Below are 282,671 nucleotides of genomic sequence, written 5' to 3'. Positions count from 1 at the left end.
GTTGCCCAGCGAATAGGCAGCACAAATCAGGTCTTCAGGCTCCACCATTAAGCTATTTCCCACATTTTCTTACCCAGCTTTACTCCTGAACACACTTGGTCTAGTTAAAGGATACCAGATGGTGCATACCCAAAGTGTACCTGGTCAATCCACAAGCTGGATCTCATTACTATGCCGTGACTTGTAAAGCCAGCGACTTGCAAGCTTGAACAGTTAACAAGCAACCTCTCCTTCTTGTCCCAGAGGGTGCCAATCATAATCTTCAGAAAAAGCTAATAAACTAGACACAAGAAGGACTCTGCATCTAGAAATTGTGTAGAATGGAAGCCCAACTCAAAATGGCTTAGGGAAAGCAGGAATGAACAAAGTCTGGGGAATCTGGGTTCAGGTGCACCTGGATCCAGGGATCAAACGACATCATCAGGCTCTTTCATCTCCCCCCATCCCGCCCCCCACTTGCCATTTCTTTTCCCAGCTCTGCTTCCTTTGTAGCGGTTTCATTCTCAAGTTCCAGGTAGTGGCCTCTGGCAGCTCTAGGCTTAGCTCTTTCTTACTGTCATCAATCTCAACAGAAAGAGAGTTTTCTATCACTTTGGCTCCAACAAAGATCCCAGAATTAGTATCACTGGAGAGGCGCGGATTACATTTCCATTCTTGAGCCAATCACTATGTCTGCAGGTTTGGAAAATGACAATTGGCCAGACTCATCCAAGATGGATGTGATGGCCAGCTTCTGAATTGGCCCTCAGCAACCTTGTCTTCCGATATTCATGCCCTTATATGGTCCCCTCCTACACTAAACCAAGGCTGGCCTATGTGACCAATAGAAATACAGCTGAAATGATACCATGTGACTTCCCAGGCTGGGTCATACAGGTGTTGCTGCTGCTGCTTCTTTTTCTTTTTAAGATTTTATTTATTTATTTATCTGAAAGAGAGAGAGAACGCGCATGCAAGTTGGAGAGGAGCAGAAGAAGGGGGAGAAAGAAAGTCTCAAAAAAACTCCCCACTGAGTGTGGAGCTTGATGCAGGTTCTGGCTTGAACCCAGAACCCTGAGATCATGACCTGGGCCGAAATCAAGAGTCAGACACTTAACTGACTGTACCACCCAGGTGCCCCAAGGAGAGAGAGAATCTTAAGCAGCCACTATGCCCAGCGTGAGCCTGACACGGGGCTAGATCTCACAACCTTGAGATCATGACCTGAGCCAAAATCAAGAGTTGGATGCTTAACCAACTGAGCCACCCAGGTACCCACATATTTTATTCTTTTTGATGTTATTGTAAAAAGAATTGTTTTCTCAATTTCCTTGGGGCTCAAACTCACAACCCTGAGATTGAGTCACGTGCTCTTCTGACCTAGCCAGCCAGGTACCCCATGATTATCATTGTCTTAAGTCACAGAGTTTTGGGGTGATTTGTTGCACAGTAAGACATAACAGGCACAATTTCTTATCCCTCAACCCTGGGTAAGGAATCAGTTCTACTCCATGTGGACTGAAGTGGAAGGAATGATTCCCTGAGGAGTAATCAAGTTGCTGTTAATGGGAAGGTGGACAGAGGAAATGAACATTGGGTGGGCCACACAACAGCTAACCCAACTATGGGTTCTCCACAGACACATGCTTGCTGGAAGAGTAAAGCATTAAGATGATACTAATTCATTTTAGGTGGCTCTGAGCACCTGGGTCAGGGGGATTCAGGCCCGGATATGCCTATGCCAATTTTCCAGCTCCAACTACTAACAGTTTTTCTTCCAAGTTATCCCAAGACTTGATTGGTTATGGGCAACACAGGTGATTTGCCTTCATTGTCAACCCAAATATTTGCTCTTAAAGTAAGGTACCTGGTTTTTTTTTTTTTCCTTTAAGATTTCATTTATTTATTTGACAGAGAGAGACATTGAGAGAGGGAGTACAAGCAGGGGGGAGGGGGAAGGGAGAAGCAGGCTTCCCACAGAGCAGAGAGCCAAGGGAAGGCTCCATCCCAGGATGCCAGGATCACTGCTGGATTGCAACAGGAGCCAAAGGCAGACGCCCAAGACTGAGCCACTCAGGCACCCTGCTGTTTTTCTTTTAATCTAGAGAATCGAAGCCCCCAAAATTCCTCCGTATTGTGACTAATGTATGGCTTAAGGCTTCTTCTGTTAAAATGGCTTTCTAGTTTAATTTCAATTGGACATATGTAGGTTTAGACAAAGATGTCTCCTTTGAAAGTTCACATTCCTTATTAATCTCTTTTGGCAAAGAAGAGAAAACAGAGATAAAGGAAATATAAGGGTTAACACTCCAACTGATAGGGATTCTCTTTCCTTCCTTCCTCTCCTATAAATTTCTTGAGCACCTATCCTGTGCCCGGAATTGTCTGTATTGTCTCATTAAACTTCTTGATGATGATGAAGTAGGTATCAATGACCCCTCTTAACAACTGAAGAAACAGACGCATTTGGAGAAGTTAGTTGTCTTATTGGCTGATTCGTCCTTTTACCGGTCTGTTATTTACCTTGTTGATATTAATACCCATAAGGAAAGATGAAACCCACCCATACATTTTTGCCAGAAGTCTTATGTTAAGTTTTCTCTGCACCACAGACTGCAATTCATTATTTCCTTCCAACCAATCACCAAGATACAGATTATATTTCCTGTGTGCCCAATGTGCGTGTGCCAGAGGGAAAAAAACATGGTGTTTCTGGCAACTTTTTCTGCCCCTTCTGTTACCAGACCGAAGTGGGTCTACTCCTTGGCGAGTTATAAGTCAGAGACTACATCAGAAGGAGTTGTCATACACGTCAAAATTGTGTTTGTACAAATAAGGAGATTATAGGGAACAACCTCCAAAACTGTGACTCTCCAAACAAGGGAAAGTAGGGTCCTTTGATTAGGGCTTGGGATGAATACTCAGAAAGGGATTTCAACATTACAAGGAGGCTGAGGTCACTCTGTTTGTCCTTCACACTGTTGGTCACTTCTGGCACTTTCTGATTCATCACTGCAGGCATCTTCCTCAAATGTTTCTTTTTCTGTTCTGGCAGTTTGTTAGTTTGTTTCTAAAAAGTAAGGTAGACAGGCAGAAGAAGCTAGGAGTTTAGTTCCTAAAAGGTAAGATGGTCAGTGACACAGGACCTTCTACTAGAAATTTCCTGAGTTCCTAGGTCAGGCTGGTGACATTTCCGTGTCAGTAGATGGTCAGCCTTGTTTGAAAAATGACAGCAATTAAGGGACACACCCACTCTTTGGACGCAGTCTGCAGCATTTGGTCACAGAATTCTTCCTGGACCTGAGACCCCCAAACTTGTTTCATGGAACTTGGGCAAGTCCAAGCTCTGGAGCTAGACAAAGCCGGGTTCAAATCCCCAGTCCATCAACTTACAAGCTTTGTGACCCTGTTTTAATCTCTAAACCCCTCTATAAAATGGTACAATAGTTTTTATCACTTACAATTCTTTTTTTTTTAAGATTTTATTTTTAAGTAATCTTTATATCCAACATGGGCCTCAAACTTACAACCCCAAGATCAAGAGTCACATGCTCTACCAACTGAGCCAGTCAGGCATCCCTTGTAATTCTCTCTCTCTCTCTCTCTCTCTCTTTTTTTTTTAAGATTTTATTTATTTATTTGATAGAGAGAGCAAAAACAAGGGGAGCCCCAGGCAGAGGGAGAGGGAGAAGCAGGCTCTCCACTGGGCAAGGAGCTGGAATGTGGGGCTTGATACCAGGACCCTGGGATCATGACCTGAGCAGAAGGCAGTTGCTTAATCAACTGAGTCACCCAGGTACCCTTCTGGGTTTCTTTTCTTTCTTTTCTTTTCTTTTTTTTTTTTAGATTATTTATTTATTTATTTGACAGACAGAGATCACAAGTAGGCAGAGAGGCAGGCAGAGAGAGGAAGAAGCAGGCTCCCTGCTGAGCAGAGAGCCCGATGAGGGGCTTGATTCCAGGACCCTGGGATCATGACCTGAGCCGAAAGCGGAGGCTTTAACCCACTGAGCCACCCAGGCGCCCTTTTTTTTTTTTCTTTTAAAGATTTTATTTATTTATTTGAGAGAGGGAGAGAGAGAGAGAGAGAGAGACAGTGCATGTGCACACATGCAACACACACACACACACACACACACACACACACACACGAGTGGGGGGAGAGGCAGAGGGAGAGGGAGAAGCAGACTCTCCCCTGAGCAGAGTGCCCAACATGGGCCCAATCCCAGGACCCTGAGATTATGACCTGACCAGAAGGCAGATGCTTAACCAACTGAGCCACTCCGGTACCCTGGCAGTGGTGGTTTTTGAATCCTTACTGTGTGCTAGGCACAGAGAGAAAGCCAGGGTTGTGTATTTTTAACTAGCTTTCTGCGAAGATTCCGATGCACAGCGGGACTTCGGAATACCAACCTAATAGCACCTAAGACATTCTGTGGAAAATTTGCATTTTGCTTTTAAGATAGCTATACCACGTGGGGGCTCAGCCTCCACAGCTGAGTCCTGAGCCTGCTTCTCCTTCTACGTGCTGCTCCCCCTACTTGTGCTCTCTTTTTCTGTGTCTGTCAAATGAATAAAATCTTTAAAAAAAAAAAAAAAAGATAGCTATAGCACAGCCTTCTTGATTTAAAACAAAAAACAACAAAAAAAAACCCCAAAACCAAAACAAAACCTATTTGTATTGCATACACACACAAATGTGCACAACTCATAGTTGTACAATTTGATGACTTTTCCAAGTTGAACACATCTATGTAGCTACCCAAAGATGAAGACATGCAATGTCCCAGTCTCACTTGTGGCCCCTTCCAGCCACCAGCCCCAGAGGTAATCACCATTCTAATCCCGTAACCGCTCACTAGTCTTGCGGGTTCTAGAATTTCCTGCAAACAAAATTGCAATCTGTACTACTTTCTTTTCTTTTGCTCAACATCATGTTCATGCTTCTGACTTATTAAAACCACTCTTTTGGATGAAATGTGTAAAACGATGATTGAGAAGGTTAGGAAGGAAATGAAAGCCTGAGATCCTGAGAGACCAGGTACAATACTTGGATTTTCCAAGAGGCGGAATCTCTTGGAAGGCAGGATGGGGAAGGGGGCGTGGTTACCGTCCAGCCTGTTCCCGGGGCGGGCGAAGTCTTTAGGCTGGGGGCGTGGCCACGGGCCCGGCTTCCCTGAGGCTGTTAGCACCGGGGGCGGGGCCGGTCGGGGCTTCCTGTCTGCGCCTGCGGAATCGCCGTTTGACCCCGGAAGTGCCAGCACACTGGGAGCTGTCACCGTGGACCGCGGCAGCGGCGGCGGCGGCGGTGGCGGCGGCACAGCGCCGGTAGTGGAGCCGCCGAGGTGAGTGTGCGGCTGGGTCCTGCCGAATAGGTGGCATCGGGCCTGGGACGAGCCGTGGCCATGCCCCCGGCGGCCATGGTCCTCCTCGCCTGCTTGGCGGGGCCGAGACTGATGATGCCGGAGGAGTTGTTAGTCGCACCTGAGGCCAGGCCGCTAGAGCCGGGAGTCTCGGGTTCGAGGTTCAACCCCAGAGTGACCTTGGACGAGTCACAATCCTCCTACCGGCACTCCGGGTTTCAGTTTCCTTGGTGTTCATTCATTCGTTAAACAAACACAGGTTCATCGCCTCCTACGTGTCAGCCACAGATCAAGGCACTGGGGATACAAACAGCCAGACAGATAAGGTACCCTCCTTCATGGAGCATACAGTCCAGTGGGAGGAGACCGTTAACGACAAATAAAGGCACAATATAATTAAAGATATGACAATAACTGCGGAGTGAATACTTTAGACTGGGGAGTCTGGGAAGGCCTTTGAGGAATGTAATATTGAATTGAGACCAGAAAGGTGATGACAGTTAGAGAAAGTGAGGCAGCAATGGCCCTGGAAATGTTCCCAGGCATCCTTGCTTGCACCAAGCTCTCCTTCTTAAGAAAGCCCTTTTCTAAGTTTTGGCTTCTGCTGCCTGCTTGGCATGAAAGATGCAGTGGTGGACATAGATGTCATCGTGATCAATGTCCTTTACCTTTTGGAACTGAGAGTCTCATCTTTGCCTAGTTAATTTCTACCCGTACTTTAGATGAAAACTCAGATCTTCCTTGACATGCTCCCTCCCTCAAATCTGTTCTCTCTGTTAAATGCTGTCACATCCCCATGTACCTGATCTACATAGCATACACCATGGTATTATATTTGATTCATATCTGTCTTTCCCATAAAGACTGTAAGCTCTGTGAAGGTCAGGACCAAATCTGTTATTTGCCCACCTTGGTATTCTCCAGGCTTCAGTGCCTGGTACATAGTAGGTGCTCAAAAAACTTTTTGAATGGCTGAGTGAAATTATTAACATGGTCTTTGCTCTCCAGTGGTTCATAGGCAGTGTCTCTGCCACTGGATTGTTGTCTTTTCTTTCTGATTATATCTCTTTTCTACTTAAATGACTCCTCATTGCCTTTAGATGAAAGACCAAAATCTTGAACATCACACTGGATATTCTTTTTAAAATGGCTTCATCTTTCCTACCCAACCTCCTCTCTCAACTTCCATCATCCCGCCTACCTGACCTTGTGTTTTTAGCCATACCACATGTCTCCCTCTTCCTTCAAAGCCACTGGTTCTGAGCCTGTGTTCCCACTTGCTCTTTGCTTTGCTCCCCATCTTTTCCTCCTATCCTTCAACAATCAGGTTGTGGGTCACCTTCTCAAAGACATCCTCCCTTTCTCTGTTGTGCTTGTTTTGAAAATTCCATGTTACAGCTCTGATCACACTGAATGACAGTCATTTACATGCCCAGGACCGAGAATGTATTCAGTCAGCCTTTGCTGAGTAAATGAGGAAGTCCAAAGTGTTCTGCCTATGGTTGGGACTTGCAATCACAAGTAAACTTTATTGAGTGCTATTTATGTGCCAACTACTGTGTTGAACACTTAGCATTGATTACTTTTCATGTCTCAGTTTTGTAGATGAGGAAAACAAGGCTTAGAGAGTTTAAGGAACTCCAGGTCTCAAAGATGGGTAGGAAAAGGTGGAGCTGGGATGTGAATCCAGGCTGCAGAACTATAAAGCTCTCTTTTAACCATCATGCCAGCCTGAGTCGGAATCGCCTTTGCAAGCACTGGCTTGTAGGAGTGGATTTCTTCTGAAATCAGGTGCTGTCTCTACCTGTTTAGGCCTGGCATCTGGGGCCTGGAAGTTAAAAGGTTGAAGAGGCACCACCTACTATGGCTCTTTCCCCAATCTAGGTCCCTACACTAGACACTCCCACAACCCTCTTTGGCAGGTGAACATGGAAGGAACTGGGCCTGTGAGTCATTTAGACTTCTGGACTGGTGAGCAGACCCCCTGGTGTTCCCAGCTGCCCTCCCAGCATCACTGGGAGGTTAGGAAGGAAGTATTTTTAGTCTGTTGAGCACAAGAGATCCAGGTGTCAAAGCAGATGGGCTGGGCTTCAATTTCAACTCGGTCACTAACGTGTCTGTCCCTCTTTGGACCTCTGAGCATCAATAATCCCTGTTGTCTGTAGCTAGGTTGTTGTGAGATGCTAGTACAATCATAACTTGATTCAAACTAACATCTGTGCAACATGTGTCTGTTATCTATGTTCTGGAAAGCTGAAAGGTGAAAAGTCACCCAAGTCCCATTCATTACTTCACACCTTATAATTTTTGGCGGGCTACCTCACATGTACAGGGACCTCGTGGCTGACCCACGGAGATCCTAGAGTTGGAACAGGCATTGAGGATTAGACATAGTGGTTCTGTCTCTTTTACATCCTTCTAGAATGGATATCTTCACAATCTTTTAAACAGCCCATGAACTAAGGTTCCTTTTGTACCAAGCTGCTTCCAACCTCCTTATCTTTGCTCCTGCTCTGTCCTCTGCCTGCAGCACCCTTCTTCCTGGCTAACTTCCACTACCAAAGCTCAAGGCAGGCTCTCCTGATCATTTAGGCTCCCCAGAAATACTTTCCTGACAGCAACACTCCCTACAAGCTCAAGTACACTAGACTCAATACAGCAAGTGGTTAAGAGCTGGCCAGCTTCATCAACTATGAACTAAGTCCGAGGGCAAGTTTCTTATCTTCTCTGCATCTCTTATTTCCTCACTGACAAAATGAAGATAAAAATAGACCTAACCTTAGAGTTGTTCTGAGCATTAATATGTGCATAGCAAGTTAATGCTGAGAAAAGCCCTAGGGACAGCACTAGCACATGTTATAAGTGTGTTGCTACTACTGCCATTATCATAATTATTGGGTTGTAAGCTCCTGTGGGGCAGAGACCCTGCACTATCGCTCTGTCTTCATAACACCAGGGCCTGGCCTGATATCCAAGGTATGGGACATCCCATAACTCAGTGGCTGACCGTGCCTCCTCAGCTCATCTGTGAGGTTCTCAGGAGGTGACGGATGGTTTCCTCATCCCAGCCTCAATATGTCTTTGTGTTGTCACTGAGACTGTGCTGGCCTCATATTGGCATGTCTTCTAAGGGGCCTGATTCACTTTCACTCTGTGATCCAGCCAATATGTGTGTCCCTTTCTGTGGGCAGGCCGAGTAGCATTGTGGAAAGAACATTGGATGGGAAGACAAGAGACGTGGCATCTGCCACTCACTGACTTGGAGGTGCATTTGGGCCTCTGCAGAAAAGAGCTCACACTGGCTGTTTTCTGTGAATTCTTTCATCCTCTCTGGTCCTTCTGTTCATCCACGTCCTTCCTCCCTGAAGCCTAGGGAGATTGTAAAATCTTAAAACCCCCTACAAGTGAGGAATGGCGGGGCACCTGGGTGGCTTAGTCGATTAAGCAGCTGCCTTTGGCTCAGGTCGTGATCCCAGGGTCCTGGGATCAAGCCCCAAATCGGGCTCCTTGCTCAGTGGAGAGTCGGTTTCTCCCTCTCCCTCTGCCTGCTGCTCTGCGTACTTGTGCTCTCTATCTCTCTGTCAAATAAATAAATAAAATCTTAAAAAAAAAAAAGTGAGGAAAAGCCCATTCCTCCATCCCTGAAAAGACTGCAGATCTACTTAGAATTATAAGAAAAGTGTCCTTATATTCAGTCACTCATCAAACAGTTGATGAGGCCGACTCTGCACCAGGCCTGTGCTGGTCACAGAAAAGATAGTAAGAGGAGAGACCAGGCATTGTCTTCACAGAGCTCACAGGCCAAGGAGGGCACAGAGCTGGAGCCATAATAAAAATAACCTAGGTCCGCTTAGCCAGTACTTCACAAAGAGGGCGGGAGTATTTCAGGAGTCACCTGGTGAGTGTTTTCCTCCTCAGCTGAGAGCTCTTGCTTTAGGCAGAAAAGTCAGCACCATCTGGACTAGTAGGTGCAGGCTCCGGGCCTTCAAGGCTCAAGTCAGGAGCCTCCTGAGGCCAGAGGGTGAAGCTTCTCTCCTGGCTCTGGGATCAGTTCCAGGGCAGGCCCCTGCCACCAGGAGCCTATGTGTCTGCTCTCTTCTTCCCATCCATATTCCTTTCAGGAGGGTCACGCAGCACAATGCCAGCTCTGCCCTTGGACCAACTTCAGATCACCCACACGGACCTGAAGACAGGAAAACTGAGGACTTCCCCAGCGCTGGTGAGCCGGGACCTTGAGGCTGTTCAGCCTGATACTATCGTTCTTGCAATTTCAGAAGCAAAAAGCAAATTCCTCCTTTATCTGTTCCAAGAATGACCCGAGGGCCACAGTCAGCAATTCAGTAGCTGGGACACTACTAGGTCCTCCCAGACCCAGTGCAGAAGTTTCCTTTCTGAGAGCAGCAGCTTGAATTTGAGTCCTGTTTTCCATGTTGCCACCCCACACCTTGCCCCCAAAGCATTTCATTTTGAATCAGAGTCTGATGGCAATTGTGGCTCAACCTGAGCTGGCCTAGAAAAGGATCCAGCCCAAAGCCGGGTTTGGGGATTTGACCCTGCGGGAAGTGTTCAGGTTTCAAGTAGGCCTTGTTTCAGAGCTATCTCACCTGCTATCCACACTTCAGGGGGGAACACCAGTTTCAGAGGTCAGGCTGTCTTTTATCGCACCGGGCCACGAAGCGCCACCTGCCACGTACCGACTCTGAAGGGCTTGGGAGACTGAAAAATAAGGAGGCTGTGATCGTGCTGATTACCAGCTGCAGGGTGAGATTAGGGCTGCGGAGAGGTGCCAGACTGCTGAAGGAGACAGACGTGGGGACCGGAGTCCCCACACCCACTTACTGTTTTCCCAAGAATATGAGCTTACTTGAGCAAGGTGGGAGGAAGTATTTTCTAGGGGGGCTTGAGTAAAGTCGTGGGAAACAAGAGCTTGGTGTTGGGTTTCCTGTTCTCTGGATGGCTTCTTATTACTTCCTAACTCCTCTCTGATAATAGGACTTAATGTTTATAGAGCACTTGCTCTGGGCCAAATCTTTCTAAACACTTCATCTGGATTATCTCTTTTAAGCCCCATGAGGAGGTATTTTGATTGTCCCCACTTTACAGATGAGGAAACTGAGAGTTCAAGGTCACAGAACTAGGAAATTAAGGGAGCGGGGATGGGAAGCCAGCTAGACTGACTCTGGATCTCATACCCTTAACCTTTCTGCTGTAAAGCCTGCCATTTCTTTTTTATAACCTTTTTATGTGAGAAGGTATTTATCAGAATATCCAGATCCGTTCTGCTCAGCATGGTAGCCACCTAGTGCAGTAGTCATTTGCCACAAATAGGGGTTACACACTTGAGATGTAGACAGTTTGAGGAGCTACATTTTATATTTAATTTTAGTTATTTTGAATTAAAATAGTCCACATGGTGAGTGCCTACTGTATTTGCCAGCACAGATAGGGAACAGTTCCATTAACACAGAAACTCTAATTTTCCACCTCAGTCCTTCCCTGTGTACTTAATGCCCGGGTTGCTAGGCTGTGGGCTTCACGAGAACAGGATCCTGGTCCCTTCTCTTCATTCTGGTTTCCCGGGTACCAGGTGCTTTTCTTTCAGGACGCATTCAGTAAATGAGTCAAGGACTCCAGCCAGCCCTTGTGCCAGATCCTGGAGCTACAGAGAAAAAAGACATGGTTCCTGCCTTTGAGGAGTCTATGAGAAGACCAGCAGTGAAGAGAAAAGCAGACCAGTAGTTTCTCTACAGTGTGATCAAGGTGGTGTTAGAAGTGGCTACTTGAATGCAGAGCCCAGGCCACTGATCCAGACTGAATGGGGTGTGGGGCAGGGATGCCTTGGGGCTGGTGGGAGGGCATGTGCAGCTAGGGAAGGCTTCATGAAGGAGGGGAGGGACCCTGGACTGGGTATTGAAGGGGAAATAATCAGTAGCCATGAGAGCAATGGGAGAAGGATGAAGCTGGCAGGAGAACCCAAGTATACCATCCCAGAGTCCTGAGAGCCTGACTCCTACCCAACCACCACTTCCTTGGGGTGGAAGCAGTATCATTCAGTTAGAGCACAAGCTTTGTGTTAAATCTCACACATGCTTAACCACATAACTAGAACATTGTAAGCACTCAGTGACAGTGATGTAGCAGGGACAGTGGCAGAAGGTTCAAATGGGGAATAGGGTGGGAAAAAGATGAGCTGAGGGAGACAGCTGCCTGATGAAGGAGCGGTCTTGAGGAAGAGATCTGTACTCACTCTATATTTGTCTCGTTAGTCCCAACTTAAGACAAGGAGATCTCTAGCCAAGGGAGAGCCACCATGTTGCCTTTGCAGGGTGATAGGTGGATCTAATGTTTATTGAGTAGCTACTGTGCACACAGCTCACAATTAGTGCTATTGAAAACCCAAAAGAAATAAAGTGTTGAGCCACAATGAGTGAATGAGCTCTTGGGGAGGACAAGACTCATGTAAGTGGAACATGGAACAGGCAGAGACCAGGGCGAATTGGTTTCTTACCAAGATCGGCAAAACAGAAGTTTGATGGGCAGAGAATGTCCAGAAAGCTTCACAGAGCAAGTAGGACCTGAGCCAAGCTTGAAGGATGGAAGATACATCTGGGCCTGCTAGTCTCTGCCCTGACATCTCCCCATGGCTCCTGCTACCTACTAAATTAAGTCCCTGCTCTTGACTTTGGCATTCAAGGTCCTTCAGAGAACTTGGTGGGATCTGGTCCTTCTTTACCCGCATTGATGCTTTGTCCAGCCAGCAAATGTAGATGGAGAGTCTGCTCCATGCCAGACACTCGTCCAGGGACTGGGAATGCTGTGGTGAGCAAGGCCCAGACTGCTTCTGCAGACCTATAGGCTAGGAGGGGAGACAGAGAAGGCAGGCCCTTCCTTTTCATATAACTTGATGGGAGCATGATTGAAAGACAGCCCAACTGCACATACTGAAAGTATACAATTTGGCTGGTGTTGACATTAGTATGCACCCAGGGTACGTTCATCATAGTCAAGGTAATGAACATTTCTACCCCTCTCAGAAAGGTTCCTTGTGCCCTTCAGTGACCCAACCTTTCTTCTGTCCCCATGGACAGCACCCACTGATCTGAAAGTTTTTTTTTTTAAATATTTTATTTATTTATTTGACATAGAAAGAGAGATCACAAGTAGGCAGAGAGGCAGGCAGAGAGAGAAGGTGAAGCAGGCTCCCCGTTGAGCAGAGAGCCCGACGCGGGGCTCGATCCCAGGACCCTGAGATCATGACCTGAGCTGAATGAAGGCGGAGGCTTAACCCACTGAGCCACCCAGGCGCCCCTGAAAGTACTTTTGATGCAGTTAGACAGTTGCCGTGATTGGGGGAGTCCAAGTGCACACCCCACCTAGTCAGGGTTGGGAGCTGGGAAGACTTCCTGGAGTAGGTGCGGTCAGAGCTGGGATCAGAAGGCCAAGCAGCGGGACCAGGAGAGCACGTGGGTACTGTGGGTCATTGACTAGGTCTGCAACACAAGCTTTGGTTTAAATCCTGCCTCAGTGGCCTCCTTAGCCCTGTGACCTTAGCAAAATTCCTGCCCCTTACTGATTGTTTCCTCCTCTGTAAAATGGGGAGAATACTATCTCCCTTTTAAATAGTTATTAATGAAAAAGAACTAGGCTGTGGGGCATTCGCACCCAGCAGCCAGCACAGAGCAGGTCTTGTCAAGTGGCGGCCTTTATTTTCATCATTCCAGTGTTCTCTCCCTCCACATCTGTTTCCCACCACCCAGTGCAATCCTGGCCCTTTTTTTTGGTTCTCGGCCCATTTTTATGCCTCCATAATGTACCATTTCTTCCATCAAAAAAAAAAAATGCTTCTCATTTCCCAAGGCCCAGCTTAGATGCTGCTTGCTCTGGGAAGTTCTCCCTTGTCCTCTGGGTGCAGATAATCACCTTTGCCTCCCCGCCCTCCACGGTCCCTCTGCCAGGTTTGGGCTGTTACTTTCTCTGTTTTGTGCCCACTTGCTGGCTTAGATGTGCATCTCCTCTCTGGAGCATAGGCTCCATGAGCATGCTGACGTTTTCTTCATGTGCCTTGCCATACCTGGCCCAATGTTGTGCCAGTAAATGTTTGTAGGAATGCAAGGACCATAGAATCTCGGGTCAGGGGTGTCTATCTGTCTGTCTGTCAGAGGAGTAGGGGGTGATGAGGAGCCCTGACTGAGAAGTAACCTAAGAGATGAGGTGTCGACAGAAAGACGAGGGGAGGAGCTCGGAAACCAAGGAGATAATTGAGGTCCAAGAGAGTAGTTTTGAACTTGTTTCAGTCGGCAGGAGTCCCTTTTTCAAAAAGCTTGTCTCTGGAAGCCCACTATATAAATTCTGATTCCCACAGGGGCGGGGTCCTAAAGACTCCCCTGATAGGGACACCCCCCCAAGGAATCCTTGTGGAACCCAAAGACTCCACAGTTTGAAAACTCTCATCAGGCTGTAGTGAGGCATAGGGGGTTCTCGAGGAAACTGACCAATCCATCATGATTTTCCTGTCCCCCTGGACTGACAGACCTGGAAGTAGGTGGATTGTGGTTGATAACCACTGAGACCTTGCCCGGCCTTCCTCCTCTTTCCACTTACCCTGGAGAAAGCAGCCCTTATGTAGTCAGAGGAGAAAACTGAGCTCATCATCTCTTCTTAATGGTGAACAAAGTAAGGTTTGTTCATGGCAAGGTAAGGGTTGTTAGAGAGAACTTGTGATTCTAAGCTGAGACCTGCAATTACTTGATTAGCATTCTTTTCTTTAAAAGAGAAAAGTTACCAAGTTGTTTTTTTTTCCTGATTCTAAGAAGGATATAGAATGATACATACAGTATGGTACTATTTATATAAGAGGAAAACAGATCTAACATACCTTCTATGGGTATATTTTTCCCGTAAAAGCCTAGAAAAGGTTTGCAAGGACACTCACCTGATGCTGAGTGGTCACTCCTGGGAGGATGTGGGGACTGGGAGTGTGGCCCCAGGAATCTCACCTTCTCTACAGGGTTGTAAGTTTTGAAAGAAAAGATATGCATGCCTTCCTTGTAGAATTGTAAAATAACTTAAAAAATAATACGTGTATGTGTTTTTTAAACTGGAAAATGTATTCCAGTCATAATATAGTCATAATCCTCCCCCACCAAAGATAACCACTATTAGCTTTGGTATCTTGAGCGCCCCACCCCGCGCGGGTCGGTTCTTTTTTTTTTTTTTTTTTTAATCTGTGTTAAAAATATATACTTCTTTAAAAATCCCCAAACTGGTTTTATTAAATAGGTTTATATCCCTGCTTTCTCTTGCCTTGACCTTTCCCCATGGCATTAAAATATCCTCCAAAACACATGGTTTTTAATGCCTGCCTAGTGTTCCCTAGGTGCAACCAAGCCCCCTTTGTTAAAGACACTTGGTTCTTTATGCTTAAAAACTCCTTGGAGGGTCACCGGTTGGAACAGCCAAGTGTTGTCATTGCTGTGGGTTGGCAAATGGGCCCTCGCTGACTAACCTCTGCCACGTTAACACGTGGTTTTTGGATCCGTAGCACCCCGAGCAGAAGGCAGACCGGTATTTTGTGTTATACAAACCGCCCCCTAAAGACAACATTCCCGCCCTAGTGGAGGAGTACCTGGAACGCGCCACCTTCGTAGCCAATGACCTCGACTGGCTCCTGGCCTTGCCTCACGATAAATTCTGGTGCCAGGTAACATTCTATCAAAATTAACACTAAGACAAAGCACATGACATGCCGTTGGTTGGTTGCTGTTGTTGTTTTTCTCCCCCCTAGGAGATGCTTTTTTCCCTACTTCTTACACTGGATCCTTAACAGCAAATTGTGGTTTGGATTGCTCTGTCTTGTATCACAGTCTTAACGATGTTTACACAACACCTTCCCACGTGTCATTTTTAGAAACTTGTGTTTAGCCCTCGGCTCATTCGTACCTCCTTAGTCCCTCGGGGTTGGAGTGTTTGCCTTAGGCCAGGGCTGGTAGGCCCGTGAGCCCCTACACAGTCCACCCACAAGCTCTTGCGCCTCAGTGACAAATCCTCGCTCTGATCTGTGTTTGGCACAGGTTATCTTCGATGAAACCCTGCAGAAGTGCCTGGACTCCTATCTGCGCTATGTCCCCCGAAAGTTCGATGAGTGGGTGGCCCCGGCCCCTGAGGTTGTTGACATGCAGAAACGTCTTCATCGAAGTGTTTTCCTCACTTTCCTCCGCATGTCCACTCACAAGGAATCCAAAGTAAGCCCCTGGCCCCACGACAGGGTGCCGCCCAATACCCAGCACCTCTGTGCCAGACTCTCCCGCCCCTGGGAAGGAAGGCTCAGGAAGGCTCTGGAAGTATCGAGTTTCCTCTTCATCTCCCCTCCGCCTTCATTCCCACCTTTAGGGAAGAAATCTGTGGCCACCCCCCTTATCTGTGAATTCACTGGGTCTGCGTTACATCCGGTGTTTTCATCAATGGGAGCTGAGGGCCCTTTGCCAGTTGACGTGTGACTGTGCCATTTTTCATGCATCAGAGGGTGAAAACATTGATTCTGATTTGTTAAAGGAACTTTTATGTACTTTTTAAAAACCTTTACTTTTCTCCCCCCAGTTTTAAAAATAACGTGCTCTCTAAACAACTCAAACATTGTAGAAATATTTTGTAGGTAGTGAAAGTCACCAGAAAATCCCTTTCCCCAAAAATAACCACCGTTATGGTGCGTGTTCCTTCAGGGAATTATTTTCCTTTCAATATGCTTGTGTGTGTTTGAGTCCATATTTATTTTTATGATAAGATCTTGCTTTTTTTTTCCCCAAAAACTTTTTGTAGTATGGAAACTTACAAATATATGCAAAGGCATAATGAACCCCATGTACCTACTTATCACCCAGCTTCAACAATTATCAGTATTTTGCCACTTTTATTTTCTTTCTTCCCCTGAGGGTTTTTTTTTCCTGGAATGTTTTTTTGTTGTTTTTTATTTTTTGTTTTTTTTTGAAGGAGAGAGAGAGAGAGCTTGAGAGTGCAGGGGCGGGGTTGTTGAAGGGCAGAGAGAGAGAGAGAATCTTAAGCAGATTCTACACCCAGCACAGAGCCTAACACAGGGCTCAGTCTCACCACCCTGAGATCATGACCTGAGCCAAAATCAACAGTAGATGCTTAACTGACTGAGCCACCTAGGCACCCCTTTCCTGGAGTATTTTATTTTATTTATTTATATATTTTAAAGATTTTATTTATTTATTTGACACAGAGAGAGAGATCACAAGTAGGCAGAGAAGCAGGCAGAGAGAGAGGGGGAAACAGGCTCCCCGCTGAGCAGAGAGCCCGACTTGGGGCTTGATCCCGAGACCCCGGGACCATGACCTGAGCCGAAGGCAGAGGCTTTAATCCACTGAGCCACCCATGGCGTCCCTCCTGGAGTATTTTAAAGCAATTCCAAACATCATAGTAATTTATCTATAAATATTTTATTTTTTTAGTAAGCTCTACGCCCCATGTGGGGCTTGAACTCAAGACCCCAAGATCAAGAGTTGCATGCTCTACTGTCTGAGCCAGCCAGGCGCCCCAACCCATAAATATTTTAGAATGAGTGCCCAACCAACTATTTAATAGTGTGTTTTTGCCTATTTTTACATTAAAATGAAGAATAGCTGTTGCTTAAGGTCAATATATGAGGCTCAGACATGCCTGCAGTATGGATGGACCTTCATTTATTAGCCAGTCCCCCATTGTTCCTTGTGAGCTTGCTATTACTTTACCAAGAGTATGCTTTTGGAAGGTCTCTCATCCTCTCTCTCTGCACTGTTCCTTAGGATCACTTCATTTCCCCCTCTGCGTTTGGAGAAATCCTCTACAATAACTTCTTGTTTGACATCCCAAAGATCCTGGACCTCTGCGTGCTCTTTGGAAAAGGCAACTCGCCTTTGCTCCAGAAGATGATAGGTATGTAGGGCACAGGGCCTGGAGGGCTGCACAGAGCTGGCTCCCACAGGCCAGACTAGAGCACCTAGATGAGCACAGGGGAATTCAGAACTGCAGTGGCAAATGGGGTTTGGACCTGACTTTGCAGGTATGTGTGTTTCAACTCTGAAAGACACAACTAGGTGGCCATGGGGGAGTAGAGACAACACTGGACCCCACGGTCCCTCAAGGGTCTTAGTATTAGGCCACATGTCAAACTGTTGAAGGAGTGGGGAGGTTTGCTTCAGCGGTGACAGTAAGAACAGCAGTGATTGCTAACCTTTAGGTGAGCTCACTCAGGGCCTGGCACTCTGCCGAGCTCCTTGTATGTGATCTTAATTGATCCTCATGGCAGTCCTGGGATGTGGCTCTGTAATCATCCCTCTTTACAGACAAGGAAACTGGGGTTAAAATGTAAGGGACTTGCCCAAGAGCCCATGACTGATAAGTGGCCAAGCTGGGATTTATGTCACAGAGGCCTGACTCTCCAGCTCTTCTTCTTTGTCACTCCCTGACTCAGGGATAATGGGGCTGCCTCAGAAGTCTCATGATTTGCATTGTTGCTGGGATCAGTTGGAGACCGAGTTCAGAGAAGACTCTTTTGGGTTGAGAAAGGAATGACTTCAGCAGTTGGATCCCATCATGAGGCAGTGGGCTGGAGGGGTCAGTCAGAGACTGAAGCTTGGTTGGGATGCTGCAGAGGGAACAACACCCTAGTGTTGGGCAGGACACAGAGACAGGACACCACTGTCAGCCCTCCTCACCCTCAAATTGTAGGACATAGCCTTCCCAAATGCCCAATTTCAAAGCTAACTTGTCCCTTGAAATGGTTTCCTTCCTTCCTCCTAATGAAAAAGGTAATAATAAAGGTAATACAGGTTAGTTTAGAAAGTTTGGGGAGAATATAAAGCGTAAAGAAGCAAGAAAGCAATTACCAAATTCTGGCACCCATAGACAATCATTGGGTGATTATTTCCTTCCAGTCTTTTCTCTGCAGATTTTTGAAAAACATGTCAGAGCATAACGTATATGAAATTTCACATCTAGCCTTTTCATTGAAATGGTGTCTGGTTTCTCATTCAAATGTAATTGTTCCCTGATCATCAGTTCAATTCTTTTACTTTTCCAGAGAAAAACTCTTCATAATGTTACTATAGACAGAGGGCATGGGGTGAGTGAGCAAAACCAGGCACGAGAAATAGTTAGAGAAACAGTTATTAGGCCAGTGGTTAGTGTGGAGCATTCTGAGAGGGCAGCAGCAGAGCATTCTGGGAGGGCAACAACAGGAGATGGGGAAGGGGAAGCTGGGGCCGGATCAGGGAGGACTCTATGCCAGCCGTTAGCACTCAGGGAACAGTATCACATGGTGGTTCAGAAGGCAGGCTCTGCCCAGTTCACACCCCAACCCTATTCCTGGGTTTGTCACTTTGTCCAAATCAGTCAACCACTGGAGCCACAGTTTTCACATCTGAAAAATGGGAAGACGAATGCTCTATCTATCTGATAGGATGGTTGTGAGGATTAGCACAGTGCCTGCCTCGTTATAAGCACCGGATTTCTGTGAGCTCTTACTGGAATGAGGCCACGGGAGCTGTGGAGAGGAGCTGTTTGATGTTATAGTTAATTTGGCAGTGTGCCAGTGGGAAGGGTGGTGACAGGAGACTGAGGAGGAGGCCAGTACTTCAGCGTGGGTTTGGAGGTGAGAGCCTGGGTTGGCTGAAGAGGACATCCTGGAGGTAGAATAAAGCAGGGTTTAGGGAGGTGAGCTAGAGGGAGACATCAACAATTCTAGAGAAAACTGGTGTCAGGTGCAGGAAAAAGGCCTTTCAGGTGGGGGTGAGGGGGGTGTGTTGCAAGTGGAGGCACAGTCAGTGTTAGATCTGTGGGGTGTGAGACGCTGTGCAGATTCAGGGGGAAAGGACTTCTGCCCGTAGTTCCAGGTGGGCAAGGGTGGGTGAGAAAGGTCATAATTTTTTGAGTAGCTGACTTCTTTGAGAATCAGATGAAAGTTTGTCCCTAGAAGAACATACCCCCTTAAAAATTTTGAAGTGTCATAGAATGTTTTTGTCCCGCAGATTGAGAACCCTTAATTGGCTCATTTAGGAGAGTCTTTTCTTTGGCTCTTAGAGGGTGGTTCATGGAAAAGAAGGCAGACCAGGCATCAGGAGCCCCTTTGTTGTGTGTGCATTGGAGTGTGTGTGTGTTGGTGTGGAGGAGGGGCCTGGAGACACACGTGCGCATACGTGCCCCCCACCACATACACATACAACAGCTGTCTTTCCAGCCCTTGAGCGGCAGGCACTACAAGGGGCAGCCTCCAATGTCTCTACCACAGAAGCTCTTGAGCCAAGCAAATCAGCTGTAGTAACAGTGTTGACAAGGGAGAGAAGGAGGGAACAAGGGGACTGGCCGATTGTCCTTTGGGCAGAAACCCAGTCCTTACCAGGTACCCTCCCACCCCCCTCAACCTTCCTGCACAAACACACCTTACTTTTTTTTTTAACCTCAAGATTGGTGTTCTGAATCAGGAAGTGTGATTTTGCAAGCAGGGCCTTCCAGTTAGACTCTTGGAGGCACTTTGTGAAAGCAGGTGTACGTCAGGCCTTGGCGCCATCGAGGACTACACTGATCTCTTTGGCAATCCCTTCCCTTCACCCTGGGTTTCTGAACTGCTTTAGTCTGAGAAGGATGCCGCCATTGTCCCTTACTTCTTAATTGTTTCTTTAAGAGATTGCAAGTCAGATCTTCACCATCACTGGATCAGATAAAGGAGAGGAAAGGGTCAGTTGTGAAATGTTATCTGTTTTGATGCTTGTAAAACATCCCTGTTACTCAGATATAAGCACTAGAAGGATTATGAAAGAGTGCCCTACCCCAGGTCAGGTGGTTAGGGCACAGTGGGGTCTACCGTATGGTACTGGGGGGAAGACCGGCTCCTGACACCTGAGTCAGGAGGCACTGCCTGGAGGAGGTGACACCTGCCTTATGGTAGACTCAACTCTGGGAGGTCACTCCAGGCAAGGGGAGGGGACAGGGCTTGTTCTCTGAGGTTGAGGAGGTACAAGAGAGAATGAAGCCCAGGAAATGGAGAGAGGGTGCGTGGAGGTGCTTTCCTGGCCAGATCTCACATGGCCCTCTGTGCTCCGGTCGGGAGTTCAGACTTGACCTTGAGGATGCCATTGGCTGGGAGGATTTTATGAGAAAGAACAGAAGTTGGTGGGGAGACAGCTCAGTCCCTGCTTGCTGTCAAGAGTAGGAGGCAGCCACAGATGGTCAGGGAGTACCTTCACAGGTTGAGGGATCAGCACCCTTCTGAAGGTGGGATACCCTGAGCAACCTTGTGCTTGGAAAACTCTGCTTTGTGGAGTCAAGGAATGAAGGGACATCCAAGAAATCATTTACAGAAAGTCCAGCTACATAGTGACTTGCTTCCTCACCCAGTCCCATCTGGGCTTTGATCCCATGGATTTTCAAATCCTCAGGATGGGGCAAGGGCTTCCCTTGGTTTTCATTAAGGAAACCAAGGACTGACCTGCCCAAAGACAAAGGATGCCTAGAATTCAGCACAGCCTGACAGTCAGCCTTAGCCATTAGGATTGTGGTGGGCTGAAGAACCCTGGCCTCTTCTTAAAGGTGTTGGCATTTTGCATCAGCATGTCTCCTGGCTAGCTATGATTTTCCCTTCCTCCCTCGCCATTTGGGCAGCCGGAACACTCAGTCTCTGTTCCAGTTACCATATGCTCTAGCCTATGCACTCACAGCAGTAGCAGCGCTCGGAGGTAGTAAACATTCGGAAAGGAGCTTTGTTTTATAGGAACAACTGCAAATACGTGGTAAACCTGTCTCTAGGTCCCTTCCAGGCCTCTCCCCTTGGAGGAGGGTAGGTTAATATGGCTAACGTATTCAAAAGCAGAGGGTAAGAGAATTTCCAGACAAATTTCTCCCTAGAGTCTCCTCACGTTATTAGAGGCGTGGCCTGGCAAGAGTCCTGGATTGTAGCATCCAGGTTTCTTGAGCAAAGAGATCATATCTCCTGATTTTCCTGGATGACTAACTCCCACTTCCAAAGCCAATGCTGTCATCCAAGGCACGGTGCCCAAGTATGATCACTCCCTGGGGACATCAGCATGAGCTGGTTTGACCAGGGCAGGCCTTTTTTTTCTTCCTCTTTCTTTCTTTCTTTCTTTCTTTCTTTTTTTTTTTTTTTTAATTAGAGAGCGAGAGAGAATGCAAGCAGGGGCAGAAGCAGAGGGAGAAGCAGACTCCCCACTGGGCAGGGAGCCCGATACGGAGCTCAGTCCCAGGGCCCTGGGATCATGACCTGAGCCGAAGGCAGACACTTAACCGACTGAGCCACCCAGTTGCTCGCAGAGTAGGCCTTTGATGTAATTCGCTAGGCAGAGGTGCTTAAAAGGTTAAATTGTACTGAGTAAAGTCCTCCCTCGTGCTGGGGAAGTTTCCAGGTTGGGCCAAAGCTCTGTGCCAGCAGGGCCTGGGGCCAGGACTGCTCTAGTGCAGACAGGCTTAAGAAAGGGGAGAAAGATCACAGAACATGCTGGCAGCCATTTGTAATGTGTCCTCCCCTCCCCCACCCTCTTTTCCTAATCCCTACCTTTCTTTTCTCTTTTCAGGAAACATCTTTACGCAGCAGCCCAGTTACTATAATGACCTGGATGAAACCATGCCCACCATCCTTCAGGTACCAGCTCTCATCCCTGCCCAGATCCCCTCCCCAACCCGATGGCATGGCCCTGGACTTTCTTAGAATAGCGTGGAGAAATGTTTACTCCCCACCCCTCTCTAGCCCCATCTCCAGACGGTCTCTGGGTCTTGTGCCTCAGCACACCCTTTCAAATTTGCCCTTTCCCCCACTTGAACAGAACTGGAATCTAAGGGCTGTCTAGCACTCATACAAAAAGAGCTTAAATTGTGTGCTGTTTACCAACAGCCACGAGCCTCTAAGGACACCCCTTTAAGAGGCCTGTGTTGCTCAAATAAGAGTTTTAAAAGTCTATAAAACTGTTTTAGAATATAATAATGTTCATTGTAGAAAATTTAGAAAATATAAACAACCAATAAAAAACAAAAAAACGAAGATTAACCCTTCATCCCACCACCAAGAGACTCTACTATTCACGATAACATTTAGCGTAGTTATGTGCTAGCTTCCTTATAGATGGTACAATGAATTCAGGACTTACGTGATTTTACGATGGGCTGTTTTCTTCACACCGTTGATTTGTTTTTTATTTCAATATATTTCCATAAATTGCCATCTCCAGAGAATCCAAAACATATATTGTTGAAAGTGTATCTTAAATGTTCATTACCATACACTTGCCCAGCATATTCATTCAGATAATTTCTGTAGGATTCTGGGGGCTTTTCATGCATGTTTTGTTTGTTTGTTTGTTTTTTAGTTTTACTTAAGTAAAATAAATTTTTTTTTTTTTAATTTGAGCCCCTATCATGGGACTTAAACTCACAACCCCAAGATCAAGGGCCATAACTGAGCCAGCCAGGTGCCCCTTTACATTTTGTGTTTTTAATCCTCCCCACAATCCTGTAAGAAGAATAACCCCCATCATCGCGATTTTATCGTTTCCACTCTAACCCTGTGTCCTGGCGTTCTCTCAGCTGGTTTCTTGGAAACACTGGCCCATACTCGAAAGATTCCAAGGCAGCTTCCAGATCGCCCATCCCCGACTGCAGGTCAGGGGTCCTAGCTGCTGGTTCGACAGGATGTAGGAGGACCCCTTCTTGTGTTTCACAGGTTTTCAGCAATATCCTCCAGCACTGTGGTTTGCAAGGGGACGGGGCCAGCGCCACACCCCAGAAGCTCGAGGAGAGGGGCCGGTTGACCCCCAGCGACATGCCTCTCCTGGTGAGGTTGCCCTTCAGCCCAGCCTGTTTTTGGCCAGCAGAGGACCCCACAGCTCCTTCCCCTGCTCATGACCCTTTTCCCCAACTCCAGAAGCAGCTAGTCCCATCACATAGGCTTAGAGCATTTTAGCAGTCTTTGAATTTTTCTCTGGGAGCTTCTTTATGAGGCAGTGGAAGGAACAGGGAACTAGAGTTCCGAGAGGGAGGTTCAGTCTTCACTTAGCTCAGCACAATGAGCTCATTCGTGTTATTCATCGAGCCCTGTGTTGGGTCCACAAATATGTACTGAGGAGGCTCCAGCAGGTGCTGAGCCTTCAGGGTAAAGCAGCAGGGCAGAAGCAGGCATGGGACTTGCAGTCTAAGCCAGAGGTAAATAAGGAACACAGACCTGTGTCAGGCCTTATGCTAAACACTGGAGATAGAGCAAGAAAGAGGCAGCCATCGGCTGCCCTATCGGAACTCACAACCTCGTGGGAAAATGGGCATTAAACAGGTATTTCAGAAGGAGGCACACCAAGTTCTGTGGAAACAAGTCATTTTACCTGCCTAAACCTCAGTTTCCTAATCTGTACGATAGAGATACGAACAGCTGCTCAGCCTGCCTTTCAGAGTGGTCGAGAGACTCTGGAACACATGTAAGAATATACTCCGTGTTCTGTATGGACTTGATATTCTTGTCCTCAGTGGGACGTACCTTCTGTGTAGGGCCACAGGCATTGTCTTCAGGTCCTTCAGCCCAGAAGAGAGAACTACATTATGCTAGAACTAGAAGTAACCCCAGATCATTGGGTGGGTACCCGTCGGAGCTAAGGTAGCAAGACCTGAGGTAAGAAGATTGAGTAACTTGTCCAGATCGTGCTGCTAGAGACGGACCAGCCAGTCTTCACACAGACCTCCAATGATCTCTCCCCCTCCCACCTCCCTGCCTGCCCAAGGCAGTGCCTGTTGGCTCCCACTGGTTTTGTCAACTTTGTCTCATACCCACCACAGAGCTGTGTATGGGGGTGGAGGAAAATAATGCAGTGTTTTCTTTTGGCAACAGGAATTAAAAGACATTGTTCTCTACCTTTGTGATACCTGCACAACGCTCTGGGCCTTTCTGGATATCTTCCCCTTGGCTTGCCAAACCTTCCAGAAACACGACTTCTGTTACAGGTACAGCGGTAATTCCAACTCCTCAAGTAGGGGTGCTAGTTGACATCCTCATTCAGCAGATATTTACTGGGTACTTAGAATGTGCCAGGCGTTCTTCCAGCCTGGGGATATAGTAGTGAAGAAGACAGGTAAGGCTCCTGCTTGTGTGGAACCTGCATTTTATCTTTTTTTCTCCTAAGACTTTTAAAAATTTATTTGAGAGAGAGAGAGCAAGAGCAAGCACAAGCAGGGGGTAGAAGCAGAAGGAGAGGGAGAAGCAGACTCTTTGCTGAGCAGGGAGCCTGATGTAGGGCTTGATCATAGGACCCTATGATCATGACCTGAGCAGAAGGTACACGCTTAGTGACTGAGCCACCCAGGTGCCATGAAACCTGCATTTTAGAAGCATTCCCTTTTTTTTTTCTTTTTTGTAAGATTTTATTTATTTATTTGACAGAGAGAGCAAGAGACACAAGCAGGCAGAGCAGCAGAGGGAGGGGGAGAAGCAGGCTCCCCACTGAGCAGGGAGCCCGATGTGGGGCTTGATCTCAGGATCCTGGGATCATGACCTGAGCTGAAGGCAGTCGCTTAACCAACTGAGCCACCCAGGCACTCCAAGCGTTCCCATTTTTGGCTAAGAGCTAGATAAGGAAGAAAAAAACCCAAGTTCAGTTCCTTGGTTTCAAAGCCCCTCTCATGGGCAGGCACAAAGGAGTAACAGATCATAAGAAGTGGTCTGAGGAGGGCGTCTGGGGGGCTTAGATGGTTAAATGTCTGCCTTTGGCTTGAGTCATGATCCCAGGGTCCTGGGATCAAGTCCCCACATCGGGCACCCTGCTCAGCGGGGAGCCTGCTTCTCCCTCTCTCTCTGCCTGCTGCTCCCCCTGCTTGTGCTCTCTCTCGCTCTTTCTCTCTCCCTGTCAAATAAATAAATAAAATCTTAAAAAAAAAAAAAAACGGGTCTGAGGACTTCAGCATCTGGTCTCAAGCAGAGCACACTCAAAGAAACAAGCAGATAAGCTCACATGTGGGGCCGGCTGCTGTGGCCATATTATGAAGCACTCTGGGAACACAGAGTAGGGAAGCAAAATTCCATCTGATGAAGTAAGAGGTTTCATGATGGCCTTTAAGTGAGAATGGACAGGAACCTTCCAGATGGAAGGATTACTCCAGCAGGCAGAACGAGGGTAAGAAACCCCAGAGGGTGTCCAGGGAGAGCCAGGGAGTGGAGTGGGATGAGGCAGGGCCCAGAGCAGCAGGAAAAGGAGCAGCTAACAATAGACACTCTGGAGAGGTTGGTAAAAGCTGGATTGTGAGGATCCCTGACGTCACTGGCAGGGAGTGGGGCCTCTATTCTGTAGGCAATAGGGAGCCACTGGGAGCTTTTATCCAAAGAAGTTATAGAAAGATCCTGCCAGGATGAGGAAAGATGTAGGGAGGGAGACCCTCCTTGCACACTTAGCTTCACAGGCATCTGTCTGTTCCTTGTGCAGCGATGAAGGGGTGCACAGGCCTGGGCTGGTAACCTGCATGTTGCCTGGGAATGATGTGGGGGTAGTGCTGGCCTGTTCTCAGTGGCCTATGGCTGTCACTCTTGCCAGACATCTCCCCAGCGTTTGCAGGAGCTCCTGGGAGCTGCTCAACTCTGTGTACTCAGCCACCAGTCCATTCAGTCGTTTTACTCACCCATTCAACAAAACATGTATCTAGCACTGACCTGTGTCAGAGAGGGCAGCTGGTGTTCTAACCCCTCCTGGGTCCCCTCAGCTCGAGAAGGTTGCACGTGAGAACTAATCAGCCTCCCAGAGGATGTTAGAATAAAGCACCAGTCGGCACTTCACCTGAAGAAAGGGGTTAGGATAGGCCTGTGGCAATCTGCCCCCCCCTTTCTAAAGATTTTATTTATTTATTTGACAGAGACACATCGAGGGAGGGAACACAGCAGGGGGAGTGGAAGAGGGAGAAGCAGGCTTCCAGCTGAGCAGGAAGACCTGATGCGGGGCTTGATCCCTGGACCCTGGGATCATGACCTGAGCGGAAGGCAAAGGCTTAACACCTGTGCCACCCAGGTGCTCTGCCGTCCCCTTTTTGAAAAGGTATCTTTTCTCATGGTTAAAATGGCAAATGCTCATAGGAAATTTGGAAAATCTCCAAAGGTAAAAAATTAAAATCTTATGAGGGATCATGCTGTTTTTAGGATTTTGTATCCTGCTTATCTTCACTTACTATAGGCATTTTCTTTTCTTTTCTTTTTTTTTTTTAAGTAAACTACCCCTAGTGTGGGGTTCAAACTCACAAACCCATGATCAAGAATCACATGCTCTGGGGCGCCTGGGTGGCTCAGTGGGTTAAAGCCTCTCTGCCTTCGGCTCAGGTCATGATCCCAGGGTCCTGGGATCGAGCCCCGAATCGGGCTCTCTGCTCAGCAGGGAGCCTGCTTCCCCTTCTCTCTCTGCCTGCCTCTCTGCCTACTTGTGACCTCTATCTGTCAAATAAACAAACAAAATCTTTAAAAAAAAAAAAAAAGAATCATATGCTCTACCGATTGAGCTAGCCAGGTGCCCCCATAGGCATTTTCCTGTTTTGTTAAAGCATCTTCCCAAACATGGTAACAGATTGCTTTTGAAAGGGTCTTTGGAAACAGGGTAATTTTTGGAAGAACTGACTTTCCTGCAAGGGACAGTGAAGGCCGGGGAGCGGCTCCACCCATGTTAGAGTGAGGAGGGAGGAAGAAAGGAAAACAGGGTTGACTACAAGTGACACTGCCTTTGACCCACTAACAGCTCCGGGCTGGCCCAGCGTGTTCTCACTGTGTTGGAGGCCAGGAACGCCCGCTGAGCAAACGCAGCCATCTTAGTGCCTGCAACTTTCTGGAAGGGTCTACAGCCACCAAACAGCTCTGTGGCTAATCCTCTCAGGACAACCTCCTTCCTCCCAGACATCCTCAAGTATATCTGAGTAACTCTTTGTCACGTAATTTTACGAAAAAATAATACATTCACGTGGCTTAAAACTCAAAATATATAATGAGGGGCACCTGGCTCAGTCAGTAGAGCATGCAACTCTTGATCTCTAGGTCATGAGTTCAAGCCCCACATTTGGCCTAGAGCTTACTTAAAATAAGTAAAACCAATAATAATAAAAGTAAAATGTATATATGAATACATAAAATGCAGTCTACCTCTTCCCCTTCCCCAGTCCCGTTTTCACACACCACCATTGTTGTTAGGGTTTTTTGGTGGCGTTTTCCAGAGATACACATATTACATATCAACCCCCTCATCCTTTCATTTATTTATTTTTTGAAGATTTTATTTATTTTATGGAGAGCACAAGCAGGGGTGGGGACAGAGGGAGAGAGAGAATCTCAAGGAGACTCCCTGCTGGGCGCAGAGCCCAGTGTGGGGCTCGACCCCACACTCCTGCAAATGAGACCTGAGCTGAAACCGAGAGTCAGATGCTTAACGGACTGAGCCACCCAAGGTGCCCACCCCCACCCCCTGCCTTTTAAATTAACTGCTGACCTATTATGAGTACTATATGTACTGTTTGCATTTTATTTAATTAAATAATTTATTTGTTCAGCGATAGAAGTTTATTTCTCACAGTTCTTATTTTTCAAATTAATGTGTGTCAGTACACAAAGCAACCTCCATCTTTGGTGCAGCTGGATAGAATTCCATTGTACTGTATGGAATACCAGACCCCATAGACTGACCTTCAGATTTTTTTCAGTTGTTTGCTATTCCAGAAAAATGTTACAAAGAATAGCTGCACATACATCATTTTGCACCTTTGCAAGTACATCTGAGGAATATATTCCTAGAAGTAGAATCACAAGAACAGATGGTTTGGGTATTTTAAATTCTCCTAGATCTCGCCAAATGGCCCCCCAAAGGGGTTGTTCCAGTTTACCCTCCCACCAGCCATGTATCCTGGCAACACCTGAATCTGCTTGGGCCAGACTGCCCCCTCTGTCTTTTTCTGGGTGCCATGCCTAGAACCCTGCCTCTTTGGGCCCAGTTACCCTCTGCTGTGTATGGGACTACACTAGCGTAGAAGCTGCCAGAATCCAGCCAGTGGGTAGTAAAGTGTTTGCAGAATACCTGCTTCAAATTCAGCAGCGGTCCTAGGCCCAGAGGTTACAGTTCCAGCTTTGGGAAGCCTAAGATATTCAGAGGAAGAATTTGACCACAGAAGAGAGGCGGCTACATTTTAAGTTGTAAGGGTAACATATATTGGGTGCTGGGCACCTAGTTCCAGGAAGGAGTTATCACATGGTGAGCATCACCAGGAAGCGTGTGGCTGGGACAGGGAATTGGAATCTGAGTTGGGAAGAGGGTAGGTGTGATGTTGCTGAGGTGAGAAGCAAAGTTGGCTGCTCCGTGCTAGCTATGCATGGTACCAGAGAGAGTTGTTAAGAGTTCGATGTCACGGGAGGTGGGGAGCTCCTGGCAGGTTTGAGCAAACAAAAAGAGTGATCTTGTTTGTTTTGCAAACCTCAGTAAGAAGGAGCCTGTCTGGGCCTCAGTTTCCCAGGTGAAAGGGGACAGGAGGTACGGGTCACTTCTCACGTGGCTCTTCCTGGACCAGCCACAGTGGGGCCCAATCTGGGGTGAGCTTGGGGGTAGAGCCGGGCTGGTTCCGGGAGCAAATTGCTGTGGCGACAACTTGGGAGCAAGAAATGGGCCTTTCCCCTTCCCATGGGTTGCTGTTGATTTTTCTGATGAAGTGTGGTATTTAGGAATTAACCCCACCCTCTCCCCATGTGTGCCTTCACAGACTAGCTTCCTTTTATGAAATCGCAATTCCTGAACTGGAGTCCGCAATGAAGAAGAGGAGGCTTGAAGACAGCAAGTGAGCAGGGGACAAAACTAAGTGCTTTGTCATCAGGGAGAGAGGCCCTGCTTTCCCCGGGCTTCAGCGTCCCCATCTCTAAGAATGAGGGGGTAGCCCCATGGAGTGTCCCTGCCTAGCAGTCTCCCAGCCCCAGCATCCTAGGCTTTTTCCCTCTGCTGTTGCTCCAACCTCTTAGTAATCGGTGGGCCGGTTTCCCACCCACTGTTTACAGAGAAGCAGCCGGGGAATCCACTGGCCTCTTGGGGCCTGTAGCCTTTTGCCAACTGCTATTCACAGCGCATTGTGACACATTCTTAGCCCTGGGGAGGGACACCTACAACTGTTGAGAATAAGCTCCCTCCGGGCCTTTTTAATCTCCTTAATCTCTGTTTTTGTTTTTTTTTTTTTCCCTTCCCTCTCTCTCTTTGGCCTTCAAAGGCTGCTAGGGGACCTGTGGCAGAGGCTGTCCCATTCTAGGAAGAAGCTACTGGAGATTTTTCACATCCTCATAAACCAGATCTGCCTTCTCCCTGTCCTGGAAAGCAGGTGAGCCCTTGGGAGCAGCTGCCTAGGTGGCTAGGCCAGCAGAGGTGTCCCCCTCACTTCCTCTGCCCCCTTCCTGGTTGAGCGGAGATGGGAAAAAGAGACCCGTGCCTCTTTCCTCTCACTGGCCTGAGGCTTTGCAGAGGAGCAGGGAGGGAAGTTCCAGATCATTTGCATCAAGCGAGCTCATCTGCCCTGCTGTCCTGTTCCAGCTGTGACAACATTCAGGGCTTCATTGAAGAGTTCCTTCAGATCTTCAGCTCCTTGCTGCAGGAGAAGAGGTGAGTGCCGCCAAGCTGGGACCGGTGGGCACGAGGCCTTACATATTACAGCTTCTGCCAAATGCTTATCCTGGTCTGAGGTTCTTGGTTGGGCAGCAGACCAGCGCCTCTGTTGCCCCAGCCTTGTCCCTTCTGTCTGCTCCCTGGCCAGCAGGTTCCTCCGGGACTACGATGCACTCTTCCCTGTGGCCGATGATGTCAGCTTGCTCCAGCAGGCCTCCGCAGTCTTGTATCCTTCTCCCACAGCCTCTGGGACAGGACCTGGCCTGACCAAGTTGGAGATGGGCTGCGAGGACCCGGGGGAGCAGAGGGAGGTTTAGCTCCAGAACCCACAGGTCGGCCAGCTACAACCCACGGGTCTCCAGAATGCCCGCCAAAGTCCCAGCCCCGTCTCTGGAGGAGATGACTACTCTGGTCCTCAGAGCTGGGTGGGGTCAGAGGCCTTCGTTCTGCAGGTGTTTACTGAGTGTCTGGGCCTGTGTGACCAACATGGACTCAGCCCTGCTCTCACAGACCTCATAGCAGGAAGGGAGACAGACAAGGAAACAAGCAAGCTTGGGGTAAGGCTATGAGACAGAAGTGCTGTCTGAGCTGAGAACAGCAGAAGAGAATGGAGGAGGCCAAGACCAGGGCTAAGTGTTCCCAGTAGATGGAGGACAGAGAGGCCCTTCTGAGGCGCTCTGAGACATTTTGTGTGGCTTGGGGGTGTGGGGTTGGGAGGACCGGGGTCTAGCAGGAAGAAACTATCACGTGGTAGGTGAGCGGACCTGCATGGCTCCGGGACGACTCTCACTGAGTTTGGACTCTGTCCTACAAGCACTGGGGTGTCATGGAAAGGTGTGAAACAGGGAGTAACAGGGTCAGTTTTATACTTTGGAAAAGCTCTGTCTGGCACTGGGAAGAGAACAGACTGGCCTGGGACCTCTGTGAGGCCCAGGGGCTGGTGGGGATGCTGTGGCTGGCATCCAGGTATGGCCAGTGGGGGTGCAGTTTAGAAGGGGTAGGAGGGCATCTAGGGTAACACCCAGATGTCGGGCTTGGCAGTGCTGGAGTGGTAAGAGAGTGAGGAAGGACAGGGAAAGGGGCCTGTGGGCCATGTTGGAGGCTGGGTTAGGTGGCTCAGGCTCGCCTCAGGGATAACCCCTGGGCCCCCAGCCTTTTTTTTTTTTTTTTAAAGATTTTATTTATTTATTTGACAGATCACAAGCAGGCAGAGCAACAGGCAGAGAGAGGGAGAAGCAGGCTCCCTGCTGAGCGGAGAGCCGGGCCCTAGCCTTTGTAGGAAGCCCTCAGCTAGTTGGACAGGAGGCTGGGTGGCAGGACCCACATCAGGCCCTCTTCCTAGGTGTCAGTGCAGAGGAAGAGCTGCTGGCCTCCCCAGATGTCACATCCCAGGGTGCCCCTGGCCCTGTCTTCATCCAGACCTGCTTTCTGCTGAGTGTGAGGCACTGGGTTTTAAGGCCAGGATGGTCGTGGCCTGGCCTGCTTCCCCACGCAGCCCGGGTGCCCATGATGCCCACAGGGTACAGCTCAGATAGCCTCTAACACAAGTCACAGGGTCAGGTGCCAGAAAGGGATTGAGAGACTATGCTGCCTCAGAGCAAGGGAGGCAGCGAAGGCCCCCGCCCCCAAGAGAGAGACGCCTTAACCTGTGTCAACAGGGACGAAACGCGGACTGCCTACATCCTCCAGGCCGTCGAGGGTGCATGGGAAGGGGTGGACCGACGGAAAGCTACAGATGCTAAAGATCCGCCAGCGGCTGAGGATCCTAATGGGGTCATTGTGCTGGCAGACGCCGTTGGGGGACCGTCCTCACGTCTGGAAAACTCAGAGGAAGATGAGGTGTGTGTCTGCAGCGGCGTTTTCACCAGCTTCCCCTGCCCTTTCCGGGAAATCTCTCCCCCTACTCTGTTTCCGCTCTCAGAGAAAAGCGTTTCTTTTGGAATTGACAGCCTCGAGCTGCCTTTGGAGAGTCCTGCAAGTTGCTTCATCTGCCAAAACCCCAGTTTCTCCCCTCTAAAGTGAAGTGCTGGAGCTTTGGGAAATCCTTCCTGGAGCGCTCCTCTGAGCAGATAGATCGCCGCAGTGCTACTTCGGCTGCAGTGGAGAGCGGCGCCTGGTCTCACTGCTTGGCCAGCCTGGATTCCCTGCTGGGGCACAGCACAGCTCCACTGAGCGAGTTTTGAAGCCCCCAATCTAGCACTTTCTCTCCAGGCTTCTCCAGAACTCGCCCACTCTACAGCTGTACAGATGGACCACTGAGCCCAGGACTCTTCCCTGCATGTTGGGAGGCTGCGTGATGTGGGGATCAAGGCCACCCAGTCTCTGGGGTCCAGCAGCCCAGGGGTGTACCCGGCTCCTGCCACTCACCAGCCGTGTGGCCGTCATTCCCTTCTAGCCTCTGTTCCCCATCTATAAGTGAGGATGGTCACCATCCCTGCCTCCTCGAGTTTGTGGGGATTCCCAGAGGGGTTGTGTGGAGCGCCCCAAACCCAGCTGGCCCTCTGTGCTCTGTTAACAGATGCCATTCTCCTTCCTGTTAGACTCAGGCCCATGACTGCCACAGGGCCTTGGAAAATGACAGCCCTTGCCACCTTTCCCACACTCTTCCCCACTTGAGCTTCTTAGCAGAGATATGGACGATTCTTTTTTTTTTTTTTTCTTTTTAAGATTTTATTTATTTGACAGACAGAGATCACAAGTAGGCAGAGAGGCAGGCAGAGGGGGAGGAGGAAGCAGCCCTCCCACCAAGCAGAGAGCCCGACGCAGGGCTCAATCCCAGGACCCTGAGACCATGACCCCAGCTGAAGGCAGAGGCTCAACCCACTGAGCCACCCAGGCACCCCTGACATGGATGATTCTTATTGTTGTTTGTTTGATTTACAAATTTCCTTAAATGAAAAGCCTAACCGAATTCAGTCACATGGAGCGGGATATGAACTGAATCCCCCTTCTTAAAAGGAATATAATCAAAGGGGAGCAGCTCCCCATGGTCCAGGGCTGGTGATTGCCATTCCTCTCCAGTGCTGTTCCTCTCCATCAACTTGTTAGAGCTGGCTAAGGACGAGTAGAGGCCACGGCCATTTACATAGTGTCTGGTTTTCTCCATGCACTGTGCTTGGTGCCTCAGGTGAATGATTCTCTCCGAGCCATCTGAGACAACCCCATGAGGTGTGTGGTAGTAGGCCTATTTTATATGGAAGGAGCTCGGGTTCAGAGAGGGGAAGTGCCCTGCCCAAAGTCACACAGCCAGAAGTAGCTCTGCCAGTAAGTCACAGAACCCCAGGTGTGGCAGGGCCAAGACTCACACCAGGTCCCTGGATTCCTGGTCCTGTGCTGTTCAGGGCCTGTGGCCCTCTCACCCACCTGGCCCGGTCTTCCCCGCCTTCACTCCAGCTTTCTCCACAGTGCATGGGGGCAGCAGCTGCCCTGGGCCCTCCCATAGGTGGTGTGGAACTGGACTCGCTCATCTCCCAAGTGAAGGACCTGCTGCCGGACCTCGGTGAGGGCTTCATTCTGGCCTGCCTGGAGCACTATGGCTATGACCCGGAGCAGGTGATCAACAACTTCCTGGAGGAGCGGCTGGCCCCCGCCCTCAGCCAGCTGGACCGCAGCCTAGACAGGTGGGAGAGAGAGGTGGGAGGTGGCTCCCGGTGCCCAGGCTGTGGCATGGCCCCAGCTGGAGGCGCTCTGGGGGTCTTATCTGGGCCCCTTCTTGGGTTCTCTGCTTCCCCCTCCTGTGCCAGAACTCAGCCCTCTGTCTCTTGCCCATGGTAGCATTTACCAGCCATGTAAATGATGGCCTCCTCTGGAAAACCTCAAAACTTTAGGTCCCTGGGGGGGGGGGGGGGTCCTCATGTGCCCCCTGCAGGGCAGAGTGTGCACAGCGGCACCTCACTGGAGCAACAATGTGGCATGTGATAAAGGGGTTGCCGAGCCTTTCAGAGTACCGAAGTTTCTGGCCTGCCCCTGTCATTGTCACCTTTCCAGTCAATTCCCAAGGGAGGATGGCCAGCGCTTCTCACTTTCCTCACACCTCCCTTTCAGAGTTTGGCCCACTGCTTCTCGGAAGGCCCACAGGGCCACAGTGATGGGTACACAAATGGGTGTTTTTCCCATGAACAAATTACGTTTTTTGAAGGAATGAACTTAGCTCCGTCTCTGGACAAGTTCCTTAGCTACTTTGTGCCCATTTTACAGAGGAGGGCACTGAGGCACAGAAGGGTTGAGTGTTCTTAGGGACCCATCTTGTCAGACTATTGCAAGTGTTCGGTAAGGGAGGGAACTGAAGAAAATCCATGTGACCAGCCCATGGGACCGAGGGGGAGCCTTGAGTGAGGGATGGCTGTGTCCCCAGGGAGGGGCCTTACGGATCAGTGCTTTAGATCACGTCTCGTGTGGCTGTTGAAGGGCAGTGGAGAATCTGATGGAGATAACGTGGTGAGTGTCCATAGGGCACAAGGTAGGTATCAGCTTACCAATCAGTCCTCCTTAAATTGATTTCTGGGTCACTTCCAGGCAAGTAAAGCCAGACCCGACTCCCCTGCTGACATCTCGTCACAACATCTTCCAGAATGACGAGTTTGACGTGTTCAGCAGAGACTCAGTGGACCTGAGCCGGGTGCACAAGGGCAGGAGGTGAGTACAGTGGGCTGGGGGGTGCCAGGCTCCCCTACTCTGTATGTGCAGAGAGAAAATCAAAAGACAGTAAAGGCTCCGTCTTTATGGAACTGGCCTGAGTTTCAGTTTAGGGTCTGCCTGAGCAGTCCAGGACCTCTGTACTCCCAGCAGACAGGGCCAGCTTCTACACTTGATCTTAGCCAAAAGGCCGAGAAGCGATAGGGCCAGCTTCTCTAATAGTTACATGTTAAGCTCTGACTCTGCACGGGGTTGTTTTTAAATGAATCCCCTTGTGGATAGCAAAAGGCCAGAGGAACCTAAGCTGTCCCCCTCCTCCCTTCCTATATCTTTGGATGTGTCAGCCATCAAATCTTTAGACAATAGAGCCGAGCGGTACTTCTAGAAGCCGCCCCTCCATGTGATTTTCTCTGTTCTGTGACAAAATGAGAAAATTAAGGACCTATACTAAGTGAGTTTTTCAGAGGGTGAACGCATTCTATTTTAAGGCCTTTCTACTTATTTTTAGTGTATGTCCTTTCTACTTTTATGGGATTGAAAAGCCCATTTATGATTTATTCATTCATTCAACAAATATTTGCCTGGTGCTTACGGCATACTCGGCCCTGGATTTATTAAGTGCTGGAGATATAAGTGGGCAGTGAAACAGACACGGCCCCTGGCCCTATGGAGTTTGCAGTAATCAGTTGTTCAAACAAGCAGAGTAACATTGCAGATCTAACAGGCACTATAAGGTGAAGGTGTACAGACTTCCGAGCTTCCGGTAAGGGATTTGATCTGAGTAGGAAGGCTCCTCTGAGGAAATGACGTGGGACCAAGAGTGGAAAGATGAGGAAGGGTCAAAGGGTCAATTCTGAAAAGAGCGGGCAAGGAGAAACTTTCTGGGCAGAGTAAACAACAGGGACGGTGACCCCGAGATCGTGGGGAGCATGGTGATGGTCCATGAGCTGACACATTTTATGCTTTGGAAAGAGGACCTGGCTTTGGAGTAGAGGCCCATTGGAGGGACCACGAGTCAGTCAGTAGTGATGATGGTTCAATAGAAAAGGCAAAGTAAGACATTGACAACACTGTGCTAGCCCCCAGGGTTCCTTTAAATGGTATTGGTTCATAAAATCTGGGAATTTGGGGGGCGCCTGGGTGGCTCAGTGGGTTAAAGCCTCTGCCTTCGGCTCAGGTCATGATCCCAGGGTCCTGGGATCGAGCCCCGCATCAGGCTCTCTGCTCAGCAGGGAGCCTGCTTCCCCCTCTCTCTCTCTCTGCCTGCCTCTCTGCCTACTTGTGATCTCTGTCTGTCAAATAAAATGAGTAAAATCTTTAAAAAAAGAAAATCTGGGAATTTGGGAACTGCAGGACAAGTACAGGCTACGCACCCCACCCCTCGTTATATATATATGGAGACAGTGAAGTTTAGAGAGGGGCAGTGAGAGACCTGCCCTGTTCTTATGATAGGAACCCCGGCAGCAGAATTGCAAGCTGCTTCTTCAGTGAGGGCCCCGTGCAGCTCCCTCTCCCCAGGGCCATCTCATACTAGAAGCTCAGCTGGCCGACGGCTTCGGGGAGCGGGCGCAGGGCAGCTATAAAGCCATCTGGCTGGCTGGACAGGAAGCAGTTGTAAACTGCTTAGTCACACACGTTGCGACATCCCCAGATCCCAGGCTAGAGATGTTATCCTGCATCAGCGGCCACTGTTCCAGACCAGCATGACCCTTGCAGCTCCTTTTATGGAAAAAGGGGCAGATGAGGAGGGCTATGCCTTGCTCTGAGGGTACTCCAAGCCGCTGGGCAGAGAGACTGGGCGGCAAATGTTTACCAAACTCGTGAAGTTGGGTCGCCTGGGGGCTGGGGATTGCAAAGAGGCAAAGCCTCCATTTATGTGTTCATTATTTATTTATTCATTCAGCAAATATTTATTAAGTGATTTACTAGCTCCAGATCCTGTGCTAGACACCAGGGAGACAAGGTGAGCAGGGCACTCGGGGCCATGCTCTCAAATGGCACAGAGACCGTGGGAAAGACTCAGGCCATTAAACGAGTAGCAACAGAGTGGGAGAGGTGCTGGGGTGGGGCATACAGGGACCGCAGTGGGGACGCCTGTCCTAATCTGGGCAGGACAGTCAGCAAGCACATGAGAAAAGTAGCACAAGGCAGGTCACACTTGAGTTAAAAGGTAGGTGTGTGGTTAAATCAAATAGCTCACTCAGTGGCTCAAGTAATAGGGAAATCTCTTCCTGGCATGACAGGGAGTTACAAGGTAGGGCAGTCTAGGCTTGGTTAACCTGTGGTACAGCCTCATCATCAAGGAAGCATCTTTGCCATCTCTCGGAGCTAGTTCCTTTGAAGCCACTGGGCAGCTGCAGCTGTTTCAGCTGCAACCTCCAGAAGTGACAGTGCCAAGAGGAAGTCTGGACCAGATCTTCCTGTATCTCTTTTAGAGACCAGGAAGCCTTTCCCACAAGTTTCCAGCTCCGGTCTCATCGCAGTTGGGAGCTGGATCACAGGGCCAAGGTCCAGACCTCCAGCAGAAGGGGGAAAGGTCAAAAGACCTGAACCAAGTGAGGGTCTGTTAGGAGTGGGGTGAGGTGGATGATGGCTGTTGGGTAGATGCCAGGCACATGGGCCAAATGAAGGAGGCAGTGTGTATAAGGTGGGGTCCCATAACTCCTTTGGACTAAACTCATAATCTGGAAGATTATGAGTGTTCTCCCTCAGAAAGGGGTCTCTGGCCAAAAAAATGTCTGTGCACCTGGCTTCTTGGAGAGGCACAGAGCACATTAGCATGTTAAAGGCTCTGACAAGTCCTGCCGTGAAAAGAAACAGAATTCACTTTGTTGAGCTAAGTAGGTGCCAGGTTCACTTTTAGTCATCATCTTATTTCATCCCTGGGATGCAGAATTAAGACTTGGCAAAGATAAGAGGCTTACTTGTGATGGATCACACAGCTCAGGAAGTACCTGAGCAGACTCGAGTTGGTAGACCTGTATTCTGGCCCTGGCTCGGCTGGTCGAAGCTGGGTGACCTTGGGAAAGGTGCTATGCCTTTTGGGGCCTCTGTTTCCTCACCTGCAAAAGGAGGGGTTTTTTGCCTCCTCAGGTCCTTTAGGAGTTCAGAGGTGGGAGCCATACCCCAAGGGCCAGTTGGGCTTTGAAGGATAGGCTGGAAGAAGTGAGGAGGGGGAAAGGGGCTGGGCTTCAGGGGAGCCCACATGGTCCCTGGGCTCCCTGTCATCTTGTAAGAGGCCAAAGAAGCACCCACTCCAAAGTCTCCGAAGCCACTGTTGCTCGTGTTTCCAGACTTGACTGGAGTTCTGGGCCTCGGATGGGTCTTTTCCTGGCTGGCATTCATTGCTCCTGACTTTTCCTTCTTGGCTCTAAATGCAGTCATGTGGCCGAAACTGCACCTCCCTGGATGGCATGCCCAGGGCACCAGGCTCCACTGTCCCTGCCTGTGTCCTCTCCAGGAGGACCCTGGGTGGGCAGAGTTGTCAAGGTTTTGCTGCCCTGCCAGGGAGCTACATAACCAGAAGACTACAGTGGGATCTTACGCACAAGAACCAGGGACTGGATGGACCAGGAGCTATGGGGTGTGGCAGAAAGGACTGTGACCTCTCTCATTCATCCCTGGACGCCTGGCTCAGCACAGGTCCTAGCACCTACTAGGCCCTCAGGAAATATGTGTAGAAAGAGGGGATGTGCTCCTTCCAGTGGCACCAACCACTTGGATGAGCTCGGGCGCCTTTGCCGTGCTCCCCTCTTCTTTCCTCTTTAGCCCCCAGCCTGATGAAGAGGACCAGGTAAGGGCTGGGCCCAAAGTCACAGGCCCCCTTTCTTGGCATGATATGAAATTTTCCTGTGGACCAAGAATTTTCCCTTGTCTAGATCCAGTGCTCCCCAATGCCCCCCGCCAAGAGCCTCCATTTCCTCTCCTCCCACCCCACCCCCACTAGACCCCCTGAAGCCAGAGGTCATGTTTCCTTTCTCTGTGTTCTTAGGGCATGCTTACCTTCATTCAGCACATTTCATGATAGCTGCCATTTGGTCGTGACCCTCTCTAGACTATGAGTTCCATGAGGCCAGATCCAGACCTTACTCTTTTCTTTTTTTTTAAGATTTTATTTATTTATTTGACAGAGATCACAAGTAGGCAGAGAGTCATGCAGAGAGAGAGGGGGAAGCAGGCTCCCTGCCAAGCAGAGAGCCCGATGCCGGGCTCGATCCCATGACCCTAAGATCATGACCTGAGCCGAAGGCAGAGGCTTAACCCACTGAGCCACCCAGGTGCCCCAACCTTACCCTTTTTTGATTCTCTCTCGCAACTCAGCCTTAGTACTCTGTCTGCCACATAGTAGGCCCTTAGTAAAAACTACTGAAAGAAGCCAAATCCTGACCTGTCCCAGGCTCCCAGGCAGACAGCCTGAGTGACGCAGGCCCCTGTCCCTCCCTGCATCAAAAGCCAGTTAATAGAAGATTTTTATGAAAGCTGCATATGACTTTGTACCTCTTTTTCTTCTTCTTTTTCTTCTTTTTTTACCCCCCCCCCCCCCAACCCTTGATACCTTCCAGAAAACCGATTTCACAGCTAAGCTGGATTTTCTTGCCTGGCATCTCATATTGATTTTCCCCTGCAGGGCTAGAAACTACATTCCACAAGCCTGCTATGTGTCTGGCAAGCCAGGGTTTTCTATGGATTTGCAAAGCCACAGTTAAGAGGCCTGAGTCCCCACTGAGGCTGTGCTACAGTTCACAGATTTCAAGCACATCCCTCTCCCCTCCACCATGCCCGAATTTCCTCACCTATGATATATAACAGGAGTTGAACTTTTGGACTTTTTCTTCCAGTGCAATCTGATGTGGAAGATTGAACTGTAGAACAGATAGAAGGCTACTGTGAGGAAAGCAGGGGTGCGAGGAAGAAGGCAGCTACCCCTGCTCTCCCCTCACCCCTCTGAAGTATCCCGTGGCTCCCCTGAGCTTAGTAAGCGGGCCACATGTGGCCTCGCTCTTTCTTAAAATTTTTTTTAAAATTTTTTAAAGATTTTATTTATTTTAGAGAGAAACAGCATGAGCGGGAGGGGCAAAGGAAGAGAATCTCAAGCAGACTCTATTCTGAGCACGGAGCCCGACGAGGGGCTCGATCCTGGGACCCTGAGATCATGACCTGAACCTAAACCAAGAGTCAGAGGCTTTAGACTGTGTGCTACCCAGGTGCCCCTAAATTTTTGGTTTTTACTTTTTAATTTCTTTTGTAGATTTTATTTATTTATTTGGCACGGAGAGACCGCTTGAGAGGGAACACAAGCAGGGGGAATGGGAGCTGGAGAAGCAGGCTTCCTGCTAAACAGGGAGCCCAACACAGGGCCGATCCCAAGACCCTGAGATCAGGACCTGAGCGGAAGGCAGACTCTTAATGACTGAGCCAACCAGGCGCCCCTAAATTTTTGTTGTTTTAAAAGGTTCGAATAATCCCAGGCCCTACCTAAGAGTAACCATTGTCATTTGACAGGGGACTTAATAGCTCTTTGTGCATTGACATGTAAATTATAATCTATGTGCTCATAGGAACACGTAGTTTGTCTGGTTTGCCTTCTGCTTTTTATACAGCTGGGATCTTACTGCATACATTTTTCTGTAGCTTACTCAGGAGTAAGTCTTAGAATTCTTTCTGCATCAGCACAGATAGATGAATGTCATTCTTAATAACAGCCGCACAGCGTTCTGTAATATAGATGTGGCACATCATTTGGCCATTTCACCTGTGATGGACACTAGTTGTTTTCCATTTTTCACTGTCACAATCAACGTTGAAAAGAAAATTCCCCATCAGACTTCTTTATGCACCTGGCCAGCGGTTCCCTAGGGTGGGTGCCTCCGAGAAGAATTTCCCAGCCGAAGGGTGGGTACGTTTTACATGGCAGCATCCCTTTTGGGATGCCTTCCAGAGCAGCTGGACCGGGTCACAGGGCCACCAGCAGAGGGGACAACCTCCCGCCCTCCCCCACCGCCCACAGCCCTGCCCCTCCCTTTAACACGGCTGCTTGTCAGTTTGCACGAGCCCAAGCCCGTGGTGCCTTGGACACTCGCGCTCACAGCCTCCAAGGCCTGATGATTTTCCTTCCTCTCTCTCTTCGATGTCCCCACTCGCCGCCGCCAGGAAGGAGGAGAACACGCGGAGCCTGCTGAACGACAAGCGGGAGGTGGTGGCTCAGCGGCAGCGCTATGAGCAGTACAGCGTGGTGGTGGAAGAGGTAGGGACCCCAGGCCTTTGCGGGGGCGGGGGTGCGGAGGGAGTCGGCAGGCCCCGGGCCCATCGGCCCCACACTCCTAACCCCCACGCTCCTTGCAGGTACCCCTGCAGCCTGGCGAGGGCCTGCCCTACCGCGGCGACGACTACGAGGATGAGTACGATGACACCTACGATGGCAACCAGGTGGGCGCTAATGATGCCGACTCAGATGATGAGCTCATCAGCCGCAGGTGAGGCTTCGGGGCGCTAAGAGGGCGGAGTTCGGGGGGCGGGGCCGGGGGCGGGGCACAGGAGTGCTCCCGAAGCTTCTTGTTCATACAGATGGGGAAGCCAAGGCCCCGATGGCATTAGCAAGTCAGTGGTAGAGCCAGGGCCTAAACTGAGCCCTTTTTACTCCTGGTGCAGTGCTCCCTCTAGCTCCAGACACCCCCTCAGCCAGTTGGTCCAACCCATCCCCAGTGGGACAGCATTTATTTGGTTTCATGCACTCCTTTCAGATTGTTCTTAAATGCAGAAAACTCTTAGCCATGGAATCTTAGATTTCCCAGTGTGGATAAAAACAGAGCTGCCCAGCTCAGCCTCCCCTAAGCCTCCGTCTCAGGTTCTGGTACTTTCAGAGAGCCTGGGGGCTGGAGCAAAGCTGGCTTAAAAGCACCCAGCTGCCTGAACCCATCCCCATCCTGATACCCCCTCTCACCCAGCCCCATCGCCTCCTCTCCGAGGCTCCCTTTCCAGGTCTAATCCAGTCTTTGATCTCACTTTCTCTCTAAACCCTCAGGCCCTTCACCATCCCTCTGGTGCTGAGAACCAAAGTGCCCGGAGAAGGGCAGGAAGAGGATGAGGAGGAGGAGGAGGAGGCTGAGGATGAGGCCCCCAAGGTACCGCCTTGGCGGGTGGCAGATGAAGGGCAGGGGCGGTTCTGAAGGGCAGATTGGGGCCACTGCGCCCCTGCTTGCCTGCAGCTGGCTTTGAGGTGGTCTCACTGCCTGGGAGAAGAGGGTTCCTCTGAGCCTAGGATGTCTGCTTGGAGAGTTGCTGGCTTGGAACTCACCTCCACTGCCCAGTGTGGGCTTAGGGGACAGGTTAGAGGCCAAGCCTTTGAGTTGCTGGGTTTGTCAGGCCCATGAACCTGGGGGCTGAAAGAGGGACAGCTCTGGGCCACCATGCTCAGGATGGCAGTTCTTCGATTTGTTTGTTTTTTTAAAGATTTTGTTTATTTATTTGATTTGTCAGAGCAAGACAGAGAGAGAGCAAGCACAAGCAGGGAGAAAAAGCAGGCAGAGGGAGAAGCAGGCTCCCTGCTGAGCAAGGAGTCCATTGCGAAACTCGATCCTAGGACCCTGGGATCATGACCTCAGCCAAAGGCAGACGCTTAACCAACTGAGTCACCCAGGCATCCCAGGATGGCAATTCTGAAACTCACAGAAATGTTAGAGCCCAAGGGCCCTTGGAGGTCATCTGGCCTGGTGGGTTTGAAAATTCTGGTTTTTGGCAGCTGAACTTTTTCCTCAAATGAAACCTCAACTAGAACCTCAACATATAAAACAGGTTAAGGGTGGTGTTGCTCAGCTTGAACAGAGTGGCACCTTGGGACCCCTGTATCCCCTTGTGCCCTCCCACCAGGGTGACAAATTCTGATGCATCCAGGCCTGGCTCCCGAGGTAACGAGTAGCAGAGACTGCCAGAGACCGTGGCTGGTGGGGCAGAAGCACACATATACCCTGTCTGGGGGGTTTCTCAGCAGAAATGGAGGCCCAGAGCTTCCAGGGCTTTCTCTTCTTCCCAGGCAAGGCATCAGCCCAGATTTTTCTGTAAAATCTTTCAGTTTTTGAATGTTATGGTTGCACTTGTTTGTGTTTCTTTTTAAACAGTATAGACCGTGAAAGCCTGTGTGTCCTCCTTCAGTCCCAGCTCTCCCCACTGCTAGTCCAGTCTCCTTTGCTTATTGGCCAAAAAACAGTCTTCAGGAGTGGGTACTCCCGGAGTACCCCGGGGGTGGCCCTAGAGTGAGGACCAGGCAGCTCCCAGGGGCAGCTCTCTTGGCCTTCAAGGCCCTGTGCGGCCTCTCATGGTGGCCATCCTGTCCCTCATTTGTTATCCACGTGCCCATCTGTGGTCCACCTGCTCCACCCTACCTGTGCAGGAAGCCTTTGTCCCTTTAGCGGCTTCTAAAGGACGAGAGAGGCTTCTCATGGAAAGCTTGGACCCAAGCAAGGGCGGCTGCATTACAGGGCCCCACTCCTGGCCCTGAGGTGTCTACAAGATTCAGCCAGGCACAGCTTCACAGCTACGTGAGGCTTGGGCAAATGGGGCAGCTCCTGACTCTAGACTTTTTTTCTCCCCTCCCCTCCACAGCCTGATCATTTTGTGCAGGACCCTGCGGTGCTGCGGGAGAAGGCAGAAGCCAGGCGGATGGCCTTTCTCGCCAGGAAGGGGTGAGCATTTTGAAGAGCTGTGTCTGGGGGGAAAGGGGCCTTCTGGGGGGAAGGGACCCATCTGGGGAAGGCTCAGCCAAGCACCTAGTATGTCGCGTGTGTTAGTTTAATCCTCACGACAGCCCCATGACATAGCCACTTTATCATCATCCTCATTTTACAGAGGAAGAAATAGACCCATCTCCAAGCCCTCCTCTCCTTGCTGTGGGCTGTGCTCAGCCTACAGCTGGTCCTTCCCGCAGGTAGGCCAGGGACCCATCTGGAGGCAGGGTTCAGAGAAGAGAATTCACCAGACACAGGACCGGCCAGAGCCCCCAGAGCCCTGCCCTTGTGGGGCTCCATTTCTTCTCATTTGCAGTGGGACAGGGGTGTCCTGGCCCCAGCTGTGTGTCCCCTCCCAGGGACCTCTAAGAAAGGCAGTGGGCTCTTCCCATTCCCTGGGTGGCTTGTTCCTTCCTTAGGTACAGGCATGACAGCTCGACGGCAGTGGCCGGCAGCCCCCGGGGCCACGGGCAGACCCGTGAGACAACCCAGGAACGCAGGAAGAAGGAAGCCAACAAGGCAACGCGAGCCAACCACAACCGGAGAACCATGGCTGACCGCAAAAGAAGCAAAGGCATGATTCCATCCTGAGGCCGCCCTGTCAGGGCCAGCTGGGAGGGGGCAGCAGCAGACCTGCCAGGCTGAGTTACTACAGCCTCGTGTCTCCTCACCTGTTGGCCTCCTGCTGGGGCCCCAAGTTCAACTCCAACCCCTCAACAGCCTCAGCTTCGCAGCCCCTGAGAAGGCCGCCTCGTCGTCCACCAGCCAGCCGTGAGCGCCTTCTTGCAGAACACACAGTGCCTTATCCCACAGTGGAGGAGCCCCTGGGCCCAGCGAGCAGGTGAAAGGGATGGGGACAGAGCCCCAAGGCAAGCCTCACAGACCTCATGCAGCAAGACACCACTTCTCTTGGTGGTTTCCTTCCCGGATGGCAGGAAACCTGTAAATTCAAAAACAAAAACAGAAAAGGCCTGCAAATAAAGTTTTTGACCCTTTCAATCAATGATCCATGAGTGCCCCCAGCCTGCTTCCCCTGTATCCCATTCTTCAGTGACAGCCACCATCAGGAGAGTGAGAGAGCAAGGTGATCGCCTGCTCTGCTCATCAGCCTGGCGTGCTTGCCTCACGTTTTAACCCCTCCCGAGGTTGCCCTGCTTTGTCTGTCCCTGAGCACATTACTCCCTCCTCTGAACCTCTAGTCCCTGCTTGTGGAAAGAAGAGATGAAGGTGTGAGGCCCTCTGGTCCCCTCCATGCTCTCGTTCAGTCCCTGCAACCTCCACCCCTAGAGGGAGGGAGTATTTCCAGCCCCATGGTGTAGGTGAGGCGCTGAGAGCTGGAGGTGCCTGCCCAGGCAACAGGCAGGGCGGTTGGGGGAAGAACAAGGATCAGACCCTCAGTCTGACCCCTGGCCTTTATAGAGTCCTAGACTCCCATAGGTGGTGTCATTGCCATCTCACAGCTGTCCCGAGGACACTTGTCCAGTAGCAAAGCCAATACCAGAAGTCAGATCCTCCAGAGTCAAGGAGTCAGAGACCAGAAGACGCCTGTGAAGGAGGTCCGTGCCAAGCCCCATTGAAGGACTTGGGCCTAGTTCCTCAAAACCCCACCCGGGTGTGGTCAGTTGGTTGATAGTGTGGCAGCAGGTGCCAGGCATCCCGATTCCTGGTCTCTCCTCACCCCCAGATTGTTGCTGATCAACAGAGGATCGAGTGTGCGGTATTTGCCGGCCTGATCCTCCCCAGCCTGGCCTGGAGTCCATCCATTGGAGCCAGGGCCCCTGCCCAGCTGGACCTTGACAAATCACCCGAGATGCTTGTGTAATTTATTTGCACATGGTTTGGATGAGTGTCCGGAGCAGTGAGGCAGACAGGCACTTGACGAATTGGTTTTGTTAGGTCAGCCGCACAAGTGAAAATCAATAGCAATTCCTCTGAGTCACGCCAGTTCTCTTGGTGCATTTGAGATGCAGACCAGAGAGGGGAGCAGTGTCTTCCCCTCCAGCTGCTGAATTAGCTGAGATCGGGCTCGGGGTCAGCCACTCTGACAGGCAGCAGGAAGACTCTGTTTCCTCCCAGAGGCCTTTGCCAGGGACCACACAGGTGAGGGTCATTTCTTTATTGTCTCCCTGAGCTCCTCAGACCCAGCTCTTGGCGCTGGAGCAAGGCGAGGTGAATTGGGGGAGCCCTGGGCTTTTCTCACCTTACCTGTTAGTGTTCACACACTCCTTCTCGCCTTCATTTTGTCATATGTACCTCCTGACCTCTGGGAGCGGCGTTCAGGCCTCACCTTGGCATCCCGGTCTAAAGGATTAAAGAAGACAAATGATTTTTCAAACTTTCCAGAATGTACTGCCAGACCAAACTTGATCTCCCTTGAAGAACTATTCTTCCTCATTGCAGATTTTGAGGGCGCCCCCTTCAGGGATGCTTTGCAAACACCTCACTCAGGAGTCCTCCAGAGCAGTGCTGGCAAGCACAACCCTTCGCTTCTCAGGGCCTCAGTTTTCCCATCTGCAAAGTGGGTACATTGGGCCAGGTGAATGGTTTCCACTTGGTGCCAATTAAATCCTCTGAGGAGGCCCCAAGGTTTAAGATGGGCAATGGCAAAAGTGTTACAAGTGAAGTGGGGTAGGAGCCCCGTACCCTGCTCACTTGATCCCTGGGCCCCACCACCCCACCGCTGCTCCTAAGGAATTTCTAAGTGCCTTCTCTGCACCCTGTTAGAGAACACAGCTATCACAGGCATTTCCCAGGAAGCTTTTATGACCCAGTGCCTCCAAGAGGACTTAGGATTTCGAGTGCCATTGTTTCTAGCTCACGAGGGGCACTGATGGCAAATGTGTCTGTCTGAACAGGGCTTCTGGACCTCTCTGAGGTGGAGAGAGCAGGGCAGGGCCTGTCATTGATTTTAAAAAAAGGGACCCGGGAGCCCAGGGAGGCAAGTTAGCAGTGGAGCCTGGATGCAGGTCGGTCCTTAGCCCCAGGTGCAGTCTGGAAAAGGAAACGATTAGCAGGAGCCTGCCTGTCCCTGTCACACCGGGAGCTTGGGTTGAATAATGCATAATGCAGAGAGGGAGACCAAGAACCACAAACAAAAATAAACTCACCAAAAATGCAGGGGGTGGTTGTGGAGCCCCCTACTTTAAAATGATGTCAATGAACACTTGGTAGCAATGTGAGAAACAAAATATTGAAGAGTAAGTTTGTTGTTGGTGGTGTTTTTTTAAGAGAATGAACTGGATGGTAATGCTCCACGATTGTGAAAATATTTTTGGAAAACTTCGTGTACAGACTAAGTCTGGAAAGCAATGTGCATAAATGAAAATGACAGTAAGACCATGATATTTGTAATGAGAATAAAAGCGCTTACCGAGTACTCACCGCGGCCAGAGTTTTCTGCTGGGCTCTTTCCTTGTGTTATCTTGTCGAACTCACGCCAGGTAGGTTCAGATGAGAAAACCAAGGTCAGAGAGGGCAGGTGACCTGTCTTACGTTCCACACTTACCACATGACCAAGGAAGGCTTCAGGCCCAGGATTTCCTAAAGCCCACGCTTCTAACCCCTATGCCACATGCCATCCTTTCTTTCTTTCCCCACCTCCGCATCCTTGTCACTAGTGTCCTTAACAAAGAAAGTAGAAAATATAAGCCCAATAGCTATAGGACAAGAGGATGGGAAATCCCAGTTCATCAGACCTTTTTTTTTTTTTCATTTTGTTTTCAGATTGGTTTGTCCTTTCCTCTGTGAGTCCAGTCTGCCGTGAAGCCCACTGAATGATTCTTCATTTTTATGTCCAGGGGAAGCAGAGAAAAGGCTTGCGGGGGGCGAGGGGAGCAGAGAAAAGAGCTCTCTCAGCAGAGATGGGGACAGCAGACCCTGAGGAGCACAGAGGCCTGGGAGGGGGCAAAAGGGTCCAGGGTGAATATGGAAGAAGGGTGGGAAAGAGGATGGGAGCCCCAGAATTAGGACCACAGGCCAGGCCATGGCCCAGACATTTGTCCAGAGCAGCTCCCAGTATGAACTGGCTGTCCTCAGGGCTTGGGGCATGGACGGTCAGCCTAGTTGGAAGGACCAAGGGAGGAGAGGCTAAATGCGTCCACTCAGCACATGTTTACCAAGATCTACTAGGTGCCAGGCACTGAGTCAGGCATGTGTGAGAAAGACCAGCCCCTCACCCCCTGCCCTCGTGGAATTCACAGTCCAAGGTGGGATCTAGACGTTAAGACATTTTGGGAAAGTGATTTAGTCACAGTTGTACTAAGCCCTAATAAATGAATGAAGAAACGAACAGGCAAGATGAACAGAAAGAAGCCAAGAGCAAAGAGACTTTCCAGAAGCAGCAGGTAGTGGGGGTGCCTGGGTGGCCCAGTTGGTTAAGTGTCTGCCTTCGGCTCAGGTCATGATCCCAGGATCCTGGGATCGAGCGAGGAGTCAGGCTCTCTGCTCAGTGGGGAGCCTGCTTCTCCCTCTCCTTCTCCCCTCCATGCCCCCTACTACCTCTGGCTCTCTGTCTCTCTCAAATAAATAAAATCTTTAAAAAAAAAAAAAAAAAAGAAAAGAAAAGAAAAAAGCAGCAGCAACAAAGGGTAGTGGTCACAGTGTCAGGCAGCAGCTGGGAGGTCAACCAGGCTAAGTCAGTGAGGCTCACGGCGGGGCTTTGCCCCCACCTCCCCAAGAAGGGAAGACATGGAAAGAATGGAAGGTGAGGAAGAGAAGGCCGGAAAGTGGGCCCCTCTTCCAAGGAACATGGCTTCAGGAGGAAAAGAGAGCTGAGAGGAGAGGAAGGAGCCTTGGAACCCAAACCGTTTTTTTTTTTGGTTTGTTTTTTTAAAGATTTTATTTATTCGGCAGACAGAGATCACAAGTACACAGAGAGGCAGGCAGAGAGAGAGGGAGAGGCAGGCTCCCCGCTGAGCAGAGAGCCCGATGCGGACCCTGGGATCACGACCTGAGCCGGAAGGCAGAGGCTTTAACCCACTGAGCCACCCATGCACCCCACCCAGACTGTTTTGATGGGATGTCTAGGAGGAGGGGAGGCACCAGGGCTCTAGAAAATGTGCTTGGGGGAAGGCTAGTCCCCAGTAGGAGCTCCCCAGGTCAGCCTGGTGTCCTGTCCCAGCTAGATCTCTGAGTGCTGGGGCAGGAGAAAGGGACCTTGACTATGGCCTGAAACTGGTGTTGCAATTCTGCAGCCTGAAGAGAGGTAACCAATGTAATCTAAAGGTTACTATCTCCAGCCCCGGCGGGTGGGGTGGGTTGGTATGTGCATCTTAAAATGAGAATCAAATTCTGACTTCGCATCACACTAGAAATTCTCTCCCAGCAATTGATAATCATCAAGAGAATTTCAGACAGCTGGAAGACCTCGGAGAGCCTTAAAGGGCATTTTGTCCAGTTTCTCAACGTATTTAAGCCCCCAGCCCTCCCCCACAAGTCTCGGACCCTGGGATTTCAGTTACACCACCCCTACTCCCAGGAGTCGGGGAGGTTCGCCCTGCTTGAGAATTCACTGGGCTTCCAAGGTGCTCTCCCAGCCATGGAGGTTATATCTTCAAGCTTTACTCGCTGCGGTCTGAATTACAAAAACAACGGGCACTTAATTCTAGGTTTCCCACTATGAAATTATGACATTGAATACGCCTTTTCTGGCTGCACAAGCCCACCCTCAGCACTCTGGCGGGTCCCTTAAGTGCTCTGCCATTCCAAGGGGGTAATTTGGGTTTTCTTCTGAAAGTGGTTTTCGCAGAAGGGCGAGGCAGAAAGGGGGCCCTTCAGTGGGATGAGGGCCAACCATGCCCGTCCGTTTAGGAATTTTATGGGCAGAGTTTCCACGCAGGCTCCTGCCCCCATCTTCCATCCTGTGGTCTAACGTGCTTACATTGTGTTCTTTCACGTGCATGTTTGCAGGCCTCAAGAGCCCATCATTTTTATTGTTATTTTGTTTGTAAAGCGTGGCGAAAAGAGCACTGGACTGAGGGTCGGGAGCCTAGGGTCTAGGCCCTTAGATTTCAGCAAGCTGTGTGACCTTGGGTCAGTTCCTTGTCCTCTCTGGGCCTCAATATCTTCTTAGAGGAAATGGGGATGATCATTCCCTCATCTCTCTTGCCTCATGGGCATGGGTAATTGTGAGGGTCAGCTGAGATCATGCTGGGTAGGGGCAGAGGGCACTCTGAAATTGGGGAATCTTGTTCAAAGGGGAGAGAAGAAAACCAATGGGAGTTTTCTGGCTATGCTGCATTTGGGGCATTTTCCTCTTCTCTCTTTTAATCACCCGGCCAGAAACTTCTTTGCACAAATCACCCATTTCCAACAGGCACATTTCTCATGGAATGCCAGGGTCCCAGGGCCAGGAAAAGTTTGAGAGCTGCCACTGTCTGGATTGTTGCTGACCGTTCTCCCTGGAAGGAGAGAATCCGGGAATGGCCTGAACTCCAAAGCTTTTGGCTCCATGAGCAAGTTCTGTCATGGAACAGCCTCCCCCAAAAGGCACCCACCCCTAGGGGAGCCTGGGAACTCTCACACTGGGACCCCTCTGGTTGGTGAGATGGTTGCCCCTTTCTCCTGACTGGTCTACCAGATGCCACAGATGGGCAGAACGCACCCCAGGTCCAGCTGGCCTATGTCACAGGAAAGCAGCAACAGACCAATTCCACGACCCGCCACAGGGGTGTGTGCAGCCTGTCCCAACTTTAGAGTCTACACAGGAAGGCACTGGCTCCTCCCCCAGAGTAGTAACTCAGAGTAACATGCAATGGCCAGGGGCCCATTTGGGTTTTGCCATTTATTTTTTTTTTTTTAAGATTTTATTTATTTATTTGAGAGAGAGGCAGTGAGAGAGAGCATGAGCGAGGAGAAGGTCAGAAGCAGAAGCAGACTCCCCATGGAGCTGGGAGCCCGATGCGGGACTCGATCCTGGGACTCCAGGATCATGACCTGAGCCGAAAGCAGTCGTCCAACCAACTGAGCCACCCAGGCGTCCCAGGTTTTGCCATTTAGAACAGGAGCTGAGCTCTGGGGTTAGAAGCAAGCTGCTAGCCTCAGCCACTCTCCAGCCTTGGGACTCTGAGCGAGGTGGCCTCATTTTTCTGAGCCATGGTTGTTTCTACACTGAGATGTTGGCAGGATGGCTGGGATAAGGTGTTTATATATAGTGCTGGCCCATGGTGAGGCAGGCACACGAACTCACAGGGCCCTGCTCAGTAGGACCCAGGAGAAGGGGGTGGGTGCCTTCCACCAATGCTGCAGTCAGATTTCCGTGCAGCCCACCTCTCAGCCTCTTAGCACAGCTGCTGTGACTCCTGTACGGCAGTCCTTCCGGAAGCTTTTGGGCTCAGGGTAATCCAGACACACAAGAGAAGACAATTGGCACAATCCACCCTGGTAAGTGTGTGATGAGTGCCCTGGGAGCACAGAGGAGGTATCCTGCTCAGCTTTGTGGGACAGGAAATTACCATGAATCCTTGAAACAAAGCCAGGTGATAGGTGTGATTATATAAGCCTCGTTTAGAGGTTCGGCCAGTTGCTCATGGCTGAGCAGTGGCTGATTCAAGATTCAAACCCAGGTTTACCAGCCTCCTGGCTTTCCTGCTTCCCTATAACTCGACACTTAACTCCATGCCTTGTTAGCGCAGCATGGAAAAGAGGACCTATCACCTCCTTTGTTCTAAACACCATACTTCTATGAGTACAACTTATAATCAAGTCATTCCATTAACAGAGATGAGAGTGGAAAGTTGGGCAGGATATATTTTCCAAATCTCCACTTTAAAATAGTTTTCCCTGTCTGCGAGCAAAAGGAAGGGCTACTCCTTAAAAGGATCTAACTTGAAGGAGGTGTTTCATTAGGAAGGATTAGTGAGCCCAGGAGATAAGACACGCGCAGACTTGCAGCCCCAGGGCAGGACGTAGCCTCTCTATTGGAGGCCTGGACCGAGGGAGAGAGAATTGTGCTCAGACTTCTGCAAAGGAGAAAGACGAAAGCAGATAGGAGTCCGTTATGTGGTTAAAGGTGTGGGGAAGAGATAAGGACCGCCGGAGGAATGCACCAGTCAGCTAGAGTTTAAAACAGTGTTAGAGACACTAAAAACAAGATTATCACAGGACACGCAGGGGAGCGCAAGAGGGTGATCAGGCCTTAGAGGGATAGAAAGGATGTCAGGAACAGGGTTTCAAAACAGCTAGGACAAGGGGTGGGGCACTTCGATGATTCAGCTGTACAGTCATCCCCAAGGCTCTCAGCCTCTATTTTGTGGATCAAATATGCTAATTAGGCACTGTTCCCTGAAGACTGTGCAGGGAGGCCCCCCCCACCCCCATAATGTACTCATGGTAACAACATAACAAAACCACGGCTGGTAGGTGTGTGCTAAAAACATTAGAAGCATTACGTCACATAGCTTCCCAACCACCCTGTGAGGTATTGCTATCATTATCCCATTTTCCACAGGAGGAAACTGAGGCTCACAGAGGGGAAGCAACCTGCCCAAGGTCACCTAGCCAGAGAGTAGCAGAACTATAATTCAGGGGCACTTGGGTGGCTCAGTCAGTTAAATGTCTGCCTTCGGCTTGGTCGTGATCCCAGGGTCCCGGGATCGAGCCCCGCATCAGACTCCCAGCTCTATAGGAAGCCTGCTTCTCCCTCTCCCGCTCCCCCTGCTTGTGCCCCTCTCTCTCTGTGTTTCTCTCTGTCAAGTAAATAAATAAAATCTTAAAAAAAAAAAAAAAGAACTAGAATTCAAAACCAGGCATGCGCTATTTCCATAATCCATGCCTAGAACCGAGGCAGGAGAGCAAAGGGACCCACAGCAAGGACGGCATTTGGAAAGTTCGTAAGGTGAGATTTGAGGTAGCTTGGATCTTAAATGTCAGGTTAAGGAATTTGAACTTGCTCTTAGCAGTAGTGGGGAGCCATTGAAGCTGTTTGAGCAAGGGAGTTGATCTGGCGGTCTTATGAAGGTGCAGTGGAGAAGAAGTGTCCAGAGCAGCCAAGGAAATTTTCTGTGCAGGAGTTTCGAAGGGAGGAAAGGCCGGGAACAGCAGGAAGACAGTCAGCCAACACCCTGTGAGTACAGGGGAACTAAGTGGCTCCCAGCTGACACTCTCACTACATTCCATCATTGCCTTGTCCTTGATGCCAGCGGGAGTCTGCCCTTGGCATTCAGTCCGTGTATAAATCCAAGCATATCAGTCCAAGGCCCCAGTGAAGAGAGCTAAATGATTTTTACACAGCACCGAGCTGTGGTTATGAGCACAGCCTCTGGAGCCAACTATCCTGTATTTGAACCTCTGTTCTACTTTTTTGAGCTGGGTTACCCTGGGCAAGATATGTAACCTCTCTGAACTTTCATTTTCTACCTGTACAGTGGGGTTAAGAGCAGTGCCCACCCCGGGCTGGGGAATCTAGTAACATAGGGTATATTAATGGTACCAGGCCCAGGTGTGTGTGTGTGTGTGTGATCCTCTGGGTGGGCTGGTGCCTGCCCCTTTTCCTGTGTTCATCCTTTGCTCACACTGAAGCAACGGCCATAACCTCTATTTTGCCTGCGGAATTTGTATTCCCTCCAACTTTGCACATTGCTCAGACATTTTAAATTCATTGATTCCCGTCCTTTCCTCACAAGACTTCAAATTTATTTGTAGGACAGATTTGCTCCTTGTTATTGGAAGAGCTGGCTGAGTTACGGGATGAAATCTATTTCTGTTTAATAACTTACATGGCTTTCCTCCCTCTTATTACAAAAGCGGTAACAACCTTCTCAGTGTGGTTCACATCAGTAAGCAAAGAGAAAGAACATCTCCACCACCTGGAAATAATTGCCATTAGGATTTTAGCTCTTATCCCTATGACATTATTTTAGAAAAAGGAATATACATAGGCACTTGATTTTTTTTTACATATGCATTTTCCACAAACATGGGATCATATTACATAGGTGCTTATCCTTGGTTTTTTTGGTTAGTTGGACATAGTGAACATGTTTCCCTTTCTCATCTGTATCCTCTTTAAAGGGTTAGCAGTGTTCTCCCATGATACTGTCGTGCCTGGAGTTGTTCGTGTTGGTTGTTTCTCATTATTTGCTATTAAGCTGCAACGCTCAATCTCCTGGCTAAATGATTGTCCAATCCATGGTTATTTTCTCAGGGTAAATCCTTAGAATTGCTGAGTTAAGTTTCTTGACTGTCGAATTAGCCCCTCCCACCAGCCGAATTTCAGAAGGATCATTTCCTGCATCTTTGCTCACGTTGGGTATTATCACAATTTTTACAAATCTTCACGAATTTAATAAGTAAAAGGGTTTCTAGCTATTTTGATTTGGCAAATCTGTTCTTGCAGGTCCTCAAGGAGTAGATGGGTCTTAAGGTCTAAAATGGATCTGAGAGCGTGTGGGGGATGGGCAGAGTGGGTGAAAGGTGGCGGGAGATGCAGACTTCCAGTTATGGAATGAGTAAGTCATGGAAATAAAAGGCGCAGCATAAGGAATATAGTCAATTCCATCAGAGGAGCGTTGTATGGTGACAGATGGTAGCTACACTTGTGAGCATACCATAAAATATAAACTTGCCAAATCACTCTGTCGTACACCTGAAACTGATATAACACTGCGTGTCAGCTACAGTCGAATAAAAAAATTAATTAAAAAAAAATTAAATGGAGTGCCTGGGTGGCTCAGTCAGTTAGTCATCTGCCTTCAGCTCAGGTCATGATCCCAGGGTCCTGGGATCGAGCCCCGCATCGGGGTCCCTGCTTGGCAAGGAGCCTGCTTCTCCCTCTCCTGCTCCCCCTGTTTGTGTTCTTTCTCTCTGTCCAATAAATAAATAAAATCTTTTTTTTAATTAAATAGACCGGAGAAATAAACCTCTTACACACTAACCCCCAGCCCAGAATCTGCTTCCTGGGGAACACAGCCTGTGATAGGCAGCCTCTCTGTGTCTACTGGGGAAAAGCCTAGAATGTTCCAAGGGCTGGGCCTTTCTTCTTTGAGCTGCCAGGCCAACTTGGACTCCACCCAGTGCTGCAAAGTTTTGAACCTTGGCAGGCACCCCTAGAGTGCCAGCCTGGATAACCCCTGGCTGGGTTAATTAAGCAGTCAGCTGGGTAAGGATTTATTGCACTTACTCCTTACTCCCCTTTACACCCCTCCAAGATGACAACATCTCCAGAAATAACAAGAATCATAGTTGCCATTGTGCAATATCATGGCGGTATTTGACAGTTGAGGACACTGGCTCAGAACAGTAAATAACTCGCCTAAATTCACACAGCTGGTGAGTGGCAGGGCTTGAATTCTAACCCAGGACTGTCCATTCTAAAATCAGTGCTCTTTACACCTCACTAGAGCTCTTCACTGGGAATAATAACAACGACCTCTTGGATCACTGTTCAAATAAATTGACACATAAACTGCAAAGCGCTTAGTACAATGCCTGGCTCATGGTAAGTGGTCGGTAAATGTAAGCTATTCATCAGAAACCCTCCAGAGACTTACCTGTCTTTTTAGAATGGAATCCAAACTCTTGCAGCATGACCTATAAGACCTATAAGACCTATAAGATCATGACCCTATCTATTACTGCCTCACTTCCTTCAGTTCTGTGAATAAACCAAACCCACACCCACCTCAGGGCCTTTGCGCTGGCTGTTCTTGTTTCCTGAAATACTCTTGATCTTTACCTGGCTGAGATTTCCATTCAGATCTCAGTTCAAATGCCATCCCCATGGAGAAATGTTCCCTGACTTCCTACCTGAGCATCTCACACTGCTCTTTAAGCCTGAGTCAGTCCCAAATGTCACGTTGTTTTATTTTATTCATAGCCCTTAATGTGAGCTGACGTTCTTATTTAATTTCTTATTTACCATCTGTCTCCCCTACTAGAATGCAAGCTGCGAGAGGGTAGGGATCTTTCTTGTTCTTCACTGTGTATGGGGTCTAGAACAGGGCCAAGCAGAGTAGGCACTCAATAAAGATGTATTGGTTGACTGACAGACTGACTGAATAAATGAGAAATTTCTTCCAGTTTGGAGAGATTTTTGAAAACAAGAGAGAAGCTAGGAGAATAGGACATTAGCTCAAATACACTTAGCTGAGAGAGTGGTCCTGCTTGCTCAGAGGAGAGCTATACTGGATGCCAACTTCTCAGAAGAGGATTTCGGAGGCCTTCAGTAACTAGCTTATTGAGGTTTCCAAGCATGTAGCTTTTCCTGACACCTGTGCGAGGGGAGCAGGTGGGGGGTCCCCAGAGCTTTCTAACCGTAAAGACTGTCCCAGCTCTTGCCTCCAGGAAATGCCTCAAGCTGAGCTTGGGAAGGAAAGTTTTTCCAGTAATAAAAAGCTTCTTGGTGCCAGTCTGAGGCGGGTGCTAATCCTCACTTCCCCCACCTGTGAGGCACACCCACCCAGGGAGCTCTGGGGAAGCCCAGCTCCCAGTTGGCAGTGCCACGCAAGGACGAACCCTCACTGGGAGCTCAGGAAGGGGAACCCTGGGCTTTCCAGCAGCTGGGTTCCAGGCCTGGAGCCAGAGCCGGGGGCTCACATTTTGCATTTCTCTGTGTTCACACCCTCTCTGGGCAGCCCCCTTCTAATTGATTCCTCCCCCATTATAAGAATAATACATGCCTGATGCAGAAAACTTAGACATCGGAGAGAAATACAACAGGAAATGACTCTCCCGGAGTTAACCACTATTAACAATTTGTTGTGAGCATTTCCAGTTTTTCTCTTATACACGTTTACCAAAAAACCGCATGGTGCTTTATATGAATTTACAGCTTGTTTTTTCCACTTAGCTTTGTACTTTGATGCTTTATGCGCACCTTTTTCTTAAGCATTTTTTACTTTTTCTTTTTTTCTTTAGAAGACTTATTTATGGAGCACCTGGGAGGCTCAGTCAGTTGAGTGTTACGTGGTTTTTTTTGTTTGTTTGTTTTCTTTTTTCTGAGAGAGAGAGAGGGCACAGGCACCAGGAGGGGTAGGGGAGGAGCAGAGTGAGAGGGAGAGAGAATCCCAAGCAGGTTCCATGCTGAGCACAGAGCCAATTTCGGGGCTCAATCCCACAACCCCAAGATCAGGACCCAAGCCACAATCAAGTGTCAGATGCTTAACCGAGTGAGCCACCCAGGCACCCCTGTTGTGTACTTTTTAAAGATTTTATTTATTTATTTATTTGACAGAGAGAGAAAACTCACAGAAGGAGGGGGAGCAGGAGAGGGAGAAGCAAGCTCCCCATTGAGCAGGAAGCCTGATGTAGGACTCAATCCAGGATCCTGGGATCATGACCTGAGCCAAAGGCAGACACTTAAATGACTGAGCCACCCAAGTGCCCCTATGTGCATTTTATTTTTTTAAAAGATTTTATTTATTTATTTGACAAAGAGAGAGAGCACAAACAGAGGAAATGGCAGGCAGAGGGAGAGAAAGAAGCAGGCTCCCGTTGAGCACAGAGCCTGATGTGGGACTCGATCCCAGGACCCTGGGACCGTAACCTGAGCTGAAGGCAGAACTTAACCCTCTGAGCCACACAGGTGCCCCTGTATTTCTTGTACTAATTGCCTGTTTGTGTTATTAGCCTTAGCTTCCAAGTTATTCACCTTTTTCTTAGTAACTTGGCAGACTGCTTCATGTATTAGTGAGGTTGGTACTTTGCCATATTTGATGGGTATTTTCTTCAAGCCAAACAAGGTTTTAAATGACTGCTTATTGGGGCACCTGGGTGGCTCAGTAGGTTAAGCCTCTGCCTTCGGCCAGGGTTATGATCTCAGGGTTCTGGGATAGAGCCCCACATCGGGCTCTCTGCTCAGCAAGAAGCCTGCTTCCCCCGCCTCTCTGTCTGCCTCTCTGCCTACTTGTGATCTCTCTCTCTCTGTCAAATAAATAAATAAAATATTTTTTTAATTAAAAATAAATAAATAAATAAATAACTACATATTTCACCAAAATAGTAATTCCCATTTTAGATATCTTTTCATTTTTCCCGTAATATAAAACACTATGATGAACATCTTTTGTGGACACCTGCATTTTTAAAGGAAAATTTGCCAGAAGTAGGATTTCTTAGGTCAAATGTATGCACACTAATGATTTTAATACATAGATGCAAAATATCTTTCAGGAAAATGGTTCACATATGATTTCCTATAGTACACCGTATCTTTTTTTTAATTCAAATTACTTTTTTTTTTTTTTTAAAGATTTTATTTATTTATTTGACAGAGAGATCACAAGCAGGCAGAGAGGCAGGCAGAGAGAGGAGGAAGCAGGCTCCCCGCTGAGCAGAGAGCCCCATGTGGGGCTCGATCCCAGGACTCTGAGACCATGACCCGAGCCGAAGGCAGCGGCTTAACCCACTGAGCCACCCAGGCGCCCCTAATTCAAATTACTTTAATTCAATTAATATATGATGCATTATTGGTTTCAGAGGTATAGGTCTGTGATTCATCAGTCTTATAGAATACCCAGTACTCATTACATCACATGCCCTCCTTCATGTTCACATATCTTTGCTATATAATGGCATTTACATCTCCTGTAGTTCAAGCCTCATGTTTGCCACCATGTGCCTAGTGGAACCTAGCACAGTGCCCCTCACACAGTGGCCATCTCGATCTTTGTTGAATGAATGACTGGACTATGGTCCTTGAACCCCTCTTCCTCAATTCCTGCTGCTCCATAGCCTGCTGGCAGAATCTTCTGGTTCTCCAGGTCCTTAAGCATCCCCCCATGTGTCTCTGCCAGCAGTTATGTCCATGTGCCAGGGTCTATGACTATGTTAATTGCATTTAACAACTCCTTTAACACTCACAAAGAACCTATACAGAAGGCACTCCCATCATCCCCATGTAATAGACCAGGAAACTGAAGCTCAGAGAGGTCAAGTGCCTTGCCCTTGGTTCACACAGCTAGGACTGGTAGAGTGAGGATTCAAACCCACCAAGTAAGCACAATGATAAACCCAACTTATTAGAGATGGAAACTCGGCAGGATAGTCAGAGTTCTGGTCCAACTTCATCATCAGCAGATGGACTATGGCCCAGAGAGGTAAGCCAACTCGTCCGAAGACACTCAGCAAATTAAAGGCAGAATGCAGACAGGACCCTGAAGCAGGGTTTTTTCCCCCAGCTGAATCCGGGTCTTCCCTATGGTTAAGCCAGTTAGCTCTCCTTTGTATGACTTAAAAATGGAATTATTGGGGCTCCTGGCTGACTCAGTCAGTAGAACATGTGACTCTCTCTTAATCTTTTGTTTTTTTAAGTTTTATTTTTATTTAAGTGATCTGTACACCCAATGTGGGGCTCAAACTCAACCCTGAGATCAAGAATTGCATGTTCTACTGACTGAACTAGCCAGGCCCCCTATGCATACAATTTTTTTTTTTTTTAAGATTTTTGTTGTTTATTTGTCAAAGAGAGACAGCATGAGCAGAAGCAGGGGAGGGGGGTGCAGGCAGAGGGAGAAGCAGGCGCCTCGCTGAGCAAGGAACCTGATGTGGGGCTGAATCCCAGGACCCTGGGACCATGACCAGAGCCACAGGCAGGTGCCAAACCGACCAAACCACCCAGGCGTCCCTGCATGCAACCCTTGATATCTCAGGGTTGGGAGTTTAAGCCTCTTATTGGAGGGAGAGCTTGGGTTGGGGGGAGAAAAAAAAGACTGGAATTACTGATTTAGAAGCAAAAATTGAAAGTAATACCTCCAATTACAGCTCATGTTTTGTAAACCAGAGTTGTCTGAAAGTTAATGGAACCCAAAAGAATGAAATCTGCCCTTCAGATGTTTGCAGAGGACTCTAAAGTGGTCTCAACTGAAAAGTGAAGATTAGGTAGCATTAACAAAGCACTAGATGCAGAAGCCACGTCTTGAGGACAATTTCCATTTATTTGCTGATGACTCTGATTAACAGACTTCAAACACAGCAGAAGTTAAAGAGTCTGTCAGGTGAAGCCACTTCTTGCCAACAGCTACAGGTGGTCAATGATGAGTAATCTGAGCATCATCTTCAGGCTGAGGCCCTGGTTCTGGGCAAACAGCTGGTGGGTGGATCTGGTCCTTTCGGCGTGGGGAGGGGTCTCTGAGGAACTATTCCTTATTCTCATACTTGTGCTTGATGTGTTTCCACAGCTTCTGCATTTTAAAGACAAGAACCACAAACTTTGAGCTTTGTCTCTCACATTTTGCAGCTACTCCCACTGTCCTGGTCTCTAAAACTGGCTAGAGAGAAACATGTACCATGTCTGGACAGCTGGGGTGGGCAAACTGGAAGCAGCACTGGGCTCAATGCACATTCCTAACACTTGTAAACTGCTCTGATCTTCTCAATTGCCATGTAAAGAGAAGTGGAAAATGATACCTCTTTTACAGGAAACTGAGGTTATTATTCAAAAGTACTAAGTGTACTAAGGAACAGAGCCTGGAAGAGGCCTTATTTCCTCAACTCCCAGGTATTACTCAAGAGGTCCTAAATGCATAGCGCCAAATACTTTACGTTGACTCATTCTTTAATAATTTCCTTAAACCTATGATCCTTGGGTCAGGAACTAGTTGGATTCTCATTCCTTTTTTTATGTTTGTTTTTTTTTTTTAAGATTTTATTTATTTATTTGACAGAAATCACAAGCAGGCAGAGAGAAAGGAAGGGAAGCAGACTCCCTGCTGAGCAGAGAGCCTGATGCGGGGCTTGATCCCAGGACCCTGAGATCATGACCTGAGCCGAAGGCAGCGGCTTAACCCACTGAGCCACCCAGACGCCCCATGGTTTTAATTTTTAAAGCAATCTCTACACCCAACTTGGGGCTTGAAATTAAACCAGGTGCTGGGCATTCTACCAACTGAGCCAGCCAGGTGCCCTTGATTCTTGTTCCTAAAAGCACAGATTGGTAAGTTATGACAGCATATTTAACTGCCTTTCCCAAATATTGGGAATGGCCCGCAGAACTGCCTGTGGGGGATGGAACAGTGGCGACACTTTCACGGGGGCAGAAAGAGGTCCTGATCACAGGCAGTACAGCATCAGTGGACAGGGCTGTAGGGTCAGACAGCTTCAAATTAAAAACACAAGTGAACGGTGTAACAGGGCTATCTGCAGGAGACCTTCCCTAATATGAGCCACAACGTAATGATGAAAAGTGTGTACAGCAGTTAGCACAGTGCTGGCACACAATTAGTCTACAAGGTGTGGTTATGTCCTACCTTCCGCTTTCACTTTCTCTTGAGGAAGGTAACAAGTGTTATTTTTTGAGTGCACCACCTACCAGGTACTCGGCATCTTGCCTGCATCTCATGTAATTCTCACAGAGCTGCTTACTGCAGTTACTATCATCTCCACATCACAGATAAAAGTGAAGCTCAGAGAGGTTAAGAAACTCACCCAACTGAATGCCACAGTTATCAAGTGACAGGGCCCAGTATCCCCATCCAGGGGTCTCCGATTTTATATTCCCGTCTCCTAACCATTATTACTACCACAATGCTTGTGTAGGAAGCCTGGGAAAGTGAAGAGTGCTATGTGAAAAGACCAACCACAGTATCTAAGGAGATGTCCTTTTCACGATCCTCGCCCGCTCAAATCTGCCCTTGAAATCCTCAGAGGAGACTGTGGGTCCAGGTTCCAGCCCAGATTCGCCACTGACTTCCTGAGGGTAGCCACAGTAAGTCCTCTGCTCTCACTAAGCTTTAGTTTTTGCTCCTGCAAATGGACAAGTGGGTATCTGGGGGTGTGAGATATCAATACTTATAACCCGCACAAAGTGGGATCATTTAACGTTTTGGGATTCACATCCGGTGGAGAGGATATACGGCACTCCACCGACAGAAGACGTGCAGAGTTCCCCCCTCCCCATAGTAAAGGCAGACTGAGTCCCACCTCCACTCCCACTGTCACCCCTCAGGCAGGCCCAAGGTCAGGGATGGCCCAGTCCCTCACCCCCTGGTTGATGTGTTCGTAGATCGCGTCCGCGCCTTGATCGAAGGCGCGCTCGAAGAATAAGGCGCCCACGGCGATGGTGAGAGCGAAGGTGGAGGTCCGGCGGAACAGCAGGGAATACAACCTCGCAGTAAGCGTCGGGGCCGCCATGTTTCTCTGCTGTCAAGCCCGCGCCTGCGCCGAAGCCGATCATGCGCTCCAAAAAAAAAAAAGCCCTCGACGTGCAATACTTTATGGGATTTGTAGTTTTTCTGAATCACATTTCTTATCTTTTTGAAGGACAGAGGTAAGTGATGGCTTTGCGGGGAGGAAAAGCATCGTAGAATTTAGATCAGGGCAGCCCAAATAGTGTGTTAAGATTTGTTACTCAATATTTCTAAAAATTTCTTGTTAAGTGAATATACTGAACTACAACATCCAGAAGTCCTCGCGTTTCCTTTACCTTCCCCAACACCTGCGCGGTCTTAGTTATGATTCCTAAAGGTTTCTGGGAAGGGCCGACTGATACTCAAGGAAGGACTACGAATCCCAGCAAGCAGTTCGCGACACGAGGGCGCAGAAGGAGGAGGAGCTCGGAGCTCGGAGCAGTCGAGCCCTGCGGAACCAGGTACCCTCTTTGGCAGGACGTTGAGGGGCTAGTATTAGTCGTCTCCCCTCAAGGGGAAGACATGGGCTCTTCTTTCTAAGTCCCTTCCCTGCTCTGTGGGCCGCACCAACTTAATTAACGGGGGGTGAACAAAAGGGCGAGCGGGACTGGGCGCCCAGGTCCCCGGCTCATCTCTGCCTGTCTCCTCTGTTAGACCCAAGTCCAGGCCTAGCGTTGGAGCCTGTGGCAAAGTTGGGCCCTGGGGCTTGAACCCCTTTACCGGGCGTCGGGGGAAGGGGCGGTTCTGCACATGCTTCCTGTTCCCCTCACCCCTGGGCTTCGCCCACTAGAACCTTGACCTAGAAGGGGGAGATCTGGGCACCGCTCATTCCTTCTTGGGGATTAAATAGGGGTTTTGATGTACTAGTTACACTCAGCTCATATTTTCTGAGTGCCGCCTCTGGACCATGCCCTGGGGACCTGGCCAAGAACAAGCCCCGCTCTCAAGGAGCACTCAGTGTGTGGGCAGATCAGGAGGTGCGCTAACCACAAACAAGTAATACTTTAAAAAGCAAAAGACAGGTTGCTTGAAGAGAGTCTGGCGGTGCTATTTTAGCCAGGGTGCCTCGTGTGACACTTTAAGCAGAGACTCCAACGAAGGGAAGTTGGTCAAACAGGAAAAGGTTGGTGCGAAGGACTTGAGGCTGCAGCAGTCCTGGAGTGCTTGAGGGAAGGCGGTAAGGGCGGACTGTGAAGAGGCGGGCTTGGGTCAGCTCAAATAGGGCCTTTGTAACCCATAGTAAGGAGTCTTACTTCTTTTTAATTGCTCTAGGAAGCCACTGAAGGGTTTTAAGCTGGGATGTGACATGATCCAATTTACATTTTAATGTCATCATTCTCGCTGCTCTCTGGAGAACAGATCGAAGACGGGAAGTTACTGTGTTGGGTCAGTTGAGACAGGATGGTAATTTAGATTAGTTTATGGATTAGAGTAGTGATCAGATTTGTGATGTATTTTGGGAGATAGGACAGACAGAACAAGCTGACCTGTGTAGAGAGTGCGGGAAAGAAGAATGGAGGATGAAGTTTTGACCTTAACAACTTGAAATCCACCCGGATGACCTTAAGCTCTGGTCATGTTAGATTTGAGCTGCCCCTTAGACATCAAGTGGAGATGCCCAGAGGCCAGTGGGGATTTGGATCTGAAATTCAGAGAGGTCTAAGCCAGAGATAAGTCATCAGCATAGGTACTGAAAACCTGGGATTAGAGGCCTGGGCCTGACTTGGAAAAGCAAAAGGAACGCCTGATTGGGGACTGGGAAGAAAAATGTGAAAAGCTTTAAGGTCTAAAACCATGATGAGTTAACCATAACTGGAGTTATTTTCTATTTGCAAAGCATCCTGGTAGCTCCTTGGGACACAAAGTTGTGAGCTTCTAGGATAAAATATTTTTGTCTTGCTAACAGCAAATCTGGCTGATGGGAAGTTAGAGGAGGAAGGAATTGGTTTAAGTAGGATGGGTTAGGAAAGTCCATGGGGAGTTAAGGTGTGGCTTGTTTTATTTTATTTTATTTCATTTTGCAGCAACAATTTGGAAATACTGAATTTTCTTTAAGCTGCTTACTTCAGCTTAGAAATTACTCTATACATATCTAGAAAAATAAGAAAAATGACCTTCACTTTTCCTTTGATGTTTGAACTCACTTTGAACTAACCTTAAATTCCTTTAAATGATCAGCCCCATTTATAGCCTAATTACATTCCCTTACACATTTATTTCACTTATAATTTAATATATTTGATTTTCCTTTTAAGTACTTTAGATATATAATTTAACAAGCATAATTTCCCAAGAATATTTAAATGTTACTAGAAAATCTAATAATTTAAACTTACAAACATAATGAATTTCAAGTTCTTGTAAACAGTTCAATACTTTCAACATACTTAGTTAAATTCTTTTATGTTACTGGTTATGTCTGGAAAGCTAAAAAAAAAAAAAAGCCATCTCTGACAGGAAATTAGGATATGGGGGGGTACCATTTAGCTTTCACAGCATTCCAGATGATTCTAACAGTGCAGCCAATGTTTCTAGTTATTGCTGACCTTTCAGCTTGAAATGATAAATCTAATATCATTTACTGACATGTGTTTTATCAATTATCTAACTGTATATATGAAACATTTTTTTTCTTAAAGATGTTATATATTTATTTGAGAGAGAACAGAGAGAGCACAAGCAGGGAGAGGGGCAAAGGGGGAGGGAAAGGGACAAGCAGACTCCCCACTGAGTGCAGAGCTCACAGAGCTCAAATCCCAGGACCCTGATATCATGACCTGAATGGAAGTCAAACACTTAACTGACTGAGCCACTCAGGTGCCACCCTATCTATATATTAGAACTTCTGTATTTTTTTTTTTTTTTAATAAACTCTGTGTCTAGTGTTGGGCTTGAACTCAACAACCCCCATGAGAGCAAGAATGTCATGCTCTATCGTCTGAGCCGGCCAGGCACCCCTAACTTCTGTATTAAGTAATCTCTACAGTCAACATGGGGCTTGAATTTACAACCCCAAGATCAAGAGTTGCATGCTCTACCAACTGAGCCATCCAGGCACCCCCATATATTTCTCAATTCCTAACTTCTGTATTTTAAATTGGAATCACAGTGCTTATCTGTCATACTCAACATGTCAAGTTCTTTTCAATGTTACAGATACTTTTAAATACCAAGTATATGCTGATTATTACTAAACTGAGGTCAGGAACATCAATAAGGTTGATTTATTTTACTACCTCTATTTTCAATTCTAAACTTACCTGGAGCGTGACAGGACACTTAGGTAGTGGCAAAACAGCTTTATCCATTCTAATGAATTGTGTTTAGCATTCCAGTCAAGTTGGGTTTATCATTTCAGTGAGCTGAGGTTATTTAAAATCAGACTGGTTTCTGACCGAGACAAGAATCCAGGTGTTGTCTACCCAGAGTGACTGTCCCCAGCCAAGGCTGCCTTTGGGATGCAGGGAATAGAGATGTCTTTGAGCAGGAGAAGCTTGGTCCCCCAGCCTTTGTATTTTAAGGGGTACCTACTAGAGGGTACTAGACTCCATGAGTAAAATGCAGATTTCTGGGCCCCGCTCCAGATCAGCTGAGTCTGAATTCCTGGAGATCTGACGACCCAGGAGACTTCATTTGTATTAAGCTCCCCACCAGGAGCCATGGAAAATCTTGAGCAGGATTAAGCTCCCCACCAGGAGCCATGGAAAATCTTGAGCAGGAGTGGTTCTAAGAGGCTTCATCTTCTGCTGCCCAGGGTGGGTGAAATGAAGAGGTTAGCTCAGATGCTGGAGATGAGACCTGACTTGGGCAGAAGTGAGGGTGGTGACAGGACCAGCCTGGCGGCAGAAGAAGGGGGAGGCAGAGGCGGTTCGAGTTCAGGTTTCTGGTTCAGAAGCCTCAATCAAACTATTTTTACCTTTTCTGTTTGGAAGCTCTGGCCTTCTGGGACCTGTAACTATCTGATGAGAAACTCTGTCTCCGTCCTGCAGCTCCCTGGAGCCCAGATTCGTGTTTTGCCAACCTGCCCTGAGCTAGGTCTGCTTGGAATCATGGTGCGCCCTATCTGCCTTCAGCCAGGGACTGAAGGCGGATCTCTTTCCACACCAGCCCTGATTGGTCCATCCAGGTGAACCAAGTCATTGGAACCACCTACAGTGGCCTCCTAAGGGAGAAGGAATAGTATTTATCCTAGCTTGGCAAATTTCCCACTTTTTTGAAGGGAATTTTTTGAGCAAATTTAAAACAATACAGGCTTAATGTAGAAACTTAGAAAAATAGAAAAACACAAAGGGAGAAGAAAATTCTGCATATAATCCTATTATCCAGACATAGTCGCAATAAATATTTTGTGACTGCTTGTGTGTATGGGTGTGGGTATGTGGGTGTTCTGGGGCAGGACGCTCTTTCTCCTTAAAAAAGTGGTATCATGTTGTACAAACTGTTGTGATAAGGAGCCATTTTTTATTTAGCTAAAAGGGAATAGTCTCCTTTGGCTTGAATTTTTTTCTCCTTTGACTTGGTTGGTTTTTTTTTTTCCCCTAAGATTTCATTATTTGAGAGAGGGAGGGTTGGAGGAGCAGAGGGAGAGAAAACATCTCAAGCAGACTCCCCACTGAGTGCGGAGCCCTACACAGGGTCCATTCTATGACCATGAGAGCATGACTTGAGCCAAAGTCAAGAGTCGGACACTCAACCAACTGAACCACCCAGGCACCTCTCCTTTGACTTGATTTTTAATGTCTGTCTGGTAGTGCATTGAACAGATGTGGCTCATGCCCTGCTCTTGATCCTTGCCAATGTGGGCTCCCTCTGTCCAGTTATTTTTAGGTAAGATGTGAGTCATGTCATTGAACCCTCCCACTCCTACCTTGTCGGGGAAACCGAGCTGCCTACCTGTATGTAGTGGGCATTATCTGTCAGCTGTTCTTACGGTCCGACATTTAGATTTCAGTTTTTGAACAAGCTATGTTGCAGTGACCATCTTGGTATCTAGATCTTTTTTTTTTTTTTTTAAGATTATTTATTTATTTATTTGACACACAGGGAGAGAAATCACAAGTAGGCAGAGAGGCAGGCAGAGAGAGAGGGGGAAGCAGGCTCTCCACTGAGCAGAGAGCCCAATGTGGGGCTCAATCCCAGGACCCTGAGATCATGACCTGAGCTGAAGGCAGAGGCTTAACCCACTGAGCCACCCAGGCGCCTAGTATCTAGATCTTTGAGATCATCTCTGATCATTTCTTTGGAGGGTACGTAGGTACCCTTCCTTGGTGCTGTCTAGCACACAGCTTATCACCTAGTATTGTTACTGGGGGCACATCGGCCAGCCATCCCAGCATATATTCAGTGCACTTTCCTGTGAGAGCAGGGCTTTTGTGTCATGAGGTGTGAACCCCATTCTGGCAGAGAGGAAGGGTCAGCAAATGTTTGGCTAATAAATATATGGCTGAAGGGAACCATAGAAAGTTCTGGAAGGTTATGCCTGTGTTCGGGGATTGGCTCATTTGACTTAACTCAGGAGTGTTTTGGAATATGGGGCACTTTGTACCCGTAGCCATCACATATTTTAAAGTGATTCAGTTTTTTCATTTGTTTATTTCACTCTATCAGTTAGCTATTGCTTCATAACAGATTATCCCCCCAAACTTAGCAACTTAACACAACAAATATTTTGTACATCTAAGGGTCAAGAATTTGGAAGTGGGGGTGTGGCTGGCTGACTCAGTCAGTGGAGCATATGACTCAGGATCTTAGGGTCATGAATTTAAGCCCACGTTGGGTATATAGCTTACTTAAAAAAATTTTTTTTTTAAGATTTTATTTATTTATTTGAGAGAGACAGTGAGCAAGAGAGAGAGAGAGAAAGAGAGACAGAGAAAGCATGAGTGGTGGGAGGGAGAGAGAGAAGCAGGCTCCGCATGGAGCAGGGAGCCCGATGCTGGGCTCGATCCCAAGACCCTGGGATCATGATCTGAGCTGAAGGCAGACACTGAACGGACTGAGCTACCCAGGCACCCTAAAAATCACATTAAAAAAAAAAAAAAGAATTTGGGAGTAGCTTAGCTGGGTAGTTATGGCTCAGACCTCCCAGGAAGTAACAGTCAAGTTCTCTGCTGGGGCTGCCCTTATCTGAAGGCTTGACGGGGCTGGAGGGTCCACTTCTAAGCTTGCTCACACACTGTCAGCGGGAGGTCTTAGTTCCTTGCCACATGGGCCTCCCTACAGGGCTGTTCACCGTGTGGCACCTGGCTTCCCCCAAATTAAGTGATCAGAGAAAGAGGCCCCAGGATGGAAGGCGTATTGTCTTATCACCCGATTGTAGAAGTGACATACGATCATGTCTACTCTGTTCCCTTAGTCCTGCAGACCAGTCCTCCTATGGTGTGGGAGCAGACAACACAAAGCACAAACCCCAGAAGGTAGGGGGCGCAGAGGCTGGCCGCTGCATCCACAGATGAGTACTGAGCACTGTTAGCGTGCCAGCCACTCTGCTAAGCACCTCGTATCCATGATTTCATCCTCACAGTGATCTTATGGAATAGTTTTAGGCCATCATTCCATAAGAATGATTATGCCTGTCTCCCAGATGAGGCTCAGAGGGTGAGTAGTTTGCGGAGCATTTCACAACCCAGAAATGGCAGAGATGAGATTCAGACCTGAGTTAAATGATTATAGAGTAAGAACTGGCTTGGGTAGTCTGTGTGACTTTGGGTAAGCTCTCACCCTCTCTGTTCTTCAGTCCCTCATCTACCTCAGACCAGCATTTCTCTGAGCATGGTCTGTGGACTGTGCATCGTTTTCCTTAGATCCTGGCCCTGGCTCAGACCTGCCGAATTAGGAATTGCTGTGGGTGGGGAGCCCCCCACTGCCTTAGAGGGCCAGGAGCATGATGACACATGTGCCTAACACCCAGGGGTGGAACACGTAAATGAGGTCAGGATGAGAGAGGTGTGTGGTTGTTGCTAAGCACTGAGGCATCTGAGGGAGACCCTGACATAATGGGGCCCCTATCAGGGAAGACGTCTGGATCTTCCTGGCACTTCTGTTGGAGTTGGGCTCTGAGTGGTATAGCCTGCAGGCCACCCGCCCACACCTGCGCCAGTTCTGATGCCATCAGCTCCAGACGGCAGGCATATGTGCCCCTGGGACATTGCTGAGCTCCTAGCGGGCGTGCAATAACGCCGTCCTCTGGCTGCTGTTTACTGTTTACCTGGGGTCTGGCGGTGCCATAATTAGAAGAAATGACAGGTGAGCTCGAGGGCAGCATGTGGCGAGCACAAGGCCTGGGTAATTATTACGATGCGTCTCCCAGCCCTTGGCCACGGCCAAGCTGTTGGCTTATTTTAGCCTTGTGCCAAAGACAGCTCTGTACCTGAGACACACACGACGAAAGGAACCAAGAATATCAATGAAGCACGAACGTCTGCCCCAAGGGCGTGTCATAGCGGAGCAGTGCGATGGGAAGAGAAAGGCTTCAGGACTCACCCGGACCCCAGGGGCAGTGCTGGCTCTCCACGCCTTTTGGCTTCATGGTGAGGTCTCTCCCAGAGGGTGCTGGGGGGTCCTCTGTGCCACTGGCCCACCAGCAGCACTCAGGCTGATGAGAAATGACTATTACCGGAGTCTGTCTCAGTTTTGGCTTTGAGCAGATGAGGAGTATCTCTGAACCCGCGTCCCCATCTGTGAAATGGACACCTTGACATCTGCTCAAAGGGTCCCTGTGATGATCAAATAAGGGAACGAAAGCCAGGTGCCTAGCACGCAGGAATCTGATGCAGTCTTCCCTTCCCCCATCCCACCCCCATTCTCTTTTTTTTCCTCGACCCCACAGTGTCTCCTTGAGGGAAGACCCAGAAGACTGAGGTCAGGTGCCACAGATGGCCCGGTGTGGGTCAAGTCAGTAGAGCAGGGCTCTGCTGGAGACAGGAGTCCTGCAGGGAGGGCGGTGGTGGCAGCGAGAGACTCGTCTTCAGGACCTTCTGTGTCTCTCCTCTGCCCATCCTTGTCCTGGTCCCTAGATCCGCAGTGGAGGAGAAGAGGGTCTGGGAGCTATAGGTGAGCAGAGGGCAAGAGGCCTCAGGTTCTGTGGGTGGCTCCTTCCACAGGCAGTGGCATGTGCAATGCTGTGTTCCTGGTGCTGGGGTGCAGCAGGACAGATAGATCTCTCTGCCTTCACGGGACCCACATATAGTGTAGTGGGGAGGCAGACATACATGACAGTAAAGCAGCAGGTGAGGTGAGACGAGCTAGGGGAAACAGCATGTCATAAGGGGGGCAGAGTGCCTGCGGCTGCCACTCTTGTATCCGGTGGTCTGGGCAGGCTCACCGGGAGAGCGAGGGAGTGAGCTGCCTGGGTGGCCTTAGTACCAGCAGTTAGAACCTCCGTTCTCTGAGCACTAACTATATGGTAGGCATCCTAATAGACCACTGCCTTTATCAATCCACAATAGCAATGGGGGTCCCTAGATTAGAGCTAAGGACACGCACAGGGGGATGAAATAACTTTCTAGAGTTCACCTAGCTGATGAGTGGCAGACCTGGGATTCAAACCCACACCTGTGTGACCCCAGGGGTTGTCCCACTGGCCTCAACCTGCTGCCCTTTGGCCATAGGGAGCCACCTTGTCACCTGGTGAAGCTCCAGGGAGCCAGCAGCTGCTGTTGCAAACATGGACCCGATCCCTGAGAATGGGCAGGTGGCACTGTCTCCGTTTCCAGCAAGGCAGGATGGTGCCTTGTTCATAGCCGCTGACCGCACCAGTCCCAGAGGATGAGGATGAATCACGGCTGAGAGGGCCAGCTTAGTCAGTGCCCCCTGCTGGTGTCTGGGCGCCTTTGGAGATGTCCAGCTGTCTCCGCCACCCCCTTCCCTGACCTCCCACTCAGGGCTTCCAAGTGCGGTGGTGCAGGCTGTGCCTTGTGCAAGGACACCTGGCTGAGGGGTGAGTCGGAGTGAGATAAGCTCTGCTTGCCAGATGCCAAATACGCAGTGGCAGGGCACCGTATCTGTCTGGAGAATTCTGCACCAGCACCTTTTCCTAATGTGCGCCAAGGCGCTAGAGAGGGAGGCAGTTGGGTCAGGACCGCTAGAAGCTCACAGCTGGCTGCTGTCAGGGCAAGGTCACCTTGCTGAAGCCCAGCTCCTGCCCAGGACCTCAGCCTCCCTGGGGACTGGCCTGCTGGGAAGTGGGATGCACAGATTGCCCTGGAGCTCGATTGCTCCCCTTGACACCATTCCCGGGCTGTACGGGCTCTGCAGAGCTGCTGTTCAGGGCAGGCGTCTGGGCCCATCATGAAGGCTGAAGTCCGGTCCCACCTCTGCCTTGTGCTGTGTGCTTTGGGCAACCGACTTACCCACTCCTGGCCTCACCTTTCCTCATCTGTCATACGGACCAGCTGCCCCCAGTTGTCACTTGGACACTGACATCCTGTTCCTTGTTCCGAGCCTCAGTTTTCTGAAATACAGGCCTTTGGAAGACCAGTAATAATGATGGGTGATGCTGGCTGTTGTTTCTTGAGGGGCCCCTGGGGGCCAGGCTCTGCTAAGTCAAGTATGTGTGCACAGATGAGCTGATTCTCAGAACAATCCCTGAGGTGGTCCCTGTTACTATCCCAGTTTTCATAGTAGGAAGCTGAGCACAGAATTAGAAAGCAGTGGCACCTGGATTTAAACGTGGCTGTCTGGAGAGGCCCTTAGAGATCACCTGGTCTAGCTGCCCGCCTCCCCCTTCACACATGGGGAGACTGAGACCCCGAGTGGGCAAATGACAGAGCCACAACCTCACCTAGCGGAGCTGGGAGAAGAGCGCGGGGTGCATTGACCCACCATGGACAGCTGAGTGCTGCCCCTGTGCCAGGTGCAGGGGGGGCAGAGGAAGGAAGGTGTGGGTGGGCGCTTCTCCGCTGAGGTTCATGCATGTGAGAGAGAGGAGGAAACGTGTTTCTCTCTCTCTCTCTCTCTCTCTCTCTCTCACACACACACACACACACACACACAGTGTCCACTGCCAAGAGGCTCATTATATGACTTCAGGGAGGCGTTCCCAGCAAGTCCAAGTGAGGAGGAAACTTCACACACACACTCTCTCTCTCTCTTTCTTTCTCTCCCCCCCACCCTCCACTGCCAAGGGGCTCATCATTTCCAGTCCAAGTGCAGGCACCGCGAGAGCTGCTCTGACTTTCTTTCCTGGAAGTGTGACTTGGGGTCCCTCGTGGCACCACTCTGAGCCCCAGTCTTCTCCTTCGCAAGTGGGCTTATAACACATACCTCTTGGGTTTGGAGGGGGGCCTGTGGTCCCCAGGGTATAGTAACTGATTAAAAAGGAGAGCAGTCAGGGGTGCCTGGGTGGCTCAGTGGGTTAAGCCTCTGCCTTCGTCTCAGGTCATGGTCTCAGGGTCCTGGGATCGAGCTCCATGTCAGGCTCTCTGCTTGGCAGGGAGCCTGTTTCCCCCCCTCTCCACCTGCCTCTCTGCCTACTTGTGACCCCTCTCTCTTGGCCTGCCCCTCTGCCTACTTGTGATCTCTCTCTCTCTGTGTCAAATAAATAAAATCTTTAAAAAAAAAAAGAAAAAGAAAAAAGGAGAGCAGTCAGCAGCGTGATTTGTTGGGAGGAGGCTTTCCTAAGCCATGAGGAGCGTGGGCTCTAGAGCCACCCTGCCTGGATTCTGAACCCAGTTTGGCTGCTTTCCAGCCCTGTGACCTTGGCTAAGGCACTTTGCTTTTTGGAGCCTCAGTGCCCTCATCTGAAGAAGTGGAGTAGGTCCTGCCTCACAGGTTGTCCTTAGGATTAAATGAGATGATGCGTTGTAAAGCTCTTAGCCTCATGCCACACTAGTAGGTGCTCAGTAAATCAAATAGTAGGTGACATTTCTTTACCACTTGCTACATGCTGGACTTTATTAGTGTCATTTGTGTTTCCATTACTCTCATTAACATTTCAGTTGGATTACCAAACTTCTGTTTACTGCTCTGCAGGCAATCAGCTAACCCGTCAGACCCCCTGTCTCACATTCCTGCAGCAAAAGGAGAGGGTGGGAGAGGTCCAAGGTCACCTGGCCAGCCTTGTGCCCTGTGTGGTTTTGTTCAGCCAAGACTGCCGCAGAGCCAGCGCTCTATCTCTGCCTCCCAGAGGGACCCCCTCCCCTCCCCATGACTCTCCAGAGCCAGCAGCTCTCCAGAGCTTGAGGCCTCGTGAATGGCTTGGTTAAGCACTCGGCCGTTAAACGTTCATCTCTTACAATTTCAATCCAATTCCTATAAGTTTATTGGCAAGACGGGGTGTATTAGAGCTGCCAAATTTAATATATCAAGTCCATGTGTCTGGGATGTGGTTTCTCAGCAGTAATAGAAGAAGAGAGGTTTTATACGTTTTCATTTTGAATGACTGTTCCCGATCCCATTACAGCCCTTGACTTAATGGCTGCTATCCCTGTCTGCCGCAGGAAAGGCCTCCATCGACCCACCTGGCTGCCTGGACTGTCCAGGGGGCTTGTTTGTCTCTGTCTCTCTCCCCCTTCTCTTCTTCCCAAGATGCATTCCCCCATCCATCTGCCCTGTGGTCAGGTCCCAGCCGTATCTTTAATTTGCTAAGTCCTGGGAGTTGTGCTTTTGCTGTTAGCCTGGCTTGCTTAGGGAAGTCATTTTCCATCCTCTTCTGGGCCTCTGCTCTGGGAAACGAGGGATCAGACTGTAGGACCTGAAGAGTGAGAGGGTAGTCTGGGCTCAGCCTTTGCATATCTCACTTGGCAGCCCAGAGTAGACCCATTCATCCTCTTGTCTCGTGTCAGTAAACCTGGGGACCCAAGGGCAGCCCTGACACTCAGAATTACCCCTTGCCTATGGCCGGGGATCTCCTGGGTCGGGTGTGGTAGCTATGGTCACCATCGCTGAGGGGTCTTAAGACCCTGAAACATTCTCATTTCCCTCTCTGATTGGTGGGGACCTGCCATCTAAGAGTTTAGCTAATCTCCTGGCGAAACTGTTTGCATTTCTGCCTGAGCCTTCTGGCTTCTGTAAGCTTTGAGCTGGCTCAGGAAGAGAGGACACCCAGCAGTGGGATTTTTAGGGCATCTGGATTTTGCGTTTTCATCAGCTGTGTGACCTTGGGCAAATCACTTCCTTTCTGTGAACCTCAGTTGTCCTGTAGGGAAAGTGGGAATTAATCCGTTTACTCAACAAATATTGGTTGCCTACTCTGTACTGTGCACCACTTTGGGTAGTGGGGCTCCAGCAGTAAACAAAACAAAAATATACCCGCCTGCGTGGATTTATAGTTTTGTTGGGAGAAAAAGATAATAAGCATAACAAGTAACTTATTACTTCAAAGGTGATAAAAATGAAGCAGGGAATGGGGAAAGCTAAGTAAATTCTGCAATTTTAAATAAAGCCCTCATAGGAGATTACTGAGAAGATAGTATTTGAGTGAAGATTGAAGGAATCCAGTGAGCAGGGTCGCAAGGGAGAGCATCCCAGCAGAGGGACCAGCAGGACCAGATGTATGAGGTGGCGGGGTGCCTGGCAGGTGCGAGAAGCAGAGATGAGGCTGATGTGGCCAGACTGGAGAGAAGAGGAGAGAGGAGGTCAGAGGTGGACTTGGGAGGGCTGGGGGGAAGGTGGGGAAGTGGCCAGAGGGTGTAAGGCGGTGGCTCTCCAGCCTGGTTGCATAGAATTCCCTGGGGAACTTTACAGAAATGCTGAGGCCTAGGTCTCACCCTTGAAGTTCCGTGATCACTGGCCCTGGGATGGAGGCTGGGCATCAGAATTGTTGCCTGGAATGAGGCCTCGCAGGCGTACTCATTGGCCCGTGTAGTTCCTTCCAGGTTGTTCTGGAGTTTAAATGAGGCGTGTGTAACCAGAGCCTTCATTACACTGGCCTTCAGGCCATGCTCAGTTGGGGGCTGTGCTGCATGCTGTTGTTTCAGAATGTAGGTGAGGTCCAGAGCTCACTGTCAAGAATTCTCGAGACATCTTTGGTGCAAAAGAAGTGATCTTATTAAAGCATGGGGACAGGACCAGGGGGCAGCAAAGCTGCTGCACTGGGGTTGTGAGGAGTGGCTGGTGATATACTTGGGAGTTGGGGGATGTAAGGAAAAAGAGAGGGGTCCCAAAGGACTTTCATATGCTAATGAAGACCCTCTGGGATGCTGGAGGCCTGGCTATTGTCCAGCTAAGGTTGTTTTTCCTTCTGTAAGGTGTTAACGTTAAGATAGTTGGGAGTTTCCAGAAGGAATGTTACTCTCTATGTATCCCAAGTACTTGTGAATGGGCTGCAGGTTATAAAGAAATTTAATTTTATTTACATTCCCTTCTGCCTTTGTTTCCCACATCACTGTGGAGGGGAGGGTGATGTTCGGGCTCCAGGAAATTGAGTCTATGGGTCTCTGAAATTTAGCCAACTGATAAGAATGCTTTTTCTTTGTGAATCGCTAAGATATTTGTACAGTGAGGGAGACTCCTGTCCCACATCCCGCAGGACGGTGATCGCTGTCAGTTAACCATTTGTTTCTTCCTTCCCTTCGTTTTAGGGCAGCCGGGAGTGCCCCGAGGCATGTCACACAGACCCCCCCCTGGCGGGTGCCAGGTATCAGCCTCTGCTTTGTCCTCAGCCTGCCTCCTCCGTCACCACTGCAGGCTTTGGTGCCTGGCCCTTCCTCCCTACTCTTGACCAGGCGCTTCGGCTTCTCTAGCAGCAGCACCCGGCATAGCCTGCCATGGGGAAGCATTACTTCTGTGACTACTGCAACCGCTCCTTCCAGGACAACCTCCACAACCGCAAGAAGCACCTGAATGGGCTGCAGCACCTCAAGGCCAAGAAGGTCTGGTATGACATGTTTCGAGGTGAGCGTTGGCTGGCGGGGCAGCTGCGCCGATGGAGGCCAGCTCTCCGATCTTTCTTATGGGCAGACAAGGAAGTACCGGGGCCAGTGATAGGCTTGGTCAGGGCTCTTGGATGAGCCAAAGAAAGGAAAACTGGGGCCACCGATGGGCCATGCAAGGGGCACGCTGGAATGTGAGCTCCGTTCCCCAGTAATCTTGACCGAGATGGAGGCTCCCTTCTGCCAGCCTCTGGGGATACAGTGGCCAGGAAGAAGGTTTTTCCAGGGAGATAATGTTTGAGCCAACGGTGGGAAAGACAGGGAAAAGCCAGCCTCAGCATTTGGGCAGAGCGTATGCCGAAGCAGTCGGCCACGAACAAAGCATTAGGTGCTGTCTGAGCAGAGGAGAGAAGGTGTGGCTGGACCAGTAGGAGAGGAGGGTGGTAGGGGCTGAAGCCAGTGGCAGGACTGGGGCCGGCTGGTGTAAGTGAAGGCAGTGCTCACGAGCTGCATTTGACAGTGAAGCCCGCCTGCTGCGTGAGTGTGGGGTGCAGAAAATGGCTGTTGAATGACTGGCGGGCCAATTGAATAACCAAGCTGCGGGGAGGGAGGGCTTTCCCGGGAAAGGCTTCTCAGAGCAGGTGCTACCAAAGCCAGTGAGTTCACGCCACAAGCACCTAGTGCAGAGCCTGGCACCTTCGAGGTGCTCGCTGCAAGGGAGCTGCTGGACAGCGAGGGAGACGTTGGGGTGGCCAGCCAGGAGCTGATGAAACAGACAGGGGGCTTGGCGGTGGGGTGGGGATGGGCCCAGAGCTTCTAGAATGTGCTGGGGCAGGGCCAATGCTTCATGAGCCAGGGAGCAGGATTCCTAGAGCAAAAGGAAGGAGCTGAGTCTCAGCAGCTGAGAAGGGAGAAGGACAGAGTCTGCCCTGGTCTGCGAGTGGGAATTCCACTCGTAAGAAGGGAGTGGGCGTTTATGGAGTGCCTGCTGCACTTTTGTGGTTTGTCCTTTGCTTCATCAGCAAATCTCTAAGGCTGAGCTCCGCCCTTCAAGTTAGGATCACCTGGAGACCTTGAAAAAAAAAACTTATTGGTCACCTGAGCCCATCCCCAGAGGCACGTTTGGGGTGGGGCCTTGGCACAGTCTGTTCAGAGCTCTCCCAGACTCATTCCTGAGGAGGAAGCTGAGGCTTGGGTGAGGGAGGGCGGCCAGGCTGCGCAGCAGGCCAGGCATGGCTGAGGTCACAAGGGGCTGGGAGTGGGAACAGAGTGGTACCAGTGGCATAGGGTTCTCCGAGGTGCCTGGTAGGCCTCTGACTCTGGTGTCAGGCAGAGGCTCCCTGCCCCACAAATCCAGTGGGGACTGCGATCTGGCAGGAGCCAGGCCTCAAGATTACCTTGGTGTTTGCTTCCAGCTCCAGAATCTCAGCTGAAGAACAGGTGGGTCTTTGGGTCTAGGGCTGATTGGCAGAGGCTGTTGTATTACTTAAAGAAAGAAAGAAAGAAAGATGAAAGAGTCGGTACCGTAAGCCCCTTCTTGGGGGCCCTGCATTCCCAGTGTCCTCTCACATCCCCCGGCATATTCAATCCTTAGAACAGCTCTACAAGGGAGGCTGGGCAGGTGGGGGTCCCCACTTAAAGGTGGTGACTTCAAGATGGTAGATGATATTCACCCGGGGTCCACAGCAAGCGCAGGAGCTCTTTCCACTTTATGAGGCTTCCCCGAGGCTCCAGCTTGTCTGAGCCAACTGCACAGCACAGACCTTGGGGAGGCACATGGCACCCCAGCCTGGACTAGGATTCAACACCCACTTTGCTCCCAGTTTCATGACCTTAGACAAGTCCCCTCACCCGCAGCGGGACTGACCATGCATCTGCCGTGGCCAGGACAGGTATGAGTGCTGGAGCTAGGCAGGGTGGCTGGCTGTCCCAAGGTGTCACTCACGAACAGTGTTGTCCTGATTCTACCCTGTGTTAAAGAGCCCTAACAACAGTACCCACCTCCTAGGGATGTGACAGGGGCTCAGTGTTTTCATGACGACTGTGTGGCAATAAGGGTTCACTCAGTAGGAACCATGTGGGTCCACAAAAGGATTGGCCTCAGGCCCTTTATCTCAGTGAGCACTTAGTATGTCCTTGGCTCCCAGGGCCTCCTCTCCTAGGCAACTCCACTCCCAGTTATAACGGTGTGTTCTTGGCAGAACCCCTGTCTTGTACAGGCCTCCATGCCCTGCCCACCTGGCCGTCCAAGCCCCAACCACTCTGGCCATTGCAGGTAGTGTCCCTTCAGTGGGCATGCCTTTTCTGCTGTCCTCCATGCCCTCAGCCTAGCCCTTCCATCTCAGAACTCAGCTCAGGCACAGTGTCCTCAGGGTTGCCCTCTCCAGTCCCCAGGCGAGGTCAGGTCATTTGGCTGCATGCTAGCTGTTCCCCTGTTTATGTCCACATGGCTTAGTGTGACTGTTGGACTGGAAGGGAGAAGCAGGTCTGACTTATTCTCCACTAAATCCTCATCCTGGCGTGGTGCCTGGCACACAGGACGTGCTCAGTAAATGTTTGTTAGATGAATATCTAAACGAGCAAGCAAACAAACACCAGGCACCAGGGCAGCTGTTAATTTTGTGAGATGAAGCAAGAAGGACCAATAGGGTCAGATCATGAGGAGCCTTGAATACCAGGTTGGAGGAGCATGCCTTCTTCGCGCAGGCCCTGGTTTCGGGTTCTCAGTCCTGGGTGTCTTTCAGAGTCCCTGAGGAGCTTTTAACAATTCTCATGCTCTCCCTGTCGGCTGAATTAAAGCAGAATCTGAGAAGGATGGGCCCAGGGAATCCCTGTATTTTAAAGGCTGCCTAGTGATTCTGCCATGTGGCTGGGGTCAAGAACCAGGGCGCTGGGCAGCCTAGGACTTTTCTGCCGCACTGAGTCCCCAGGACGCCTTGGCTAAGACTTAGGCTCAGACCCCCACCCCAGCTCAGCTACCCTACCTCTGGGATGTGGAGGTGGGACGGGGCAATGTTCGAATGCCCCGACCAGTGCACCTCCGTGGGACGGTCTGTGGGACCAGCTGGATGGGCTGAGTCTGACAGGCCCAGTGCTGACTGAGGACACCCCGTACCCTACCGGCCCCACCCACACTCCACCGGGTCACCCCCGGAGGGAGTTCTCTCATAACCAACTCCTGACCACAGCAGCCCACCCCCACCGGCTGCCTGGTGCCGGGGAAGGGAGGAAGGGTGAACCTCCCATCAGAGCCGGCCACTTCACCCGCCACCAGGGGAGCCGTGGCCACTCGGGGAAGGACAGGGGCTTTAGACTCACACCAGGGTTCAAACCTGGCGCTGCCGCTTCCTGACGATGTGCCCTTGCCCCTGTTCGAACTTCGGTTTTCCCCTCTGCAAGGTGGGGATGTTAGAGCCGTGCCGTGGGCTCGTGAGGAGGACACGAAATAAGAACTGCTACCGCTCAGCATTGTTCGAGCGTCCACGACAGAGGTTCTGAGCCCCAGCCTCACGTTAGTGTCACCTGGGGAATGTGATGCCGAAGCCACTCCCAGCCCCACTGTCCTGGCAATTGTAATGTGCCCTCAGGCTTGGGATCACCAGGGGCCTCTGCCAAGGGCTCTGTGTCTTATTCGCTTTTCACAGCAACCCTACCAGAGGAGAATTGTGCTCCCATTTTACATGCGGGGCAACAGATCCTTGGAGAGATAAAGCCACTTGCCCGGAGTCAAGTGTACGGGAACTTGGAAACCCTTGGTCTTTCCTCTGCTCCAGTGGCCTCTAGAAAAGGCAGCGGGACCCATGCGGCAAGTGTCCAGCCCAGGCTCCCAGGGCAACATCAGGGCCTCCGAGTCAGAGCCCCTTCCTGTCTTACTCACAGATTTTGACTGATTGATTCTTTACCTACCAAGAAACACACAAAACTTAAATCATAAGTATATGATGAAAATAAAGGTCAAAAAATTGGAGGAAACCAGGGTTAAGGTTTGCTTCTGGAAAGATTGCTGGGAAGTCCTGCGGAGGCCTGCAGCTGGCAGGGCGGAGGAGGGAACAAGAGAGCAGCAGGTTGCAGGCTTGGCCGTGGACCGATGCCTGAGCCCTGGGACTTACTGGTGGGCTTCCTGGGCACCAGGAGGGTTTTTTTAGCTTTCTCTTTTGAAATAATTACAGAGTCACAGAAGTTGCAAAGACAGTATGAGAAGTCTACCATACCAGGATTTAAAACAAAACAAAACGGGTGCCTGGGTAGCTCAGTGGGTTAAAGCCTCTGCCTTCGGCTCAGGTCATGATCTCGGGGTCCTGGGACCCAACCCCACACCGGGCTCTCTGCTCAGCGGGGAGCCTGCTTCCCCTTCTCTCTCTGCCTGCCTCTCTGCCTACTTGTGATCGCTCTATAAAATAAATAAATAAAATATTTTTAAAAAAATAAATAAAACTACCCAGGTGGTTCCGTGGCATGGTTAGGCCAAGAGCCTCAGACCTAAAACTTGGTTCTTGCCTTTGGCTAGGTCTGGGTGGGGAGGAAGGGGCTGAGGTCACCTGAAGCTCAGATGCTTCTGCCCAGCATCCCTACCTGTGGTCATCCCTTCCTACACTCCTCTGTGGGTGGGAACTCTTCCCTTTTCTGATTTCGGGGATAGGAAGTGCCTGTGTGCAGCCTGAGTCTGAACCCGGACCCTCTCTCTTCTTGCAGATGCGGCTGCCATTTTGCTAGATGAACAGAACAAGAGGCCTTGTAGGAAGTTTCTACTGACAGGTAACCTGTTCTACTCAGTTAGGGTCCCCCTTAGGACCAGCATGCCCCATCTGGCCTGCTCAGACCTCTGCGGAGCCTCTCCCCTACCCCAGCCACCACCCAAGCCCAATTTATGGTCTTGGTGTGTCAGCCAGCTGGTCAGTTGGAACTTCCCCAAGGATTGTGCCTTGGGAATGACTTCCAGGGCCTAGTTCCTCAGCTCTTTGGACCTAAAATATGATTTTACCAGCCCACCCAGAACAAGCAAGCACTGGGAGATGGCAAATAAATCTAGGAGACCTTGATGGCTGTGATGGACTGGCTGATTAGGTTAGCCTGGGAGCCCACCCTCCAGCAGGGAGGGCTGGAGATGGTAACAGGTTTGATGAGAAGCTTCAGAATTAGAACCAAGAATGCTAAGTGTTGATTTGACTGCTCAACACTCACCAAATAAAGGTGCATTATACTTCAAAGAGATGAAAACCTCAGTAAGTGAAGGAACCAAGAGCAGATGAAGATAAGGTAGGAAAAAGAAGACAAAGCCAAGAGAATGATTCATTTCCTCCATGCTTGCTTTGAGTTCCTATGTACTCTCTAGGTATTTGGCCCTAAGCTTCCTAATGGCCAAGGCAAAGAGGGGAACCATGGTGATTACCATTAAGTGTGTAAGAGAGCTTGGCCCTGGGGAGAGGTAATGCTGCTGGTTTAAAGAAGACAGGTGAATGGCTGTTTTCCCCTCAGGAGACAGTGCTGCCTCTAGAATGGTCACCAGGACCGCAGGTCAAGGGCCTCCCCAACAGACTTCACTTGGCTGTGAAAACACCACTGGGAGGTTCTGCTGGCTTAAGATACCTGCAGGCTCCTGCTATTTTGAGACATGAGTTGGTCTCCCTGGTTGAGATTCGGAAAGCTCTCCTGGGCTTTGGTGCCTCCTTGATTGAAGCTACAATTGAAACCTTTCTGGGGAGCAGTCCAGTGGCTCATGCGAACCAAATGGGCAGGTGGGCACCAGGCAGAGAGCACAGCAGATGCAAGGGCCTGGATTGAAGAGAGGAAGTGTGACCCTTTCAGGGACCCCCCCACTGTGGTTTGTTGAGGCTGGGGAACAGGGGCCAGGGGCCAGGAAAGTGGTGACAACAGACAAGCCTACAGAGGCCGGTGCACCCCAATCATGGAAGGCTTCGCGATTTGCTTCCCAGGGTCATGAACGGGGCAGAGTGGACCAGACAGGTTGCTCTGGCTGCTTGGGTGGGTGGAGCTAGAGAGAGTCCAAGTTTTTCTTTGGGGGTGGGATTGTTACTCTGTAGACTCTTAAAGCCTTTTGCCCCCACAGGGTGCCCCTCTGCACACGGTGGGAGCTCTTCCAAGTGGTGAGTAACTGTCTTCCCTTCCCTGTTGCAGGCCAGTGTGACTTCGGCTCCAACTGCAGGTTTTCCCACATGTCAGAGAGAGACCTCCAGGAGCTGAGCATCCAGGTGGAGGGTGTGTTTTGGCGGGGACCCTGGGTTGGGGCGTGAAGTGGGTTGCTGGGGGTGGGGTGCCAGATCTGAGGCCCGCAAAACCGCTCTCTGCCTCCCCACCTCCTTCTCCTTTTTTTTTCTTTTTAAATAGATTCTTTTTTTTTTTTTTTCCCCCTCTCAAAGATTTTATTTATTTGCCAGAGAGAGAGAGAGAGAGAGACAAGCAGGGGGAGCAGCAGAGGGAGAAGCAGCCTCCCTGCTGAACAAGGAGCCCAATGCGGGACTCGATCCCCGGACCTGGGATCATGACCTGAGCCAAAGGCAGATGCTTAACTGACTGAGCCACCCAGGCACCCCCTCCTCTTTTGTGGCCATCCTGTGGGAATAAGCTGAGGGCTGCCCCAGGTGATGGGGTGGGTGTCAGAAAGGCCTCCACACCGCTGCAGGCATAGTGGAGAAGGAATGGGGGGCCCCCATCTGTGTTCTCTGTGGGGTTTAAAGTGGTATGTGGGGCTTTCCTGTCCAGAAGCCCTGAAGGGTGTGCCTCAGCCTCATTTGTGCCCTGCTGGACGCCCATTCCTGCATATCCTTCCTCCTTCCCTTCATCAGGCAACATCTATCTCCAGCCCTTACTCAGCACCAGGCAGATCCCCTATTGCATCCTGGGGACAAAGGGATGTCTAGGACACCTTCCCTGCCCTCAGAACTCTCAGGTCTAGTAATTCCAGGGAAGAACAAGTTTAGCTCCCTGTGGAAACTGCCAAGTCTGCTTTTGGGAAATTCACTTCCCATTTCTCCAGTTAGAGAACAAGGCCATTTGCACTTAGATGGTCTTAGTCAATCTTCTCATGCAGCCCCTCATGGAACAGATGGAGAAACTGAAGCTAGCCCAGGGCAGAAGGACCTCACATGAGCACCCCGCAGTGAGAGGCTGATTCTGGCCTCCCAGGGCGCTGCTGCCCACTCTTCCCTCTGTCTGGGTGGCCGCAGGGCAGCAATGCGTGTCCGGGGCAGCTTGGCCTTTGCCCTAATCCCCAGTGGGCCTCACCGCCCCTCCCTCCCCCGCTACCAACCAGTCATAACCTTCAGGCCACGCACTGCTCCGGCCTGGCCCAGACACAGGGTTTCCAGGAGCTCTCCCAGGGCAGAAGTGAGGCCCCACAGGCCTCGCCAGCAAATCCTGGCAGTGGTGGCATCTCCAGCTCTTCACTGTCCGTGGGCTCTCAGGGAACCCTTGGCCCATGGTGGGGAGAGCCTAGGCCAGTGGGCCTGCAGCGGGAGACGGGGCTTGGTAGAGACAGGGATGGGGGAAGCCTGAGAGGGCTGGAAGCAAAGGTGTGCACCCCCTCCCCCCCCGGTTGCACCTCTGATAGTCCTCGCTCTGCCACATCCTCCGTGACCTTGGCACAGGGCTAAACCTCTTGGAGGCAATGTCCTGACGTGTTGTAAAGGTGAAGTAGGATGAAGTGTGTGCAGTGCTAGCCCAGGTCCTGGCCCCCTCGTTGGTGCCCAAGTCGGATTGTTTTCCTCTGGCCCCCAGGCCCTATCCCACATCCTCCCAGAGATCCTGACCCATCTCACACTCAGCTTGTTTGAACCATTGACTCACTTTGAAGTGAGCAGAGGTTCTTACAGGATATTTTATGAGAAGAGAAACCAGGATGGGGCACCTGGGTGGCTCAGTCGGATGGACATCTGCCTTCATCTCGGGTTGTGATCCCAGGGTCCTGGGATCGAGCCCCACATCAGGCTCCCTGCTCAGCGGGAAGCCTACTTCTCCCTCTGCTGTGCTCACTCTCTCAATCTCTCTCTCTCTCTTTCTGGCAAATAAATACAATTTAAAAAGAAAGAAAGGAAAAAGGAAAGAAAAGGAAACCAGGAAGCTGAGGCTTCTTCCCCTGCCAAGGATCAGAGAGACCTGGCAGGCAGCAGAGCAGAGACCCAAATCCTGCCCTGCCCTGGTCTGCAACCCACGTTGCCTCTCTGCCCCCAGGTTTGGGCCCCTCCTGAAGACCAGGCTCTCTAATGCTTTATCATGTGTCCAACTGCAAAAAGCTTGGGAGGCAGCCGGTGTTTTATCTCCACTTAATGAGGAAGCAGAGTGAGACCCAGAGGGGCAGGCCTCGGAAGGGAGCCGCATGGTAGGGACTGCCCAGTGGTTCTGCTCCTGGCCTCCCAGCTTGTGCACTCATCCCCAGGAAGGTTCTGGCTGCTTTGTGGGAGGTTGGGGTCCAGCCAGGGGTGATTATGCCCCTCACTCACCTCTGTTTCCCTATCTTCACAGAGGAGAGGCGGGCCAGGGAGTGGCCACTAGATGTCGTCGAGCTCCCCGAGGGCCGTCTGGAAGACTGGTTGGAAAAGAGAGCCAAGCGGCTGAGCTCAGCTCCAAGCAGCAGGTACAGTCCTGTGGGTCCCCGTCTCCTATGCCCTCTGGGATAGTACGCTAGCCAGCCTGCCCTCACTGGAAGTCAAGTCGTCTCCATGAACTGCCTTGGCCCAGGGACCAGACATGGATGCCCCCACAGAGCTCCTCAAGGGAGGAGCCACACTGGGACTCTTGGGTCCCCAGGCCCAGGCGAAAGGCTGAGGGGCACTCGTTTAAGGGTTCTTTTCCCGAGCCCCATTCTCCCGCCTTGGTGGCTCCTCCCTTAATTGGCATCTGTGCTGGCTGAAGGGGAAGCAGGTGGCCAGGCCAGCCTGACTGGACATCACCAAGTCCATTGCCAGAGGGAGGGGCCTGATTGTGGTTCTGGAAACCCACAGGGTGCCAGTCACTGAGCTGTCTCCTCTCGGGCCCTGCCAGATAGGCGCGGTTACCCCAACCTTGCAGAAGGGGAGGTAAGGGTGTGACTTGCCCAAGGGCACACGGCCAAAAGGCAGAGCTGGGATTACTCAGAGATGTGACTAGCTCACTCTCATTGTCCCACTGCCTCCTTGAGGAGGGGGCTGGGGCGGCTGGGCCTCGCTGCTGCCAGGGCCTGGCACTCAGTATGCTCAGAAGTAGGTGGAGCACCCTGGGTCAGGGGCCCTCAGGTGTGCGCTGCCTGCGGTCCCAGGGCTCCTGGGCTCTTCTTCCTGGTGTTGAAGGAGGGAGAGAGCAGGGAAGGGGCTACCAGATGTGCCTGTGAGCTCCCTGTGACTTTGTAAAGCTGCTTGCACTGGGCTGCCTTACTTTGCCTGTCTTGCAATGGGGCTTCAGACCCTATTGTCTCTGTGGTGTGGTCCATTGCAACAGTGGCCTGGCCTGGGCTGACGGAACCTGGCTGGACAGTTGAGGGTGAGGCCTTGCCTCTGAGCCCTGCCAGGAGGTAGGGGCTAAACTTCTGGTGTTCTCTCCATGTCCCCATGGAGAGAGCTTTTTGTTAAACCATTTTAAGATTAACCTTTAGTTGTTGGGTTTTTTGTTTTTTGTTTGAGAGAGTGTGAGTTGCAGTTGTGATGGGGCGCGACAGAGAGAGAGGGAGAATCTTAAGCAGGCTCCACACCTTGCATGGAGCCTGATGCAGGGCTCAATCTCACGACCCTGAAATCTGAGCCAAAATCAAGAGTCAGGTCCTTAACTAACTGAGCCACCCAGGCACCCCAACTTTTAATTGTTTCTTAGCTGTTTTAGATCTGCGTCATTTTGTCCCCTCACCTAAAAACAATACAGTACAGACACATATGTTAGAGTGTTATGTCCGTCCCTTTTGGTTCTGTCTGAGGTGGTTGTGATTTGGGTCAGGGGAGTGCCCCTTTGGGACTTGTCCAGGGATCCATGTCTCGAGCCCCAGGCCCCATCAGCCGTGTGTCAGAGGGCTGGGGCTGGTTGGAGGGACCCAGAGAGTTCTAAGGCCTTCCCCACTCTCCTCCTGCTTGGACCTGGCTACCTGTGGCTCTCAGCTGTGCTCCCCACTCGCCTCCCTGCTCTGACTTGGTGCATATTCTGTTGGGAGGGAGCACCGAAAGCCTGGGTACCTCCTGAGCTTTTCACAAGGCTCAGGAAGACCCAGTCCCTGGGCTGGCCCAAGTGTAGGAGTGGGTAGAGACGGGTGACCAGAATTCCCCACCTAGGGACAGATGTGTCCCAGTGCTATCCAGTGCAGGATGCTTGTGACCATGAGACTCAGAAGACTGGGGGATGAGGTGGAGAAACTGAGGCTGAATGATAGGCCCAGAGTCTCAGGTAGCGGTGGTAAGCATTGATAATCAGGGGTGCTAGGTGCTGTGGTATGCCGGGCCCTTGGCCCTGGGCATTTAAGGGCATTGGTGCCCCTGGTTTGTGGCTGAGGGATCTCAACCCCTCCAGAGGAGTGTGAACATCCTGGTCCCACACCTGCTATTTTCAGCAGCACTGAGCTGTCACTTGAGAAAGAGCTGAAGCCCCTGCTTGGTCTAGACCCTGGGCCACCTCTGTCACCAAGGGCCCCCACCAAGCTGGACGTCTGGAGTAGTAGTGACAGCAGCCAGCTGCTGGGACAGCAGTCGCTATTTCTGGGGTGCGGCCTGCAACCGGGGACCACCCTAAGCTCTAGGGAGTGTCAGACCTGTCCTTTGTGCCCCTCATGCCCTGGGCACTCGAGCTGGCCCTTTCCAGAGGACCTGTTTTTCCCAGCAATCCCTTGTCCTCTGTGCCTGTGTACCTTTCCACCTGCCTCCCGAGGGCTCAGAGGCAGAATGGATTGCTATTGGGGCAGAGCAGGCCTCTCTGGCCTTAAGAAAAACGTTGCTGGAAGGGAGGTGACCATTTATTACCTTGGCTGTCACTGCTTCGGTGTTCCTCAAGCCCTCTCCCATAGGGCGGTCTCAGGAAGGAGAGCCCCTTAGTCCGCAGTCCATGGGTGTTGGGCTCTGCGCCTCCACTGGTGGCAGGGCCCCTGCTGGGTCAGGGGATTCAAGTTCCCGGGCTGCTTTGTCCTGGTCCCTGAGTCTCTTACCCTGGAAGCAGCCCCACAGAGACCGTTCCCTCTGTGCCCATCACGTACCCCAGCTTCCCCCACGGACGCAGCAGTCCCTCCCGGTCTCCCACCTAGACTCTGCCCCTCCTGACTGTCCTCCACAGAACAGCCCCAGCCCGCTTCTAAAACACTTCCAGGCCCTGACCTGGCCCCGACCCCTGCGTCAACCCTCCTGGGCTTCCTCGACCTCAGGGACTCTGCACTCTGCCACCCAGCTCGACAGACCTCAGGGAAGCCCAAGCCCATGCAGTCCCCTCACCTTTCTCATGTGGCATCTGTCAGTCCCTCGGGATGCTGGCAGCTTCTTGGATGTGGTGGGCATTTCTGGTGTGGTGCAGCACGTGTACACTACTCTGTCTGCCTGGAACTGCCTCCCCACCTCTGCCTGGCAAAGCAGACTCATCCTTCAGGCTTTAGCTAAGACGCCCCTCTCTCGGTGCCAAGCTCACATTGTTGCCGTTCAGGCTTGGCGCAGGCTCAGGCCATGTTGACTGCATCTGAGCATGTAGGGGAGCAGGGTCCCTGGCCTGGAGGACTATTCCCTGGGTGTTGGTGCTGTGGACCCCTTCTGGGGACCAGTCTGGTGGCTCCTCTTCTCTGGGTGTGTTTCCTCCCCAGCGGTACAGGGCAAAGATGGCTGCCTGGTCCCCATGGGGCCACCTGCACCTGAGGGCTCCAACCCCATGGCCTTAGCCATGGCTTCGAGGTGTACCAGGCCAACCCTTCTTGTAAAAGGGGGAAATAGAGGCCCTGTGAGCCCCCAGCCTGGCACATGGCACCATCCTTCTTGGCCCACTGACCCTGAGGGATCTGCCCAGAGCAGACAGTGGCAAGAGGGAGAGGCTGGCCTCAGACGTGGACTAATCCCCCGGCAAGGCCAGTGCTTGTCCCTGTTTTCCATTGTTGGCTCTTCAGATTGTGACTTTATCCCTCTTAATCTCCCCCTTTTGCACCCCTCTTCTGACTGGCGCTACTGTTCCAGCCCAGGCGCTTCCCTAAGACTCTTTTCTTCAGCTCAGAACCGTGACTGGGGAAAAGCAAAAGAGAGCTGCTCCTGTCCTTGCGCCGGGGGCACACAGGCCATGAGAGAGGCCACAGTCGGCCTTGTGCACCCCAGTGTCCCGTGCGCTCTGTGTGGGACAGGAGGGGTGTGCTCCAAGAGCTCAGGGGCCCTGAGAATGTGTCCATGTCTGAGCCCATGAAGGGGCTGCCCTTATGCTGGTGGGAGGCCCCAGCTGCCCAGGAATCGGCCCCATCTTCTAGAGAAGGGTCTGGGGCTCACGGGAAGGGGTTCGCCAGGATCACACCCTCTCTGCAGAGAATTGCAGTCACTTTAACCCTGCAGGAAGCCTGGGGTTGGCTGGCAGCTGGGGCTCTCCCTTCCAGCAACGGCGGAGCTCCCCCACTCCCACCCTTCTCTGCAGCTGGCGGAGTTTATGAAGTCTCCTCAGTGCCATAAATCACGTTGGGAGCTGCTTCCCGCACTCTCCAGCAGGCAGCGAGCGGCTAAGCAGGGGATTTCCCTGGCCTCTTGTACCAGGAGGCCGCCTGAAGTCCTCAAGTGTGCTCCCTCCTGCGGGTCAGGCCCCAAGAGTGTCAGGCTCGGGGGCGGTGGTGGCGGCAAGGCAAACTCCCAGGGATCCTGACCCCAGCCACCACCTCTGCATCGGAGGCCTGAGGCCTCTCCAAACCTCTCAGAGGCCCAGGACTTTCCCCCTTGGCAGAGGGCTGGATCCCAGCCTCCACTGAGAGCTGGGCCCGCGGCCTGGAGGCAGTGTCTGGAGCCCACATCCACGTTGCCCGTTAGCCCTTAATCCCCCAATCCCTGACTGTGTGTGACTGACTCTTCACCCCTCAGTTGCCTCATCTATCAAATGGGGTTCACATGAAGGTGCTTGAGGTTTCTCTAGACCTTGGTGTCTGGCCCAAGGCAGTGCCTAGTCAGTAAGGACACTCAGCGTGACTCGTCGTCGTCAGCAGACATTCACTGAGTGGCCTCCCTGCGCCAGGCCTGGCTCTGGCTCCTGGGGGACCGGCGGACACCACCCCTAGCCTCCTGGTCTCTTCCACATGAGAGCTCCAGTCCCACAGGGGAGACATGAGCTCTCCGGTGAGTTCAAAGTGCTCCGTAGCCGGTGGGGGGCATGGAGGCCCTGCAACAGCGGACTGGGTGGGGATTAAGTCCAGAAGCATTGGAATGTGGAGCTGGGGGAGCGAGGGAGGGGCGGGGACTGCCTTTGCACCTGTCTGCTCCCTGAGGACAGGCAGCCCCTGGCTGGGCACCCAGGGCAGATGCTCCACATAGGCCCTGGGTTCCCAGGTGACCGCTCCAGGGGAAGGAGAGTGAGCTGCATGAGAAATGAGGCTTTTTTAAAAAAGTTTAGACAATATTTTTTTTTCTGATTTCCAAGGCTTGCATGCTTGTAAAACTTTTCTTGAAAAGTATAAAGGAAGTAAAAAAGTCACCCATAACTACACCACGCAGATAGAACCACTGTTAACATTTTGCTTTGTCTTCCAGGGTTGTTTTTTTTTTTTTTTATGCATTTATATATGTTATATATCTTTAAACAAAAATAGTATCATGCTATATACATTATTTTATAAGCTGCTTTTTCTCTCTACTCACACAGTACATCATCACACCTTTCCTTATCAGTGCATACAAAGCTGCCTTCACCATTACTCGGGCTGCTTAGCATTCGCTGCTGTGGTCGTGCAGGTGTGTTTAATCAGTCCCCCACAGGTGAACACAGGTTTTTTTCTGCTTCTTGTAGCTCAGTCTCTCCCCACAGCTCTGCTGTTTCATCTGGGCTCATTCCTGGAGGTGAGATTGCTGGCTCGAAGGGTCTGCGTGTTTTTGAGGCTCCACCTTCCAGAAAGGTCACTCAAGCAGCTGACCGTAGCTGGGGTGGTGGGGAGAGGGGGTACTCGGGGGAGGTGGCCCAGCCCGGGCCAGGGCTGGGCCCCATTCTCATTTTCTGACTTTCTCCTCCTCTCTAGGGCGGAACCCATGAGAACCACCATCTTCCAGTACCCCATAGGCTGGCCGCCGGTCCAGGAGCTGCCTCCATCCCTGCGGGCACCCCCACCCGGGGGGTGGCCCCTGCAGCCCAGCGTCCAGTGGGGCTGAGCCTCTCATCCCCACCTGACACCCCTCGGGTCAGTTTCGGTGTCAATCACGATACAGATGAGGGCCCCTCCTGGGGACACGGGAGGCCCCCGCCCACTGCCTCCTGAAGCCATTGGTCCTAGCCCCAGTCCTAGCTTTGCTCTAGGCAGTTACACCCTCCTGCCCTCATGGGACATCCTGAGAAGATGGATGAGAAAACTTCCTTCTGGGTGTTTATAAAGAAAGTCTGTCACCATGGTGGTGTGTTTCGTCCTTGGCCAGCGCCGTCAGCTCTGCTCCCCAAACCCCTGGTCCGAGGACGGGCGGGACTGGAGTTGAGATGAGGTCCTCTGCTGGGTGAGGAGCGCTGTTGCCCTTCTCCTGGGAGGGCCGGCAGGGGCTCAGCACAGCTGGGCAGAGGGTGTGCCAGTGTGGTTGGGATGGTCACCTGGGTGTAAGGGGACTCCGAATCTGGGAGAAGAACTCAGGGACTCCGTCCGCTGTCTCCAGTCCCCATATCTGCCCATACTGAGCTGCTGCCCGAACGTGAGATGGCAGAACCGGGGCCTGGTGGAAGCTGTGTCTCTGGCCTGTGTAGAGAGGTTGGGGGACCCAAGAGGACAGTCCCTGGACTTGAGGGAGTGGCCTGGTTGAGTTTCTTGGCACCCACAGTGCTGAGCTATACCAGCCCCTTAGCCCAGCAATGACACTGGGCCCTCCCCCAAGTCTTCTGCCTGGAGGAGGCCCTGGGCTAGTGGGGCGGTCACACAGGCTCTTGGGCGATATAGAGCCTCTAGGCCCCTGATCTGCCTCCTGCCTCACTGCACACCAGTTCTAGATTCTGTGCTGGGTGGTGGTGGGCATTGTGGCCCTCAGGCCGGTGGGCCTCAGACTGGGGGGCTCAGAGGGTGCAGAGACTGCTGGGCCACCTCAGATGCCCCATCTGCTGGGAGCTTTTGCCCTTTCTGAAAAATTCCTGTTGAAGGGGGTACCGTATCTGGGGGCCCTCTGGGCCTCAGGCTGCTCATCTGTGAAATGGGCAAATGCTCTGCCCCCAGTGGGTGCCTGGAGGAAGGCTGGGTTTAAGTCTAAGGAGGGTCAGAGAAAGGGACCCTAGAGAAGGCCAGGGGCCTCCTCAAGCTTGGCCAGGGAATAGGACCCAGGAGACCCCAGCCTTACCCCCTCTCCAGGAGGAAGCCTCCTGCCCCCATCTCCACCCGGTCCATGGCCCTGGGCAAATCTCAGGGACCAGGGTCAGGTTGGCTTTGTGGCCCCAGGCACAGGGTGCTGCTTCTTCCTAAGTGACCACATCAGCTAGCGGACCCTGTACAGATGCCTCCTAGATTTCCCAGGAGCCCCTGGACAGTGGGAGGGAGAGTGAGTGCTACATACAGGCACGGGCAGGTGCAGGCGGGGCCGGGGGCTGTCCTTGGAACCAACCACCAGGCCCTCCGCAGCTGGGCCATGGCACCATGCAAGGGCCCTCGGGTCGGGTGGGGTGGGGTTGCCGGATGTCCGGGCCCTGAAGTACACGTGGCGGTGGCCCAGGGAAGCCGAGTGCAGGAGAGGACGGCGGGCGGTGGGGAGTGTGGAGTGGACCCCACGCACCGCGTGTGCCTACTTCATGCCGCTGCGCAGCACCTGGTTGGCCGCGATGAGCATGACGCTGATGATGAAGGCGATGGCGAAGGCGCAGATCAGGCTCTTGCGCACACACGTCTGGCGGATCTGCTGGTTGGAGCAGGCTATGGCCGCCCGCCAGGGAGCACCAGAGAGAGACAGACGGGGACAGCGAAGCGCGGAATCAGGAGCCGCCTGCACTGCCCGCACTTGGGCTCATCCCACAGGGACACAAAGCGTGGGGCGGGCAAGGAGGCCCCCAGCCGTCCCCTGCAATCCCCGGGTCCTCCTCCTCCCCCTACCCCCAGCAGTTGGCCTGCCCCTGGGTGGGGGGAGGGCTGGGGGACAGTCACTCACTCTCCACGTCCACGGGGCACTCCTCAGCGGTGCCCAGGTGACTTTCCTCCTCCGTCATGATGATGTTCTCAATGTCCTTCATGGACAGGTGCTCACAGAAGGTGTCGTACAGCAGCCGCTTCAGCTCGTCCACGGTCAGCTTCTGCATGTCGCACTTGGGTTGGGGAGGAGACACAGTGCTCTGGCCACTGCCACCACCACGGCCACCACCCAGCACCCTGTTGCCACACAAGCCCAGTGACGGGTCTCTGGATTCTGGAGGACTGGAAACCACTCGCTCCATTCCTTGAGTCCTTGACCATACCAGCCTACCCCGGCCGGCCCCTGGCCCTCTGAAAGATAAGACATCCAGGGGACAGATGCCTGGGATAGTCACCTGCCTTTATGGATGGCCCTGGCCATTCACTGACCCTGTACAGCTCTCTACAGTGTGTACAACCCTAAGTCCCAACCAGCCAGCACTTACCTTCCAGAAGACAGTGTCGAAGTCAGTGCCATGGAACTTCTCTGGGATCCCCGAGGTAGAAAGCTTGGGTCCCAGGAGGGTCACAAACTCCTCAAAGTCCACTTGGCCATCACCTAGGGCAGGCACCGGTCCAATCAGTGGGCCAGCTGACAACCGGGCTGGGTCCCGGGCCACCTCGGTCACGGGGTACCTTGGGCAGGTCCCACCTCCTCTGAGCCTTGAGTTATTTTCAGGGACTAAAACCACAAAATATGGTGGTTGCAAAGTGGAGATGGGGTGCGGCAGATGGACCCGAGCACATGGGGGAGCCTTGCATTTTACTCAGAAACGTGGCTTCCCAGCAGGTGTGAGGCCTGACATCCTCACCCCACAGACAGGAACTGAAACTCAGGGCACAAACTGCACAGACCACCACCTGCTCTGTGGGTGGAGGAGAGGCAGGGATGGAGGCCCATGGTGGGGGTGGGGGGAACAAGAAGAGGAGACTGGATATTACCAGCCTTTTTTACTAGGTTTTCCTTAATAAAATGCCAGGTGGCAAATACGACTAAATGATTTTTTATTTGGGGTGATGGGACCTGGGGTACTTAGTATAGCCTTTCTACTTCTCTGTGCTTTAAAAAAAATTGCTCGGGAGGCACCTGGCTGGCTCAGTCCGTACAGCACGCAACTCTTGGTCTCGAGGTTGCAAGTTTGAGCCCCACATTGGGGGTAGAGATGACTTAAAAATACTATCTTAAAAAAACGAATTGCTCAGAATGCAGAGCTAGAGAGGCAGAGCCTCTAAACCTCCGTGTGTGTGTGTGGCTGGGGCCATCGCACACTAGCGTCTATTCTCCAGGCTGCGAAATGAGGCCAGACCTGGCTGCCTACCGCCATGGGCTTGGGGGTACCTGGAGGGCAGGCTCGGCCTCAGAGGCCCAGGTGAGGGGTGAGGAGACGGAGGCAGGGGTTGGTGCTCACCATCCATGTCCAGCCGCTGGATGATAACTTCCAGCTCCACCTCATTGGGCATGTAGCCCAGGGAGCGCATGGCCGTGCCCAGCTCCTGCTTGGAGATGAAGCCATTGCCATCGCGGTCAAAGACTTTGAAGGCCTCACGGATCTCTGTGGGGGGAGCAGAGCAGGTTGGGACCTCGCCTCTGTCCCCAACACCCCTTCCCTAAGTCACCGGCATCCCCAAACCTGCAGCCTGACCCCGGCACTAAGAATCCACTAGGGAGCCTGCAGGTCTTGTCAGAGACAAGTGGCAGGTGGCCCAAGTGTCCACCATAGCGCTGCCTTCCTGGAGCTCAGAGCCAGCCGAACCAGGCGGCAAAGGTATGCCCAAGCTTGCAGCAGGGCCAGGATCACCCTGGGGATGGGGGCGGGCATCCTCCTTCTCCCAGCCAAGCTCCCACAGCCTCTTAGGGCGTGCTCACGACGACCCCGTGTGGCGGGTAAGCATGAGTCCCACCGTGCGGGCTCCTGGGGCCTGGCTGCGGTGGCCTCTGTGAGGGGCCAAAGGCTTCCCTGTCCACCCCTCACTCCCCCTCATCCTCATCGCATACTTCCTCCCCTGGGCTGGGCTTGGAAATTCCAGCCAGCCCTCCTTAAGGATGCCCCATGAGGCAGCTGTCAGCTCCCGCTCAGAGTCAGGCTGACAGTTCCGTGCAGAGACTGGCTCCCCAGCCCGAGGTTAGGGGGAAGGTGGAGGCTGGATGGAGGGGCCCTAGCCAGCCCAGGCCTGCTCAGATGTGGAGATCGTCCCCTGCATCGTACCGAAGGGGAGACAGAGGCCTGAGGACCTGGGTGACAGTGACAGAGAACAATGCACTGGGCTGGGAGAAGTGAGTGACCTGGGACCAGTCCCACCCACAGCAGAATGCCCAGTAGTGATATGGGTACAATAAGGGGTTTTACCAAGCATGTCCAGGAGCCGTTGAAGGGTCCTAACCTCTCCCCGCTCGCCTTAGTTCTACCTGCTATCCCTTCGTGGCCACTCAGCCCAGGAAGAGCCCTGAAGAGCATTTTTCTTTGGCCAGGACGGGAACCTCACCCCATTCACACCGCCTGCTCCAGCATCCTTGCTCACCTGCCAGCCTCTTGGCCTTTGCCTAAGCTGTCCCCTGGCTTGGGATTCAGCAGACAGAATCCTGTCCCTGGGTGTGAGTGTGGGTGTATTTGGAAGCAGAGACAGATGAAAATGGTCCACACTGCAGACCTGGAAACTGAGGCACAGAGAGGCAAAACAGCCAGACTGGGGTCAGTTTGGGGTCAAGGCTATTTCTGGCGAGAGCAGGAATCTGGCTGGCCCAGGCCTGGCCTAAAGGGACTATGAACCCCTAAAACAGACTGTGGAATCCTGTGCTATGGGGTTACTCCCTAATCCCACTGGCCCCATCACAGACTGGGGGCTGTGGCAAGGAAGCTTGGGTCAAGAGCCCAAAATCTCATCCGGCTCCTCCTACCCGGTGTCTGCACCCAAGGCCTGGAGGTTAGACCAGAGGGCACACAGGCCAAGACAGAGACGGTGGGCTGTAGCCAAGCGGCCTGGACTCCCAGATCCTCTGACTCTGGACCAAACCCGTCCATCCTAGGCTGGGCCTGAGAATCTGGTCTGACCAGGGGCCCCCTAGGCCGGAAAGCAACTGAGATGGAAGATCTGAGCCACAGGCCCAGGGGTTTCTATAAATCCCGGACTTGGAACTCCAAGCCAACTCCCACCTACCACTCTCCCAGGCCACTGACAAGGTGGTAATCTCCCTACCACCAGAGGTCTGTAAGTGGGGCCCCGGCTGTCATGAAGGTGGCTAATGGGGTCCTACGGCTTAAGGGTCTCCAGGTACAGACTAAGGCACCAACAGACCAACCAGACACACGGTCCACCACTTCTACCACCCTGACCCAGTCCCAGGCCCTTCCAGCTCAGGTGTCCTGAACTCTAGCCCGAGGGGCCCTTTCAGCCCTGGTGAGCACCAGGAGCGCTCCATGTCCAGGCCTTTGAACGGGGGCTCCTTTCACTTGGAAGTTATTCCCCAAACCATGGCAAACTTGGATACCTCTCAGGTTCCTGGCATAGACAGCACCACCTTCCTGGTGTCCTCCCTGAACCCCAGCTGAGTTCAACCTGCTTCTGGGCGCCCACAGACCCTGCTCTGCCCTTGCACGGACCACGCTGGACTATGAATGAACTATGAGGGCTGCCGCTGGGGCCCCATGACGGGAAGAGTGGCTGTCTGTCAAGCATAAACGTCGCCGAACTAGTGAGTGAATGAATGAATGACTGATTTGGGGAGCCCACCCTTCTGCAGCACAGAGAGAAAAGATCTGGGTGGAAATGCATGCAATACCCGGTGTGAGGTCATCATTCGGAGCCCAGGTACTCCTAGTTCACTAACAGTCCTACTAAGAGTAAGTGTTGGCCACCACAGAAGAGAGGAATCAAGCTGAGGCCAGGGCTGAGGGTACATCCCCAGATTTTGGGGTGAGGAGCTGGTTTTGGAAGGAGGAACCCAGAGTCAAGCACCCCATCTTTCCAGGTCCCTCAGTTTCCTCCTCGGTAGAGGCCCACTGGGAAATTTGCAGTGGGTAAGGCAAAACCCTTGACGCACAGTGGGACTGCCACAGATGCTGGCCCCCTCCCCTGCAAGGAGCTGGGGTCCAGGCTGTCCCTCCCATCCTGGCCAGGTGTGGCCCCCAGAGCCGGGTGTGGCCCTCAGAGCCCATGGCCGCTTCAGTTAGAGCCCCTGGTCCTCTTCTGGAAGATCTGAGGAAACGCACGGGACTGGACGGGAGACAGCGGAGGGCAGGGGAATCTTGGTGACAGACCCTGAGGCAGCCTGACAGGCCTCAAGGCACATCAGCCCTCCGTCAGGAAGCTGGAGGCCAGAGACGGGGTGCACATGCTGGAGGTCACTCGTGAATGGGGGGGCAGCGCCTGTCCTCTGCCGCAGCTGCCGTTCTCCGCGGCATTGGCCCCACGCCCCACCACTTTGGCGGCCCTGAGCCTACGCAGAGGCGGCTGTTGGGCTTGCAGGGAAAACGGGCAGAATAGGGGCTCCCCCACCCCCCCCATACTCCGAATGCCCTATTTGGCCACTCTCAGTGTGGGCTCCACTGTCTGACTGAGCAGGCCAAGCGCCAACCTCAGAACCCTGCCCTGGTGATTGTCTGCCTGTCTGTCTGTCTCCTTCCTCTTCTCTCTGGCCAGAAAGGGCTGGCCTAGGACTTGCAGCCACTGCACTCCTACCCTCAGGTGCTCAAGGCCGCTGATGCCCCTGGGCCAGCCTCTGTGCTCCCGCAGACCCTGGGAGGCTTGGCTGGGTGTGTGTGTCATGGCAGGGATGAGGCGGGGTGTGAGATACAGGGAGAAGCTGGAAAGCCTGTGCCTCTCCTTCTCCAGGGTCAGACAGGCTCTGGGCCAGCTTTGCCCAGCCGCGTCTACCCTGCCAACTGCCACCCACGGCTCCCTAAGGCCACAGGTCCCCAGGTGCCTTTGCCAGACCTTCAAGGACTCTTCTACCCAGCCTTTCGCGGAGCCAGCCTTCCTGCCCTGTCCCCCCACCGTCCATCCTGGGTCCCTAACTCAAGAGCTTCACCAATCTCTCCACACTCCAGGCTCTTAACTCCTGCAAGAACCTCCCTACTAGGCCACCCCTGCGGCAGCATGGGGGCCAGCAAGCTCCTGCTGCATACCAGTCCCCTCGATAAGAGCTTCCATTGTGTCCTCTGCCACCAGCAGCCCTGGGGAGGGGCGATGCCAAGCCCCTTTCACAGATGGAGACACCGAGGCAGGAAAGGCCAAGTGATAGTCCAAGGTCACTCTGTAAGCGGACGGTACAGAGATTCGAACCCAGGCCTGCCTGGCTGGGAAGCCCTCATCCACCCCTTGAGCTCTCCACCTCCCTTGTCCCTCTCCCCCTCAGACTAACCGCCCCCTGGATTTCTGCGACAGGCACATAATGTCTGCAGCATTTCATCCCAAGCTGCTGGGCTTCCTCTTCTCACACGTGTGGGTCCCCCCACCGGTGGGTGTCCTTTCCGCAAAGGGCCTGGATCTTACCCAGGCACTGGGCAGCAGGGGGACGGGGGGGGGCTGTCACCTTTTCCATCCAGCCCCGGTACTCAAGGACCACCAGGGACTGCAGAGACTTGGTCCCCCAGGAGGGCTTTTGGAGCGCCTACAGGCAAGAAGAGGGGGTCAGCCATGGAGGACTTCTTGCCCTCACCTACAGCTGCCCGCAGGCTAGGGCTGGGGTCACCCAGGCACCTGCTTGTTCCACGACCCCCTCCTGGTCACCCCAAGGAGGGTCCTGCCCTTCAGATGCCCCTGTGCCATGGTCCCTCTGCTCCTCAGGGCCCAGGAGAGGGGGACAGGAGAGAAGCAGGGAGTGTGTTTGGTGTGGCTGGTGACTAACACTGCTGGGTTTCTGCCAGCGTGCCCGCCAGGCAGCCCAAGTGGAGCCTGCAGCCTCCTCACCCCTGCACTGCCCTCCCTGTGCCTGCTCACCCCTCTATCCCAGCCTCTTCTCATCTTCTCAGGTCTGTACCCCAGGGCTGGGAGAACAAGAGAGGAGAGACCCAGCCAGGCCCATGGTTGTGGGGTGCTGGGAGCAAGGATAGGGAACCAGGTGGAAGCTGCATGGGTTTTGGGGGGAGAGTGTTGCCCCCTGCCCAAGTGGCCAGAAGGAAGGGATAGAGGGCCCATGGAGGGAGACACTGGCAGGAGGTTCGGGGTGACCTAGGGCAGGAGGAGACAATGGTGGAGAAGAGATGGCCTGTGCCCCATCCTCTGCCCTCTTGGTCCTCATTGCACCTCCTCCTTGTCCCAGGCACTGGACAGAAAAGGCAGACACTTGGGCTTTAGGATTCAAGGCAGCAGCACTCATCTCTCTGTTCTGCCTGATTCAGACACCAGACCCTGTCTCCGTGGCGCTGCCAGCCTCTGGGGACTTTCAGGGGACTTGAGAGGAGCAGGTGGCTCATAGTCTATGGTACAGGGTGTATGTGTTGGGGGAAGGGTAGCTACCTTCTCCCTCTTGATCTTCCCTTCACCCAGTCTGACTCCCCCAAGATCTACCCTCTCCAGGGCTGGGGGATGAGGGAAGACCTCTCTACATAACTTCCCCTGTGTTCCCGTCATCATGCCAGACTGCATTGGTGTCTCAGCTGCACCCCCCAAGCCCTGATGAGCTCCAGATCGCAGAGACCCTTGGCCCCAAGATAACTGAAGAGAGGCCCAGCCTCTGGGGATCTCAGCCCCTCACGCAACAGCAGACAAGTAGATCCCAGGGGCCCAAGACTATCAGCCCCAAACCCCCACTCCACTCCACATGGGGCCCTAAGAGGTCTGGGGGATGGAAGGCCTGAGAACCTGCCCCCATCCCAGGAGGGCAAGAGCTTGCAGGCCCCAGGGTTCTCACAGCTCCGCAGAATCTTCCGTCCAAGGACCCCAGCCCCTGACCTCTGCTCTCATCCTGCCCAGCCCCTTGCCTAAGGTCCCTATCCATGCTGAAAGGCAGAGGGACTATTGGGGGAAACAGATTTGGGTCCCAGCCTCTGCCTTTCCCTTCCAGGCTTGGTTATCGCGACCAAGCCGCCCAATCTGGCCACTTGTTGTCGCCACCACCTCCTGGGCCGCCCTCCCAGCGCTCTGGGCTGGGGGTCCCCGCAGGGCTGTGGGGAAGGGGCCAAGGCCGCAGGAGGGACTGGGGACAGCCCCGCAGGCGGCAAGAGCAGGGCAGTCGCCCTCTCCCCCTTCTCCGGCTGCCCTAGCAGATTGGATTTGAAAAGCGACACGAGCGGAATGTCAATTCGAGCGCAGAGCCGCGGGCGGGCGCCGCGGAGGGGATCAGGATGCGGGTGCTCCGGCCCGGCCAGCGCGGGGGGCGCAGCTTGGACCCCCACCCAGACCGCCGCGTTGCCGCACCGTCACCGCGGACTGCGCGGCCCCGTGACCCCGCTGCGGGGCTCGGCAAGTTTCCGCAGCGCGGGGGACCATGCGGGTAGGGGCTGGGCCGCCCCTCAGCCTTGGCTACCCCCACCGCGGCACCCAGAGGTGCGAGTTGGTCCTGACTCCCCGCGCAGCTGCTCTCTGGAGCGCCCACCTGGCAGCCGGCACCTGCGGACGGCCCCCCGCCCCCTGCGCCCCTAGTTCGCGCTTCACCTGGGCGCACAGGTAGGAGGGCCAGCGGGCAGGGGTCCCGGCGGGGGCACTCACCCTCCAGTTCGTCCTCAGGGATGTCCACGGGGCGCTGCTCCGACAGCAGATTGGGCACGGTGTAGATGCCCCGGTACATCAACGCCGCCGTCACCGGGTGGAACGGCATCTTGGAGGCTCCGCGCCCGCCCGCCCGCCGCAAACTTTGAGGTCGGGGCTCATGGGCCGGCGGCGGCCCCGGGGGCGGCTGGAGCGGGCGGGGCGCGCGGCTGCGGAGGGCGGCCCGGCGGCACCAGCGGTGGCGAGACTGGGGGCGCCCCTCCGGGGGCCTAGCGCCCCCGCGACCCGGGCCGCCGGTCCATGCCGCCCCCCTCCCTCCTCGGGCTCCCGGCGGGGGCCCCGCAGGGGCGACGGGGGCGGCGCCGCTCGGGCCTCTCCGCTCGGGCTGCCGCGCGCTGCGCCCGCCGCGCCCGCTCCTCGGTGCCCCGCGCGCTCCGCGCTGCTAGCCGCCCGCTAGTCCGCTCGCCGGCGCGGCCGCCCGGCCAGCCGCTCCGGCTCTCGCTGCCTCCCCTGCTCGCTCGCTCGCTCGCTCTGTGCAGCGCTGGCTGCGCTCCCCGCCTCCCCCGCCCTCCCGCCCGCAGCCTGCCCGCCCCCTCTGCGCTCTCCCCCACTACCCCGCCCGCCCCTTCCCGCCGCCGGTCCCTGAGCGCTCGCCCCTAGCCCGCCGCGGGCTCCTTCTCCTCTTCGCCCTAGGTTCCCCTTTCTCCCAGCGGAGGATCACTTATCTCTCGCCCCAAGTCCGCAGCCACCAGGACCAAGGTGGGGGTGGGGCCCTTCCTTCCTGCCCCTTGGCCCGCCCCCACCCCGCACGAACAGAGCAGGGAACTGACGACCAGAGACCTGGCAACAAGGTGAGATGGCCCCAGGCGCCTGGGTCCTGGAGGAGAATCATACAGTATTGGTGCCAGGAGGGGCTCCAAGGTGGGGAAACTGAGGCTGAGAGAGAAGGGCGTTGACCAAGGTCATAAGCCGCTGGTGGCAGGCAGAAGCTTGGGACAAATCTGGGGCAGGCTCTCCTGCCTGTGGCTGAGACTTGGCGGCTGACCTTGCTCCCCCCCACAGTAGAACCCCAGTCCTGGCTCCTTCCCAAGCCCCCACCACTCTGCCTGGGGAGCTGCCAAGGGTCTGCTTCATGCCTCTCCCCACCCCCAGCTCAGGGCACTGAAGAACAGAGAGGTGGCTGGGTGCTTGTAGGGCCTGGTGTGAGAGCCTGTCAGTTCACATGGCTGGTTAGACCCATGTGTGCGCAAGACTCACCCAGGCCCCAAGGCACGTGTGTGAATCGAAGTGAGGGGGCAGGTGTTTGTGGGAACAGCATGTGTGTGCATATATCTGTTACCCAGGAGGGTGTGTTCATGTGTTTTTGAGTCCACACGCAGATGGATGCATGTTGGGAGTGTGTATGGAAACCTACGTGTGCCAAGGTTGTGAGCTGGCAGGGGAGGGGAGGGCAGGAGCTTCTGGGCAGGAGCCCGTGGGTGGGAGGGGGCAGTGTGCGGACCCATGGACTAGGAGTGGCATGGGCGTGGGAACACAGATGTACATGCATATATATGGGGGAGGGCTTGACCCCCTGGCCTCTCCATGGCCCCAGCTGCTGGACCTGTTCCTGGAGGCCCTACCGGAACCACCTTCAATCAGCCAACAGCCCCAGCGGGAAAGCTGATTGCCACGGCCCAGCCCAGCCCTGCCCTTCCCAAGCTGATTACATTTTTCTGTTTGTTTCTGCTTTTGTCGTTGATTAATCACAGCCTTATCTTGGGGCCTGGGGAGAGGGGGCTCAGGGATAGATGTCAGCCCTGGCCCCCAGCACTCCTTGGGCATGGCTTGGGAGGGAGATACCAGCAGTGTCCCCAACCTGCAGAAGAGCCAGGAAAGACCTCAGCTCTTTGTCTGTCTCCCCAGCCTCTATGGATCAGCTGGGTGCCCCTTAGAATCAAGGGCCAGGGGTGGGAGAGGCCCCCCAAAAGCCCTACCCCAAAGCCCTCTTCATCCGTCTCCCGGTCTGACGATGTACTGTCAGACCGGAATGTTTTGAGTTCCCTAGGTCTTCTGGAGCAGCAGAGGAGTGGGGAGGAACGAACCCAGAACTTGGAACCAGGCAGACCTGGGGCTCCTGTCTCTACCACCTCCTTGCTGCCATGGGACCTTAGTCACCTCCCTTAACATCCCAGAGCCTTGGATCCCCCCCTCATGAAGTGAGGGTTGGCAGTGCCACCTTCCAGGCAGTGGTAAGGATGGAGTGATGTAACATGGGAGAGGTGCCTGACAGAGAATCCCCTGTAGCTCTTGGGAGTTTCCTATTAGCATGAAAATTCCCCCCAAGGAATATGAATTAATAATAATTATAGCTGCTATGTATCGATCAAGAGCTTGAGCTACAGCAGCTCTCTTTCGTTTTTTCCTGAGTGCTCAGGCTGCACTAGCCCAGGGCAAGTAGTTCTAAATCAGGACCCCCGCACCAAGGAAGGCTGGGCTGGAGCTTGCCAAGGGGCTGATGAGAAACCCGGCTCCCAGCCGCTTCGAGAGGGGCTGTTAGAGAGCATGTGGTCACCCACCTGACAGAGGGACAGTGCCGGCTATATCCTCTGTAGCTCCCAGCCCAGTGGAGAATTTCCAAAGGATGGGGCAGAAATGGTCCTTGAATAAATTAAGCAAAAATCAAGTGAATGGGTCTACCCAACACAGCTGGGTCCTGAGAATCTGCCCTGAGGGAGGGCATGAGTGTCCAGGGAGACAAAGCCCTCCTTCTGGTCTGTAGATAAGGGTCAAGTTCTACATCTTGTGACCAGGCTGCTTACTCAGACAGGCTCCTACCAGGCCAGAGGGACAGGACCTGATGGGGTTTATAGCCCCAAGGTCATGGTACACCCCACCGCTTGGGCCATCCCTGACATCCTTGTCTCTGGTGACTCAGGCCTGTCCCTGTGTCTCCCTTGATCCAAAGCCATGACCCACAGAGCTGACTGTGGGCCCAGGCGACTTCCATGTGTCACCAGCCTCACCTGTCCCCCCTTCTTGATCTGCCCATGGGTACTTGAGCTGTGCACATAACCTGAAAGCCATCCCATGAACCTCTGAAAGCAGTTTGTCCTTGCCTCCATGTATGGTTGAGGGCAACCCCGCTACGGGACAAGGATGGGTCATGTATCCTTGTGAGGCAAGGCAGGGGTTCGAGCCCAAGGCAAGAGCTGGGTTAGGGTAAGGGTGAGAGCTTCAGGAACCCGGCTCTGGGTCATTCTGAATACATCCCTCTGGGCTCAAAGGTCGGCTGCCTCTGCCGGGAGCCATCACAGACCTCCTCAGCCCTCTAGCACTGTGACCCTCAGGTCACGGGGCAACTCCTGGGTGCTAGGTCCTACAAACAAGTCAGGCCAGGAGTCAGAGGATGAGAGGGAGCTGATCGTACCCGGAGCTCACAGAACAGAATGAGAATGTTGAGCAGCGTGGTCAACCTGGCAGCTCGTTGTCTGGTGAAGGGCGCGGGGAGGGAGGGCAGCTTTTGTAGAGGAAGGTCACAAAACCAGCTTGAAAAGCCTTGGACATGGGGTAGGTGAGGCAGTGCCACAAGGTCGCCTTGAGAACGCAGGCCTGGGCATATGCCTTTGGGTGACTACACTTACCTCTCTGAGCCTCAGCTTACTCACCTGTTAAATAGGAACAGATCTAGTTCCCAGAATGAATGCTTAGATCCTGCATGTGAAGTGTTCAGCGCACAGGACTTGATAGTTCTTACTACGAGTCAAGGGAACTCCAGGAGGAAAAGCCAGGGTAAGCAAAAGCTCAGAAGTGTGAGAGGACCACCCTTAGCCCTGGAGGGCGGGCTCTGTATGCCCCAGATCTGTTGTCTGGCACAGGACTCAGCTGGGCTTGGGAAATTGGCAGGGGCTGCCTGAACCTCTGTTGGATGAATGAAGGAGAGAACGAATGAATGAATGATCACCCACCAGCCCACCAGCCCTTCGGCATTGCAGCCCCGTCCTCTCCTCTGCACGTCACTGGGGAGCAGATGGCGTGATTGCAGGGTGTGAATTATGTCTGTCGCTCCCCCATCTGGGGAAGGTGCTGCCGCCATCACACTACACTCCCTGGGGTGCCATCGGGAGACTCAACTCATGGGCCCCTCCAGAGAGGGATCTCCACAGACTTTGCCCACAAGTCCTTGGCTCAGGGTGCTAGAGACACCAGGAGAGGTGAGCCCCACGCGACCCTGGGAGAATCCACCCAGTGGCAGAGAGGAAGGGGAGAGAAATGGAGACCACCCTGTCCAGAGGCTAGGTGCCTCCCTTCCAGAGACTGGAGCCCTCTCCTCTCAAAACTAGCAGGCTTGCCACCCTCGCTGGCTGGAAGCAACTCCTCCGAGGCCAACATTCTCTTGCCACCCACGTTCAGCACCAGGGAGAGCTCCTGGCAAAGCCCTGGGCCCAGCCACGTAGGGTGCAGTTGTGGAGGCATGGAGAGCCTGACAGGGCAACAAAGGAGCCCACTGTCCAGAAGAGGATATCAAAGTGGAGGGAGGGCAAGTGCCAAGCTCAAGGTCAATCTGGGACTGCTAACCACAATGCTGTCCAAACTGTGGGGCCTGCGGGGGGAGCTGCTGAGGGGAAGGGGGTATCCAGGGAGGGCAGAGGCTCTGGCCTCTGCCCCTTGGCTAGGGAGTAATATTGTTCCAAGAAGCCTCTGGGGACAGTGTCTGGAGGTGAATAAAATATTCATCGTCTAGGCAAACTCACACAGTCACTTGATGAATAATGGAATTTATAGACTTGCAGAGGCTGACCCAGCTGGGAGGGTGTGTGGGCCAGAATCTAGAGGCCCCTGTCTGCTCTGATCCCACCCTGCCATGGGCACCCAATCTAAGCCTTCAGATTTCCAGCTCCTGTAGGTGACAGGGGTAGACAGGACAGAGCATGAGACAGAGCCCATCAGAGGGACACAGAGCAAAGGGGACAGGTCCTTGAATTTATTGCTCCTTGAGAAGAAACTTGGTGATGGAAAAAGAGCACTGGACTCAGAGTCCGATGTGGCTGGGATGAATGCTGACTGCTGTTACGAGTTCTGTGTCCTGAGTATGCCAGTTCTGTCTCAGTTTTCTCTGCTGTGAAATGGGGTTGACGCAGCCACCACACAATTAGGGTTGCTGAGATCTGATGAAGTGAAGAAGGTGGAGGTACCTGGTGCCCCTGTCCCTGGCACACAGTGCTGAGACCTGTTGCTGAAAGGCTGGACCTTTAGAACCTCTTTCTCTGGCCCCACACTCTCCTGAGCCCAGGAGCAGTCTAGAAGGCAGAGAGAGGCATGGCCACAGAAGTAGACAAGCTTCTAGTCCTCAGGGCAGGGTTTGCTGTCAATATGTGCAAAAACTTGGCCCAGGAGAGATGGGCACAGGAGCTCACGCAGGCCCCCCTACCCCAAAGTCAACTTCCACTGAGCTGGGCATGGGCCTGGGCAAAGGTATTTTTTAAAATGCTCCCTGGGAGCTTCTTCTAAGGTATAACCAGGGTTAGAACCACTGCTCCAGAGGACGAAGGCCTGGAGGGGAAACAGTCTAAGCAGGGGTAAGAAGAACTTGGGAATGTCCCACCCAGGAAATGACAGAGATCCATGTCCCTCATCCCCTTTGGGGCTTTGGCTCCCCTTTTGGGAAGTGGGAGCCTATGCCCAGGGTATGGTCAGTCTGCTGGCCGGGAGTGGGACATGGGTACCTCTGGTCCAGACCCTGCTCCATCCCTACTTCCTGAGTGACAGCCGTGGCAGCTGGCAGGAGACAAGGCGCGAGCCAGCTCCTAATTGCTCTGGGCTCTCAGGTCCCTGCCTCAGTCTGTTGCCTCTGATGAGACACCCGACTGACCTGCCCAGGGCGGCTGCTTCACCCAGAAGAGGCCCCGTCTCTGGCTGGCCCTGGCATCGTGGGGGTGGGTGGCAGAAGTTGCCTCTCCTTGCAAGGTCTTGCTACCTCTGGAGTCGGGTGAGGTCGGGACCCTGCAATTCCCCAAGGGCTTGCCCCCTCCTCTCTGCCTCTCTCTGTGCGACATGAAGAGCTGGGTGTAAACTTCCCTTTGAACATCAGCTACACAGGGCCTGTGGGTGAGCTCTGCGGCCTCACCTGGCATACCCCGTCCCTTCCAAGGGGGCTGGAACATGTCCTCTGGGGTCAGACACAAGAGAAGAACTGTGTGATCTCAGGCAAGTGGGGACTTGGAGTCTTGGTCTTGGTCTTGGTGTATTTGTCTGTGAGGGTAAGCATGGCCAGAGAAAGGCACGGAAGGCGCTGAGCCCTGGGCCCAGGTTCCTTGAGATGCTGCAGACCAGCAGCCTTTAGCATACCACCTGGGGCTGAGTATTTAGGTTCCTTCCTACCTCTCTCTCTGGTTGCCTGGACCCCTCCCACAGCCCCCTCCCTGGCCCCTGGCTTTCTCTTTCTTTGGAAGCAGCTCTAGGGCAAGATGTGGAGAGCAGAGGACTGAACCCTCTAGAGATTCTCAGACCCTGATCTCTCCAGTTCTTTTTCAGGAGGACCAAGTCATTTACCTGGTTTCAGCGATTGAGCCCCAGGCTTAGTCTTCCCCATGTGTGAGCTGCTGTCTCCCCCTGCTGCCACAGGCCAAGTGGTAGCTGGTGTTTGCACACCTCCAGGGACAGGAAGCTTACCCCTCCTCTGAGGCAGAGCCACCACTTGCCTATTCCCTGGGCTCTTTGACCTCCAAGATCTCCCCTGTTCTGAAGGAGAGGGGCCCCCAGAACTGTCATATGGAGACAGTACTGACCTCTGAGCAGCTCATCAGAGTGGCACCCCTGCCCCTACAGTGGGGACATGGAGTAAGAACAGCACCTCAAGCCTGTGGGCCAAGGAGAGGGCTCTACGGTGGCAGAGAGGGGGCAAGGGGAGTGGGGGCCAGACTTTCCGAGCCCCTCCTGCCCTGGCCACCACGAGTTCTCTAGGAAACCAGGCTGTGATCCTCTCTGATATTGAGAGACAGGTCTGGGACAGGGTCCCAGGATGCCGGGGGCGGTGGATGGAAGACTTCCTTCTAGGTCTCTGTCCTCCAAGGCTGATCTAAGCCTCCTACCCTGGCCCCAGCCAGCACCTCCACCCAAAGGCCTCCTAATGGGCCTCTGTGGCCCACAGTGCCCTGGTCCTGTCGAGCCTAAGTGATGATAAAATCGACAGCAGTTTAATTGGTAATTTTAATCCTGGACAGAGCAATAATGGCGTTACTAATTGGATCGTTAGAGATTTGTGCTTTATGGCTGTGTAATTAGAGGAGCTGTGGGGGGCCGGGGTGAAGTGGGGGGCCATGTGGGGCCAGGGGCAGGGAGCAGCAGGCAGGACCCTTTCCCGGCTGGGGCTGCATCACTACTGGGACCTCCTGCTCGTCGATTGCTCCTTCCCAGCAGGGCCCCTGGGGTAACTGGGTGAGGTCCCAGTGTGGGGGACTTGTGCCCCTCCCATGCCCCATCATGTTAGGAAGAGGAGGCCTTGGAGACCACTCCACAGAAAGACCCCAAAGCTCACACCCCAGCTCCTCATAGAACAGGCTGGAGGGATTCCCACAAGCCCAGTCCTTCCCCGTATCCTCATATGTGTGTTCCCTGAGCTCATGTGGGCTCACGTGGCTCTGTGCAGCCTTACCCGTGTGTTTACTGCGTGCACCGAAGTCCCTGTCCACGCAGGTAGAGCCGCAGCCCTGTGTCCTTGCGGTCTGGCCCCCAGGACTCTAGGTAGCCACAAAGTGTCCTCATTTAACATAGGGAAGGGTCTTAGGTCCTCTGACCCTGCTCGTTTCTCATACGGGGAAACTGAGGCCCAGAGAGGGGAGAGAACATTCTGCCTGTGTTCCGTGCTAGTCTCATCCGTGCGTGTGAGGCTTCCCTGCCCTGAACACCAGTGTTTGGTAGGTTTTCTGCACACGTGCCACTGTCATTCTGCACCTGGGTGAGGGACACGTGGGCTGACATGCGGGCCCAGCCCCCACCCCAGGCACCTGGGGCAGACGTGGTGAAGTGTTCAGGGGAGGCAGGATGGAATGTCATTTGGATTGAATTCACAAAAGGTTAGAACAGCTCCTGGTGCTGTATATTTGCTGTATTAATTAATAAAGAAAAGAAAGAAAAATAGAAAAGAGAGGAAGGGATGGAGGGAGGACAGATCATGGGCCATGGCCCTCGTCACATGGTCCCTCTCCTTGGTCCCTATCCTGCCACTGTTTGTCCTTCTAAACTCTGGTGTGGTCCCCTTAAAACCCCACCATGGCATCCGCCTTATTCCGAGAGAGTCAAAGTCACAAGGGGCCCAAAATGCCTCGCTCCTCACCTCCTGGCCCCCACCTGCTCCCCGGCTCCAACTGCCTTACCCAGGTGCTCCCAGCAGAGTGCCAGGCCCACGCCTACCCCAGAGCCTTTGCACTGGCTGTGTTGTTTGCCAGGAATGCACTCCCCCTAGACATCTTCATCACTCATGCCTTAAACTCTTTATTCAAAAATCACCTTCTCTATGGGCCTTCCCTGATCACCCTAGCTTAAAACATTTAAAAACACACACACACAGAAAGACAAATGGCGCCTATCCTCCACAGCCTTGCTTGTCCAGGCTTGCACGTACCACAGTGTAACATACTGTGGACTCTTCTTTCTTGCCTGATCCTGGATTCTGCTCACTGCTGCATCCCTAGTGTTGTGACATACAGGAGGTGCTCATACATAGTTGTTGGATGAATGAATGAATGAATGAATGAATGAAGGAGAGGCTCCCTCCAGACTCAGCCCTGGGTGCCGAGGGCAGGTTGTGGGAAGTGTGCAGGCTGAGGGGGCAGGAAGCTGATGCCAGGCGGAGATGATGGCCAAGGTACCTCTAGCTGTGAGCCCTTCTCTCCGGCTGACGCAGCCCCCAACCCTGTGCAGTAGCTCAGTTAGGAGATGGGGCCCTAGTGACCCACATCAGCAAATGAGGCAGGTGGGCGCAGGGGAGACAAAATGCTCTGCCTCAGTGTCCTCCACCTGATGGCCGACAGCCCAGCCTCTCCTCCCTTCTTGCCGGGTCATCCCGTGATCTCTGACTGCCTCCGTCATCCTCCCCCCACAAGAAGCGACTACCTCTGGGGGAGGAGTCTTGGGGACTCCCAGGAGACCCCTCTTCTGCTGGCCCTAGCTCCCTGTGCCTGAAGTGCCACCCCAGCCCTGAGGTGGCTCCCACATGGGCAGAGCACGGGGGTCTGAGCTCTCAGCAGTGCCCCACCCACCCACCCTGCCCGGCTTCCTCAGGCGTCAGGTGATGTACGGCCCACTGGCCCTGCCAGGAAGTGACAGCAGATGGATGGGCAGTGCAGAAGGGTGGGCTCAGAGCCAGGAGCGGGGGGAGGGGGAGGTGCCTGGCTCCAGAGAAAGCCATTCCCGGAATGCCATCCTCCCTGACTAAGGGCGGGACTGGGAGTACCGGAGTCCTCTCAGGCATGGCTCCCACACAGGGGCCCTTCTTGTGAGGAAGTACAGGAAGCTGGGGGGCTCTGGAGGCTTCAGGGCGCCTCTCACCAGGCCTCAGTTTCCTCATCTGTAAAATGACAACGAAGCACCCCTGGGAGGTGGCAGGTGCACCAAGAGAAGGCACACCAAACACAGTCCCCAGACTCGGGGTGCTCTAGTCACCACCCACCCACCTTGCTAGGCTTGATCCCTAAAATTCTTCTTCCTTCTCCCAGTATCTTCCGACCCAACCCTTTCCCCCATCTTCTCTCTCCTGGCCTTCAGGAGACTCGCACAGTCAGAAATGTACAGGATCTTGGCAAATTTCTAGTTCAACTTCCCTCCCATTTTCCAGAGGGGAAGACTGAGGTCTTGAGAGAAGAAGAACCCGCTCAGGGTCGGTTAGGAGGGCCGGTAAGCCTCACCACCCCTTGCGGTGATTCCTGAAAGAAACACTTTCTTCGCCATGGACCCATGGGAAGGTGGTGAGTTGGCGGTGGGCGGGTGGAGGGGAGCTCATGCAGCTGCCAGTGGGTGAGAAACGGCGGGCAGGACAGGGCTGGGCACAGGGAAGGGGGCTGGGGGGCGGGGGTGCAGTGCCGCTGCTTCGGCCAAGTCCGGAGGCGCCAGACGCTGCCATGGGCTCTGTCTGCGTCCAAGGAGACCAGGACATTGGGCGGGCGGACGGCATGTCCTTGCTGGCTGGTCCTGGAGGAGGGGGGGGTGGTCATTCTGGGAACCCGGGCTGCCTGCAGGGCCAGGCAGCATCTCCCGGCATCTGTTCACCTGCCCTGCTCCTCGGAGCAGCCTGGACCTCACGTGGGTCTCCCGACAGTTGTGGCCATGTGACCCAGATGTACATGGCCAGGTCCGGTGGACATGTGAGGGGGTGTGGGCGTGCATGGGTGTGCATGGGCGTGTTGGCACAGATGTGCGCGTCTGGGGCCGGGTTTGTGTGCATGCGTGGGGCTTGATATGTGCGTGCAGGGTTCTTAATGTCCCAGCCCCAAAAACCTGGGGCATTGCACGCACCTGCAGGAGCATTGCACTTTGCATGCCCGGGCCTCTCCACACACTCCGGCGTGGATGAGAGGATGGCATGTATCAGTGGGTATGAGGCAAGATGTGTGCTCAGTTGACACCCGCCAGGTCCTCATCTTCAGGCAGAAGGAGCGGTGTCAGCCCCCCATTGTCAGTGAGGAAACCAAGGACAGCAGCCTGTCTAAGGCCACGGGGGTTCCTGCCTATAAATCCTCCTTACCAGGTGGGGTTCAGACAGGAAAATGTCCCACCCAAGTGGGAAACAGGTTTGGCCCCGAAGAAAGGCTCTGCCCAGATCACAGGCCCTATTCTGGAATGTGAGGCTTGCTTTGGACCTGTTCTTCTGCGTAGGGACAGGGCGGGGGGCCATGGAATCCTAGGGTTGGATGGGCCTTTGGGGTCACTCGGGGCAGCCCTCTGCTGCTAATGTGGGGGCTGATGGCCAGGACCCTTGCAGAGGAGGGAGCCCCCGTTGGAGGGCCTCGCTCCCCCTACTCCCTAGAGGCTGCTTCCTCATCTGTAGAAAGGAGCTCCCCCTCTACTCCTTTGGGAGGGGGTGCCCTGCTGGAGGGCTGAGACCCAAGGTCAGCTCAGGGACAAGTGGGTGGTCCTTGCCTGCTCTCCTGCTGGTCTGGAAGGGGAGATGAGCTGGTGGGGCCATGGGGAGGGGGCAGGAAGAAGGAGACTGAAGGGTTCTGAGGCGGGGAGGCAGGCCTTCCAGTTCAGTTAGTAAAGGGATTTGTCATTTTAATGATGTGATATTTCTTGCCTGGCTCTGGGCCGTGGCAGCACAGAGGGGACAGCTGCCTCCTTGAATGAGGAGGCGCCTGTGGTGGGGGCTGTCCTCAGGCTTATGCGCTTACCCCAGCCAGGGTCTGGGGACAAGACCCGGATACCGGGGGTTGGGGGACCATTGGCCATCACACGACCCCATCTCCAGTCCAGCTCTGCTTCTCCCTTCCTGGGGGACCTGGACAAGCCCTTCCCCAAGCTCAGTTTCCTCATTGACGAATTGGGGCCAGTACTGTCACCCCTGGCTCCCAGCACTGACCACCATTGACTCCAGAGGCTTTCATATCCTCCCCTTTGCTGTCTCTTCTGGTCCCACCACCCAGAACCCCTCTGCTGCTCCTATGTTTCTGCAGACCCTCAGTAGGTCCCCTCCCCCAAGACAACAGGGTCTTTTGGAAGTGCTGACCTGGTTCCCGCTCCCCCTGCCTCCCTGGCCCCCTGCCCCCATCCCAAGTCCACGCCTCTGCCTCCCCTCCCTGGCTGCCTCCTCTCCCTGGCGTCTCTCACAGCCACCGTCTATTTGTCACATGGGAGAGTGACAGCTGGTTTCCCATTCAGTCTTGCCTGCCCCATGTTCCGGCACATAGCAGGCTCTCGATAAGTGTGTGTTTGTGGAACGACTGGAGGGGCCACGCAGCTGCCCTCCTGCCCCTGGTGGGCAGCGGCGAGGTTGAGGGCAGTGGCCGCAGCCAGTGTGGCCCGGTGGGTGGCCTATCCTTCAGCTTGGCTCTGTGCCTGACCAGATGGCACGGAGCCCCTGGGGAGGGGAGAGGAAGAAAAGATCCATCACCCAACCGGCTGGTCTGCGGGTGTGTGGGTGTGTCACACCTGCCCCCCACGAGATCCCCATTCATCATGCTGTCCCTGGGATGCTGGGACAGGATGAGCAGGCGGCACCCAACTCTGGCGGGCTCTGTGGGGACCCAAACCTTCAGGACGTCATCAGAGCTCTCCCAGGGCACGGGGGAAATTGAGGTCTGGAAGAGGGTGGCCGAAATTCAAAGTGGGGAACCTGGGGCCAGACTGACCAGGGTTTGAGTGACAGCCCTGGGACCCACTTCTGTGACTCTGGGTAAGTTCTCTGGCCTCTCAGAGCCAATGTCTTCATCCGTAAAATGGGGACACAGTAGTGTCCCCTCACCCAGAAGAGGAGAGGATTCCTGGAGATGAGGCCCCCCGGCTGTCTCTTACCCAGCTGGCCCCCGCTCCTCCGGCTGATGGCAGAGGGGGTAGGCAGTAACTGGCCCACCAGATTCAGGCGGGACCCGCTCATTGTCTGGGCATCAGGGAGAAGGAGACATTGATGGATGTCCCTCTGGGCCAGAGGGGCTGGGGAGGGGGAAGAGGGGCACTGAGTGAGGACCAGGTCCCTGGTGATTACAGCTCAGCTGATGGGACCAGCTGGCTAGGGGACATCATGCCCCAGACTCTCTCCCAGACCCCCTCAGCTGGTTTGCTGGGAAGTCACAGCCTCCCTCCTCCTCAGCATTTTAATGATAAAAGCAAACACTTTCTGAGCTAGCCTTTCATCAGAATCACACAGCAGCCTAGGGAGTAGGGTAAGATCCTGGGCCTTAAGAACCTCATTGCACAGACAGGGAAACTGAGACCCTTTCCCTCACTCAGCAAATATGGACTGAGCTCCTGCCTACTCAGAGCCAGGCACTGTGCTGGGCACGGGGAAGTCGGTCCAGAAGGTTTTGGCCACCTGCTTGCAGCGGGGTATTCTAGAAGTTACAGGTGGATCGGGACTGAGTTTGGCATCAATGAGGATGTGGCGGCAAGCGGCCCTTCGGGTAGCAGATACTCCCCCCGGCAGTCACGGGGCGCACTCGGTGCCTGGCGCTGTGCTGACCCCTTAAGGTGCATTGTCTCATTTCCTCATCCAAGGCAGGCACTGGCGACCCTGTTTTTCAGCCTCAAGAACTGGAGCTTCAAGCGCTGATGTGACTGGCTTGGAGCCCCCCAGCTGGGACGAGGCAGAGCCCACCTGTGCACCCAGAACTTAGGTTATTTCCACCCTCCCCCCGGGCCCACATATCTGGGCCAGGCCTGGCTCAATAAGGAGCTGCCAAGTGGGGGACTCAGGAATGAACTAGCCCAGGCATCCCAGCAGAGCTAAGCCCAGCCCGGAATCCTCCATTCCTCCTGTGCCTTGGGGGGCTTCCAGAATGTGATCCCACCCCCAGACAGCCCCTCCCACGCCTGTCCTGTCCGAGGCTTGGCCCCACCGCTGGGCCCCTTCAGATAGCACACGGCCACCTGGAGGTAATGTAAGGAGGGGTGGGGGCTCTGTTCCATCCACTCTGAGCTGGGCCAGGGGGAGGAACTCTCCTCTGAAACTGAGAAGCAGAAAGATCCGGATCCCTGGATGGGGGAGGGGGGAGGGGCAGATGGGCACCCTGAGCTCAGGCTCCTCCTATCTCACATGGGGTCAGTGCATAGGGCTCTCTTGGGGCCTCATGATGCCACCTGGTGTGCAAAGTGGTGAACGTGGACCTCCTAGGGGCCACTGAGATTAAAGACAGAGATCCAGAACGCCAAGCCAAACACAGATCAGTGCTATTCTTTTCACACTCCTTAGTGTCTGGCCAGAGCAGTGGCTCAGGGGACCCTGTGGCCCTGACCCCAGGCAGACAGGGTCGGTCACTGCTGGGGTGGGGTTTTAGAATTTGCTCTCCTGAACCAGGCCTGGTGCTGGACCGGCCCGAAGGAGGTGGGAGGCTCTGGGAGGGGGCCGTGCTTGGCCTGTACTGACCTACCCAGCAGAGCAGAGCTGGCTGTAATGAAGTGGGCTAGCCCCAGGCTGGCCCTGATTTCACATCTTGGTGGCCACTTCCCAGCCGGTAAATGTCACTGGAGAGAGCAGCAGTGGCACCTGGCATGGGACCAGTCAGGGGTGGGGGTGGACAGGCTGCCAGAGGGGCCGGGGATGCCTGTGGAATCCTGATGCTGGCTCAGGGTTCCCAGACCCTCCAGACACCCCTCCCAAGACACACCTTGGGACCCCTCCAGGTCCCAAGGGTCTGTGCCAACCAGCTGCAGCTGTCACCCACTCAGGCACCTTTGCCACCACCAGCGCCTCTCCAGAGTCAATCTACAAATGGCCTGAGCTCCAGTGCTGGGAGGTCTCCCTCACGTCCCCACCCCTGCCATTGGCCCCCTCCCTTCCCTACCCCACACTTCTTTGGGGTAAGCTCAGGGAGGTTTGGAGAGAGGCACAGCTGCCCAGGATGCCTGAGTGGGAGGCTGAACTCCGGGAGATCCTCTTCCGGCCCGTCACAGCCCCTGCTGCCCTGAGCTGTCTCCTCTGATCACTGAGTCTAGAACAAGCTAATAGTAAAGGGCTATAAACCACACGGTGACCGTCTTGTTTAATAAACTCTCGCTGCAGCAGGCACTTGCTCAGAACCTGGTGTCCGTGACCCTGTTTGTCCCCCACGATGACCCTGTAGTCAGTGGGAACTGATTCCACTGTGCAGGAAAAAAATGTGAGAGAGCTAAGGAATATACCACAGGAAGCAGGATCCCACCCCCTCCAGCTCTGCTGTGCTACCTGGAGTCCTCAAGGCACCCTCCCTCTGCTCAGCTCCCCACCCCAGAGGAGATGGGGCTGTCTGCCCTGCATCGTCTTCATCTTCCCCTGTCTCCTGGGGTTGCCAGGAAGCAGGAGGTGGGATGGGAGGTAACCTGCCAGTTCGGCTGTTCCACTGCTCATCTTGGACTCTGAGCAGCCCTCAGCTTCGAATCCGGGCCAGTGAGTGCTGTGGGGAGGGAGATGGGGCACAAGTCCCTTCCAGGTCTGAACCCAAGGAGGAGACGGGCCTCCTGAAGGACTAGAAAGCAAGAAGGGCTGATGTGTCTCCACTTACTGTTCTCTGCCCCATCCCCGTGTCCCCTTTCTCTCCTAGAACCTCTTTTGAAAACCACAATCTGTCCAACCCACACCCAACCTAGACTCAACATTTCCTGGGTGCACCCACCCCAAGTTGCACAGGTGGGTTCCTGGCTGACAGGACACGGGGGTGGCTGACGCCAGGCCTGCTGCTGGAGGGTCTGGGACCAGGGCGCCTGGGGCAGACACGCAGCAGCCCCTGAGTCAGGCCTGCCGGTAACGCTGTGACTTCCACATCGTGACTGCTGGGGCCCGTCAGCCCTGTGGGAGCCACCCCCTGAGTTGTCTGTATTTCCTGGCCCCCTTCCCTGCCTAGGGAGCTCCTCCTCTGTGGACACCCATTGCCTTCCCAGGCCTCTCACCCTACACCCAGCACTTGCTGGCCCCAGCAGAGAGTGGCGGATGAGCGTCCTGGCTTTGGCCCAGAGAGGGGGCTGTCCCTGGCACGGGGTGGCCTCTCAGAGCGGGGGATGGAGAGGTTAGGGGACAGCTCACAGGCCTGCTTTGTGGGCAAGCGGTGCCCACTCCACCTGGCAGCTGGTCCCTGCTCCCCCTTCCAGCGGTTCCCTGGACACTCCTACGTGGGGCGGGGAGCCCTGGCATCCCCAGCCGCTCTCTCTCTTCCATGGGAAAGAGGAGGGAGGAGAGAAAAGCCGTATTAATAAAAGAATAGGATACTGCTACTAACTCCGCAGCGTGTGCCGCTCAGAATAGCAATGTGCTTTCTCAAGGCAAACAGAACTCCCCAGGTGTTAATGCAAATTCACTCCAGTTAAGATGAAAGAGGGTTGTTTCCCCCTTTGCTGGCTAATATGAAGGACTTAATAGATTCAGCTTCGGGAACTTCAGGCTGGGAGCAGGAGGCTGGGGGAGGGATGGAGGCGTGGGCGAGCAAGGGAGGTCCCTATGGGATTCAGGGCACCGCGACTGCCACAGTGCAGCAGGTCTGGCTCCTGCCGCCTCATCCTCTCTCCCTGAAGTGGACAAGAGCCGGGGCTCAGGAGGAGGCCCTGGGAAAGCCCAGGGGGCCCTGCCCCGTGCCCGCTGCCCTTCATATTAACTTGGGGGCTGACGCCACAAGGGGCTGACGCCACAATCGTCAGTCCTTCATTTGTGCCAGAGGAGAGTGGAGCTTGGAGAAGGGAGCGACTGGGGCGAGCCTGGCCGGCTGTGCAGGGCACCCAGTTCCAGGGTCCAGTCCAGCTCAGCTGGCCGTGACTGCCCCTGTGGGAGAGAGGGTCCCTCACTTCCCATCAGGCTCCCTGGGTGGTGAAACTGGTTTGACAGGGCCTGTGGAGACCAGCCTGAGGAATTCCTTTAGAAACATGCAGTTCGGAGACTATTGGAACAAGAAAGGGCTTCAGAGTTCCTCTGGCCCAAACCTGACCTTTTATAGCCAAGGACTTGGAAGCCCAGAGAGTAGAGGCTTATTCAAGGCCACACAGCTGCAAGCAGAGAGCCTCTCAAGGACCATACTCCAGGCTCTGCTCTCCTGGAAGCCTGAGTGGCCCTCTGTGGCATACAGTGTGGGGGACTCCACCAGCCACAGGCCCCTTCAACCCATGACAGAGGAGGGGAGAGTGGGGGCACCCTTCTCCCACCCTGGGGTCCCTGGGCTAAGCTGTCTATCCCAGACCAAGCAGATTTGGCACACATATTTTCCCCAGAATCATCCTCCATTGAAAATTGCCCACGGTCCCAGCTGGGCCAGTCCAGGGAGGGGAACAGGGACACCACACAGGGGCTGGTCTGAGGCTGGGACCCTGGGAGAGTGTCTCCTGGCTCAGCCGGGGACAAAGGGCAACTTCAGGGAGATCGGGAGGGGGGAGGGGGGTAGTGGGGGGGAGGCTGCCCCCAACCAATCCTCTTCTCTCATCTGCATTTAACTCCTTTCTCTCGGGGCAAATGGCACAGCGGGTTCCCGAAAGGAGACACCTCCGCAGCCTTTTCCCTTTTGTTTACGGACTTAATTCCTTCGGATCAAAGAGTGCCCCTTCCTCCCCTAGCAGGCAGGCGGGGGAATTACATTATTTATATTGGAAATGGGCAAGACTCCATGGGGACTTCTTCCTTATGCCTGATAAGAGAAAATCAGGTCACTGCCATGCCTCCCTGGTGTCTGCGGTTGGGTTCTGACAGCTCGGGCACCCACAGGCTGGGGAAGAGCGCCAGGTGCGGAGCCAGTGCGGCCCACCCAGCCCCTCTCTTGCCCTGAGCCTCCGGTAAATTATTGACCAGAACAGTGGGCATTAATGTGACAACACTAGAACATCCTTTCCATGCAGCCCCAGCCTGGGTTATCTATCATCTCCAGGGCTTTGCAGCTGGCACTGGGCAAACACAGCGAGGACAAACAAGCCAGATGCAGGTTCATTAAAGCTCCTGGCACAGGTGGAGGGACGGCTCCCCCCCACCCCTGACTGGGGGCAGCTGGTGGGCTTGACCCCTCGGAGCCAAGGCTTCCTCTGGTCACCACTGCTCTTTTCTCTGCTTCCTCCTTTCAATGCCCACCCCAGCTCCCCGCCCCCCCCCCAGAGAGCCACCCTCAACCAAGTGGCACTGTGCTAAGAGCTCTCTTATTAATCCCCACAAAAACCCTGTAATTTGCCTAGGGTCACACGGCTGGCAAGTCGCTGAGAAGGGATGGGGACCCAGGTCTGAGTTCCAAGTCAGGAAGGGCTGAGCCCTTCAGCTCTATGGTTTCCTTAGCCCTCTCCCCAGCTGGGTGTCAAGAAAAAAAAAAAATGTGCCACTTCACGAGTGCCGCTTCTATTACTTGTAAATAATGGTGACACTGCCTCACGTCCTCCCTCTTTTTCTTAGAAATCTGAGTACTGCTCAGAATCTGCTCCTCACGTTATTCGGACAACATTCCAGAGGTACCCAGAGAGGTCACTGTCAACCCTCTTTTCAGAGGGGGAAGCGGGTTTGGAGAAGCAGAGCCCCTGGCCCGGCAGGGACAGCAGGGACAGCAGGGACAGGGACGGCAGGGACGGGGGAGCCTCTCCCCGCTCTGACTGCGGCATTCCTCACAGGTCTGGATTTCTTCAGCTTGGAGGCAAGATGCCAGGTGCTATTCTGGGGCTGCTGCCCCAGTGAGACGGGCATCAAGTGGGCACCGGGAGAGGACGCGGCGAGGGTTCCTCTCTGAGTCAGCTCAGGGGCTGGTGGCGCTGATGATCCGCCTGAGCCGGCTCCCTGCAAGTGAGCTCCTGACTCCCCAGCCGAGCCGGGACTGGACTGCGGCCGCAGCCAACCTGCCATAATGCAGTCATGACAGGCTGCCAGGGAGCCCCGTCGCGGCGGGCCGGCCGGCCAAGTAGGGAGAGGAGAGGGAGACAGAGGATATGCAGACGGCTCGACTCTCCCTTTCCCGGATGTGCAAGAAATTGGATTTGACGCGGTTGCACCAATACCTTTCCACCCAGCGTCCTGCTGCCAGGATTCACCGTTGTATGTGGGTGGCTCGCTATCCATTCCTCCAAAGTGAAGGCTTCTGGGGTGGGCAGTTCTGGGGGCAGCCACCAGGCACTTGGCTCTCAGGCGATGACCAAAGGCAGACCAAGTGCTGGTGGGGAGGTCAGAAGGGGCCACCTGGGGACCCCACGGGACCCTGCTGCAAACACTATCATTGAGCCCTGAGGTCCGGCCAGCGGCTTTGGGTTTACAGCACAGTCAAGACAAACAAACAAAAAAAGCAGAGTAGAACTCAACTGGTGTCCCCAGTACCAAAATACCAGGTAATATTACTGCTCTCACCCCATTTAATGGAGCTTTCAGGATCTGTATGGGAATATTACTATCTTTTAGGGGGTTGGCTTTAAAAGGTCAGGTAAAAATATCGTCTGGGCAGCTTCAAATGACCAGTATTTACGAAGTACTTTCTCTGGCTCACACTATAAGGGGCAATCAAACTATTTCCAATCACTGAAAATAACAATCTGCATTTTTTTAAGAAGTGAAGCACCTTCATATTATTTAAGTCTAATTAGCTACCAATTTTATAAATTTAAAACACAATAAATATTTTTGTGCCACATGGCTCGGCATTTCCCGGACTTGGAACACACACACAAAATACATAAAAATTTTGGCCATTTTCTAATTCTATGCCTTCAAACATATCTTTCCAAAATACATTTTAAAAAATATACTTATCTCCAACTTCTGAAATTTTTGTGAATTGTGATAGCTTATTTTCGGGATTGGCCTGTACAACAGAGACCTGAAATGTATTCATTCTGACATGTGGCAGGCCCTCAAAAAGGCCTGATAACACATTGTGCCGCCTGAATCTTTCATTTTAGGCTGCATGATTTGAGACAGAGCTGTCCCACGGTAGTTGTGGTCTTCAAGGATTTTTACTGATAAAAAAAAAAAACAAAAAAACAAAAAAAACCCCCGCAGAAACAGGACAGAAAACTATGAGCTCTACAGCAACGCTTCCTGACTTGAAGTGTGATTGCCACGTGGCCTGTGACAACAGCACACCTCATCTGTCCAGTGGACTGTGCCCAGGGCCCTTCGAGTCCCTACTTCCCACCCCCTCCTCTAGCACCCAGAATGGGGACAACTGGAAGCAGAAGCACCTGAAGGGGTTGCTGAGTCCAGCACCCTAGTTGTCAGGTCTGGCACTGAGGACAGGCAGGGAGGAAAGGAAACACAACGGGACCCTCTCCAAGACACTGAGTGCCCCACGGGGCGTGGTAGGGAAGGAAGAGCATTCCCAGGTGAAAGTACAGTAAGGGGTGCTCTCGTCGACCTGGAAAAGATGACCCTTCTGTTACAGGTGAGGTCCCTGGGGCAGGCAGGGAGGGCGGAGGCCAGGTTTCCTCAGTGCCCAAAAGAGCAAGCCCTGCCACCCAGGCTGGGGCGGCAAGCAAACCAAAGAAGCCCAAGACACTTTTGACAGCTTAGAATTTTTATTAAAACAATCATTTAAATTACAACAATCCCCCGGAATAGAAAATAGCCTTCCGTGGTCAGGCCCGACAGGAAACGAGACTCAGACCCCACTGGAACAAGTGTGGTCTGACATCTTTGAAAAGGCATGGAGCTTCCCTGGAAGCCCACGGGGGGTGGGGGTTGGGGGGGCCTGCCTGGCCCCAGGACAGCTGGGAGGGGCTGTCCCCACACTGAGGCAGCCCCTGCAGCCCCAGCCCTGGCGGCGAGCAGCACTCTGTCCCAGTCCTGGCTGTCAGCCTCTGGATTTGCTGTTCTGATTTGTCAGAGAGAAGAGAGGGAGAGAGAAGCCTGTCCCCAAGATTACAAAACACCATCACTTGAGAAGTGTTACATAATGGCACAGGGTGTTGTCTAGCGGGGCCTGGCAGGTATGTGAATAACTGAGTGGACGCCACAGGTCAGAGCGCTGCTGCGGCTGACGCGGGGCCCTGGTCAGGACGGATGAGGTGGTCTGTGCGCAGCAGCAAAGGGCCAACGGCGCAGCTACATGTAGTGTCACCAGTGGGGCAAGGACCGTCAGCAGCGGCCGAATGAAATTGCTGCGGCTAGAGCCCTGCTCTCAGGGGGTGCTCAGAGGCCTCTACCTAATAAGCTCCCATGCCCCCAAAATGTTCTCTTGAAAAGAACACAGTCACCTGAGCCACAAGCACGAGTCCCTGAAAACCACATTCCTCTTTCATTCCTTTTCCTTCTGCTGTGGCTCAGGGCCTTTCGGAGGGCCATCACCCTCTCCACCCAACCATCTCTGGGAGGTACACACCAGCTCCTGCCTCCAACGAGAGCTGAAGTGTTCCTGGTTGAGTGCGGCTTTGCTGCCCTCCCCGCCACCCCCCCCGAGTCTGCTCTTGGGCCCGAGGGTGCTCCTGCCACAGCTCAGATGCCAGCTGGCTCCCTTGTGGCCACATGGCTCGGCATTTCCCGGACTTGGAACACACACACAGCAGTTAAATAATAAAAAAAAAACCAAAGCCTGACAACATTTATATAAACCACTACCATGCTCCTGTGCCCACAGCCACTGTTACAGATTCAATTTGCAGGTCGGAAAGAAAGGAACTCGTCATGGAAATTCAGGGGTGGGTGGTGAGGCCAGGGAGACAAAGCCTCAACACGAGAGCCAAGCCTTACATTACAAACGCCTCAGGACTCGCTTTACTGGGACCACATCTAGGGGGAAGAGGGTTTTGAGGGACAAGGAAACCCTGTCAGCCACAGCCATCTACACTTAGCACTGGAGGTGGAGTTCCACCCTGCACGCCCCAAGCTTGAGTACACACACGGCTGCCTTCCTCAGGGCAAGGGGGTCCCAGGTGTGTGTGTGTCGGGGGGGGGGTGGCCAACAGGGGACACCGTCAGGTCAGTCTGACTGCGTAAAGGCAGGATCTTTGTGAGTTTCTCGGAACCACACAGGACAATCATAGACCCCCCCCCCTCTCCCAGGAAATCTCCAGACCCTCACTCACATGTCTACACTTAATAAGCCTCTTCTTGCTGGTTCTGACTTATCTCCTACTCTGTGTAATACCCCACTGGAGGGATCCGAATGGCCAGTGGGTCACAGCAGCACCACCAAACCAGAGAAGAGAAAGTGGCCCTGAGCTGAGCAGCGCGGTGCCTGGGGTGGCTCTGGGACCCGCTGCTGCCCAAGAAACAGGGAGCCGTGCACAGCCGACGCAGAGCACCAACAGCGAGGGGACACCCGGCTTGTGCACCTGGCTTGCACTGGGACCCCGCACGGCCCAAGGGGGAATATAAGATAAAGGGCTGCCTAGGCTGCAAGGGCAACACCAAAAGGAGGCCCCGTACAATCAGGGCTTAGGAAGGGCTTGCTGGCACGCGGCCAGGACAGGTGATCTGGACAGCCACACAGACGCGGGGCTCAGCAAGAAGTACCTGGGGGGACTCGAAGCCCCAATGGAGCCTGGCCGGGCTACCAGGGGCTAACTACCAATGACCAGGGAGCTCCCCAGCCCGCCACAGGCAGGAAAGACTAAGGCTGAAGGGGGGTGAGGAAGACACATAGCTCCCGCCTGCCTCCCTGGTCTGAGGCATGAGCGCGTGTTCTGTGGAGCAGATTCCCACACAGCTCTGCTGGCCTCCCTGCCCCTCTGCTGGCAGCCGGCCCGTCATCACAGCCTCAGCCTGAAGTCTTCCCCCGGTCACAACTGTCTTCCCCATTGCCCACCAGCTGGCAGCCAGAGCGCGGCCTTGGGGGTGCCTGGGCTGAAGACCCATTGCGTGGCCTGTCACGAGCCACACGCCAGCTCACTGGTGACATGCAGCAGGCAGGCTGGCAGGCAGGCCGCTCCGGGCCTGGGCTTAGGCAAGCCATACTTCTTTCCATGCCAGTTCCTCACCAGTGGAGATGAATGTTCTGGAACCCAGGGTGCGGTGGGGGCAGGGGCACCAGCCTCCCTGTCTCTGGGGCTCCCGTGCACCGCACTCCCTACAGCCACTTCCCTGGGTTGGGGAGGTCAGCGCTGGACAAGGACCCACATGCCCCAGGGTGCCTTTGACAAAGGAAGTATGGAACCCCACATCAGATGAGGAAAGACAAATACTTCTTTAAAAATTTTTAAAAGAGCTAGAACCCCACAAGAGAGCTCTCTGCAGGTCACAGTTCAAGGCAATTGCACATGAAGGGGGTTGGGCTCTCCACTCAGCTGGGGAAAGTTCCAGAGCTCCCACAGAAGCTCCAAGCTCCAAGCCAGCCCACCTACGAGGACTCCCACGGTGTCTGACCCATCCCTCTGGCGCCGGGAGCAGCAGACGTGACAGATCCTGGGGTGGCTGGGCACCTGCTAGAGCTCTTCAAAGAAGGCCACTCGGGACTTGGCACTCTGCAGGGTGAGCTGCAAGGAAGCAGAGAAGAAGTTGAAAGGCAGCTGGATTCCTGCTTTTGCGATAGATGCCGTCCTGCCTTGGGCACTAAGGGTCCAACCTCAGGGCTGGTTTGGGGTGAAAGGGAAAACTGCTCAGAAAGACGCTGAAGAAGCTGGCGGCCAGTCCCAAGTAAGTTTCCAGATTTGCCCAGGAACTCAAATGAGGAAGTGACAAATGAGGACATGCCAGGAGGGATGGCTGGTGGACAGAAGCATGTCAACAGGAAAATGTCATCAATGTCATCTTTTCACAGAGGGCAGGACACTGGACACTGTAAGAGAGTCTCACGTCCCCATCTGCAAGAGTCTCTAATGTGCCTCTGTGGGGCCCTGCCTGTGGTCATGTCAGGCTGGGATGCTCATCGTCTCCAGGGTTCAGAGGACCAGCTTGGCAGCACAAGCCTCAGGCAAGGCAGGCCTGTGTCAGACAAGGAGGAGTGTGTCCCTTCCACTGCTGGTTCCCCTGGTGGCCCCAAAGCAGACTTGCCTGTGACCTGGCAGCTCAGAGTGGGCTGGGAGGCAATGATCTTTCTAGTTGAGGCTGGTTTTGGCAAGGAGGATGGTGTCCAAGGGGCAGTGCTCTGTCTGGAAACTACAAGGCCTTCCCAGGAAGGCTGCTGCCCTGAGAAGCACAGGGTGGGGAAGCAGCAGAAGGGAAGGGGAGGATCAGGGGTTGAGCTCTTGGCGTGGTGGCAAGGCACGAGAGTTTGTGACCCCCTGGACTGCTGAACCCCTATCCCCTGACTCAGGAAGCCACCTCCCAGGATCTCCCCCAACAGAAACATCCGACTCCTGACATCACCCACCTGGGTGAGACTGTGCTCTACATCCAGCTCCTGGACTTGGCAAAGGGGGTCTTTAAGGAAGGGGGACACTGATCACCTTCATATCCCCTAAACCCGGTTAGTTTACTGTTTCCTACCTAGTAGCAGCTCCAGTGTTTGCTGAGTGAATCAGACATAGGCTAGAAAGGGTGGGATGCACAGGAAAGGCAAGAGCTCCACATGGGGCTGAGAAGACCTGGGCACTAATTCTCCTCTGTCACCAGCTTGCTGTGTGGCCTCAGTGGACCTCTCTGAGCCTCTTCCTGCTGGAGTTAAACCACGGAAGCCGGCTGGACGGTCTGCCCATTCCCTCGAGCTCTGGCAGTCTCTAAATCTGAAAAGTCCTTGGTACTATCTCTGCTCCCTAAAGGTGGGGGAGGGAGGCTCGAAACCCATCGCTTCGCCATCAAACACAGGCAGCGTCAGTGTGCTCAGATGAGACAGCTTGAGAGCCGGCTCCTTAAACCCTGCCAAATCTTGTGGCCTTGAAGTTCCTGACTAACAAGCTGAGTGTAGGGAGGCGTCTGAGCTGTCTTCTTCGGTGGAACCAATTTCAGAAGCCCTCTGGAAGAGCCAGCTCTAATAAGACTGGAGAGAGCTTTCATTTCTTTGCTTAAATGGAACTCCCTCTAGAAGGGAGCCAAGTTTGGATGGGTTTCTCCCTAAACGCAGTCAGAGGAGAACGGCCAGGAGTTATGTGCTCTGTGATAATGGGACTCACAAGGTAACCAGGAAAGAACGAGAACCCGAGACTCACTGGGACAAAATCCTCTCAGGGGAGAATTTAAATCAAAAGGTGTGAAACCAGGGGCGCCTGGACGGTGCACTCATGAAGAGTCCAACGTGGCTTCTACTTGGGTCCTGATCTCAGGGTCCTGGGATTGAGCCCCGTGTCGGACTCTGCAGTCAGGATGGAGTCTGCTTGAGATTGTCTCTCCCTCTCCCGCTGCCCCCTGCCTCCACTCATGCTCACATGCATGCTCTCTCAAATAAATAAATACACTTTTTTTTTTTCTAAAAAAAAAAAGGTGTGAAAACCCAGTGTCTCCACTGAGGTTTCTTAGACCTCAGATGGGCTCCTCAGGGGGACAGGGAGACACCCACAGCCCTTTCCCACACTGAGTCACACACAGGCACATCCAGGCTGCCTGATCCAAAGCCACTGACCAGGTGGGTGGCCCTGGGCGGGTCACTCACTTGCTGTGCTCTCAGCAGTCTGCTGGGAAGCGGGGGTGGTGGCGCCCCTTCCTCACAGGGGGACACGCAGTTACTGGGAAGCACCGCGAGGCACTCAGCAGCATGTGTGAGGTGCGCTGAGAACTCAACAGCTGTTGTTACTCACCACGGCACCCCGCTTTCCCCCAGCTCTGGCTCCTCTCCTTCCAGGGGGGGAGCAGGGCAGAGTGCAGGCTGGAGGCGGTGCAGGAGAGGGCAGGCTCAAGCTCTGTGCCGGCCTTCACGGCCTCCGAGATCGGGCACGAGGCTGCCCCCGAGAGACCTGGCCACTTCCCCAGGCAGGAAGCCCAGGCTGCGGGGGCCTCCGAGAGCCTTCCGCTCGTTTGTACGATGTTGGCTCCAAGAATTCCTGGATCCTCTACCCAAGTTGCGTGCTGGCTGTCCCCTTGAGGTGCCAGGGGAAGGTTTTGGCAGCTCCATCAGCGCCACATTCCAGTTACTCAAGCCTGTGTTTGTTGGGATGCAAAGCCCTGTTCCGGTGGGCCAGAGGCTTCCCTAGATCCGCACCCGACACTGCAGGCCAGGGGCTCGGCCTGACCTCTTATCTTGCAAGAGCAGAAGTGGCACCCCAGCCCGAGGAAAAGTTTGGAGTGAAGTCAAATACTCTGGCCACACAGAAGTAGCAAAGCACCGTAGACCCGTGCCTTCAGCAAGAGGAGAGAGTACCATGGTCTTCCATAAGGCACTAGGCTGCTACAGTGACAGGCAGACCCAACAGACGGAGGTGGCTGACCACACTGCTGCCACTGAGGATGCTGGGAGCCTCCCGCATCGGGCCACAGGCAGACCTGACTGTTGTGTGGCTCCTGGCGGTCCTAATTCCATTAGGGACCCTGCTGTCTGAGAAAATTACCTCCAAAAGCCCACTTATCTGCTGCTGGAACCCATCCAGTCACCACCCTGGCCTCTGCCTGCTCCCCCTTTAGCAGCATTCTTTCTCTTAGACATCAAAATGTCCTCCTCCTGAGTCAGCCAGCTCAACCTGTGCTCGTGCAGGAAAGCAGGTGGGGGAGGCAGCCAGTGAGAGAAGGGTCTGTAAGAAGAAGCCCTGGGGTTCCTTCCTCTGGGCGGCAACTCAGAAGCCCAGGGGCAGAGGTCAGGAGGGCCTCCTGGACACTGCCAACAGCAGCTCCTAGCTGTGCTCCGGCCTGGTTCCTCTCACCTGTGGGATCTGTCACCACCTGCTGTTTCTAGAAAGCTCACTGACTGTCACGTTTACTGTACAGCTACAGGCAGGAGGTATTCATAAGAGAGAAGGGGAGGGTTCAGAGGATCACAGCACGAAGCGAGCCCTTCAGAAAACAAACGGCATCTGTGTGTCTTTGTGTGCTCATGAGAATTGGCTAACAAGCGTCCTGGTTTCCCTGCCACCCGCTCCTGCCCTAAGGTGTACGAGCCCATGTCAGTGTTTGGTCTGCCTTGTCGCTCAGCGACAGACCCGGGTCTCTCTTCACAGCGCCACAGAGCTGGCCTGACGAATGCCCTCACCTCGCTCCTGCGGGTCAGCTCCCATGGGTCACACCGTGAGAACTGAAGCCAGTTTCTCAGCTCCCCCACCACCACCCTGCACTCTCTAGCGGCCCAGCGCTACCCCACCTTACCCTCCAGCCTGACCTGCTGCGGGAGTGGGGAGCACTGCCTCCAGGAGCCAGGAGAATTCCCCAAGTACTCGGGGCATGGGTTCTATGACCACACCGCCACGGCTTATCTCCACGTCTGACTGGGAAGAGGTCTCCTCCGAGCTTCAGTAGGTGTTGAAGCAGAAAAGCCTCAGGATGCCTCGCAGACAGTGGCTGCATCTTTCTGGAATGGGCTGAATCTGGTCCGCCTTTTCGGATTCCTCCCGAGGACAGGTGGCAAGAGCTCTGTTCTGAACACAACTAGTGACCATGTCTGCCACGTGCCGTTCAAAAGTCACACTGAATCCAGACAAGGGCCAGCCACGGGGCTCTTGGAGGTCATGCCCAGCGCCTTGGGGAAGCGGTAAACCACACAGGCCCTGCACAAAGCCCCCCGCCCGCAGTGCTCTTGCCAGTTCCCTGAAGATGACTAAGAGAACATGAAGTTTCCTCACCAGACACTGGGCTGACCCGCTTCTCTCTTCCAGCTGTCTCTTCACATCTGATTAAAATCAGCCGTGTGAATAATACAGGAGGAATTAAGTTCTCTCTCGACCGAACCGGCTGTTCAAGTCTGTCACTAATCCAATTCCACTCTGAGGAGACAAACTTCCTCTGCTTTCCCTGCCGAAGATCTATACAGCTTGGTTTTTATCTTACAGGGGCTCTCATCCACCTGTTGGGCCTTGACCCTTCTTCCTGCCCAGCATCAACAGCCTCGAGCCCGGCAGAGTCCCCCTCGCTTCCTGCCCATTCGTCCCTCAAACTGCCAGTTGTCTGTGGCAGCCAGCAGGCTGGGAAAGGGCGGGAGAGGGAGCCACCCAGAGAGCTACACCTCTTCAAGCAATCACAAGTGTGTGTGGTGTCACCACGTGGATGCGTCCACGTACTCCCAAGTTCAGCAGACATATATGCCTCCTTAAAGAGACAGAGGAGCCTGGCTGCTCTCAAGCCTTGGCAGGACTGGGTGCCCAGCAGGTGCTCCCAAACCCGGGCATGCAGGCCAGATGCAGACTCAACCAGTTCCTGCTCAGAAGGTCAGCATTTCAGGCAGCCCCTTGGGATACAATGATCTGGCACTTGCCCGATCCTAAGAAATGGCTCCAGGGTCTGGGGACACCAAGCCTGGAAGGCACCTGTTACAAGCCCAGGCTCACCAACCCCTTCCCTTCCCCCCCTCCCAGGGGAAGGCACCCAGCTACAAAGGATCCTCCAGCATCATTCCCAATAGTGCCCCCTGCTGGAAAAACACAACAGGAGGCGATCTGCCAACTCTCCTTCCAGCTCTCCTCTAAAAGTCCTTTTGGGGGAATCATTTCCCAAAGTGATGGGAGGGTAACGAAATGTATTCCGGCACAGAGCCTGCAGCAGCAAGGCTGCTTGATTAAGAATGAATTACACTTTCATCAGCACATAGGGAAAATTGATTCACAAGCCTGCATTGTGATAATCTTGTTCCTAAAGCAAAAAGGGGTGGTGTGGGGGTGGGCAGGACACAGAGCCACTTCGGCTATCAGTGACGAGAGAAAGGAAGTGCTACAATTAAGCTGGGAGAACAAAACTAATCAGAGCGCCAGGATTCATCCAACTTGTCTCTGGAGGCCTTGCCTCAATCCACTCATCCCCAGGGAGGAGAAAGGAAGGTGGGAGGGGGACCGTCTAATTCATTTTCAACAATAAGACCCACAATGCTGAACCCATTTTAGATACTAACCTAATAACTCTAGGCTCGGAGACTCTGCTTGTCCCATAAAAATGCAGTGGAATTGAAATGCAAGCCCTAAAATCATGTTATACTTCCTCTCCACCACTACATATTGAAAATGAAGGAGCGGGGGAGGGCACAGATTCAAAAGGACATGCAGATTCTCTGGCGCTGGGATCCTCCAGGAGAAAGCCAACTCTGGAGCAGAAAGGTGACAGCCAAATCCAGCAGTGGCAAATTCCAACATAATCTTTGGTTTCGGGTGTAATCAACATTCCCCCTTCCAAATCAGAGCTGAGGGGGCAGGGCCAGGGAAAGGGGACAGTTGCTGTAAGGTGGCCAGATTGAGCATTTCTGCCATCTTGCTAGTGACGGCTTGCACCCAGATGCCATCTGGCGATGTGCACGGGGAGAGAGCTGTGCGCACACTTACCCCTAAGCAGGGGTGGGATGAAAGGCCAAGTCCATCCCAATTAACACATTCATTCAATTTGCTATTAGCTTCTTCATCTGCTCTGGAGAGAAATGGGCCAGGGAAAACCCCGAGGGCCTCTTTCGTACACTAATCCTTTAGGGACCTAAAGCAGGAAGATGCCTGGAAACTGATGCTTGCCTGTGTCTTGAGCTGCCCGTGTGATGCTGGCAGGGCCCTTTGCTACCCCGTTCCTCTGCCTGGAAAATGGACTAATCAGCCTGATTGACCTCACTGGGCAGGTAGAGGCTAACTCACAGCTAAGGCGTACTCTGAGCACCGAGTACCTCTGCAAGAAGGTGCAGATATCCTGGTGTCGTTTTCAAATCGCCACTACTGGAAGGGAAATCACGGCAAGGATCGTAAGAACAGAACCTCCAGCCCGCAGAATGAGTTTGCATCCCGTCTCTTCCCTCCCACTGTTGCAGTAACAAATCAGGTGCTGGAGGAGAGCTGCACTGAAACACATCTCCAGTGCTGAGGGACCAAATGGAATGTTTTACTGCATCAAATAAGGCCCAATAATGTCCTCAGGCACTTCCAAATGGTTGTAAAATATCCTAGGAGGGCAAAGCAGGTTTTGTAGGCTCCTCAACGCCTCCCCAAAGGGCAACTGCTTGACGGGGAAAAGTCTTCCAACCAAAAAGCGGAACTAGGTCATGGTCTTTTGGAAGAGAGGCTGACAGAACCTTCTACCTAGAGAGCTACCAGAAACAAGCAAGAGAACAGTAAGCCCACCTCAGTGGAGAGGCCCATGGACATCTAGCTGGTGCATGTATGAAGTAGGAGTGGCCCTCGGGGGGTGAGCCCCGGCACCACGTCCAGGGAGACCATTCCCTGAAACCAGGCCACGCTTCCCAGCGCCTTCCCTGGGCTTCCCTCAGAGTGGGGAGGAGTTGGCCACTGCCCTCTCTTCCATGTGTTTTCTATCCTGCCGTGCTGCTGCACCTTGCTAATCCTTGCTTCCACCCTGTGCCCACCCCCCTTTCTTCTCCTGCCCCACTCCAGCCTCTGTCGCCCTTCAGCAACAGCAACAATAGAAGATTCTGGAGCTGGGGAGCCAGTGCGCTGCCTCTTATGTCAGGGCGGAGGATGCTGCAGCGGTCAGGGTCCAGTCTGCAAAGCAGGCGGAGCCACTTGGCTTGAGCGACCGTGGTCACAGAAGGCCTGAACGCATGAACCACACAGCAGCAACAGAAACTGTTCAGAGGCGGCTGACCAGAGGTCACCAGGGAGGCTGTGGCCATTTGTTTTAATTGTGGGAGACGCCTTTCATGCATACGCAGTCTTGCCCTGTGATTTATCACTTCCCCGGGTGTTTTAAGTGTTCTACTTCACTTCGCCAGCCCTGCGTCTCCAAGGGGAGTCCGCGCAAATTGAAGATGACATTGGACTTTTATGTCTTCCTGATTCAAGAGGCAGCTATGGCTTCAGAGTACTGTCAGGACTCCTCATTCCTACTCCTCCACCAGCGCAAACCACAGCCGGATCTTGAAGGCTCAAACCATTTTACTAATAAAACAAGCATTCTAAGCTCCATGACCCCCATGATTCTCATCTGTCGATTTCCTTTGAAATCCCATGCTTCCTTGGAGATCAGGGGCCCAAAACTGATGACAAGTCTGCAGGCACTCAGATCCGCTCAGGATCAGGGGAGTGAAACCTGTCCCTTGAGAGGAGATGAAAGCAAGACCCTGAAGTGTGCAAGCTCCCGGACTGCATTTTCGCCTCCCAAGTGTGCAGCACAGCTGGCCACTGCTCACCTCATTAGCACTGTGGCTCTGAAGCCTATGACACCTGTGTCCCCCTCACCCCAGTCTCACTGCTAGACCTCGCTTCCTCACTTGCAAGACTCAGAGGCCAGGAATACGTGTCACTGTCGCTCTCCCTGAGAATGAATGAGTCTCGGTTCGGGGGTGGGGGAGACGGCTTTTGATCACTACGTGCCAATCTGGGTCACGCGCAAATGCCAAACCAACTGCACTGATTGTCAGCTGAGGGGGAAAATGTGGGGAGTTAAGATCAGCAGGAGGGGCAAAATACACCCTTGCAAACTCAAATCAGATAGTAAAAGAACCAGGGAAGTTAATTCTGGCTTTTTCTAAGTTTTTACCTCCAAATATACAGAAATTAATTGCTGAAGTCTTATGGTGAGCTATTTCCTGTGTATTACCTCATTTACTGCTCAAAACAATCCTGGGGGTTAAGGACAGTTTCATTCACTTTTTATAGTAGGTGAGGACACTGGGCTTTAAGAGAAAGTAAGAATTATGGAGAAAGTAAGTGGCAAAGCAGTGGTAAGCTCAGTTAACCAGACCAGACAGCCTCTTGGCATTTCTAAGGGAACATGGTAACCCCTGAACCAAAGGGTAAACCCCTGGAAATTAGCACCCCCGAGGGTACTGCGCAGACAGTGTCAGACACAGAAGCCTCAGTCAGAAGAGCACTGAAGGCGATGAGGAGGAGGAACGTGCCCGGATCACAGTAGGTAGGTAGGCAGACCCATTCTTTTCTTGAAGAAATCAATGATCAGAAAACATTAAAAACAAAACAAAAAGCAGGGCAGGCTGCTTTGAACCAAGACTCAGGAGTGAAACTCTGTAGTTCGCCACTAGCCTTCCACATCCCGGACTTTGCAGATGGAGCTCTGCCCTTTACATTCTCGGTGGTCTCACTTCCAAAGCCCACCGTGGTGTTTCCTCTTCAGTTAGGCTCACTTTGGCCCAGACGGGAGCAGGCACAAGCCCAGAGCTACCTCTGAACAGGCAGGTGGCTGCTCGACAAGTGTGGTCACTGGCCCCAGGGACTACCGAAGTCCAGGCAATGGAAAGGGTATCAAACTTCAGGTGTAGCAAAACCTCCATTATTTCATCTAGTGATCCTGAGATAAGTCCAGCTGTATTAAAAGCCAAGTACATGCTTTTATTAACCCTCGAGTAATCAGAATCCTTGATTAATTGGAACATGGCAGCCTGCTTTGAAAACAAGTTCACATCAAGATTTTTTTTAAAAAAAAAGGCTTCTGTGAATGTCCTAGGAGCAGTACAAATTTGACTACAAATCAAACCTCATTTGTGTATAATAAGAGCTCAGTGAGAACCGACGGTCAAAATCAGGCCCCTGAAGAATCTAATCGTTCTGAATCATTACAGAAAGAAGAAAGATGAAATCGTCTCAAGGTGGAATGGTAGGGTCATATGCAGGCATAGCTGACAGCACGGGCTGAGACAGGAAGGGACTTTCTGCTGGGCCCGGTGCCAGCCACAAAGTCCAGGAAACCACGGTGGATCCACCCCATGGTCTTCTGGGCACCACGGGGTCATGAGAACAGATAATCCCCCTGGCCTGCCTAATTCCGGGGTTCGGTCATATCGCCCTGCTCAGAACATACACGGCTTGGTGTTGGGGCGTTTGATGTCAACGTGTGGTATGAAAGCCGAAGAAACAGGAGCCTGCTAACTCAAAGCATCACACACAAATCAGGGTTCATGCTATGGGATCTTGGAGCTACTGACAGATAGAATCCATCTTGTAATGCGATCCATCTGGGACTTTAATAGCGAACCTCTCTTGCTTGGATAATAACCGCAAATAAGATCTATCTTACGCCAGATCTCGCTTTTTGGTAGAAAGCTTCCAATGTGGGGCGCCTGGGTGGCTCAGTGGGTTAAAGCCTCTGCCTTCGGCTCAAGTCATGATCTCAGGGTCCTGGGATCGAGCCCCGCATCGGGCTCTCTGCTCGGCAGGGAGCCTGCTTCCCTTCTTCTCTCTCTGCCTGCCTCTCTGCCTACTTGTAAACTCTGTCTGTCAAATAAATAAATAAAATCTTAAAAAAAAGAAAAAAAAAAGAAAGCTTCCAACGAGCTTATTTTATTCTAATAGCAGAAACTGTGCTGAGGACACCAAAGGACATGTCCTATGTGACTGTCGGGTGTCAGTGGGCTCACTGGCTTTCATACCGCTGGGGATCAGGAGCACAGGGAGGGTGTTGTGTTATTCTGGGCACTAAAATGCTCCCCACTGCCGAGGCATGTTGGGAGGATGACGAAGCACTGCAGAAGGAAAGCAGTAATCATTCCACTAATTCACTCAACAACCACTGACTCTGCTCATGAGCTGGGTGCCGGTGGCTGTCCCAAAGTGAGTTCGTGCTGGCCACAGCTCTACCCCAGGCTATGGTGGAGCTGAAGCAGAGATGGCCTTTATAGTGCCGAAGGACAGACAGTCCAATTGGACTACAGATCAGACTGCTGTGCTGGTGGTTTGCTTGACTTGGAAAGAAAGAGGATGTGTACAGAAAGGGGAGGCTCTAACAGAAAATGAGGGAGTGTGGGCAGCCCCTTCGTTCCACCACCAGAAGTGGCCTGCTATGACCATGGGTCTTCGGAAACTGTCACCACATGATAGTCTTGATCTGGAGTTAAAGATGCCCCAATTTATCCCATTTCCATGCTTGGGCTATTTGTCTAAGGACTACACCACTGAGACAAAGGACTTTTAGACAGACCTCACTGGACAAGAAGCCATGACCATCCCCAGCCCAACGATAACACAAGATGTGAAGGACAGCCGGTCCTACAGCCCCATGACATGCTCTTCAGAACGAGGCAGCCTTCTGGACCCCTGGAGGCTGGTCTGGCCCCACAGGGTGGACGCCTGCTCTCAGACTCAAAGCATGCTGCGGCCAGTACCCAGGTACCACCTGCCCTCGGGAGGGCTCGGCATGGCCCAGGGACAGAGACAGGCAAGCTCATGCATGGGTTAGTATCACAGAGGGTAGTACCATCACCACATACAGAGTACCTGGGAATAACCTACTTTGAGGGCTCAAATGCAGATAGGTCTTCTGCCTTGGGCTTGAGGCTAAACCAGCAAAATAAAATGAAGAAAAACAAAAACATACCCTGTGATATCAACAATGCCACATGTGCCATTTGCAAAATGCTCAGACAGGCCTGAAATTGTGACAAGTGACTTCATTTGTTTGTGTTTATGGCTGGGAAACAGGTCTCTCCGGCTTTCAGCACTCCAGGTTCCCGTGGCTGAGGGCCCAGCTCACCGCAGCAGCTGCAAAGATGAGACTGCTTCGGGTGCCCAGATGGGGGAACCGGGGGCTGGGGAGGGGACGGTGCTGGGGTAGCTCCTTCAAGGGCGGACTGGCTCACTGGCCCAGGGGTCATTTTACCTCTAGGCTCCCCGGGTGAGGCCTCACGTGACCTCTCCTTCTGCTAACTGTTTAATAATTTCATTTCGGAAGGGAAACCCAGTAAATGACGGGAGCAGAGGAAAGCAGAATGTGCACTGGGGTAGTCTTTCCTTTTCGGTTATGCTAGTAAAAGGAATTCTCTACAGGGTGCCAATACTAAACTGGAGTTCAGAGAGAGAATTCCAGGCTCCTGACTGTACCCATCAACAATGTCAAGGAGGTAAGGAGCCCTTGGGAGTTTTCAGATACAGCTCAACTATTGAAAACAGATACTCCTGGGGCGCTTGGGTGGCTCAGTAGGTTAAGCATCCGCCTTTGGCTCAGGTCTTGATACCCGAGTCCTGGGATCAAGCCCCACAGCAGGCTCCCTGCTCGGCAGGGAGCCTGCTTCCCCCTCTCCTTGCCTGCTTCTCTGCCTACTTGTGATCTCTGTCTGTCAAATAAACAAAATCTTAAAAAAAAAAAAAATTAAAAAAAAATTCAGGATTTAGGGGGCACCTGGGTGATTCAGTGGGTTACAGCCTCTGCCTTCGGCTCAGGTCATGATCCCAGGGTGCTGGGATCGAACCCCGCATCGGGATCTCTGCTCAGCAGGGAGCCTGCTTCCCCCCACCTCCAGCCCGCCTGCCTCTCTGCCTACTTGTGATCTCTGTCTGTCAAATAAATAAAGTCTTAAAAAAAAAAATCAGGATTTGGTTTCTTTAAAACAAGAACAGAATTTTTTTTATAGTCCTTGCGTTTAAAAACCCAAAAAGACCATTCTCAACAGCCTCTGTTTCGTTTTGCTTTCTCAAGAAGTAAGGCAACTCCCTGGGCAGAACTCCCCTTGGCTTAAAAGACAGAATCGCTTTACTGCTAAATGATGGATCAAAACCCATCTCATAACAGTGATTCATTTCATCTGAGCTTTTAACACAGGCTCCCCTTCCATCAAGCCAATGGGTTCACAGTCATTGGTGGATTAAATTCCCTTTCTGGCATGAGTTAAAAAATTTCCTCAAGTACATATAAAAAATGGTAACAGTCTAATGACTCGGCTGCTCAGGAAACCAGATGCCAACCTCACATTTCATTAACAACCGTCCTGATCGGAGAAGGACTGGAGACTCGATACCTTTTTGATGGTATTGTGCTTGCTGCTGGTGCCACCCCGGTCGGAGTTCTCGTTGTGCAGAATATCCAAAGCTGTCTCCCTCTCTTTGAGTTTCAGGGCCTCGATCTCAGTCTTGAGTTCATTGAGCTGTTCCTGCAAATGCTTGCTCTTCTCCATGTACTCCACTCTGTCAGCAAAAGGACAGTGTGTGTCACAGCTTTTGGTGGCCCTGAGACATGGGATCCAGGGCCCCATGCAGCCCAGGGTCCACGTCTCTGCCCAGCCACTCCCAGGCTGAGGGAGCCTGGGCCCATCACCTAAAAGGTCTGAATCTGTTTCCTCAGGGTAATGCTCACAGAGCTATGGTCAGAATTAAGTAAAAGCAAGTGCAGGAAAGGCCCCTGGTAAACTCTTCATAAAGTAGTCTCTACAAATACCCATGACTGCAGAGAGCTTTGAGTTCTGCACAAGCAACGACACATGAATCAACACTCCCGGCAACCAAGACAATTTCCTTGTCTCAGTCCTGCTCTGATAAGTGATTCTGTTCAAGTGACCTCTTCCGATAGGCCCTGGCCACATCCCTACTTGTTTTGCGATGTCATCTCCTAAAGAGGGTGCAACCCCAGGAAGAAAAAGATCCCCGCCATCGCCTGCAAGTAGATACTCTGTATCTGTGATGGTGAAAATCTGGAAATCATCCTCAAAGTGTCTGCCTTCAAGGGCATCCGGAAAACCACGCAACACAAACACAGGAACTTTCTATAGCGATGCCCATGGCTGGTATGTGGCTTCTGTCATGTGCACGGGTAATAAGAAAACACAACGTATAAAAAAACAGGACTCAACAGAAAGTAGCCTCACCCTGCTCACAACCACGAAATGCTCACTGTGCCTGGTCAACGGAGAAAGGCTGGAAGGGCAACTCGGACAGCAGATACCACAGATAAAGAGGCTGTGGCTGCTCAGCCTGGGCTCCAAGGAGACACTGTCCCGAGAGAGCAAGCCCAGGGATACTGGACAAGGTGAGAGCCTCACACAGGCCTCACACAGAGACTCACATGGGCTTGGAGCTGAATCCTCGTTCTGCCCCTCACCAGCCCTGTGATGCTGGATGAGCTCATTAAACACTGTAGATCTCATTTATAAATGTCACACTAAAACCTACCTCTGATGTCAGCTTGATGTTCGTTAGCAGGAATGAAATGAGACAATGCTAGAAAGCCCCGCCACCCAGGCACTCTGTACATGGTTCTCCAGCAAGCTGTGGCACAAGCGGCCAACTTGGGGGTACAGCTCAGTGGTAGAGCATTTGACTGCACAAGCGGCCAATTTACCTACGGCTGGGAACTGGGGGAACTGCAGCCGGATTTCTTCTGCAGCGAGACTCCTTGCTTGCCTCAGTTCCACCAACCGGGAAAGGAAGGAGGAGCGCACAGCAGAAACCGCTACGAGCAGGGCAGGCAGGGCTCAGCTCAGGGCTACCCCAAGCAGCAGGGCTAGCCTGACCCAGATGTTTGCTCTCCTCCGACCTTGAACCCGAGTCTCTTCCCTGACCCTCATTCTAGACCTGGGAAGTGCCGCCCGCGCCTGTCTTAAGTGCCAGAGAAGACAACCAGGAAACCTGATCTGTTCCGTGCTCGGACATTATCACAGGTTCTACCTCCGTGCGAACAGCAGTCTGACTGACTTGGAGATCCCTGACAAGCAGTCCTAGACTGTAGATGAGGTTTCAAACCGCCATAAACTCCAGGTCACCAATCAAGGATCATTGTTAGCCTGCAAGACTGAATGCTGGCGTGATGTCCTTCACTTCTGATGAGGAAATTCTTCCTTCAGAGGGTAGGAACAGAGCAACCCCTGCAGGGCTAGTGACAGGCTCTTACAGTGACCCTCCACATTCTCCAGGTCCAGATGGCCCCACTCTAGCTGGGGAGGGTACAAGGTCAGGGGGGACTACGTACTTTTCTTTCTCTATCTCCATGGAAAGCCGCTTCATGTCAGTATCCTTGAAGTCGAAAGACAGGCTGTCACCAATGAGGTTGAAGCTTGGTATATCAGGAGGCAGTGGTGCTGGAATTGGGTTCATGGGCTATGAATGAGAAATCTCCAGTTAGGAGGGCCAGGTTCTATGAGAACTGGGCCACTGCTGTGTTTACCATCCCCCTCCAGCATCCACAGAGGCAATGGGCATAGCTTGGGTCCTGCCTCCCACCCAGCACCACCATGGCCTCAGGTCACCACTGTCACTCATTTCTCCTCCTCCAATCTACCCATGTTGGCTGCTGCCAGATGATAGACCCCAAAGATCTCAGATCCAGGTAAATCATTCCCTTCCTCTCCCCTCAAACCTTTAACAGCTCTTTGTGCTCAGCCAAATTGAAAAACAAACTCCTACTCACTTCTTCGTTGAGGAAGACCCCGGGCTAGGAGCTAGAGATGCAGAGAACAAGACAGAGTCCCTAGCTTGGAACAGCTGAAAGTATTATCCGGTAAACAGAGGGTGCTCATAGACCATCATGGTTAGGTAAGAGAGATGCTGTAGCCAGAGAGTAAACAGTGGCCAAGGGAGCTGGAGAAGGCTTGCTAGAAGAGATGCTGCTTCTGCTGGCACCAGATGATGTGCCAGAGGAAAAAGCTTAACCGGCAAGAGGCATGGAACTGGGCAGCGCAGAGAAGGCTCAGTGAGAACGCTGACGGAGGCGGGTGGGAGACAGAACCAGACCCTAAGGAGCTACCCTGCATGGTGAGGGGCTTGGGTTCAGATGGAGACAGAGGAGGGTTTGAAGCAGAGGATGAAGGGATTATGAGGACTTTCTCATCCCAAAACAAAGGGTCATCTCAAATATGGCCCCAATCTAGTCTAGCTTTTCCTAGGAACTGCTTGCCCTAACAAAACATGAACAGTACCATTTCTGTTCCTTTGCTTAAACCACTGCTCTCCCTATACACAATCTCTCTTTCAAGGCCCTTCTCAAATACTAGGATTTCTCACCAAAGCCTTTCTAGATCCCTCTTGGCCAGATGGCAACTCTCTGCTATGCGTTAACATTGTGTTTTTGGTTCTGTTAGGGCACTTCCCTAACCCCGCCCTGTAAAAAAAAATCCCTTTTGGCTGTGTCTTCTTCTTCACTGTTGGCAAGTTTCCTAAGGGCAGGAAGGATCTGCCTCTCTCTTCACCTTTGGATCCTTGGCTGAGTCTGGGACGGCATCTGGGAAAGGGGAGAGGCCCGGAGCACTCATCTGAGACGATGACAAGGCCTGAGGCAGACTGTCTGCGTGGGCGTTGAAGGTGGTGCTGAGAGGGGGCTTCTGGGGTACTAGAACGTTCCGTTTTCTGATTTGGGTGCTGGGTGCATGGGTGTGTTGAGTTTGTGAGAATTCATCAAGCTGTACACTTATAATCTGGGCACTTCTCTGTACATACACTATAGCCCATCAAAATTTCCGAAAAGATGGGCGCTGAGCGCTGCACTGTGGGTGAGAACAGACACCGGTACGACCTCTGTGGAGAGCATCTCGATGGAAAACCTAACCCCACAGCTCTATTTATGAGAAGTTATTCTACCAGTATATTCACCGTATGTGCGAAGATTTGTGCTCAGGGGTATTTTCTGCAGTTTTGTTCACGACTGCGGAAGAAAACAGACTAAATACTCATCCATAGAGAACCACTTAAATGAATTACAATCCATCCATACTGCGAAATAGGATTAAAAGACTGATATGAACTCCTCCACGACTTATTTATTTACTGCGTGTAGAGTGTATAAAGTTTGCTCCAGTGTGCGTTGTTTTATTTATTTCTATATTTTTAAAGATTTTATTTTATTTTATTTTATTTTAAAGATTTTGTTTATTTATTTATTTGACAGACAGAGATCACAAGTAGGCAGAGAGGCAGGCAGAGAGAGAGAGGAGGAAGCAGGCTCCCTGCTGAGCAGAGAGCCCGATATGGGGCTCGATCCCAGGACCCTGGGATCATGACCCGAGCCGAAGGCAGAGGCTTTAACCCACTGAGCCACCCAGGCGCCCTAAAGATTTTATTTTTGAGTGATCTCTGCACCCAACGTGTGACTCAAACCCGCCATGGCGAGATCAAGAGTTGCATGTTCTACCGACTAAGCCAGCCAGGAACCCCCCACATCTCAGGTGCCCAGCCCAGACAGTGGCAGACGACCTGCGGCAGGACCATCGGCCCACTCAACCCACCGGGCCGTGAGAGACAATCAGGAATGGCTGGCTTGGGGTGGCCTAGAGAACCGGAACAGATGACAAGAGCACGCTGCTCACATTTCCCTCCCCCTCAAACCCTGGGCTACTTCAGTCACTGTGCACCTCTTCACTGCCTATGCCGTACGAGTGGGCAGTGCGTGTGTTTGTGCCTGTGGGTTACACATGCACACCTGTGCGGTGGCTGAAAACACCCCCCAGTCTCCTGCCCACCTAGCTCGTTCTGACTTCCCCTCTAAGAGCCCGCCCAGGTGCCACCCTATGCCTCTCCTGCCCCTGCAGGCTGGGCTACATTCTCCTCCAGGCCCCTGTGCACCCTGTCTGGGTACAGACTGAGCATCTGCCTGGTATTACATGGAACAGAGCAGTCTACTGAACTGAATGCACAGAGGAAGGGCAGGGAAGAGACTTCTCTATTCACTGTGTGGCCCTGTTTAATTGAAGTCTGCCTCCTTGTCCCAAAATTGAGTCTGGAAGCTTGTTTTTACGTGACAATCGTTCATTCTGAGGTACACGGGGTACCCCTGCCCAGAACTACAATGACAATATATGGTATACACAGGTAGCTTGAAGGTTACATTCAGCTTGGCATCCAGAGCCTATCCTCTTCTGAGGATAACCTGGGGCTATACTACTTAGAATAAGAAAAACATTTCAGAGCCGGGAAAGGCCCTGCTGCCTGTTATCTAGGTAACTGGACAGGTGACTTGTCCAAGGCCAGACGGCAGACCAGGCATCCTCTCCAGTCCCCAGCTGCAGGCCCGCAGCAGCACTCACTCTGCCATGGCCCCACCCGGGGAACCAGAGGAAACGGGGAGCAGAAGGGCTGGGAGAGAAGGGAAAAAGCTGTGAGGTCTGCAGAAGCTCCAAGCTGGCAGCCCCCAGCCAGGCTCACCGGGTATGTGGGCTTGGTGGTGATTTCCAGGAGCTTCTGCTTGGCTCTTCGCTCTGCCTCGCGGGCTTCCTGCAGGTCCTGCTTCAGCTGATCAGCCTCCTTAGCCCTGCAAGGAAAGGAGGAGCCAGTCAGCTCCTCGAAGGCGACAGGTGGCAGAAAGCGAGCCCTCTGCCCCACTATTCCCCTGGAAATGAAGGTCATGGGTTAATCCTGAGGACGGCACCAGATCAGGCAAACAAGGTCAGTGGCTGTGGGGGCATTTATGTGAAAATCAGAACTTCCAAAGCAAGGACAACATTCCTGAGTTCCGTTCATTGCAACAGTAAATCTAAACCAGAAGAGCAGGGAAGCCAGTGGGCAGGAGTCAAGTTCAAACCTTTGCAGTTGGTGGAGGGGGAGGAGAAGTGGAGGAGAAGCTAGCAGCTTCCTCTGCTTCACTTCTGGGTGAGAGTGGGCTAGGCAAAGGTACAGTACAGTGGATCGGAGGTCTAATATTGGATTCTGAAGGGCAGGATGGGAGAGAACTGATTCTTCACAGCCCCTAAGTAAAACACCTGCAGGCCTGGGGCCAACCTCAAGCAAGATGACGAGCACCAACGCTGAGGGCGTCACACCTCACCCTGCAAGACACAGGACCCAGGGGGCCCGGCTCAACATGCATCAGTCAGCAGGGGAAGTGACCCGCACACAGAAAGAAAGGGGCCCGAGACAGGGCAGGAAACCAAGAACCATATTCCCAGAACGACATGCAAAAAGTGGAGAGGAAACTGTAGTGAATGCACCTTGGTAGCAAAAAGCCAAATGCAAGTGTTCGGAATCAACAGAGCCAAATGCTGTGGGGAATGCGCCAGTGTTTATCTGAAGACGGCAGGGCCAGAACAATCCCGAGCCTAGAACAGTCTTTGGGAAGTAGAGACTACAGTTCCATCCTTCAACCTGGTTGTAAGCTGGCCACAAAGAGGACCCTGGCCCTCCCCTCCTATCTGCCTCAGGAGCCTTAGCACCAAGAAGGGACTGCAGGGAAGGGGGTTCCTCCTTACTTCATTAAGGGTAAATAGCTGCTGTCTCCCCACATGTCCCCTAAATGAAAAGGGAAAAGAACCACATTTTTTAAATGTAAGAAGAGCCTCCTTACAGCTCCTCAGCTGAAAGCAGCTGGCGGCCGTGCTTGATGGCTTTCCTGCCAACACGGCTATCAGAGGGATGGCGGTTTATCACAGGCCCAAGCATGGCCAGAGGTCCACTCAACAAGAGAACTGTGTTCCTGAGCCTTTTTACTAATTCCAGCCCTCAAACCCTATACCGGCTTAAGTACCAGTTCTCACCAACCTGTCAAGGGAGGAGCCTCCCCCCGCCCCAGAAGATGGAGAAGCGGCTTGCAGACAAGTGCAGTCAAGCTCTGCATGACTGGATGGGCCTTCGCCTGAGCCCCAGGGCCCGGGACTCCCGACCTCTCACCTCCTCTCTGACTCCTCGGCCATCTTCAGCGCCAGCACCTCGGCCTCTAGCACCTTCTGCTCCATCAGGCGCTTCTCCTCCTCTGTCCGAATGGCTGTGGCCTTGATGCGCTGCATTTCCTGTTCAGCCTCTGCAGCCTTCTGTGCCAGGAGTTTGGCCTCCTCCTCTGTGATTTGGGCCTTTTCTGCCAACAGGTCAGCCGTCTCCTCAGACCGCATCTGGAGAAGACCACTGTCAGCTGAGATGGGGACCACGTACCCATCACCCCACCCCCCCGATGTGGCCTCAGACATTCAGGTCAGCAAGAACCAGGGCCTCCGGGGCCCTGCCACTGAATGTCCCATCAGAGGACACTTGGGCACGGGATGACAAGCCATACTCTCAACTGTTTGGAAAGGTTCTTCAGGTTCTGCCTACGGGGAGCAAGAAGAAAGCGCCTTTCTGAGTGTCCACTTGAGCTGAGGCATATGCTGTATGAGGAAGAAAACCAACTTTACCTTGTTTTTTCCTTTTAAATCAGTGGTTCAAACCAGTAGAGACTGCTCCCCTGGGAGACAGGTAACAATGTCTGGAGGCATTTTTGATTGTTACAAGTGGTGAGGGGGCGCGTGCTACTGGCATCTAGCGGGTAGGGGGGGTCAGGGACACTGTTAAACATCCTGTGAGCCACTGGACAGCTCCCACCATAAAGGGTGATCTGCCCTCAGTACCAGCTGAGAAGCCCCACTTTCTTTTTATTTTTTAAAAAAGATTTTATTTATTTGACAGACAGAGATCACAAGTAGGCAAAGAGGCAGGCAGTGGGATGGGGGCGGGGGAAGAAGGCTCCCTGCTGAGCAGAGAGCCCAATGTGGGGCTCGATCCCAGGATCGTGATCATGACCTGAGCAGAGCCGAAGGCAGAGGCTTTAACCCACTGAGCTACCCAGGCGCCCCAAGAAGCCCCGCTTTAAAGGCGAGACCCAGTCAAAGTGGGGCTCAGTCCGCCTCTGCCAACACAGGTGGAAAGAAAGGCACTGATTTTTTTTTTTTTTTTAGCTGAAATGTCAAAGCATGTTACTAATCTGTGGTCGTTGGGAGGCTTAACTTCCTAAACCCACGAGAGTCCCCATGTAGCCTCCAGGGGCCCAGACCCCCAAAGCAATCACCAGAGCTTCGTTGGCCATTGTTGCCTCTTCTTTCATCTGCAGCAGCCTCCTCTCCAGCTCGTCCCTCGTGCGCTCTGCCTCCTCCCTCATCTGCTTCTCTCGAGCAAGTCGCTGCCGCTCCATCTGAAGGCCAATGACAGTGACCACTGAGTCACGGAGCCCTCACGGAGCCTGCAGTGCCACGGGGGCCCGAGAATGCCCAGTGTCCAGATTCCCCCAAGGAGACCCTCTTTTCTCCCCTTTACTTTAGGTTGCCAGTGTCGTTCTTGTCACCCGCCACCCTTTGTCCTTCGAAACCAGCTGCAGGATCGAAGGCTGTGTCCCTTGAAAAAACGTCTAGAGGTGAGAGAACAAACACAACAATAAAAAGGCGAGCCCTGTCAAGTGTACCGGGATCGAAGGTGCCATTCTTCCGCACTGTGTGCTGAAATGGCCACCCTGCCAATATCCCTTTTTGTTGGGAGACTTCACATGGCTCTGCCCTGCGGCTGACAGGACACAATGTAGGTTCCTTCTCCCTGAGACGGAGCCCCAGAAACACACCGCTCACTTCTGGCTGGAAGAGTCACTTTGCCATTTCTTTTCCACATGGACCCCTCCCACATCTCTAATTTCTTCCCCTGTTGCTCCTGCCGCTGACCCACGGAGAAGACGGAATGGTTCTACAGGAGACATCGGGAGTTCACACAGTGTGTGTCACGGTGGGGAAGCTGCAATGCCACCATACAGGGGCCCAGCCTCACGCAGAGGCAGCTCCTGGCCAGGACTGCAACAGGAGGGAGCCGAGCAGGGAACACAGCAACCTCCCCCAACCTCGTCCTTAAGGCACCAGTACAAAGCCACTACCGCCTCCCATGCCTTCTGGATCACTGTATTAATTGGGCCACATGCAGAGCTTAATAAGGGGAACAAGCACAGGACAAGTGCTATTCTCTGCGATCGCAGGGTATTAACTGAGTTCAGAAAGCAGAAGCCAGAAGTGACCACAGCACTATTTTCTTCCTTAAATAGAGCACATTTAATTACTTCTTGCTTCAATCTTCTCCCAAACACAAGATTTTTAAGACTGCTGCCTTTTCTAAACACTGAGCCAAAAAAAGGGCATTGGGCCTCAAAGGAATAATGCAAAGACAGCAATAAAATACTGTAAATTCTTCTCCAATTTTCCACTTGCAGATCAGTAAAAAGTTTGGCCAATTTTTTTTTTCCTAATTTCCACTGCATTATAATTTCCATTAGGTAGATTACTGTACCTCCATTATTCTCCACTTGAAAAAATCCCAGGAAACCACCTTCTGTTCCCAGCACTGCACTTTCCCTGAGACCGCCACCCACTAATAAGGGGCCTCCTGCCTGCAAGGTCGTTTCGGTCCGCAAAGGCTTTCAGGGGCAATGGTCCTCTGATCTGAGACCGAGAAGACGTACCATTAGCTCCACTGGGCAGATGGGAAAACTGAGGTCTGGGAAGTAAGTCATTTAGTAATGTCACATACTAAGTTTCCCATCTGGCTCCAAGGTCTGTGTCTATTCCACTGGGCCATAAAGCCCTCAGCCTGTGGCTGCCAGATGCCAGGGACATGTCTCGTGTTCTACAAGCAGTGCAGGCCAGGGCCGTGTGCATTCTATTCTCTGCCAACAGCTCCAAGGCTGTTGCACTCATTGCCGTTTTCAGATCTCTCACTTCTAAGCTTTGCTCGTCTGAAAAGAGGTCAAAGAAGGCCCTTCTTGAAGTTGCCACCTAGACCCGTGCTGGCTCAGGAGTATTTCTTTGTCCAAGAAAACCCACTCTACCACCGCGGCCCCCAAAGCAGCCCAAACAGTCTGTCGTCTCACAGAGCAAAGGGATGGAACGCTGAAGGCATGCTGGCTCAAACTGGGTATTTCGTTCCAAATCTCAGGGCAGGGAGCCAACCTCACCGGAGTCCCCACATCAGAGAGCTGCACACAGACTAATGATTACACCTCTGAGCCTGCAAGTCCTGAGGGCAGCTGACTGCAGCTGCTTCTACTCTGTCCAGGAGTTGGTCCAAAACCACAGTGGATATTCTCGGCAGCGAGGCTCAGATTAGTTGTGTGGATTTCGGTGAGTCGACATGATTTGTGAGTAGAAAACAATGATGCAGACTGTCCAGTCTGCTGATAAGCACTCCCAGCACCTCCCACCATGGGCAACATGCCGCCTGGGCTGACCTGTGGCAGGGAAGTGGGGCCGGAGTCTAATTAGCATTCCCTCAGCAAGCACGAGACGCTGCTGTGCATTCTATCACCATCTAATTAGAAAAGGACAAGGCTGGGCAAAGGAGACAGGCAGGCAGAAAGAAAGCAAGCTACCTAGGTGGACAGACTATGAGTGGATGGATGGATGGATGGATGGACGGACGGACGGACAGATGGATGGACACAGGCTTGCCTATCCCTTCCCAAGCCTGCATTAATCACACTTCACTTACTTAAGTGGGGAAATACTAGAAATGTTTCTTTTACATATGCTGTCAGAGTTTATTCCTCATTTCGGAGCAGACACCCCATCGGCTGGGCATCAGCCAGTGAAGATCCAACAGAGCTAAAATGAGAGAAGGTGTACCTATGGCTGAACGACACCTGTCAGCCCATGACTGCTGCTCACCTCCCAGGCTAAGACCACGAAGCAGCGACAACGGTGGTTCAGACACGGTCTTGCTCACCTGCTTTCTAGCCTTCTCCTCCCTGGCCTGGGCTTTCATCTGCTGAACTTCCAAAGAATCGGCCTTCCTTCTCCTCATAAAAAGGTCATGGTTCCCGATACAGAGCTGGAGAATCTGTGGTTGGAAGCAGTGGCAATGTTAAAGCCAGAAGTTTACTTCACTGCCTACCAGCTCACTAGCCCTATGGCGTCTTGGTTTCGGGGTTCTTGGGGTCAGCAGGAAACCTGAGAAATAAAGCACGGAGTGAAACAGTGAGGCCCTCCCTACTAACGGCCTCCAGGGCTCTCTGCTCTGGAGACAGGCAAAACGGAGGTGCCTTAAGGATGCCACGGGGGCAAAAATCACAAGTGAGGAGAGGAACAGATGACACTTCTGCATGTCTTCTGGCTGTATCTCATTCTCCTAAGATGTAGCTCTGCAGAGGAGGGAGGGTAGGAAAGTTCATTCAACAGATTGGGCTGGGACAACAAGTGATTCACGTGGAGAAAAAGAAGCTGGGCCCCTCTCTTACACAAAAAACAGAAGGATTAAACATTTATTTATTTTTATTTTTTTAAAAGATTTTATTTATTTATTTGACAGAGAGAGACACAGCGAGAGAGGGAACACAAGCAGAGGAAGGGGAGAGGGAGAAGCAGGCTTCCCTCTAAGCAGGGAGCCCGATGCGGGGTTCAATCCCAGGACCTCGGGATCACAACCTGAGCCGAAGGCAGACGCTTAATGACTGAGCCATCCAGGCGCCCCGGATTAAAGATTTATATATTTATTTATTAAGATTTTATTTATTTATTTGACAGAGATCACAGGTAGGCAGAGAGGCATGCAGAGAGAGAGGGGAAAGCAGGCTCCCTGCTGAGCAGAGAGCCCTATGCAGGCTCAATCCCAGGACCCTGGGATCATGACCTGAGCTGAAGTCAGAGGCTTAACCCACTGAGCCACCCAGGTGCCCCGGATTAAAGATTTAAACGTGAAGACTAAACCCTTGAAATTTTTTAAGAGAATGTAGAAGAGGGGCGCCTGGGTGGCTCAGCGGGTTAAAGCCTCTGCCTTCGGCTCAGGTCATGATCCCGGGGTCCTGGGATCAAGCCCAGCATTGGGCTCTCTGCTCAGAGAGCCTGCTTCCCCCCCCCTCTCTCTGCCTGCCTCTCTGCCTATTTGTGATCTCTGTCTGTCAAATAAATAAATAAAATCTTTAAAAAAAAAGAGAATGTAGAAGATTATCTTTATGATCATAGGATAAAAAAAGATGTCAAACAAGACACAAACAGTACAAAGGATTAAGGAAAAGATGTATATATTTGTCTATATTAAAATCAAACATTCTTTGTTAAGACATTTAAAAAGGTGGGAAAACAAGCCACAGGCTGGGAGAAGATATAACCAATAAAGAGTACAAACATCCCGGAAAATGATGACGGAAGGGCATGAAACAAGTGCTTGACGAAAAAGACAATGAGCTCGGGGAGGACATGTGTTGTAATGAGCACTGGGTATTATATACAAGACTGATGAATCACAGACCTGTACCCCTGAAACAAATATATGTTAATTATTATAGACAAATTACATGTTAATTATTAAATTTAAATTTAAAAAAAGACAATAAGCTTGACCAAAAAATATACAAAAAGATGTTCAACTTCATTAGTAAATAGATAGATGCACCTTAACTTGCACTGAGATAATATTTCATATGCACAAGAGTGACAAAAAATTTTAAAGGCTGATAATATAAGCACGGAAGATTCAAAAAAGGAAGTTGCACCCACTGCATGGGATCTGCCAATTAATTCACCTTCTTTGGAAAACAACATGGTATAATCTTGAATTTGGACATACACTACAGCCTTGCATCGGTACTCCTAAGCAGATACTCTCTAGAGAAACTATTGCAGGAGGCAGGTACAAGAATGTTTGCAACAGCCTGGTTAAAATAGCAGAGAAGTAAAAAGCAATTATTCATGAATAGAAGAATGACAAATACACACACACACACACACACACACACACACACACACACATATATCCATAAAAGGAATACTATATAGCAATGAAAATAAAGGGATCGTATCTTAAAGCATCAACAGAGATACACCTCAGAAAATAATAATGCATGCAAAAAGGTGACAGAAGAACACAGACAGTTGATAGCACTTGGTATATTTCAAAAGTTCACAAAACTTAACAGTATATTCATTTTGCTATATATGAAGTCAAGTTCTGAGGAAAAGCAAGGGAATAATAGGCGCACAGCTTAGAATGGTGATCACCCTTGGGGAGGTGGGTGGGGGAAGCCATGGGGATGCTAACATGAGGGGTTCTAACAGTACTGGAAGTGTGTTGTTTCTAAAAGCTGGGTAGTGGGTACGTAGATGTTCATTTTTGCCCCTTTTTACACCTAATACGCATACTTATCCTTTTATATGTATAAAGTACCTCCATAAAAATAATTTTTAAAAATTTCACATCATGGGCACCTGAGTGGCTCAGTTGTTAAGTGTCTGCCTTCGGCTCAGGTCATAATCCCAGAGTCCTGGGATCGAGGCCCGCATCAGGCTCCCTGCTCAGCAGGAAGCCTGCTTCTCCTTCTCCCACTCCCCCTGCTTGTATTCCCTCTCTCACAGTCTCTGTCAAATAAATAAATAAAATCTTTTTAAAAAAAATTCCATATCACAAAATCTAGGTTTGACTCGTTAGGTTAAGCTAAAAGGAAGAGTCTTTCAAGGTCTACTGGAAAAGCGTGTAGCAGGTGAGGTATCCTTCTACACTTCCCTCGAGGTTACTCTGATACTCTCTCAAAAAAGGTACTCAGGGGGCACCTGGGTGGTTCAGTCGTTAAGCGTCTGCCTTCGGCTCAGGTCATGATCCCAGCGTCCTGGGATCAAGCCCCACATTGGGTTCTCGGCTCGGCTGGAAGCCTGCTTCTCGCTCTCCCACTCCCCCTGCACTGTCTCTCTCTGTCAAACAAATAAATAAAAAATCTTAAAAAAAAAAAAAAAAAAGCACTCAGAAAAAGCTATCTCAGAAAAACTACAGTTATCAGTAACAAAAACCGGGATCTCAACTTACCAGCTTATTAACACGAAGCTTTGAGGAGTTAAATTTGAAGACATCGATTTTCTTATCCAATGGCTTAATAGTAAACTGAAAGAAGGAAGCAGAAAACAGTTTCAGTCTCACAGCCTAGAGTGTGAGCACCAACTGGGAAATTCCACAAAAGCAGCAACCAAGCTGGCAAAGATCCAGCACAGGGCTGTTCTGCCTTGTCCTGGCTTCCTGGTGCCTGGGCACTAAACCATGGTAAATCACAAGTGGCTGAGGGTGCCAAGTCTGGGGCTGTGGAAGTCCAGGATCCTGGAAGGTGTGCTGTCAGCACCATCTTAGGCTTAGGAACCTGAAACGCCAGCCTTCAGTGGGCCCCACTGTGAGGCCAACAAATGGGAAGCCTATTGCAAAGCCACAGGCCCAGTTCTGCCTTCAGGAAGCTCACCACCTAGCTGGAACCAGACTAATGACAGTCAGTTACTTGAGAAATTACATCATCTATTAGTGCCTCATTGGGAAGCACAAATCACAAATGTCATGGGGGTTCAGCGTCAACCTACCATAAGTAGGAGGGAAACTTCAGCTGGTCAGACACAAAGAGTATGAGAGGGAAGTTAAAAGGTCGGAAGGAGGGCCATTCAGGACAGGGCAAGCAACAGAAATGAGGGGGAGATAAGGAAATGAGCTGTGTGTGTGTGTATGTGAGAGAGAGAGAGAGAGAGAGAGAGACGTTATTAGCTCTCTGATGACTATGCTGTCATGGGCTCAGACTGGGAGGAAGGCAGGTAGGCTGGGGTTTGATGGGGCAGCACATAGGTCATCACTCCGGGTTCTGAACATGGGGATTCTCAGCTGAAAGCTATTAATAAAAGGAATAAAGTGTGAAGAACAGACTGTGGTAGAAGAGGGAAACTGGTCCTGAAATCAAAGGGGAGAGAAAGTTGAGTAAGGACAGAGTGGTAGCCAAGTAGATCCCAGGACCAGACTGCTAGGCACAGAAGCATACGAAGAGCAAATGGCAACTGCTGTTCTCAACCATTCCTGCTCAGACCAGTCGGATCCTCGCTTGCAAAGACGCACTGAAAAAAATGAGTACCTATTCCCAAGAAAGATGTGCTAAGCAGATAAATACGTCTGTGGAGATAAATTCTTGGGTATGTCTTTCGCATGTTTATTTTGTCCGAGGAGGAGTCAGCACACCAAGGAAAATGATCCTTCGGTTAAGCTTTTGGTCAAGCCAACTTGGAAGCACTATTGCTTTCGTGTAGGTTATTTGTAAATTTCGTGAGCTTATTTTTGGCTTTGAAGTCAAACCCCAGAGCTGTCAGTGGGAAACCACAAGTAGTGGGGAAACCACAGGCTATGTGCTGGGTCGGGACGTGCACAAAGAATCAATGGATCACTTAAAATAAACCAACATTTCTGTTTTGGCAGCACAGCTGTCATGCATAACTACTAAGACTACTTCCTATTATGTCAAGTCAGCTTGAGGTCCTCTTACTGCCTGAGTTATTGACATGATGGAACATGATGGCACCCTGTCCCTGGAGAGGGTATATTAGGGTTTATTGTGTCAGGCCGTACTAGGGGAGACTTGAAGCCTTGGATTCTGTGAAAAATGAGTGTCTTGGGAGCCTTTAGCACACGAATGCGTGGATATGCAGTAAACAGACTTTATGAAATTAGAGATGAAAAACTACCACGCCATAGCATACCTACTGCTTTAAGTCATGGGGATCGTTCAACTGAAGTACTTTAAAAAAGAAATATCTAAGTGCTGCTCTTCTGGGCTAGTTACAGAAAATTCGAGAGCCAGCATGTTTTGAATTAAGCAGCTCGATCTGTCTCATCAAGCATGGCCGAGGAGATCTCAACCACATTACTGGAAACGAGGAGCCTGGGGTTCCCTTTCTCGAGTTGCTATTAGGGAAGGGAAAACAGGAAATCTGTTCCGGTGGGGGCTCCACACAAGCCGTCACCGTTCCTCACTCCACACTTGGCTTCCCAGCTCTGCGGGCGCCAATACGTCACTGAGCACCATCCGGGCCCACTGCCTTCTGCCCAGTTCCCTGTGTTCTCAGGACTCATGCTCTGCACCCTCCCCCACCAAAGCCCCCCACCCCACCCCGGGGCCAGGACTTCAGGGAACATGGAGCTCAGCCCCTGCTAGTCCCCTCACAGATCACAGCTTGCCTGATTCCTCCACAGCTCCGCTCCCTGATACAGCACAGATACCCCAAACCCGGCCCCTAATCTTGCTGCATGTTTTTGGGAGAAGGAATCAGAGTTGGGGTGAGAGCACCCGTGAGTGGTAAAACAGAAACGTACTGGGTCACCATCACCTGCACCATCAGTCAGGGCCTTGCTTGACTCTAACGTCCCTGAGGGCTGAGACTGGATTTCCTACATCTTTGTTACAAAACCTAACACAAAGCAGATGCTTGATAATTCCCTGAAAATTAACAAAGAACAAACGAGTGAAGAAATGAACATAAGATGACAGTGTTTGGGAAAGGTCACCATTCTGCACTGAAATATCTGACTTCTAACTTAGCATGTTCAGCCAAGTTATTCGAACTGAATTATTCTCAGATTTTCACAAGTAGTTCTGATAGCCTTATTTGTATCATTGCTGTGACACACAGAGACAGACAGGTGGATAGATAGATAGATAGATAGATAAGATAGATAGACAACCCCACATGTATCAAGCACTGGATACTGAGAGAGGACTTAACGTCCCCCACATTTAAATATACACAGCGAATTTCTCACTAGAAATAGCAAGGCAAGTAACAAGAAAAAGTTACTTTCTGGTTTGTTCACTATTCTTTGGAGGTTCTTCTGGACAAGCTGAGCTCCCCAGCCTCTTGTTAGTCAGCAGGAGGGGTTTAGCGATGCCATTTGAATAAAGGATGCTGATACCGTTCTCTAAACAGAAAAGAACAACCCAAACCCAAAGCCTGGGGATTAAAGGATTTTACTGGTAACAAGGAGCAGTCTGGCTGGGGACCGCTACAGCGAGGAGGAGAGACGGGGAAAGCCCGAGAGTGGCACTGCTGGCGGCGGGTCTGCATGTGAAGCACGTCCTACCTCCTTGTCGCTGTACGAGATGTTTCGGATTTCATTCCACGGGAAGGAGATCTTGGGGGTCAGCCTGTTCTCAGGGTCATAGATGTGAAGCCCCAGAGCATCCACTCCAAGCAGCAACTCGGTCCCCTTTTTATTCTGTAGATTCAATCAACAGCAGCGACCGTCAGCTTCAGCGGAAGTCTGAGATTTTATTCAACTTCCCAAAGAACCTGGCACATACTATTATATGTGACAAGTTCCAACAGGTCCCAACAGAAGTCACAGCTGCTGTGTAACCCAGGGGGCCTCCAGCTTCCTGAACTGGGGCAGGCAGAGACAAAATACCATTCTCATGACTCGTGTCCCGGAGAGGGATCACAGGGGGGCTTCTGTCACCGGCTCGATGGCTTTAGTCGTAGCCACCTAAGCACTGTTACCTCCAATTAAACACAGTGGTCGTCCCCCGCCCCCTTATCTGTGGTTTGGCTTTCTACGGTTTCGGTTACAAGGTCTGGAGGCAGATGATTCTCCTTCTGAGTTACTGTCAGGTCAGTAGTAGCTTAATGCTACACTGTAACACCTAAATCAGTCACCTCACTTCATCTCATCATGTAGACACTTTATCATCTCACATCATCCTAAGAAGGGTGAGTAGTACAGTAAGATGTTTTAAGAGAGAGAGAACGCGGGACGCCTGGGTGGCTCAGTTGGTTGGACGACTGCCTTCGGCTCAGGTCATGATCCTGGAGTCCCGGGATCGAGTCCTGCATCGGGCTCCCAGCTCCACGGGGAGTCTGCTTCTCTCTCTGACCTTCTCCTTGCTCATGCTTTCTCTCACTGTCTCTCTCTCAAATAAATAAATAAAATCTTAAAAAAAAAAAAAAAGAGGGGCGCCTGGGTGGCTCAGTGGGTTAAGCCGCTGCCTTCGGCTCAGGTCGTGGTCTCAGGGTCCTGGGATCGAGCCCCGCATCGGGCTCTCTGCTCAGCAGGGAGCCTGCTTCCTCCTCTCTCTCTGCCTGCCTCTCTGCCTGCTTGTGATCTCTCTCTGTCAAATAAATAAATAAAAAAAATCTTTAAAAAAAAAAAAAAAAAAGAGAGAGAGAGAGAACGCGTTCGCATAACTTTTATTAGAGTACACTGTCATAACTGTTTTTTATTGTTATTGTTAATTTCTTACATTGTGCCTAATTTATAAATTAAACTTATCACAGGTATGCATATATAAGAAAAAAAGCCATAGTATATATAGGGTTTGGTACTATTCACAGTTTCAGGCATCTGCGGGAGAGACTATTATAACCAGGTTATCATAGATGTAGAATAAAGACCTGTAGGATTGAATCTCTCTTACAGTAAAAGAAAATGTAGTTGTACTACCAGAAAGAATTTTTTTTTTTTTTTTAAGTAGGCTCTATGCCCAAAGTGGAGCCCAACATGGGGCTTGAGCTCATGACCCTGAGATCAAGAGTCGGATGTCTAACCAACTGAGCCACCTAGGTGCCCCACCAGAAAGAAAGCTGGGATCAAAGTGCTGGGATCAAATGGTTCTATGTTAAAATGTATTCTCAGTGTGATAAAGCAAATATAGTAAAATGTTAATTAAAGAACTTATAAGTGGGTATATATGGGTATTCACTGTAGAATTCAACTTTCTTATATGTTTGAAATTATTTATAATAGGATGTTGGAAAAAAATATACCAAAATGAATTGTATATAAATGATACCTTGGGGTGCCTGAGTGGCTCAGTCAGTTAAGCATCCGACCCTTGGTTTTGGCTCAGCTCATCATCTCAGGGTCCTGGGATGAAGCCACAGGTAGGGCTCTGTGCTCAGTGGGGGGAGTCTGCTTGAGATTCTCTCCCTCTCCCTCTCCCTCTGCTCCTCCCACCATGCTCTCTCTCTAATAAATAAATACATCTTTAAAAAATAAATTATACCTCAATAAAACTCTATGAAAATTTAACTGCTGGCACATACATTGGTTGGCAGTCAGGGTAGACAGAGGACGAGTGCCCTTCACCCTCAGGTCACTGACCCAGCTGTGGGCCTGGAGGCTACCTCCTCAGGCTGGAGGCCCAGTCACCTACTCTGTGTAGTGTGTCCCTTGTGTCGTGGTGGAAGGAAGCTCCCTGCACAAGGACCTAAAGCGCTTGACCTGTTGCTGACAACTAGGACATTGAACCAGTTTCAAGGACAGCAAAACAGGTCTGCAAACCAAGAAGGTGCTCAGACTGTGATGAGAAGGACCAATCGAAGAGCAGGGGTCAGGTGGACAAGTGAGTGCTCCAAGATATATCTTTTAGTCGTTCTAACACTCCTCAATTCAGGCGCTCTTACCAAACACTAAAAGAGATTCCTCTTAGTCTGCAAAGCTCTTAAAAGTACTGCATTTACATAAGTGAGGCTTTGTACTTTTAAGTGCTACAGTACATTTTGGAAAAGGAGAGATTTCATTATGTTTGTGCCTGGTTCAAATTATTTAAAAAAAAAAGGGTTCTACCCTTCGATTCCTATCATGACCCCCAACCCTTCTACAGAATAAACAGAGAGGCAAGGCTCAAGCAGTCTCTTCAATTGTTTTAAGCACTTAAGTTCCTTAGTTGATGTGAAATCACAGGAACTCGAACACCAAAGATACTAAAATATCTATCGGCTGTGTCTACTATGTAACACAAAACACACACACAATTGTGTATTTTAGTCTGACTGCTGTAGAAATATTTCCTAATACACTGTTTTTTAAGGGCTGTAAAACACTACTTTTCTAAAATCTAGATGGTGGACATATGGGCCAAGAGGAGTTATGTTGTCAAAACCACAGAAATGTGTTAAACTAGCCTGCCCTTAAATAAACCAGACAATTAGCAAATAGAAATTAGTAAAACTTAAGAAAATAACCTTTTGCATTATTATCGAAAATCTTTTAGGCACTTGTTTACTATGTGAAATAACAAAATTTGCCAGTGTAATTTTATACAAACTAATCCGTTTTTTAAAAGTCTGTATTTAGAAAACAAATTAGGGGCACCTGGGTGGCTCAGTGGGTTAAAGCCTCTGCCTTTGGCTCGGGTCATGATCCCGGGGTCCTGGGATCAAGCCCCATGTCAGGCTCTCTGCTCAGCAGGGAGCCTGCTTCCTCCTCTCTCTCTGCCTGCCTCTCTGCCTACTTGTGATCACTGTCTGTTGAATAAACAAATAAATAAATCTTTAAAAAAAAAAACCACACAAATCAGGTAGAAAGCTATTATTTAAAATGTATTACAGTTTACTCAAATTTCATACAAAATCTTTTTTAAAGATTTTATTTATTCGACAGAGAGAGCACAAGCAGGAGGAGCAGCAGGCAGAGGGAGAAGCAGGCTCCCGACTGAGCAGGGAGCCCAATAGAGGGCTCAATCCCAGGACTCTGGGATCATGACTTAAGCTGAAGGCAGAAGCTTAACCCGCTTTGCCACCCAGGTGCCCCTCATACAAAAGTTTTGCAACCTAAAAAAGGTAAGCAAACCATAACTATGGTAAGAAAGGTGGACCACAGGGGCACCTGGGTGGCTCAGCTGGTTAAGCATCTGACTTCTGATTTTGGCTCAGGTCATGATCTCTGGGTCCTGAGATCAAGGACCAACCCCACCCCACCCCAACTCCCCGCACCATGTCTCTGCATTGGTCATGGAGTCTGCTTAAGATTCTCTCTCCCTCTCCCACCCACCTCCCCACCCTAAAAAAAAGAAGTAAAAAAGGAAGGAAAGAAGGAAGGAAGGAAGGAAGGAAGGAAGGAAGGAAGGAAGGAAGGAAGGGTGGGGAGGGAAGCAGGCCAGCCACTGTGGGCCACTGTAACATCTACTTATCTGCAGTCTGGAACCAGCAAAGGAATGGCTGAGCCAATGGCCTGAATTCCTTTAGAGGGAGCTTATAGGTCCTGCATTTAGCAGCAGAACCTTGGGAGAAAGATGCTGAAGGGGCCCACCCAGCCAGGACTGAAAACTGAAGCCTCTGGTACAGAAGCAGTGGGTTCCCAGAGGACAGTGGGACTATTAAGGGTCGGAATAGAAAACCAATTAGCCTGCTAGTGAGAAGGAGAGTCCCACCCACAAATCAGTAATCTATAAAAGCAGCTTTACTCTCCTTGTGCTCTGGAGGAAGAAAGCATTTACAGGTGCTCCCTGTGGGCCAGATCTCACAGAGCCAGAAATAATCAAACATTACACTCAGAGCATTCAAACAGGTTTCTGCTGAGCACCGGACCAGGCCCAAGTCCCCCTGGGGGCTCAACCGACACTTAATTATCAAGGATCTAATTAAAGTCCAAAAATAGAAAATGAGGCTGTAAGACCCTCTCCCCTTCCTCTTCTCTTGTCCTCCACTGAACCATTAAAGAGTGTCACTCTGGAATAAGGAAATAACCCACTTTAGCTGTCTGCCTCTGATTCAGTCTCTGTTTCTACACAGGGAACTCCAAGGGGCTTCAACACACCCGGATTGCAAAGTAGTTCACACCGTACATCTCCAGGTCCTGCGCTATCTTCAAATATTCCATTTCAGCTTCGTCCCTGAGAGAAGAACGAAAGACAGTGTCACCAGAGCTAAGTGAGAAAACAGAGGGCGGGTGCACGCCAACCTGCACGCTGGAACACGCCAGCCAGGGCAGACACCAACACGGCTCTTCCGAGCCCTGAGTCTATGAAATACACTGAGGTCAAGCAGAATTTCCCATCCCCATAAAAGCCAGAGAACAGATTCATTACAGCGTCTCTTGGCTTCAATTTCACGCTTTGCCCTTGGTAAATAATGACACCCGGCTCAAGGATTCAAGAAAAGCACGTGGTGTTATGTTCTTCCCTCAAATGGATTTGTACATGCAGATATGATTTAAGTTGTTGCTTTATCTGATCGTGAACTTTCTTCACCTAGGTTTTGGTATTGAAACAATTCTCTCTGCAGGCTACCTGAGAGCTACCTTCCTGATTTCATTTCTTAGAGTGTTGTCAGAGGTCAGGCCAAGAGCTATCTGGGCTGTAAAACTCAAGCCACGTCACCTACTTGTAAGCTGTGAGTCAAATTTAAAGTAAGCTCTTAAAGCAGCAATGACTTGCAGAAAACTCCCAGATAGATACGCTCTTGAAATATTTTAACTGGATCTCCTGATGACCTTGCCTCTTCCCTTTCTCCAGTCTCAAAATGCTCTCAAATGAATTTTTTAAAAATTCAACCTGAGAGAATACAGTGTTGGCAAGCATGTGGAGCAACTAGAAATCACACACACTGCTGATGTAAATTGGTACAATTACTCTGAAAAGCTGTTTGCTGCTATTTATAAGAGCAAAAACCAAGAGACAGCCCGACACCTTCAAGGTCCATCAACAGTGGAGTGGACAATTCATGCTTTAATATAGTGGAGTTCTGCACAGCAATGAAAATGAGCATTTCACTGCTGTTACATACTACAAACCCGAACCTCACAATATGATGAGTAAAAGAAGTGAGACACAAAAAATAGAGGCTGTCCCTCCGGCATTCACGTAAAGCTTAAAATAGGTACCACTACTCTGTGGAGTTAGGGATCAGAAGAGTGGTTAGCTTTGGGGAGGAAGGATGTGGAGTTATGGCTGGTGGCGGGGGGTGTCATATGCTATCTTGTCACCTGAAGTTACACAGTGTTTTCACTTCGTGATAATTCACTGAGTGGTATGTTTATGTATTGTCCACTTTTCCCTATACATACTAGGAAGTTGATTTGAAGAAGAGGAAAGTATTTTAAAGGCTAATGAAAAGATGATCAATTCCTTCAGTGATCAGGGAAATGCTACCAAATACTTAAGATATATTATCTCATCTTTTAGATTACAAAAATTAGATTTATAAAAATGAGTGTTGGGAAGAGAAACGGGGGAGGAGGGAAGACACGCACATACACTGCTGGTAGGCAGGTAGATAGGTACGACCTTTACCAAGGGCGATTTAGTGGTACCTGTCAACACAAAATGCTCACATCCTTTGACTCAGCAAGTCTTGTAAAGAATATATCCTCAGAACTACTCATCTAATTATATAACAATAGTAGACTGTATACTGCAGGAAGCAAAAATCTATAGCTATTGCAAATGTCATCAGTAGAGGAACAGACACAAAAGCTATGGGATATCCATACACTCTAATTCTTAACATGAAACTGAGTCACCAGTGGAAGCAGTGGGGCTGTACATCTGGACAGGCTGTGCTCCTGGCTATCTTACACCATATGCGCTAGAGGGAAGACACACACAAAACTGAAGGCCAGCTCTCCCTTTTCCTTCTAACTACCTCGGGTGCTGCCTTTTGTTCAACAAGCATGTCCTAATTTTGTAGTTCTTTGGAGGAAAAAAAAAAAAGCCCATATGGAACTGTAAACCGATAATGCAACAGCCTCACCTGGCTCGTCCTCGGTGCTCTGCGTACCAGGCTGTAATTCTCTCCTCCCACATTTCTGGAGTCATTTGATACAGATTTATTACCTACCAAAAAATAGAGCAAAATAACCCACACACAAAAAAGTTTGGGTATTGTTTGCCATTTTTATAATTATGCATCATTTTTACAGAACAGCAAAGCTATTTATTACAAAGCCACATACAGGAAGAGCCAGTCACATTGCAGGGATGGGCATGTAAACAAGCGCCATTCAATTTGAGTCACAACTTAGAAGGGTGCACCCTTCCTCGGGCCTAGGTGCACCCCTCACCCAGCTGAGGCCCCTCTTTCCCGGGCTGCATGTCCCAGAGGGAGGAGCTCAGCCAAGCGGAGTGTGCTGCTGCCTCCTCCCATGCTGCTGCCTCCTCCCGCAGGAAAGCCATCAAAGGACCAGGGAAAGTCAGGGAAAGGTGAGAAGCAGGGCTTCACTACACAAGACAGATGAGTGGGGCTATAAAATCGGGAGGAGTCAAAGGGTGGGAAGGCCTGCTTCTGTGGCTAATGAACAAGATGAACAGCACCAAGGATTAAAAACTACAATATCCCCCAATTCATCTTAGCCCCCCTGCCCCTCTGCAAACAGCTCAGCTCTCTGGGCGGAAGGCAAGCTGCTGCACTCTTCCCCAGGAATCACATTCAAGGCCCTGCTAGCTCTGGCAACCGCAAACGGACTCCATGAACCTTTGCTTTTTAATATTCTGAACAGAGGCTCTACATTCTTTACTCAAGACTGATTACAAAATATTTATTTAAATGATTTCGCCGTGTACTTCCAATATTCCTTCAAGTCCCTCAGTTAGCTTTTTCATAGACCACATCTCTGCTGTGTTTTCCCAAACAGGGGATTGATTTCTTACCCTTTTTGGAAGCAATTCCTCTTGGGCCAAAAATCCACGCTTATGAACAGAGGGGTCGTAGTCACCGTACTGGAAGAAGAAAGGGAGGGCAAGCGATTGAGATTCTAGAGACAACTGCCATTTCTGAAAAGAGCTTGACTATGTCTTATCCCCTCCTGGCTTGGGGAGCAACTCCGTTCCAATTCAGTTCCGATGACAAATCAAGATTTCAACCTTGCTATTTTGTTATCCTTGAATGAAAATACAAAGCTGATTATATCTATGAACAGAGTTGCATAATCCCATGAGGGATGGATGGTGATGTGCTTATGTGACATTTGTATGGAAATGTAGCTGTTTTCTAACCCACAAAGAAAGCAGTCACTGCCAAAACATTAGCTTTTGAAAGGAAATAACAAAACACAACTGTGAAAGTTGTAATTAGCAATGTGTGATAAGAGTCTTACCTACAAATCCTTCTAAGTGGCTGGTAATTGGAGCCAATTCTAGGTTGGGAGTTGGTAATAACGCAGGCAATAGTTTTAATACCTTTCATTCAGGCTCTGAAAAGTGCTTTGGAGAAATCTGATGCCAACGTTGTCATTCCCATTGTAAAGACAAAGAAACGAGTCAAAGGTTTAAGGAGTCAAAGGTTAACTGATTTTCCCAAAGCTACAGAGCAAGTCACTACCGGGGCCAGAAATGGGCCCTGTATTTGAAGGTACCCACCATTTAGGGATAATAACTTGGAAATTCGCTTTCTGATTTAAGAAAAAATATCCCTCTCTTTCCGAGAAAACTTAAGTCTGACCAGGAAATAATAAAAAAATGAAGGCATCTTTAGCTCTTTTTTTTTCAGAGAGAGAGAGTGTGCATGAGCTTGCAGTGAGGAGGCGGGGAGCAGGGAATCTTAGGCAGACTCCATACCCAGCACTGAGCCCAACACCGAGCTCAGTCTCACAACCCTGAGACCATGACCAGAGCCAAAATCAAGAGTCAGACACTTAACTGACTTAGCTTCCCAGGCGCCCCCTAAAATAAAGCCATTTTTTTGAAGAAATTATAAACATATAAATGTAAAATCAAAGCTTATCTCTTGGGATAGAACAATGTTTATCAGCAACTTTAAACTGTGCCTCATTCCCATACAGTGCTAAAAAAGCACTGTAAATTTAATGTTTTTTAAGAATCTATGGGGGGGCGCCTGGGCGGCTCAGTGGGTTAAGCCTCTGCCTTCGGCTTGGGTCATGATCCCAGGATCCTGGGATCGAGCCCCGCATTGGGCTCTCTGCTTGGCGGAGAGCCTGCTTCCCCCCCCCCTTCTCTGCCTGCCTCTCTGCCTACTTGTGATCTGTCAAGTAAATAAATAAAATCTTAAAAAACAACAACAACAAAAAAGAATCTGTGCGGGGGGAGGCGCCTGGGTGGCTCAGTGGGTTAAGCCTCTGCCTTCGGCTGGGGTTGTGATCTCGGGGTCCTGGGATCGAGCCCTGCATTGGGCTCTCTGCTCCTCGGGGAGACTGCTTCCTCCTCTCTCTCTGCCTGCCTCTCTGACTACTTGTGATCTCTGTCTGTCAAATAAATAAATAAAAATCTTAAAAAACAAAAAAAGAATCTCATCATTATCTTTCAAATAGCAGAACTGTACCACATCATTTTTTGTGTTAAACCAATTAATTTACCAAACTTAAATATTTAAAATATGCCAGTTTCTGTACCCCTGTCTAGGCACGTCATTTAAAAAAACCTGAAGGAACCTGGCCTCTCTTGATCTCCCAAAGGCCTGAGGGATGTGATGAGTTAAGTAACTAGATGGAGTTTTAAGGGCACTCTCTCGGGACAGAGCTGCAGGACACAGGTAGGAGCCTGACTCTGGAGGCAGGCTTCGAAAGGTTCAGTCCCAGCTTTTCCACTTATCAGCTGGGACCTTGGAAACTTTTGTGTCTCGGTTTTCTCATCTGTTAAGGGGGATAATAACAGTATTTGTCTTATAGGACTTTGGGGGATTAAATGAAATAATACCGATTATTAAATTAAAATTGTGAAAATATGCTTGACACACAACACTCAATACAACCTGATATCAAAAGACAAAAACTCAGATTGTATTACCTCTGAGTCTGTTTCCTCATCCGTCACATAAGAGCGTCAGTCTTAGCGGATTTTGAATGGGGAGCTGCTCTGGTATCCCTCTGAGGCCTTGAGTAAGGATTCCTCTCTCTCAACTTCAGCTTTCTCATCTGGAAAGCCAGGGTCATAAGCATGGCTGCCTCGTAAGAGGGTGATGAGGATGAAGATGATCTGGAGAAGCATTTTCCATACTGCCTGGCTCACGTAAATGTACTAGCATTATCTTCTGCATTATTTATGACATTGGTCACTGTTTGCCTCTTTGATTTCTGAAGGGGTAAGATGCTAATGCAAGCCCTTGTTAGTTGCATTTGCAAACCTCTTAAAGGTGCTGACCAAACTCTAAATGCAGAAGTAAGCAGATATGCAAAGTTAAAGTTGTAAATTCAGGTTTCAAAGGCTTACGAGATTAACGACCCACATTATCATACTGAGCTCCCAGCTACTTCAGTGATCAAATGTTGCACATCTGAGCAATGCAGAGGCAGCAAAGACCCTGCTTAAAGAACTTCTGCCACTGGACTAACTCCACTTAAAACTTTAAACCCTCCTTGATGCTTGTGTCTGCTCTCAAATGTCTCTTTAAAAAACAAAAGAAGGAGAAAACCCTTAAGTGGTGGCAAGTGGTTAATATAAAAGAAAGTCATAACACTCCATAGACAGAGACGGCTGTTCCTCATCCTTGCTGTACAGATACAGTCTGATAACATAACCAGGAGTGAATTTATTTATTTTTTATTTATTTTTATTTCTTAAAATATTTTATTTATTTATTTGACAGAGAGAGACACAGTAAGAGAGGGAACACAAGCGGAGGACTGGGAGAGGAAGAAGCAGACTCCCTGCTGAGCAGGGAGCCCAACGTGGGGCTCGATCCCAGAACCCTGGGATCATGACCTGAGTGGAAGGCAGACATGACTGTGCCACCCAGGTACCCCATAACCAGGAGTGAATTTACTTTGAAACTAATGAAGTTTGGATTTGAGGTCTCTGCACCTGTGTGGGCTTGACCCTAATTTTATATTCACAATTTGGTATTCTTGCATTGAAAAGAAGACCCCTAAGTTATATCAATGTCAGGCCCCACAAAACCTGGATCCACCCCTGATATAAACCAACTGAATTTAAATTCAAGAAGGGAGTTCACCATTTAAAGGACTCTTGAAGTCAATTCTTAGGTTAAACAGATGCTCTTTCTGGTTATGAAATACTATCCTCTGCCAAATACGTGGAATATCAGACCAAATGCTCTGAACAGGATTTCAGAAATCTTTTAAGATTTGATCAATACATACGCAGAGTAAATTGTTAGATTCCTACCCACGCACCTGTCTACTAAATTCCAGGTGGATTAAAGATCCAAACCTAGAAATGAAAATCCATAAAAATACCAGAACAAAATACAGGGCATGTGTATAACAACGGCTGGTGAAACCATTCTAAAATCACTCAAAACACAAAAATATTGACACATCTGATACGTGTAAGAAAAGACAAAAGGTTAACACCCATACTATATGGCACTCCTATAAATCAATTAGAAAAAGATAAACAATACAGTATAAAAATGGGCAAGCTGTAAACACTTGATGCACAGAGGAAAGAAATACAGTCACCAGTAAATCTGTGAAAAGATTCTCAGCCCACACGGTTATCAGGAAATACTTTAAAAAAAAAAACAACAAACTCTTTTTCTGTCAGATTAGCAACAATTTTGAAAGACTGATAGTATCCACTGTTGATGAGGATGCAGAAAAACAGGTATTCTCACATGCTGTTGTTAAAGGTTAAATTAGGACAAAACTTTCTGAGGACAATTTGGCCATACATATTTAATGTTTTTTATTCTGATAAATACACAAAACTCACCATTTTAAGCAAACAATTCAGTGCGTTTTAGGATATTCAAAATGTTGTACAACCATCACCACTCTAATTACAGAATATTTCTATCATGCCAAAAAGAAATCCCATACCCATTAGCAGTTAAGTCCTGATTTCCTCCTCCTTCCAGCCCCTAGCAACCAGTAAATCTACTTTCTGTCTCTATGGATTTGCCTGTTCTGGACATTTTATAGAAGTGGAATCACACAATAGGCACCTTTTGTGTCTGGTTTCTTTCATTTGGCATTATTTAAATTTTAAAGGTTCTTATCCTTCGGCCCAGTTATGCCATTTCTTGGTATTCATCCTAGAGAAAGACTGTTCATATGTGCCCAAAGAGGCATATGCAAAGATGTTCGCTTCATTCATTTAAATAATAGGAAGAAAAACAAACCTACATATCTACCAATAAAGAGACATTTAAGTAATCCAGTCCCTCCTTTTCAGGAAATATTGTTCAGTAGTTTAAAAAAGAAGTGGGACGATCTCTTTTGATAGTTTTCAGTAAAAATGACAGCTGTATGGGAGTTCCTCTAGAGTAGCCAGAGGAACAAGAACCAGAGCTAGAAGTGGGATTTCAGGGACTCGGAGATGGGGTATCCCCTCTTCTGATGGGTTCTTACTGCATCCATCGCTCTACAGAGGTCATGCCAGTTCATAGTCCTTTTCCAGCAGCACACGAACTCAAACACTGCTCTTCTATTTACAAATCCTTGTCAACCTTATGGGTTTGAAATGGTATGTTAGTCTTGCTTTTAATTTTTCTTTTTCTTGAGTACCAGTGAGATTGAACATCTTTTTGTATTTACTGACAATTCTCATGTTCTCTTCTATAATGTCCCTGTTATGCATGCCCTTTGTACCCACTTTTTTTGCTGTCTTTTTCTCATATACTCAAGAGTTCCTTATATTCAGGGATATAGCCACAATTCTGCTGGTAGAAATCAACCTTAAGTGGAGAAAGCTTTTGCACATGTACACAAGGACTCATATAAAAAGATTTTCATTAAAGCACTGTTTATGATAGGAGGAAAAAGGAGGAACTAAACCTACCTCTTCCTTAAAGGGGGGATGGACCAGTAAATTAGGTTTACTCATCAATGTCCACCACATAACAATTAAGATCAACGTACATCTACACATACAACATAATACATCTCAAAATCAATGTCGAGTGGGGAAAAAATATCAATGTCTAAAAGCACAAGCCAAAAAAGGGGGGAGGGATATGCAAAGTATAGCACCATTTATATTCAACTTTTACATCCTGGATATTTTCAAGTTAGTCTCCTCCCATCCAACTGAACAATGCCTGAGATGTGACCCCAGAACCTCTTACCAGTTCGACCACCATATAGCCTTCTAACAGGTCTCCCTGCTTCCAAACCTGCCTCACTCCAATCTGTCCTTCACAGAGCCACCAAAGGGTCTGTCTAAAATATGAACCCTTCACTGGCTCTGTACCACCCACATGATCAAGTTAAGACCTGTTCATAAGACTTTATGATCTGGCCCCTTATAGACCTCTCCAGCCTCAACTCTTGCCACTCTTCACCTATACTTTACATATACCCAACTTTTTTTTTTTTTTTAAGATTTTATTTATTTATTTGACAGAAAGAGATCACAAGTAGGCAGAGAAGCAGGCAGAGAGAGAGGGGGAAGCAGACTCCCTGCTGAGCAGATAGCCTGTTGCGGGGCTTGATCCCAGGTCCCTGAGAGGATGACCTGAGCCAAAGGCAGAGGTTTAACCCACTGATCCCTGCAGGTGCCCCTATACCCAACTTCTTAATTGCCTTTTGGCACTCTGTCCCTAACTGGCATCAAAGAGTACCAAGAAACACTAAGCCTCTTTTCCCACCATTCATTTCTCTCTCTGAACCCTAGGAGTCTATAGGCTAGTGCTACATAGAACTCTCTCCCAAAGTCATTTTTTTTTTAAGATTTTATTTATTTATTTGACAGAGAGAGAGAGATCACAAGTAGGCAGAGAGGCAGGCAGAGAGAGAGAGGGGGAAGCAGGCTCCCTGCTGAGCAGACAGCCCGATGTGGGGCTCGATCCCAGGACCCCGAGATCATGACCTAAGCTGAAGGCAGAGGCTTAACCCACTGAGCCACCCAGGTGCCCCCAAAGTCATTTTTAATAAGAAAACATTTCAAACACCAAAATCCAACAGGTGGCTTAAAATATTGCAAGATGGTTTGCTGTGTCATGTCACTGGACCCAAAAAAACCCCCCAAAAAACAAAAACCAAAAAACCCAACAAAACCCAGCTCAGACATTTGATTCAAACATTCAAACATAACTCAAACTCTAACCAAGAAATACGGTTCTTGTTAACTGAACCATGTGATTAATATTTGTATTTATACTTTGAGGGTAATTGTTTCTTTATGCCTTGGAATTAGCTGTGTCTGTATCATTTGAACAGCTGAAATACTGTAATGAATACATTTGTGCATAATTACATTCCATGTGTTAATGAGCCCGATTCCCTTTCCGCAACCACACTTCTAAAGTTCCTTTCTGTTTCAGAAAGGTTGTGGAAGAAAACAAACTGAATATGATGGAAGGAAACCAGTATGGTTTGCTGAAAAGTTTGGACTTATGTGACCCTATAAATGAATCTGGAATTTGGTACGAGGCAGTGCGTGCTTCCCAGAGACCTCCCTCACACGCTACACAGGGAGGCAAGAGCCGAGTGCTGAGTTAGGCAACCCAGATGTTAGGGTTCTCATCCTGGCTCCACTCTCACGTTCCATTCTGCTTCAAATCTTGTCCATCAAGAAGTGGGCTATAAATTCCATTAAAAAGGAATTAACATAAAGTATTATGACATTAGACAAATTACTAATCCTTTCTGAGCCTTCAATTCCTCATCTGTAAAACGGGCATAATAGTCTCAAGCTGCGGCCCATGGAAAAGACTACGCTGAGTACCGCACAAAATACTCATGTGTAACACTCTGTAAAACTGTAAAACATTACAGGTGTGTCAGATCGTATTAATACTGTAATCAGAGGCAACTTTGTAATATTAACCAACAGTCCTAGAAACCGGAAGCAAGCTATAATAATCTTTTGCTTACTTGAAGCCATAGATTACCTTTATTTATAAGATCCTGAAAATTTACACCGGAAAAAACAGTTAGAACATCCTCCTCCATATGAACCACATATGCTGTCTGTGAATCACTTTCATCTCTAAATTAGTCGGATCCAAATTAGTAGGGCTTTCCTACAGTGAAATCTGTTTAAGCAAACATCTGCTGGTTCCCTGAAAAGTTTTTTTTTTCCTACAGGTGGCCTTTGAATTTGTGGCCCAAAATCCATGCAAAGGAAATGTAGCCTTTGAGGCTGAAGCCCTTCAAAGAGAGGTAATGTCCTTGAGAGTTTGGGTCTCCTCTCAGCTGGGGAGAAAGCGTGCTAAAAAGGAACTCGGTTCTGGGCCAGGAAGTGCTTGGATTTGATTTGAGTGACAATGACTGCTTCATCACTGTCAGGGCAATACTGATTGAAAGGACACATTTTTCCTGTTATTAATATTCTTAATCAAAGCATAAAAGGAAGCATATGTTTTAGTTGAATCAAGGCCCATTTTCTGTTTTTTCAATTACTCATTTTTCTGGGCAGCAGAAGAGGGGAGGCACAAAACACAATCCCAAAGCCATGAATTCTGCCCTTAGCTTTACCCAAGATTGTCCAAATGACCTTGGGCAAATTGCTAAGAGCAGATACTCGCTTTTGTGTCTGTATCTGTGACAGAGTCAACAATCCCTCCTCAGGCCTGATGAATACTCAGCAAATATTAGACGAGTCATCAAATCATTGAATTGATTCTGGTGTTTCTGTTAGTCTAACCAGCATGAACAGACTCTTTCCCCCACCCCCAAATGACAGGCCAGTCATTTCCTGGCTTTGATCTGAAATTTTATTAAGCTACACTAAAGAAGTGGGCTAAGAAGTTAAGAGTGTCTTACTAATTTTTATAACGCCCCAGGGAAATGGCTTTGTGGACACCTCTAACAAAAAAGGAAAATAAAAATGGAAAAGATTATGCAAAATCACAAAAGTAATGAAAGTGCCCCAATTCTGGGGACCTTTCCTTATGCTGCTGTGGGAGGCAGGAAGCAGCAGAACCAAATACACGGGGTACCTGAGGGATGTGAAGCGCCCCTGACTGACCCTGCAGTTGGTCTTTTTTTTTTTTAAACTTTATTTTTTATTTACTTTTTTTTTTTTTTTTGGAGTTGGCTTTATGAAAACAGAGGATAAAACACAAGAGCGGTGTGATCCTTCACCACAACTCCCAATCCGTGGTGACTTCTTCTCTGTGAATGACACCCCGGCAGCACCACTGGGCTCAGGGCATCAAGGGGCCTGCCGTACCCAGCCAGGCAAGCGTGCCCGTCAGGGACCGATGAAGGAGGGCATTCTCTAGGCATTAGGGTGGTTCCCGCATACAGGGTGGCTGGTCCTCAAAAGATGAGTTTGGGGCCTTTCTGACCTAAAGGCTATAGTGGGGCCCGAACTGGAGACCATAAGTTCATTTTCCCTGGTTAATAAAAAGTCCTGTGACTATAATTAATCACATGTGCATAATGAGATTACACGGACAGACAACTCCCCAGAATTCTCACAAGATTACACAGAATCTGGGACAGGGATAATGGTTTCCCCCAACCCACAAGTCCTAAACCTCTCCCTCCCGGGGAAAGTTTCTCTGAAGCCTAGAAAACCCAAAGAAACAAAAGACGGCAGTGATTCCCATGACACACATTAATGCCAAGGAGGGAGGCACTTGCCTTTTTCGAGCCTACCTTGGCCTGGACGGCGTAAGAAGCCAGGAGCACAGAAGCCTCGGGAGGGCAGTAGATCTTTTCATCTAAAATCTGCTTCTTTACCTAAAAGGGGCAACAAGGGAGACATGACTCTGTGTGCGCGGAAGTGAGCTGTGCATGCTGGTCACGGCAGATGGCTGCAGGGTGTTCTAACGAGGGCTGCCAACCCAGCCTGTTAATGATTTTCTGACAAAGGGTACAATTTTTTTTATTGCTGCAGACAGGTTGGGAGTTCAGGGACTGAGAAGTTATTGGTAAGATGACTATGCGTAAGAAAAACCCTTATCTCTTCTGTTCCTGATCAAATGCTGAAGAGGAAAAACACTTTTCCGTGGTTAAAACAGAGACTGATCTCCAGACTATGACAGAGGGGAGCTATAAATTCGGGAAGTGTGAGGAGCAGCTCTGGTGGAGATTGTGGCCTCGGCCCCTGCTGAGCGCACACAGGAGGAAATGGAGTCTACTTTAAAGTCTTAACATAAGAGAAAAGTCAGCAAGGCCACTGAGTTATGACTGCACGGGGGGAAAAAGTCTATCACATTCAAAATGCCTGCTCTAAGGAAAAAGGAAGCAATAAAGTTTGATTGATTAAACTTTTAAGTACATGTGAGGTCCAGGAAATATAATTCTTAAGCTATAATGTCGAATTAACATATCTTATTGCATTTAACTTCTTAGAATGGGGCAGCGTGTGATTTTCCAGACACGGAGGCAATGAGAGCCTCACCAAGTGGGGGCACAGTGAAATAAACACAACAGGAAAGCCAACTTCCTTGTCACAGATGTCAAGAGTCACCAGATTCCTAAGAGTAGTAAATTTTGCCTTGCTCAGCCACGAAAACACTCCAGTTCTTCAGTATGAGGGAAAATTAAGCCAAAGTCACATGCGGGATGGGCACTGCTTCTAAGGAAGCACTAATAAGAAAACCATCTCTGTAATGCTAGCGTGTTCTGGGGCCTAGGAGATCATTATGTGGTTTTAGTCAAAGCAGTGCAAGTTTCTAACCCCTTGGTTTCTTTTCAAAGGGGGAAAAAATCCACACTACAGAAAAACTGCAAGGGTATCCCTTTGAAGGAAAATGTCAGGGACAGGGATGCATGCATATATGTGTGTATATGTAAATATATATGCACTTGTGCTTTTTTTTTGCAAAATAAATTATTTGGGGGTTTTACTACCTTTAACTTAATATTTACTGGACGTAACAATCTGAGGCTCAAACTAATTATACGAGGACTCTGTGACAACACACATACATCCACTTTGGGAAATCACGTAACTAACGCCCCGGGCAGTCTTCTCTGTTACTGACAGCAGGCACCTTTGGACACATGGGCAGCTCCAGCATCAATCACTACCCATGAAACCGGGGCAGCGCTCTGATCAAGCAGGAAGAACACCAGCAAAACTGACAGGGTTTTCATCCTCCCACTAACCCCCACTCACTGTGCCCCCAACGGCCAACTAGCAGTCTTTGAACCCACAATTACAGAGCTCCGCCTTTCTTCAATTCGGTTGAGCAGTTACTTCTGGAATGCCCACTGGGCACTCGGTGAGCCTTGCCTGTAAGGGGCTTACACTCTAAACAAGGAGCGGGAGAAGAATAAGACATTTATAGACAATGGGCAGCATGAAGCACACACAGTGTTTGAAGTTCTACCATGTGTGGGATTAGCCACATGGAGTTAAACTCCAACTTATTGGCATTGTGAAGTCCTGTCTCAATGACAGGAGATTTCAAACTTTCAGAAGAACTACTTTTTCTAAGACCCTCTCTTTGGACTTCCTTTGTCACTCCTAGGTAGTTTCCACTCAGTGACAAGAAAAGAGAATCCATCCTCAAAGAGGCTTCTGGTCAGGTACCCCTTCGTATGTCACCACGGTTTTGCCATCTCCTCGGACACCCATCCACATCACTCGAGCTTAGCTCTAGCCTGAAGACTCTTCCCCCTCACTACGGAACCAAACGGACTGACTTCCCAGAGGCAGAACATCTTCACACCGCAAAGGCGTCTGTGGTCAACTCTGAGGGGGCCATCCAGGCTGCCCTGGTGACCAGGCCTGGGGGAGTTCTTGCAGAATAAGCAGGACTAGCGTGCACTTGTGTACCTGCAAGAAGAAGAGATGCTGCGTGATCTCCTGAACCAGCTCCTCCTCTGCATTCTCAGGATAAAATTTGGCCAGGAAGTGAAAAGTGACCGGTTCTTCCTTTGAAACATCATGATCCAGTACCTGCGCGGTTACAGAGCGAAGGAAGAACAAGCTATGTTGGCACCTGTTCCTCCCCTGCCACCACCAAAGAGCCTTTTGCAGGGAGCATATAAATATTTTTCCCTCTCTAAATTCATCACATTTCCCAAAGGTTATGATCTTACGGTTTGAACCATTCACAAAGCCATCTATAACAAGGGGGAATGTTCACCTCCCATGGTGTTTCTGAACCAAATTAATCAATATCCCCGAGGGGTGAGTGTAACTGAGATTATTAAGGCACAGATGTTCTCAAGGCCACAGAGATAGTTAAAAACTAGAAATTTTTAGCTCAAAGGTACTGGGCACTATCTTTTAAAGTAGGATGAAGGGTTTTTTAATTTTCTAAACTCGTGGAATCTTCCTTTTTTTTTTTCTTGCTGCCAACCCCCAATGTTTAGGTCCATATTGGGAGGGAGCTTAGAGATGATGGACTTTATCTTTGTGAAATCCCCTAAACATTAAGTGAGCAACAAAAGACAAATGTGTCCGTGGTGGCAACCCTTTGCTTTAAGGAACCTCTAGAGATGCCCTACCAAATACTTGAGCACAGTCAGTAAACCATGCTGCCTTTAATCTTCCAACAATTTCATCCACCCACTGAAAAGCCTGGACCATCTGCTCTCCAGAATGAATTTCATTTCAGGACATAAACATGCCATGTGACAGGCTACAAGGCTCCATTAACATGTGTCATAATTTATTTCCTTTGAGCAGCAGGGTCCACGGCTCCTGATGCCCCCAATCTAATATCCATTTGGCCAACACTCAGGTATGATTTAAAATTTACTTTGCGAAAGAATCACAAAAACATACAGAAAATTCTGCTGTCTTAGATAGGTAGTTCTTTGTGCCCCTACCCAAATTCCAGGGGGCAATGTCCAAGAGACCCACAATAAACCAGATCTAGGACATGCTCACTGACATTGGCACATGGTGGCACTCTGATGTTCATGATCGTTGGCAATTACCATATGAAATTTATAACCAGCGGAGAGTCCAACATGAAGATTCAGATTACTGTGTACATATGGAAACACAATTTGAACATTTGAGCTTAGAGTCAAACTTGTAAAAAAAAAAAAAAACAGGAGGCATTCATTGTCTATCATGCCATGCAGCGGATGATAAAAATTAATTGCAGATGGTACCATTTGGGGTAAGGATTAGACACTGACTTACTTTGAGAGGGGTCTTTTAGCGGCTACTAACAAAACCAAATGGCCCCGTTCCCAAATATCTTCCCGGTTAGGTAGGCAGGTAATTGGGTAAGTGTGCCTCCGTGTGCACATGTGAATCCACACAGACAGCAGCAATTCCCCATTCCCAGGCAATATCCATTTCTAAGCCACATTAGAACTGCTGGGAGCTCCAACTTGTCTTTCAAGCCTTAGAAGCCCCAGAGAATCATAAAGAAAGAATGGATATTCTTTCTTCACCACAGGAACCAGGGCACTCTCTATTCCTTAGATCATGTGAATAACTAAATTGAGTTGGGCCACAGTATTTCTCAAAGACTTAAAAACATTCTCTAATGAACATGAGTCCCAAGCAAACCTTTCAAAGATATAAACTGTTAAAAAAAAAAACAAAACAGGATAATATCATAGTAATTTTTATTCATAAAGCCTGACTAGTGGTTTGATAAATTGAACAGCATAAAGCCAGAAGCTTTAGTGATGATGAGTAAAGAAGCCAGGGAGGGCAACAGTTTCCTCCTGGTTGGTTCTGCAGGCCTAGGAGAGTGTGTGAGGAGCAGAAAGCCTGTGGCATCTCGGGGACCTGTTTTCTACATGACTTACTTCAGGACTTGCCCCTTTCTCTACTGGGTGTCTCTAGTGCCCCATGATGAGCAAAGAAGCTAGGCACATGCTCAGGGAAAAACCAGAGCACACACCAGCCTCACTGGTCTCATCAAGTTCCAGCCCAACCTTCTTGTCCATTTTGAGCCAGGCCACGGTGTCCTTGATCGTGTACTGCAGTCCAAAAAACCAAGTTTCCCGAAGCCCCAGGGTCCGGCATACCAAGTCGAAGAGGTCCTTCCCTTTCCACTTCATCTGGAATGTAACAGACCAAAAGGGAGGGTGTTGTGAGCAAAAGTCATAATCCACTTGAGCAAAAACCTTTTTTCTCTGCGCTCCCTGCTCTCAGCTTCCAAAACATGGGGATGACACTAAGACGAGCACAGCAGAATCCCTCAATAATTTTAAAGCTTCCTACACAAACCATGAGTGGGAAAAATACCAATTAGAGCTTAATGGCTTAATCACTGCAAAGCATACACAATACCTCCCTTGGACAGTTCCTTACAGATCTTAATATCCCCAAAGCTGCTAATTTAGGAAAGCTGGTAAATAAGCACCTTCATTTAGGAGAGTCCAGCCTCTTGAGTTAACCCAGGGAGATGGCTAGCTTCTAGGACATTAACTGATTTTTTTTTTCAATTGATTAATTGATTTTTTTTTCCTTTTAAAATCATGACACTGTCCTTTGATAAAAAGCTACCAGGTTTTTTGTTTTGCTTTAAAGACTAGACTTCCTGCAAGTTTTTTTTAAAAAGCAACAGAGGAGAGGAAACGGTAACTGAAGTCCTAAATCATGTAAAAAAAAAGAACCATTAGCGACCAGTCAGCCAGACCACAGGTCTCTCCTAACCCAATGCAGAACTGAGGCTAAAGGGGAGGGGACTCAACCACAGTCACACAGAGCAATTTCAGACTCTTGGTATTTAAACTTGGGGATGAAGAGACACCAATATACTGCAGCAAGCTTACCCCACAGCTTCACTTTCAAAAGGACCTAAAGCAAGGCTGTTAAACCCTTTTCTCAGCTTGAAGCTGAGAAAATGGAAAAGCAAGTTCAACATCTCAATAAGAGGAAAATGCCCAGCCGTCTTGGTAAATGTTGCCACCTTGTGGTTTCCAAGTTCAATCACGCAGGATGTTCCCACACTAGCCCCAGGCTCGCCCCTGGGCCCCCAGCTCCATTCCCACCCCCTCCATCTGGTGGACATTCAGATATACACCGGGTGCAGCTGTGAGCACATGAGACACATCCCAGAGATGGAGGTCACAGTAAGAATAATTTGGGGATTCAAATGCAAAGTCGCCAGACACCGGAAGGGCAAGACCACTCAGGTGCAGAAGCATCTGTCCTTCTGCCCTCATTAGAAATCTCCCAATGTCCTGGCACACGGAAGATGCATAATGAAAAGGACTGGGAGAAAATCTAGGGGTTAGAGACAGGTTATAAAAGCAAAAGGAATAAGTAAGTTAGACCTCTGATACCGGATTGACTTTTGCTAAAACCTGATTGTACAGAGGATTTTTCAAGTAGACCTTCTATTTTTAATATATATGAATGAACAGTGTGTTCTCTATGAGGTACTCAACAGGAAAGCCCATCCCTTCTCTGTGTTTACAAAGAGCAAAGTAGCAAGCTAGATGGAAGGGCACCAAAACCGCAGCAGACAAGTGGCTGAGATAATGAATTGGCTTTTGTCCTTCACTGGGGCCATTTCTACTGTCTGCCCTTCCAGCTCCGCCCCATCAGCTCTCCGTGACTTCAGTGAGGCCCCTGGAACACTACAAAGGTTGAGGTCATTAGAAATGATTTTGAGTAGAATAAAATAAAATGACAAGTTCTATGTTAAAAAAAAAAAAAAAAGATGATCTCCTGCAAGGCTTATTACTAAATGTTGGCACACCCATTTCTCCAGTCTGATAACAGCACAAAGGGTTTTTTAATTCACGGCAGGTTTTAATTCCTACAGGCAGACTTCACTGAAGAAATGTTACTTTGGAAAACTAGAAGCTTCAGGATGCTGATTATCCTCTTGTCTCTATTTTAAGCCAGTACATAGTACATAAATTATAAATGACTACCTTTCTAGAAGATAATGTAACACTAAAGAACAGACATTAACTTGGAGAAGTTGAACACCCAAGGGCCAGGAAGCTCATGGCGTCGATTCCCAGGCTGCCATAACTCACAGCCACAGTGGGGCCCAAGCTTAGCCACGGAGGGGCCATCAGCAAGCAGGACCAGCACTGCATCTCAACCAAGGCTGTGAAGAGGATGAGTGAGTGAATTTCTTGACTTTGGGGGAGTTTAAATTCTCAAGCATAGTATGGTATGACCGCAGTTTTCCTGTATTCCTTTCTACTTCTTTGTTTTTATTTTTTTATTTTATTTTATTTTTTTTAAGATTTTATTTATTCATTTGACAGACAGAGATCACAAGTAGACGGAGAGTCAGGCAGAGAGAGAGAGGGAAGCAAGCAGGCTTCCTGCCGAGCAGAGAGCCCGATGCGGGACTCGATTCCAGGACCCCGAGATCACGACCCGAGCTGAAGGCAGCGGCTTAACCCACTGAGCCACCCAGGCGCCCTACTTCTTTGTTTTTAAAATGCAAAACAATCCCTGTCAAATGCAAACAGACAATGTCTTTGTTCTCAAGAAGCTTCCAATAGTGTGTGTGTGTGTGTGTGTGTGTGTGTGTGTGTGTGGAATTCTCCCACAAATTCAGAATGCCCTATTTAGATTCTTAACTTTGACTCTAAGGATCACAGAATGCCAGAGTCAGATGTGAGCCAGAGTAATTACCTACTGTTAGACCCTTCCCTTTCATTATAAATAAGGAAACTGAGTCACAGGTTCTTTGGCAGCTTTCTGAGTCAGACACTGGTCTTCTCCCTGGTGATCTAAGGTGGGCAACCCCTCAGTTCCTCGGTGGCCTCTCTGCCTGCTCTGAGGGCTTCCATTTGTCTGGCTCTCCACCAGCACTCCCCAACCACCTTTTCCAGTAAGAAACTCATGTCGTAAACTCTTCTCCTGCCCTGAAACCAAACCCATTCTTGGAAGAGCCATATACTGCTTCTTTACGGCTCAATATGAATTAAAGCCTCGGCTATCTCTTACTCTTTCAATAAGCACCACAGAGCCCGTCCTCTGTGCCCAGCAATGCCAGACATGGAGAATGCAAAATGGTGGACTCATGGTCCCTGTGGGAGACACAAGGGAAGGGCTTAAGTAAGAAAAGGTGTTAGAGAACAAGTGAGAGCTAGACGAAGGAGGGAAAGAAAGAACTCTAAAAAAGAAAACCATGATATCTACAGTGAAATCCAAGTCATCTGTAGAGCTGAGACAGACAGCCTGAACTCAAGATGGGGTGTGGTGGGAATTCGGTGCCATGTGGGGCCAGGTGGCTCGCCATGGAGTCCTTGAAGACTCTTGGGAAGAGGGGTGATGGGAATCAGATCAGCATTCTGGAATGTGCTTCCATCAACAAGGCAGAGAACGGGTTGGAGGAAAGGAGCCTAGAATCAAGAAAAGAAAAAACAGAGGCCAACTCTGCCTGGATGAAGGAAGTGGGAGAGAGGGAAGACAGACTGAGCACTGGAAAGGAGGGAGTCGCAGAGCTGATTCCTGAGTGCCAGTGGGACTGAGGGAACAAGAATGACGACTGACACCTGCATTTCTGGCTTGAGCATGAGAGATGGCAAAGAGGAGGAACAGCACGTTTCAGGGGGAATAGATGAGCAACCAAGTGTCAGACAGGATAAGTTAAAGTGCTGGAGGAAACCAGGTAGCAATGTGCTAAATACATTTGATTCTAACTCTTATTAGCTCTATTTATAAAAGAAGATGCTCTATCATTAAGTAATTATGAAGTTTTTCTTTTGGGTTAAATCTAACCTCCAACATGTTGTGTACCTACATGAGGTTCTACTTTTCAACATGCCCTTCCCCAAGTGTATGAGGTTTGCTTAGTCCTCCTAATTTGGGCTTCTCCTTCTTCACAAACAAGAACCACTGGTCACAGTTGCTCTAGGTGGTTCCCATGACACTCTGTGAAGGGAGGTCCTAGGTTGTGAATGGGCTTCTCTGGTGCCAGCTGACTCACCAGAATGTGACCGTGCCTGTCTTTACAGTTTTATCAGCGACCCCCTGCACTGTACCGATGCTGTAACATGATCTGAATGTCTCCCAAGATTGCAGGCGCCTCAGAGCAAGAGTGACATCGGTCATCCTCTGTTGCCCACAGCACCTAGCTGACTTTGTACATACAAGACACAGCAAACAATGACCATCCAACAGAAGACTTGTCTAATTCAAAAACCCAAAGCTCAAAAACTTAAAGCAAAAATTAGCCCCCATAAGGGACACCTGGGTGACTTAGTCGGTTAGGTGTCCAATTCTTGATTTCGGCTCAGGTCTTGATCCCAAGGTCATGAGACTGAGCCCCACATTGGGCTCCATGCTGGGCATGAACCTGCTGAGAATTCTCTCTCTCCCTCTCCCTTTGCCCCTCCCCGGTTCCCCTCCCTCCCAGCTCACACACGCTCTAGCCCTCTCTCAAAAAAATAATCTGGGGCACCTGAGTGGCTCAGTAGGTAAAGCATCACCTTTGGCTCAGGTCATGATCCCAGGGTCCTGGGATCAAGCCGCACAATGGGCTCCCTGCTCAGTGGGAAGCCTCCCTCTCCCTCTGCTCTTCCCCCTGCTTCTGCTCTCTCTCTGTCAAATAAAGAAAATCCTTTTTTTAAAAAAGGATTTTTTAAAAATCCTTCAAGAAATACTTGGTGAACACAGATTGTGTCTAAGCACCACCCAAGGTACAGGAGATAGAGAAAAAAGACAGTCTCTGCTCTTACAGAATAGGACTAGGGCATGAGTCAATCAGGAACAGATAATCACCTCCCTCACCCTACACACAATAGTCAACTCCAGTTATGAGTGCCACACAGGGACCCTCAGAGGTGTAGGGACCCCTAAGAAAGAACCCTCTATCCTGGAGGGGTGGGAAATGGTATCTAAATCAACTATCACGGTAGGAGAGAAGTGTCAAGTGAACACTGGGCTTGGGGAAGGAGCGAGCCGGGTAGTGTGTTCCAGGCACAGGGAATAGCATATGCAAAAGTCTAGGGGCAAAAAGCTCAGATGGGGGCACCTGGCTGGCTCAGTCAGTGGAGCATGTGACTCTTAATCTCAGGGTCGTGAGTTCTAGCCCCACATTGGGTGTAGAGATCACCTAAAAGAACTTAAAAAAAAAGTGGGGGGGTGTCTGGGTGGCTCAGTGGGTTAAGCCTCTGCCTTCAGCTCAGGTCATGATCTCAGGGTCCTGGGATTGAGCCCCACATTGGGCTCTTTGCTCAGCAGGAAGCCTGCTTCCCCCTCTCTCTCTGCCTGCCTCTCTGCCTACTTGTGATCTCTCTCTGTCAAATACATAAATAAAATCTTCAATTAAAAAAAAAGAAACAGGGGAGCCTGGGTGGCTCAGTGGGTTAAAGCCTCTGCCTTCGGCTCAGGTCATGATCCCAGCATCCTGGGATCGAGCCCCACATCGGGCCCTCTGCTCAGCGGGAAGCCTGCTTCCCTTCCTTTCTCTCTGCCTGCCTCTGCCTACTTGTGATCTCTGTCTGTTAAATAAATAAATAAAATCTTTAAAAAAAAAAAAGGAAAGAAAGAAAGAAACAGCTTAGATGGTCCTTGTAAGAAATGAAAGCATTTATAGTTCAGTTTGACTGGAGAACACTGCTGTACTTCTAAAAAGACCAAAAGTACCACCTAAAACCAATTCTTTGTCAACAAACTCCACCTCTCGTTTTAACCACAGAAAGTGGTTACCCACCAAAAAGTTATTCAGGTGACTGTTTACTCCTTTGTTTCTTCCAAGGGATAGAATATAACCATATCTAGATATTCTAGATACACGGGAGAGAAGTGAAATCATTACTAAGATGGCTGCCTCTGTCCACTAGGGTTTAATTCTTTCCAGGAGCCGGTCTAAGAGGCAAAGACAGGCGATAGTTACCTAACATCAGTATGAATCTCAGCGCTGTCACTATGTGACCTTGGGCAAGTTATTGAATTTCCTTGTGCTTCGCAACGGGGCTGATAAACAGACCCTGTCTTAGCAGATTGATCTAAGGATTAAGTGCATTAATATATTTTAAAAGCCTAAATACTTTAGTAAATATACTGCCCAGCCCATTGCAAATACTCAATAAAGGCTGGTTATTATTCATCCTAAGCCCTCCTCCTCTCCTTACATTCTCAAGTGGTGCCATGTAAAGTCTCCCGGTCCTGTTTCACTCCAGGGATGATGGATGACAGATCAGAAAGGGCACCATCAATTCTCATTGAGCTACCCATGCTATCACTCATTTGACAAACATTTATTGAGCACCCACTACGTCCTAGTCATTGTGCTCGGCACAAGAGATAAATGATGAGTTCAGGACAAGACGCTGTCCCCATTCACGTCTGACAGGGAAGACAGGTAGGTAAATGAATAACGAAAACAAACCCTGGGAAATGCTAACAGAACAGGGAACACAGTTCAAGCCTGAGGGACGGGGGTCAGGGGCTTCACGGAGGGGACACTGTCTGAGCTGGGTCTGGGGAGCCAGGCAGTAGCTGGTACCCTGGTGAAGGGGCTAAAGAAAGGGAAGTCATGCCAGCCGGAGGGAACAGCATGTCTGCCACTCAGGTCCAAGCTGTTGCAAAGTGAAGGAATGTTCTTTGCACTTTTCTGGTATCTGACGAGCAGTCTAATTACGCTATCTACAGTACTGAATGTTCAATGCGGTACTGAACACGCTTCTGCCCGATGCATGTGACGCTTCGGACTCCACAAGTTGACAGTGAACTACGCTACTCGGTCCCCAGTTCCGAACGGCCACGCGTCCCGTAACAATACCTGCCAGGTCTCTAAGGAGCCACAGCCAGGGGGATGAGGCTCATGTTTATTTTGTTACTAAAATATTTCCTTTCCTGATACCTTTTAGCCCATAAGCCTTTTGGGCTTTGCACTTAACATTACTTAAAGGTCTTTTTGTTAGGGTTTGTCATTTTTCCCAGACAGACTGCCAAAAACAGAACAGCTCCTGGGTCTGCTGAAGTGTTCACTGAGGCCCACGTCTCCACCTGGCCAGAGTGTTTGAACTGCTCCAAGCACACCAACACTGCTCCCCTCTCAGCTTCCTAAAGAGCAGGGACGCTCACAGGCCAGTGATCATTTTGCGGACAGAAAAAGAGAGACGGCAGGACTGAGAAAAGCGATCTGCAGGGAGAAGAAGAGGAGGGAGGAGAGCAAATCTGGACTCCACAGTTGTCAGCTCCTGCTCCGTGGGCCTCATCCTCAAGGTGCCCTTCAAGCAGGAGGGGGCTAATGGAAGTGAGCCTGGAAGTACAAGGCTTCTCGCTTTGTGCCTCTGCTCTCCCATTACTTTAACAGGCTGCAGTGCTATTTCATAGATATATACTTGTGCCTGTATCAGAGATAGATGCGTATGAACTTTATAAACAGGACTAAGTGCTGTCAGCTTGTTATTTTTCGTAGGGGCTGGATTTATGAGCTTTACCCAAAGTGAAGTGCTTATAATTTATCAACCTAGAATGTTTTAAGTAAATAGCACTAAGCACTCACCCTCCGCAGCAGGAACAGAGTGCTTTTCTGTTGTAGGAAGCAACTGGCACCAATAAACTACAGCGCTGATTGGGGTCTATTACCCCAGGAAACGTTATGAATAACAACCACAGAGGTCGTCTTACAGTTGGCCAGGTTTGGACGCACAGCCCTAAAATTTCTTTCTTTTGAGCCTTCACACTGCATTCTCCCACTCCTTTCTCTGGGCCGTGCAGCCATCAACAATCGAATCCCTCTCCTTCTTACTGATAGAACCAGGGAGGGTCAACAGGAAACCAGCCAGCCACAGGGTGGGAAAAGGCCATGGCTGAACAATCCGATTAAACGACAACTTTCTTGAAGAAAGAGAATCGAATTTGGCCGCCATATGTGCAATGCCCAAGAATTAGGCCACAGAGGAACTTCGACTTTACAGAGAAGACTCAGATCTGGGAAAAGCTACAGAGAAACAACACTCCATTTCATAGAGGTCTGGGGGACGACATATTTTGGCCACACAAAGATTAGCTATTTCTATGCGATTAGCTATCTATTACACAAAAGATGAAAGAGAACAGACCAGACAAACCCAGCTTCACTTCTTAGGGTTTAGCTCACAAGCTGCCCTAGCATTTGCCATAAAAACTGTCAAGAGGCTGGCCCCCTTACATAGAGAGCAATGAAGGAACTGTGTCTTTCTGTGCTCAGGATATGTGCCATGTGTCTACCACTGTCAGAAACAGAAAACCAAGGATGACTGTGATTTCCCCTCTCAATAGTTATCCCTGATCGACTTCTGCAGTCATGACTGGCCTACAAGAACCGGTTTATAAAAGTCTAGAAAACTTAAGATGTTAACCTAAAACAACTTTTATTTAACCATTTTGAGGAAAAAAAACCTAGATGACAAATACTTCTATTTACAAGATAAACACAATGGAAAAAGTTACAAAAAGGATTCTGCTGTGCAGTAAGTAAATAATGAGCTCCATTAACATCTATTCTGGTTAATCAATGAGGATAAAAAAGTATAGTAATGCAGGGGTAAAACTGACAGGACCCAGTTCAGGATGTGGTATCATCACACTACAGAATCGGGTTCTTATGTTTCATGAGCCAAAATTGCAAAACTATCCAGTCATGTCTTGTCACAAGTAAAGGATACCCCAAGCCTAATCAGCCATTATTTCCCAAAACAAGGAAAAGGGGATCCTCCAAAAAAGAGACTAATTTCTCTGCTCTATCAATCACAACCCCTACATCCCTCATCTAAATCCGAGCAAAAACCTTCTCTTTGCAAAAAACCCCACCTCCAATCTCTTGCCTGTCAGTTTCTGCCTTAATCAACCGCAGCCAGTAAATTTCCTCTCCCAGTCCTTAAATCATCTGCTGTTTGCCAAATCCATTTAAATTAATGGTTTCAAGGCCCTCCACCAATTACTTCCTCCCTGCAACCAATTACCCTGCTTGTTAAAACCCAGCCTGTGCCCTCCCCAGTCAGCAAATCTACGTGCTTCCATTTATCCAGAACCAGATCCTTCTAAAGTCCATCCCTCACCTCACCACTGTCCCCTCCCCAGTCCAACTCCAGGTAAGAGAGTCAGTATGTACTTTACATACACAGGAAAAGGAGGTGTTTGTCTTTCCCCAAGATTCCTGTCTTTCCTCCAGTCTTACAGGTTACACACTCCTTGAAGGCAAGGGTTACTACGCACACATCACACAGACACACACACTTTAGGTCTCCCAGAACCCAAGCAGGTACGGCACAACCTGTGGCCACCTTGTGCATGCTTCCAGTTGCCTGATGATGTTGATGGTGATGATGATGATGATGACCAGATGAGGCTTCTGAGTGGAACAGTCTTCTAAGTCATGATTGCAATGAAGAAGCAAGAATTTATGACACTCCGTGTTAAAATTCAAAGTGCAGAATTGGGCCTTAAGGTATGTATTTTCCCCCCTTTGGTGACACACACTCATTTCTTCTCTCTAAAAATTCCTTGGCAAGGAAATCCAAATCTCAGAGAACCAACCAAGAAAAATTTCCACAGAACCAAAGAAACAAGTAAGAAACAAGTCACAGACCCTTGGGAAGCCACAAAATGGAGGTTTTAAACCCTCAGTCTTTCGAAACTAAATGAATGATAGTTTTCTAGGGGAAAAAAGAATCCTTATTTTTGTAGCTTCTGGCATGTTTCCTGCTACAGTGGAGAGAGGTTATGGGAGCAGCAGTGAACCTAGAGAACGGATCTGGATCCTAAATTCCCTCCCTCTACCACACACACAAGCCCATATATAATCCTGAGTGAGCCACGCAACTCCACTGGGCTTCGGTTTCTTTTTCTGCCAATCTCTTCTGCCCCATGCAAGGCCCCAATTTTATGATGTTATGAAAAAAGATGAGGCGTTTCAAAGTCAGCTGACAGATGACAGAGCGAAAAGAAACAATACAGTTATAGTGTTATAAAAGCAATACAGTCCCCCAAAAGCCAAGAAGACAATCTCTATCTTTGGAATTTAGCTCACAACATGAGAGCAATCACAGCCTTGTCAAATAGCTACAAAACCCCCAAACCTGCTGTGTTGGGAAAGTCACTTAACCTCTCCGGGTCTCAGCTTCGACAGTCATCAAGTGGTCTTGGAGGATTAACACCCTCTGAGTCTATGAGCTTGAGATGGTTTTGTATAAACCATGTAGCACTTTGTCCACTGCTATAATAATTTTCTTTTTTTTTCTTTTAAAGATTTTCTTCATTTATTTGAGAGAGAGCAAGCAAGAAAGCATAAGCAGGGGGAAGGGCAGTGGGGAGGGAGAAACAACTCCCCGCTGAGCAGGGAGCCCTCGATGTGGGGCTGGATCCCAGGAGAGGATGCTTAACCGACCAAGCCCCCCAGGCGCCCCAATACTTTTCTTTTAATTCTGTAACATTCCATTCTGTATCTTAAAGTCATTTCAGGAAGTAAATGACACTTGACACTTAATTTATGTGTGCTTTCTATGTGCTTTTTCCTTACTTAGGTCCTACTATTGCTGCTGTGTTCCTTACTCATAATAATCAAGAGCTGACTATATTAAGAATAAACTCTCTAATGTAACAAAAGTGGTCATTGTAATGCTGCTGAAAAATAACCTTCTTTTAGCACCTAGCACCCTGCTGATATTCAGCAAATATCAACAATCACAAATGTTGAAATACTGAGAATAATTCCGCAGAGAGCTACAAATAGGAAACAATTGTAAATTCAATGCAGGTAGACACAGAGCTAAATTTTAAATGTCTAAATAGGTAAAACCAGCAGACCGAAATAAAACCCATGACAAAGTATCAACCAATTGATTAACTCCTCCTGCGCTGGACATCACAAAAATTACAGTCTGTATTTAAAAGAACACTCTTTCAAAAAACTTCCCACCAAAACAGAGCTAGAGCATTAATCCATTCATGCAAACCGGCTCATGAAGAACCCCAGCTCTAGCCTGGAAAGAAATTTTTTTTTAAAGATTTTATTTATTTGACAGACAGAGATCACAAGTAGGCAGAGAGGCAGGAAGAGAGGGGGTGGGGGAAGCAGGCTCCCCCCTGAGCTGAGAGCCCAATGAGGGGCTGATCCCAGGACCCCAGGATTACAACCTGAGCCAAAGGCAGAGACTTTAACCCATTGAGCCACCCAGGCGCCCCAGAAAGAAATTTTAAACATTCAGGTTCCATTTCTAGCTTGACCTTTTAATTCCGTTTCATAGTCATCAGAGATGATGACACTGGTGTCACAACGCTGGAAGGATTAGGTACGAGTGCACAGGGCTGGTAAACACGTCTGCAAATGGATGAGAACTACTGTAAGTTGTAGATTTCTTTAATACATTTATGAGACTTTTTTTTTTTAAGACTTTTATTTATTTGACAGAGGGAGACACAGCAAGAGAGGAAACACAAGCAGGAGTGGGAGAGGGAGAAGCAGGCTCTCCGCTGAGCAGGAAGCCCGATGTGGGGCTTGATCCCAGGACTCTGGGATCAGGACTCTGGGACTCAAAATGATGACTCAAAGTCCAGGACTTGGGATCATGACCTGAGCCAAAGGCAGACACTTAACTGATTGAACCACTCAGGCGCCCCTCTGAGACTCTTTTTTAATCTCCAGTCAATCTCCAATCAATACACTAGATAAAGACACTGTTGCTGAATTTAAAACTTTAGATCAGTTCAGATAAGTTTAATAATGACTCTGGGCTTTGGTTTTAAGTTTTACCTGAAAGTCAAATTATCAAAACAACTACAACTAGGAGATTAAAACTGGCAAGGTGGATGGGGAAACTGTAAGTAATGTAACTCACTAACAGAGAACTTTTGGAAATTTCCAACGCTCAGTCCAAATTTGGCAAAGAAGGAAAAAGTCGGGATGGCAGTGAGGGCTGGAAGAGGAAAAGGATCCAGTGACTTTAGAAATTATGTGCTCTGACCCCACCTAGTGGCGGCTGGAGTGATTTCTAACACCTTCAGTCTCCGCACTAGTGACTGAATATTTGATTTCTTTTTCCCCCTGAGGTCAGCACTAGTTTGGTAATAAATTTTTACGTGCTAAAAATGTACTAAAACATGTGGATTTAGACTCTAAATTAGACAAAGCATAGACAGGAGGATGGAACACATCATCCTGTAACAAACCAGAGAAGCCTCATCACCAACTGGCTAAAAAGATTAGCAGCTCTGAGAAAACTCAATTCTGGGTTTTTAAGACCTCAAATGCCTTTAACTTCTAAAATTAAAAATAAACAAGCACCAAAAATGTTCTTGGACAAGAATGCAAAACTAGCAAGAATAACTGGAAAAGTCATTAGACACACACACAAAAAAAAGGGAAAATTGACACACTGGGGACAAAAGAATAGGGAGTAAAAATGGCAGAAGAGAATCCTGCTATCACAGTGGACATCAAGCTAGACAGAGATCAATTACAAATAAATCCTTAAACAGAAATATGGTGTCAGATACAGCTCATAATTATAGAGTCTAAGAGTCTACAATTGCAAAGGCATGGATAATCTGAAAAAGATTCAAAGAAAATGAAGGAGATGATTAAAGGAGAAAATTCAGGGGCACCTGGGTGGCTCAGTGGGTTAAGCCTCTGCCTTCAGCTCAGGTATGGTCTCTGGGTCCTGGGATGGAGCCCTACACCTGGCTCTCTCTGCTCAGGGGGGAGCCAGCTTCCCGCCCCTCCCCCTGCCTGCTGCTCTGCCTACTTGTGATCTCTCTCTCTCTCTGTCAAATTAATAAATAAAATCTTTAAAAATAATAGTAAAAATAAAAAATAAAGGAGAAAATTCAGAGTGCCTTCTAACATGAGACCCTTCCGCTTTACTCCCACACTCCCATCTCATGATAACATGAGAAGCTAGTATTTACTAAGAGCTTCCTAGAGTCAGGCCCTGGGATAAGTGCCCATAAAGGTCCACCTCATTCATTCATACCTTAAACAATCCTATATGAAAAATGGTATTTTTCTCATTTTATAGATGTGGCAACTGAGGCTTAGAGAAGTAAGTCCAAGATCACTCAGACAGCAGGTGGCAGTGGTAGGACTTAAACTCAAACCAACTTACCCCTTCTATTGGGATGCCAGCTCTTGTTCCCTAAGCAATATCCTTCCTGTCCTCTGGCAGATTTTTCTCACACCTACATGCTCAAATCCTGAGATGGTTTCCTACTAAGAAGGAAATATGAAAGGGGGAGTTGTGCAATGAGCTTCTTCCGCCCAGATCACCTAAAATAGGATGCTAAAGCAGAGGGCCTTTGGAAATCAAGTTCTTTCCTCTCATTTTTCAGACTAGGAACTGAGGCCTAGAGTTGGGGGAAAGAAGAGACATGGCCAAGATCACACAGAGGAGCTCTGCCTAGAAGCTAGGGGTTGTTCAAATACCAGTTCAGGGCTCTCAATGGGTTTATACAAGTAACACCCTGACTACACCCCCAGACCAGATACAGAAAGTGTGCTGACCTCCTGAGCACTATGCTGGCTAGGCTTGACTGAAAAATTGCCTCCTGCTTGGCTGTCCTTGAGGCCTGAGGACTGGCTCTAGACCTTGGTACCTCCTGAATCTGGGGCTTAGAGTTCACCTACTCATTCTTTGTCACAGAAGGCCCTGATCTCTGGCCTCATCCTCCTAGTGCCCAGGCCTTTGGATTCAGTCCAGTTTTGTCCCAGGCCCCAGCTAGTTCAGGTTTTGGCGTGACACCTGGCCCAGAATGTTTGTCTTCTAATTGGGCTCCTTGTTTCCAAACTCTTCCCATTCCCACCCTCAAACATTTCAAGTCATTCTGCATGGAGACCACTTTAAATCACCATGAGCACCATGGAAATCTGGGGCCTTCCCTCTTAAATATCTTTCTGTGTGCTTGAATGCCTTAAATAATTGGCTATTCCAAACCTGAACTGAAGCGGGGGGTGGGGGAAAAGGAGGTGGATTTCAAAGTTAAATAACTAACTTTTCAAAGCACATGAAGAGGTCTCAGAATAGAGAGGTTAACCAATTGCTATTTATGTGCACACACCAAATTTAAGAAAATATCAGGCTGAATAATAGGGAAGAATATTTGGACCACAAAGCTTATTAAATATGCAACCAGAAAATACTGAACTGTTGCAAAAGAAGGTCAAAGGCAAGGAATTTTAAGCCAAAGGCAAGGAATTGCAAACAGGATCATGGCAAGTGAAAAGGATTCACTTATGGAAAGTGTCCATCTGATTCAAAGGAAAACCAGACACTGATCCAATGCAAAAGAGGTCATCAGTAACATCATCCACTGGCCAAAATTTAAGTCCACTGGCAAGTTCACAAAATGTTTTGAAATGGTATCTTATGGCAAATGCAAATAATAATAATGCCATAGACAAATGATTGAGTTAGAAAGTCTAAGTACTTTACCAACGACTCAGTTTTAATCCCTATAACAATCCCTTGCAGGAGAATTAGTATGCTCCCCATTTTACAGATGAGGAAACAGGCATCTGAAGAGGATTAAGGACCTGTCTAAGGTCATTGAGCTGGTTAGGGCAGAGCCAAGGATCAGGCTCCTGAGACCAAGCTCTTCCGAGATGCTCATAACCTCTAGGCTGTGCTGCTTCAGAGTCCAGACAAGTAAACTGGAACTTGAGCTAAGATCTCTCCAACTGGGGAGCCTGGGTGGCTCAGTCATTAAGCATCTGCCTTCGGCTCAGGTCATGATCCCAGGGTCCTGGGATCAAGCCCTGCATCGGGCTCCCTGCTCAGTGGAGAGCGAGCTACTCCCTCTCCCACTCCCCCTGCTTTGTTCCCTCACTGTGTCTTTCTCTGTCAAATAAATAAATAAAAACCTTAAAAAAAAAAAAAAGACCTCTCTAACTGACTTGAAAACTTCGTTGTGAGGTTCAAAGAAGCACTGGTCATTAGTGAGATTCTCCCGCTGTATAACAGTCCCTGTCCTCTTCTTTCTCTTTCAGAATAGACAATGGCTCTGCGGGGACTTTAAGCAAGCTATGTACCCTGCTGGAGTCTCCAATTCCTACTCTGAAAATGAAGCCAATGACAAGACCTCCATCCTAAGTAGGTCTTGATCACTGCTATGTCCACACGGGTACTCAGTAAATATCTGTTGGGTGAATAAGTGAACGAGTCTCTGTTGTATCAAATGAGATAGTACATTTAAAGCATTTAGCATGGGGCCCGGCACACAGTAACTGTTATTCCCTAGCCCTTCCTCCTACAAAGGAGCAGACATGGTGGCCAGCAGATGGCAGCACCAGCCAGTGTATGTCCGGCTTCCTTCTATCTTCACCTGCACAACTATATCCAGCATTCACCTGACTGCCCATGTCCCATATCCGCAGACCCAGGCCATTTGCGGGCATGCAAAAACCCTATGCGAGAATACAGAGATAAGGCAGAAACAATCTTTCTTCTGAAATAAGAAAAAAGGTTTCTCAGTGCCCTCATATAGAGTCCCATTACTATACACAGCTAGCAATGAAATGACCACCACTGCCCTCCAGAAGTCTGCATCCTAGAAGGGAAGCATTTGCCTAAATCTTCAAGTGTCTGGGTTGTAACATCTTACTGAAAATACCAGGGTTGTTCTTTCTGTTTTCCCCTTTCAAAGGTTTCTACTTTTTGTCCACTTGTATGTTGGAATGATCTGTAATGCTGGTGTTTAATCCAGTCATATTCCCACTTGGGTATATGAAAACACTTGGGATGTTAACCAACAGAAGAAGGAGGCTTTGTTTCCAATATAAGATGGTATTAGAATCTCTCACAACTCCATTCGGAGAGATTTTTCATATTTGGCTCTTCTTACTGATAAATTGAATTATTAGAGTAAAATTCCAGCCTAGATAAGAAATAACATAACCATTTAGCCTCCTGGCAAATTACGTTCAGCACCCACTTTCTCAAAATGACAAATATCAAATCTCTCAAGTGGAAAAATCCTCTGAAACAACAAGCCAACTGTGCAATGCAGCAAGTAGTGCAAGAAAGAGATTTATTCCTTATCTCTGCAGCAAAAAAGTCTGAACTTATTAGCATAAGGTAACATGATTCATATATTAACTACCACTGGTTCTGAAATTGAATCCTTAGACCACCACCTACCCTTGACCTCAAAAAAGCCAAGAATTTATCAAATACCATCTCTCCTCTTTTTTTTTTCCAAATGCATCTGTCATCTCCTTGCATTAGTATCTTCCTCAGTTAATGTACAACATAAAAATAGCAAGAGAGAAAGACTGATAGTTTCTCAGAGCTCTAGCATCATAAATCAAACTACTGTTACTTTTTTTTTTTTTTTTAGATTTTATTTATTTGACAGAGAGAGAGATCACAAGTAGGCAGAGAGACAGGCAGAGAGAGAGGGGAAGCAGGCTCCCCGCTGAGCAGAGAGCCGATGCGGGGCTCCATCCCAGGACCCTGAGATCATGATCCTAGCCAAAGGCAGAGGCCTAACCTACTGAGCCATCCAGGTGGCCCTACTGTTACTTCTTTAACAGAATATTTGAACATATTCGTTTACAAACAGATATTTACACTGAAAAGTCAATGAAATGCAACGGCTTGACAAATCACAACAGGGCAGTAACCATGGTGACCTGAGCTGCCTCCTACTTTTAGCCAACTATAGTCCCTTCTAGTTCTTACTTTCTGCCTGGCACTATGCATTCCATGAATCCTTATAAAACCTTGCAAGGCCAAATAAATAAATAAAACAAAAATTGGCAGGGTCAGTATCACTAGTTCCATTTTACTGACGTGGGAACTGAGGTCCAAAGAGCTTAGGTATCTTATCCAAGCCAGGAGTAGGTTTGCTGGAATTCAAGCCCAGGCCTATTTTATTTCAAAGCCTATACATTTTCCACTAATGCTTTGCTACTCAAAGGGTGGTACCTGAATCAGCAGCCCTGGCATCATTTGAGAATGTGTTAGAAATGCAGAATTCTCAGTCCTACTATAGAAGTACAGAGTCAGAATTCTCATTTTATCAAGATGCCAGGTCATTTACTGGCACATTTAAGTTTGACAGACTCTAAGCTATATCATTCTGACTCTCTGAATATCACTACTCTTACTTTCTTCTATAGATTAGTGGTTCTCAACACGGTGGCAGGGAGAGGGGGAGAAGGAAGGGTACTCCCCCCTCCCGGGACACTTGATGACGTCTAAAGACATTTTTGGTTGTCTCAGCTGGGAGGGTGGGGAGGTGCTACTGGCATTTAGCAGTGCTTCTGCAGCCCTGACAAAGAATTATTCAGCCGAAATGTCAATAGTGTCAAGGTTGAGGGGCGCCTGGGTGGCTCAGTGGGTTAAAGCCTCTGCCTTCGGCTCAGGTCATGATCTCAGGATCCTGGGATCGAGCCCCACATTGGGCTCTCTGCTCAGCAGGGAGCCTGCTTCCTTCTCTCTCTGCCTGCCTCTCTGCCTACTTGTGATCTGTCTCTGTCAAAAAAATAAATAAATAAAATCTTAAAAAAAAATGTCAAGGTTAGAAGCCCTGCGATAGCTGGTAATATTGTACATTCTCTTTGGGCCTGGAGTCCGTTTAAAGAAAAAAGAAGAGTTTTTCATGGTAGAATTGTGGCTGAAGAATTCTCATACAAAATCCCCTTCCCTACCGGTCAGTCTCTCATAATCTCTCTCAACATTTGCCAAACAGAAACTTAGATCTGGGGGGCACCTGGCTGGCTCAGTAGGTAAAGCATGTGACTCTTGATCTCAAGGTTGTGAGTTCAAGTCCCACACTGGGTATAGAGATTACATACATACATACATATATACACACATAAATAAGATAGATCAGGGATCAGCAAACTATGGCCCACAACACAAACCTAATTTGCCATCTATTATTGTACCACCTGAGAGCTGAGAGTAATTTTTCCATCTTTAAATGTGAAATTTACTCATTTATTTATTTTTAAGATTTTATTTCTTTATTTGAGAGACAGAGAGAGCACAAGCAGGGGGAGAGGCAGAGGGAGAGGGAGAAGCAGGCTCTCCGCTGAGCAGAGAGCCGACGCAGGGCTCAATCCCAGGACCTCAGATCATGACCTGAGCCGAAGGCAGACACTTAATGACTGAGCCATCCAGGTGGCCCCTTAAATGTAAATTCTGAAACAACATTTCATCACTTGTGAAAATTATATGAAATTCAAATTTCAGTGTTCACAAATAGTTTTACTAGAATGAAGTCATGTCTTTTGTTCCCATTTTGTCAAAGGCCACATCTCCCTTAACACAGCCTGAAATATAACTCATGTACCTATTTAAAATTCACCTATTTAAAGTGCACAGTTCAGGGAACCTATGTGGCTCAGTCAGTTGGGTGGCAGCCTTCAGCTCAGGTCATGATCCCAGGGTTCTAGAATCAAGCCCCACATCGGGCTCCCTGCTCAGTAGGGAATCTGCTTCTCCCTCTCCCCCACTCATGTTCTCACTCACTCTGCTCTCTCTCTCTCTCTCATAAATAACCTTTTTTTTTTTTTTTTAATGCACAATTCAGGGGCACCTGGGTGGCTCAGTGGGTTAAAACCTCTGCCTTCGGCTCAGGTCATGATCCCGGGGTCCTGCGATCGAGCCCCGTATCGGGCTCTCTGCTCGGCGGGGAGCCTGCCTCTCTGCCTACTTGTAATCTCTGTCTGTCAAATAAATAAATAAAATCTTTTTAAAAAAATGCACAATTCAATGGTTTCTAGAATATTCACAGTGTTGTGCAACCATGACTCCTGTCAATTCTGTAATATATTCTTCACTCCACAAAGAAAGCTTGCATCCCCTGGCTGTCACTCCTGTATCCCTGTACCCTTTTCCCAGTTCTAAGCAACCACAAATCTACTTTCCATTTCCCTACATATCCCCACTCCAGACTTGCTGATGAATGAAGTAATAGGCGCACTTTTGTGATTGCTGCTTCCACTTAGCAATAATGTTTTCGAGGTTTATCCATTTGTAGCATGTATTTATTATTTCATTCTTTCTTAGTGCCAAATAATATTCCATTGTACTGATATACCACCTTTTATTTACCCTTTCATCAGCTGATGGACATTTGGGTTGTTTTTACCTTTTGGCTCTTATAAATAATGTTGCTATAGATACCTGTGTACAAGTTTCTCTGTAGATACACATGAATTTCTCTTGAGTAGATACCTAGTAGTGGAATTGCTGGGTCAGATGAGAACTCTATATTTAACTGTTTGAGGGAATGACCAGACTGTTTCTCAAAGTGGCTGCACTGTTCTACATTCCCATCAGCAGTGTATAAGGGTTCCAATTTCCTCATATTCTCACCAACATTTATTATTATATGACTTTTTTGATTCTAATCATCCTAGTGGTTGGCTCTTATTGTGGTAAAGTGGTATCTCATGGTGTTTTTTATTTTCGTTTCCCTGATGACTAACGATGTTGAGCATTTTTCATGTGCTTATTGGCCATTTGTGTATCTTTCTCAAAGAAATGTCTATTCAGATCCTTTGCCCATTTTTTTTAAAGTAAACTCTATACACACCATGGGGCTTGAACTCACAACCCTGATATCAAGAGTCATGTTCTACTGAAAAGCCAGTCAGGCACCCCTCCTTTCTAATTGAGTTATTTGCCTTCTTATTACTGAGCAATAAGAGTCCTTCATAAATTCTGGTAGAAGACCCTCATGAGATACATGATTTCCTCATATTTCTTTTCAGTTCTTGGTGGCATCCTTCAAAGCATAAAAGTTTTTAATCTTGATGAAGTCAAGTCTACTACTTTTTCTTTTGTTACTCATGCTTTTGTTATATCTAAGAATCCTATGCCAAATCCAAAGTCACGAAGATTTATCCGTTTTAACGTTGTTATAGTTTTAGTTCTTATATTTACATCTTTGATGCATTTTTATTTTTTGTATGTGGTATGAAATAAGGGTTCAACTTCATTGTTTTGCATGTGGCTCACCAGTTGTCTCAGCACTGTTGGTAAGTCTATTCATTCCTCCATTGAACGGCCTTGACACCCTTGTCAAAAATCAGTTAACCGTAGATAAATCGATCTATTTCTGGACTCTCAGTTCTATTCCATTGATCTATATGCCAGTACTATACTGCCTTGACAATGGTTGTAGTAAGTTTTGAAATAAGGAAGTAGGAGTCTTCCTACTTTCCTCTTCTTTTACAAGATTGTTTTAGCTATTCTAGATCCCTTGCAATTCCATATAAATTTTAAAATCAGATTTTCAATTTCTACAAAGAAGTAAACTGGGATTCTGATAGGGATTATGCTGAATGAGTAGATCGGCTAGGGGAATACTGCCCCCTTAACAATGTTAAATCTTATGATCTGTGAACAAGGGATAACTTTCCATTTCTTTAGGTCCTTTAATTTCTACCAACAATGTTTTAATAATTTTCAGAGTATAAGTTTTACACTTCATTGGTTAAATTTGTGCCTAAGTGTTTTATACTTTTTGATACTATTATAAATAGAATTTTCATTTTCATATTGTTCGTTGCAAGCATATAGAATTACAAGCGATTTTCGTGTATTGCTCTTGTATCCTGCCACCTTGTTTAACTCATTTATTAGTTCAAATAGTTTTATAGGAAAATCCCTATAGGGGATTTCTTAGAGTCTATATACGTGATCATATTATCTCTGAATATATTTTTATTTTCTTCCTTTCCAATATGAATGTCTTTTATTTCATTTTCTTGCTTAAGTGTCCTGGCTAGAACCTCTAGCACACTGTTGAACAGAAGTGGCAAGATAGGGGCGCCTGGGTGGCTCAGTTGGTTAAGTGGCTGCCTTTGGCTCAGGTCATGATCCCCGGTCCTCAGATGGAGCCCGCATAGGGCTCCCTGCTCAGTGGAGAGCCTGCTTCTCCCTCTCCCTGCCACTCTGCCTACTTGTGTCCTCTCTCTCTCTGTCAAATAAATAAATCTTAAAAAAAAAAAAAAAAAGTGGCAAGATAGGGGCACCTCAGATGGCTAAGGGTCTGCTTTCAGCTCAGGTCATGATCTCAGGGTCCTGGAATCAAGTCCCACAGCAGGATACCTGCTCAGCAGGGAGTCTGCTTCTCCCTCTCCCTCTGTCTCTGTCTTTCCCCTTGCTCATTTCATGCTCTCTCAAATAAATAAAATCTTAAAAAAAAAAAAAGTAGCAAGATATCCTTGTCTTATTCCTATTCCTGATCTCACTATTAAGTATGATAGTTAGCTGTGGGTTCTTCACAGATACTCTTTATCAGGTTGAGGAAGCTCCCTTCTATTCCTATTTTGTTCAGTGTTTTTTCATGAAATGCTGCTGGATTTTGTGCTTTTTTGGCATGTATTGAAATATCATGTGATTTTTTTTTATTCTATTGATATGATGTATTATGTTAATTGATTTTCAGATATTAAACCAACCTTGAATTCCTGGAATAAATCTCACTTGGTTATGATGTATGATATACATACATAGGTATATCAGATAGATAGATAGATAGATAGATAGATAGATAGATGCTGGATTCAGTTTGCTAATATTTTTGTTAAGAATTTTTGCTTCCGGGGTGCCTGGATGGCTCAGTTAAAGCCTCTGACTTCGACTCAGATCATGATCCCAGGGTCCTGGGATCGAGCCCCGAGTCAGGCTCTCTGCTTGGCAGGGAGCCTGCTTTCCCCTCTCTCTCTCTGCCTGCCTCTCTGCCTACTTGTGATCTCTGTCTGTCAAATAAATAAATAAAATCTTAAAAAAAAAAAAAAAAGAATTTTTACTTTCAGGAGTACCTGGATGGCTCAGTTGGTTAAGCATCTGCCTTCAGCTCAGGTAGAGATCCCGGGGTCCTGGGACTGAGTCCTGTGGTCCTGTGTCGGGGCTCCCTGCTCATCAGGGAGTCTGCCTCTCCCTATACCCCCCCCAGCTCATGCTCTTTCTCTCTATATATAAAATAAATAAAATTTTTAAAAATAAGAATTTTTGCTTCCATATTTTAAGTAATCTACACCCAACATGAGGCTGGAACTCACAACTCCAAGATCAAGAGTCACATGACCCACTAACTGAGACAGTCAGGCACCCCGTTTTGCTTCCATATTCATAAGAGATCTTAGTCTCTAGTTTTCTTGTGATTGCTTTGTCAGGTTTTGGTATCAGGGTAATGCCAGCCTCATAAAATGAGTTGGGAAGTAGTCCCTGCTCTCCTATTCTTTTGAAAGAGCATGTGAAGAACTGGTATTAATTGTTCTTGAAATGTTTGGTAGAATTCATTTGGGCCTTTAGTACATACAGTCTGGACATTTCTTTGTGGGCGTTGTTATTACCAATTTAATCTCTTCACCGGTTATAGGTCTGTTCAGATTGTCTGTTTCTTCTTGAGTAAATTTTGGTAGTTGGTGTCTTTCCAGGAATTTGTCCATCTCATTTAAGTTATCTAATTATTTGGGGTACAGTTGTCATTTTACTTTTGTTTTCTACGTGTTTCACATTTTTGTTTCTCCATCCCTCCTTTACTACTTGTTTTTACATTAGGTGAATATTTTCTAATGAAGCATTTACATTTATTTAGTGATTTCTTCATCATATTTTTTAAGTGTTTTGGGGGAATTTTTTTAGTGGTTGCTCCAGGGTTTAGCAGATAAATCTTATCAGAATCAGCTTGCAATTTATACTAGCTTAATTCCAGTGATATATACATCCTATGTATCTATATATATAGATCCTATATCTATATATACCTATATATCCTTTCACTTTTCACTTTTTGTAAACTATTTATATTTGTATATTAAAATTATATATATAATATATATAATTATATGTATATATACACATATATATATATGTATGTGTGTATATACACACACACATATATATATATGTAAAAATTACAAACCCAACAATACATTGTTGTTGTTACTTGACCATCTGTGGTCATTTCCTTAGCCCATTACAGCTTTGCTTCCATCTACCTCCTTTGTGCTGTTATTGGAAAGTACACTACACATATATTATATTTGTATGTTATAGTCCCAACAGTACATTATATACGTTATTTTATACAATTGCTCTTTAAATCAATTACAAGAAAAGAAAAATATTAATTTATACTGTCTTTTGTCATTATATAATTACTTTTCCCAGTGCTCTTTTTTTATTCCATGTAGATTTGATTACTGTCTGAGGCCACTTGCTTTCAGACTGAAGAACTTCCTTTAGTATTTCTTGTAAAGCAGGTCTTTGAACAACATCTACAATTTGCATTTACCTGGAAAAGTCTTTATTTCACCTTCATATTTGAAATAGCCATTTTGAAATATTATAGGATTCTTAGTTGACAAGTTTTTTCTTTGACCACTTTGAATATGTTATCCCATAGCCTCTGGCCTGCAGATTCTGCAGAGAAGACAGCTGTTAATCTTACTGGGGTTTCCTTGTATGTTATAAGTCCTTTTTCTCTTGTTGTTTTCAAGATTTTCTCCTTGTCTTTGACTTTCCGAATTTCCCCTTTTTCTATTTGTGGATCTCTTTGTGTTTATCCTCCTTGGAGTCTACTGAGCTTCCTGAATGTCTACGCTATTGTTTTTCAACAAATTCAGAAAGTGTCAGCTACTGTTTTTTAAAATGTTTTTTCTCTCTCCTCTCCTGGTATTCCCATACATATGTGCACTTAATGATTTCCCACATTTTTCTGAGGCTCTGTACCTTTTTCTTCATTGTTTTTTCTTTCTATTTTTCAGCTTGCATCATCTCTATCATTCTATCTTCAAGCAGGCTAATTCTTTCATCTGCCTGTTTGAATCTACTCTGAGCCCCTCTAATGAATTTTTAACTTCAGTTATGGTGCTTTACAACTCCAGAATTTTCATTTGGTTCTTTTCTGTAATTCCTATCTTTTAACTTGATCTTCTACTACTTGATATGAAAATGTCATACCTTCCTTCTTTAATCATGCTTTCCTTTAGTTCTGAGAACGTATTTGTAATGGTTATTTGAAATCTTTTCTGCTAAATCTGACATCTGGTTGCTCTCATGGCAATTTCTACTGCTAGTTTGTTTCCATTGTCTGGGTCATATTTCCCTACCTTTTTGCATGTCTCACAAATTTTTGCAGGAAACTGGACATTTTAAGTAATATATCATCTAAATAATATAGATACTGGACTGGTTTTCCCTACCCCAGTCCCAGGGCTTTTTATTGTTCTTTACTTATTTAGTGATTGGCTGGAATGTTTTAGTGAAATCTATTTCATTCACACAGTGTTAAGGCCTGTGATGTTGTTGTTCCTCAAAGACACACAAATTTGTTTATGGCTACAGTCATCCTGGAGTGACAGTGGTTTCAGCAGGGCACTTTCTCTTCCCCTATCACACCTAGCTGTTAAAACTCCTTTAATCGTGTCTTACTGTTCTATTATTTTCAACCAGACCCTGGGGCATAACTTGGTCTACAGAATAATCCAATCAAAGGTGACTCTTTTGAGGGAACAGTTTATTCAATCCTATAAGGGATCTTCCCCACCCCATCTTAATCTTTGACTCTCGCCTGCAAAGTAGTGGGTCTACAGCCTAGGCTGTATCTTCATTAAATCCATAATCTCCTCCCAACTCCCCTTCACCAAATCGTCCAGGGTTTTTTTTGTTTGTTTTTGTTGTTTTTAAGATTTAATTTATTTGATAAGAGAGAGAGACAGCAAGAGAGGGAACACAAGTAGGGGAATGGGAGACGGAGAAGGCGGCTTCCTGTCCAGTGGTAGAGCTCAATCCCAGGACCCTGGGATCATGACCAGAGCTGAAGGCAGACACTTAACACAGACACTTAACAACTGAGCCACCCAGGTGCCCCCCAGTTTTTAAAATCCTCCAGTTTTTAAGAGTTCCCTTAGTCATAAACTTCTCCACATTTTGCTGCAAATGAAGTAACTGTCTTTGGGAAGAGAGCAGGAACCACAGGTTTTAAAGCCTTCTTCTCCTTCTAGGTAAAATCTCTGAATCCTTGATGGAAGGGGTGGGATGGCACACAACAGCCTAAGATTTTCTCAGTTTGTCTCCTCTGGCATGGAACCACCATTATGCAAGCTGGGTCTGGGATGAGAGCAACTGGGGAGCCCCAGTAGTCATGTGCCATGCTCAAGGCACAGCTCCCATTCTGTGAGTAGGAGCTGGATAGAAGGAAGACTCATATTTCAACTACACACACCTGGGACTGTCTCAGCAACAAGTAGGCTTGAGCAGGATAAGAAACACTGAAGTACTGCTCCTCCTGGGAAGAAAGTGGTCTGACAGGGAGCTAGGGGAAGAGGGAGCCCTGTGTTCTGGACTGCAGCAGTCTGGAATGGAGTCTCCACCTTGCTGAGTTGGAAGTGGGGAGAGAGGTAGCAGCCTTGGTTCAAATACTATAGACTCTCGCCTTTCTTAGCAAATTTTCGGATTTTCTTGAATAGATGTTTATTCATTTGATAAATGTTTGCCCTTAGGGCCATTTCCAGATGGTTTAAATTGTTGAGTTTTTTTAAGTAATTTTCACCAGTCTTACAGACGAGCAAGGTCAATGACACCCCTCACACTGTCATGCTGGAAATGAATCCTAAGCTGCTTTTGTGCAATAGCAGCTGAGCTGAAGAGCTAAGTGGTTGTAACAGAGATCCCATGGCCTGCAAAGCTGAAAGTATTTATTACGTGGCCCTTCACTGAAAAAGTCTGTCAACCCCTGACTTAGGTCACTACTGTCAATGCTGTTTCACAGACCACACTTTGGACTAGCAAGGACTTAAATTACTTGAGAGACAGTACTTTTGGCTAAAAGCTTGATTTGAAATCCCACTTTGCCACTTACTAGATGATGTATGGTTTGGGGTACCTACCTCATTGGGTAGTTGTGAGAATTAAATGTAGGAGCAACTGACACTTAGAATATATTCAACAAATAGTAACTGTTATCATCATGATGTAAACTGCATCAAAAGTATTAGTCATCAACTGTTTCCTTTAAGGCTTTTGGAAAAGGGAAAGAAGTAGAGACTTTCCAATATACAAGATGCAACTTTTAATGCCTGGGGCACATAATAATATCTAATGAAGTAAATAAATAAATAATTAAAAAGCCCACAGAGCTGGAACTTAAGCCTGACACCAGAATTCGCCACTACGGATGCTTCCAGCCTCTTGCAGTAACAATGAATGAAAACCTTCAGGAAGTGTTTCCAAACCCAAAAGCCCCATGAAAAATGAGCAGCAATTATCTTTAACGTGAGGATTTGGGCCTAGATGGCTCCTTCCGGTTCTGGTCACCTCTGTCTATGCTCAGAGACGATATAAGCTGAATCCCTCAAGCTTCCACCTTGACTGTCACCGCGGCAGGGGCGCCCCAGTTCGTGCCCGACCCACGACAGGGCCCGGCGAGCGGGGATTCCGCCGGATTCCGCCAGGCTCCCCCTTGCCGCAGCCCGTCGGGGCTGCCAGCCGGTTACCTCGCAGTTGAACTCCATCTCGGCGTCCATGGTGACGATCCGCACGGTGAACGTCTTGGGCTGCTTCCTCTTGAGCGAGCTGAAGCTCATACGGGAGGCGATGGCCCCGGCCATGGCGCAGGGCTCAGACCCGGGACCCTCGCGCCCCGAGGCCTGCGCTCTAGACCTGTTAGCCCCCCTGGAGGAGTCGCACAGGCCTCAGGGCCACCATGGTAGCCAACTGGCCGGCCTGGGAGCTGTCTGGTCGGCACGGGCCCCCAGCGGCCAGCATGGGCCGTGAGGACCCTGCCCCGGGAGCGTAAAGGGGAGTTGGGGGGCGGGCCCTTACGGCCACGGGGACGAAACACGAGCCAAGACCGACGGGGTGGGCTCGGCCCGGCGCTCAGGGACTCGGGCCCGGGACGCTGGGGACGCCTCGGGACGGGGCCCCTAGACGGCAGCAGCCCAGCCCCCGCGCGCCTCTCAGCGGCCGGTGAAGGTCTCGGGGCCGCGCTGCGGCCAGGCGCGCACGTGCGCGCGTGGCTGTCACCGTCTCCGCTCCGCGCGCCCGCAGGAAGCGTCCCCTCCCCACAGACCCCGGCCTGCTCCCCGCCCCGCCCTCAGGCCCCAGATCCTTACACACAGCTCAACCGAACGGGCGGCTGCCGCCGGGACTCTCCGGTTGGCTGAAAACCCCTGGGGAGGCGGGACTTTTCCCTCCTGTCCGCCCCACTTCAGAAAGGCCTCACCAATTGGAAGTTCCGCTGTGATTGGAGGCGCGGGCCTGGGCTCGGCGTTGAGTGGTCATAGCGGCAGTCACTCCGAACGCTTTTGTTCGAAGGGAGTACGCCTACTCTAGCAAGATTGGTTGAGGCATCGGAACTCGGCGCGCCTTCTCCCGGGAACCACGTAGCGGCTGGTCTCCAGTTGCGTGTGGGTCAGTGAGGGACTGCCCGTCGGTCCAAGTACCTGCCGAGTGTGGCGCCTCAGCAGGCTGTGTTTCGGACACTCGGCGGATAATCCTCTTTGGCACTTAACTGCATATACTGACCTCTGTGTTTCTCAAACTTTTAAATCACGTGGAGGCTGTTTAGGTTGCCTGTGCTCTCTTCCAGATCCTCTTCTCTTTGGGAGAAATTGTATTATTACCAAGGGAGGATAATAATTGTACCTACCTCGTGGGGTTGTTGAGGAATTTAAGGTAGTTAAAACATATAAAGCTTTAGAACGGTGGCTGGCACATACTAAATTGAAACCCATGAAATTGCTTTTTTTTTTTTTTGTAGGTATAAATTGGTCGAAAAATGAAAGCTTTTCTCATTTTGTACTCTGACTTCCATTTTCAAACCATATATGTGTTTTCTTTATTTTTTAAGTGTCACCAAGTTAAAATGGGTGTGTTGTGAGGTGGGGAATATATACTTTTCTGTATTCAAAAAAAAAATCCTACTTTTAAATAACTCTTAATGGTTGAATAGACAATTTCCTGTTTTGACTGAAGAATAAGCAGTCCTTAAATGTTAAATATCATTAGCATCACCTCAGTACAGTTGGGAAAAGTGAGAAGCTCAGCAGGACAGAGCCACATGCTAACTATTATCTAGATAATGAGAAGCAAAGATGGACTGAAAACCCAGATTTATCCCATCCAGAGCTTGCTGGCATTACTATTTCTTTTTTAAAAGATTTTATTTATTCCTTTGACAGAGATCACAAGTAGGCAGAGAGGCAGGCAGAGAGAGAGGAGGAAGCAGGCTCCCTGCTGAGCAGAGAGCCCAATGGGTGGCTGGATCCCAGGACCCTGGGATCATGACCTGAGCCAAAGGCAGAGGCTTTAACCCACTGAGCCACCCAGGCGCCCCAGTGTTACCATTTCACCGCCCTGCTTCCCTAAGTGTGGCTGCCCAGTTGCTCCCTGTTGCAGCCCCCCAAACCATGAACTACCATTCTGGAGCACACAGCAGACACCTTTGCTGTAACCATACCATAGCATAAATCTAGATCTCTACAGGCACCTTTGGGGCCATGAATCACCAGCGTTTGCTGGCCCACCCAGCAAAGCTGTGTGGGGGAACTTTATATCCGTCTACTGCTAGCAAATTCTCCCCACCAAAATGATTGTTCAGAGTAGTGTGGACTTGAAGCGAGAGTATCTTCATTTTAATTGCTTCAGTTCTTCCCCACAGGTGGGAGAATGAGGGTGGATTCTCCCAAGGGCTCCCCCACACATGGTCAACAACTCAGGACTTTAACCCAGGGCCAGGACTGCTGACAAAAAATAAGTGATTCTGGGATCCTACTGAGGAGTAGAAAGAGGATGTAGATCAAATGGCAGGGGTAAAAAATGACATTGATGGCCAGTAGTAGCTCCTTTTTATGGAAGGCTTACTAGGTGCTAGGCACCAGGCTAATAGGCCAAACATACCAAATTTTAAACATTCTTGGGGAGACCCCCAGATAGATACATATGTCTGGATCTCAGAAGGGAGGCCAGGATGAGAAATAAAAATAGATGTAATGGAATATTATGCTAGCATTAAAAGGGCCAATCACAGAAAATAAACACAAATGATAATACCTACCAGATAAGGGCTTGAGCAGGAATAATTCAAGCAAAGCTCATTAAGAAAGATCTGGGGGACCCTGACTGGCTCAGTCAGTAGACCATGCAACTCTTTTCTTTTCTTTTCTTTTTAAGACTTTATTTATTTATTTGAGAGAGAGAGAACACAAGTGAGATAAGGGGCAAAGGGAGAAGCAGACTTCCCCACTGAGCAGGGAGTCTGATACCCTGAGCTGAAGGCAGATGCTTAACCAACTGAGCCACCCAGGTGCCCTGAGCATGTAACTCTTATTTTTTTTTTTTAAGATTTTATTTATTTATTTGACAGAGAGAGACATAGCAAGAGAGGAACACAAGCAGGGGGAGTGGGAGAGAGAGAAGCAGGTTTCCTGCCAAGCAGGGAGCCCGATGCGCGGTTCTGTCCCAGGACCCTGGGATCATGACCTGAGCTGAAGGCAGATGCTTAATGACTGAGCCACTCAGGCGTCCCCCTGAGCATGTAACTCTTGATCGTGGGGTTGTGAGTTTGAACATTGGGAGGTAGAGTGTACTTAAAAATTTTTTTTTAATTTTTTTTTAAAAGATTTTATTTATTTGACAGAGAGAGACACAGCGAGAGAAGGAACACAAGTAGGGGAATGGGAGACAGAGAAGCAGGCCTCCTGACGAGCATGGAGCCAGATCCCAGGACCCTGGGACCATGACCTGAGCCGAAGGCAGGTGCCCAACAACTAAACCACACAGACGCCCCCAAAATATATACATACTTTTTAGAAAAATAATTAAGGGGCCCCTGGCTGGCTCAGTGGGTGGAGAATGTGACTTTTGATCTCAGGGTCATGAGTTCAAGCCCCACGTCGGGGTTAGAGAGTATATAAAAAAATAAAACCTTGAAAAAGAAACAAAGAGGGGCGCCTGGGTGGCTCAGTGGGTTAAGCCTCTGCCTTCGGCTCAGGTCGTGGTCTTGGGGTCCTAAGATCAAGCCCTGCGTCGGTCTCTCTGCTTGGCAGGGAGTCTGCTTCCTCCTCTCTCTCTGCCTGCCTCTTTGACCACTTGTGATCTCTGTCAAATAAATAAATAAAATCTTTAAAAAAGAAAGAAAGAAAGAAAGATCTGGACACACAGACCCCAGTTAGTAAATACATGTTGAATGAAGAAATAAAGGACATGAGGAAATACCTAATGGTCTCACCTATGGGAACAGTATTAATAGCTACAATATCTTAAGTGCCTACCATATAAGGTACTCTGCAAAGGGCTTTGCACGCTTTATTTCTTTTGATCTTTATCAAAACCCTGTTTGGTAGGTACTGTATCCTCAGTCTACACATGAAACTGACTAAGGCTGAAAGGAGGTAATTTACCCAAGATCATAACTGGAAGAGATGCAATTTGCATACAGGACAGTTTTTTGTTTGTTTGTTTGTTTGTTTTTTAAGATTTTATTTATTTATTTGACAGAGATCACAGGTGGGCAGAGAGACAGGAAGAGAGAGAGGGGGAAGCAGGCTCCCTGCTGAGCAGCGAGCCCGATGTAGGGCTCAATCCCAGGACCCTGAGACCAGAACCTGAGGTGAAGGCAGAGGCTCAACCCACTGAGCCACCCAGGCACCCCTCCAGGACAGTTTTTATCTAGATTTCACCTGAGTTACATTTCGTTCCTCCATTCTTCCAGAAGATCAGTGGCTCTCAAAGTAAGGTCCATTTTCTCCAGGAGACATTTGGCAACATCTAAAAGTTTTTGTTTTTTTTTTTCTTTTTGATTGTCACAAGTAGGGGATGTTCCTGCGCTCTATGGTAAAGTCTGAGAATGCTCTTAAAAATTGAACAATGCAGGGGCGCCTGGAAAGCCTCTGCCTTCAGCTCAGGTCATGATCCCAGAGTCCTGGGATCGAGCCCCGCATCGGGCTCCCTGCTCGGCGGGGAGCCTGCTTCCTTCTCTCTGCATGCCTCTCTGCCTACTTGTGATCTCTGTCTGTCAAATAAATAAATAAAATCTTAAAAAAAAAAAAAATTGAACAATGCACAAGACAACCTCCCACAATGAAGAATTAGGCAACCCAAAGTATCAATAAGGTCCAGCTAAAGAAATCCTTCTCTAGAGCAATTATTCTTTTTTTTTTTTAAGATTTATTTATTTATTTGAGAGAGAGAGAGCGAGCACAATTGGAAATGGCAGAGGAAGAAGGAGAGACAATCTCAAGCGGACTCCGTGCTCGGTGCAGAGCTGGACACTATCACGACCTGACTTGGTGCTTAACTTACCATGCCACCCAGGCACCCCTAGGGCAATGGTTCTTTAACAGTTTTTGTGGGCTTTTTTTAAGTCAAAAATACTCTATCAAAAATCTGATTAAACCAGTGGACTTTCTCCACAAAGTACCACACACACACACACACACACACACACACACACAACTTTAAAATGTTCATGAAAAGACTCCTCCAAAGTAAATATTAAGCCCCAACGTAAATCAGCTCATCACCAAGATTGAAAGCTGTCTGCCAAAAATTGAACTTCATTGTTTCTGGAATTACTTTTACTGTAACTTGGCATGACGCCAGTGTCCCACACCAAGGGTGTTATGAGGAACAGCCCCATGGAGCTCTGTCTTCAGTAGAGATTTAACTGACAGAGGTACACGCAGCATCTTTTCTAGGAAGACTTGCAAGAGAAATGTCTCTTAAACTCTGGCACTTATATTTCTCATGAGAGACTGATTTGCTTTCTATTATTTAATAACATTCGTGGTGTTTTCCTTATCTCAAAAGTAATCCATATGTGTTACAGAAAAGAAATAGAGTGTGCAAATAAGCAGTGTGGTAGGCATAATTCTAAAATGTTCCCCACTGAGGCACCTGGCATGGTTCAGTTGGTTAAGCGTCTGCCATCAGCTCAGGTCATGACCCTGGGATCCTGGGGTCCATCGAGCCTGGACTCCTTGCTTAGTGGACATTCTGCCTCTTCCTCTCCCTCTGCCCCTCCTCTTGTTTGTGCTCTATCTCTCTCACTCAAATAAATAAATAAAATCTTTAAAAAAATACCTAAAAATTTTTTAAAAAGCAAAAAACAAAATGTCCCCCATTGATCTACAGACTTGCACAATCCTCCCCATTGGCCATGGGCAAGATCCAATAGATATGATGGAATATTATTCCTGTGATTATGTTGCTTTATACAGCAAAGGGAATTTTTGCAGATAAAATGCCCTATCAGTTGTGTTTATCAAAAGGGAGATTATCCTAGGAGGATACCGAACTCCTCAGGTGAACTCTTTTTTGTTTTTTAATTCCAGTATAGTTAGCATACAATGTTATATTAGTTTTAGGGGTACAATTTAGTATCAGGTGAATTTTTTTTTTTAAGATTTTATGTATTTATTCAAGAGAGAGAAAATAGAGCCAGGGGCAGGGGCGGTAGGTGGTAAAGAGGGAGAGGGACAAACAGACTGTGCCCTGAGCACAGAGCCCTGAGCAGTGCTTGACGCAGGGCTCGATTCCATGACCCAGAAATCATGACCTGAGCTGAAATCAAGAGTCGGACACTTAACCAACTGAGTCACTCAGGCGCCCCTCCAGGTGGACTCTTAAAAGGAGATTTAGGGATCAAAGATAAAGGAAGTCCAAGAGGGGCACCTGGGTGGCTCAGTGGGTTAAAGCCTCTGCCTTCGGCTCAGGTCATGATCCCAGGGTCCTGGGACTTCTGGGAGTGGAGAGTGCCAGCTGTCGGATCTGACAGCTAGCAAGAAAACAGGGAATTGAATCCCACAGCCGCAAGGAGCTTACTCCTGAGTAAGCTAGGGAGGAGGATCCTGAGCTCCAGGGCAGAACCACAGAATGGCTGACAGTTTGATTTCAGCTTTGTGAAACCCTGCACAGAAGATCATACTAAGCCATGCCTGCATTCAAGACCCATGATCACTGTCAGATAATAAATGTAATTACCACTAAGTGTGTGGTAATTTGTAAACACAGCCGTAGAAAATCAACACCAGCAGAGAGAAATAGACAAACAAAAACAACTAATGAAATGTTTTATTTTGAAGTAATCAGACCTCTCCCATCATGTCCTCTACCCAGTTTCCTTTTTTTTTTTTTTTAAGATTATTTATTTATTTGACAGAGAGAGACACAGAGGAACACAAGCAGGAGGAGTGGGAGAGGGAGAAGCAGGCTTCCGCCGAGCAGGAAGCTCCATGTGGGGCTCAATCCCAGGAACCCCAGATCAGGACCCGAGCCAAAGGCAAACACCTAATGACTGAGCCACCCAGGCACCCTTCTACCTAGTTTCCTTGATGGCAACACCACCAAGGAAGCTAGAACAAGAGCCAAGGCCACAAATGGAATTAACAGGCCTTTTCAATGATCAGAAACCCATAGCAACACCCAGCAGATTTAAGTTACAGTTAATGATATAAAATGTGCTGGTACAAACCATTAAATCCTTTAAAAGCTAATTTCCCCCTGAACTCCCTCTCACCAAATTGTTTGGCTAAACTAACACGTGAGTGATAGTTGCTCCTTTGTACTGCACAAATGGGACAATTTCCCCCATTCATTTCGTTTGCAGTAAATTTATTAAAATAATTTCAGGGGCACCTGGGTGGCTTAGTTGGTTAAGCACCTGACTCTTGATTTTGGCTCGGGCCCTGATCTCAGGGTTGTGATCTTGGATCAAGCTCCACACTGGGCAGGAAGCCTGCTTAAAATTCTCTGGGGGCACCTGGGTGGCTCAGTGGGTTAAGCCTCTGCCTTCAGCTCAGGTCATGATCTCAGGGTCCTGGGATCAAGGCCCGTGTCGGGCTCTCTGCTCGGCAGGGAACCGGCCTCCCCCTGCCCCCGCCTGCCTCTCTGCCTACTTGTGGTCTCTGTCTGTCAAATAAATACATAAAATCTTTAAAACAAAACAAAACAACAAAAAAAAAAACCTATTCTCTCTCTGCCTTAGGCATCTGGGTGGCTTAGTCAATTAGGTGTCTGCCTTTGGCTCAGGTCATGCTCCCAGGGTCTGGGGAATTGAGTCCCACATCAGGCTCCCTGCTCAGCTGGGAGTTTGCTTCTCCCTCTGCCTGCCATGCCCGCTGCTTGTGCTCTCTCTCTCTCTCTCTCTCTCTCTCTCTGTCAAATAAATAAAATCTTTAAAAAAAATTTTTTTAAATATATTTTCTCTCTCCCTCTGCTCCCCCCACCCAATAATAAAAAAATAATAAAACACAGCCAGATCTCAACATAGCCATATGTGTGTGGCTGGCACAATGCCCTCTGGGGTCCTGGGCTAATGCTGAGAGGGGGCAGATGCAGAAAGAAACAAATTCTAACTTGCATCGTCCCCTGGCTAACCTTTCATATAGTCCATATTGTTTTGTGATTTGCTAATTGTTACTCATCAATATGTTGTGAATATTTTCCATATCATTATGTATTCTATAATAAAGTCTTCAAGGGCTGCATAGGATCCTATGTATGGATATAATTTAGTTTTTCTCTCTTAATACACGTTGTATATCGTGTAATCAATCCCATTTCCTTCTTGGAGTTTGCTGTTAGGAAGCTCAGAGTCAGATTTACAGTCAGCCTCTGGCAATTGCACAGGCCTTGCCTTATCTGTGGCTTTCCTGCCCTTGTTCCTTACTTTACAGTAACTTTTTCCCTACCCACTCACTGTTTATTTGTTGCACTATTTGTTGTATTTTTACTCAGTTATGGATCCCTTAACTAAAGCTTTTTTCGATTATTTTTCTTAAGTTAATATATATATTATATAAAATTATATTATATATATTATATATTATATATTTATATATTATATAAAATTAATGTATTATATAAAATTTGTAAATATATATAAACAAAGTATTGTTTACGTGTATCTAATTTTTTAAAGTAAGCTTCATGCCTAACATGGAGCTCAAACTCACTACCCTGAGATTAAGAGTCAGGTGACCAAGACAACGAGGCACCCCAGCATCTAATTTTTTAACTTTTATTCTTTAAAAAAAATTTTTTTAAAGATTTTGTTTATTTGGGGCACCTGGGTGGTTCAGTGGGTTAAAGCCTCTGCCTTCGGCTCAGGTCATAATCCCAGCGTCCTGGAATCGAGCCCCGAATCGGGCTCTCTGCTCTGCGGAGAGCCTGCTTCCTCCTCTCTCTGCCTGCCTCCCTGCCTGCTTGTGATCTCTCTCTGTCAAATAAATAAATAAAAACTTTAAAAAAAATAAAATAAAGATTTTGTTTATTTATCGGAGAAAGATACGCACAAAGATACACACACAAGCAGGGGGAGCAGCAGGCAGAGGCAGAGGGAGAAGCAAGCTCCCAGCTGAGCAAGGAGCCCCACAAGGGACCTGATCCCAGGACCCCAAGACCATGACCCAAGCCGAAGGCAGATGCCCAACAAGCTGAGCCCCTCAGGAGTCCTAAAAATTGTTTTAAAGATTTTATTTTACTTTTTTAAGATTTTATTTACTTATTTATTTTTTTATTTGACAGAGAGATACAGCGAGAGAGTGACCACAAAGCAGGGGTAGTGAGAGAGGGAGATGCAGGCTTCCCGCTGAGCAGGGACCCCCAATGAGGGGCTCGATCCCAGGAGTCTGTGATCATGACCTGAGCCTGTAAGGGCCTATTTAGCCAGAGCGGCCCCACCTCTGTTGAACAGCCATTTTGTTGTTTATGCAGTAAAACTTAAACTGCCCCTGCTCCCCCCACCCCCCAGGGGACTTACCTAAAAGAAAGTCTGGGAAACTAGTAAAATATGGTCAACCAGTCCCAGGTAACAGAGCCCAAATACAAGGGTGGGTCAGGCCAGTTGGAGACACCCAATCGGTGGAACGAGCATACTGTCTCCCTAGCTACCAAGGAGTGTGGGCCCTGCCTTTTGGGCACCTTTTGGGCACCAGTTCTGACCAAGGTGACAGGCTAGTTCAAATAGCTACTATGGGGTGAATTGTAATTCAATTGGCCACCTGTGTGTGAGCTAGCATGACTATGCAGCTTTCTCTGTGTGTTGCAATCTCATTGGCCACCTGTGTGTGACCAGGCTCAACCACATGGCCTTTGCTCTATAAAAATTAGTCTGTGAAGCTGGGAGGGGTCACCCTCTCTGTAAGAGGCGGCCCTGACCCGTTGGTTTGATTCTCGATGCTTGACCTTCGCTTTGTATGTCTCTCTCCTTTGATCATGAACCTATCAAGCCTAAGGCAGACGCTTAATGACTGAGCCACCAAGGCGCCCCCAAGATTTTATTTTTAAGTTACCTCTACAGCCAGCCTGGGTGTCAAGCTTGCAACCTCTAGACCAAGAGTCTCACACTCTACCAACTGAGCCAGCCAAACATCCCTTAACCTTTTGAAAACTAATATCAGACTTAAGGTTTGCAAAAATAGTAGTTTCTCCATATCCCTCACTCAGCTTTCCCTAATGTTAATATGTTACTTAATCATAGTACAATGATCAGAATCAAGAAATTAACACTGATGTACAACTATTAACTACAGACCATGTTCTAGTTTCACCATTTTCCCACTAACGCCCTCTTCTGTTCCAAGATCCTAGCCAGGATTCCAGGCAATATTTGGTTATTTCTCTTATTCTCCTGCAGCCTGGAACAGTTCCTCAGCCTTTCCTTCTTTTTCATGACCTCGACCCTTTTCAAGAGTATTGGGCAAAGATCTATCAAATGTCTCTCAAGTCAGATTTGTCTTAAGTTTTCTCATTGTTGGACTGATGTTCCAGATATATTTTTGTAAGCTGTACCACATTCTTTTTGGAGTGGGTGGAAATCAAAATCCAAACAAACTGGGGGGCCTTGGTGGCTCAGTTGGTTAAACATCTGACTCTCAGTTTCAGCTCAGGTCATGATCTCAGGGTAATGAGATCAAGCCTTGCTCAGTGGGGGGTCTATTTGAGATTCTCTATCTCTCTTCTCCTTCCCCCTTTAACCCTCTCCCTGTTCATGCATGCTCTCTCTCAAATAATAAAATAAAATACAAAGAAAGAAACTGAACAAACGAACGGGTTCTGGCTTGTCTGCAGCCTGAGGCTCAGCGAGGTGATTTGATTCATGAAAATCACCCAGCCAGGTGATCTGAGACCTAAGACTTCTGAGGCCATGGCCAGGAACCAGTGTTCCAAGGTGCCATCCTGAGGCACTGAGCCTAAAGACAGGCAGACTGCAGGGAACAATCCTACCTGAAATAACAGCAGGGAAAGGAACCTGGAACAGCTTAGGAAATCACTAGCACTCATCCTGTTCCCTTTGGGCCCGGAATTGAAGATCTTCGGATTTTCTCGGGATGTCCCTTGCAGTGTTAGAGAGGCCGGCAAACCTGAGTCAGAATTTCTACTTTTCTGTGATCTTGGACAGCGTAGCTTCTCTAAGCTGCAGTTACCTCATCTGTAAAAATGGGCATTAATAATAGATGATGTATTTAAGAGCCCTTTTAAAAATAAGAATTGATGGGCACCTGAGTGGCTCAATGGGTCTTGATCTCAGGGTCCTGGGATCAAGCCCCACATCGGGCTCTCTGCTCAGTGGGGAGCCTGCTTCCCCTACCACCCCTGCCTGTCTCTCTGCCTATTTGTGATCTCTGTCTGTCAAATAAATAAATAAAAATCTTAAAAAATAATAATAATAAGGGGCGCCTGGGTGGCTCAGTGGCTTGGGCCTTGCATTCAGGTCATGATCTCAGGGTCCTGGGATGGATCCCCGTGTCTGGCTCTCTGCTCAGTGAGGAGCCTGCTTCCCCCTCTCTGCCTACTTCTCTGCCTACCTGTGATCGCTCTCTCTCTGTGTCAAATAAATAAATAAAATCTTTATTAAAAAAAAGTAAATATGGGGCGCCTGGGTGGCTCAGTGTGTTAATCCTCTGCCTTCGGCTCAGGTCATGATCCCAGGGTCCTGGGATCAAGCCCCGCATCAGGCTCTCCACTCGGCGGGAAGCCTGCTTCCTCCTCTCTCTCTGCCTGCCTCTCTGCCTACTTGTGATCTCTCTGTCAAATAAATAAATAAAATCTTTAAAAAAAAAAAAAAAAAAGTAAATAAATAAATAAAAGTAAAAAATTAAGAATTGATAATTATTGAGCGCCCTCTAGGTTTAAAGTGCTGTGTGACCTTGCAAAGGTGTTTTATCATCTCTGGAGCTCCATTTTACCATCACTTAAAATGAGAGAATAGAAAAATGGGGTTGCAAGTAGCAAAACCTCAAAGCACACATTTGTTGCACTTTTACTGAGTGATCATTTCTGTACCCATGCATTCTCATTAAATTCTCATGGTTAAATAGGTTATTATGCCCATGAGACAGTTAAGACAACTCAAGAGCCCAAAGCTGGCCAAACATAACAGACTGGATCCTAAACCCAGGTTTCTAGCTCCCGGCCCATGGTCTTCCAAGGATAGCATACTGCCAGTAGCAAGCATCCCTTTGTCTATAGCAGGTACTGAAAAATGGCCATTGTCTGGCCTATAATTTATAACTTGCCTAACTGGCATTTGATGCTGTTTCTGTGTTCCTTCCTGCGGTAGATACTTTTGAATCTCAAGCTAACAGTATGTATTAGCTTCTCAGAGCTGCTATAACAAAGTAACACAAACCAGGCAGCTTGGAACAATAGAAATGTATTATTATCTCACAGTTCTTGAGGCTAGAAGTCCAAGATCCAAAAGTCAGCAGGACAAAGGTCCCTCTGAAACCTGGAGGGGAAGCCCGTTCTTTGCCTCTTCCAGCTCCCGGTGTCCCCAGATGTTTACTGGCTGGTGGCAGCATCCCTCCAGCCTGTACATGGCCTCTCCTTGTGTCTGCATATCATCTTTTTTTTTAAGATTTTATTTATTTATTTGACAGACAGAGATCACAAATAGGCAGAGAGGCAGGCTGAAAGAGAGAGAGGAAGAAGCAGGCTCCCCGCTAAGCAGAGAGCCCAATGCAGGACTCGATCCCAGGACCCTGGGATCACGACCTGAGCCGAAGGCAGAAGCTCAATCCACTGAGCCACCCAGGAGCTCCGTCTGCATATCATCTTTCCTCTGTGGATGCCTGGCCCATGTTCAGATCTCCCTTCTCCATGTAGACACTGGTCATGTTGGATGAGGACCCTCCCTAAAGACCTCATTTTAACCTGATTACCTCTGTAAAGACCTTATTTCTAAATAAGGTCACATTCTGAGGGCCTGGGAGTGGAACTCCAATATCTCTTATTTAGGGGACATGAATGGGTAAACACTCTTAGTTTCTCCTTTACTGTCACTCTCCCTATGCTTCTGACACTAAATCTGGGGCTTTTCCACACCAGGACACCAGCTGGATGTCCCACAATTCAATTCAATTCAATTCTGACACTAACTAGAGTTAACACAGACCCTGTTGGGTAAGGACACAGTCCCATGAGACTACTCCTCCTTCGACACCAATCCTAAGTCCTGGTTGTCATCTGTACTTCTAATTTATTGGCTACAATTTGGGGTTCTTGTGACCTCCTCCTTGGACTTGGTAGTTTGCTAAAGGCTTGCAGAATTCGGGGGGAATCTTGGGTTGTTTTCTTATATAATAAAGGGTACAGATGAACAGCGAAATGAAGAAGTATATAGGGCAAAGTTAAGAAGGATCCAGGGAGCAAGAATTTCTGTTTCCACAGAGTTGGGGATATATCACTTTCCAAATATAGGATATGTTCACCAAGCTGGAGGCTCTCCTAACCCCTACTTTTGGAATTTTTATGGCAGTTTCATCTTGTAGGCATGTTTGGTCATTAACTCAACCTCCAGCCCCTCTCCCCTTCCAGGTAGGAGGGGGCTGGGGCCCAAAGATTCAAGTTTCTAATGATAGCTTCATCTTTCTGACAACCCACCCCCATCCAGGATCCCACAAGGCATTGCCTCATTAGAACAAAAGATGTTCCTATCACCCAGAAAGTTCCAAGGGATTTAAGAGCCCTGCATCAGGAACCAGGGTCAAAGACCAAATATTTGAACAAAAGGTGCTGGTAGCACTCTTATCACTTAAGAAATAACCAGGGAGCTTTGTGCCAGGAACTGAGGGTACAGATGAAACATATTTTCTATAATCTCACAGGACGCAATTCAACCCTTAAAACGCCCCTTCCAAGAGCAGGCCCAAAGAGCTGCATTTAGGCCAGTATAGCCGGGAGATCCAGGAAAGTCACATTTTCCAGGAAGGATGCCTTCTGTAAACTTCTCATGATTCAAAACTTCATATTCCAAGACCCGTTGTCCCGCCCTGTGAATGAATGTAAAGTCAGTGATGGAATGTGCTCCCACAGTTCATTAATCTAGGACCGTCTTACTAATAAATATTTGTTTTTGATGCTGCTTTGTATCTTTGCAGCATTCTCTCTACCGGTGGGGACTCTTCTAAATCAACAGCAACACCTGTCGAGGAGGTGATTAAGTCTTCTTTTGTAGTGATTTTACATATCAAGTGTCTACTTCAAAGGTATTGATCTGGGTGTGTTTTTCAGCACTTTGTAAATGCTTGGATGATGTTGTTACAGCTTTTTCAAGTGGTTTGTAGGGGCGCGTGGGTGGCTTTGTTGTGAAGTGTTTGCCTTTGGCTCAGGTCATGATCTCAGCGTCCTCAGATCGAGCCCCGCAACCGGCTCCCTGATCAATGGGAAGCCTGCTTCTCCCTCTCCCACGCCCCTGCTTGTGTTCCCGACCGCGGGTCTCTCTCTGTCAAATGAATAAGTAAAAATCTTAAAAGAAGTGGTTTGTAATGACCGTTTATGGCAAAAATAACAGTTTAATGGGCACAAAAACAGTTGCTAGAGTCCAAGACATGTTAACAGTGTGATTTGCTCCATAAGAGCGCAGAAGGTGGTTATTTGTTTCACTCCCCCCCGTCCCCCGCCCCCGCTAAAGTGGCGCCTCCTGTGGCAGCAGCATAAACAGTTTTTCATTCAATCTATCCCCTCGTGGCTTTGATGTTGTTCAATACCTAAGGAGTAAAAATGTTTTCTTTTTCCAGCATTTGTGTGATTTCCAATTTTCACATGGAGTGGCATTTTGTTAACATTTTTGTGGCACTATGTCAGAGTCACATAATTCCTATTTGCATATGATGGCTAGAAATTGGCAGTGTGGCTCGTGCCCTCGCTGAAACATAAAAGCTTTCTTATACCTGTCCTTCCTGTTTGGGGTCCCATAGGAGCTAGGGGATGCAGTTCTCAGAGAGCAGTTGGGCCTGAGCAAAGAAGCCCATCAATAAGGAAGAGGTGACACTGCCACAGCTGGGTAATTTGTCTCTTTGCTCTTCTGCAGCCCATTTGGTGATGATGTATTTGTCCCAGAGAATAGATGATGGCAGGTTTGTTCATATTTTACACTTATGAACCTGCCTGTTCCTCTCCGCCTGCCTCTGCCCATTTGTCTTTGTCCCTTGCTCCTCTCATTTTATTTCACAGATTGGGCAGCAGGCCTTGGCCATGAGTTATGAAGGTGGATTCTGTGAGGGCAGCTTTGGGAAAGGAGGGAGGAGAAGAGATGGGTCAGCTCTCTGCAGAGAGGGGAGGGATGGACAGGTCTGGGAGACAGAGATGTCACAGACTTCACGGTGGGCAAGAAGGGAGCTCACAGAGGAAGAGGAGGGAGAGATCCTAGGACAGAAGACAATGATACTGGGGTGGCCTGCTCACAGAGGACGGTTTGGAATGCTAGGTCCAGTCCCAATAATTAAGTTGGGCCTAGTACAAAACCTAATCATGGTAGCCATCAGTGTTGTAGGTCGCCCCCATGACTCTTGCATCTTGATATTTACACCCTTGTAAAACCCCCTCCCACACTGAGCAGGACTGACATGTGTAACCAATATGACAGGCAGAAATGAAAAGTGTGATTTCCAAGGTCAAAAGAGTCCTTGAAGGTTCCACTTAACTCTCTCTTGGACCACTTGGTTTAGGGGAAGCCCACTGCTATGTAGTGAAGATACCCAAGCAGTGTCTAGAGAAGTCCATGGCCAACAACCAGCACTCACTTGCCAGGTGTGTGAACAGCCTACTTGGAAGCAGATCCCATAGCCCTAGTCAAGGCTTCAGATGACCACAGTGCAAGCTGACACACATATATATTTAACAAATACATATTAATTAATTTATTTAAATAACCCCTATACCCAACGTGGGGCCCAAACTCACAAATCCAAGGCCAAGAGGTGATGCTCTTCCAGCTGAGCCCGCCAGGTGCCCCAACAAGCTGACATCTTCATTGCACCTTTGTGGGACACGCTGAGCCAGAACCACCAGCCCAGCTAACTACTCAATTCTGAATTATTTCTGACCCATTTGGAACTATGTGTGATAATAATTGTTTATTGTTTCAAACTGCTAGATTTTGGGGGTGATTTATTCCACAGTAATTAGAAATGGTCTAATTCCTTATTTGTAGAATTGTTGTCCAACATCTACCTGGTTTGCTGCCCAGAATGCCCAGTCCGTGGGTCAGGGACCCACTCCTATCAGCTGCTCAGTTAACCAGCACTGCATGTCACTGAATGTCACAAAGAGAGACCCTGTGCACCACTCCTTCAAGCAAGGTAAATGGAGTTAGTTAAGCAAGGAAAAGATTCTGGGATGAAGTGGGCATGTGTTATGAAGAGAATGATAGGGCCACAACTGGGATGACCAAATCTCCTGGTTTTCCTGGGATAGAGGGGTTTCCTGAATGGAGGTCTTCTAGTGCAAAAACTGGTAAAGTCTAGGGTAAACTGGAATGAGTTGGTCATCCTAGCTGGGGTTAGGGTTGGGGTCTTGAAGCTGTACTTCCAGTCAGCTCCCACACTGTGGTTCATAGGATGTGGGGAAGAAGATCCATCTCCCATCTCTCCTGGTCTGGGGTGGGAGATGCTCCTGGAACCACCTAGTGTTATCTTCTTGCCCCCATTTAAGTGGGTGGAGATGGGGAAACCCTCTTGGAAATGTCAGACCAGTGTGAGGAGGCTACAGGTCAGCCCTCCTTCCTTCTCCTCAGCAGATGTGGCCAGAAACATCTGGAATTTGGTGAAGACTCACCCTAGACCAGGAGGGCCAGCCCCTTCCTGTCCACGGGTTCTGGCTTCCCAAGGTTTCATTACCAAATGCCCTCTACCGCTTGGCCAATGTATTGCTCTGTAGTCTCCCTTGGCATAATTCAGTCACAGGTTACCAAGGCTGCCCCCTCCATCGTTTGAGAGGTATTCTTTGTACTCGGTGAGAAGCTGGCTCCACATAACCTCCACCCTTTGATTATATTTGATTGTGCTAAACGTTTCTAACCTGTTTCAGCCTGGAACCCTTTTCACATACTATGCTCACATTGCTTTCTCTGCCTAAGTTTCCCCTTGCTCTGCTCCCTTCTCCTGGCAAACTCTCTCCACTTATCCTTTCAACCATAGGTTCAAAGTCAGGCCTCCTGGGAGGCCTGATGGGACTGGCATTTCCACCTCTCCAGGTCTACCACACTCAGAGCCTAAGGGAAGGAAAAGTTCTACCACATGACGCAAGTGACATCCCATTTGTTTCACCTCCATCGACCCATCTGGGCTTTTCCTGAGTGACTGGGACTGGGGAGCTTCTGATCACACCAGCTTCCAGAAGGGGGAGTTTATTTCCTGTTGGTCCTTTGGATAAACCTAAAGAGCCACTGGGCACAGCTATGTCCGAGTTCTCTTTTTTTTTTTTTGTTTTCATTTTGTGTTTTTTAATTCTTTTTTTTTTTTTTTAAGATTTTATTTATTTATTTGACAGAGAGAGAGAAAGCACGCGCACAAGCCAGGGGAGCAGCAGGCAGAGGCAGAGGGAGAAGCAGGCTCTCTGCTGAGCAAGATGCCTGATGGGGGCACCATCCCAGGATCCTGGGATCATGACCTGAGTCTAAGACAGACACTTAACCAACTGAGCCACCCAGGTGCCCCTCGTGCTCTTCTTTGGTAACACAGAGAGAAGGCCTCAGGCTCACAGTCTTCTGCCCTAGCTATAAGGCAGTGGCCGCAGTGTTGTGTCCACAGCATAATTTCGATGGTTCTGCCTGTTTGTGACAGGTTTTCCATTTATCATGAGAATATAGTTTCCTTTTTAAATAAATCACACATATAATACATGTTCCTTTAGAAAGCAGAGGGGAAAAAATCACAGTGCAAGCCTCACTTCCTTATAGAAGTCATTACTGACCCTCAAGTGTATATTGGATGATCTCCCTTTTCCTCTTCCCCACCCATTGTAAGTCCTCACAGCCTCCCATATTTCTCCCTAGTCTGCACTGTAATTGACAAAATACTTTTGTGTATATTTTTCACTTATTCAGTAAATACTTAATGTATATCAGGCAGGAGAAGTGAGGGGAGAGCAGCCTAGGGCATCTGTCCTGAAGGGGCTCAAAGTCAGTGATTTTGTCTCCCTTACCAGATCTCAAGTCCCAAAAGGGCTGGGGGTTTGTTGTCCTGTCCATCTTTAGTGTCTCAGAGCCTAACAAGAGCCAGGCTGACTCAGTATTTGCTGAAGGAGTAACAAAATTAATGCCTGCCCTCCACCCCCCTTGCCGAGTGTACAAGAAGGGGGCCACCGGTCCACAGTCAGTGGGTGGATATTCTTTCAGGGGTATGTATGCAAGTATCCATGCATGCACCCAGGAACCTGGGCCCCTCGTGGGGTCTGCAAACTCCCTGCTCTTGCTGAGGTCTGTGACCTGGGGGATTGTGGACTGAGAAAGGATTAGTTTGGAAGGCAGGCAAAAGAGCCAGGACAAGGCCAGGAGAAGGCATGGGGCCCAGGATGCCCAAGTAGAGATGGTAAAACGGGATGAAGATAGAAAGGAAATGAAGAGAGAAAGTACTAGTGGCCCAGAGCCTAGTCCAACTGTTTTCAATTGTTAAGGGTTTGTTCCCTTTTTTTTTTTTTTTTTTTTTAAGATTTTTTAATCTATTTATGAGAGACAGAGAGAGAGAGAGACAGAGGGAAAAGCAGGCTCCCTGCCGAGCAGGTAACCCAATGCAGGACTCGACCCCAGAACCCCGGTATGAGGACCTGGGCCAAAGGCAGGCGCTTAACCATCTGGGCCATCCAGGCGCCCAAGGGTTTGGTCCTTTGATAATGTGCTAAATACTGCCCGTGGATCCTTCCTCCCCAGAAAAACGCACAACTTCAGGGGACCTACTAACTGACCCTCTGCTACTAATCTTGAGGCCCAATTAAGAACCCGCAGTATCAATGTTCGACGCTTCCATTTTACCGAGGTGGACATTGGGGCCCAGAGTGGACAAAGGCCTTTGTCAAGGTGACAGAGCAAGTCAGTACCAGAGCTGCAGGGACGCTGAGGACAGGAAACCGTCTTCAGCCCAGCCGTTGTGGAGTTGGGGGATGTCCCGTGGCAACACCCACCTGACTGCTCGCGGAAGGAGGCGGGCTAGTGGGTGGGGCGGGGCTTACTCACGCCCCGCCCCGCCGCCGGGTTCGGGGGCGGGACCTTTCTCCAACCTGCGCCGCTCCAACATGGCTCCGCGGCTGTGCAGCATCTCTGCGGCGGCGCGGCGGCTGCTGGGGGGCCCGAGGCCCGGCGCCGGGGACTTTGCGGCTGCTGCGCGGTGAGAGCCGGGCGGAGGGTGGGGGAACGAAGCGCACGCGAGGTGGGTGCAGGGGCGGGGGCCACGGTCTGGGTCTGCGGGATGGGTAGGCTCGGGCTTGGAATCTATGGGTTAGAGGCGGGGGCAAGATCTAGGCCTGGGGAGGAGCTCTCGGCAGTGAATGGGAGAGATGGGTAAGACAAGCGCAGGGTCTTTGTCCTAGTGGGTACTTGGCTCTGGGTACAGAATGAAAGATGGGGTGAATGGGAGGGGCATTTCCTGGGCCCTGGGAGAGTAGGAACCGGGCAGAGGGCAGGAGTGGCTCCTTCTTTAGGCCTTTGGGATGATTGTGAAATAGCATCCACTGGGGACTTCTAGGAGAGGCAGATCCAACCTCGGGAAGTTCTCGGAGGAAGAGATATGGGGAGCAGTGGGGAACCCCCAAAGGCCATGGTTGCACAGACCCTTTGCTCCCCAATCCTGAACAGTACAAGTGGGGAAAAGGAGGCCTGGAAAGGGATGAGAGTTGCCCAAGGTCACTCCCTCTGGTGTCTCGAGGTGGCACTGGGTCTGGACACAGGTCTCCTAACAACCAGTGCTCTTTGCACCACAACTGGTGGCCTCCTGGGAGGAGGAGGCTGGCTTGGCCATGCCCTCAGCCTGGGATTTTTTTGGGACTGAGGCAGGGCTTGACCTCCCTCACCGGGCCTGGGCGGCCCCTCCCTCCTCTGTCTCCAGGACCCTGTACTTTGCCCATCTCCTCATCACCCTATAGACACACTTGCCTGTCTCCCCGAGTGGCGTGTCACATCACTTTTCTGTTAATCCAGCCCCTAGCACGGGGCTCAAGACAGTATGCTCAAGAACATATTGCTAATGAAGTGAAGACACCTGTCTCCCCACCTGTGGAAAGGAAGCAGGGGGCTCTCCTGTCCAGCAGCCCAGGCATGAAGCTGCAGAGTTCTGTTAGGCCTTGCCATGGGATCTCAGAGCATTGTGCAGTGTGGCTCTTGGGCTGTTGGGAAAGAGAAGCCAGACCTGCACCCCTACTCTGACTGCCCAATAACTGGGGAGAACCTTCCTATCATGAAAAGAGCCTGGAGTTTGTCTGGCATGGGCAAATTTAACTCAGCCTGTTAGTGGGGTGACCTTGGGCAAGTCATTTGGCCTCTTGAAGTATCAACTTCCTCATTTGTAAAACAGGAGTGATAAAATGGTATGTATGTCATAGAGCTGTTGAGGGTTAAAAAGCCACATCACATATGTGAGGCTTCTAGCTCCTGGTGAACATGCAACAGATGTTACCCTTGTTCAGACAATTTCTGCATGAACCCCTTATGACAGCAGGGCTGAAACGGGCTTGGGGAGATCATCTTCTGTGAGGCTTTTGTTTTCCAGATGAGAAAAATGAGGCTGGGGACGGGACCTCACTTCCCCAGGGTAACAGATTCAGTAGGTGGTAGAGCCATTTGTGTGGCAAGTGTCCAGAGGCTGCAAAAGGAGCATGGGACATAGAGGCCACCTGAAACTCCTCACTTAATTCACTTGGATGAAGTGCTGAACCGCTGTAAACCTTGGTTTCCTTTTCTGTAAAGTGGGGATGATAATCCCTGCTGGGAGTTTTTGCGGGATTGCTGTGAAGGCACTTGCGTTGATACTTACAAAGTCATTCAAAAACTGCATCTGAGTTACTTATGCCCTGGTCTCACTTTGGGTACCTGGGAACATCCCCTCCTGCTGACCTTTAGCTGGTCCCTTAGCTCCCTGGAGTCACTAGAGGGTCAAGCAGCAAGCAGCCTTTCAGACCTCTGAGGTTTGGGGGCTGCTGGGATGGAGACAGAGTGTGGGCTTTGAAGTCAGATGGATGTGGATTGGAATCCTCTCGGCCATTAATTAACCATCTTTGAATAAGGCATGGAAAACCTCATTCTTCTCAAAAACATACTGTGAGGGGGTGCCTGGGTGGCTCAGTGGGTTAAAGCCTCTGCCTTCAGCTCAGGTCATGATCTCGGGGTCCTGGGATCGAGCCCCGCATGGGGCTCTCTGCTCGGCGGGGAGCCTGCTTCCTCCTCTCTCTCTGCCTGCCTCTCTGCCTACTTGTGATCTCTGTCAAATAAATAAATAAATAAAATCTTAAACAAACAAATACACTGTGAGGATTAGTTCTTAGCACATAGTAATTGTTCAATAAATAGACTTGCTACTTTTGCACCAGTAATCCTGTTAACAGAACTTAAGTTATTTTATTTTTATTATTATTAAGTAAGCTCTATGCCCAGCATGGGACTTAAACTCAGGACCCTGAGATCAAGAGTCACATGCTCCACTGACTGAGCCAGCCAGGCACTCCAGAACTTCAGTTCTTTTAGTTCTCCTGGTGTGTCTTCTCAGTATACACTTCTGCAACAGTAAGCAGAAACATGGTCCCTTCCTGCAGTCGGCCATCTCTAAACAGAAGTGTATTTCGGAATGTGCCTAGAGCTGAGCTTCCTAGCATATAAATCTAGAGAACTTTCTGGAGCAATTTCATGTTGGGGCGGGCAGGGCATCAGACTGTTGACCCCTGTCGAGAGTGCAAATGTGACATCTACTGAAAAGTTCTCATCTGGGACAAACATTTGTTGAGCAATTCCCATGCCAAAAGTACTGTGCTGTGTACAATGGTGGGGGGCGGGGGGAGAACATTAGCTAGTGACTTCTGGTGTGCCTGGGGAGATTAGACAGATGAAAATGATGAAAAGGCTGATGGGGAAATGTGAGGGGTGTTTTGTGGAAGGGGCTAAACTGGTCCATGTGGGGCAGCTCCTTCCCATAGATTGGGCAAAGCTGCATGGTGTTTTTCTAGGCCTAATGAGATACCAGAATCTTTGGCATTCCTGAGATGACATGAAAAAAAAAGAGGAAAGAAATTGGGGACTGCTCGAGATCAGTGATTCTTAAACTTGAGCAGGAATCAGAATCCCTTGGTGGGCTTGTTAAAACCCAGATTGCTAGGCCCACCCCCAGAGTTTCTGTTGCCATAGGCCTAGGATGGGGCCTGAGAATTCCTCAGGTGACATTAATGCTGTGGGTTTCAGAACCACTGGGATAGTGAATCCTGGTTCTGTGGAAACCTTGCCAAAGTACACGAGAGCTAGAATTCTGAGTGGAGACATCCAGCCTTTGTTTTGTACACAATGGGGAGCCACAGAAGACTTTTGAGCCAAGCAATAATAACATTACCAAATTGTGCTTTACAAAGATGGGTGGGCAGATTAGGAAAAGTGGGGAAAGAGTACGAGCTTGGGGATCTGTGAGAAGTTTGGTAGGAACCGTGATACTAGCTGCACTGCCATGTCTCGCCCTTTCTCTAGAGGACCTATCCTAATGCCCCTATTTTACAGAGAAGGAATATGAAGCTCAGAGAGACAAAGCTGTGCTGAGATTAGAACCTGGATTCATCCAGAATTTGTGCTCTTAAGCACTAATTCTGCTCCTGATGGTGGGGGGGCGTAAGGGGTCCTGAGCCCTGCATCCACACTCTGAGCCACCCTTTTTCTACTTACTTACCTTCCAGCTTTTATTGTCTTTAAGCAGCTTTCTGTCTTAGCTTCTCCCCTTCCCCCTCCCCGCCGCCTTCATTTATTTCCCACATGCAGACTGAGCATGTGCCAGCTGTCCAGCACTTTTCCAGGCACTGGGTTTCATGGGGCAGACAAGATCCCTGTCCCTGTGGGGCTGCTTCTAATGGGGAGATGATAAACCAGTCACATAATCAAAGAAAAAAACCAAGGTATAATGTGTTAGAAGGAACTATGGAAAAATGCAGCTCAGGGTGTGAGGGGTTGGGGAGTTCAAGGGAAGGAGGATGTTGTGATTTCACTGAGAAAGTGAAATTTGGATTCTTGAGAATGTGAGCCTATGGACACTGCCTTGGAGTTTAGACCCTGACCTGGGATCCTGGACAGGTCCCATCTTGGGTTTTACCTGGAGAAAAGATCTTTAGAGATAGGCTACTCCAGCTTGCTCATTTGACACATGGGGAAAGAGGCCGGTAGGCATGACAGATTAGGGAGTGGGGAGAAGAGATGGGAGCCCATCGGAACACTGGGATTCCCCTGCCATTCCCCTGGAGTGGAGAACATTCTAGCCCCCCACTCTTTCTCCAAGGGCTGGCCTCCTGGCTGTTTATCTTGGTCAGTACTGATGTTAATAAATTACTCAAAGCCCAGTCCTGGAGCAAAGGTCTTGGCTGACAGTAAGTAGGAGCCACGGTTTTCCCTGCCACCACCCCTTCCAAGGGAAGCATCCCCCCTACTTTCAAACCAAAGGTCAGATCTCTCTGCTGGTGGCTTTGTTGAAACACCTGGTTCTTCCCAGTATGTGCCTGATGCCCCCCCCAAATCAATGCTCAAACCCAAGGTGGTGGCTGACTTGGGAGGAAAGAACTCTGGGTGGGTTCTTGCCTCAGCTCTGCCCCTGATTTACTATGTGACCTTGGGCAAGTTCCTTAAACCTCCTATTTTCTCTTCTTAAAAATGGCGATACTAATAGTTATCAACACTATGTCAACACTACATAGACGGAGCATGTCTGAAAAGCTCATCACGGATCCCTGACAGAGGATGTCCTCAGCTGAGCAAAGCTCCCTTACTCTGGTAGCCAGATTTCACAGAACCACACTGATTATTAGAAGATAATCATCTTTTTGGTTTTTGTTCGTGAAACAAATACATGCACAGTGACAGAACACCTATGAATTCAGAAGCACTTAAAGTGTTGGGTTTTTTTTTTTTTTTTAGCTTTACAAAGAACTATAGTGGATAAATAAAAATTTAACCATCTCCCTCTCCCCTTTCCAAGGTAAGCAATATTAGGTTTGGGACAAATCTTCACTTATTTTTCTCCGTGTTCATACAACTGTTTTACTACTTTAAGATACTTTTTTAAAATTTCATCAAGTCTCAGTGGCTGCTCCATATTTTGGGGAAAAAAATAATACTTTGATTTGCAAGACAATTCTTTTTATTTTAGTCATAGAAAAGGATTGAAAAAGGAGAGGACTTGCGGGCCCTTAGGACTCCCACTGCCAGGCTCCCTGGCTAGAAATTATCTAGCAGGAGACTGGTCTTTAGGCCTAACTACAAATTGTATCACTGCTGCTAAACAAGAAGATTTATAGCCTCTGGCAGTCTAAAAATAAGCCCTGCCCCTGCTGGAACCTTGTGTAGGAAGTATAATTCCAGCTGGCAGGACGTGCAACAGGTACCCTGCTCTGAACAGAATTTTTTTTCTTTTCTTTTCTTTTGTTTTCTTTTCTCTTCTCTTCTCTTCTTTCTCTCTCTCTTTCCCTTCCTTCCTCCCCCCACCCTCTTCTTCCCTCCTCCCTCTTTCCCTCTCTGTCTCTCTTTCTTTGAAAGCACCTTAGCCAGGTTCACAGGGTAGATATTTGTCAATTAAGTGTGGCCTGAATGAATGAATGAATCTTGCCTTGGAATACCTTTTTACCCCCTCTATCTGCTGTTATCTGCCAGATCAGCTCTAGAGATTCAGAGACTGGTCAGATCACCTCCTCTGGAGAGTTTACCTAGACTGCCAAAGGCTTGCTGACCTAGGCTCTCCCGGATCCCTCTGGCTACAATTATGTTTCAAAGCCTGCTTCTTGCAGTGGACTGTGACTTCCTCAAGGACAAAGTTTATTTTTCTTTGGCTTTCCATTTGTGGAGGCTGGGAAAGGGTCATAGGCCAAGTGGAAGGTGAGCCCTGGAGAGGACAGTGAGTATAGGCTTCTGCCAGATGGAACAGAAATTGCAAATAAAGCACTGAGGAAGAGGGGTGCCTGGGTGGCTCAGTGGGTTAAAGCCTCTGCCTTCGGCTTGGGTCATGGTTCCAGGGTCCTGGGATCGAGCCCCACATCGGGCTCTCTGCTCTGCAGGGAGCCTGCTTCCTCCTCTCTCTCTCTCTCTGCCTGCCTCTCTGCCTGCTTGTGATCTCTGTCTGTCAAATAAATAAAATCTTAAAAAAAAAAAAAAGCACTGAGGAAGAGAATCTGATATGTTCGGAGAGGAGCAGATCTGGTTAGTAGAGTACACAGGTTGGGCGGAGGGGACAGCAAGGAAGGCTGGTAAGATCAGATGGGCTGTTAGGGATTTTGAAAATCAGGCAAGGTGGGTTTGGGGTTGAGCCTCTTGGCAGAGGGCTGCAAATATGTGCCCCAAGTGGAGCAGATGTGGCAGATAAATGGAGGCAGGGAGGCTGGAGAGAGGTGGGAGGTAGGGCTGCTTTTGCTGGCCTCCTGAGGCCCTTGCAAAGCTTTAAGAAGCAAACTGGGCAACCATGGTCTTGAAAAGGGACCACTCTGCTCAGCTGACTCCAGTGATGTTTTTGTTTTGTTTTGTTTTTTAAATATTTTTTTAAAGATTTTTATTTATTTATTTGACAGACAGAGATTACAAGTATGCAGACGAGATAGGCAGAGAGAGAGGAGGAAGCAGGCTACCCATCGAGCAGAGAGCCTGATGTGGGGCTCGATCCCAGGACCCTGGGACCATGACCCGAGCCGAAGGCAGAGGCTTTAACCCACCGAGCCACCCAGGTGCTCCTGTTTTTTAAAGATTTTATTTATTTGACAGAGAGAAAGATAGCAAGAGAGGGAACACAGCAGGGGGAACTGGAGAGGGAGAAGCAGACTCCCCACTGAGCAGGAATGGGATCAGGCAGGACCTGAGCCAAAGGCAGCCACTTAATGACTAAGCCACCCAGGCGCCCTCCAGTGATGTTTTATACCCTGGAGCCGCCACTGGATTCCATGGCCCCGTTCCTAGAGATGTGGGTCATCCGGCTCTCTGAGGGATGGGGAGCAGGATATCTGAGCAGGTGGAAGAGCCAGGGCTATCCCCACCTCTTTTTGTCCTCTGCCCTGCAGCTTCTATTCCAAGGACAATGAAGGTAGCTGGTTCCGCTCCCTCTTTGTGCACAAGGTGGATCCCCGGAAGGATGCCCACTCCACCCTGCTATCCAAGAAGGAGACCAGCAACCTCTACAAGATCCAGTGTGAGTGGCTGCTGAGGCAGTCCGCCCTCCCGGAACCTCTGGGGGGCATGTGAGGCTTCTGCTGGGACACGAGAAGGGCTGGGACATCCTGAGTTCTCCTGGGAGTCCTGGCCTTTGGGGGACAACCTCCCATGCCACCTCCCCACAGGTACACAGGCCCCTTGCTTCACCTCCCACTCTCTTTCCTCTGTTGCAGTTCACAATGTGAAGCCTGAGTGTCTGGATGCCTACAACAGCCTGACGTGAGCACCCTCCTCCGTCTGCTAGTCCCACCCCCTGCTTGGGCGCGAGCCTCCATCCCAGCCCCATTCTCCTTGCAGACATCTAGGAGACTTAGATTTCAGAGCCAAAGGTCCTAAGGATGAATTGTCCAGTCTCTGCATCTTAGAGATGGGGAGACTGAGGCCCAGCCCTGAGGGCCTGAGTTGGAACCCTTATCTCAGGGGCCCTGGTGGCTGGTGCGAGCCCTTCCCAACTTCTCTGTCGCCCTTCCCCCACCCCAGGGAGGCTGTGCTGCCCAAGCTGCACCTGGATGAGGACTACCCCTGCTCGCTCGTGGGCAACTGGAACACATGGTACGGGGAGCAGGACCAGGCAGGTGAGGTGCCCACCTTCCCAATGCCATTGCCACCCAGCCCAGGTCTCTGGCACCCCTCATGCCTGGCCACCCTCCTCTCTCTCTCCACATCGCCCTCCAGAGGAATCTTTCTAAATGCAGTCCTCATCAGCTCACTCCACTGCTCTTTCTTCTCAAGGGCCTAGGATGCCCTGCCTGTAACTATTCCTTGTTGGTCCTCAGTATGAGGTTTATCCCTTTTCCACCGGCCAGCATTCATGGTCTTGGTAGACTTCTATCCATACAGTATTTTTGCTGTTTCCCTTGGGAAAGAGGTCTTTAAGCTCTAGGGTCAGACCATTTTGCAGGTAGGAAAATCAAGGCACAGATGGAATCAGAAGGTAGGTAAGGGACAGGCCAGGGATGGGAAGGAAGAGAAGTCTGGGCTTCCAAACTGCTGGTCAGCCAGCTGCCCTCAGCTCTAGCCTGCCTGACTCACCCTTTGGAGACCTTCTTCCCTCAGCCCCACCCGGGCTCCCAGGGATGGCAAGATTATTTCCTTTCTTCTCTTCCCCCTTGGTTATTGGAAGGAATAGTGGTTTATGGGACTGCCATAGCAAAGTTCCAACTGCTGGGTGGCTTAAAACAACAGAAATCAATTCTCTCAAGTTCTGGAGCCCAGGAATCTGAAATCTAGGTGTTGGCAGGGCCATGTTCTCCTCAAAGGCTCTAGGGGAGAATCTTTTCTTGCCTTTTCCAGCTTTTGGCAGTTGCTGGAAATGTTTGGCTTTCCTGGGCTTGTAGAGGCATCCCTCCCATCTCTGACTGTTGTCACAGAGCATTCTCCCCGTGTGCCTCTGTCTTCACATGGTATCCTGGTGTCTGTGTCCAAATCACCGTCTTCATATAAGGACACCAGTCACTGAATTTCGGGCCCACCCAGTAGCATGGCATCTTAGCATGATCGCATCCATGAAGACTCTGTTTCCAAATAAGGTCCTATTCTGAGGTTCTGGGTAGGCATGAACTTTGGGGGAAGGGGACACCATTTGACCCAACAGCACAGAGAATTCAAACAACACAAAGAATTTTCAGTGAAAAACAGGCCTCCCTCTTTCCCATGAGCCCCCAGGCCTCAGTTGTCTTCCCCAGAGGCATCTCCTGTACAATCTCTTGGGTCTCCATTGAGAGATGGTGCAGAGCTTAACATCACTGGATATGTCCCCTTACCCCTAGACAGATGTGCTAGTACACTGTGCGTCCTTTTCTGGTCCTTGTTTTGTTTTGAATTCAGTTTTAGAATGTTCCATCTTAGCCTATCAGATCTACTGCCCCCCCCCTTTTTTAAGATTTTATTTATTTATTTGACAGAGAGAGAGATCACAAGTAGGTGGAGAGGCAGGCAGAGAGAGAGGAGGAAGCAGGCTCCCTGCTGAGCAGAGAGCCTGATGCGGGGCTCGATCCCAGGACCCTGAGATCATGACCTGAGCCAAAGGCAGAGGCTTTAACCCACTGAGCCACCCAGGCGCCCCTCTACTTGCCTTTTATCCAACCTATCCATCCTAAGCCTCTTGGTCAGGTTCATGTGTGCTCTTGTACTTTGGGTACAAGGACACATCTGATCCTCTTGTGCTATTTAAGGAAGGTTGGGTGGAAATGTTATTCCCATTTTTAAGATGAGGACGTCGAGCCTGGAGGGGGTCAAAGGCCACCTGGCAGACCTGGAGCTCAAACCCAGGCCTCCTGGGTTTGTGTCTGGGGTTATCCCCTGCCCAGCACCATCCCCCACCAGGGCAAAGGGAACTCAAGAGAGTCCTGGGGCTAAGAGGACCTAGCTGGAGACTGCCCCATTTCATATGCCCTTAGCTGGCCTTGGGGTAGGCAGGGCAGAGTCCCGGCAGCCCTCTGACCTGTACCTCCTGTTTTCTCCCCCATGTAACAGTACACCTGTGGCGATTCTCAGGCGGCTACCCAGCCCTCATGGACTGCATGAACAAGCTCAAAAGCAACAAGGTATGTTGGCCTCTGCTCCACAAACCTCTCTGAACACTGGCTCTGGATCAGCCCTGTGCCGGGGGCTGCCAGCACTACCCCATGGGGACAGCCGCTTGGGAGGGGGTGCTCTTCATGGTCACCACGGCCAGACTGCTGTTCCCGCAGGAGTACCTGGAGTTCCGAAAGGAGCGGAGCCAGATGCTGCTGTCCAGGAGAAACCAGATGCTCCTTGAGTTCAGCTTCTGGAATGAGCCACAGCCCAGAGCAGGCCCCAACATCTATGAGCTGAGGACATACAAGCTCAAGGTGCCTCCCCCCACCGGATCCCTGCCTGCCTCCCGCTTTCCCTGCTGTGGTACCCTGATCTGGGGGGAGGGGGGTCCTGTGCCCCAGCACCTAGACTGGGGCTTCTGGCCTCTCCCTCCCTATACACTCACACTCATGTGCACACATGCACACCCAGGTGTGAGCCAGGGCCCCTGAATGAGGCCAAGTGGCCCCCGGGGCTGGGGAGACAGGACAGTTTGCCATCTCCACCTAGCTTGACATTTGGAATCTGAGATGGGGGCTCATTTCCATTCTTTGCTCTGGTTCTCTTTCAGCCAGGAACCATGATTGAATGGGGGAACAACTGGTGAGTGGCAGTGCCAGGGGTTGGGGGACCCTGCCTACCTGCCCTGCCCAGTTCCCTGGCATGCCGCCTTTCCCAGGGCCACATGGCAGGGAGCCTGGCATCCTTTGCCCCTCATGGATCCAGGAGAAGGATCCAGCCAGTAGGTGAGGACCTCCTAGAGGATTGTGAGGCCTCCCCTAGTGGCAGAATACCCAGCCCCTGGCTGTACCTTTGTCACCCCCTTCCCTGATCATCTCTGAGAGCTGAGGGTCCTGCCTCTGGTTCCTCCCTTAGGGAGGAGTGTGGCTGAGAAATCAGCCTAGGGACACCTCAGAGGGCCTTTTGCACTGGCCCCAGCCTCTGTTCGACACTCTTCTTGCCATCCCTAGGGCTCGGGCCATCAAGTACCGGCAAGAGAACCAGGAGGCAGTGGGCGGCTTCTTCTCGCAAATAGGAGAGCTCTACGTTGTGCATCATCTCTGGGGTAGGCTGAGGATGCTCCAGGGGCCCTCTGCTAGCCCATTTCCCCACTGTCACTCTGCATAGACAATGCAAATACATTAGGGCCCTTCTGGAGTTTGCGTTCTAGTAGGGAGAGATACCACCTCAGGCATAAACGAACACAGAAACATAATTTCCAATTACCACAAATAATAAAAAGACAGGGAAAAATGATAAAGAAATACATGGGAATGGTTTGGATAGACAAAGACAGCCTCTCTGAGGGGGTAAAATGTTAACTAAGCTAAAGGATGAGAAGGAGCTTGTGAATTGCCAGGGAAGGGCATTCTAAGTAGAGGGGACATGTGCAAAGGCCCTGAGGTGGGGAAAAGGCCTTTGAAGAGTACAGAGGAGGCCAGTGTGGAGAGAGTGAAGAGCATGAGGATACAAGGACATACCAGATCACGCTGGGCCTTGTAGGCTGTGGGGATGCGTTGGGATTTATCCTAAATGCAACAGGAGACTGATGTAGCATTTTAAGCAGCATGACATGACCTGATTTGTGTTCCAGTAGGATTCCTCTGCTTGCCATGGGCTTTGCCAAGAATGCTTTGTAGGAGAGCAAGAGAGGAAGTGGGGCATCAGGAGATGGTTAAACTTTTTCAGGCAGATGAGTTTGGGAGGATGGTGGCCTGGCCTAATGTGGTGGCAGTGAGGATGCTGACAAGGCCACAGATAGATTCATTAGTCTGGAGGTGGAACCAGTGGGCCTTGTGGATGAGTTGTCTATGTGGGGTGAGGCAGGGAGAAAACTCTAGACTCTTTTTGTTTTGTTTTGTTTTTAATTTATTTGACAGAGAGAGAGATCACAAGTAGGCAGAGAGAGGAGAAGGCAGGCTCCCTGCTGAGCAGAGAACCCAATGCGGGGCTTGATCCCAGGACCCTGAGATCATGACCTGAGCCAAAGGCAGATGCTTGCTTAGCCATCGGAGTCACCCAGGTGCCCCAGAACTCCAGATTCTTGCTTGAGCAGCTGTGTGTCTTTTACTGAGACCCTAGGTAGAGCAGGTTGAAGGGGTCAGGAGTGTAATTTTAGCCGTGAGAAATGTTGCATTTGAGATGCTGACACATCCAAGTGGAGACGTCAAGTGGGCCTGGATACATGGGTATGGAGCAGAAGAAGAGTTCTGGGCTGGAAATAGAAAGTTGGGAGTTGTCAACAAATGTACTGATGGAATGAGATTGTCAAAGCAGACAGTGTTGGCTAACTGTTCGAGACTTTGGGAAGAGACGGAGGGACAGGGTTTGGGGTAATGATAGGAGGTCCCTGTGCTAGGTATAAGATCAGATCCTCTATTTCCTCGGAATGAGCCAATGCGTTTCCCACAGCCTATAAAGACCTACAGTCTCGGGAAGAGACTCGAAATGCTGCCTGGAGGAAGAGGGGCTGGGACGAAAATGTCTACTACACAGGTGAGTGCTTTCTCTGAGGGGTCAGCCTAGCCCTTGGAGGTCATCTGTTCAGAGCCCAATCTGAGGATGGAATCCCCTCTGCAAGGGGATCAAGCCTCACTTGATTACCTCCAGTGATGGGGAACTTACTCTGAAGACAATGAGTGGGTTTCTATCTGGTGGCACGCTCCACATGATCTAGGCAGTGGGTCTAGGAAGGTGCTTGCAGTGATGAAAACATAGGTGGTCCCCAGGCACTGTGACCTCAGGCATGGTTCTTCACCACACCAAGGCTGTTTCTTCATCTGTAAGATGGTGACAGTGGTAGTCCCTCCCTCAGAGAGCTGAAGGGAAGATTCTAGGAGCTAAGTTAGGAAAAGTGCTTCACCCGGACCAGCACAGAGGAAGTACACAGTGCAGTTTTTTTAGAAGGTTTTCATTGTCTTGTGTTTGCCACCTTGCTGGGACCCCTGAGAACCGCTTGGAGTCAGCGGATGTTGACTGCAGTGGGTGGGTGGCTAGAGGACACAGAATGAACAGGAGCTCCTTGAGGAGCTTACAGTTAAGCGTCAGCACTTACCAGCTGGTGTGGGGGAGAATGCTTCCTGAAGGAGTTAGTGGGAGCCTCACTCTTGAAAGCATGATGTTGAATGATCGTATCAGGATCTCCTGGAAGCTTGTTAGAAATGCCGACTCTCAACTCCCACCCCATCTGCTGAATCAGAATCTGCACTTTAACAAGAGCTGTGGGTAATTTGTATGTGTGGTAATGTTTGAACAGCTCTGAGCAAGAGTAAAGAGTCTGACCTCCTGGGTGACCTTGGGCTGACCTCCTGTGGGCTGCAGCCTCCCCATCTGTAAAATGAATAATTTGAACTAAATCAGTATTTTTCAAATCTTAGCCCCTTGAAGGACACCCTCATAGCTTTTGTCCTACCGGTATACTAGGGCTGTAATTATTTTCTTGATATTTTTCTTTAAATCCTCCTACTTTCTTCTCCATCTAGCTTTGTCCTAAGCAATATTATCTGTGAAATCACTTTTTGCTATGCTATTTATTCTTTCACATCATAGAAACATAAATAGATAATAATGAATATTAAAAAATGTTGTATCTCAGCGACACCCAAGTCCCCTCTTATCCCACAGTCGGCTGCTCTCCATTCTAGGAGGGCAGAGGGGCTTTCCCCACCTTAGCATCCCAGGCCTCCTCCTCCAATGTCCACTTTTGGGATTCGCTTGCCGCTGCACCCTCTGTGACCTCTGCCTCTCTTTCCACAGTCCCACTGGTGCGACACATGGAGTCTCGGATCATGATCCCATTGAAGATCTCGCCTCTCCAGTGATGCTGCCTCTGCCTCCTTCCCCTTCTCCCTCAGGGCAGCCATGGACAGCAGAGCTCCCAGTCCTGCTGTCTTGGTTTTCTCTCGGATTTGGGAGGACTCTGGGGGTTTTTGCTCAGCTCAGACAAGGGGAAGCTGAAGGATGACAGGGTTCTGAGGACTTGCAGCTCTGCCCAGACCCTTCCTACCTTCCCTGTTCACCCCTTCCCCTGTGCTGGAAGCAGTGTTTAGTTTCTCTGAATGAAGAACAGCAACCTTTTATGTCTTCCTACATTCCCCCCTAAGATTCCTCATCTCAAGGCCACCAGTCCCCATTTATCACCATGGAAGCCCTCTATTTAGCTTTAGTTGTGCAAAAGGTAGGATATTGAGTGGTTAGGGAGGAGATGGGAAGGGAGGTCAGATCAGGCCTGGCTCTCTGGAATTCCCTGGTCTCCACTGGACCACTCACTTGCTGGGTAGTCTGAGCCAAGGCCCTCCTGTCTGGGAAAAGCCTAAAACTGCCTCAAAAAGAAAAGGGGAAAACTGTCAGGTAGCACAGTCAGGGTGAGGTCCTACATATTCCACTTAGACTGGGAAAAGGGATGGGACCTGGAAAGGATCTGGGTCACGGAATGGGACATGAACCTAGAAGGCAGAATTCAGAACTTGATTTGAACTGCAGAATTTGGAATCTGGAATCAGGAATACAGAACAGAAGTTATAGAAGACCACCTGGGGAGGGGTTCCTAATACCAGACAGTTGGAAAGGCTCATCTCTTTCTCTCTACGTGAGACTGAGAACTTGACTGTTTGTTTCAGCCCTTTTGGGTAGGGAGAATCTCCTGCACTTTCTTTTTCATTCCTGCAGGCGAAGTAAAAGGCTAGGGCCTGTATTTCCCTCACCCAGCATTCTTTTTCTCTCTTCATATTCTATCAGCCGAACCCCCATTTTACTGTGCCACTGGGTATCTGGAGTGGGATAGTGACTTTGGGAGGCTCCTCGGTGATCCTTACACCTCATGAACCTCTAGGTTGCTTGATTCTGTCTCCCTTTCAGGAAAACTTGTGCTGGAGTCACCGATGGAACCAATTAAATATTTACTATAAACTATGATGTTTTTTCTTCATCTGCAAGGAACTTAGTCAGGTGCTAGAGGCAGAGCCAGTTTCATAGTTCCAGCTGGCTGATTTACCTCCCCTGTCCTGTATTGTGTTCCCTGAGCCACAATCAGGGAGGGCCTCCCCCTAAGGCAGAAGGCATTAGGGACATCAGTGTTTCTACCTCCAGATAAGCAGAATTTACACCAAAAGTCCTGAACTCTGTAGAATTCGTGCCAGGGGTAGAAAACACTTGAGCCTGTCAAATGCTGTATTAGAATTGTGACTCTGCCCTAGGCAAATGGGGAAACCACTGATGCATCCGTGGGAAAAAAACAAGTGTAAGGGAATTGAATACCTTCCCGGACTTGCTGCCCTCAGTAGTGTGGGATGTCTGGACGAATATGACAGTGGTTAAATATACAGGTTATAAAGGCAAATCCACAGGGTTTCGAGTCTTGGCACTACTACGCCTTCGTGTTATCTTGGGCATACGACATTCATTCAACTAATAGTAGGCAGAGCTCCTACTAGCTGCTGGACGTTGCTTTAGGCGCTGAGAAAGGAGTAAACAAGGCAAAGAATCGGTCCCTGAAGCCTCAGTTTCCTGGTTTTAGAGGGCAGCGCGAGGGTGCTGGCAGCTGACTCCCGCCCTGACAACCTCAGATCTGCGACAGCCGGTCGCAGCTCTCACCACGCGCCAGCGGCTGTCCCGGACCTTTGTGCTTCGCTTCCGGCCTCCGTGCCTCGCTTCCGGCCAGCCGCTCTTTCCTTCCGCTTCTCTATGGTGTGCGGGAAGACGTCCCTCAGCCGCCGGAAGTGGCTGCCTTGCGGCGGCGGGTTCGGGGCTCGGAGCGGTGAGGAGGGTGCCGGAGCGGTGAGGAGGCTGCCGTGCAGCCGGCTGGTCGGAGGAGCGGGGCTGGGTGCTCTGGGACTGAGGTGCAGACCTCCCGGAAGCCGTCTCCGGGCTGGGGGCCTACCCGAGTTCTCCGTGCTCATTCTCCGGGGTCTCCAGCCGCTGGGCACGGCGCGCTCAGTCTCTTCAGGTGAAAATACTCGCTGCAGCAGCGTCGGGCCCCACAGGGTAGCCTCTAGGTGACGATGTCGATGTCGAAGGTGGTGGTGATGATCGCTCACATTTATTGTGCGCTTACGTGTGCCAGGATGTTTTTACTGGGTTTCCGAAGTCAGGATTTCCCACAATCCAGCTTTTTGCGTCCCAACGTTGTGGGTTTTGTACAATTTACCGTTTAAGACTTTGCTAAATGTCTTTAATCGAGTCACCTTTTACATTTTAAACGTGAATTTCCTTTAGGAGAAAATTTTAAGTCTCTCCCCTAAATGGAGATTTGTCCTATATAGGAGATAATGATAAGAAGTAATGTATTTAACATGAAAACATTTTAAATTCTGGCTAGATTTCATTGTCTAAGGCTCTCAGAGTCCTTTTATTAACAAAGGAACATTGGTGTTCACGGGTGTTAAAGACAAGCTAGGGAAATGAGATGTTCTCCTTGAAGCAATCAGAAGTTTCTAAAAATAATTGGAAAGGGATGAACTTTCTCCTTAGGTATTCAGCATTATTTCAGATCACCCATGTACCACCTAAAGCCCCAGTCCTCTTCATCACCTTCCCGGGTGGAGTGCCTCCTGTGTCAATGACCACGGCAACCCCGGAGGTAGGGACTGTTAATCGCATTGGATCTGTGAGGAAGCCTGCCCAGAGAACAGTGAAGCAACTATGAGTCCCAGGACTCATAGCAGTAAAATAGAGTGGAGACTCCCAACTCTGGGCTTCTCTGACTCACTACTGTGAGCCATTGGTTCCTTCAGTAAGCGTTTGTGACTGATTTTGGAGGGTTAGGGAGATTGTGCTGCCTACCTCGGGGCTGTGGTGACAACCAGGAGAGGGAGGATGCTTTGTGACCCACGTCCCATGAAGTGTAGGTTCTATTCTTTTGAATTGTAGGGCCAACCAGAGAGTTGAGGGCATTGCCCAGTGAGATGGCAGCAAGACACACTGGTGTCACAATAATGTAGTTGTCAAGAGCACTGATGTGGTGTCAGATGGACCCAAGCTTTAGCATAGCATATCAGCTGTGTGACCTTCAACACCTCGTGTTTTTTTTTTTTTTTTAAGATTTTATTTATTTATTTGACAGAGATCACAAGTAGGCAGAGAGGCAGGCAGAGAGAGAGAGGAAGGGAAGCAGGCTTCCTGCTGAGCAGAGAGCCTGCTGCGGGGCTCAATCCCAGGACCCTGGGATCATGACCTGAGCCGGAGGCAGAGGCTCTAACCCACTGAGCCACCCAGGTGCCCCTACCCGTTCTCCTTTCTGAACCTCAGTGTTCTTATCCATAAAATGCTACTTGTTTTTATCTGAAAAGTTTCATATAAGGATCAAGTGAGAACATACCCTTAAGGTGCTTAGATCAGATCCAGCGTGTAGTGATCAATCAGTAGTACTGGGAATGGGTATATATGCTAGGCCGAGGAGTTTAGTCAGAGATATGGTTGTGGTACCTTTAAAGAAGGTAGAGCTGGAAAAGATGAGTTCATTTTGGACAGGCTGAGGGATAATTCCCCCCTTTTCTCTGAAAGTGTGCCCATGGGGCGCCGGGGGCAGGGGGCAAGGGGCAGAGGGAGAGAGAATCTTGAATAGGCTCCACACCTAACGCAGAACCCGATGCAGGGCTTGAACTCACAACCCTGAGATCAAGACCTGAGCCGAGAGGAGTCAGCCACTTAACCAACTGAGCCACACAGGTGCTTCACTACCCCTTTTTATTTTTTAAAAGATTCTGTTCATTCATTTGAGAGAGAGGGAGAGATTACAAGCAGTGGGGAGAGGGAGAAGTGGTCTCCTCACTGAGCAGGGATCCCAACAAGGGACTCGATCCTAGGACCCTGGGATCATGACCTGAGCTGAAGGCATCGTCCTAACTGACTGAGCCACCCAGGCATCCCTCCCCACTTTTACAGAGGATTAAACTGAGGCTTTGGAGGGTTAAGTGACTTTTTTTTTTTTTTTTTTTTTTTTGAGCTAACAAGGGCATACGTGGCCAGAACTACTGGTTAGACTTCAGTATTCTGACTCCAGGAATATCTCCCAATTCCAGCTCTGAAAAATCTTTAAAGTTTCCTCCTTTTAACAGGTCTCTGCTATTTCCTCCTGACGTGATCAAACAACCATGTCATCAGAATCAAGCAAAAAACGGAAGCCCAAAGTGATCCGAAGTGATGGAGCACCAGCTGAAGGGAAGCGTAACCGTTCTGATACAGAGCAGGTGAGGTCAGCCAGGGCTGCCACACTGCTGAGAAATTATAGCTCGTGGCCAAAGCACCTGGCTGTGAGTTTGCAGCAGCTGAGGGTCGCAGGGACTACCGCCCAGGTGGCCTCTGCTTGACCAGGTGCTGGGACTTCGGGACTGAGGGGCTCTCAGAGTCCTTTTGTTAACAAAGGAACATTGGTGTTCACGGGTGTTAAAGACAAGCTAGGGAAATGAGATGTTCTCCTTGAAGCAATCAGAAGTTTCTAAAAATAATTGGAAAGGGATGAACTTTCTCCTTAGGTGTTCAGCATTCTTTCAGATCACCCATGTACCACCTAAAGCCCCAGTCATCTTCATCACCTTCGCCGGTGGAAGAGTGCAGAAAGAGATCACCCAGACCTTAGTATTTACATCTGGTTTAGCTGCAGCATCCCAAGAACCTACCAGCCTGTATTAGACATAAGTAGTGTGTGAACAGAGACCTCATTCTAGTATGGTGTATGTCTCCATTTTTCCAGAAGGTCAGAAGAAGCCAGTATCTGCAGCACACCACTGGTGATTGGAGATGTAGCATCCCTGGTCTGCTGCTGAGTTAGTATCAGAACAGCATCCCCACAGAATCTCTTCTGTGGCCTGAGAGCTCATGTGGTCAGCAGGTTCTTCCTTTTACTGTTTCTCTCTCCTTGACTCTGTCAAGCTAATTTATGACTTAATTGTGTTGGTTGGTTGGTTACTGTATTATTTAATTTTAAGATGTTACTTATTTATTTGAGAGAGAGTGCAGGAGAGAGAGCAAGCACAAATGGAGATGGAGAAGCAGGTTCCCTGATGCGGGGCTCTGTCCCAGGACCTTGGGATCATGACCTAAGCCGAAGGCTGATGCTTAACTGACTCAGCCACCCCAACACCCTACTTTTTTTTTTTTTTTTTTTAACTAGAATAGAGAAACGTAAGAATTTGAATTTAAGTAAAAATGATGTTTTCCTCAGATTTAGGAACTCTAGACTAACAAAAATACCTTATCCACTGTGGGTACTGGTTCTTCTTTTATTGAGATATAATTGATATATAACATTGTATTAATTTAAGGTGTACAACATTCAATATCTGTATATATTGTGAAATGATCACCACAAAAGTCTAGTTAACATCTATCCCCATGTATAGTTAAAATTTTTATTTCTTCGGATGAGAACTTTTTTTTTTTTTAAAGATTTTATTTATTTATTTGACAGACAGAGATCACAAGTAGGCAGAGAAGCAGGCAGAGAGAGAGGAGGAAGCAGGCTCCCCGCTGAGCAGAGAACCCTATGCTGGGCTTGATCCCAGGACCCCGAGACCATGACCTGAGCTGAAGGCAGAGGCCCTAACCCACTGAGCCACCCAGGCGCCCCGAGAACTTTTTTTTTTTTTTAATTAAGTAGGCTCCACGCCTAGTGTCAAGCCTGACATGGGGGTTGAACTCCCAACCCTGAGATCAAGACCTGAGCTGAAGTCAAGAGTTGGACACTTAACTCACTGAGCCACTCAGGCACCCCTGTGATGAGAACTTTTAAGACCTACTCTCTTAGCCACTTGTAAATATACAGTGCGGTATTATTAACTATAGTGGACTCTCTCTTTAAGAAATGCATTCTGTTCACTTTTAAGGCTGAGTGACCAATTTTGATTGGCCCACATCAGGTTGAAGAAAGGAAGAGATCAGACCCATGAGGTAGAAATTAAAAGGTTTAATCCTCCTCCTCTTTCTTCCCCACATTCCCTTCTTAATTTTTAACCTCTGCTAAAGCTTTATTTGATAATCTAGACACTCATCAGTAGGAATTTAGATAAATGAATTCTAGTTCATCTATATAGTGGATTATAATGCAACCATTTTAATGGATATTTAAATTTATTGGGATGAGAAATTGCATGAACAGTATGATCCCATTTTGTTTAAAAATAAAATTTGTGTTTATCTGCATTATTAAAAATAGTTATTTCAGTCTGGGAGGTGAGATTACAGGCAACTTTTCATTTTGCTTTTGATACTTCTCACTGTGTTCTGAGTCTCTGACACCAAGCACACATTACTTTATGGTTAGAAATAAGAAAAGAGGAATGAATTCTTTTCCATTTTGAAAAGAACAAAAACCTTTGATTTGAGGACCAGATTTTTTAGACACCTGATTTGGGGTTTCATCATTGCTGATTTCAGCCCAGTGTCCCTGGTCCCAACAGGGAGACTTTTATTCCCACCCAAGGCCTGTTTCCTTGCCTCCGCAGGAAGGTAAATACTACAGTGAGGAGGCTGAAGTGGACCTGCGGGACCCTGGCAGAGACTATGAGCTGTACAAGTACACATGCCAGGAGTTGCAGAGGCTCATGGCTGAGATCCAGGACCTGAAGAGCAGAGGAGGCAAGGATGTGGTAAGGAGTGGGACTGGGATTGGGCAGACAAGAACCTGGTGGGTTTGAACGGGTGGCCTTGTTTTGCACCCATCAAAGCCCTTCCTCATATTGGTCTTCTGTCCTAACCGTGATCAGGGGGTTGGAGTCTGGGGGCTCCAGAGATGTGCCTGTTAACTTATGGGAACATGTCATCACCACCCAACTACCAGTTACAGTAACAAAAGTACAGGACAACTGATTTTTCTCATAACTGTAATTTGATAATTCATCTAACTGGTATTACATGTTGGGCATTTTGCTAGGTTTTGAGAAATGATATGTGTAAATTCCTTTGCTTTTTAAGGATGAATATGTACAAGCATGTCATTTCACAATAATTTCAGAAATGAAATTATTTAACATTAAATGAATGGAACAGACTTTGGGGCAAAGAAACTAAATAGTGGCTAAAAACAAAACCCATATTTTTCCAAGAATCTCACTTATTTGTGCTTATACTAGCCAGTATTGTTACAATAATTACATCATATTTTAATGTAGCCAAACTTTTCATTTATGTTTTTCTGTAATGTTATTCTCAGAGACCGATTGTATGCAGGGTGTTGCTATTGTTAGGATCTCTGTATACAATACGTAGGGACAGATTAATTGTGCATCGGCTGTACTTGCTCCGTTTTCAATTCCTGTTACTTCATTCCAAGCAGAAATTGTTTTTTGGCCCGGATTTTCCTTCTACAGTCATTCTTCCATTTCCCACTTATATTTCTCTTGGTTCTGAGTTCCTTCCAGTATTTGTTTTTGGTCCTGGATGGGGATGGGTCAGAAGTGAGGTGCTGAAGGAAGCTAAGCCAGCACCTGTTGACAGGATCTTTACCAGTTTTCTTTGCCTACAGGCGGTTGAGATAGAAGATCGGAGGATCCAGAGCTGTGTGCATTTCATGACCCTGAAGAAGCTTAATCGATTAGCCCACATCAGGTTGAAGAAAGGAAGAGATCAGACCCATGAGGTAGAAATTGAGAGGTTTAATCCTCCTCCTCTCTTTTCCCCACATTCCCTTCTTAATCCCCTTTACCTCTTCGCTGAGTTTGCTTCTGCTCTGTCTGACCTGACTTGACCCACTCACCTCTGACCTTGTCCTCCTTTCAGGCCAAGCAGAAAGTAGACGCCTATCACCTGCAGCTGCAGAACCTGTTATATGAGGTGATGCACCTGCAGAAAGAGATCACCAAGTGTCTGGAGTTCAAGTGAGTTTCAGAGAACAGCCTTTGGTAAAATAGTCTGTTAGTAACTGCTTTTCTTACATAGCTCAGTGTGAGCTACTCTCCTTAAAAAATCAGATGGGCTTGGAGACTGCAGGATCTGGGACACGGGTGAGTAGATCACTTTGATTGGGAGAATTGGAGGCAGTGTTTTCAGGCTGCACAAAGAACCTCAGAAGCCTGTCTGCTTTTCAAAGTTTTGAGCTCTGCACCTGGTCAGAAGCAGTTCTCTTTCTCCAGCAGGGGCCTTTACATTACCAGTCTGATTCCTGGGCACCTTGCATAGGAGCAGCTGCCTTCCAGCCAAATCCTTTTAACATTTTGGTCCATTTTTTCCTCTCTAAAGTTCCAGCCGTTCATTTTTGCAACTGGATTTTATTCTTCAGAAGCTGAACTTCTTGCCACTTAGCTGCTTTCAGGTGAACAAACTATAGCCTGTGAGTGTCTGTCTTAAAATGTAATGCCTCTTGGCAAATCCAAGCTGAGAGATGAGAAGGAAGGAGGAATAGACAGAGGAAGAGAAGGGATTATATTCTTGCTTGGTCAGACCTACTTGTGCAGATTGAGAAGAGGCAGGTGTTTTGGGGTTTGTTTTTGTTTTTTGCTTGGCGGGGGGCACGTGGGTGGCTCAGTAGGTTAAGTGGCTGCCTTTGGCTAGGGTCATGGTTCCAGATCCTGGGACTGAGCCCTGAGTTGGGCTCCCTGCTCAGAGAGCCTGTTTCAACCTCTCCCTGCCACTCTGCCTACTTCTGCTCTCTATCTCTTTGTCAAATAAATAAATAAAATCTTTAAAAAAGAGAGAGAACAAGCATGAGTGGGGGTGAGGAGCAGAGGGAGAGGGAGAAACAGACTCCCTGTTGAGTGGGAAGCCCAATGCAGAACTTGGTTCCAGGGCCTTGAGATCCTGACCTGATCTGAAGGCAGCTGCTTAGCCATCTGAGCCACCCTGACCCCCGAGGTAGGTTTTATTTATAATAAACTTGGGATGAGAGGGGGCATATCAGTCATTGAGTCTGGTGTATTTTTTTTTTTTTAAGATTTTATTTATTTATTTGACAGAGATCACAAGTAGGCAGAGAGGCAGGCAGAGAGAGAGGAAGGGAAGCAGGCTCCCCACTGAGCAGAGAGCCCGATGAGGGACTTGATCCCAGGACTCTGGGATCATGACTTGAGCTGAAGGCAGTGGCTTTAACCCACTGAGCCACCCAGGCACCCCGAGTCTGGTGTATTTTTGATAATTATGCTGATTTGGGGGAGGTATCTTTATCTGCTGTACAAATTCATGTAATAATAGTTAAATATTAATAGAAGTGAGATCTGTATCAGGTTTGTACCTCAGTTAATAATATTGTGTCATTGTCAGTTTCCTAGTTTTCATAATGTACTGTGTGTAGATGTTATCATTGGAGGAACCCAGGGGAAGGGTACACAGAGGAAATAAACTCTCAGTACTATTTTTGAAACTTCCTGTATATCTTAAACTGTTTAAAAATAAAAAGGTATTAAATACAAAAGAATGTGATGCCCCAGGCTATAACCATCACTCAGATGAAAGCTGACAAATGCAGAATGCAGTAGAACCCTGGCCTGTGGAGAGGCGGGTGACCACCCTTGGCCCCGGTCAGACAGCCTGGATTCACATCCCAGATCTGCCACTCACTAGCTGTGTGACATTGGGCAAGCTGCTCAGTTGTAGAAGTCTTCGTCTCATTTGAGGTATGGAGATAGAAATCCCCATTTGATAAGTTATCATGAGAAATGAGTGAGATGAGGCTGGCATGCAGTGGGTGCTTAGTACCTGGTAACTGCTGTTACTATCATCTTTTGTCCACAGCCTGTACACTACTGTGTTAATGCAGGAAAAAGCATTAGGTTTCTTTTCTTGTGAGTCACTGTATGTGTGACAGTGGAAGCCTCTAAATCATTATACCTGCTGGGTCTTCCCCATCCCATGCTTAATGCAGTTAATATTTTGAACTTAAATGCAGTCCCTTACTTTTTCCTGTCTCCAATTCTCGGTTTCAACCTGACAGTCTAGGTCTAGACTGTAGTGTTTTTTGTTTGTTGGTTGGTTGGTTGAAGATTTTATTTATTCATGAGCGACAGAGAGAGAAGCAGGCTCCCCGCTGATCAGGGAGCCTGATATGGGACTTGATCCCAGGACCCGGGATCATGACCTGAGCTGAAGGCAGATGCTCAACCAATTGAGCCACCCAGGCGCCCTATAGTATTTTTATTCACCCTTCAGTTCTTAACCTCTTTTGCTAAGCTTGGACATCTGTAAGTTTTATAAGCATCCCTTCCAGGTCTTCAGCTAATTCATGGATAAAAACGTTGGACACGATGGATAAGGATCCTATCATATGTCATCAACTACATCTCTTCAAAATGAAACATTTACTAATGAGCATTTGCTGAGAAGATTGGGTTCTAGGTTCCTGGGTAGTTGTAAAACAGGGTTGAGTAAGCATATGTGGAGGGAACTGTGGGCCCACTTAATCCATGGTTTGGGATCCTGAGAAGAGCAACCTGACATCTAGTTCTTCCCTGCAGGTCAAAGCATGAAGAAATTGATCTGGTCAGTTTAGAGGAGTTTTATAAGGAGGCTCCTCCAGATATTAGCAAGGCTGAAGTCACCATGGGAGACCCTCACCAGCAAACCCTTGCACGTCTGGACTGGGAGCTAGAACAGCGAAAAAGGTTGTGTATCCTTCCTGACCTTGTTAATCTGTGCCGACACAGACCTTTATGGGGACGGTGCTTTGTGATGCATGACCCACAATCATACAGCAGAGTTCTGTGGAACCAGTGGACTGGTTTAAGACCAAATTAATTCGCACCTGATAATTCAGACTTGACCAACAGGATAATGGGTGGGGCTGGAATTGCTTAAGGCTGTTAATAGAAGATTGGAGTAACTTTTTCTTTAAAATTTTAACATTTGAGACCTAAATACCTTTTGTACTGTAAATTTAATTTTTTTCTTTTTCTTTTTTTTCTGCCTCTGTGGTACTTTAAAGATTTGCAGACATTATTTTAGAAGGTTATATACAGCATTCCTGTGCATAGATAAATTATAATTTACATAATCTTTCCTCTGTTGGATTGGACTTTCAGTTATTTTTTTGCTATCATAAATTATGCTTCAAGGCACACCTTTACATGAAAAATCCCGTATTAATAAAGACCTTATATTTATTAATTGTAAATAGAACATATATACTGTGTAATCTAATCAAGGTCTTTTTAAGGGGATAGTGTATTTTTCATATCAGATCTTTCATGGCTGTATTCCTTTCATTAATAGTGACGTGACTTTCTTCCCCATATTTGTATGAGAATTCTAGGGCTTTTGTTGACACATTTGCTCTGTTTTCCATTGAAGAAGAAGGTGTTTTTATTTCTTTTTTTTTTTTTCTTTTCCCTGTTATAAAATGTATTTTATGCTTTTGGTCCATGTTATGAATTTAATAAGCACTAAGTGTGGTTCTTACGGAATTAGTGTCAGGGGTTGAGCAGATGGGGCTGGCCTATCACTTCCCTGTCCAGTACATGGCTTGCCTTGGCACAGGCTAAATCATGAGTGTTCTATTCCTGTGGTCCAGAGTCCATCACCACTCTGCCCACTCAGGCCATTTTAAGTGCCTCATTTGGGTTCTGTAGTTACTAGGTCCACATGTTTGTGAAAGTTTTGGCTGTAGACCCTAGAGGCAAGAAAGGGAATAGAAAATGACAGGGATGTTCCCTAGTGGTTAATGGGCAGAGCCTCTGGAGCCAGACAGGCATGGATTCAAAGCCCATCTTTGTACTTGCTTTTAGCTGAATGACCTTGGGCAAGTTGTCTACTTGAGCCTTTGTTTCTTCCTTTGGGGAAAAGAAGAGTCCCTACCTATCTTCCAGGATTTTTATAAGGATTAAATGCAATAATGCTTATAAAGAGTTCTCGAAGTGCCTGACACAGAGTAAGTACTAGGTAAACATTAGTTAATCATGACTAACTGTCATTAGGTGGGTTGTAACAGTCAGTAGGTGTGTTGGGAGATCTTTGAGGAGCTTCGAGTGATAGTGGTCTGTCCTTTCCCAATAGGCTGGCGGAGAAGTACCGAGAGTGCCTGTCCAACAAGGAGAAGATCCTTAAGGAGATTGAGGTCAAGAAGGAGTACCTAAGCAGCCTCCAGCCTCGCCTCAATAGCATCATGCAGGTAGGACTCTCCCCCATGCTCCCCAACATTGGCCTTTTGCTTTGCCCTCAGCTCCCAACGAGACCTTGCTGACCTGAGGCCTCCAGCAGCCTTGTCTCCCTTTGGGTTTTGCCAGGTATGTTACCCTAGTGGGTGTCAGAGCCCAGTGCAAGGATGGTCCTCTTTGGAGTTTCTGCCCAGCTAGTACGGTAAGGTTATGTCCTGGGTGGAAGAGATGCCAGGTGGGTTCAGGAACATATACACACGTTTGTCTGGAATTTTTTTCTTTTCACCCAGAGCTGCTTCCAGGTAAAATACTTTTGCAAACTCTGGGTTTAATTTACCCAGAATGGTTTCCACCAGCCCCACAGCCTCCAGGCCTGTAAGTCTGCTTCTGTGGATGTCTGTTAGACTCTTGACTGCACCTTGGGGGCAGATGTTCAGTAGAGATACTCTCTCTGAAAGGAACTTTACTCATATTTGAAAGCTGTTAGGTGCCTTTGGGAGGAAAAGTCCCCACTTTAGAATATAATGTAAAATGTCATGTCTTTCTGTATAGGTGACCTGATCTTTATTTGCTCCGTTAGGCCAGATTTGCTCTAAATCCTTATAGTTGTTTTTTTTTTTTTTTTTTTTTTTTAAAGTAAACACTATACCCAATGTGGGGCATGAATTCAAGACACCAAGATTAAGAGTCACAAACTGGCTCTACTGACTGAGCCAGCCAGGCACCCCTCTAAATCCTCATAGTTTTATGTAGCAGAGTAAATGGTTAATATGGAGGAACTTTGCAAAAGGACCCTAGAGAAATCAGAGATTCCCTTTTATAGGATTTGGCAAGATCTGCATTTCCTCCCTTCAACTCTCGGCATAGAATTGGAATTGTTAACAAATATTCTGAGTAGCACTTCATAATAGGACAAAAAGAAAATGGAAAGTTTGGGTTGTACTTAATTTTTCCTGGTTGGTTTTTGTTTTAGATTTTGTTTATTTATTTATTTATTTGAGAGAGAGAGTGGGAGGAGGAGCAGAGGGAAAGGGACCACCAGGCTCTACCCCCATTGCAGAGTCCAGTGCAGGGCTTGATCTCTTGACCCTGAGATCATGACCTGAGCCCAGGTCAAGAGTTAGATGCTTTATGGACTGAGCCACGTGGGCATCCCTTAATTTTTCCTGTTAATTGGAGTTTCTCTAAACATGCCTAAATAGGATACAGTTTAAATAAAAATTTTTTTAAAGGATTTTATTTATTTGACAGAGTAGGCAGAGAGAGAGGAGGAAATAGGCTCCCTGCTGAGCAGAGAGCCCGATGCGGGGCTCGATCCCAGGACCCTGGGATCATGACCTGAGCCGAAGGCAGAGGCTTTAACCCACTGAGCCACCCAGGCGCTCCAGGTTAAATAAATTTTTGTATGGTACAGTCTTTTTTTTTTTTTTTTTAAGATTTTATTCATTTATTTGACGACAGAGATCACAAGGCAGAGAGGCAGGCCGAGTCAGAGGAGGAAGCAGGCTCCCTGCTGAGCAGAGAGCCCGATGCGGGGCTCGATCCCAGGACCCTGAGATCATGACCTGAGCCGAAGGCAGCGGCTTAACCCACTGAGCCACCCAGGTGCCCCTGTATGGTACAGTCTTATAGCTGTGATGGAAATAGAGAACATCATACTACTGATGAAATAATTGGACAGAACAAAGATTTATCATCTAATTAAACAAAACAATGCCTATTATAGGACATAAAGTACTATTTGATTGTATACCTTTGTTTATAAAGTATCCATATGCATATATACATGTGTGAGTCCAGTGTATGCTTAGAAGAGTCATTATTTATACCAAATCATTAACAATTACTTTGGAGTTTGGGAACTGGGATGTTTGTTTGTTTTGTTTTTAAAGTACTCTACGCCCAATGTGGGGCATTGACCCTGAGATCAAGAGTCACGTGTTCTACCAATTGAGCCAGTCAGGTTTCTCTGGAGAGTTTCTGCTTTATAAACTTGAATACAACCTTTTTTTTTTTTTTTTTTTTTTTAAGTAGACTTCACACAGGTCTTGAACTCACAACCCTGAGATCAAGACCTGAGCTGAGATCAAGAGTTGAATACTTAACTGACAGCCACCCACGTGCCCCAGATACAACTTTTTAAAACAATGCACATATATTACATTTAAAAAAATAATTTTGTGTATAGAAAAGCAAATGTTTCATAAATGTATAGCTCAGTGAATATTCACAAGTGAACACATCTCTGTAACTGGCACCCAGATTGAGAAAAAGAACATTGATTTTTCAGAAGCAATTTTATTTCCCCTTCCAGTCACTCTCTCCTCTCACACACATAACCCCCCACACAGTAACCATTATCTTGACTTCTAATGTCATAGGTTAGTTGGGCCCATTTTTGAGCTTAAACAAATGGAATCATATAATATATACTCTTTTTTTTTTTTTTAAGACTTTATTTATTTATTAGAGAGATGGAGAGAGGACACAAGTAGGCAGAGTAGGAGGCAGAGGGAGGGAGAAGCAGGCTCCCTGCTGAGCAGGGAGCTCGATATGGGACTTGATCTCAGGACCCTGGGATCATGACCTGAGCCGAAGGCAGCCGCTCAACTGGCTGAGCCACCCAGGTGCCCTATACTCTTGTGTCTGGCTTCTTTTGTTCAACATTATGTTTGTGAGATACGTCTATACTGTCGTGAGCACCAGGAGTTCATTTATTTTCATTGATACTTAGTATTTTTCCCTTCTAGTTGGGGGCTAATGAATAATCCAGCTATGAACGTTCTTTGTCCTTTGCTGCCTGTGTATACATATTTCTGTTGAATATGTTCCTAGAATGAAATTGCTGGGTTATAGAGTATGCTAGGAATATACTTAGTTTTGGTGGACACTGAAACAGTTTTCTAAAGTGATTGCACTGATTTATAAAATTCCCCTAGCACCAGATGAAAGTTCTAATTGCTCCTCATCCTCACCAACACTTGATATTGTCAGTCATCTTAATTTTAGCCATTCTGGAGGGCATTGCTTATGGTTTTAAATTCCCATTTCTCAAGGACCAGTGATGCACACAGTCCCTTTTATATACTTATTAGCTTTTGGATTACCTCATTTGTGAAAGGCCTGTTCACATCTTTTGCTTGGACTTCTTCATATTTTCTGGAGGTGAATCTTTTGCAGATATTTTCTGCTTTTCTTTTTCACTCTCATAATGGTATCTTTTTTTTTTTTTTTTTTAAGATTTTATTTATGTATTTGACAGAGATCACAAGTAGGCAGAGAGGCAGGTGGGGGGCACGGGGAAGCAGGCTCCCTGCTGAACAGAGAGCCCAATGCGGGGGCTCAACTCCAGGACCCTGAGATCATGACCTGAGCTGAAGGCAGAGGCTTTAACCCACTGAGCCACCCAGGTACCCCATAATGGTATCTTTTAATGAGCAGATGTTCTTAATTTTTATATGATCTGATTATCAGTGGTTTCCTTTATGGTTAGTGCTTTGGTGTCCTATTTAAGAAATTTATCTCTGTCCCAAGGTCATGGAGATACTCTCTTATTTTCTTATAGATGCTTTATTGTTTGTCTTTCACATTTAGATCTCTAGGCTTCCTGGAAGGGAATGTTGTACGTAGTGTGAGTTAAGGTCAGATTCATTTTTTTTCCCCCCGTGTTGGTATTCAGCAGGGTCATTTATTGAAAAGACCATTCTTTCCCCCACTCTGCTGTGCCACTTCTGTCTTAAATCAAATGTCCCTGTAGGTTTGTTATGGTCTGTTTGTCTATCTAGGCACCAGTACCACACTGGCTTATTTACCATAGCTTTTTTTTTTTTTTTTTTTAAGATTTTATTTATTTGACAGAGAGCACAAGTGTGAGAGAGAAAAAGCACGGGTGGGAGGAGAGACAGAGGGAAAGGGAGAAGCAGGCTCCCCACTGACCAGGGAGCCCAATGTGGGGTTCAATCCCAGGACCCCGGGATATGATCTGAGCCAAGGGCAGACACTTAAACAACTGAGCCACCCAGGCACCTTGGCCCTTTGCATTTAACATAATAAATTTTAGAATCAGCGAGTCGATTTTCACGTGCTGGGATTTAGACTGGGATTGCATTGAATCTGTAGATCGCTTTGGGGAGAATTGATTTCAAGAAAATACTGAGTCTTCCAGACCATTAACATGGCATGTATCTCCGTTCATTTAGATCTTTCATTCTCAGACCTTTATGTGGAGGCTTACGTACCTTTCACTTACTTATTCATAGGTAGTTGATGTTTTCTTTAACCCACTGAGCCACCCAGGCGCCCCGGTAGTTGATGTTTTCTTGATGCTATTGGAAATGGCTCTTTTTCTAAGTTCATTTTCTTTTCTTTTTTTTTTTTTTAAAGATTTTATTTTATTTATTTGACAGAGAGAGATCACAGTAGACAGAGGCAGGCAGAGAGAGAGAGAGAGAGAGAGAGAGAGAGAGAGAAGCAGGCTCCCCACCGAGCAGAGAGCCCGATGCGGGACTCGATCCCAGGATCCCGAGATCATGACCCGAGCCGAAGGCAGCGGCCCAACCCACCGAGCCACCCAGGCGTCCCTCTAAGTTCATTTTCTTACTGTTTGCTGCTTGTATAAATTGTTTTTTTTGTATTGACTTTTTGTCTACCTATTTTAGTTTATCATATATTTTTAGTAAATAAAAAGCTATTTAGTAAATAAAAAGCCCCTTCTTGACATGTGGACTGCCTAAGAAGAAAAAACAAAAACCCTTCTTTTATTGCATGCAGGCTTCCCTGCCCGTGCAAGAGTACCTGTTCATGCCGTTCGACCAGGCTCACAAGCAATATGAGACAGCTAGACACCTGCCACCTCCCCTCTATGTCCTCTTCGTCCAAGCCACTGCATATGGGCAGGCCTGTGGTGAGTATGGGGGTTGGGTAAGGAAGAGGGGCTGTGGAAGCAGCAGCCTTGGCCGTTTGAGTCATTTGGAAGCCCTGCCTGCTGAGGAAAGCTCCCTGGTCCTGCTCAGAAGCTCACAGGTGACAGATACTACCTACCCGCCACACCACCCAGCATGGCTGCTTTGACCAGCTGGCCTGAGGCTAGACTAACCTGGTGGGCATTTCAGAGTGGATGGCTTTGAATCTTTGATGAGCCTGGGTGGGCAGCTTCTCTGGGCTCCCAGACACTCACTCCATCAAGGCACGCTTGGCAGGGGGATCGGCACCTCTTGCTCTGCTTCAGAGAGAGGACTTGGTGAACACAGGTCCCAGGCAGCTTTCCCAGACTTTCACCAAGCCCAAACAAGCTGCATGCCATTATAGTGATTACTAAGTGGGAAGATGTCTCCACTTTAAGCTTAAGGGCAGCCCTTTACTTCACTAGGATTTTGAAAAGTTTTTGGAGACCCTAACTTTTGCCTTACTGCAGCTTTTACCCAGCACCTAAACTTTTCTTCTTCACCCCATCGCATCAGACAGATATGTATCGCACCAGTGCATGCCTCTCCTCCCAGCCATGGGCACCAACACATTACTGTCTCTCTTCTTGTGTTTTCCTGGTCCTTCTGGTCCGCTCCCTCCCTTTTGTTCTCCTCCTTGTTTCCATCATCAGCTCATATGAAATCCTCCCAGCCCCCTAGACAGGGTGAGTAATTTTCTTTTCTTTTGTGTTTAAACCCATCCTATTTCCTTTCCCATTTTACTGTAGAATTTCAGGATTAAGTTACCCAAAAGAACAGTTAGGCATTTGCCAGTGATTTGTGGGGGCAACCACCTTATTTGGGGTGAGGTATGTTAGTTTATGAAGGGCTGTCAGAGCAGTAGCCAGCCACCTGGGAGGATTATCTCAGTGGCTTGCCAGGTAGAGGAAGTTTGCCATCCCTCCTTAGTACAGTTGGGCAAACCATTTCAGGCTCCTGTGACTATCTGTAATCTGTATATCCTTTTGAATGGAGCAAGAGGGGTGGTGGGCTGTCCTGACCTCCCAGCACTAGACCTCCGGAGTTCCACAAAGGCAGGCCAGGTGTGACCAGGGAATTGTCAGTCCTGCTGCACAGAACAGCACACTTATATCTGTGCTTGAGACACTGGGCTCAAGTTGAGTAGACCTGGTCTTGAATCCTAGCTTAGCGACGTCCACCCATTATATCCTACAACTCTGAGCCTTAATTTTCTCATCTCATGGCTATAATAATTGTATGGCTTTCATAGGGTTGTTGTGAAAGTTAAACATTAATTTGAAAAAAATAATTTTATAATTAAAAGGTTGAGCTCATTTGGTCCTCACCACCCAACTGGGCAGCTGCTGTTTGTCAAGATAGAACTTCATTGTTGCAGAAAGTGGGGCTCAGAGCAGTGATGTAACTTCCCAGATGTTTAGAAATTGGGGCAGGGACTCAGATTTGGGACTAGACTGCAGGGTCCAAGTTCCTATCCACTGTCCGCCTCCCAGTTAAATGTGACGGTACCAGCGAGATGCTTGGTGTAGTACAGAATGGAGACTAAGCACTTAGATGAGAGCTGTCATTTCCAGGATGTGGAGAGTAGATAGGTTCTGGATGAGAATCTTTAAGACAGTTGTCAGCAAAGTATTCTGTAGCTTTAGGCCCTAGGTTGGTATTGTGCATTGGTATAAGCCTGAAAAGAGAAGAGTTCACTGTAGTCTCAGGTAGTGCTGGTCCAGAAGTCTGCACTTTGGGTTCTTTGTTCTCAGTAAACACTGGAAAAAAGACTTAAGCATCCTATCAGGTTCCTCTTCATTTGGAGAAAGGGCTTTTGCCCTTCCACCCCCCAGTCAGTAAGGACTTGTGACAAACACAGAAGAAATGCATTCCCAGAGCTAGCCTGTTTGTATAGCTTAGCTCCTTCCCTCAGCAGCTGTCATATGAAGCTTTTTCTTGCTCACAGATAAGACATTGTCTGTGGCAATCGAAGGCAGTGTGGACGAAGCCAAGGCTCTGTTTAAGCCTCCTGAAGACTCCCAAGGTAATGTAGTCAGATTCTTCCCCAAGTTTTCCGTAGCTGGTTCCCGGGACACAGGGTCGCCACTTACAGCCAGTGCTGGGTCTTTGGAAATTAGCTGTACTAGTTTTGAGTATCACGGAGCTTAACTTCAACATCCTAATGCTCCGGATAGACAAGAAAAAGCAGTGCTTGTGGATTTCAACCCTGCTACTCACTAGCTCACTGATCCTGGGAAAGCTCTTTACCATTTCTGAGCCTCAGTTTACTCACCTGTCAAAACAGGATAATAATTACTTGTGTAGGATTAGTACATGGATTAAGTGAAGTCATGTGTGAAAAGTCCTTAAGCATCATTCTAGGCACATAGAAGCCCCTCAAATTGTATGAGCTGCCGCTGTTGTTATTTATATTACTGTTACTGCTACCACCACTACTACCGGTGGAGGGGCTTGTGGTCCACAGGATGACAATAAAAAGCACTTTCAGAAATGGGAGGAAGGGGGTAGTGGGATTATGAGGCATTCCTCTTTTTTTTTCTTGGGTCACCATGTTTTCTGTACTGCATAGACAGCAGCAAATCAGTTCATTGTGTATTCTAAAGAAACGCATTTACAAATGACACAGAGTCTTGGCGCCTTTATGCCCCTCACCTCTGGATGCCTTCTCTTTGTGGTTGCAGATGATGAGAGCGACTCAGATGCTGAGGAGGAGCAGACCACGGTGAGAGCTGTTGCCCCACATGAGTGTGCCATGCAGCCACGCCTGGGGTCTGCTAGTTGGCAGGTGCTATTATCCCTAGAAGCAGAAGAAAGAGGTTGGAAAGAAAGGGCTCCTGGGGGCCTGGCAGCCAGATAGTGGAAGCATCAGGTCCCAGGCAGCAGTCCCTGGCCTATAGGGAGAAGGAAGGGGGAAATTCGTATGACCAGTGCTTATCTGCTTTGATCTTTCCTTTATCCAGAAACGCCGGCGACCCACACTGGGAGTTCAGTTGGATGACAAACGCAAGGAGATGCTGAAGAGGCACCCGCTGTCTGTCATGCTGGACCTGAAGTGCAAAGGTCTGGCTTCCATTGTTCTGGGCTATCCCATAGCTGCAGGTGCCCAAGGTCCAGCAAGCCAAGTCCTGTTTGACTGAGAAGAGATTCTGGTCTGATATTTCTCTATTTTTCCTCATTGTTTGGCATGAAGTTTGTTTGATTCCCCACCCCCCAAGTCATAACTGTAACAATTCAGTACAAAACTAGACACATAATGGATGCTCAGTAAAATCACACCAATTTCTGAATTTGTTAAATCAGATACACAGAACAAGTTGCAAGAGTATGAAGGTTTTGAGTAATATGACCAATGTGCTTAATATAACAAATGTAAGTAGAGGTTTGTATTCTGTAGAGAATGTATGTTTTGAATCTAGTTTTGTTCGGATAAAGAAGCATATGATAAAGCATTCTAGCAGGGTAAGAGTTAACCATTACATGTAAGTTTTCCTCTCGACCTGAGACTCCCTGACTGTGGTCCTTGGTCTTACCTCCAGTGACAACCATTGTGATAGATTTCTATGTGTTTTCTAGAACTATTCTATGCATTTGAAAGCTCTTATACTAGGGTTTGTATATCCCCTTATATTTTTAGTTTTTATACAGGTGGAAACATATTCTACTCACTGGTCCTCTCTTTACTTTTTTTTTTTTTTTTAAGATTTTATTTATTTATTTGACAGAGAGAGATCACAGTAGGCAGAGAGGCAGGCAGAGAGAGAGAGAGAGAGAGAGGAGGAAGCAGGCTCCCTGCCGAGCAGAGAGCCCGCTGCAGGGCTCGATCCCAGGACCCTGAGATCATGACCTGAGCTGAAGGCAGAGGCTTAACCCACTGAGCCACCCAGGCGCCCCTCTTTACTTTTTTTTTTCAAAAAAAACTTGTTATTTTGAGATAATTTTAGACTCAGTAGAGTTGCAGTAATAGAGTTCTCATGCTCTTCATCCAGCTTCCCCTGATGTCAGCATATTACTTAACCGCCGTGTAAGGATCCAAACCAATGTTAATTTTAATGTTATTAATTAAGCTACAGATCTTATGCAGGTTTCCCTAGTTTTTCCGCTAATGTCCTTTGTTCCAGGATCCAGTGCAGGATCTCACATTGCATTTGGTTGTCTTGCCCCTTCCAGGCAGTGATAGTTCCTCAGTCTTTGCTTATCTTTCATTTTTGCAGACAAGGTCTATTATGTAGAAAGATTCAGTTTGGGTTTATCTGGTCCTTTCTCCTGATTAGACTGAGATTATGGGTTTGGGGGAGGAATACCATAGATGTGGTGTTCATCATCACATCATATCAGGGGTAAATGGTGTCATTCTCTCTTATTACTGATCATATGAACCTGGATCCGTTTGATCACTTCCTTTCATAATGTATTTGTTAGAAGCAGCTAAGTCCAGCCCACACTCAAGAGGTGGGAAATGAAGCTCCCCGTCGTGGAGAGAAGAGTTGCAAAGAATTTGTAGACGTTCTTCTTTTTCAATTCAGTATGAAATTAACATTGAGTTTTTGTTTTTTTACAGTAAAAGCTCTTAAAACCCTTGCTGACTTTCTGTTCCCTAACACTATAAACTCTACTCTCATGTTCAGATTGTACATGGTCTTCTTTTCCTCCTCCCCCTCCAGATGACAGCGTGCTTCACCTGACTTTCTACTACCTCATGAACCTCAACATCATGACAGTGAAAGCCAAAGTGACGACTGCCACGGAGCTGATCACCCCCATCAGTGCAGGGTATTGGGCAGGCGTGGCGGAGAGTGGGGCATGGGGGTGGTTGTGAGAAGATCCTCAGTGTGGGCTGGTCTTGGTTCCTCACATTTGGAGGAGGTGCACGGCTGTGTTGATTTCTGTTGTCGTGTCCACATGGCCTAGGAGTCCTGGCACATCACTGGTATTTAGGAAGCACTAACTGACTTTAGTTGGTCCTCTTGCTACACAGCAGATGACGAAATGACTACAATGTATGGCAAATTTAGTAGGTGGGGCAGAGCTCTGCTTTTTATGAACAGTGGAAAAGCATGAACGGAGAAATGGAGTTTGGCAGACATTATTAGGTTGACAAATTTAGGCCGCCCTCTCCCTTTACTTTTTCTGTCCCAGGGTGCTGGGATTATTGCTTGACAGCTTAGCTCGGACCCAGGTTGTTCTTACCTGGAGATGAGAGAAGATTTTGAGGAGGGTGAGTGGAAGCAGAATAATCAAGGACACAGGTCGGGGATCCCCAGGAAGCCCCTGACTGTGGCAGTCTTGTTTCACAGCTAGGAGTGGGAAGAAGGGAGGAGTACCCAAGAGATCCTGAGGTTCAAATAGCCTCACTTACAAAAGCACTAGCCTGGCCTGGCACTCCAGCATACTGAGTCCTCATGCTGGCCGTACCGAGACCACTGAGGAAGGAAGCACAGGTCTGCTGCCTGGTGGGCTGGGGCTCTTCCCATGGCTGTCTGGTGGTGCCTTGTCCCTGGGTTCTCTACCCTGCACTTAACAGTCCACGCCCCCTTCAGGCTACAGCCCTGGTCCCTGTGCTTGAGTGTTATTTGGTTACCCTAAGGCACTCTGGATTAAATTGACCCTATTCTCACCAGACCCCAGCAGAGGGAGCCCAGAGCATCTAGTTACACTGCCCAGCTAGAGCTCTCATCTGGCAGTTTGAGGCCATGGTGGAGCTCCTTGTCACCAGCATTCTGCCTGCTCGCCTCTCAGATGCCGTACCTACTAAGAACAGGGCTGCTGGCTGGCCTCGGTGCACACTTCCCGCTCCTCATAAAGCTCCACGTGTGGCACAGTGGGGGCAGTGCTGCCGACTCGTTACCAGCTGGGCTCTGAACTCCAGCCTGTCCTGTCTGCCACTTAAGAGCTGTGTGTGCACCTTGAGCCAAGTGTCCTGGCCTCTGAGTCGGCTTCCTCACTCTGGTTGTTTAACTGTAATATCTCCTTCAAGGGTGTTTGTGAAGGACCAGGTCCAGTGCTCAGCATAGGTGAGGCACTTGATAAATGACAGCTGTGTTTATCATGAATTTGCTTAACTCTTCACAGTAACTTTACAAGGGGAGGAAACTGAGGCCTGTGTGACTGTCAGTGAAAGATGGGCTGTGGCCCCAGAAGAGGGAGGAGATGAGAAAGAAAGCACCACCCTGAAACTAGGATTCTATCTTTATGGGCCTTCAGGTGTAGTTTAGCTCATCCCCCTGTTTTCTGGTTGGAGAAACTGAGGTCCAAAGAGTATGTGACCAGTTATGGAAGCCCCAAGCCTCGCGCTCTGGACTTCTAGCCTAGAGGCCTTTGCTCAAGTACAGGCTGCTTTGGCCCTTGGGGAAACCAGGCTGGTGTATGGTTCTATTTATTTATCTACTAAAACATAAGGATACTTTTTTTTCCCCCCCAATATAATCATAGTCTCACACTAATTCCTTAGTATCACCCAATATCCAGAGTTCAAATTACCTTGATTTTCTCGTACATGTTTTTTGTTTTTGTTTTTGTTTTTGTTTTTTTTGTTTTGTTTTGTTTTTATATTGGGTTTTGAATCCGGATCTCTATAAAGTCCAAGTGTTGCAATTGGGTGAGGCTTCTCGCAAGCTTCTTTTCAACCGAATGTCCCTGCCATCTGTTCATTTGTTGAAGGGAATGGGTTGTTTATAGGTTTCCCTGGTCTGGATTTTTATGCTTGCATCCCTGCAGCACAGTTTAATGAGTTACTTCCTCCCTGTGTATTTCATGTAAATTAGATTTAGAGGCTTGATCAGATTTTATTTTGATTGTTTTGGCTGGGGAGACAGGGAAGCAAGACGACATCATAGATGTCGAGTATTTCCATCAGGAGGCATAGGTGGTTCTTTGTTTTTGTGACATTAGCATCATTGGCAACCATTGCCAGAATCTATATCATTAGGGAATTGATGTTCTTAATATAAACAAATTAACATTTAACCAACCTTGCTGAATATTCTTTAAGAAATTATTTTCCAGAATGATTTCCATTAGGGCATTTGACTAATCAGTTTTTCATTAAGCCATTAAACCATTTTTAATTATTTTGCAATTTTATTTTACCAAATTTTTAATCCTTTATTATTATTTTATAACAAAGATTTGAGTAATTGAGTATTTTTTGTTTCAGTGTTGTGGGGTTTTTTGTTTGTTTTTTGTTTTATGTTTTGTTTTGGTTTTGTTTTTGTTTTTTGGTCAGAGAGCCCAAAAGCAGGGGGAGCAGCAGGCAGAGGAAGAAACAAGCTCCATGCTGAGCAGGGAGCTTAATGTGGTACTAGAACACAGGACCCTGCGTTTTTTTTTTTTTTTTTTTTAAATATTTTATTTATTTTTTCGACAGAGAGAGATCACAAGTAGGCAGAGAGGCAGGCAGAGAGAGGAAGAAGCAGGCTCCCCACCAAAGAGAGAGCCCAATGTGGGGCTTGATCCCAGGACTCTGGGATCATGACCTGAGCCGAAGGCAGAGGCTTTAACCCTCTGAGCCACCCAGGGGCCCCAGGACCCTGCGTTCTTGACCTGAGAGCAGATGGTTAACCAACTGAGCCACCCAGGCATCTCAGTGTTTTTGGTTTTGCTTTTTTTTTTTTTTTTTTTTAAGTAGACCCCACGCCCCGCATGGAGCCCATTGCAGGGCATGAAGTCACTACCCTGAGATCAAGACCTGGTTGAGATCAAGAGTCAGATCCCCAACTGAATGAGCCACCCAGGAGCCCCTTGGTGTTGTAGTTTTATGACTATATATAACCTCCCCTTTTATGTCCATTATTTTGTTGTCCTGAACCACATATTACAGATGTAATTTTGTCAAGAAGATTTGATTCTTCCATCAGGTTTTGTTAATTAGAAACCTTTATCGTGCAGCTTTAGCTGTTTCCTTCTATTAGTAGTAGTTATTAAATATTGGCCAAAAGACTGACAATTTTTTTTAAAAGATATATTTATTTATTTAGTGGAGGTGGGGAGGGGGCATAGGGAGACTGAGAGAGAGAATGTCAAGCAGACGCCCCGCTGAGTATGGAGCCCAATGCAGGGCTCAGTCTCATGACCTGAGACCACAACCTGAGCTGAAGCCAAGAGTCAGAGGCTCAACCAACTGAGCCACCCAGGTGCCCCAACAAAAAATTTTTTATAAGATACTTATTTTTTTGAGAGGGGAGAGCATAGAGGGAGAGTGAGAGAGAGAAGGATGGGGCTCGATCCCAAGACCCTGAGGTAATGACCTGAGCCAAAGGCAGGCGCTTAATCCGACTGAACCACCCAGGCACCCCAACAAATTTCTTTTTAAGATTTTATTTATTTGAGAGAGAGAGCATAAGTAGGGGGAGGGACAGAGGGAGAGGGAGAAGCAGACTCCCCACTGAGGAGGAAACCTGATGCAGGGCTCAATCCCAGAACCCAAAGATCATGACCTGAGCCAATGTCAGACACTTAACCAACTGAGCCACCAAGTTGCCCCCAAAGACTGACAATTCTTATTTATTTTCTAGTCAGTTCTACATGAAAGGCAGTGAAGGGGCAGAGATCTAGAGGAGGGCAGAGAGTCTGTAGGAGAGACAGCGAACAGGGAAGAGTCAGAAGCTGCCACTGTCCCATTGCTAAGTTCTTGAAGGTGTGCCAGGGCTCTGAGCATCAGAATTAGCCCATTCTGCTAATTGAGTTGCTCCTGAGTTGCCCCTGTTGTGATACCTGGAAAGGTGAAGAAGGAGAATCCCCCCTGCCCCGCCCCCCACACTGGCTGAGGGAAAGAATGAGCCTTGTCCTTTGCGATTAGATTACTCCATTATCCTCCTCTTCCCTCCCATTCCTTCTCCACTTGTCATGTTTAATTACAGGCTGTGCCCTAACCATTCCAGGTGGGTGGCAATGGCGCTATCTCTCTGCTTATAGCCCTGGGTCACCTTGTCTCCAGCACATGTGATAATGTCTTTCTCTGGCAACATAAAAGGGGACCTTTTTCTGTAAGTAGCATAAAATTTGGCCAAAGTAAGATAGACACACCATCAAAACTGCACACTTGTTCTTTTGAGGTAGAAAGGATTCTCTTCTGCTCTTAAGAAAATTGTGATTATTTTATCTCCAGTGTCACAGGGCTTTGCTGCCTTTGAGGTAAGGCCCTGGTCATCATATTACCTCGAAGGGATAGGGTTTTCAAAAAATTCAGTGCTTAGAACAACTACTGTCTTTGATCAGATAGTGCAAATCCCAGCTCCAGCACTTACGAATAGTATGATCTTAGATGAGCCATATTGTTCAAAGCTTTGAGTTTCTCCTCTGTAAAATGAAAATGGTTATACTCCCTCCCTCATAGGGTTGTAGGGGTCTGGTGATCTCAAGTATAAAGGTCCAGAGGAAGCATTCTGGAAATGGTAGCATGAACATCAGTGATAGGTGGCATTACCATCCCCAGATCACCAAGTCTGCCTTGAGGCAAGGCATTGGCCAGCGTTCTCACTGCGGTCTTTTCCCTTTGCCAGTGACTTGCTGTCTCCTGACTCAGTCTTGAGCTGTTTGTATCCAGGAGATCACGGAAAGAAAACTCCAAATCCAGCCAATCAGTATCAGTTTGATAAAGTCGGGTGAGTCAGCAGTGTCTCCTCCTCTCCCAGCCTCTCTGCTTTGGAGTGCCTCTGGCAGCTCACCATTGAGGGCCAGAGGCCTCTCAGTGGGGAGGGGAGACAATGGGGTGGGGTGGTAGTGTGGTTTTAAGAGAAGGGAACGCAGGGGCAAATGGAGGTCATGGAAGGGTGAGGAGGGGTGGAAGCATCAAACTCGGAAGACATAACATATGATATAATAACTTGGTTTATCATTTTAATTCTCTGAGGATTAAAAACTTTAAAAACATTTTAAAAATTGGTAGGCTGGTGAAAAGCTCAAGGGCACTGCCTTATTGAGATTTGCTTATGAATTAGGGTAGGAAGAGAAAAGCAAACATGGGAGAGGTGAAATTCTCAGTAGGGAAGTGATGCAGTTTAGATCCTGGCTGTGAGTGACTGAGCCTGCAGGACTAGCCCATTTGGAGGGGGTGAGGGGATAGGAAAGGCTGTATCCTGGGACCACTGCAGAAAGGACTTAAAACTTTGATTGATTGATTGATTGATTGATTGATTTGATAGAGAGAGATCACAAGTAGGCAGAGAGACAGGCAGAGAGAGAGGGGGAAGTGGGCTCCCAGCTGAGCAGAGAGCCTGATGCAGGGCTCTATCCCAGGACCCTGAGATCATGACCTGAGCTGAAGGCAGCGGCTTTAACCCAACTGAGCCACCCAGGTGCCCCTGTAACATCTTTTTATGTTGTGTTCTTTTCTGCAGCATCCTGACTTTGAGAGACTACGTACTTGACCTAGGTCACCCCTATTTGTGGGTACAGAAGCTGGGTGGCCTCCACTTCCCCAAAGAGCAGCCCCAGGTGTGATCACTGATCCCTTCTCCTTGGCTGAAGATCTCTACTTCCTCATATCCTGTGCAGACTCCAGAAAGGCTTCTGATGTCCTCTGTGGGTTTTGAATGATCAGAATGCTTTCCCTCCAGGCTATGATCTGTCCTCCCTCCACTCAGGATACTAAAATGTCTGAGGCCTACAAGTGTTTTGGTACCTTTTGCCTTTTCCCTGATCGTAGCAGCTCTCTTGATTATAACTTTGGTCCTTGCCTTGGGTACAGCAGGGCTCCAGGCTCTGCCATCCCTCAGTTTTATGTACAGAGATGCCAAAAATTAGGTGTCAACAGAACCCCAGGGGATGTGGCATCTTAGCAGAAGTCTTTCTCAAGAGGTGGCCACGCCTCTCAAGAACCTAGTAGTTTATATTGTTCCTACTGGAACTCAGTATCAGGCCTGTCACAGCAGGCAATTCCTGCAATTTCCGTAAGATATCTATCTCGGTGTGGGTGGTCCTGGCTGCCATAGGCATGCGGGGCCTAGGAGAGAGGCAGTGCCTGGAGGAAGGGACAGAGCACCCAGGTGTGCTGCTCTCTGTTGTCCACAGCACACGGTGATTGCTGACCACTCGCTGAGCGCCAGCCACATGGAGACCACCATGAAACTACTGAAGACTAGGGTGCAGTCCCGTCTGGCCCTTCACAAACAGTTTGCATCCCTGGGTAAGCTGGTGTTAGGTCTGTGGCTTAAGAGCCACTTGGACAACACAGAGACAAAGATGACTTTTCCTTCATTCAGATTTCTCCAGTTCTGATGACACATCAGAGAGGGCTTGGTTCCTGGCTCTTGCTGAGCAAAGCTGGTGGCAGGGCCACTAGGGACAGCTACAGGCCCATCCATGCAGAGGTCTGAGCTCCCCTTAGGGCCATCATGGTTGTCCTGGCTCACAAAAGAGGCCCAAAGCCGTCTGGATGGTCCAAGATAGTGGACTGGTCAGGAACAACTTACTTTAGGTTAGCATATGTCAGCCTTTGGTGTCCATTCTACTGATACTTAGTAGAAGCCCAATTCATGCTTTGTAGACTTTACATTTAGTTTATGAGAGTACAGCTGTTCAGGAATCCATGCCCTCGTCCCTCCCCTGAGACCTACTGAGCTAACGTCTTCCATGGTGAGGCTGAACCCCAGTGTTTTTCATAAGCTCTCAGGTGATTCTGATGAGCCATTGACCACAGTGGTGCCCTGTTGGATGTTTCTCCTCATTCACTAAATACTTGTCAAGGGCTTAACATGCATAAGGCACTTGTGGGATAGTGAGAGTTAAGGTCTTTCTGATCTGAAATAGTAACTCTCAGGAAGGCATTGGGTTTCTAGGACCCATCTAGAGATCGTTCCCCTGTCAGGGAGCTCTTGCAATCTACGTGGACCCAGGTGTCCCCAGGGCAGCATTGCTTGTGACACGCTTGCTCCCCATCAGCATTGCTCCACTTGTTTTGTCCTGAGGCTGGATGATTTTCATCCTGGACAGTGTTTACTGTGTTGGCATATTTGCAGATTGAAGTGCCAGCAGGAGTTTGCCCTGGCGCAGTTCTCTAGCTCTCCTCCCTTAGAGGAACGGACACAGAGCACTTCAGTCGTTGCCTCCATCAAGGTCAGCTATGAAAACAGCCCTCTTGGCTGTTTGATCTAATTAACAGTCCCTGCTACAGAGACACTGTCACTGGTTCTGGCTGCCAGAGGGGGTTTTGTTTTGCTGACAATCATCTGCATTAAAGATAAAGCACCGTGAAAGCTGGTGCTAGGTCTGGCCACAAGCACTTAGCACCGGGGGAAGGTCAAGTGGTGCACCTGCAGTCCTAGCATGCGTTGATCAGGGTGTCTACAGAATGCCTCCTGTACCTGCACAGCTAGCAGGGCAGTCTGAGCCCTCCAGATACTAGTTACCCTGTGTGGCACCTGATTGCTACCTGTGATACCACATATCTTGCTCTCTTTTAGAACATGGCATTGTACCAGTTACTAGTGATTGCCAGTACCTCTTCCCTGCAAAGGTTGTCTCCCGCCTGGTGAAGTGGGTGACGATTGCCCATGAGGATTACATGGTAAGTGGAGGAGGGCCAGATCACCCTTGCCATCCCAAAGACTCCTGTCACTTTTCAGCTCCTGCCCTTCCAGCAGGGGACTTGACTGGAGGATCTTGGAGTTCACTCCGCTGTGGTGACTTCTAGGAGCTGCATTTCACCAAGGACATTGTGGAGGCAGGACTGGCTGAGGACACGAATCTCTACTACATGGCACTCGTGGAAAGGGGCACAGGTAATTTCTTTTCTGATCATGGTAGTAGACAAGGGGAGCTAGTAAGAATAAAACATTCCTGGGACACCTGGGTGGCTCAGTCAATTAACTGTCTGCCTTTGGCTCAGGTCATGATCCCAGAGCCCTGGAATCAAGTCCCACATCAGGCTTCTTGCTCAGTGTGGAGCCTGCTTCTCTCCCTCTGCCTATCTCTGTCCCTCTGACAAAATCTTTAAAGAAAAAGGGGGGGGGTTGTGGAATAAAGCATTCCTGAGGGTTGCCCAAAGAAAGCAAAAGATCCTAGGATCCTGCCAGGGTGACACAGCAAATAGTAATGATTGGAAGATCCACCATTCAGTGAAGACTTGCTCTGTAACACAGCCACATCCACATTTTATCTCATTTAATCCTCATGCTGGGAGTGGTAATAAAGGTAGCCCCCATTTTCCTTAAGTTTGCATGCCACCACTTTGCTTTTACAAAAAACTTACACGAATACCTGTTTCCATTAACTGAAAGAAAGGAGGATTTTCACTTTTACAAAAAAAGTCATTACTGTGCTAATGTAGGTCTTTTGTAAAAGTAAAGTGGCATTAATGCTCAGGATGTGGGGGATGCCCCTTTATTTATGCCCTTTGGGCTTAGGAAAGGGTTCATAGGAATGTTTTGCTTTTGGATAATAGGAGAAACCTGTATTCCCATTTTATAGGCAAGCACACTGAGGCTCAGTCCCAAGTCTGACCTCTGAGCCTGAGCTCTTGGCCCTTTTCTTTACCATTCTCTAAAAGCAGGTACCTGTTCTTCCTCCTCTTCACAGAAGGGCTGACATGTTATTCTCAGGTTGTGAAGCGCAGGGTGGCAGGACCTTCCTCCCTGTCTGCGGTTCCTACACTCACTTTGGAGGCATCGCAAGCTATGATTTCTCACAGCTATCCTGGCATCTAATTTGCCAAGGCTTCCCGTGGAGTCAACCAGGTGCTGCCTCTGGAGCTGTTTTCTGGCTCCTGCCCTGGCGAGCCTGGCACTGCCCATAGGATCTGACCCCCGTGGTTCTGTGGCTGCAGAGCTGGGGGATTGTCTGTGTTTCTAAGCTAGTGGGAGAAACATAAGGAAAGGTTGCACTCTCTGTTGTTAGAGTTTTTCTACCCTGTGGTTTCTTCCCTTCTTTTTTATTCTGAGGAATTCTTTAATATTCCGAGGAAATTAAATATTTTAGATATAGTTGAGGTCCCCTTGCTTTATACTTCTTTCTCTCCCTCAGGATAGGTGACTACTATTTGGAATAGGAATTTGGAATTTGACCATTTTTTTGTACATTTGGAATTTGTACATTTGCTTCCCATTCTTCTCCCTTTAAGAAAATACTTTTACCTTGTCCCTAAATAACATAGAATACTGTTTTAAAAGGGTACAAAAAGGCACCTGGGTGGCTAAGTGGGTTAAGCCTCTGCCTTCAGCTCAGGTCCTGATCTCAGGGTCCTGGGATGGGCTCTCTGCTCAGCAGGGAGCCTACTTCCCACTCTTTCTCTCTGCCTGCCTCTCTGTCTACTTGTGATCTCTCTCTCTGTCAAATAAATAAAATCTTTAAAAAATTTTTATTTTAAATAAAAGGACACAAAATATATAGTCCAAGATGTTTAATTTTTTTTTTAAGATTTTATTTATTTATTTGACAGAGATCACAAGTAGGCAGAGAGGCAGGCAGAGAATAGGGGGGAAGCAGGCTCCCCTCTGAGCAGAGAGCCCAGTGTGGGGCTCGATCCCAGGACCCTGAGATCATGACCTGAGCCGAAGGCAGAGGCTTAACCCACTGAGGTGCCCAAGTCCAAGAAATTTATAAAGCCCCAAGTGGGAAAAGTCACTGATAGACATCACTCTGTTTCTTGGTTGAGCAGATGAAAGCTTGAAAGATAGTAAGTGTTCTAGATCCATCAGAGTGAATATGATACATAAAATTTTCCTAAGATGCATTGAAGAATTTGAAAATTTAAGAGTGAAATTTAAATGAGTAAGTGGGCAGCAATTCCAAAAAATTTAAATCACTTTACAGCAGATCAGTTTGAAAACTGATGAATTAAAAACAAAAAAATTGAATAGAGATAAATCCAGGAATATATGCTGTTAGGACACAAGCAATATGGCAGCAGAGAAAGGACTTACTTTTTATTTTTAATTTTTTCATTTTATTTTATTTTATTTAAATTCTATTAATTATAGTGTATTATTAGTCTCAGAGGTAGAGTTCAGTGATTCATCAGTCTTATATATGATACTCAGTGCTTATTACATCACGTGCCATCCTTAATGTCCATCACCCAGTTACCCTATCCCCCCACCCACCTTCCCTCCAGCAACCCTCAGTTTATTTCCTATACTTAAGTCTCTTACTCTTTGCCTCCCTCTCTGATTTCATTTTATTTTTCCCCCATCCCCCATGATCCTGTTTTGTTTCTTAAATTCTAAATATGAGTGAAATCATACAATTTTCTTTATCTGATTGACTTATTTCACTTAGCCTAATACCCTCTAGTTCCATTCACATCATTGCAAATGGTAAGATTTCATCTTTCTGATGAGTAATATTCTATTGTATATATATATACCATGTCTTCTTTTTCCATTCATCTGTCAGTTGACATCTGGGCTCTTTCCATAGTTTGGCTATTGCAGACATTGCTGCTAAACATTGGGGTGCAGGTGCCTCTTTGGATCACTGTGTTTTTATCCTTTGGGTAGGACTCACTTTCTAATAAATGTGGTTGCAACTGTCAGGGAAGAATTGTCTTAATCTATATTCTCTTGTTCTCTGTTGTTTGAATTACTGGTGTGTTACAGTTCTTTTTCTTCCCCCCATAAATAATGAAAAAAGAATGGCATACTTCACCCATTGGTAGAAAGGGTAAATGTCCTGTGGAGAAATGCAAAGGCTGTCACCAGAGAAGAAAATGAATATATTAAAAAATACAACTTTTCAGGGGCACCTGGTGGCCCAGTCAGTTAAGCGTCTGCCTTCACTTCAAGTCATGATGTCAGGGTCCTGGGATCAAGCCCCGTGTCGAGCTCCCTGTTCAGCGAGGAGTCTGCTTCTCCCTCTCCCTCTACCCCTCCTCACTGCTCGTGCTTCCTCTCCTTGTCTCTCTCAAAGTCTATAAAAAAGAAATACAACTACTTCCTATAAGGAGTATGAACATAGCTTTGATATCGGACAGTTCTAGTTAAGCTCAGCACTGCTGCTTTGCAACTGTTTGATCCTAAGGAAGATTCTATCAGAGCCTCATTTTCTTTATATATAAAACGGGCATGTAATAATGGTACCCATCTCATAGAATCATTGGTAGGATGAAATAAAATGTGTGTAAAGAGTTCAACACAGTGCTTGGAATACAGTAAGTACTCTATCTGTTGGCTATTAAAAAGTTTCACATAACAAAATAACTTAAAAGGAATAGAGTAGAGAAAATATATTTGATGTAATAGCTAGTACACAATATTGCTGGAAAGAAAAAACAGATAGCCTTCACATGGGAAAATCCTTAACTTGCTGGCAAAGAAAGAAATGCCAGTTAAAATAAACTTCTGTCAAAGGAGCAAATAAAACTTGGGCAGACCCAGTGTGGACCAGACTCGGGAGTCCACACACCTCTGCATCCTTGGAGGGACCAGAGTCACAGGACCTCACATTCTGCAATCTGACAGTTCTACTTAGGAGATTCTAGAACAAAAATAAAAGTACCAGAATGTTGCTGTGCAACACTCGGATTAATACAAGACAGAGCTACTAGCCTCAGGGGCCCAGTGGGGAGGGTCCATGACTGGCATACTCCGTCTCAAAACTGATTTTTCCTCCTTACTCCCTTCCCAGCCAAACTCCAGGCTGCTGTGGTGCTAAACCCTGGCTACTCCTCCATCCCACCTGTTTTCCAGCTCTGTCTAAACTGGAAAGGGGAGAAAACCAATAGCAACGATGACAATATTCGGGTAAGACCCTGCTGGAGGTGATGGAAAGAGCATGGAGAGCCTCTTTGGGGGAGGGAGGGCGGTGGCAGGACCTGCTGCAACTGAGAGCTTAGCCACTGGTCTAATTCCAGTGGACCGTGGGGCCTGCCAGGATTTGTAGAATTTGCTGGAGGCTTTTTGGTATAGTAGAAGAAAAAGCCTAGCGCCTAGCTTGGGGTCACCCCATTTTAAAATGGGAATACTATAAATCCTTGCCTTGAAAGGTTGCTGTCTTGGGCTTTGGTGGAAATGTGAATAAACTGGGAAGCATGGAAGTGTTGGAATGAGGTGGTGTGTGAGATTATTGTAGCTAGTAAATATCATCGTATCTGTTGATTTGATTCTGTAGTGGCCTTCTGGCCGTGGATCATGTTTTTAATGCTAATACCTTCTGACTTAGGTCTTGAGATTTCTTCTCCACACACCTCCATCTTCTTGGCTGTGAGAATGTTGGCTAGGGAAAGTTACAGGTCAGAATCAGGAAGACGCTGTTATCCTGAGCCTGAGGATAAACCCATCCGGTTTGATCTGGTGTGACCTAGCTCCTATAGAGGCCTGGCTACTATTCCTGTGGAGCTGTCAGACCCAGTTAGTCTAAAGGTAGTGCTGAGTTTCTGGCTTTCCCACTCCTTAGGCCATGGAGAGCGAGGTCAACGTTTGCTACAAGGAGCTGTGCGGCCCCCGGCCCAGCCATCAGCTCCTGACCAACCAGCTGCAGCGCCTGTGTGTGCTGCTAGATGTCTACCTGGAGACTGACAGCCACGATGACAGTGTGGAGGGGCCCAAGGAGTTTCCCCAGGAGAAGATGTGTCTGCGGCTTTTCAGGTGAGGGGACGGGTGGGAACACTGGGGCTCTGGAGGTGTCCAGCCCTGCCTCTCTCAGGAACTCGGGGCAGAGATCAGAACCTGGCATGGAGGGCATGCTCGTACTCACGTGTGCTTGTCTCTGTTCACAGTGGAAATAAAAATTCTGTAGCCAGATTTCTGAGGAGAGCTTGCTCCCTCTTTCCTGAAACCCACTTCCTACAGCTGGTCCAGCTCTTCTTCTCGAGCACCCCTGAAGGTGGGCCACCCACTGAGTGAGCTCCACCAGAATCAAAAGGATTTAGCTGAACTTCCTGTGCTTCTTTTGGAAAACAACATGGTTTGCTTTTTATTGTCCAAATAAGCTTTTAAAACTACATAAAGCCCCACCAGTCCCAGAGTCTGCCATATTCTTCCTGGGATGCTCCCAAGTCTATGAGAATGGCAGCTCTAGGCAGTTGGGCATCATGGAAGGAACCATTTCTGAGGTAAGACAAATAATAAGTACAGATCATTGGTTTGCTGCTCACCAGCTATGTGATCTTGTCAGAATCACTTTAGCTCTGGACCTACTTCCTAAAGGCTGACATGGAAGTATATTGTCTGGCTCGTGGTGAATTAGAGATAATTCATATAAGCTATGAGAACGGTTCCTGGCACAGACAGGGCTCACAAAATGCCATTAGGTCCTGATGACTTGGTGTTCAGTGTGTCTGTACTCATGGCACTTTTAGCTACTTTTCTTTTCACTTTGGTGAGGTCCTTTCTCTCCCTTTTATCCCTTAACACATGTTCTTGTTCTTTTTTTGTTTTGTTTTGTTTTGTTAATTTATTTGACAGCACAAGCAGAAGGAGAGGGAGAAACAGGCTCCCCACTGAGCAGGGAGCCCGATATGGGGCTCTGTCTCAGGACCCTGGGATTACAACCAGAGCCAAAGGCAGATGCTTAATTGACTGAGCCACCCAGGCACCCCACATGTTTTTGTTCTTAAAGAATCAATTTCAAAATTCCAGAGTCCATGCTGTTAGGCATCCCTTCCCTTTTGAGCAAGCAGCTAGGGAAGAATGGTGTCCGGGAGAGAGGAAGGGCTATAATCTGTTTCTAATTGGGGCATCCCTGTATTCCCTGTCAGTCTAAAGGTCCCTTACCTGCCCCTCACCTCAGATAGCCAGTCCCAGCGCCTAGAAGCTGTGCCAGCATCCTCCCCCCTCCATCTGGCACCTCCACCTGGCCTGGTTCTTCATGTTATCTGATAATAACCAGTTCTAGCCCCCAAGTGGCTGCTGGAAGGCGGAGCTGGCGACTAGATGTTGGTAGCTTCTAGGACTTGCTCTCCCTCGTGAGTCTGTTTGAGAACTCTGTTCTTCCCACCCTCCCTACCTGCTGTAACACATTTCGAGGGTGGGAGCTCTCACACGGCCAGTGTTTATTTTCTGTTACCTAATGGTTCCCGAAGGATCCGTTTCCTGTAGTGCTTTTTGTCACCCAGGCAGAGGTCCTCCATCAGGGCATTCTGGGTTGGTGCTGCTTTGGCTACTCAGATCCAGTTAACCCCATGACTGGAGAGATGCAAGTTTCTCGGCCTAGAGTCCAGCTGACCGCTGGTATCAGGCCAAGGGACTGGGCTGTAAAGTGCTGGCCTGGCAGCGGGAGACAGGAGGTCTAGTTCTGCCTGCGGCTGGCTACCTTCAGACTGTGGGTTCTCCATTAGCCATATGCCTAGACTTGCCCAGGTGATTCTGTGCCCTTGTGATGTTGGGAGTATATGTCATTATGGTTATGAGCAAGGACTTTGGGCCCAAAAAGATGTGGGTTCACATTGCAGTTCCAACCTATGTGATGAGGGTCTACACTTAGCCGCCTGAACTTCAGAGTCCTCATCGGTTAAAAACAAAACAAAACAGCATCCACCTCAGGTATTGTAGGGAAGATGAAAATAAACGAGATGTAGTGTGTAAAGTGCCAAATACGATGGCACGCAGAGTAAGCCCTCCTTTAAGTAAGTGGTTGCATCGGTATTGGAGTAAAAACCTTCTTTCTCTCATCTCTGTAAACACACACACACACACCCTTCAGACTGCTATCCAGGCTGTCACCTTTCAAGTTACCACTGAATGTCAACCATAGCAGACAAAAGTGGCCCTTTAGACAGACATCGTTCACTGTGGAGTTGGGTAGAAGAGGCCTGTTTGTGAAGTTTTGCCTGGTATCCCCAAATCCCTAGCATCATAGCTGAAGCACCTTAGCTTCAGAGTGTTGAGGTTTTGGCCATGATTGTCAGCCTGCCTGTGGCCAGTAGGATTTAGTGTTAGCCCTGGTTTTGAAGTTGAGCCCGTTGCTTTCTGACAATAACATTCAGGCAGACAGTTTACCTCCCCGAGACTGTTTCTTCATCTGTAAAATCTATAAAATGGTAGAAATAGTATCTCAGAGGTAGTAGTATAAAGCACGTGGCTCTTGGCAGACACTTAGTGCAGATTCTTTTCACTCCTGTTTACACGGGAATCTCCCTGCAAAGGAGGATTTTAAGGTTTTTTCTTCATTTTTCTTATCATAAAAATTAAATAGGGGCACCTGGGTGGCTCAGTTGGTTAAGCATCTGTCTTTTGCGCAGGTCATGATCCTGGGCTCCTGGGATTGAGCCCCGCATCGGGCTTCTTGCTCAGCAGGGAGCCTGCTACTCCCTCTGCTTCACCCCCTGCTCCTGTGCGCTCACTCACTCTCTTTCTCCTCTCTTTCTCAGATAAACAAAATCTTTTAAAAAAGAGAGAGAGAGAAATATGTTTGGTGTTAAACATAAAAACATCAATGAGCAGTTTTGTAAAAACACTAAAAAGTGAGGGTCTCCGAAGTGCCTGTTGTTGGTGAGGGCCTTTCCAGGTTTATGTTCATGCATTTGCAAGCATACATTTTCGCCAAAACAGTATGACACCTTACATATTGTTTTACAGTCTGCTTTTTATTCGTTTTTCACCATCCCTTGTGCGGATGAATTGTAATTTATTTTGTCAGCCCAAAGGGCATAGTATTAACTGATCTCCCTTCTCCTGTTTCTTTAGGGGCCCCAGCAGGATGAAGCCGTTTAAATATAACCATCCTCAAGGATTCTTCAGCCATCGCTGACCTTCCACTCAGCCTGTTGTTCCCCGCCATGACCAAAGTGCTATGCCTCTACCTTCTGCTTTGGCCCACATGTGGCTCTTGATAGTCTCCAAAGACAGGTTTTTTTATTTTTAGCTTATTAAAGTGTCACTTGACCAAGTGGCCTTTGTCTTGTGGCTTCCTGTAGACGATGGGGGTGGATTTGCAGTCTGGAAGGGCAGTTGGGGACCACAGCATAGTGTGAAAGAGTTTTTGTGGACTGGCTTTCTCTAGGTGGCCAAGAAAAGCAGAGTGCAGAATATTCTGAGTCTGTAGAAAGATGCTGCCTTCTTATCCCCACTCATCTTTCTTGTTCTTGCTTTGGGAGGGCCTCATTAGTTTGGTGTTTATTACCCTAAGTCCCTGCTGTTAGAAGGTGGCAGGGAAAGCCCAAGTGAGCATAGCCCAAAAAAACAAAAGTTCTTTCCCTTCCCCTCTCTCCCTCCACTAACTTCAGTACCTTCATTGGCCAGATTCTCTCTGATTGTTGGATTTTTATAAACATCTGACTGTGCAGCACAAAGAGAAGACAGGTATAAGGAGTAATTGTAAATATTGCACCATTGTGTGAAGTTAGTGAGAATGGTCTTGGAGAATCACAAGTAGAGCCACCATCTAATGAGGCTCTGGCAGAGTGAGACCAGGAGCCATTTGAAGAGAATCTTCATGGTGAGGACATGATAAGTGTCTCAAAAATAATGGTTCGACTCTCAGGGAATTAAGAGAAGTCCTAGGAAAATCGATAAAACCCTCTAAAATATTTTCAAAATAACCTCCTTTATAATTCTGCAAAAGTCAAAATGAAGGATGGCATAAAGTGTTCTTGGACAGTTTTGTCAGAAAAATTATTCCCCATCTCCTCAAAAAAAAAAAGTCAGTTTTCAATTCATTATTTGTTTAAGAAATAAGATATAAAGCTAGAAAATATTTAAGAATTACTACAGGCGTACCTAGGTGGCTCAGTCAGTTGGGCATCTGTCTTCGGCTTGGGTCGTTATTGAGATTGCGCCCAATGTCCAGCTTCCTGTTCAGCAGGGAACCTGCTTCTCCCTTCCCTTGCCCCCCACCCCCCCGCTGCCGCTCTCACTATCTCTTTCCCTCTCTCTCCCTTTCTCTCTCAATTAAAATATTAAAAAAAAAGAGAATTATTACATACTTGGGGCACCTGGCTGGCTCAGTCAGAACAGCATGCAACTCCTGATCTCAGGGTCATGAATTAGAGCCCCAAGTTGGGTGTAAAGATTACCAAAATAATAATAATAATAATAAAACTAAAAAAAGAATTCTTATAGGGGCATGTGGGTGGCTCATTGGGTTAAGCCTCCGCCTTTGGCTCAGGTCATGGTCTTAGGGTCCTGGGATCGAGTCCCACATCGGGCGCTCTGCTCAGCGGGAAGCCTGCTTCCCCTTCCCCCTCTGCCTACTTGGGATCTCTCTCTCTGTCAAATAGATAAATAAAATCTTAAAAAAAAAAAAAAGAATTATTACATACATCTAAGAATGATCTATAAAGTTTTTAACTACCAGATGAAAATCTACAAAATCTACTCTTACAGCCATTTTTAATGTATATAAAGTTTATTTTTTGTGAGTTTTTGTTTTTTTTTTTTTAAGATTTTACCTATTTATTTGTCAAAAAGAGAGAAAGACCCCAAGTAGGCAGAGGGAGATGGGGAAGCAGGCTTCCCGCTGAGCAGGGAGCCTGATGTGGGACTCGATCCCAGGACCCTGTTATCATGACCCGAGCCGAAGGCAGACGCTTCACCAACCTAGCCACCCAGACTCCTAATTTTTGTGATAGTCTTGATTACGTGGCTTTTTTCTCCCACAGTGTACTTTGAACTTTGTTCCCCATTATTGGACTTCTGCTGATTTTTCTTGGATAATATGGGCATCTGGTATAAGAATTGTTTCCTCCTGTTCTCTTGGCTGATCACTGAGCATCCCAGTGATAAGAATTTCCTGAGAAAGAACTAGGAGACTCCTGGGACTGCCAGGCCCTTCATTTTATAGATGGAAGCCTGAGCCCTTGAAAAAAGGAAAATGTCACCTCTGGTGGCTGTTTTAATGACTGCCACTACCTCTGCCTGTCCTCGGCCCACATCATTCTTTTGAATTCAGAGGTAGAGACTTTTCTGCCCAGTGATCCTTGAATTTCAATATGTGTGAATCCCCCATCCCAGGAAGAAATTAACAGATTCCCATGCCTCACTGTAATATTCGGTCTCCGTTGAACTAAGATGGGCACAGGAAGTGAAGTATATTTTTAACGAGCTCCCCAGGTGCACTTTGCCCTAGTCTCTTTTTGGAAGTGGTTGTACTTTCTTCCCTTCTCTCATTTTTCTTGGTGACTCCTCATAGAACGCAGAGGGCCCAATTCTTTGCAAGCAGCTCCCCATCTTCTGTCTTGGGTACCTTGGGCAGCAGTGTGAACCTCCCTCTGTGTGCTTCTTTCTTTCCACATAGTGTGATCTCTTTGTCTTTTCCTGACCTACTTGCCTGGACTCTGTCACTGCCAGCATCCCCTTGGTCTGGCCACCTTCAGGCCCTGTGTTTCACCGCCTGTGCTGAATAAGATTGAAATAGGGTCTAAAAATAGTTCCTTTAATGGCCCTGCATTGCAGCCTCCACTGTTCTTGGCTGAAAGACAGCCAAACTGACTCAGCACAAAAGCTTGCCTCTGACAGCTGGGACAAGGTTGCAAAGATGGCTTGTGAGCAGTGGGGAAAGGCTCTGCTTTCTGGGCAGGGGATGTCAGAGTCTGTCACCCTCCAGAAGAAATTTTCCCTCTTCAAAGGAGCTGGCTGAACAAAGGAATCCTTTGGCTGTAAGGAGAAGTGTTTTCAAACTAGTGAGAAGCCCAGGACAGTCCAGCCCATTTGAGCTACTTAAAAGGCACTTGTGCTTCCAGTCAGCAGATTAGGAGAGAGTCTGGCTTGGGAAGACCTTGAAGCTTCCTCAACCAAAATTGGCCTTGGCCTTCCCTGCGGCACATCCCAGAGAGCAGTCCCTTTCTGTCATCCTTCCACACCTGGGACCCAGCCTATGTTTCATATCTATCTTAACCTTTTAATTATTTTTTTAATTGAATTGAAATTTTTTAAAGTAATTTTTATGCCCAACCATGAGGTTTGAACTCACCACCCCAAGTTTGAGTCACATGCTCTACTGACTAAACCAGCCAGGTGCTTCTCCTAGCCTTTCTTTTTTTTTATTTTTTATTTTTTATTTTTTATTTATTTGACAGAGATCACAAGTAGAGAGAGATGGGGAAGCAGGCTCCCTGCTGAGCAAAGAGCCCAATGCGGGGCTCACTCCCAGGACCCCGGGATCATGACCTGAGCCGAAGGCAGAGGCTTTAACCCACTGAGCCACCCAGGTGCCCCTCTCCTAGCCTTTTTAAAGCTACCATTCATGTTCTTGGTTTCTTAGTATATGCTAGTCTCTCCTTTATTTTCTTCCCAACTTGCTCTCTCCTCTTTTCTCTACAAATAAATCTAAAAGCCTCTTTTTATTTTAAGGGTGTTCCTGCTGATTGGTGTGGGGAAAATGGCTAAAAGTCCTATCCATGGGAAGGAGCAGAGCTGCCAGACTGCCAAAGGAACTTTCTCCCTGTCTGTAGCCCCACCTCTGTCCTTTCCATGGTGTTCAGCAGACTCCGTTGAGAACAGGTGTTAAGCATCTATTTTGGGTCAGGCCTGGTGCTAGTCACAATTTTCCATTCACTGTACTATTTAACTATAACAGACTACCAAGAATACACAGTCCCTTCGTTTTTACAGATGAGAAAACTGAGGCTCAGAGGGTTAAATGACGTGTCAATGCCCACCGGCTTTCTTGAGCTGCACACCCAAGATGAGCTCTCAACAGGTCTATCTGCCTCCAAGACTTTCCTTTTTCTAAGAACAGCTCTGGGCCCAGCATAGTTTCAGACTGGCACTCTTGCTGGGCCATTTGTCCATTTCAGCAACACAAGTACACCAAGAGCACTGTGGTGATCAGGAGTTATAGCTTAGGGGCACTTGGGTGGCTCAGTCAGGTAGGTGTTGCCTTGGACTTAGGTTATGAACTCAGGGTCATTGAGCCTGCTTCTCGGTCTCCCTCTGCTATTCACCCTGCTCGTGCTCTCTCTCAAATAAATAAATAAAATCTTTTAAAAAAGAAAAAAGGTACAACTTAGTGTCAGGCTAACCTATCAGGTCCTTGTTCTACACTTGAGCAACTTGGGCAGGTTGCTGGACTCTAAGCTTTGGGGGGGCCCCTGCCTGCAGCTGGGAGTGGTTGTAGGGATTAAGCATCAATTTAGCACCATGCCCAGCACCTAGCATTACTCACCAAAGGGGAGGGATTCTTTTTTTTTTTTTTTTAAGATTATTTATTTATTTATTTATTTGACAGAGATCACAAGTTAGCAGAGAGAGGGGGGGAAGCAGGCGCCCTGCTGAGCACAGAGCTCGATGCAGGGCACGATCCCAGGACCCTGGGATCATGACCTGAGCTGAAAGCAGAGGCTTTAACCCACTGAGCCACCTAGGCACCCCAAGGGGAGGGATTCTTATCCTTGCCCTCCCAGTTTCAGCCTGGAGAAAAGGCCTCCTAAATGAGGAAGGCCTTTGCTACCTGGTGTGCCATTCCCTGGCCAGAGGGCTCCCAGACTGTGGAAGCCCACTCTCTCTGGTCCAGTCCCTCCTTGCCAGCAGCACTTTCATCAGTTGTGGCTAAGAATGGAGGTTAGAGAAGTAGAAGCCAATGGAGACCTGCTCCTCAACTGGAGCCGTGCTCTCATTACCTGTTATTAGGCCAACCACAGCCCATTAACCACACATCTGTTCCCTGCTGTCTCTGGGCCTATGTCCTGGTTCCCACCAGATGGTCACCTCAACTTCCTGGGCTCTTGCCACACCCTCTTCTAACTTGGCTTTCTCACTACCTTCATGGATGACCTAAACGAAAGGAAACAGCAACACTACCTGGTGGTAGTGTTCCACCTACCTTGGAGGCTGGGGGAAGACCCACAGAGTATATTTGTGCAATAAAAATATTTTAAAGATGGACCCAATCTAGGGTGCCCAGGTGGCTCAGCTGGTTAAGCGACTGCCATTGGCTCAGGTCATGATCCTGGAGCCCCAGGATCCAGTCCTGCATCCTGCTCCCTGCTCAGTAGGGAGTCTGGTTCTCCCTCTGACCCTATCCCCTCGTGCTTTCTCTCAAATAAATAAATAAAATCTTAAAAAAAAAAAAAAAAAAGGCTAGACCCAATCTAACAAGTTGAGATATAAAATCCTACATGAAGGACCCAAAACCAATCACAGGACCAGTACAGTATTTATTTCCTACTATATACAGAATAAACACTCCTGGGCTGGGTGTTTTGTATTTTCCAATCTCATATGTATTTATTTGTTATCTCACAAAAATTAGGCCATAGTGTACAAAATTCTTAATTTGATTTTTAGAATAACTCATTCACAAGATTCATAAAACCAGAAGGCATGAAAAGTGAAAAGTACAGTGAAAGGTTTTACTGTCAATCTTATCCCCGACCTGCCTAGTTCCTATCTCCCTCAATAAGCAACCAACTTGCTTACTTTCTTTTGTATCCTTTCAAATTCTGTAAGCAAACACAAATTATTTTTCCATTTCTTTGTAAAATATCATACTACATACATTGTTCTGCCCCTTAATTTTTTTCAGATCTTAGACATTCTTCTGTATCAGTGCAGATATAAAGAGATTCTTCATTCTTTACAGCTGCATACTATTCCATTCAATGGATGTACCATAATTTATTGGGTTTATTTAAAAATATTTTATGTATTTGTTTATTTGACAGAGCATAAGCAGGGGAAGGGGCAGAGGGAGAGGGAGAAGCAGACTCCCTGCTAAGCAGGGAGCCTGACACAGGGCTCAATCCAAGGACCCTGGAATCGTGACCTGAGCCGAAGGCAGTTGCTTAACAGACTGAGCCACCCATGCTCTCCTTGATACATATTTTTTAAACAAAAAAGAATTTTTTTGACTCAAGTGACTAAGAAGTTCACTGGATGACTTCAGGCACAACTGAATTCAGCTGTTTATTTTTTATATTTTTTTAAAGATTTCATTTATTTATTTGACAGTGAGAGAGCACAAGCAGGCAGAGCAGCAGAGGGAGAGGGAGATCCAGAATCCCCGCCGAGCAGGGAACCTGACACAGGGCTCCGTCCCAGGACACTGGGATCATAACCGGAGCCGAAGGCATTTGTTTAACCAACTGGGCCACCCAGGTGCTCCTAATGTGGCTGTTTAAATGGTGTCATCGGGACTTAAACACTAGCAATAATTCCAAAGGTGCTTTCTTCGCTGTTGTTTATTCTCAGGGTGGCCTTTGGCAGAGCTTCTCTCCACCAGTAGCTTCTACAATAGTATTGGAATTTCATTGGATAGACTTGCATCACTTGTAAATCTCTGAACTAGTCAGAGGCCAGGGGACAGTATATGATGGGCCGTGTCTGACACATGTATATCTCTGGGTCCTGGGTCCATGGACACCCAAACCACATGGCCTATATTAGGTTTCTGTGGGTGTTGTAACAATTTACTACAAATTTGGTGGCTTAACACAACACAAATTGATTCTCTTAACTATTCTGGAAGCCAGAAGTCTGAAATCAATTTCACTGGGCTAAAGTCAAGATTTGGGTACAGATAGGGCTGGTTCCTTCTGCAGTCTCAAGGACAGAATATTTCCTTGCTTTTCCAGCTTCTAGAGTTGGCTTGTGGTTCATTCCTCTATCTTGAAAGTGCGTCACTCCAGTCTCTGCTTCTGTCATCACATCACTTCCTCCTCCAACTCTGACACCTGTTCCGTCTCGTAAGAAGCCTTGTGATGACAGTGGGTCCAACTGGATAATTTAGGATAATCTCCCATATCAAAATCCTTGATTTAATCACATCTACAAAGTTTTTTTATGCCATACATGGTAACATTCACAGGTTCCAGGGATTAGGACATAGATATCTTTAGAGGACCATTATTCACCCTATTGCATGGCCTCAGTGGGGAAGATGTGGTTTCTCTTTTCATCAGAAAAAGAATGGAGGCTAGAGAAGTAAAAGCTAATGGAGACCCACTAAGATGGAACATGTAACATTTCATTATGCAACCTTTTGTGTTTTACTCTTCAATGCTTGTTTTCTCACTAGACTCATACTCCAGAAAAGGCAGAAACACACTTCTATTTTGCTCGCCTCTACATCTCTCGGGCCTTACACAAGGTTGATATGATACACAACAGGAGATCAATAAATATTTCTTGAATGAATTAATACATGAAGTTTATTTTTTTTAAGATTTTGTTTATTTATTTGACAGAGAGAGGAGAGGCAGAGAGTAGGCAGAGAGGAGCAGAAAGCCCCATGTGGGGCTTGATCCCAGGACCCTGAGATCATGACCTGAGCCAAAGGCAGAGGCCTAACCCAATGAGCCACCCAGGTGCCCAATACATAAAGTCTGTTAAGAGAAGATTAAAGTGAAATGCTCAATTTAATAAGTAAACTCAGGTTTGGGACAGCAAGAAAAGCAGAAAGCTCTTTTTATAATCATTATTAATGCACTTTATAAGGCTGACATATATGATTGTTAAAGAATCTTCAGGCTTTAGTGAAAACCAAGGAGCAAAAACACCTCCTTCCCCCTATCTTCCTTGTGGTTGGTATTACAACCTTCAGGATAGACTATTCCCAGAAAGAAGCCAGGCATAAAAGGTCATGTTTTGTATGATTCCATTTATATAAATGTCCGGAATACATAAATCCATAGAGACAGAAAGCAGAGTCGTGGTTATCAGGAAGCAGGGGTGGGAGGAATGGGAAAGACTGCTTAATGGGTAAGGGGTATCCTTCTGGAACTAGATAGTGGTAATTGGTTGCACAACATTATGAATGTACTAAATATCACTAGTGGTGAATTTTCTGTGTATTTTGCCACAGTTTTTTAAATCTATTGAGGTGTAATTCACATGGCATAAAATTAACCATTTTAAAGTGAATCATTCAGTGATTTATGGTTTTCCTTATATTACCATCATTTCCGGGATAAATCCTACTTGATGATGGTGTATAATCTTGTTAATATATTGCTCAATCGAATTTGCATAGTATTTTGTTGAGGATTTTTGCATCTGCATTCGTAAGGGATATTATCCTGTGGTTTTGTTGTTCTTTGTCTGGTTTTGGTATAGGGTAATAGAGACCTCTGAGAATTAATTATGAATTATTCTCTCTTCTATTTTTTTTAAATTTGAGAAGGATTGGCATTAATTCTTTAAATGTTCATTAGAGAATAAATGAAACAAGATGGGATCGGGAGGGAGACAAACCGTAAGAGACTCTTAATCTCACAAAACAAACTGAGGGTTGCGGCGGGGGTGTGGGTAGGGAGAGGGTGGTGGGGTTATGGACATTGGGGAAGGTATGTGCTAAGATGAGTGCTGTGAAGTGTAAACCTGGCAATTCACAGTCCTGTACCCCTGGGGCTAATAATACCTTATATGTTAACTTAAAATTTTAAAGATTTTTTAAAAATTAAAAACAAAACAAAACAAAAACAAACAAACAAACAAAAATGTTTGGTAGAAGTCACTTTGGAAGCCATCTAGGCCTGAACTTTTCTTTGTGGGTAGTTTTGAAATTACTATTTTAATCTCTATTTGTGGCAGATCTATTCAGATGTGCTATTTTTTTCTTGAGTCAATTTCAGTAGTTTGTGTCTTTTAGGGAATTTGTCCTTTTAATCCAAATTATCTAATTATTAGGCATGCAGTTGTTCACAGGATTTCCTTATAATCCTTCTTATTTCTCTAAGTTTGGTAACATGTCCTCTCTTTGACTCCTGCTTTTAACAATTTGAGTGCTCTCTTTTTTCCTTCGTCAGTCTAACTAAAGTTTTGTCAATTTGGTTGATCTTTCAAAGAACCAACTTTTAGTTTCACTGACTTTTCTCTTTTTTTTAATTTTTACATTATTAAGTTCCACTCTAATCCTGCTTTGAGTTTAGTTTTCTGTTTCCATCCTTCAAGTGGAAAATTAGGTCATCATTTTGAAAACTTTCTTCCTTTTACATGTAGGCATTTGCAACTGTAAATTTGCCTCTAAGGAATTAGTTGAATCCCATAAGTTTCCATATGTTGTGTCTTTATATGCATTCATCTCAAAGTTTTTTTTTTCCACTTTCCCCCATGGTTTCTTCTTTGATCTTTTGGTTATTAAGTATGTTGTTTAATTTCCGTATATTTGTAAATTTTCTAAATTTCTTTATTTAAATTTCTTTATTTTTTTTTTTTAAGATTTTATTTATTTATTTGACAGACAGAGATCACAAGTAGACAGAGAGGCAGGCAGAGAGAGAGAGAGGGAAGCAGCCTCCCTGCTGAGCAGAGAGCCCAATGCGGGACCCGATCCCAGGACCCTGAGATCATGACCTGAGCCGAAGGCAGCGGCTTAACCCACTGAGCCACCCAGGCGCCCCTATTTAAATTTCTTTAAATAAATTTTTGTTATTTCTAATTTTATTCCATTGTGGTCAAGAATAGACTTTGTCCTATTTCAATCTTTTTAAATTTTCTGAGGCTTGTTTTTGGCCTAATATATAGTCTGTCCTGGAGAACAGTTCATGTGCATTTGCATGGAATGTTCTATAGATGTCTACCAGGTCCCATTGATATAAATTATTTTTAACATTAAAAACTAGTTTTCGGGGTACTCAATCTGCATGGGTGGCTCAATCGAGCATCTGCCTTCGGCTTATGTCATGGTCTTGGGGTCCTGGGACTGAGCCACGCTTCGGGCTCCCTGCTCAGCAGTGGGTCTGCTTCTCCCTCTCCCACTGTGATCTCTCATTCTCACTCTTTCTCAAATAAATTTTTAAAAAATTTTTTATTTTTTTTTATTTTGAAGATTTTTATGTATTTATTTGACAGAGATCACAAGTAGGCAGAGAGTCAGGCAGAGAGAGCGGAGGAAGCAGGCTCCCTGCTGCGCAGAGAGCCAGATGCGGAATTCGATCCCCGGACCCTAAGACCATGACCTGAGCCGAAGGCAGAGGCTTTAAACCACTGAGCCACCCAGGTGCCCCTTAAAAAAAAAATTTTTTTTTTTTTTTCAGATTTTTATTTATTTGACAGACAGAGATTACAAGTAGGCAGAGAGGCAGGCTCCCTGCTGAGCAGAGAGCCCGATGCAGGGCTCCATCTTAGGACCCTGAGATCGTGACCTGAGTGGAATGCAGAGGCTTTAACCCACTGAGCCACCCAGGTGCCCCCAAAATTTTTTAATTGAAAAAAAAAAAAAAAAACTAGTCGCTTCTTGGCCTTTTGGCTTAGATCAAGTGTGAAAAAAAAACTAGTTTTCTTTTTTGCTGCAGAATGTTTACTAATATAAATGTAATTTTATTTAGCCATTTTCCTATTATTGTATATTCAGGGTACTTTCCATTTTTCCAAAATATAAAGAAAGCTGAAGTTAATATATTTTGTATTTAAATATTTCTGTAATAGATCTGGTTATTAATTTAGGATACATTCCTCAAAGTGGCAAACTTTGGTTAGAGTACCTGAGCTTTTTAAGCTTCTGATGCATCTCATTAGATTGCCTTCCAGGAAGGTTTTGTCCATTTTCATTCCAGCCATTATTTCCAGAAAATTCAGGTTTCTCTGCATACCCTCTAACACTGGGTATTACTGCTCGTTTGGATCTTCTGCTACAGGTACTGTGGACATTTATCATTGTTACTGCCCAGCATCGATTCCTTTTTCTTCTGATAACAGTACCTCTAATTGCCTTTGGGAACTACACCTCCCAAACTCTCTTTCAGTTTGAGGAGCCTGACGTATTTCCCTAGCTTGGCATGGGCAAGTGACCACAGCTTAGCTCATCAATGTCCTGTGCATGCCCAGAGAGGAACACGTGACCTTACCGGCCCAATGAGAACCAACCCCTGGACTTTTCCTGAAATATTGAACAAGGATTCTCTTCCCACTGCCCTCCCATCCCGAGGTGATTCAACTGTTGGCACGTAAACCACAGGGAGAGCTCGGTCCTGCCTGCGAATGAAGCCTACACAAAAGAAAACAGCCAAGAGGGGAGAAAGGACTGGCAACATCTTGAGGAACATCATTTGAGAATTCCCCTGGATCTAGCTTTATCTGAAGCCAGTCAACGTTCTTGAACTCCTTGGTTGTATAAGCTGATATATTTATCATTATTAATAATCAGTAGCAATAGTATCTTGCTTAAACTGGTTTGATTCTGTTTTGACTACTTGCAGCAGAAGTAATGCTGATGTGTATGGGAACCTCCAAGGCCTTGCCTTAGGAGTTGCTGGTCAGAATTCTCTGGAACATTGCGGTAGAGTTATCAGTGCTCCCCCTAAAAAAGGTCCCCCCTCTTCTCCTTCTAGCACTTCAGTAAGACTGCTCTTCCTGTCTCCTCTGACGTTAGATATCTAACTGTGTGAATTGCTTTGGCTGGTGCCATGTTGCCAGAAGAGACCTGCCTCACTTCCCGGTGGGATTTTTAAGAGCCTGTGCATGGTTTGTCACGTTCTCTCTTCCCTGCCTCCATGAGCCTGGAAACCTGGATCCAGATGGATCACCTATTTACTTGGTTCTTGAGTGACCACTATGAACAGAGACCCATGCCAATCCAGACTGGGTATGTAGCGTGCATGAGAAAGATGCTTTCTTTGGATTAAACTGCTGAGATATGGTTGTTTATTATCATAGACAGAGCCTAACCTAGCCTTTCTGAAACAGTTTCCCTGGGGAAAAAAAATGAAGGATGGTTTTTTTTTTTTTTTTAAAGATTTTATTTATTTATTTGACAGAGGGAGAGATCACAAGTAGGCAGGAAGGCAGGCAGAGAGAGAGAGGAAGGGAAGCAGGCTCCCCACGGAGCAGAGAGCCCGATGCGGGGCTCAATCCCAGGACCCTGGGATCATGACCTGAGCCGAAGGCAGAGGCTTTAACCTCTGAGCCACCCAGGCGCCCCTGAAGGATGTTTTTCATCAACGCAACTATGTTTGCTGAGCCAAGAGCTAGTTCACAGGAAAGGCACATCCCAAAGCAGTCAGCTCCTTTCCATGTATTGTCTGTATCCCCCAGGCCCTTGACATCTGACAAGCAATTTCTTAGTAAATTGACTCTATTCATTTTTCCTGAGGTTTGTTATCCTCCCAGAGGGAGAATTATTTTGTTTGGCAGGTAAAGTTAGTCCTACTTGGTGTCTGGCCAGCTAATCCTGCCTACAGCCCTGGGAGCATGCCCACTTAGGGCAAAGAGGAGAAATGGCTGGGTCAGATCCTCCTGCCCTCCATGTGCCACGTGGGGTCACCATGAGAATGATAACACTGTGGAAGGCTGGGGCTTTTCGCATTCCAAATACCTACAGCATCTGGTCTGGGGTGGCCATGGAATATGTCAGGAGGCAGAATGACAAAGAAAGGGAGCCCAGGCTCCAGGGCTCCGGGCTCAAACAGATTCAAATTTAAATCCAGCCTCCACATCTTCCTGGCTCTGGGACTTCAGGCAAAGTCACTCACCGAACCTCAGTTTTCTCAATGGAGAAATGCAGGTTCAGTAGTGTTCATCTGGCTGTTGTTAGACTATGGATATAAAATGTGAGGCCTATCATCTAGTCCTTGGAAAGTGCTGATATGATGGTACCAAAGCTGATGGCTTGGATTCTAATCTAGACAAGCCCCTTCTTTTCTCCTGTGGACATTGGCTGAATCAGATATTTAAGAGCCCTTGTATTTCTACTGCCTATCATGTCTTCCCTGTGATTTCAAAACTGAGAAAGTATAAAATTTCTAAATAAGGGTCACTGAGAGCAATTTTTTAAAAATCAGACTCTAAAAAATTAATATCCAGGTTATTCATATTTTCTGTATAGAACAAATAGGAAAGTAAACTCTGCAACCAAGTAGGCTTTAGGCAGGCTCCTGCCCCTCTGGCCTCAGTTTCCTCATCTGTATAAGGAGATTGGGCTGGAAGCTGTTTGCGGCCTGTTGGCTTTGACTGATTACGATCTGCTTATAATGACACATAGGGGCCTTTGCCTTCCCCTGACCTTCGTCTACTTTATCTTCAACTCCAGGTCTTAGGTTCTGATACCTGGTATTTACTTTGTTTTTAGTCCTGTGCAATTTCTTGACATATCAATTTTTAAAAAATATTTTATTTATTTGAGAGAGTGTGAGCAGAGGGTGAGGGAAAAGGAGATAATCTCCAGCAGATTCCATGCTGAGTGCAGAGCCCAATACCCGCTCCATCCCAGGACCCTGAGACCATGTCTGACCTAAGCCAAAACCAAGAGTCAGACACTTAAACCAGCTGAGCCACCCAGGCATCCATTGATTGATACAACATTTTTTAAAAGAATTTATTTTGAAGTAAGTTTATTTATATTTTCTTAAGATTTTATTTTTAAGTAATCTCTACACCCAACATTAGCCTTGAACTCACAACCCCAAGATCAAGAGTCACATGCTCCACTGACTGAGCCAGTCAGTTGCTCCTACTCCCTTATTTTTTTTTAAGATTTTATATTTTGAAGTAATTTTAAATTTACTGAAAAGTTGCAAAGACAGCATAGTAATTTCCTGAATAATTTCTCCCAATTCCTTATAATATTCACACCTGTGTGATCGTGGTATATTTGTCAGAACAAAGAGATTAATACTGGTACATTGCTCTTAACTGAATGACAGATTGCATTTGTAGTTCACTGCTTTTTCCACTGATGTTCTAGAAGTCAATGCAGGGTACCACATTGCACTGAGTCATCATGTCTCCTTAGTCTCCTCTAGTCTGGTAGTTTCTCAGTCCTTTCTTTTATCGATTTTAAGCAGTTTCTCCAGACTGGTATGAGAGATGAGTGTTTTTGATAAATTACACACTCCATTTTTCCTTTCCCCATCTTCCCCTTATATTTATCTTACTTTTTGGTATAATCTGTATTCATCGCTTTTGTTATTTTTTAGATTTATTTATTTATTTGAGACGGAGAGAGAATGGGGGAGGGAAGGAGAGGGCCAGAGAGTGTCCCAAGTAGACCATTTGGTTTCCAGCATAGTTACCAGCCCCCCTCAGTCACTTCATTACTTTTTTTTTTTTTAAAGATTTTATTTATTTGACAGACTGAGATCACAAGTAGACAGAGAGGCAGGCAGAGAGAGAGAGGGAAGCAGGTTCCCTGCCGAGCAGAGAGCCCGATGCGGGACTCGATCCCGGGACCCTGAGATCATGACCTGAGCCGAAGGCAGTGGCTTAACCCACTGAGCCACCCAGGCACCCACTTCATTACTTTTTTAAAAAGATTTTATTTATTTATTTGGCAGAGAGAAACACAGTGAAAGAGGGAACACAAGCAAGGAGAGTGGGAGAGGGAGAAGCAGGCTCCCTGCCCAGCAGAGAGCCCGATGGGGGGGTTCGATCCCAGGAGCCTGGGATCATGACCTGAGCCAAAGGCAGACGCTTAACGACTGAGCCACCCAGATGCCCCCAGTCACTACATTATTCAGAATCCTTCCAGTTGCATATGACAGAGCCATATCCTAAATGAGCTTTGGCAAAACTTTATCAGCTCAAAGAATGGCCAATAAGCCGTGGAAAGGAACATCATGATCAAGGACCTGAAATCTACAATAATTCTCTAGGTATCTTGTCTCCGTCCATCTCTTTCTCACAGACTAACTTTTCCACAAGGATGGAAAAATGGTGGCCCATAGTTACTGATTCCCTTATTCACCTACCCCCAACAAGGAGAAAAC

General features: G+C 48.7%; 7 protein-coding genes across 23 annotated transcripts; 4 read left to right on the top strand and 3 right to left on the bottom strand.

Annotated features, from left to right (window-relative positions):
- Positions 1 to 5,239: 5,239 nt before the first annotated feature.
- ASCC2 (activating signal cointegrator 1 complex subunit 2) lies at positions 5,240 to 46,705 on the top strand. Of its 8 annotated transcripts, none has more exons than XM_032883367.1 (20): positions 5,240 to 5,324; positions 9,464 to 9,561; positions 14,884 to 15,042; positions 15,413 to 15,583; positions 17,144 to 17,273; positions 21,923 to 21,990; positions 23,065 to 23,175; positions 24,217 to 24,329; positions 29,091 to 29,165; positions 29,586 to 29,693; positions 29,903 to 29,971; positions 30,126 to 30,200; positions 31,633 to 31,813; positions 33,380 to 33,594; positions 34,490 to 34,609; positions 40,760 to 40,853; positions 40,952 to 41,082; positions 41,631 to 41,730; positions 43,208 to 43,287; positions 43,749 to 46,705. In XM_032883367.1, exons 2-20 carry the CDS (start codon positions 9,481 to 9,483, stop codon positions 43,918 to 43,920), a joined length of 2,253 nt encoding a protein of 750 aa, XP_032739258.1. In that variant the 5' UTR covers positions 5,240 to 5,324; positions 9,464 to 9,480; the 3' UTR covers positions 43,921 to 46,705. The 8 variants fall into 8 exon arrangements, with proteins under 8 accessions (XP_032739258.1, XP_032739257.1, XP_032739255.1 ...); XM_032883366.1 differs by having other exon boundaries at positions 33,368 to 33,594; XM_032883364.1 differs by having other exon boundaries at positions 29,825 to 29,971.
- A 12,472-nt stretch (positions 46,706 to 59,177) lies between these two features.
- Positions 59,178 to 61,430, bottom strand: LOC116882785 (cytochrome b-c1 complex subunit 9). 2 transcript variants are annotated; one of them, XM_032883362.1, is made up of 2 exons: positions 61,183 to 61,430; positions 59,178 to 59,444 (listed from the first exon to the last, which is right to left on the bottom strand). In XM_032883362.1, the coding sequence occupies exon 1, from the start codon at positions 61,390 to 61,392 to the stop codon at positions 61,204 to 61,206; it is 189 nt and encodes a 62-aa protein (XP_032739253.1). In that variant the 5' UTR covers positions 61,393 to 61,430; the 3' UTR covers positions 59,178 to 59,444; positions 61,183 to 61,203. The 2 variants fall into 2 exon arrangements, with proteins under 2 accessions (XP_032739253.1, XP_032739252.1); XM_032883361.1 differs by having other exon boundaries at positions 61,243 to 61,430.
- Positions 61,431 to 74,953: 13,523 nt separating this feature from the next.
- Positions 74,954 to 89,700, top strand: ZMAT5 (zinc finger matrin-type 5). The gene is made up of 5 exons (XM_032883360.1): positions 74,954 to 75,221; positions 79,892 to 79,954; positions 81,335 to 81,415; positions 83,678 to 83,789; positions 89,334 to 89,700. The coding sequence occupies exons 1-5, from the start codon at positions 75,095 to 75,097 to the stop codon at positions 89,461 to 89,463; spliced, it is 513 nt and encodes a 170-aa protein (XP_032739251.1). The 5' UTR covers positions 74,954 to 75,094; the 3' UTR covers positions 89,464 to 89,700.
- A 1,264-nt stretch (positions 89,701 to 90,964) lies between these two features.
- Positions 90,965 to 99,378, bottom strand: CABP7 (calcium binding protein 7). The gene is made up of 5 exons (XM_032883252.1): positions 99,087 to 99,378; positions 92,849 to 92,992; positions 91,886 to 91,998; positions 91,420 to 91,573; positions 90,965 to 91,187 (listed from the first exon to the last, which is right to left on the bottom strand). Exons 1-5 carry the CDS (start codon positions 99,193 to 99,195, stop codon positions 91,060 to 91,062), a joined length of 648 nt encoding a protein of 215 aa, XP_032739143.1. The 5' UTR covers positions 99,196 to 99,378; the 3' UTR covers positions 90,965 to 91,059.
- A 22,563-nt stretch (positions 99,379 to 121,941) lies between these two features.
- NF2 (neurofibromin 2) lies at positions 121,942 to 198,179 on the bottom strand. Of its 6 annotated transcripts, none has more exons than XM_032883356.1 (17): positions 186,902 to 186,907; positions 185,137 to 185,142; positions 171,129 to 171,258; positions 169,057 to 169,179; positions 166,926 to 167,009; positions 158,113 to 158,181; positions 157,217 to 157,299; positions 155,283 to 155,358; positions 150,831 to 150,965; positions 147,762 to 147,836; positions 144,693 to 144,806; positions 142,009 to 142,131; positions 140,862 to 141,079; positions 139,404 to 139,509; positions 136,240 to 136,367; positions 134,297 to 134,462; positions 121,942 to 122,090 (listed from the first exon to the last, which is right to left on the bottom strand). In XM_032883356.1, the coding sequence occupies exons 3-17, from the start codon at positions 171,252 to 171,254 to the stop codon at positions 122,040 to 122,042; spliced, it is 1,677 nt and encodes a 558-aa protein (XP_032739247.1). In that variant the 5' UTR covers positions 171,255 to 171,258; positions 185,137 to 185,142; positions 186,902 to 186,907; the 3' UTR covers positions 121,942 to 122,039. The 6 variants fall into 6 exon arrangements, with proteins under 6 accessions (XP_032739247.1, XP_032739245.1, XP_032739248.1 ...); XM_032883355.1 differs by lacking the exons at positions 185,137 to 185,142; positions 186,902 to 186,907 and adding exons at positions 132,795 to 132,839; positions 197,564 to 198,175 and having other exon boundaries at positions 121,978 to 122,090; positions 171,129 to 171,254; XM_032883354.1 differs by lacking the exons at positions 185,137 to 185,142; positions 186,902 to 186,907 and adding an exon at positions 197,564 to 198,175 and having other exon boundaries at positions 171,129 to 171,254.
- Positions 198,180 to 216,537: 18,358 nt separating this feature from the next.
- Positions 216,538 to 231,177, top strand: NIPSNAP1 (nipsnap homolog 1). Its single transcript, XM_032883353.1, has 10 exons — positions 216,538 to 216,673; positions 223,557 to 223,684; positions 223,881 to 223,926; positions 224,188 to 224,282; positions 226,183 to 226,253; positions 226,401 to 226,541; positions 226,838 to 226,869; positions 227,238 to 227,332; positions 228,679 to 228,762; positions 230,023 to 231,177. The coding sequence occupies exons 1-10, from the start codon at positions 216,582 to 216,584 to the stop codon at positions 230,085 to 230,087; spliced, it is 849 nt and encodes a 282-aa protein (XP_032739244.1). The 5' UTR covers positions 216,538 to 216,581; the 3' UTR covers positions 230,088 to 231,177.
- Positions 231,178 to 232,089: 912 nt separating this feature from the next.
- THOC5 (THO complex 5) lies at positions 232,090 to 267,985 on the top strand. 4 transcript variants are annotated; one of them, XM_032883348.1, is made up of 21 exons: positions 232,090 to 232,210; positions 234,321 to 234,452; positions 236,706 to 236,849; positions 237,725 to 237,838; positions 237,979 to 238,076; positions 240,645 to 240,791; positions 242,179 to 242,293; positions 247,050 to 247,182; positions 247,876 to 247,908; positions 249,171 to 249,248; positions 249,907 to 249,947; positions 250,186 to 250,285; positions 251,887 to 251,995; positions 256,723 to 256,824; positions 257,560 to 257,656; positions 258,233 to 258,347; positions 259,624 to 259,727; positions 259,854 to 259,941; positions 263,783 to 263,898; positions 264,551 to 264,741; positions 267,781 to 267,985. In XM_032883348.1, exons 2-21 carry the CDS (start codon positions 234,357 to 234,359, stop codon positions 267,842 to 267,844), a joined length of 2,085 nt encoding a protein of 694 aa, XP_032739239.1. In that variant the 5' UTR covers positions 232,090 to 232,210; positions 234,321 to 234,356; the 3' UTR covers positions 267,845 to 267,985. The 4 variants fall into 4 exon arrangements, with proteins under 4 accessions (XP_032739239.1, XP_032739240.1, XP_032739241.1 ...); XM_032883349.1 differs by lacking the exon at positions 247,876 to 247,908; XM_032883350.1 differs by lacking the exons at positions 232,090 to 232,210; positions 234,321 to 234,452 and adding an exon at positions 235,008 to 235,028.
- The last annotated feature ends 14,686 nt before the right edge of the window (positions 267,986 to 282,671 follow it).

Source organism: Lontra canadensis, unplaced genomic scaffold (assembly GCF_010015895.1).
Source record: "Lontra canadensis isolate GAN:19392208 unplaced genomic scaffold, GSC_riverotter_1.0 scaffold87, whole genome shotgun sequence".
In the NCBI taxonomy this organism is placed as follows: domain Eukaryota; kingdom Metazoa; phylum Chordata; class Mammalia; order Carnivora; family Mustelidae; genus Lontra; species Lontra canadensis.
This window is presented reverse-complemented; position numbering and strand designations above follow the sequence as displayed.

Bases quoted from the DNA above. Each gene is read 5' to 3' on its own strand.
- ASCC2 (XM_032883363.1), top strand. From the start codon at position 9,481: ATGCCAGCTCTGCCCTTGGACCAACTTCAGATCACCCACACGGACCTG. The intron at 29,166-29,585 runs GTGAGCAGGGGA...TGGCCTTCAAAG, and splicing joins AGGAGGCTTGAAGACAGCAA to GCTGCTAGGGGACCTGTGGC. The intron at 43,288-43,748 runs GTGAGCATTTTG...TTCCTTCCTTAG, and splicing joins GCCTTTCTCGCCAGGAAGGG to GTACAGGCATGACAGCTCGA.
- LOC116882785 (XM_032883361.1), bottom strand. From the start codon at position 61,392: ATGGCGGCCCCGACGCTTACTGCGAGGTTGTATTCCCTGCTGTTCCGC. The intron at 59,445-61,242 runs GTGAGGGACTGG...TTTAAAATGCAG, and splicing joins ACGAACACATCAACCAGGGG to AAGCTGTGGAAACACATCAA.
- ZMAT5 (XM_032883360.1), top strand. From the start codon at position 75,095: ATGGGGAAGCATTACTTCTGTGACTACTGCAACCGCTCCTTCCAGGAC. The intron at 81,416-83,677 runs GTGTGTTTTGGC...CTATCTTCACAG, and splicing joins GCTGAGCATCCAGGTGGAGG to AGGAGAGGCGGGCCAGGGAG. The intron at 83,790-89,333 runs GTACAGTCCTGT...CCTCCTCTCTAG, and splicing joins AGCTCAGCTCCAAGCAGCAG to GGCGGAACCCATGAGAACCA.
- CABP7 (XM_032883252.1), bottom strand. From the start codon at position 99,195: ATGCCGTTCCACCCGGTGACGGCGGCGTTGATGTACCGGGGCATCTAC. The intron at 92,993-99,086 runs GTGAGTGCCCCC...CTCCCCCCACAG, and splicing joins CCCTGAGGACGAACTGGAGG to AGATCCGTGAGGCCTTCAAA. The intron at 91,574-91,885 runs GTAAGTGCTGGC...CCCCAACCCAAG, and splicing joins TCGACACTGTCTTCTGGAAG to TGCGACATGCAGAAGCTGAC.
- NF2 (XM_032883359.1), bottom strand. From the start codon at position 197,677: ATGGCCGGGGCCATCGCCTCCCGTATGAGCTTCAGCTCGCTCAAGAGG. The intron at 144,807-147,761 runs GTAAGTTGAGAT...TTCCAACCACAG, and splicing joins AGCTTCGTGTTAATAAGCTG to ATTCTCCAGCTCTGTATCGG. The intron at 142,132-144,692 runs GTGAGCAAGACC...ATTGGCCTTCAG, and splicing joins AGGAGAAGGCTAGAAAGCAG to ATGGAGCGGCAGCGACTTGC.
- NIPSNAP1 (XM_032883353.1), top strand. From the start codon at position 216,582: ATGGCTCCGCGGCTGTGCAGCATCTCTGCGGCGGCGCGGCGGCTGCTG. The intron at 223,927-224,187 runs GTGAGCACCCTC...CCCCCACCCCAG, and splicing joins GATGCCTACAACAGCCTGAC to GGAGGCTGTGCTGCCCAAGC. The intron at 224,283-226,182 runs GTGAGGTGCCCA...CCCATGTAACAG, and splicing joins CGGGGAGCAGGACCAGGCAG to TACACCTGTGGCGATTCTCA.
- THOC5 (XM_032883348.1), top strand. From the start codon at position 234,357: ATGTCATCAGAATCAAGCAAAAAACGGAAGCCCAAAGTGATCCGAAGT. The intron at 242,294-247,049 runs GTAGGACTCTCC...TATTGCATGCAG, and splicing joins GCCTCAATAGCATCATGCAG to GCTTCCCTGCCCGTGCAAGA. The intron at 259,942-263,782 runs GTAATTTCTTTT...CTCCCTTCCCAG, and splicing joins ACTCGTGGAAAGGGGCACAG to CCAAACTCCAGGCTGCTGTG.